Below are 288,358 nucleotides of genomic sequence, written 5' to 3' on the forward strand. Positions count from 1 at the left end.
TCCTATTTCACTGCGCATGCGCTATCAGCGCAGCCCAGCTCTTGAAACCACTTTTCACCCCAGGCGCTGGGGTGGATTTAGTGAATCGTTTGAACTCCGATTTTGCGGGGTTTTTTCCATCGAGTTATTTTTCAACTTTATAAGCTGAATTTGCATTTTTGATGATTTGTATCTGTAAGTCCATACCGAAAGGTATCAGAATCTGCAAAGTTGTGTTTTACGTTGCATGTGACCTTTAAGGTAACACCGTAGAATCCTGAATATCGGACAGGGAGGCAGAACAAAACCATTTAAAAATTGACATCAACATTTTATGGAGGTACTGGCTTGTGTGGTAAGGCAAATGGTTTATAGCATATACGCTAAAAACCCATTGAAATTACGTCAACAAAAATAACTCCAATCGCTTCTTAGTTAATCATTAGTAACAAGAAAATGTAGTGACAGTAGAAAATAAATGATGTCTTCCCGCGCAATCCATTCTTTTATTAACCAATCAGGAAAGAGTTATGTGGGCCACATTATTTTTCGGTTCATAGAAAACAGAGAGCCAGAATTGCCTTGGTTGGGCAATCAAAAGCCATGGAATCGCTTGAATTATTGTTCATTGAAAAAGAAAATACATAGAAACAGAAAGCGAAAGACTATGGGAGAGGCAAGCTTGAATGTAAAAGCGTATCCCAAATCAGGTGGTAGATTTCGTTCCTGATCTTCTCTCAGAACGAGACATGTGCCCCACACAAGTAAAACCAGTCTAAGTTATAGTCCATAATAATCAGATTTTGATTCCGCGAAGAAGAAACGCCGATCTGTATTTCAATAGTCTAGAACTTGGAGTTTTGTTTGCCTAAGTATGTCCTGTAGCTGTGACTTTGTTTGATGATGTAAACTAAAGGTGTGCTACTCGTTAGTAAATAGTAGGCAACTGTAGATCCAGAGTACAAATACCCTTTTTAGCTATATAGTGAGGAAGTAGATGAGGTCAGTGACGCTTTCAAAAGTATTCCAGTCACATCACGACACTGCAGGTTGAATGGGAAGAAAACCCAGAAAATCAGATTTTAACGGTACAGGCTAGCTATTCTCGAAATGTTCGTAGCCCTACGAACGTCTTAAGTCCATTCTTAACACATTGGCTACGATCAAAGTTAAGAATTCTTAGGGCTACGAACGTTTCGAGAATAAGGGCCCTCGTACTAGGCATATCCGTGAAAATCCGGGTTAGAATTGGTCTTCAGCAACCCATGCTTGTCATAGAAGGCGACTATAACGGGATTGGGTGGACAGGCTCGCTGACTTGGTTGTCATCGGATCCCAACAGCTTACAACGAGCAATGGGCGACAACAAACAAACAAACAGATTTTAACCGTACAGGTTTCTTGCAAGGCCTGTTAATTAGCGCTCACTGTTTTGGTGAATCCCACAAACACGGTCTTGGTGCTGACAGACCTATGAACATAATCAGGACGAACCGTGATTCGAACCCAGGATCGTCAAAGGTTATAACACGCCTCAGGGAACATTTTTGCACAATAAATGGCAATGTTTTAGACGAATGGAACACCAACACCCAAGAAAATCACGTACCGTCCAAGCGTGTACTCTTGCTCTATATGATCTACAGTATGTGGCGTAAAGTGCCGCTTACGGTGTTTCCAAACGATAGTGAGGAGGTAGGGTATCCTTGTGGTTAAAGTGAACGCTCGTTGCGTCGAAGATTCGGGATCCATTCCCAACTTGTGTACAACGCGTGAAGCCCATTCCTGGTATCTGACGTGATATTGCCGGAATATTCCATAAAACGTGGCATATAACAAAATTCACTCACTAACCAACTGACAGTTTAGGAGAAGCTGAATACACCGAAACCAATGTCTGGCTGTTAACTCGTTCCGATAGGTGGACTTTACCCAACACTGACATTTCTGCTGTGTAGGTCGAAACAACGCGTTTCCATGGACCGTAATCGGGTCCATGTGGGATTCGAACCGACGCAAAGCGGACACTGGCACGTCTTGTTGACGAAAACCTGCACAACGACCAATGCAGCACTGTGAAGTGTAATAGGATCTCCGTAAATACATTTCCATGTTTGAAACGTTGCTGGGTTGTTTTGCAGTGTGAATGTCGGTCAGGCGCTGGCACAGATAGATAACTATGGCTTTGCAGTAAACAGTTCTGTACTTGCCTGCAGCCAGTTTTCAAAACAGGCTTATTCTAGACAGCACACCGTTTTACGTTTGTATACAAACTCGTATCTGCTAAGTGTAGATGAAGAAAACAATTCTATAATTATATTGTTCCTTTTTCATCTATATCATCTTTCCGTGAAAACGCAAACAAAAAATTAAATTTGTTTACAAAATATCTGTATCGCAAAAAGCAAAACTTGACCACATTTTTAAACGTCGTAGAATTGTTTTGTAGACGGCCTGTAGAACAGGTATACTGTTATTTGGACATTGGTGGTAAGTCAAGGTCATATCTGAGTAATTATAATTTTTTACATGTTTGTAAATGAACAAGTGTCGGTCTGCAATTCGTTATACCGTGTTCTTTTCAGTTTCATTAACCATAGATCCGACCAGTGCTTGTAGAAATGTAACATGTTTATATACCCCTTTTCAAGTGCATTGTATACTGCCATGTTATTTTATAACCAGCTGCTGCCTCGTGTTTCAACAGCGGAACCAAATCATCGTTATAGCGGGGACGGAAGGGGGCGTGACTACCGATGCTGAGACATGCCGATACGGCCTCCATATGGTACGTATCTTAGATTAACCTTCGGACAATCGCAATTAAAGGTCACGGCTACCATCGTTGTAAGGGTGGACAGTTAGGATGTGAGTGTAACCAATTACTGACAACCCTCTGTTGTCAAAGAGCCGAGTGCGCCTCAATTCAAGGTACGTGTAACAAGGTTCTACTGACATTCTGTAACGAGGGCTTAACTTCGTGTGTATTTTTCGAACCTACATATATTATTATATGATCTGGATGGTGATATGGTGTAATATCGCTAATATTCATTATGATTTCGGAGCCAGGACCCGGCTGGTCTTGTGTGTCATCGTACCCAAATGTGTGGATTAAGCGTCTTAATATTCACAGGATTCGATGTCAGGTGCCCGTCCTTGTTGTCAGAGGCTACTAAAGCCACTGGGCTGTCAGACTCGCTAACTTGGTAGATGCATGTCACTTAATCCCTTTTGCGAAGATCAATGCCATTCTTATCAAACAGCGCTATTACATCCCGCCCCCTACAGAAGCTGACATCCAGAAATGTTAACTTCACGTGTATAGGTTATAAATACAATGGTGTCTCACGCAGTAATATTGCTCAAATATTGCTAAAAGTGGCGTAAAACCACATACACAAGCACGCACGCACGCACGTACGCATGTACACCATTCGAAAACAACAAAGTTTTTTTTGGCTAAACTAAGAAAAACAAAAATTATCATGATTATGAGAGGCTTTACAGGTCGTTACTGGAATGTATAGAGGAATGTAGCTTACGTACATGACTGGGCGGTGCAGTAAGGGGAACATAATATAAGCAGCTTCATTTCATCAGTGGTGGTGGAATTGGGTTTATCGTCGTGCTTGAGAATATTTCGCTCATATGACGACGTGCATGCGTGTGTATGTGTACGTGCGGCTGCTTGTACTAGCCCAGACTGAAGCTGGTTTTATAGTGCTAACCCACTGAGATACCATGCCGCAGTGAAGCGTGAATACCCCACTCAGACACATTATACTGACTCCGAGCCGACCAGTCCTTGTTGTACCCATTAATACCGAGCCCCAGGTTGTACCCATTAATGCCGAGCCCCAGGCAGGGACCAACAAGTACCATATTTTAACGTCTTTTGGTATGACGCGGTCGGGGATCGAACCCACGACCTTCCGCACTCCGGGCGGACGCTCATTTCATCAGTGATGAATGGTACAAATATGCGGCTATTATTCAATCCAGGTTTCCATCCAAAACGTCCTGATGGCGGGTTTCCTGATATTTATCACTACAACGACGCTGTTGCTGCTTCACACCTACGGACACAGGGACACTGGCAACGTTGTGTCGTGGAAGGAGTCGCGGAATGGACAAACCCCTGATGTCCACACCATTGGGTCTCCGGATCAGACCGGTAGAGACACCTCGACTCGTGGACATGCGTCATCAGACCGGATATGTACGAATCGTCATGGTGACAAGCGGTACAGGGTGTCATGCGACTCCGACAAGGTCCCGCCTTCCGCTCTGCCCCAAGACGCTACGGTGTTTGAGTTTGATAAGTAAGTTCCCCCATACAGACATTTATTTACTGAAACCAGCTTAAATACGACATGGGACAATTGGCTTGGTATATCATGAAATGTTTAGTGTGTATCTATATAATATATACCAGATGATAAAACTTGAGTTAAAAGAATAGTATCACAATCTTCGCCGCCCCGTGAAGGTCGGGGTTGGAATAACGGCGACTAACGGGATCGGGTGGTCAAGTTTGCCGAATCGGTTGATGCAAGGCATCGTATCCTAGCTGCGTAAGGCAACGTTCATAATGTAAATCACTGAATTGTCTGGTCCCGTCGTATATCCGAAACATTACTGTGTGCGGCGTTAAGCAACAAAGAAACTCTTTCATGACCTCTCGTGACGTCAAAATAGTAAACGGATGACATTTTTAAATTGCCTTGAGTCCAATATTCGCGGTAAGGGTTTTCTAAGAGTCTTTAGTTGTATATACCTGCCTGTAAAGGTGAGCTATTTGGTGCTGTCTCCTTGTCTCAGCCTACCCTTTGGTAAATTTTGCCCTTTCATGGTAACTCGGTATATTTCTGCCTGAAGTTCATCTACATGCCATTGATATTCATATATGTTCTCAAAATAGGTACCCCTCTGATGAACGTCTTTGGCCTGAGATTGGCAACGGTCATGTGGCCACGGTCGTCAAGGGCGACTCCATGTTCATGAACGGTCTTTATAACGGCAAAGAACGGGACAGTCACCGAGCCCGACTTCCGTCGACTGTGGCCGTGTCTATTACATCCATCACCCCTAGCAACGTCACTAAGAAATTTGTCCTTGACATTGGCAGAGGTGAGATTCCAGAGACTGTCAATATGGCGCAAAAAACGTTGGATTTGAGGGTATAAATACGTTTTTACGAGATAGATGTTCTATTTAGGTGTGAGTAAGTGGTTTTGGTTTCACCCCACTGTGCGCAATATTCCTGCCAGGACACACCAGAGACCGGCTTCATAAAATATACCCATATGTGGAATCGAACCCGAACGTTCGGCGTGACGAGCTAACGCTTAAACACAAGATTACCCTGCCGCTCCTCAAACTTATCAACATAAAGCAGTTACCAGTAAGAACCAATGGGCGACCGAAATAGGCATTGATTATTTCAAATGGTTTCGTTGTGTCGTGACGCCTGAATTGTGATCTCCAGGGAACTCAAAGCCTTTTTCATCGTCGGGCGCTTTAGCGTCGAGGAGTTTATGGGGTGGTATTTACGCAAGTGGTCATAGCGTTCGCTCATTACGCCAAAGACCAGATTCGATTCCCACATAAATACAATTCGTGGTGTCCCCCACTGTGACATTGCTGAAATATTGCTGAAAGCGAAGTAAAATTTACACTCACTCACTCGTTGAGTTTATACAAATCTATACACGTCTTTATGCATACATGTATACACATGAAAGGGTGACTTTCTTCCAAGATTTTGAAAAAAGTTTCTAGTGGTTGTATAGACATAATAATGAATCCCTCGCGTGAACCAGCTGTGGCATTGTTGTCTTCTAAATCAGTAAATTACAACCAGCTTGATTGATATACACGATTGATTATCGAAGATCGGTTAGAAAGCTAACAAAGTGTATGGGCACCTTTGATGAAACTTTCAGGGACTGTCAGGTTTCTGAGCCCGGTCCCCCTTTAAATATCATGGTGTCTGTCACAGGTGTATACTACGAGCGCTATAACGGGGATGGATTCTACGTGGAACTACGGATATACGCACACAGAGTGGTGACGAGCGTCCTCGCTATAGAACTGATCATAGCTGACACGTCCGGCAATCGTAACGGAAACATCACGGTGACCTTGAACGTCAACAACGGCACAGCCAGCGAGGACGTCACATGGACAAATGTTGACGACAACGGACAGATCACGTGAGTTTAATTTTGAATTGTTATAGACATATTTAAACCAAATGATAAGGGTAAGTGGAAATGTACTTTAGTGAAGCAGTTTGTGTGCGGTAACGGTGCAAAGATATATATAATATTCGTGTTGGATGAAGATCAGTATTGACAAATGTCTGTTTCTATGCCGGTGAGAATGAGTGAGTGAGTGAGTGAGGTTTAACTCCACGACCGCCTCCGTGATGTAGTGGTTAGAACGTCCGCCCGGAGAGCGGAAGGTCGCGGGTTCGATCCCCGACCGCGTCATACCAAAAGACGTTAAAATATGGTACTTGTTGGTCCCTGCCTGGTGCTCGGCATTAATGGGTACAACAAGGACTGGTCGGCTCGGAGTCAGTATAATGTGTCTGAGTGGGGTATTCATGCTTCACTGCGGCATGGTATCTCAGTGGGCTAGCACTATAAAACCAGCCTAAGTCTGGGCTAGTACAAGCAGGCGCACATACACATACACATACACACGCATGCACGTCGTCATATGAGCGAAATATTCTCAAGCACGACGTAAAACCCACTTTCACCTCACCTCACCTCAGTATTTCAGCCATGTCACGAGAGAAAATCCCAAATGATACGGAAACCCATTGATGCGGGCATGGTGCTGATTCTGGCTAGAAACAACCACGGTATATATGGAAGGAATTAAACCCCAAAGCGGAAGAGCAAATGGGTGAAAGTTGGTAAAGGTCGTATTCAACAATATTCCACATATGTCACAGTGGTCTGTACATCGACCTGTACGAGACTGGACCGGACAAACCTGTGATTGAATACATGAGAAGCAAAGGGGTGTCAATGATTCCTGGCACGAATAAGGGACGCAACTCTACACAGACAATAGAAAACCCTTGACGTTCAGAGCAGATATATGACATCAAATGCAGGGGAGGTGTACACGGTGTATAATCAGTTATGTTGTTTTCCACTAGTTTGAAGAGTGGACACACCAAAGAAGCGGAGTACGATGCGATGGCGCCAGTGACACCGGTGACAGTGTTTTCCAGCAACATTCCCAGCAGCCTGTCACTTCCGGTTGGCATCTCCAAGGAAGACGTCGTGTTCTTCACGTCTATCAACGTAGACAAAAGCAAGGCAATCGAAGGCTTCAACCAAGGTCAGAGACAAAACACCGTCTCAAAGTTAACATGGCGTCTGATGTGGCACGTGCTTAAGGCAGCGGTACTAACTGTCGTTCCCTTACCGAGATCCTTCTGACGTTTGGCTCAGACAGTCGGCTATCAAAGGTCATCCATTGCATTGAAGTTCAGACAGTCACTTGTCTGTCTGTAGATTTGATTTCAGTTTCAGACAGTTGTCTGGTATTCTGTAATGGCATATATTATATGTAAGTTCAGACAGTCTTCTGGCTTCCTGTGCTAATTCCCCAGATAGCATTCAGACGTTGGCCCAACGTTGGCAATGGTTTTGCCAACATTGCCAACGTTGGCCCAACGTCTGAATGCTATCTGGGAAATGTCATACTTTGCATATAGGTTTAGACAGCTACCTGCCAGTCTGTAATTTGAGACAGTCGTAATGCAATCTACACGTGAAAACAACCATATGTTTTCTGTAATAGTACATACAGCTTCAGACAGCCATCTAACTTTCTTTGACAAGCTCACACATATACTTGCCTTTGTGTCATGTTAAATATGAGCTCGGAAACAATCAAAGTATTCTGCTGATAAGTATGAAGTACGCTCATATGTAAATGCATACCTGCCAACTTTCACGCCTTTGGCTTATATTACTCACGTCACGTTCTCACGACAAAACTGAATCTCTGGACTCACTTAAAAATAATATAAAATCGCACATTTAGGTCTCAAGACATCCTTTTCAGAGACGTTTGTGACAAGGGAATTTCCATTTATGCGTTAACTTGAACCCCTAACCAGGTTCCACACAAGACTACGACATCTCAAGCTTTTTTCTCTCCTGGGTTTTGAAGCTCTGATAAATGTAACTCATTGTTTGTTAGCTATGGAGTTAATGGCGAATGGAACGCTGTATTCCTCCCACGTGGCTGCTTGGAGGGATGTTTGGGAGAAGGGGCGTGTGGATGTGGAGGGGAACCTCACCCTGGCCAGGATCAACTATGCCTGTCTCTACTACCTCACCAGTTCTCTCCCTTTGAAGGAAGATCCGAACTGGTCTTTCGTTGGGCTGTCACCAGGAGGACTAGCCCATGGCTCCCGGGGGGAGGTAATCGGTCTTTCGTAACAAATGCAGCTTAGTTTTTTTTATTGATGGAATGTTGTTTTACACAGCACTTATTAACAGTAATTCACGTTCACTCCATATCTATATATCATATTGGAGGAGCTAGTACCAGACAAACCAAGTGTTGGTAGATTAACGCTTAGTCTCTGAACCTTTATAATTTTGATAGAAAGAAGTAATTCCTTTCAAACTGAAAAGGAGCTCCAGTGAGATGGGAGTTTCGGAAACAGGGGAAAAATCTAGATTTGCTTTATTTAGAGCATAGCATTGAATAAAGGACTGACCTAGGCGAAAATAATGCGGTTCAAGGACTAAGACACAGACTACACCCGTCGGTAGTGTGAGCTGCGATCAGAGTTTGTAACCTCATGTGAGGTTGTGTAGTCTCCACTTTTCATCATCTGTGACAAGGGATTCCCAAATCCATTGACTTTTGTTCGATTTTCTTTCAACTTGTGTGAACGTAGCGAGACAATGGCGAGCGATTAATTTGGGGAGTATTCAAATCACGTTTGTCAAACCTACAAAGTCACAGAGCCATCAGAGAACTAAGCATCATATGACGCAAACACACAGCGTGTACTGGCATCTAAAGGGGCATAACTCTATAATATCATGTCTAAAACGTTCAGGATTAACACAAGGCCATGCATATGTCCAGTAGGTTCCGCTGACAGCTAACATCAGTTTCTGGTAGCCACAATTCATAATTTCTAGGTGACCAATGTCAGTCATTACAAAGGGTCCGAGTAAGTCAGAATTCTCGATACTGAGTAACGCCCCTTTGTTGAACAAGGATGGACTTATCGTAGGTTCGAATTTGATTATTGTCCTTGGTTTGTCAACACCATTTCCATACAGTTCAACCCTAAGCGTTTATGTCATACGTAAAGTTACCACAACATTACGTGACATTCGTCCGCCTTCGTTATAACAAATTTAAAACTAGATTTGTGCGTTCACATATGCTTGTATGCATAATACAAATATTACTAAAAATACGTTTAAGAAGATCTGATTTATTGATATGACTATAGTTCATCTGCCATGGCCAAAAAGAAGGTGTTATTCAACTTTTTTGAGTAGTATACATTATAGTTTCTCGTCCTCAGGATTATAATGGTCACGTGTTCTGGGACCAGTCCACGTGGATGTTTCCACCAATCATGATGCTCCATGCTGATCTTGGCCGCACATTGGTTGGAACCCGCCTACGGACTTTGAAAGCAGCCCAGATACTGGCCAACACGACTGGCTACCGCGGGGCCAGATATCCGTGGGAATCAGGGTTTACAGGTGACAAACGTTATTATAGAAGAGAGAAGAAAAAATCTTTATTACCCTGAATGGGAATTTGCTGTACATCAGCAGTAGTACAAAATACAAAACGCAAAGAAGAGAATAATTCAAATTAAATTTAAACATTAAATTTAAATCTAACAATAACATATTCTTATTTACAATGCCATGTTAAAGCTTGAAAATGAGTCACGAGGAAAACATTGAAATGTGATCATGCTTCCTTGTCCGTCCATTTCTCTAAATGACTCGTTAACGGTTAGAAGAATGTCCCAAATACAAAACTAAATGTAACAAATGTTTTTAGTTTATTCTTTGGTTTTAAGACAAATATTGTTTCAGGTATAATAAAGTTTTCAGAAGTTACCGTTTTTCATTTTCTAACCATTTGGAGATTTTAATAACACTGGAATTTAAGGTGTCAACCATATTCTTTATATATTTCCTTTTTTAACAGAGGTATATCGGTACTGTAGCTGTTATTTATCTTCTTGGCTGCATAAAAAGATTTTTCATGGGCACATTTTAGTTGATGGTCGACTTATTAAACAGTTCTTTATTGAAAAGAATATTGTAATGCAGGAGGAGCATTTTTGTTTTTTTCCCACAAGGAATGCCAACAAACACTACAGGGAACATGCTGATCTCTGTTCTTCAATGGACAACAGAGTATGATTCTCATGGAGTAGAAAATGTCAAGTCCGATATTGGAGACGGTACCATCATGCACGTGTATACTATGTATTTCAGGATTGGAGACCAGTCCTTCCGTGGCTTGTGGTGATCTGGAACAGCACATCACCGGAGACGTGTCCCTGGCGTTCCGCCAGTATCTGCAGCTCACAAACGACACAGACTTCCTCACCCAAGGACGGGGCCTTGACGCCATCACCAACATGGCCGAATTCTGGGCGTCGAGGGTTGTCAAGAACACCACTACAAAACTGTGGGAAATAAGGGGTACGTCTGCCTAGACACTAACACAAAACACTCCAGGACAAAGGACACGTAAGTCTAGAAACACATGATATATACCACAGACAGTTTCTTTTAAAACAAAGAACATTTTTGGAGACAACGGGCTTGTCACTCTAGAAACGCATGACATATACATGTACCTAAAATGTTTCTTTTGAAAACAAAGACCAAGGGACAAGTCAGTTTAGAAACACACGACATATACCAGGACAAGTTTCTTTTAAAAACAAAGAGCGTGTCTGTTCTTAAACTCCTGTTTACATTATTGGCCTAATAGACGCGTGATTCAGCTCATGGGGTGGCGGGGTAGCATAGTGGTTAAAGTGATCAGTCGTCACGCAGAAGACCCGGATTCGATTCCCCAGATGGGTACAATGTGTGAAGCCCACTTCTGGTGTCCCCCCACCGTGATATTGCTGGAATATTGCTAGAAGTGGCGTAAAACCAAACCCACTCAGCTCAGTTTATGCCTGTGTTCTTGTCCCGGGTCTTCATTTGGCAGGATGTATACCGTGACAACTCTTGTTCCACAGGTGTAATGCCGCCGGACGAGTACCACTACAACGTCAGCAACTCTGTCTACACCAACACCGTCGCCAAGCTGAGTCTGCTGACGGGGGTGTACGCCACCAGGATGGCAAGACAGACTCCCCCCGGCTACTGGCAAGACATCGCCGACAACATGTACATCCCCTTCGATGACAAGCTACAGTATCACCCCGAGTTTGACACCTACAAGATAGGTATGGACTGTGCATTTATGAAGAAGGTCCGTATGTTTTCTGTATTTTTTCAGCCCGCCCTGAATTTTCTGTCCGTCGTGGAATAAGAACGTTTTCTTTTTTTCAATCGTTTTTATCATTTCAATTCAGTAAGGGTACATTCAGATCGGGTGTGTACAAATATAAATAATATGTATGAATAACTTTATACAATTTATATGAAGCAGCAATACATTGTTTGACATCAAATTGAAAAACGTTTTCTTATCTGAATTATCCTCACCGCTGTTAACATTTTACTCACGTATATGGATCTCTTGTCCTTTCACGCTCATAAACAATACCCCAGGTTAGCTTCAACAATCGTCATCTACAAATTACAAAAGTTTGTTTCCAAAGCAAAGCGACTCGTTCTACTTTCATAGAATAACGTAAAAATTGAAAAGCGATCTTGATATTTCAGAGAAGTTACACAACGCCTGAAAAACATTTTATAAAGAAATACGTAAGCTTTCTTACTATTTGAGGTTGAGATGAGAACATAAGAAACTATGGATGGCCTTACTATCATATGCATATAAGTAACACCCTTGGGTTGAACGGGCATGGGTAAGTAGGTCATTGCAATTTAAAGACAATTACGATTTGGAATTTTAATTTCTAAAAAGGGATTGAAGGTGGAGGTCTGAAAGGATGGCAAACATTTGAAGGATCGTCTTTTTCCACAACATGGGATTTCGGGAGACAACTATGGTGAAGACTGCATACTTTCTTAACTTTCTGTACTGCTGTCGACCACTTGTTTAAATAGATTTTTATTATTAAGAAAGCCGCGACAGCTGAAATATTGTGTAAATTCAGTTCACTAGTCTTTGAGTTACTCAGGGTTTATTCAAGCAGAGACTGGTTATAGGTCTATTGGTGGTCTGTTTCTGATGCCCCAGATAGGTGCATGATTTTGTGTGTCTGCAGGCACCGTGGTGAAGCAAGCGGACGTGGTGATGCTGGGGTTCCCACTCATGGCGAAGCTAACACAGCAGGTGCTCAAGAATGACCTCACTATCTACGAGAAGGTAACCAAACTTTAATGAATGCGTGGAGATTAACACCGCTTTGAACAGTATTCCAGTTAAATCAAGGCGAGTTAGCTGGAGTGGAGTGAGTGAGTGAGTTTGACGCCGCACTCAGCAATATTCCAGCTTTATGGCATCCTCGATAATCTCCAGGGTATACGTTACGATAACGCTCCACTATAACCTGGACGCATCTACGGCTTGGTTGGTTGGTTGGTTTTATAGTTTTAGGGCGACGTGGGCCAATAAGAGGCCTATTTGCGCCCAACACATTGACTTGATTTAATAAACAATCATACGTAATTTCATTGCCAAAAGGAATCGTTTAGCTAAGATAAAAGAAACGACAACACTATTAATTTGGATAGATGTATACATATATGGAATAACCTCTGCTTCGTGTTACGGATTAAAAACCTAAGTAATCACTTCCATTTCTGAAACATGAAATACTCATTCAATAAAAAAGAAGTAGGTTCAGATGACAGAGTGTTAAAATGATTTAAAACCACAGAACTAAGTCTGTCTAAGCCATTCGAGAGCCTGTCTAGATTACATCATATTTTCCAGATGACGAGACAAAATCTAAAACTGCCCGTTGCACAGACCCATACATGATATTGGGGCCCAAAACTGTTTCTAATGAGAATACATCATCAACGCATCTACGGCTTGGCCCGATGATTTTATTACCTCCCTTGGCTGGCTCCGCATACTCACAGTAGCCAATCAGCTAAGCCGCCGTTACAACCGAACTTGCCAGTGTCAACAAAGATAGCGGTCGCAGTCGCGAAGGTTTGTTCGCAGTGCGACTCAGATGTTTGGGAAATCATACAGACAAATTTACAGGTCTGAAACTGTAAAAAAATATATGCAAGAACTCCTCCAACCTCTTTCAGAGTACCTCTGCATCAATTGTGTTGCCACGTTTAATCGGCTAGATAATTTAAGAAGCGAAAGTGAGTTGTGATTGGTCCGCTCAACTTCCCAGCGTAGACACCTGATTGGATAAGAGGCCAACCAAGGGAGGTAATAAAATTATCCGGCGGAACTGTAGATGCGTCCAGGGTATAGTGGAGAGTTATCGTAACGTATAGCCTGGAGATTATCGAGGATGGCTTTATGGCGGCGGTCTGTAAATAATCGAGTCTGGACCAGACAATCCAGTTATCAACAGCATGAGCATCGATCTACGCAATTGGGAACAGATGACATGTGTCAACCAAGTCAGCGAGCCTGAGCACCCGATCTCATTAGTCGCCTCTTACAACAAGCATGGCTTACTGAAGATCAATATTCCAACCCGAATGGAAAGTCATAAGTTGTGCAAGTCTGACAGGATTACCCCCTCAGTGAAACCTCTCACTAAAGGGCTAAATGTGTCAGACAGAAGACGGGACACCAGAAGTGATGGAGAGAATTATCATAGTGTATGCCCAAAAGATTATGAAGGAACTTCAGCGATCAAGAGAATTAGTTGAAACTAATTTCCTTATTGTATGTCATTCAGTGAATATACACTGAACATCATTGAAAACGCACCTATCTAAAATTGTCCATATTTTCATCAAGATGGATTTCAGCATGACAATGATCAATGAATATAACTAAAATGAAGTCGAAGGGCATGTCCAGTTGAAAAAATTCTTTAGAAACAAATTCCTGTCCACAGTGTGATTCTTAATTCCAAAATGCATCAACATGCAGCCACGCCATGAAAAATGCGCGAGTTTCATTCTGAAATCATACTGACTGTGACATTAAAAGCAGATGTATGAGAACCGATTCTCATTTCTTCACTAACTATTGTGAAACGAGGACAGATCGAGATGCCGAGGTTAACACCTCACGAAAGAGAACGTGCACTAGGCATGATTCAGGTTGGCACCAGCAGCAGGGATATTGCTCGACAACTTGGACTTGGCCACTCCACCATCGTTAGGCTTCATAGACGACATCAGTAGACAGGCAGCACCCGAGACCTTCAATGACCTTGGCAACAACGTGTTACGACGCTCCATCGGGATCGCCATATTGACCTTGTCCATATCAGTGATTGAACACTGCCGACTGCCAGGACTGCTGCATTAGTTCAAGGTTGACGTGGGGGTCATCAGCGCTGACTCCATGCGACGCCGTCTACACGCTACAGGGCTCCATGCTCGACGTCCTTACGTTGGACCAATTCTGACAGACAGACACTGTAATGAACGTATACAATGGGCTAGCAGGCATTTTCAGTAAAGGTTACAACAATGGCATGGTGTGGTAGTCACTGACGAGTCACGTCTTCATCTACGTAATGATGACGGTCGATTACGTGTTAGTCGTAGACGTGGTGAACGTTATGCTGATGGATGTGTGGTTCAGACAGACCTTTGGGTGGTGGGAGTGTCATGGTGTGGGGTGGTCACAGGACTGCCTTCATGTCTGTCAAGGGAGAGTTAATGCCCTTTATTACAGTGAGCAGATTCTTCAGAATCACATCGTATCTGTCTTCAATCACCACCAAGATGTCCATACGTTTCAACAGGACAACGCGCGGGCACACACAAGAAGACTTTCCATGCAGTATCTGGCCAAGCAACACATCCAGGTTATTCATTGGCCAGCACAGTCAGCACTTGTGGGACGAATTTGGTCAAAGTCTTTCGCGGCGACAACAGATGCGAAACATCTGGGAACTTGAGGCTGCACTACTGCAGAAGTGGAATGCCATCCTCAAGAACTCTATTCGGACGCTTATTGACTCAATGAGGAGACTTTGAACTGCATGTTTCAATGCAATCGGCGGTCACACGCGATATTGACTTTTCGATTTGACCCCACGTGTGTTTGATCCTTTCTGACTGTGGAACATTTCAATGAATGAGCGTCTTTTCTGTGTTGGTGTTTTTGTCAGTCGCCCATCTGTTATTATCCACTCAAAAAATATCAATTCCTTACACGTGCTTTTAATAATCTGAACTTTTATAACTGGTGCGTTTTCAATGATGTTCAGTATATAAATCACTTATTCAAACATGACTTTTATTTAATAATGTAAAGCTAATTAGCTATTTGGATGTGACATAACAACGCGTGTCTGTGCGTGTTCACTAGGCGACCCCTGGCGGACCGGCAATGACGTGGGGCATCTTCACTATCAACTGGTTGGAGCTAGGTGACAAGGTCAAGGCCGACTCACTGTTCCAGCGCACCATCCTAAATGTCCAAAAACCTTTTTATGTAAGTAGAAAGAAAGCTGGGGCAATCTAGACTAGCCCAATCACTGACTGACATCTCTTTAATTCATTTTGTTGGGTCAGGTATCATCTGTCTCACAGTCCTTAAACCAGATTATTTTCCCCCTCTGCTGAGCGCGGAAAGTCGAGATTTCCTCAGGTTCTAAATCTCCCAACTTGTTGGGGCTTCTTTTCAATTAAAATGGAACTATCTGTTTCTTTCAAAATTATAAGCATGAGCCCGGGTCTGGGAGAAAGACTAATGATTGGTTTACCCGGTGAGTGGTTGTAAGTTATGGCTGAAACAGCAATCTTAACGCTATTTGAGGCTTGACAGCTCAGTGCAGTAGATAAGCAATTTAGATGACATTAGTTAGTATGTATACGTTTACAGCTCTGGTGAGAGAAGGTTCCAGAAAATTCAACACAACGTAAGAGTCATCAAGGAAATTTGGGGATTCAAACCTATAATCGTGTATTGGGTTGCAACGTATTTTCTACTAGGAAAAATATAACTATTCACCGTCTATTCTCCTCAGATCTGGACAGAGAACGCCGATGGCAGTGGCGCCGTCAACTTCCACACCGGTATGGGAGGATATCTCCAGGCGATGATCTTTGGCTATGGGGGATTCCGGATTGAGGATACACAACTAGTGTTCAGCCCCAACCTCCCTCCGTCAACCTCACGCCTCTCCATCACCGGAATCGACTACGGCGGCAACTCCGTGGATCTGACGGTGGACGCAGCCAATATGACAATCACAGCAACATCACTCGCCAAACCCATGACTGTCACCGTGTTTAGTCTGGGCGTTACTGACACTCTACTTCTTAACCAACCTCGGACATATACCAGGCAAAGGGCGGCTTTACGTATAACATCAAAATAGTCCTTGTGGAAATAATGTTAATTATTCCAAGAAATTTTACATTTTGTAATAAATTGTTAAGAACATTTGTTGTTGTGTTTTTTATATCTTTTTGACTTGAGTGAGTGAGTTTAGTTTTACGCCGCATTCAGCAATATTCCAGCTATTTGGCGGCGGTCTGTAAATAATCGAGTTTGGACCAGAAAATCCAGTGATCAACAGCATTAGCATCGATCTGAGCAATTGGGAACCGATGACATGTGTCAACCGAGCCAGCGAGCCTGACCACCCGATCCCGTTAGTCGCCTCTTACGACAAGCATGGGTTACTGAAGGCCAATTCTAACACGGACCTTCACGTGTCTTTTGACTTGGAACAACTACAGCATCAACAGTGAGTGTATGGCTATTGACGTCAACGGTATTTCATGGAGTCAGTATATAAAGTGAATATTTGTCATCGGAACCGTATTTGTAACACCTATTTAAAGGGGTACTCAGTACCCCGAGTACGTGTTCTGTTGTCCAACATCAGTTTTTGCGGAACCCTGGGTGGCTGGATGGGTTACATCCCTGACTTTGTGTTTTGGCGATTAATCCCTTACTCTGAGGGTGGTTTCAATTCCCTGGTAGGACTCAACCTAAGACGTGCTCAACTAAAAATGTGTAATTCCAAAAGTAACATGTAATAGGTTTCTCATAGCAACCAACCCATCCCAATTTAGCCATTCTTACTAGGGACAGTTCTAGAATTGTGAAAGCCAACCACATGTCCTGTTAGACATCGGTCCACACCTTTGGCGTGAGTGAGTGAGTTTGGTTTTACGCCGCTTTTAGCAATATTCGAGCAATATCACGGCGGGGGACACCAGAAATGGGCTTCACACATTGTACCCATGTGGGGAATCGAATCCGGGTCTTCGGCGTGACGACTGATCACATTAACCACCATGCTACCCCGCCACCCCATGAGCTGAATCACGCGTTGGACGTTACAAAGATGGACATTCTGAAAGCTTCCTTCCGGGAAACACCATTAGATCATGAGGCACTAGATTTCACCATGCCCATGAATATAAATATGGTCCCATAAAACTTTAACCCCTGTGCATCGTTTACAACATGTGGGGAATCGAATCCGGGTCTTCGGCGTGACGACTGATCACATTAACCACTATGCTACCCCGCCACCCCATGAGCTGAATCACGCGTTGGACGTTACAAAGATGGACATTCTGAAAGCTTCCTTCCGGGAAACACCATTAGATCATGAGGCACCAGATCTCACCATGCCCATGAATATAAATATGGTCCCATAAAACTTTAACCCCTGTGCATCGTTTACAAGGTGAAAAATTCCCAAAGATTGGCTCCTCGTTATCCATGGCTGACTGACTGAGTTTGGTTTTACGCCGCTTTTAGCAATATTCGAGCAATATCACGGCGGGGGACACCAGAAATGAGCTTCACACATTGTACCCATGTGGGGATTCGAACCGGGTCTTCGGCGTGACGACTGATCACATTAACCACTATGCTACCCCGCCACCCCATGAGCTGAATCACGCGTTGGACGTTACAAAGATGGACATTCTGAAAGCTTCCTTCCGGGAAACACCATTAGATCATGAGGCACTAGATCTCACCATGCCCATGAATATAAATATGGTCCCATAAAACTTTAACCCCTGTGCATCGTTTACAAGGTGAAAAATTCCCAGAGATTGGCTCCTCGTTATCCATGGCTGCCTGACTGAGTTTGGTTTTACCCCGCTTTTAGCAATAGTCCAGCAATATCACGGTGGGGACACCAGAAATGGGCTTCACTCATTGTACCCATGTGGGGATTCGAACCGGGGTCTTCGGCGTGATGAGCCAACGCTTTAACCACTAGTCTACCCCACCGCCCCTCGTTATCCATGGAGTTACGTGGAGTAATATTCACCTGTGCCTTCTGTGACCTAGTAATGCTAGTACCCATACAACTAATTACACGTAGTTGGCAGGATTTGTGAACTACAAACTTTCAACACTCTTCGTTTATGTCCACATTTGATGTTCCTTTCTGAATTATGCAACACGTAAAAATGTTAAGTGTTAAGACATGCAAGTGTTCTATGATGTCACAACATTTGTTTTTTGTTTGTTGTTTGCATTTTTCCATTTGTAAATATGTGAGTCTGGACATCATGAGCATCAGGGGCAGCATTTTTTTTTTCTGTGTTTCTCATCACCCGACCGACCCTTCTAATTTTATTTATTTGGTGGCTACGTGAAAATATAAAAAATAATGATGCCCCAATCGACGCAATTGGGATACGATGACATGTCAACCAAGCCTGACCTCCTGATCCCTTGTGTCGCCTCCTATAACAAACGTAGGTTGCTGAAGAGCAATTCTAACCCAGATCTTCCAGATGTGATGACGTTACAACAGATAGCTGAAGTGTTTGTCAGCTTTTGACACTGAATTACATGCAGATCCTATTTTCTACACACCATGGTACAAATTACTCAACCTGGTCTGTTGCTGCCAGTTAATCCATCATTAATTCTAAGGAGAAAAGTATTAGAGTGAAATATCAATGTTTCTGCGGGTTTGTCAGTAAATTTCAAAGGGAAACCTAATTTGTTAATGAATTTCTGTGTAAATTTAAGTAAAAACAAATGAATAATATCAAAACTTTTAACATCTGTTTAACGCAATATACTTGACCACAAAAATGTTGCGATATATCTAAAAATGCAACAGTGAGTGAGTTTAATTTTACGCTGCTTTTAGCAATATTCTAGCAATATCACAGAGGGGTCACCTGAAATGGGCTTCACACAGTATACCAAGGTGGGGAATCAAATCTGGGTCTTCGGCATAATGACTGAACACTTTAACCAGTAGGCTACCCCCGCCCATGAACAACATCATTGTTGTCTGTTAGGCATGATATAAATCAAAGAATCAAAATATTGAACAAGCTAAAGTTTCTATACACTTGACTCATTTCCAGAACAAAAAAAGTCTATTCATGAACATATTGTGGCACAATCCAGATAACATATACACTATAAACATATATGTCAACAGCTGGGAACAGTATGTGCTGACCATGACAATGACAATACTTTATTACCCGGGAGGGAATTCTTGTGTAAAGTAAAGAGCTCAAACATTGATAAAACGATGAAATTATTTTCATACAATAAATAACACACACATAACATGCTAACAAGGAATCATTTAAGAGATTAATACTGGCAGGAACAAAGGATTTCATGGCACGATTGGATCTAAAACGGGGTAAATTATAACGGCGCCCAGAAGGCAGTAATTAATACTCATAGTAGATGGGATGATCTGGATCAGATATAATCTTACGGGCTGACTTGAGAACTCTTTCTTCATATATTTCATTTAGGTTAGCAAAATATACACCTGCAATTTTACTGGCTAATAAAACTATTCTGGTGAGACAGTTTCTGTTTTTAAGGGAGAAGGTTCCATACCAGCATTGTACAGAAAACGCCAGAACGTGCTGTATAAAACACTGATAGAAAAGACACATAATTAATTGATTAACATTGAAAGATCTCAATTTGCGCGAGAAGTGTAACCTTTGTTGACACTTATTGAATATAGCATCTGTGTTTACATCATAATTCAGTTTGTTATCAATATATGTACCAAGATACTTGTATTCATTAACAGTTTCCAAAGGTTCATTGTTAATTATAACTGGCAACTTGGTGTTCTTGTTATTTCTGAAGTCAGTAATAAGTTCGTTAGTAGTCTTCACATTCACTTGAAGATAATTATGTTCACACCATGATACATCTGCCGAATCAGATTCCACTTCTTCAACAACAGTCAAAGAACAGTGGTAGTCAATGACCACAAAACACAGTGAAATACAATCACACAGGTTTATTTCTTCATTCGCTATCTGACAAATCTGTACCCCCTCCTCCCCCATCCTCTCCCTCGTCGCTGCTGTTGTCTTTGTCCCAGTCCTTCATCTTGGCACCCATCATAAAGTCGTCTCTTAAAATCTTCCACTTTGTGGGCTCCTCTTCCTGTTTCAATGTCTGAAACATGACAGAAATGTGATCCAATCTCAGACACAGAGAGGTAGATATATTAGCCAAATGATCCCCTAATACAATTTACCCCTCAAACTAAAGGCCAGTTAAAGCCTGACCAATTACGAGATTGATCAAATGGATTCAAGCACCACTACTTGCAAAGTTGTCCTGTATACAAACACTTAAATACCTCTCAGAGTTTATAAATATCACTTTGATTGGCAAACATGGTACAACATCCTTCTTTAACTATGATATAGGCCCATGAGACACTGCATAAAGTGACAATGGTATAATATACTATTCAGCATTGCTAAAGATCAAACATTGATTCAACAGAAACTATGATGTGGGGTCTAATTTGGTTTAAATATCTAAGCTTATTGTAAGCATGGATACTAGGTTTCAGTATATCACCATGGCACTGCATCTAGTGGATCCCATACCTGCTATTCAGAGGTGTTGTGTACTTGTCAATCACTCGTTCCATGATTTGAAAGATGGTTGATTGGTGCCATGAAAACCATTTTTATGGTTACTCATGTATCACTGACTGACTGAGTTTGGTTTTACACCGCTTTTTTTAGCAATATTCAAGCAATATCACAGCGGGGGACACCAGAAAATACTCATGTATCAAGTTAAGGTTAGATTAAAGTGGCTGTTTGCCTAAAGAGGGGTTACCATATCATAATTATTTATACAGTTTTCAATGGATACAATTTCAAATTATAAATCTATGTTTAAGTAAAGTTTGGAATTTTTGTGATCCTTAGCAAAGTGTGAGTAGTATAACTAGTGCAAAAGTGCCTGATTGTTGGCTATACATAGTGGACTCAGGCAGTTTATCATTCCAAAATTCTGTAGACCAGTTCCAATTGGTATTTGTGTTGTGTTACCTATATATAATTGTGGGTAAAGCATCTTTTCCAGATTTATGATAATGATGATCATGAATCTACACTTAGCAGACAGAGTTTTGTAAAATTTCTGAATACCATTGCAAAGGTGGAACAATGCATATATTTTGGACCAGTTTCATATATCAAATAAAAAAGTTTGAGAACATATAAATTATAGTCCAAATCCATGTGCTAGGTTCATCGTTAATGTAACAAGGACATAAAACAGTGTATAAAGCTATGACACAAACACCCCCCAAGTATCTGCTGATGACAACAATAGAATATGAAAGCTACAAACCGGTTCTTTCTTTGTAACTTTTTTAGAGTCTTTTAACAATGAAGGTTTGGAACCCTTCAACAAATCAAGGAATTTTCCTTTGGTCATGGACTCCATCACTTTTTCACTTTTCTTGATGGACGAACCAGCTTCTGTGAGTTTCTCCTCCAAAACTTTCTGTTGTTGACGGACAGCATTGAATAGCTGGACGACGCCCTGTAGGGAGATAAGTTGAGGTGTGATGAAATGGGGACTAACTTTTTGTTCATTTTTCTCTTTCTTTGTTGTTGAATGCCGCACTGAGCAATATTCCAGCTATATGACGGGGGTCTGTAAATAATCATGTCTGACGAGACAATCCAGTGATCAACATCATGTGCATTGATCTTCGCAGTTTGGATCGATGACATGTGTCGACCAAATCAGCAAGCCTGACCAACCAATCCCATTAGTCACCTCTTACAGTTACAACAAGGATGGGTTGCTGAAGACCAATTCTAACTTGGATTTTCATGGGTAAACTTTTTGTTCAAGATCATCACACTTATCACGATTATATACAGATGTGCATGCTTATGAAGCTGCTAGCACTTGTTCAGACTTATGACAGTTTTACATGAGATACCATGTCACAGTTTAACCCTGATATCCCACTCGGACACAATATACTGTCTCTGGGCAAAACAGTCCTTTTATCCCTGTAAGACTGAACGTCAAGCAGGGTATCAACAGATTCCTCTATTATCATCTTTTGAATGACATGGTTCTGGATTGAACCATTGACCTTCTACTCTCTGGACAGATTATCAATCTGCTAGACCACAGAAGTGGTTGCAGGTAGACAAACAGTCTGAGAGCAGAGGTACAAATAGATGGACCACACATGTAGGTAGAATAACACTGAGAATAAGGTGTAATCATATTAAAGGCAGTTATTAGTGCATAACACAACATGAGATTAAGCTGATACAGTACTGTCGTACAGGCATGATACAACAGTATCTGCGTAACTGTCACTCACCGTGTTGCTATTCGCTGCAAACGGCGTTCTATATTGCGTTCCATTGGATCTGGTTTCACCCGACACAAGTTATTCCACTCTTTCCTCTGCAAATGAAGTTTACTCTTAAGTTTGAGATTATATGCTATGAGAACCACTATGGGACATTTTATTACAGGTGACATTGCTTAGATCGTATGGGCTGAAGCAAGAGACAAATAATGATTTTGATGAAATCAGTGGTATAGCCAAAGTAAGGAAATCAATGTCTTTGGAATGACAAGCAAATAACCGTGGCAAATGGACTAGAAATCAACAAATTTCATTATTACAACGTATGCATAAAAAGAACCTTTTCAAATTTTTCTCTTTTATTCTCAACATCAGAATCACTGTCATCTTCGATAACTTTCCCTTCTTCTTTATCTCTCTTCCTCTTCCGAACACGGATTTCTTTATCAGTTTGACCTTTAGCCAAAATAACTGCACCCTTCTGAACAGACTTGGTTAAAATGGCTGCCATGACGTCTGCCAGGCCAGATGGAGGTGGAGCGCCATCTCCTGTTGTGTTGTCATTCTTGGTGTTATCTTCGTCGTCTGAAAATGCCACACATCAGACTGTTACATTTCTAAGTCAAATGTTATGTGGTGGTCATAAAATGAAACATAAATTAATATTCAACACAACAGACTTATCATCACAATATAATCATTTCAAATTACAAGCCTCAGCTTGTTAACCCCAGACTGGGGTGTCAGGCAAGAGGTAGCTGCATCTAGAAGGATCTTCTAGTTTGTTCATGAGGGCCCATTTTTTAAGGTACACTTTTGATACTGTTAATGTTAGTATACCTGAATCAGTGAATGTCAGAATAAAACCAAAGGCTAGATCTTTATCATGTTATGTCACACAAATACAAAGAATATATAAAATCTGAATGAACTAGATATGTAACAGAACTATTGTTTTTTTCTGTTGGAACCTAATTACAGCTGTTTCTTATGAAAACATCTCAACAATATGTGAACTTAGCATCAAGCCTGTATCAGTGTGCATGTATCTCTTCAGTGACTTCAGAAAATTGCATTTTTTATTTTTATTTGATTTCTTATCATCTGCGGCTTAGTAATAAAGTCTCAGTAAAAAAGTAGAACTGAGCTTGTTGTGACTTCATTATGAAATTTCATAACTAAAAACTGGTTCGTTTTACATGGCCCATTCCATGTTGTCACACCATTATAAACATGATCATCTGAGTGAGATTTACATCTGCTACCTCACTGGTCCTATTGCAATATATGCAGACAAGATGATCAGGCTTGGTGAGGTGAAATTGGGTTTAACGTCGCGCTTGAGAATATTTCGCTCATATGACGACGTGCATGCGTGTGTATGTGTATGTGCGGCTGTTTGTATTAGCCCAGACTGAAGCTGGTTTTATAGTGCTAGCCCACTGAGATACCATGCCGCAGTGATGCATGAATACCCCACTAAGACACATTATATTGACTCCGAGCCGACCAGTCCTTGTACCCATTAATGCCAAGGGCCAGGCAGGGACCAACAAGTACCATATTTTAACGTCTTTTGGTATGACGCGGTCGGGGATCGAACCCACGACTTTCCGCTCTCTGGGCGGATGCTCTAACCACTACACCACGGAGGCGGTCTCAGGCTTGGAGTAAAAAAACTGATTTCCCGAGCAACAGTCGGTAAGTATGGTGAGTCTTTTACGTTGATTATCATGTTTTAGACCTTGTAACGCGAAAACTAGCATCAAGGTATATATTGTCATGGCCGGGGTTTTGGCACTATATAAAACCATCCATTGGTACAGTGCTGAGACTCCAACAGTGACAACATCTGTATCCTGATTGCGTTACACTAACATACGCTGAAGTGGTCGTTGTCGGCACAGGTACTACAGATATGTACCCCAGGTACGTTTCTGTATACAGATATGTACCCTTAACAAAGTCAAACTACAGAAACGTACACGGTACCCCTAAAGGACGGACGAGTCCATATTCCGCAACCAATACCGAAACCGTATGTAGTTAGTCCCTCTGTTTGCGATCAAAACGGTAGGACGAGAGGAACTCGATGAGGAGTTCTAGCTAATGTCGATTAATAGAACTGTCCAAAACGACTCAATCCTGATCACACTAGACATCTGAGATTATGATGGCTAGTACAATTACCCACCTGTCGTTATTTCTTCTTTAACAGAGATAGAGTCAGAGTCTGATTCTGATAAACTTTCTTGAACACTCACGTGGGCCATGTTTATCCCGGAAGTACTATAAAAATATGTAAAGCAAAAATAACGGAATATGATAACATATTATATTCTTTGACGGGTTAATCAAAATAGGTAATGTGCAGAAACCTAACCATGAACTGCCCATAATCTCATGAAAAATATTTTTTTGTATAAGATAACAACATTTTTCTTATAAACGACAATCATTTGTTTCCGTATTAAATCACATTCCACTTTACACTATACATTCAGTGAACATGGGTTTCATCGTTTTCTGTGTTGTCAGTTCATATACGTTCTGAGATAAACATGTAGTAAAGTGTTTGTTGTATTGGATCAGTAAAAGTAACTCTAGTTGTATCGGTAAGCATGTTATTCATCTATTTTATTATTTCTCTGAAGTGGCAGCAGACAGGCATACTTTTTAAGCCAAGACTACGTCCTGATATAGCGTACAGGTTCAATGAGGTTGCTGTGTCTTGGTTTCAACTTTCATTACCTGATCACTCTGCTCGCAATTATTCTAGTTCTACGTACTTGTGTGTGGTTTCATATGATTTTCACCTCTTCACAAAATTATAACCATTTGAATACATTTGTGTTTTATGATTAAACATTGCTATAAGCTGCATGAATTATGGTGAAATTACAGAAGTCTCTGCCTAGGTAGTGCTTATTCTAGGGTCAAGAGTGATGTTGTTATCATGCTCACTGAACATATTGAAGTATTATGTTTGACTTGATCAGTTTAAATAGTCAAAGTGAGCATTGCACATTTTAATATATTTCAGATAAGTAAGCTATGGGTAAAGACCGCATTCCACCTGACACCAGCTCCCCATCAACAAGTCACCACCACACAGAAGGTAAAAGGAGACAAGCAGCTGCTAATGCTGATCACCAAGGGTTTAAAAAATGGAAGAAGAAAAGAAAACAATATGTCGCCAACAGTTCTGCATCCCATGGAAGACACTGTGACCAGTCCAACAAAAGGAGTCAGTCTACCATGTCATCTCAAAGGTATCACAAGAAGAAAAGTAAGTCTCGCCAGGAGACAAAGAGTGTTGAAGACACCTCCAGTGATGCATATTCTTCAAAGAGCCAGGCTTCACAAGCTCCTCATATCCTTTACATACCACTGTTAAAAGCATACAGTGAAAGTGTAAAATTGCTGTTGTGATGTAAAGCAGTATTTTTTCATTATACGTTTTCAATGCATGCCATGATTATTCCAGGAAAGGAAAGGTCCCAAGTAGTATGGGGACTCCCTGGTACTCAATGGTAGTCATACTCAGGAAGAGCTGACAACATGAGGATAAGGCAGTAACAATATGTGGCTAGTCTAGTTATTTCGTATACATGTTATAGTGCACTAACAGCTTTGTCTGTCTCATGTACTGTCAATCACCCATTTGCCCAAACTGTTGTTTACAGGTCATCTTGGTATAGTGAGGTAGCAATATTCCAGCACTGTCACTTTCGGAGAACACCAGAAATGGGCTTCACACATTGTACTGATGTAGGGAATCAAACCTGGGTCTTTGAATTCAGCGTGACAAGCAGACACTATAACCATTATGCTACCCCACAGCCTCCGTCGTGATGAAACTGGAATATAGCTGACTAGAAAGTAAAAAAACCCATTTGTTCAAACTTCATGTTTATTTACTGCTCCTGTATAAGATTTTCAAAATAGAATAGAGCTGATTTAAATTGATGATCACAATAAAGTTACCATGTTGATTATAGTAGAATACTGAAAACAACTGGCTTGTCTTATTCAGTTTTGATAAGTTGTGATATTGTTGGAATATTGCTAAAAGCAATGTAGAACACAACTCACTCACTCCTGCTCAGGATCTACCTGGCTAATTGTTCCAGCTTTATTACAATGGCAGATTGTCCTTAACACTGAGCACAGATACCAGGCTTCTACTACGACCCTGATCAGAAGAAGTACTTCAAGATCCTTTCCAGTAATAACAATGTGAATGTTGTCACAAAGGAAAAGATTGCAAGGGATCAAGCAGAAAAACAGAGACTTAAAGATTTGTCTGAACTTGTGTCTTCAAATCGACTTAACTCTAATCCTAACTTGCCAAAACTGACAAGCAATGTAGTTCACATACTCTGTAGAAATGAAAGAGGTGGTATTGGTCGGACACAGCTTGAGAATCAGATGGTGGTGTCAGACATCAGGTCTCTGAAGCCAGCTGGGTCTTGGGTTGTGTTTGATGATCCTCATGGAGTTCATGAAGCCCTGGAGCACATGATCATGATGGACACTAGCAAGGAGAAGGACAAGATCCTTGGACTGTGGTCGGTGAAGGAGACGGTGATGCAGAGGCTGCAACTGTTGCATCTTGAGGAGAAGCAGAGGACGGAAACCAGTGCTACACTCTCGGTTGATGTCGGTGCTACAGGGACTACTGTTCTTCAGTCTTGGAATAAAATCTCTAACGTATGTTGGGCTCCATTTATCAAGTCTCCCGATCGAAACCATGTGTTGTACACCACAATATGCCATACTGGCAACTCATGTAGTTTAGCTTTTATCAGGAACCTGGACAGGACTCGGCGCCAGGAGGAGTACTTTGATTTTGATCTTGGGCCCAGGGCGACCTGGACGTGCGCGTGGAACTATCCCCGGCAACAGTTTAGTGTGGGCAGTGAGAAGTGCTCACTGTTGGTGGACTTGGAGACGAGGAGGATGTGGGAGTTTCCTTGTTCAAGTGATCCCTTTGCCCAGATATTCTCACCCAATGTGAGTAACGCAAATGATCATGTTGAGGAGGGATTTGTGTTGAATTTGTGAATAAATATTGTGATAGAAGAAGAATATACCCAGTGTCCCTACCATCAGCAATTATTAACGAACATTGTCATAGTTTACTTTGAAATCAAATTTCACGTATGTTTTGTGTCTTAACATCTTAAGCATTGTATACAAATATAGAAGCTCACCCAAATGTCTTTTGATATATGTTGATAAAAAGTCAAAATGGTAAGCGTGGTAACATTCTAGATATCATCCAACATGTCCAAAATAATTCCTCCAACTTTCTCAATTTGTAATTGGTGATGTGCAGTGTCATTAGTGTGAAAAGTACATCTAACCAGCTTCAGTAACAGTGATGATTAATGTCATTTGATTGTGGCATCATGTTAACTGATGTTAGTAATGTCTTCTGTTTGTGACATCATGGTAACTGAAGATAGTATTAATGTCATTTGATTGTGACATTTAACTCATGATATTATTAATGTTCTTTGATTGTGACATCATAGCAACTGACGATGTTATTAATGGCATTTGATTGTGACATCATAATATCTGATGATAATGTTATTGAAGGAAAACCGAGTTCTATGGATAGTCAACTTCTTTCATTGCAATGAGTGCGACGTTTCGTTGCAATAAAGAAGTTGACTATCCATAGAACTTGGTTTTCCTTCATCTATGCAACTTCTAAAATGCCTCTCAAAGAAGATAACATTATTGTCGCCAAAGCATTGTGATGCTATTCCACCATAGCAGCATCGCTTGAGAGATATCGCTTGATCCCAAGCAAGTGATATTTCCTGTGGAAGCCAGTGTTTTGTGATAACTGTATCACCTTCTACTATGTTACAGTCAGGACAAATCCTGTACAGTGGTGGGAGAAATGGGGCCATCTTGTGCCATGATCTTCGCAACCTCCCAACTCAACCAAACTCCTACCTCGGACACAAAACAAGCATTTCCTCTCTCAGGATTAGCAGTTCAGAGAATGAATTGTTCTCAAGTGACATTTCAGGAAGGGTTAGTATTCTGTTTGCAAAATACTGATGAATTGTGCTTTTAGAAAATTTCCTCTTTTTCTCATGGGTATTATTGATGGTTGTTAAACAGAAGAGCTGTTCTTCAATGTAGGTGAAGATGTGGGATGTACGCATGCAGCAGGCTGTGATTGAGTATTCCGGACTCTTCAACCGATACAGTCGGATACCACTACACCTGGATGAGACAGAGCAGGTGTTGTATGGAGGTGAGTTGATGAGGGAGCAGGTGTTGTATGGAGGTGAGTTGATGAGAGAGCAGGTGTTGTATGGAGGTGAGTTGAGATAGCAGGTATTGTATAGAGGCGAGTTGATGAGATAGCAGGTGTTGTATGGAGGTGAGTTGATGAGATAGCAGGTGTTGTATGGAGGTGAGTTGATGAGAGAGCAGGTGTTGTATGGAGGTGAGTTGATGAGGGAGCAGGTGTTGTATGGAGGTGAGTTGATGAGATAGCAGGTGTTGTATGGAGGTGAGTTGATGAGATAGCAGGTGTTGTATGGAGGTGAGTTGATGAGATAGCAGGTGTTGTATGGAGGTGAGTTGATGAGATAGCAGGTGTTGTATGGAGGTGAGTTGATGAGAGAGCAGGTGTTGTATATGGTGAGTTGATAAGAGAGCAGGTATTGTAATAGAGGTGAGTTGATGAGAGAGCAGGTATTGTATGGAGGTGAGTTAATGAGAGACCAAGTGTTGTAGGGACCTGAGTTTATATGAGAGCAGGTGTTGTGTAGAGGTGAGTTGATCTCTTGTTGATAAGAGATCATGTTGGAGGTGAGTTTATTGGGTATCAGGTATTGTATGGAGTCGGTTATCATTTTGACAAAGACGTAAATGAAGTGATTTGTTTCAGCTGGACAGGATTGCTACACCAGATTCTGGTCTGTGAAGACTGGCCAGTTGCTGAAGACTGTGCCTCCTCCATGCCCAGTGACAAGGGAGACAATCCCAGCTGTGCAGTACTCAACACGATGGGCAGACAAAAAAGGGAACTCAGGGCTCATCATGGGTATTGGAGATAAACTGTATTACTACTGTAGGTCTATATGACAACACCTCATCATCTCTGCTTCTTGCAGACAAGGACTCATCACCAATAGGTGCTCTCACCTCTGCTAAAACATGCTGTTATTTAATACTACACATGGTAGAGGCAGATTATTGGATAGCTTTAATTTGTTTGCTGAGAAAGCAAAGTATTGTCATGTGATGACTGAGAGACAGAGGTGTATTGTTAGTGTTGGCAACTTGTAATATTTAAGTTAACTTGATATAACTGTACCAGCCCTCTGACACTAGTTCTGTGGAAGTATGGTGAGAGATGCAGTGTTGTGGTAAACATGGTAAGATTAGCAGAACTGTTACCATGGTTATACTACATTTATTATGAATGTTGTTAATATGTTGTGCATGTTAATGCAGAGATAACCATGGTATAGTACGTAACCTGTACGCAAAGACAGGTTACCCATTATGTGTAAAAGTGATTACCTGAGAGGGGGTCACACATTCGTGTGCCTCTCTGACCACAGGCAGGGGAATTTTACATAACTATCAAAAACGTGTCGAAAAGTGTTATTTTTGAAAACCATGTAACAAAATTTGGTATTATCATTGATAGTTATTGAACACATACTTGTCGAAGACTGGTGGTAGTGTGTGTGTTATGTGCCAGCATACAACATTGTACCATAACATATTTGAGCTAGTACTTGTTGTTGCCCTGGCTGGTGCTGGGCTTAGGGGATGAAACAAGGCGTGGTCAGTATTCCATGTCTCAGTGTGGTATTCATGTCGAAACTACTGCAGGGTTTTACAGTGGGCGAGCTCAACAAATCTACCCTAAATCAATATCAGTATAATCAGAGAGGTGGTTGTGCTATGTAAGTACAATAATGTGATGTGATGTTAAACCCAACTTGTCCATGTATTAACCAAGATTGGTACCGCCTCCGTGGGGCCGTGGTGGAGTGGATCATGGTGTAGTGGTTAGAAGAGCGTCGCTTTGTTGTTGGCCGAGAGCCGGAAGGTCAGAGATAGCTGGGTTTGATCCCCCACCGCGTCATACCAAAAGACGTTAAAATGTGGTACTTGTTGGTCCCTGTCTGGCGCTCGGTATTAATTGGTACAACAAGGACTGGTCGGCTCGGACTCAGTATGTGTCTGAGTGGGGTATTCATGCTTCACTGCGGCATGGTATCTCAGTGGGCTAGCACTATAAAACCAGCTTAAGTCTGGGCTAGTACAAGCAGCCGCACATACACATACACATGCATGCACATCGTCATATGAGCGAAATATTCTCAAGCACGACGTAAAACCCAATTTCACCTCACCTCACCAAGATTGGTGGATGCTTTGTGCAAAGTCTTGAACGATGGGTCATTGTGATGTCACACGCCGACAATGGTTGATCCTGTAGATGGGTTTCATTAAGCCGAGATGGGTCTGTGTGCTTTGTTCGATATATTTGCAGATAAGTGTTTGGGACCAAGTCTAACCAGCTCTTTCCACAGTGCTGTGTACTACCACTAAACCTGTGAGGATATTCGGATGGAATCCACCCCATTTGCCATGTTACTTGTTGGTGACTTACTTGTCTGATTGTGTGAATTATTGTATAGGTTCTTGCTCAATCTATTATGGACTTAACTGCATGGCCCAGACTTAACCATTTACAGGTTGACGTTTAATTCTGGAATATCTTTAGACTACTGAGTTAAACATTCACTCTGCCTCTTTCACCAGTTGGGTGTGAAGTATAGCTTGTTCAGCTTGACCTGAGCTGCTCTACATATGCATGACCCAGGAGGTCGATTGGCACAAACGGCAGGTCGAGTTAACTTCATTAAATAGGGGAGTAGATAATGTTATTAATGTTGCCCTTGTCTCGGCTGTTTGGACATATTGACAATCAACTGACATAAGGTGCACCCCTTCACAATAATAGACCCAAACAGTTTTGACACGGTCACGCAATGCATTAGTATTCACTTGATCAGGTCAAGCTGAACAAGCTGTAGCCTTGTGGTTAAAGTGTTTCTTGTCATACTGAACACCCAGGTTCAATTCCCCATATGGGTACAATTCATGAAGCCCATTTTCTGGTATTCTTAGCTGAATATTGTTAAAAGCTGTGTTAAATAAAACTCGGTAATTCATTCACTAACATATCAGTGCCATTTCACTGTCACAAATACAACAATGGATGAAGTACTGAAACTTATTTTATTGCAAAATATTGTACAAAGTTGACAGGTACTATTCTCTGTAAGTACAAACACGGACATAATTTTACTGATGTGATATGAAATAAATAATACAAAATCAAAAATAATTAGTTGTGATTGTTTTTGTATGACATGAAACTGAAGTTAAAACAAGAAACAGAGACATCTGCTCTCAGAATAATATTAAACAAGTAGTGACTGGTTATCACTGACATGGCACCAAAAGAGGATGCATATCAATTACCAGTATCTGAGATTCTTAAATGGCTTGGTATCTGCAAAGGTGTCAGGTTATGGTTAAAAGGGTTAGGGTATCCAGAAGTGTATGATTATCAGATAACTTGGTATATTTCACAAAAGTATCCTTTACAGGAATCACGCAGATGGAAGTCACCCCTTTCTGATGCTGTGTACTGTGATACTCCCCATCTCATTTGTAACAGATTCCTTCTGAAGGATGTGCAGAAGCTATCATCATAGTTTGTGTTGGAGAACAATGGTTTCCACAGATGTTGTGAATCACAGAGAATTATATGTTATATGTACAGAAAACCATTTCCAACAAATATGAACTGTGTTCATTCTATATTACTAGTAGTGACAGACAGAAAGTGGGAATTCCTAGATGCAATAATGCTGCAGTCTAAGATGGACAGAGAAAATGTACTGCCACATGACTTTGAGACACTGTACATGACTACTATTTACAAAAGAATACCAACCTCTTGTTTGACTTCACTGGCTACACAGTCGATACACCAGTTATCACATTAGTACCGGTATTGACAATACATGCGATACAAAATACTTTATTGCACATGCCCTTGTAAAAAATAAGTTATATCAAAGATGGATGGAACTGATGAGCGTGAGGACTGGTCATTCATTACAGTGGTGGAGGAAGGTGGATTGGTCTCAGGACTGCTTCATATTTACAGTTATGACCCTTTGAGACCCATTTCAGGTAACTATTTTTTTATAACGCCCTCCATTTCTCCATAATAAAATATGAGTCTTTGTGTAGAGTTCAACTTTACATTTATTTAATTTAAAAAAAATAAGAACTGGGTCTTTATACCCCTACACTCCATGAAAGTTGTCATCAATCCTCCCCAGACTCGCTCCTCACCCAAGACAGATCTCCAAACCAACTGTCTGACCATGCCTTCTTTGCCAGCCCTCAACTGTGGAACTCTCTTCCAACGGAAATCAGAAACACTTCTGTTCACTGCTGCCTTTCTGTAAAACCTATATGAACTATTCCTTCCCCAATGTTGTCGCATCGCCACTGAGCATCTCTACAGTGGATATTAGGTGCTTTATAAATATATTATTATTATTGTTATTATTATTAACACCTATTGCTGTCATTTGTATCATGACCTCAACCCACCAATCTCCCCTGTACCAAATGACCAGTTCCAAACAAGGGCATTCCGTCCATCACCCAATCTGTCATTTCCATCATCATCATCATCAGCTATCAGGTATCAGGTATCAGGTATCAGGTATCTACCCACAAGGAATCATTGATATTGTGTGACTGACGTACCTCTGCCTTCTTCACTAGATCAGCAATGACTATTCACAGATAGTACTGTCATCCATATTTTAGCCAGGAGCATAGTTTTTACAAAAAATAATACATGTACACAAATTGTCCCAAGCTGCAGCCCTTGCCTCAGAAGTCTTAATTATATCTATTCATATGAAAATAATACAGACATAAGTGGCACTATGGGCAGTGTCAAACAATCAGAATATGTAAGTAGAGATCAGTCAAATGAAAAATATGGTCCCTTGTGTTAACCTTAAATTTTGTTCGAACATATTTCGCCACACCTGTTCAAAATAGAAAATACCCTCTGCTTATAAGTCCATATTATTCCCAGTGTCATATTGTTACTACATATTGTTGACTAATCATGTATTATTTGAAAATGGCATATTTATCATGTTGATGTTTCAATTCATAAAATCTTGGATGCCTTGGCTAAGCCATTTACAATATGATGACAATGGGTAGATTATTGTACATGTGACTTATGCACCAATATTTCCCCACTTGGTTCCCCGACCACCGATGTGGTGGCGTTAATGGTTGATGCTGCTGTAGGTGTGGTTCATCATAGATGTGTGTCTGTAAACACTGTCTGTTCCCGGGTATAGCTGTACGCAGGTCCATTCAGACTTTCTGCATCCTCGTCATACTGCAATACAGAAAACACATATTTATTACTTGCCCTTTGAAGATACAACTGTATAAGTACAATCAGTTGGAACACAGGCAAACTGTAGTGCAAATAGGGTTGCGCAACAAAGAAAAATTACCAGTCTTTCAGTATGCGAGCGAAGCGTTCAAAGGTTGGCAACGTGCTTCTCTTGTTTTGGTTCGAAAAATATTTTTAATATGAAAATAAAATACCACCACCATCAAGTATTAAAAACTCTCAACATTGTTGGGCTTATTCAGTAACATTGTGTGTGGAGATGACAGATCACTGAGAAGATTGCTTAAGGACAATTGATGGCCCGGCATGGAGGTATGTAGAAATCTGGATCAGAAAATCCTGTGATGGAGATCTTGAGTATCGATCAATACCATTGATATAATAAAATCCATCAACTAACTCGGCACAGCTCACAAGCTGGATGCTGAAGACCCATTTCAACCTTGCTCTTCATGAATCTAGTACAGAAGTGATGCTGGTTACAACGATCTTTCACTCTGTATGCGCTGACCTGTGGATACCCTGTGAACTTGAACTCGAAACATTTAGCCTTTGTGGCTTCTTGGACAAGCAGAGCGCCTCCGTGGTGTAGTGGATAGAGTGTCTTCCTGGAGAGCAGAATGTTGCGGGTTCGATCCCCGGCCGCACCATACCAAAAGACGTTAAAATATGGTACTTGTTATTCCCTGCCTAGCGCTCGGCATTAATAGGTAAAACAGGACTGGTCGGCTCGGAGTCAGTATTATGTGTCTGAGTGGGGTATTCATGCTTAACTGTGGCATGGTATCTCAGTGAGCTAGCACTATAAAACCAGCTTAAGTCAGGGCTAGTACAAGCAGCCACACATACACATGCATGCACATTGTCATATGAGCGAAATATTCTTAAGTATGACGTAAACGCCATTTCACCTCACCTCAAACTAGATTTTCGAAGCTCTCTTAGAGCTAAGACAGTCGTAAGTGCCATACTTTAACATTAACTTACGACTATCTTAGCACTAAGAGAGCTTAAAAAATCTAGGGCCTGCCATTTAACTCATACATCAGACTCACCCATCCACTGTCAAAGTTCTTGTCCCAGTAAACATCCTCCTCCTCTTCTGTTTTGGAGGAGTGAGAGAGTTTGTCGAAGGAATACCGCTCGTTTGTAGGATGAAGGAATGCAGGGTTGATGACACCCATGTCTGGGCCCTGGTAAGATGCTACATTCTCGGTACGACTTGGGTTGCGGACTTGAAAGTCCTGAAAACAAACATATAACAACTTAGATATCTTGAAACATCTATACAGCAGACAATATGGTGACTGACATGGAGACCGACTGGATGAAAATATCAGTGTAATAATGTTGGAAATTATCCATAACTTGATCATGCAAATGGGTAGAGTTTCAGAAATACCACAAACTAAGGAATATTAACAATTTTGTTTTTGTTTCAGTAACAAGCAGTTTTAGAAATAATCACAACTAAAGAGTGTAAAATTGTTCTCCTAAAAATTCTTTTTGGAACTAATATAAACATACCGTACATATCATATTCCCTAGAAATATAAATGTATATTTTGGATAAAATTGTCCTTTCCTGGATACCAAGGTGCCAGCACATTGAGACACACTTAGAATAACACCACCAGCTCTATAATCGCTCCTTTATGGCTGAAATAATGCTGATGAAACGTTAAATTTTATATTTGAAAGATTAGTTCGGTAATCAATGGCCATTAGGTAGTTTCAGATCAATCCTGGAGTGAAGGCTAAATGAGTCCTTGCAAAAGAACTTACCGTTAACTTCATTTGTAGTGAATGCATAATGACATAACTTACCGATTCTAAGACGCTGCCATTTGAGGCATCAATGTAGTAGGGTCTTGTTGTCAGTGGTTTCTGAACTCGGCTGTGGAGGGGCGCCCTCTCTCTCACATAAGCCTTCCGACCTCCGAATGACTTCACGCAGATGAAGAGGACGAGGAAGATGAGGAAGAGTCCCAGGAAGACCATGATGATGATGAACCAGATCTCCTGGTAGAACGGTAGCTCTGTCACGACCTTGTCTGTCTGGGCGGGGTCAGGTGGTAGAGTGGTGCCTGAGGTACAAGGTCAAGGACAATGATCAGGCAATGTTGAAGAGACTACATTTCATCATAATGCCCATTTCAGACACTTTAATCCACTGTGATATAGAACCATAACATTAAAATTGAATGGTTGATAAATGTTTTGTCTTCCTCAGTGGGGTATTAGTTGAAAACCCCCCAACAACATTGGTATATATCTTACATATTTCCTCGTGACTTACCAACTCAAGTCAGTGACTTACCAACATGTCGTGACTTACCAACTCAAGTCAGTGACTTACCAACATTTCCTTCAACACGATGGTGACTTACCAACACATCCTACAACATTATGGTGACGTACCAACATTTCCTACAGTACGATGGTGACTTACCAACATTTCCTACAATATGATAGTGACTTACCAACATTTCCTACAACACGATGGTGACTCACCAACATTTCCTACAACAAGATGGTGACTTACCAACATTTCTAGAACACGATGGTGACTTACCAACACGATGGTGACTTACCAACATTTCCTACAACACGATGGTGACTTACCAACATTTCCTACAACACGATGGTGACTTACCAACATTTCCAACAACACGATGGTGACTTACCAACATTTCCAATAGCACTGGGATCAAACACAACTGAGGGAGTCTCAGCCTGTCCTGTCTCAGTCACGGCCTGGACGATGAAATTGATTACTGAAACAGGCCCAGAAACAGTGTCGGTGAGATGAGCAGACGCATATAAATACAATCCTCACACAAGGATACACATGCCCATATAAACTACTGGGGAAAGAAAATATCCACCAATGAAGTTGGCACGGTATTATAGTTATGTTTTGGACCTTACCGTTTCTGGTAATGTTTTGATGTTTGTAATGCTTTGATCAAATTCATTTTCCAAGTATATACTTTCTTTTGTTTGGTAGGTTTTACGTAAAACATTCCTTGATGTGATTCCGATGGATATAAAATATACCAACCTGTGGACAGGTCATTTTCCCCTAGGACATATACAGTCGAGCACTGTTGTGTCGAACTCTGATAACTCGGTTGTCTCGATATAACGTCTCGGTTCCGGCAAAATCCTTCATAATTTATCATTAATCAAGCTCTTTTAACTCGAAATGGATGTCTCGATAATTCGGATATCTCGATATAATTTCATGGTTCCAACAAGCAAAATTACCCTTTTTACTCGATCTTTGCAAAGAACTTCGATATTCACCTACCTTTCATGGGCAAGTATCCTCTAAACTGGGGTTGTTTCCACACGTTTACACTCAATTATTTACAGACCGCCACCATATAGCTGGAATATTGCTGAGTGTGGCGTAAAACTAAACTAACTCACTCAATCCAGTGTTTTGTTAATGATGTGACTCAGGACATGCTTTCCTTGCACATAGCCCCCTGTTTGTGGCAGACCTGGCACAACCTAGATGAGAGCATTGCAACTTGTCTGCCCACCACTTGACTCTGTGACAGTAACCAGCTGGCAATCAGGGTATATATATTTTGTGTACTTATCAAGATGTTACCATGATATACTCGACAATGAATTTGACAGTAACTATTTTGTTCTTTAGCATCTCTTTCGTCATGTGGGGGCTGTTTAGTAGCCTAGGGGTTAAAGTGTTAGCTCATCACACTGAAGACCCGGGTTTGATTCCCCACTTGAGTACAATGTGTGAAGCCCATTTCTGGTGTCCCCCGCTGTGATATTGCTGGAATATTGCTAAAAACGGTGTAAAACCATACTCACTCACTCACTTTTGTCACGTGATCAATGAATGGAGTGGAAACTCCAGTACTCTTTCAACAGATTCCACAACAGAAAAGCTTCTAAAACTTCAGAGTGTGAAATATATATTCTGCAACTTAAGTTGAAGCAATATTCCATACCTTGTTTCTTAGTCTCCCTCTCTACGCCATGGCTAGTGCTGATTCCACGGAACACTACCTTCCCGTCAGTCATTACGATGTATTCCCTTAAGCGACTGTTGAGCTGAAAGCTGCCCGTCCAATCAATGACTGCCTTGGTGTTGTTGGTAGACAGTCTTGGGAAGGCCACATATACTGGTACTGCAACATAATATGAAGGTGAAGATTTGCTAGATAATATTCTTTGCTTAGTTAGCATCATAACAGTGGTTTGGGTTATGCTATAGTTCTCTATAAGACCTTCATTACTTTGGGCTTTTCTCCACCCTAAAGATGGAACACCACTTCCGTACTTTTCAAAGCTCATTCACACTCATTAACATTAGGTGTAAGTTTTAGAATTCTTATATATAAACACGCAAATTACAAATGATTAAGATTTTAAAAAAATGTAAATTGTTAGCAAAGCTCAAGTTGATTGTTAGTAAAAGTTTCATATAACAGACAAGAAATGATTCCAATCCCCACGCTACAGGCACCTGCACGCAACTTATTTTTCATGGCATCCATTTTCTCTTTACAATTTCTTCATAACGTGTTCACTACTGTTTTGCAGCAGTCATATGACATATGCATATGTGTGTTAGTTGTTTGATGCTGCGATCAGCAATTTCTGCAGTACGGCAGCTGTCTGTAAATAACTGAGTCTGGACCAGACAATCCAGTGATCAACATTATGAGCATCGATTTTACATATTCTATAAAGGTTGGAATCACCAAATGTCATCAGTAACATTCTGGCTAAGTTGACGCCACTGTCACTCCTTTTTAAATATACACACAAGAGCCACTTTAACAGGACTGGTTAAATTCCTTGATTCCAATACTGCCACCTACTTGCTGGCTCTGTGATGGTGGACACCCACTGAGGGAAGTCCACCCCTCCTGCTTCATTCTCAGCCTGTATCTGGTACTCGTAGTTTGTGTAGGGTGAGAGGTCACGGGAAGAAGCAAACAGGTCAAGGCCAGCGTACACCTCCTGGACATCCCCTGTCCTACAGGTCTGGTCGAACGGTTGGTCAGTTGGGGGACATGCTGTACGCTGATACAACAGGTATCTGAAACATCAACAATCTCCCATGACAAGACAGTAAAACAGAGTATTGCTTGGCATGTAGACTAACACTTAATCTCTGAATATATATAATTTTGATCGTTACAATAAACCCATTTAAATTGAAAAGGAGCCCCAGTGAGATGGGAGATTCCTGGACCTGATGGAAATCTGGAAAATAATGTGGTTCAGGGACTGTGAGACAGACTATTTGCTATGTAATGCAATTAGGTGCCATACTCTGAGAGTATGGGTTCGAATCCTGGATGGGACTCTACTCAACATAAGTACAAGAATCTGTACTTTACTGAGGAAGTGTAATCCCAAATATAATATAAGTTGTTCACTGGTCACGAGGGGGGCATAGGTTGATGTATCCTCGATGTTTGTTAATGTTATGTTAACAACCTTATTGTTAATTTTGAATTGTTTGAAGCATGGGTACAAATCCTTTTGTAGTCATCGCTAGATTTTGCTGACAAGAAAAACAGATTTAGAGTTATCTCCCTTCCATTGATTTGCATTTCGCAAAACATCGGTAATTTGCGTACATCATACGCGATTCAATGTTATTCGAGATAAAGAATTACTACCACGAAGTACCAAATGAGTTTCCATTGACAGCCGGGTACATTGAAAATAATAGAAGAGTGCTCAGCCAATCAGAAAGCGACATTTAGGTGTGAGGTAAGATAACATATGTTACATGTCATATGTTGTCATGTCAAGGGAAGTAATTCTTCCCGATGACTCCTACTGGTCATAGTGCTTGTATATATAATTCCTTCTATATAACTGAATAGAGTTGCCTAATTTAATGTTGTAGTTAAGTCTTTTACTTCACACAAATCCACTAGCACAAGACTATTAAATTGTTATGTTAGTTCCCCAGTGTCCAGTAGCTTTTGAGAACTTTTGAAATCTGAAACAGTTTTTCATGTTTAAAACTTTGTTTCAAACTGAAATTGAATATAACTGACCATGCTGATAGGAAATGTAGACCTAGTATATATTTCTGTTTTGTTCAGGCATGACAAGCTATACTCTCAGGACTAGTGAAACTGGTAGATGTAACATTGTCATCAGTGTTAACAATAAATAACTTTGATCTGTATCTAAGAGTGTATTCCAGATGTTAGCATCTTACAAAAACATTGTGAGGTTTCTTTTCATCTACCATAAAATTAACTTTGAGATTAGGTCACAGCATTTGAATTCAGAATCCAAGCATTATGTCGTCTGCCCTGGTGAGGTAATGGTCTAAGGGAGATAACTCCTAATTGGTTATGCATACCCTTGGGTAAAAGGGGGATAACTCTGGAGTTTTTCCATTATGGCGTTCATGTATGTGCCCATTTTCAAAAATGAAGATTTAATTTCCTGATTCTTCATCCTTTATACAACACCAGACAAACATAGGCCGCCCCTCCTACAGTTCTGATAGTGCTCACCTCTGTATATGTCCGTTTGGCTTCTGGGGTGGCTCCCAGTTGAGAGTCACACTGGTGCTTGTTTTCCCAGCCACTACCACCGGGGCCAGTCCACTAGGCTTAGCCGTTGTTGTCATGACCTTGATCCCTGCACTGTCTGTGCAGCCGCCACTTGTACAAGCACGCACCTGCACCAGGTAGGTCGTGAAAGGTGACAATGGTCGAGCATTTCCAGCCGTCTGCTGTAGAGTCACTCCTGATGATTCCTGAACAAAGGAAATTAATTTCGTGAAATTTTCATATTTACAAACCTGTGAAGATCTGGATAAGAATCTTCAGCAACCCAAGTGACTAACAGGATTGGCTGATGAGGCTTGCTGACTTGGTTGACACATGTCATTATATCCCATTTGCGTAGATTGATGCTCATGACTGTGATCAATGAATTTTCTGGTCTAGACTTGATTATTTACAGAATGCCGCCACATGGCTTGAATATTGCCGAGTTCGGCTTTACACACCAAACAAACATATTCTCCAAATGCTGAGGCTTTTGAAAACTGTAGATTTGCATACAACACACAGCACAATAGATAAAAGAAATTCAGCAGCTATTTCAAATTTGTTTAGTCTTTTCACGTCTCTCAAACCCACTGTTAAACAAAGCAACTAAGTTTGATGTTCAAAAATTATCTGCCAGAAAATTCCTGAGACAAAACCTATCTTAGTTATCCACTGCTCAAGATAAGTGGGGGTCAAATATTGGGCCAAATGTCTTCCACTCTGGTGGTCTTGAAAAATATCTTGAATTAGAGAAGTCTCATGGATATAAATAACTAATATCAGTTAAGAAAAATGAAGTGGAAAAAATCACCTTGCTGATAAACATCCTACTGGAATACATATGTAATTTTCTGAATAAAATTGATATTTTATACTTATCCTGACTTATTGCTTGCCTCCTTCTCCTTGCTAATGATAGTGTAACACTTGAATCCCCCTTTTGAAGCTCCCTTAAAAAAAAGCGGACGTAAAATCACTCACCCAGTGTCACCTCCCATACGCAGTTTTGGCGGGAAAATAGCGCCACCCAACCGCCATGTCTTCACTCTCTCCGTATGTTCAAGCCCGACACCCGGATTTACTGGGAAATCCAGAGTGCCTTGAGGGGAGGTTGGGAGGGTTCACCTCATGAGTCAGGATAAGTATAAAATATCAATTTTATTCAGAAAATTCAAATATTTTTGCTTATCCTGACTCATGCTTATTGCTTGTAGAATCCAACAGAGTCGGTGGTGGGTCAAGCCACTTCTGGATTCCTAGCTGATGATTTACGTCCTGCATACCCCCCATGGGAACTTCTGATGGCACTGCTGCTGCTGCTGATCCTTTCTTCCAGCTTCCTCTGATGAGTCTGGGGGGACCACAACTTGTCAGACCTGCTGGAAGCATCTTCTGCTGACATTATGTGTGGATTTATGCAACTCCATCTCTTGATGCTCGCATCAAGTGGAGAAGCGACCCTTCTTCATGTATGAGTAAGTCCTTTACAAGTACAGGGTCTGTCACTCATGCTGGTCTGTCCTAGACTAGGTGCATGGACTCTAAAGCTCTAGCTCTCCAGAGGGTTTGGCTTTTGCAAGTCACGTGATAAAAGGGTGAGATCCTCCTCAGCGCCTTTGTGGAACCGTCAGTTGTTGTGCTACAACAAGAGGCCCAAACTGGTGAATGCCGGAGAAGTCCTCGGTAGCGACGTCTCTGAAGTAGTGGTTGGCAAACACCCTCAGGCTTCCAAAAGCAGCCCTCCATTATCGTCAAGATGGAGCAGTTTCCATGCAGAGCGAGTGTTGACACCAGAGCTCTGGACTTAATGAGAGTTGGAGGCTCGTGGAGGCTCAAGTCTTGCTGCTTTGTAGGCCCTTAAGATGACGGTTCTCATCCAGATTGATATGAAAAGACGCATTGAGACATCTGTGTCTTAGACCTTTGTAGGTAGACTTTCAATGCTCTGACTGGGCATAAGGATAGGTCCTGGATATCCTGTAGCCCAAGGACTGTCGATGGTGCTGGGATGTGGAACTGTCTGTCCGGTTGACCTGGCAGTTGGTTCTTTGCTATGAAGTCCCATCTCAATCCCAGATGTACGATGTTGCGATGCGCATCAAATCGTGTTCGTTCGAAGTCCAGAGCATGTATTTCTGACATCCGTGCTGCTGTTGCCGAGGCGATCAGGAAGAGAGTTTTCTGTGTTAGAAAACTCGTTGGATGTCCTTTCTAGTGGTTCATAAGCGTCACTGGTGAGATGCTGCAAGACTACGTTGTGATCCCAAACAGGCGCTTTAAACTTCTTTGTTGGTCTTCCAACTTGAAGGAGCGTATTTGGGCCAGTATCTCTGGTACTTTAGTCAGCTTAACCCCCGTATTTATCTCGATAACTGTGCTGAGGACCGCTAGGTATGTAGAGAGTGTTGAACCTTTTAACCGCCTCGTTTGTCTTAGATGACAAAGGTATTCCGCCACTTGAGGATGTGTTGCCTTCATCGCTGTGAAGCCCTTCCTCAGTGCATGTCTCTCAAAACTCTACCACTTGTCATCGTACAAGTTGCAGGCAGATCTGCGTAAAGCTAGTGTGACTGCTTTCGCTGCTGTGGCGGAGTATCCTCTTTTCGTCAAGCAAGTCTTGATACACTCCATGCGTGTAGCTGGAACACTGTGGGGTTCCCGTGTGCTTGCTTGGTGTGCGGATGTATCAGTAGGTTCGGCCACTCTGGGAGTTGCAGTTTTGGACTTCCGAGTTCTTGTATGAGAATAGGAAACCACATTCTCCCTCGTCTGCTTGATTTTCTGCCACACCTGCGGTATTAGAGCTGGAGGTGGAAACGCGTATGCGTTTAGTCCTTCCCAGGAGATGCTTAGAGCATCTGTTGCCCATGCTTGTGGATCAGGAATAGGAGAGATGAATGTTGGTAGCTGTTTGTTGAACTTTGTTGCAAACAGGTCTATTAGCGGAAATCTTATCGTCTGTATGATGCATCTGAAGGCTTCTGGATGTAGCATCCATTCCGTCAGGGATGGTTGTGTTGGACGAGATAGGGCGTCTGCTATCACATTCTTGGCTCCGGGAATGTGGCATGCTCTTATGTAGATGTTCAGGTCGTCTATTATGCTGAACAGATGAAAGCTGAGGCCTAGAAGATTTCTTGACCTTGTTGATCCTTGTTTGTTGATGTAGAATGCCACTGTGGAGTTGTCCATGTGGATCATCAGTTGTGCGTTCCTTAGTATGCTGGACCAGTGTAGTAAGGTGTTTACTACTGCTTTCATCTCGAGCATGTTGATATGCAGACTGCTCCTGACTCGACCATTTCTCTACTGCCACTTCATTGTCGAGGTGAGCTCCCCAGCCTCGAAGTGATGCATTTACGTAGAGATGAATGTTGCACTCCGTTTCTGATAAATAGGTTTCTCCGCAAACATTTGACTTCCAAGTCCACCCTAGAAGATATGGTTTCAATCCGTCCGGTAGTCCGAAGGAGTCCAGACTGTTGAGATGGGCATTCACGAACACTTGTAGTGGGCGCAATTGTAGTCTTCCTCTGCGAGTCATGTCTTGTGCTGACGTGAGAAGACCGAGTAGGCTCTGCCAACTTTGTAGTGGTAACAGAGAGAGTAGTGCTTGAGATACGATGGCTTGTATCTAGACCCAACGATCCTCTGAGACGACCATGTGATTCTGTGGTGAGATGAAACATTTTCCCAGAAATCTGCTCATGTTCTACGTTGTAAGTAAGTAGACAGTGGAACCCTTGCCATGTCCGTAATGGAAGCGAAGCAATATCCGGATCTGGGACTGCCATCGTTGTGAAGTGTATATATAGTAGACTGGCTGCCGCGAGCAGAATTCATCAAACGTATGTTGCTGCAATTCGCCGGATAAACAGTCTTCAATCTGCTGCCAGGGAAAGTCCCTAAAACCCGTGAAGACAGTCAAATCATGCTGTACCCTGCTAACTGGACTATAAATGGAGCCCTCCTCCCACGTTGAAAAGTTGTTTACAACTGTAGACGACTTCCTGACACGTGAACGAGGTCCTACTTCTGCTTCTCTCATGGACCAATCAAAATGCAGCATTTTGATTTCTCTCAGATTCCTGCAATGTGACGTCACCGGTGTTGCAGGAAAAAGATCCTTGTAGAATCTTGTGCAGTCGTTGATTTCTTCATCAACAATCGGCCTTGTCCATAACCTCCCGGAGTTACACGAGTGAACACGTGTATAGAGGGCTGAATGGCAAACGGCGAAGGATTTCGCCGCGTAATTCCGATGTAGGTAGACTGTCTCCCAGGCTGCTGTGACTGCTATTTCGTTCCTGAAGATAATGCAGTCGTCATCTTATACAGATGATCAGCTGAAATTCAATACTTGCTTAACGCTGTTACTTGTAGACTGTATTCATCGGTCTCAATGAAGCGCCATAAAATACCCCCTTTGTGTTGAATACACAAAGATTCTTGTAGAGTTGATACTTGCAGCTTCAGTGTAAGTTCTACAACGGGAGTCGTTGATGATCTTGTAGTTCACATCAATCTCTGGAGCCTTCATGAAGGGTTCCATGTGAAGTAGCGGGAATTCCCTGGCTTGGACGTCGGGGATATGTTGACTGTGGAACTTCATAGCCTTACCAAGGCTGCGCTGAGATTCTCCGCTATTATCTATCAAGTCGTTAGCTCTGAACCATGACAACGTGACTGCCTGAAGATCTGCATGCAGGTGAATGATCTCTATATGGACATGAGTCCCTCCTGGATTCTTAAGATGCATCTCTAACCTTCGTGAAGGTGTAGGTTCTCAGTCCCGAGGAGTGCTTGTGTGCAGTTAATCCCAATACCATCTTCTGATGTAGACATATCTTGTTCTGAAGATCCTCAACGATGTGAATCCCTTCCTGGAGATCAGCCTGAAGACCTCCCTGACGACGACCTGAACCTTGGTGATGAATCTCGGACAAGACTCTTCCCCTCTTGACCCCTTGAGGCTCACAACCTCTGTCTGAGCGTGAAGTGGGATGGTCCGAAGATTATTTCCTCCGTGATGAAAGTTTCTTGACCTTCCGTACATCTCTGCATCCCTCATTGTTGAAGTTGTTCAGATCTCTGGAAACTGCAGGTGATGACCGTCAAGTGCGTGATCCTTCACGCAGACTTCCTTCTTCATGCAGGTTACTTCCCGCAGGCTTCTTCTTTCACGCAGGTTTCCACTCTGCGTGGAGACCTGCGTCATGATCTGCCTGGCAACCTGCTGTGTAGAGATCTGCATGGAGACCTTCATGGAGACCTGCGTGGAGACGTAGACATTCTTGAAGACCTTCCTGAAGACCTGCGCGCAGGTGAGCGGCTCTGATGAGGGTTGGAGTCTTGAGATGAATCTCTGCGCCTTCGTGAAGGTGTAGACTCTCTTCTCAGTGATGTGGAGCTCCTGCGTGCAGATTCCTGATGACTGTCGGCATCTGAGGTGAAGGAAGATCTGCGTTGATTCGGTGAACGTCTGCTTCTTCTCCTACGTGAAGGTTCCTCAGGGACATCTACTGCAGGCTCCTTGTTGGTAGCTGCCAGGCTCATGAAGTCGCCGTAGACGAACGTCGAGTGCGGGATTCGTCATGCAGGGTTGTTCCTTCATGCAGGCTGCTGACTTCAACGGGACGTGATGTGCAGACTGGCTGTCCTTCATGCAGGCTCGTCGTTGATGGGGTCTTCGTAGCAGCCCTCTCCTGCGCGAACCGTCGTTCCATCAGGTCCAACATCTGCTGGGTGAACTGCTGCATGAAGATGCCGGGTTGAAATTCTGCGATGACTGCTGCTGCAGGGATGACGCATCTGAGAGTGATGAGGCTTCCTCCAAGGACCGCTACACCTCTCTGGACCCCGATGTCTGCGTCGATAGATCATCTGACTGCGTTGAGATGACTGCTGCCGTCACAGTAGAAGATGCCCTCGTCTTCTTCTTAGCTGTGATCTCAGGGATGAGGATGGGAGGCTCATCGTAGACATCTACTTCCTCAGGAGGGACGATCTCTGCAGAGAAGGACCTCGTCTTCTGCGTTGCCCCATGGGAAGACTTGACGAAGTCTTAACTACAGATGACTTCTTCCTCTGGGAAGACGATGCCCTGGTTTTCTTAGACTGCGATGAGGAATTCTCAGATGTAGATGACCTCTTCCTGGAGCCAGCGCTGCCGTCTATCACAGCAACATCCTCCGCAGACGCCCCCGGTAGATCACTGGAATGGTGTATCTCCATCAGACACCAACAGACGGTTCTCAGCAGACTCAGCCGGTTTAGACATGACTTGCAACTGCCGTCTGGACTTGTCCTTTGCATACGTCTAAGCAGAGAATATAAATAATTGTTAAATTCAAAATCAGACAGGTGCTGACAAATTTGACAGCGAAAGCTGGAAAAGCACGTAGAAGTGCAATTAGGACATAGTTCGTGCGGATCAGCAGCAGACAACCTGTACCTGCAAAAATGCAAGTTTTCATCAAATATAAACAATCTGAACAATCACGTAAAAACGTGAATAAACAGACAAATTTGACAAAATATTTCAAACCATATTGTAGATAAATGCTTCCTAAAGCCTTATAAGCTAATTTAGTAATCAGGCCTAAATTAGAAAAGGATATAGTGCCGTGTTGGGGACCCAGGCGCTCTCTCAACCGACCACTCGGGCGAAGAAGGAGAGAGTGAAGACATGGCGGTTGGGTGGAGCTGTTTTCCCGCCAAAACTGCGTAAGGGAGGTGACACTGGGTGAGTGATTTTACGTCCGCTTTTTTTAAGGGAGCTTCAAAAGTGGGATTCAAGTGTTCCACTATCATTCACAAGGAGAAGGAGACAAGCAATAAGCATGAGTCAGGATAAGGAAAAATAAATTATATTGTCTCAAATAATCAGAAAAAGATGTCACTGTTTATGAAATGACCATAAACCAAGAATGTGCTAATTCTAAGCATTATTAGAGAATGAGGCTGTAGCTTAAGAAGTCTACCTACCACAGTACGATTAACCAGAATGCTGTACTCCCGGATGTCTCCATTAGGCTGCAGTGGTACTGTTATGGTGACTGTGATTGTGGTTGCTGTGGTGCCCTGCAACAGAGACATGAGTAATTAGTCAGTATTGAAGTTCATGATAATCATAACCATGACAGCCTTAAACAATATCATGTTAAAGAAAACAACATCATTCAAAACATAATTTCATTTGAAAAAGTTATTCAACTTTTTTATTAAATGTTATTGGGTGAGATTGAATAGTTTCACAAATGCAAAATGAATATTTTATTTCAAATTTATTTACACATGGCATCAATATTTAATGATGTGTGTGTGCTTATGTATGTGTGTGTATGTGTGTGTGTGTAGGTGTATGAATGTGTGTTTGTGCATGTGTGTCTGTATGTTTTCACTAGTATTACTGCCTCCTAGCTTGCTACTGTCATTTTCGAAATGATGACTGCTTTTCCAAGGAACAACTTTTGTGTCAGTGCATGGGTCACAGAGCCATGTCACTTCAGGTATTTTTCATTATTTTTGTTTTGTTTTTGACAAGGTGTAGAATATATACATTTGGGTCACAAATGAAAAATATGCATCAATCGGGTTACCTAAAATACAAGTGTTTCTTTATGGCCTTTGCGTAATTTCTCCCTACATTTTCATTAAATGCATTAAACTTAATTCAACAGGGAATAATTCCTGGCAGGGATCAGTGAACATGAACACTATATGACTGCTACCTATTTTGTACTCATACCAACACTTCTATATCTATGTACACTGGTACTCACATCTACTGTAGGAGGAGCCACAAAGGTGGGCGGGGCTTCCTTGGTGACAACGAGTGCCCACATGCTACCAGCCCCGCCCACACTGTTGAAGGAGGTGACCCTGTACTGGTAGGAGGCGAATGGCTTCAACTGTGGGTCGGAGTCAGTCATCCGGAGCTCTGTGTTGTTGTATACAGATACAATGTTCCCGTACACCGTGCCTAGAAAGATCACATGTGAGACATTGTTAGGTCTGGTATGTTAAACAAGTCTGGTCTAGTATGTGGAATATATACTGGGACACAACTTTTAAAGTGATCAAAACGTTAGTAAATAGGAATTTTAATTCAATTAGTAATTTCTCCCTAAAACCAGCTCTTGCACTACAATCACTTAAAATAACAAAGGTCTCGTTTATCAGTAACAAATTTTGAATCATTTTAGCCAAATGAGCAATATTTTCTCAATATGAAGTCCAAAAAACTACCAATATATATTTTAAGACAATTATGCCTTTTTATATGTGAAACATTCTTCAAAGTGATTGTAGCACTACAAGTTTTGTAAGTCTGTGTTAACATGGAGGTTACAAGCGTTTTAGCAGTATGACCCCATTTGGGAACAAAGCCCTTTGACCGTCTTGATCCATAAAACATATCATAGTTAACACAGTCTTGGCGCTATATCTGCTTTCTGGATTTTAAGAGTACGATTGTCATTAGTCTGTGTTAATGCACTGGAGTTACAATTGCCTTAGGGGGCGGTGGGGTGGCCTAATGGTTAAAGCGTTCGAAGACCCGGGTTTGATTCCCCACATGGGTACAATGTGTGAAGCCCATCACTGCTGTCCCCCTACCGTGATATTGCTGGAACTTTGCTAAAAGTGGCATAAAACGATACTCTCTCTCTCACTACAACTGCTCTAGCACTATGATCGCTTTGTGGAATCCAGCCAGTGTATGTGAAACATATAATCCAGCTTATTTTATAGGACTGGACACATGTATACATGATATTTCAAGTATTATCAAACTCACCTGCTGGCTCAGTGACAACACGCCGTCTCAGCACTTCGTATCTGGTTATCACTCCATTAGGCTTCGTTGGTGGTGTCCACGTGACTAAGACCCCACTGTGAGCCCTCTGTTCATTAGCCAGTGCAAGCAATGTCGGCGCTGCCTGTTCCTCTGGTAATGCCTCCATCGTCCTGGCAGTCACGCCCCCACTGAGCTCACACCCTCGCTGTGTGCACGCCTCAACCCTGACTGTGTACTCTGTGTAGAAGAGGAGGTTTGGGATTGTGTAGGTCAGCTGACTGGTGCCTCCTTCATACACCTTATCGGTGCCTGTGTAGAGCTTGTAGCTGATAATGTCCCCATTGGGGTTGATTGGGGGCTGCCAGGTGGCTTGGATTGATGATGGGGAGATAGGAAGGAGGGTTGGAGGACTCAGACCTGTTGGTGATGAGGAATATGTCCTTGCTTTTGCAGGTTGACTTTCTACACTTCCCCTTCGGTTCCTTGCAATGACGATATATGTATACTCTGTCCCTGGCTCCAAGCTGTAATCTGTGTAGGTTGTTCGTAAGGCTCCTGTGACAAGACTGTCGGTGAATATAAGCCTGCCTTCTCTTTTGACATCGTATGATGTGATGATTCCATTGGAGTTATTGGGCTGACTCCAGGATACTTCTATTGATGTGGAGCTCATGACTCTCAAGATGGGTGTTTCCATTCCAAGCGGAGGTGCATCATTTGGTCTAGCAGAGACTTCAGTACTTTGAGAACATCCACCACTGGTACAGGCTTTAAGGATGAACTTGTACTCCTGATACGGAGTCAGCTGCCCTATGACAAATTCCTTAGCTAATCCCTGATAAACAGACACTCTGTCCATCAGCAGCTCATAACTGCTGACCTCTCCGTTGGTGATCTGAGGAGTCTGCCATACGGCCCGTAGGGTAGTGGAACCCATTGGTGACAGCTGTGGTGGGAGCACCTGCAATGGAGCTGCTTCTTTGGTCCGGATGATGGTAGCATCACTTGTGGTACATCCTCCTCCGGAACATGCAATGACAGTGTAGGAGTAATATGTATAGGCCTCCAGACCTGTGTCCACATGCGTGAAGGATGTAGCTGCAGGGAAGCTGAGTGGAACGCTGCTGTTTCTCTGGATCTGATAACTCTGCATGACACCATTAGGACTGATCGGTGCAGTCCAGTTCACCTGGAGAGAGTTGACATCATTTTCAACATGGACCACACTAGGTGCAGCCACTCCTTGAGGGGCAGCTTGATCAGTTGACACTGTTTGCCAGGGTGAGTCCACAGACCCCTTGGGAGTTGCTGGTCCTCACCATGTACTGGTACTGGGTGTAGGGTTGGACATCCGAGTCCATATACTGATACTCTGGCTTGTCAGTATCTGTGGTCATGTACACAACTGTTGGGTCACTCAAGGCACGCTTCCTACGGGAAACTGTCGGGGTATTCGTACGTCTCAGGACTTGATAGGATACTATCTTCCCATTTGGATTGGCTGCTGGTTTCCATGATATGAGGACGTTTGTGGAGTTGACGAAGGATTGCGATGGCGGCGGTTGGCTGGCTGGAGCTACTTCGGCTGTGGTGAATGTCTGCTTCTGACCCAGAGTACACCCTACCACAGTGCATGCTTCTAGTTGGACTAGGTACTCGGTGTAAGGGAGGAGTCGACGGAATTCAAACTCTCTGTTCAAGCCCTGGTATATGGCAACATCAGATCCTACTTCATAGATACGGAAGTTGGTGACCACCCCATTGGGTTTGGCTGGCATGTCCCACCTGAGAATGACAGCTTGTCCATTAATGATCTTCTCAACCTGGAAGACGCTTAATCCTGAAGGCGATGTCTGTGCAGTTTTCACTGGTGTTGCTCCGCTTGTTACGCTGCCGGCTTTGTTCACTGCTTGAAGACTTACTTCATAGTCGGTGAAGGGTTGGAGCCCACTGATGGAGGTCAATGTTTTGGTAGCTTCCACTGTCAGAGAGTTGGTTGGGTTCTGGATTGTCGGGTCTCCTGACACACTTTTATACAATATCTTATACATGGTGAGAACACCATTTGGTTTTGAAGGAGGTGTCCATTGAAGAGAGAAGCCATAAGGGCCAATTGTGGAAATAAACGGAGCACTGAGCTCCTCTGGAGGTGCTTCTAATGTTCTGACCCGAGCCCAGTCACTCAGACTCTCGCCCTGTGCGTTGAGAGCCTTTATCCTGTATTCATATATAGTGTATGGTGTTAAATCTGTTCCTGAATGAGTGAACGTTCGAGTGGACCCATCAACCTGGTTAATGAGAATTTCAGTGGGAGTTCCATACTTTCTCTGGTAGATTCTGTACATTGTGATCAGGCCATTTGGATTCCCTGGTTCTTCCCATGAGATCAGGATAGCGTCGGATGACCGGGCAAGCAACAATGGAGGTTTCTGGTTCAAGGGCGGTGCTTCATGTGTTGTGACAATCACACCAGGGCTTGTACCGCACCCATTCTGCACATTCTCTAGACAAGCCTGAAGACGCACTTCATACTCTGTGTATGGTTTAAGGTTGGACACGATGATGGATGTCTGCGTTCCAACACCCTGTTCCACCTCGGTGCTCTGACCAACATTTAGCAACACCCTGTACTGGTCAATGATCCCCTCGGATGATATTACCGGGTCCCACGACACAGAGATCTCATCGGCACCAAGCACCCTCAATCTCTGAGGAGGGGGGATGTTCAGGGGTGTTCTCTGGGGCATGATGACAGCGATGTTGGAGCTGGTTGTTTCGCCAGCGCTGGTGCGAGCCGCCACAGTGTAGGAGTAGACGCCACTTGCTGTCAGGTTGGTGTCTGCGACGCTGAGGTTGTGACCATTGTATATGATGATGACACCAGACAAACCGATGCGGGTGACCTTGTATCCTAGGAGAACTCCATTCAGGGTAGTTGGAGGTTTCCAGTAGAGATGCACTGTTGTAGAGTCTATGATGACAACCTTTGGAGGATCCACACCTGTGACATAAGACATCTTTTTATGATGGTATTTTCTTTAATGAAGGAAAAGCAATAGGTCACTCATATACTCTGTTGTTTCATTTTTCTTTCATTTCCAATATAAGACATATTAACTTCATATCAAACCACAATAATTTGATGGAGAAATTTCATCAAATATCAGCAGAAAGCATTAATTTATTCTTTTGATTGATAGATGTTTTTCCTATACATAAAATTTTAAAATGGCCTGTTAAAATGTCTAAAATATCAGCAGAAAGCATTAATTTATGCTTTTGATTGAAAGATGTTTTTCCTATACATAAAATTTTAAAATGGCCTGTTAAAATGGCCTGTTTTTTATAAAACTGGCAGTAAAAGTGTATACCAAAAGATGTGTGTTAAAAACCTAATACTCAAGTTTTTGTGCAACCCAGTCAATCATAATAACAAATCTGACACATGCATACAATATTTCCTTCATATTTACACAACTTTACGATAAGGCCTGACCAATTTTATTTCTTGTTTTACGGATCTGCCGGTCGTACTTTTTCAAGAATAAGAAAAAAAATAAAAATTAATTTCAATAAAAAAAATAAAATCCTCATGTTTCTATTGGCCAAAAATGTAAACTTGCAATAAAAATTGTTTTGGATTGTTTTTCGCCCCATATACACTTCATGAATTGCCAAAAATAAAATACTTTTAGTATTTACAAGGAATATTACTTTGACTGGTGATTTTTATTTCTTTCTTTTTTTTCCTCCTGCCTTTAGGTTTTCTGAGGACTAAAATCCGTAAAACAAGAAATAAAACTGGTCTGGCCTAACAGGTTACAACATGATTTGTGATGTCATTGACCAAACCTTCTGGAGCTGCCTCCTCTGTTGTCACGGTAACGTTCTGGCTCTGCGTGCATCCCGCCTGGGAACACACCTCTAGGACAGCAGTGTATGCCGTGTATGGCGTCAGATCTGGAGGAAACAAAACCACACTCAGCACGGACAGCTGAATGTCTCAGTATGTATAGACAACTGTTTTGTTAATTCTTTCTTGGTTGATAAAATTGCAGCCACCAATGTATAATTACAATTTCTCTCTCGCAGAGGGTATTCAAGACTCAGCACTGTATATCATTTTCTAAATAGCATCCTTTCTCTGTACCTTTGAGATTTGAGTTCAGTAGTATCCAGATTCAGACTGATTAAAGAATCCACAATATGACAAATGCCTATAAACCTCTTTTTCACATTTTGACATGTAATGTTTACCATTTTAGTCATCAACTTCATGTATTTCAAAGATGATTACCTTTCTCCCTAACACAAATTAATGAAATAGTATTTGCTAGTCAATCATATACTGAGGGGAAAAAATAAGGGATCACATGAAAGCACAAGTGTTCCTTTATTTTTTCCCAGGTTTCTTCACAAGCTATGCGATACAACGCTTGTGAAGAAACCTGGAAAAAAATAAAGGAACACTTGTGCTTTCACATGATCCCGTATTTTTTTCCCTCAGTATATGTCTACATATATGACAAATACCCAATCCCTCTCCATCTCTCTCTGTCTCTCAGACAGTAAAAAACAATATCCTGAAGACTAGAAAAGAAAACTGGTTGCGAGAGTCCCCTTACTTGTGACTGTGAGATCCCTGTCAGTCACAGACTGGTTGTAGCCTCGGTCCAGATCAGGGAAGATAACTCTGTACATGGTGACAACACCGTTTGGTTTGCCTGGAGGTTGCCACTGGATACGCAGAACAGTGGGACCCTCGACTATCATAGTTGGGGGGAGGACGTCCTCAGGGGGAGCTTGGGCTGTAGCCACTTGCACCTGTTAACACGAACACTTGTATATGACCATCTTTGCTTTCACCATGGCTACAAGAATCAAGAGGTCACCCTCTTCAGATAGAGGTATTTGAAAATACAAAATTATAAGGAGTGTTAAAATTAATAATGCTCTAGGTACAATATTTGCTTCACATTAAATATTTGACCAATGTAAATGGAAAGAAGCTGGTAAGCTAACAATTAATAGTTTAATTTGAAAATTGTAGTCATAGTCATAAAAGAAGCATTGCTGAAGAAGCTTTACTGTAGGAAATATTGAACATGCAAATTTCCTGGTGACTTTGGATTAAGAGACATCATTTTTTCTTTGTATATTCCTCATTTGGATAAAGAGGAAATTGTTTTTTGGATAGGCAATTTCTTTATTATTATTATTATTTATTATTATTATATGATATTTATATAGTGCACATATCCAGGCAACTAGTGCTTGCTCAAGGCGATAATATTTTTTTCCCACGCTCATTGGATGTCAATCTCAATGGCACATCGTATTATCAACCTTAACTCCCTGGGGAGTATACAACTCTTGCAGCCACTAGGTGCACCGAGTTATTGTGGCTTTCTCATCCTAACGAGGTACCCATTCACAGCTGGGTGGACTGGGACATATAGTCACAGTATTTTGTCCAAGTTCACTGCACGTTGCTGTACCCGCAACTAGGTGTTTGCACGTATTCATGTGGCCACCATCTGGTCATATACCAACGGATTCGTGGGTTCTTTTCAGTGCACAGGGATGTGTACTGTACACTAGGGGTTGTGACAACACTGAAAGAGTCTGCACACAAAGTTGACTCCAAGGTTTTTACACCCGGTCACAGGTGGGCTCGATCCCGACACCTCAACCTGGCTGGATCACTAGCCTTAGCCAGCTCGCCCACCACCCCCAATAAATGAGATGTTTCAGTAAAGATGCTTACACCATTATCAAGCAAGTGATGTTATCAGTGTTAGCATCTACACCAAAACATAAAATTTATTGCAATAAAGATGTTGTCACTCTAAAAATTGTCCTCTTCATCATACTAGCTTCTAAACAGCACTTAAAGAAGTAATTTGGATACATGAAACATTTCCTAGTAATATCAGCCACTTACGATGTTGCTGTCCGTGCAGCCGGCCTGGGTACAGGCGGAGAGGATGTAGGAATACGTCCTGTATGGAAGCACAGAGTTGTCATCTGTGTACTTCATATCCAGGCCTCGGTACAACTCAATACCGTCCCGCCTCAAGATGTAGCGGCTGATCACACCTGCAAAACAGTTGAATGACGACACTGACGTATGTATTGTCACAAACACGGCCTCATTCCAACAAAAATCTTAGTGCTACGACTATCATACGTCGACGTTGAAGTATGGGAGTTATGATCACCTTAGCGCTACGACTATCATACGTCGATGTTGAAGTATGGGAGTTATGATCACCTTAGTGCTACGACTATCATAAGTCGATGTTGAAGTATGGGAGTTATGATCACCTTAGTGCTACGACTATCATAAGTCGATGTTGAAGTATGGGAGTTATGATCACCTTAGTGCTACGACTATCATAAGTCGATGTTGAAGTATGGGAGTTATGATCACCTTAGTGCTACGACTATCATAAGTCGATGTTGAAGTATGGGAGTTATGATCACCTTAGTGCTACGACTATCATAAGTCGATGTTGAAGTATGGGAGTTATGATCACCTTAGTGCTACGACTATCATAAGTCGATGTTGAAGTATGGGAGTTATGATCACCTTAGTGCTACGACTATCATAAGTCGATGTTGAAGTATGGGAGTTATGATCACCTTAGTGCTACGACTATCATAAGTCGATGTTGAAGTATGGGAGTTATGATCACCTTAGTGCTACGACTATCATAAGTCGATGTTGAAGTATGGAAGTTAAAGAGGAAGTATGGAACAAAAGGTTTAGGTCAGGTAAAATGGATTTTAAAGTCATGTTCAAGATAACTGCACTTATGTAGCAATGTGCATGCATGTGTGTTGTTGCTTGTATCAAGTCTGGATTAATGTAGGTTTTACAGTACTTAATAAGTGACTGACTGAGTTTAGTTTTACTCCGCTTTTAGCAATATTCCAGCAACATCACGGCTGGGGACAACTGAAATGGGCTTCACACATTGTACCCATGTGGGGATTCGAACCTGGGTCTTCAGCGTGACGAGCGGACGCTTTAACCACTAGGCTACCCCACCGCCCCACTTAATAAGTGAACTGAGCGACCATGCCGCAGGTGAACACAGTATAGACTCTGAACCTACTCATCCTTGTTTTATCTCCTTAATTCCTAGTGCCAGAAAGGGTAACAACCAGGGTCCCGTTCCTCAAAACAATCGTAGCGCTACGATGATCGTAACTTCCATACTTTAACATAGACTTACGACTGTCGTTGCGCTACAATCGCTTTGAGGAACGGGGCCCTGAACCAAATTTTGACATCGTTTGGTGTGATGCAGCCAGGGACTGGAACACCCTATGCTCTCTGGGCAGACACCCTGTCCACTAGACCATGAGGGTATAGAGTTCTTGAAAGACATTTGGAAGTTGGACGAACATGAATACATGACACGTGTTACGGATGAAGGAGCAAAATTTATCTCTGAAACGTGTAAAGACCCTAGGGAACAAATTTCAGGGCGAACCTGGATTTGAACCCACAATCTTAGGTTCCTGTCATGCATTAAGGGAATTTAGGAGCCATTAACAAATAGGCGGTGTGTGCCCTCTGGTACAATCTGCTGATCACTGGTGATGATTCAGAAATCTAAATATTTTAACCCAGCAGTGAATGGGTACCTGGTAGGACAAGATGGGGATATGACAATAAACCTTCTCATATCACAGCTACCAACTGAATATAGTTTTCTGAGTGGTACATATTTTTCATTTAAACAAATTCATATTAGAATGACGATCAGAGTCTTCTTGTAAATAGTGACATAGGTTATGGCATTTCAAGAAACGAGTTCCTATTAGTGAATCGTTTGAAAGTTGTTAATCAAATACACGTAAGGTTTCTGTTACTGAATCATTGGAAAGTTGTTAATCAAACAGACAACAGGTTTGTATTTAGCCAAGTTTGGCTACGTGAACTCACCATTAGGTTTTCCTGGACTGTCCCACGTGAGGTAGATGATGTACAGCTGCTCTGGGTTGACCCGCGTGACCGGGGCCTTGACCTCCCCAGGGGCAGCCTGCAGCGTCTGTACACCGACGTAGTTGCTGCTGCTGCTGCCAGCGCTGTTCACCACCGCCACAGAGTACTCATAGTCAGAGTATGGGGAGAGACCAGTGTCTGTGACAAACAACATTGTTAGTAGGTGGACATTGCCATCCTTCACTACAGTGGACGATATCAACATGGGGGTGGAAATTGAAAAACACACTGGCTTATCTCTAGGCAGAAAAATAAATATACCTGAAACGTTTAAAACTATCCCCAACTCGTTCAGATAAATCTCACATATACAATGTTTCACCCTTCCTAAATGTCATTGTGTATTCATACTTTCAGCAATGGAAGCTGTGGCAATTTACACTTGTCACAGGGGTATGCGAAGTAGGTGACCTACACTACCAGTTGTTCCATTTCCATTTTTTGTGGAGGCTGCAGTGGCCAAGTGGGTTAGATATCTCACTTTGTATGCTGATTATTAGGTGGCTCACTCTGAGATTTTGGGTTTGAATCCCAGACAAAACTCAACACCAAAATGGCACTAGAATCTGTACTGAATAAGTGTATAGGTACCAAACACAACATAAGACAAACAGAGATTGAAATACAGTAGCTCATGATGGGTCTAAGGGAGACGCACACTCCGGCACAGCGATGACTTAACATAACATCACTGCCACAGGCTAATTTGCATATCACGTGACCGGACTTTTCTCTTGTTTGTAATCAAACGCGCATATTCATAATAAGAAGAGACTGGTCTTACGAAAGCTTTTCGGCGCTCTCTTCATAATGTTTTACATTGTTACATATATATTCTTCCACAACTGTGACAGTTAGGTCTTTGACAGTACATATATAGATATCAAACTGGCTGCATCGTTTGCTCTCCGTCGGCTTCGATGACAGCACGTGGAGCCGTACAACCTATGTAAACAAAGGATCGCTACGCAAATCGAAATAGTGTTACATGTTTTTTGGATATTTTCTCAGTGAAACTAATTCATTCTATTAAAGATGTTTAGTTAGATGTGTAGACTCGTCAAAAATAAAAGAGTAAAAGAAATCTGTACATTATACTGAATGGACGGTGCAAGATGTGACGAATTGTCACATTTTTCTGGCCTGTGGCAGAGGTACTATGCTGGCTTGCCGCATGGAACTCTGGGTAGGAGAGTGAACAGACTGATGTTTTTCACAATTCCGTTCCCACCCTTTCGGATTCTCAGACCACTGTGTCAGTGAAGTTGTACCTGTATAGGTCAAGTTGAGACTGGACGACACCTTGTCCACAGCTGTACTGCATGACACTGCCGGGGTGGTTGAGGTTGTCATGGAAACACGGTAACCACTGACCGAGCCACATGATGATGTTGAACGATCGAAGTCACATCGGTCACAGAAGGCTGTGTTCTGTTGGTTGATTGAACATACTGTTCCCATACCACAACCTGAAACAATGTACATTGCCAACACTGCTATATTTATATGTCCAGCAACATTTCATGTATATTAATACTGTGCTATATCTCTTCCAGCAACATTGAATTGATATTTGTAATACAGTGATATCAGACATGCAATATTGGATGTACCTACCGTATATGACCGACTATAAGTCGGGCCCCTTTCTCAACCCTCTAAATTCTTGCCAAAACCATGTAACTCAAGAATAAGTCAGCCCCTTTCCCCGTACGTATCGGTATTGGGTATATCAATGTCGTGACTGTTCAACACTGTAACATGACGAACGTAAACACGTGTTTGTTTTGTTTTGATATTTACTGTTTCATACTAGCGGAACACTTTGAATATGGCATAATAAAACATCCAATATAAATTGTTGGCTTACTGTGTTTGTTATCTTTTGTAACAGCGTGTTCTTTTGCCAGCTTGGCGAACGGGCAGTTCAAGATACCTTAAACTTGTTTATTTTGAGAGCAGATTTCTGATTGGCTAATGATAAAATGAAAGGCCAATCAACAGTAGTCATGTTTACATAGTCTGTTTACAGTGTCAACAGTGTTACATGAACCATCATTAAACTTACACCTTACTAGTGGTGGTCCGATTAATTGAAATAATCGAAGATTGATCGCAGTGACCAAACAACCAAGCAATCGATCACGTTTTCTCATAATCGAACATAAACGATTTTGGAACTACTGTTTTAGTCTTTCAAATACTTGACAATGGAACATATCGTTGAAGTTGTCAGGGCATGAAAACGTGTTTAATTCTTAGAAAACTCACTTCACTAACTGAAAAGCCATGACTGAATACTTCTTGAATACTCCGGGAAGTTTATGTTCATGATATATTAGTCATCACTCTAAAGTAGCAAGTTGCTTCATGTCATTCATATCTGCAATAACAACCTGGATAGGAAAATCTGAAAAATGACGCTAACCAATTTTTTTCGATGATTGTTCGTTGGTAATGAAATAATTATCAGTTGTGAGATTTCAACCAATTCCCAACACTACGCCTCACACTGAGACCTGAGGCTAGTGGCTGTACCTGCTACAGCCAGAACCACGTGTCATACAGTGTCTGTTCCTGTAGGGAAAGTGTCCGTTTGTTCCTCTTTCTCCAGGGGAATATACTCCTATGGAACAGTTTTATTAGGAAGGTCTTCCCAAGACTGGGTTGTTCCCCAACAATGCTAGATTAGTTTTAGGTCTGGAAATTGTGAAAATAGTGTTTCTTTGATGTTTTACACAGCAGTGTAAAAATAGTGAAAATTTCCCGAAATTCGAACCCTAACATTGATGTATAAATGTCGTTGTCAGGCAAAACAGAATCACAGAACATTTATGGCACATGTGTGTGCTATTTCCACTGGGTAAATAACATTTGCTTTGGCAATATTTGTTCCATATGAAACTAATGCCATGTGGAAATAATCATCATTGGTACGTCCATGTTGCACGATATTGCCATGTGGAAATAATCGGTTCATTGGTTGTGTTGGATATGTCGGCACATGTCTGCGCGGTTGTAGCCATTATAAAAGGCACTAGACGGTCATGTCTGACGGTTGTAGCCATTACAAAAGACACTTACCAGCGGTTGTGTTGGATATGTCAGCACAGACCTGGGTCTGACGGTTGTAGCCATTACAAAAGACACTTACCAGCGGTTGTGTTGGATATGTCAGCACAGACCTGGGTCTGATGGTTGTAGCCATTACAAAAGACACTTACCAGCGGTCATGTTGGATATGTTGGCACAGACCTGGGTCTGACAGTTGTAGCCATTACAAAAGACACTTACCAGCGGTCATGTTGGACACGTCAGCACAGACCTGGGTCTGATGGTTGTAGCCATTACAAAAGACACTTACCAGCGGTCATGTTGGATATGTTGGCACAGACCTGGGTCTGACGGTTGTAGCCATTACAAAAGACACTTACCAGTGGTTGTGTTGGACATGTCAGCACAGACCTGGGTCTGACGGTTGTAGCCAACAAAGTTACAACAACCCAGGCCGTTGGATATCTTCTCCAAGCCACAACACATCTCATTGGCAGTCTGCCGTGCTACAGAGTCAGAATAGTAGTGAACCTGCAAGTAAATAGTCAACACAGGTCAGTTATTTTTACCTGGACTCAATCTGTGATCCTTAAACTATTGAAATAACGACAGCTTATCATTTATGTATGCTTGTACTAAACGTTACCTTCGCGTGTCCTGTATCACTGGAACAGCAGAGTGTTGTGTCCGAGTCGACGTACTGCGTACCGCAGCATGTCTTGAGTGGCTGTTCCAGATACACAGCTCCTACAGTGTTGTTCCCACAGCACACAGCACTATCAGTCACCACAGCACCCCCACAGCACTTGTGACCGAATCGTATAGACAGAGTTCCTAGAACACAGGGATACAAGGTTGGTTTACCTCACCAACATCAACTGATGTTTGTGTATTTACAAATTATTGTCTTTATCTTGTTCCTAATACACAAAAATATTATGATGCTTGCCAAGTTTCCATTGTTTTTTTAAATGATTAGAATTGTTAAGTCTATGCTTTTCTGTTGAATGTTTTGAGTGAGTATGGTTTTATGCTGCTTTTAGCAATATTCTAGACATATCATGGGTGGGGCAACAGAAATGGGCTTCACACATTGTACCCGTGTGGGTAATCAAACCCGGGTCCTCGGCGTAACAAGCGAACGCTTTAATCACTAGGCTACCCACCACCCCATTGAATTCTTTGAATGGCATTTAGAAGAGATGAATATACGTCAAAGAGTTTTTGGATATCATTTTCTGATGATGTTTCAGAGTTAATTCTTAAATGCAATAAAGAGCCTAATAAACAAGACATGTTTGAAATATAATATCCTTCTTGTACATGAATCTCAATATGTCCCAAAACGTTTTAAAAACTGTTTTGTTGATGGCTTTTTAGTATGGACATCTTCATCGTCAGACTTAAAATCACATTGACCCTCTTGCTTTTTGGGAATATTGGCCTTGTAAATCTCTGAGACAAGGCACGTCATCTGATCTAGTCATTAGAAAGAGAATCAAGGACATATTGAGGTGGGTCAGTGTAATGAATAGTTACCAGCACAGCAGATCTGGGCCCCTGTAGATGAGTAGGGTACTGGGCCACAGCACTGGTCACCCATGCCGATGGACACACGGTCTTCAGCGCTGTCTGGACAGCATACCTTCCCAGGGCCTACTGCCACGTATCTGAAACATCACATCCTTCACTAGAGATGCTTCTTGAGGGTTGACCACAGAATGGTTAATCACAGAGTGACTGAATATTGTTTAAAATTGCAGGAAGTACATACTCGTTTGATGAGCATTCTAAACGATGGTGAGTCAATAATGATGCATACGTTTGTTTGTTGTTTAACGCTGCACTCAGCAATATTCCAGTCATACAGCCACAGTCTGTAAATAATCAAGTCTGGACCAAACAATCCAGTGATCAAAAATGAAGCATACAACTTTATGGATGTACATTGCATAGAGCACTGTTTCAGTGTAGATTCTTACAAGGCTATCAAGCTGAAAGTAAGAATCTACACCGAAATGTTTCTCTATGTAATAAGCAAGAAGTTTTTATTCATAAAGTCATATGCTTCATTAAGTACATAATCAATTTTGTGTCCAGCAAACCAATGAATGCCAGCACGTTCAATGATCCACTTTAAAATAAGCATTGTGTGCTGTGTCTAACATGTCATTCTGTTACGCAGCTACTGTAGCTCACCTTGTCCCACAGCATCTGAAGCCTGTGACTGGTCCATAGAACTTGCCACCACAGCAAACAGCATCCAGGCTAGGCTGACTCAGGTAACCCTTGCCACAGCAGGCATACCCAGGCTTGATGTCATGCAGGACCCCATCACAGCAGGTCTACTCATAGAGAAACATGTGTTCTTCTTATCCTTGCATAAGTAGTAAATTGTCATGTATTTAACCTATTTTGAACATCCTAATAATTTTTAGATAATTTGTCAAATAGACAGACCATTTTTTCAGCCATTTGGAAATATAACTTAATATTAAAACATGTTATAAATTTCGTAACTAAATATCACATTTTCGATATTGACTGATTTATATTGACATAATGATCATAAAAACATAGATGATATATTGAATATGATTTGTCCACACTTGAGTTAAGAAAGCTTTGCAAGGAATGTCAGTGCTTTACCTTTGCCCCAGTGTAGCAAGTCCCCCCACAGATGTTCTCCAGCACGCCACACTGGACATAGGTACACTTGGTGAGTTCAGGGTCAGGGTTTGGTTGTGGACTAAAACATACCACAAAGCAAAATAGATAATATCAGCTGGTGGAATATACAAACACTACATTGCATAGAGACTCACCATGCTGGATATAGCAGTATTACTTTCCTTTAACATCACTACAGTCCAAGACACAACATAGCAAGCACTAAAATGGATACAAAAAGGACTAAAATACAAAAAAACTTGGTGTTGCATAAACACAGTGGCAAGCACTCTGGTCATCAGATGAAATTTACCAAAAGATATTTCTCCAACATACTTAATTTCAGGGTACAAATAAAACAAAAATGAATAATTATATAAAGGCAGAGAAGCCATTAGTTATGGGTTCATGGGTATCATTGAAGAAGAAACTGATAGGGTACAGGGTCACAATTCAGCTGATTTGGCTGATGTATGTTGTGACATCCCACTTGTGTACATCGATGCTCATGACGTCAGTCACTGGATTGCCTTGACTCAACAGCAGTAACACACCTTGAAATTTGCTGAGTGCAGCATTGAGTTTGCTTGTTGTTTAGCACTGCACTCAGCAATATTCCAGCTATATGGCAGCAGTCAGTAAAAAGCTGAGTCTGCACCAGACAATCCAGTGATCAAAAGGATTGCATCTACACAGTCGGGATACGAAGACATGTGTCAGCCAAGTCAGTGAGCCTGACCACATGATCCCGTTAGGCGCCTCTTACGAAGTTTGCTGAAGACCAATTCTAACCCGAATCTTCACAAGTGTGCAGCATTAAATAATTAATTACCACCTCGACATTCACTTACACATCAGAGCATTTCCTCATAGTTTTCCTCCAGACATCGTATCTGACTGTGATGCCGTTGGGCTGTGTTGGGGCTGTCCATGTCACCTGCACAGATGTCGCACCCAGAGCTTGTAGGGTGGGGTCGGACACTCCCTGGGGTAAGGCTTCAGCTGTGGTTCCCAGGGCAATTGGACTCTGGGTGCAGTTGAACTGTGTACATGCTTCAGTCTGGAAATCAGAACATCATGAGTGAGAAATAACTGTCACAGATAATGGCCATAATTTTTCACTCAAAACATGTTGTTGGTTAATCCTTCATGGTCTAGCAAAACATGACAGGTCCATGGTTAATCCTTTCTATGGTCTGGCTCAGCATTAAGAGGATAATATAAGGAAGCGTGTCAGTGTAAGGACCTCCTAAGTCATTGGACAGGTCCACCAAAAGACGTTTGATCCCTATCTGTGATATAGTACAAAAAGACTGTCGGGCTAGGAGTCAGTATAATGTGTCTGAGTGGGGTATTCATGCTGCGGCATGGTATCTCAGTGGGCTAGCATTAAAACCATAAGTCTATAAGGAAACGTTTCGCTCTCATTGTATATGAGCGAAATATTCTGTACCGATGTAAAACCCAAAGTCATTGCTATAAATTAATAGTCAGATTGTAAACAGATTGTAATGGCCTCATTTCACTCAACCTAATCCCTAGTTAATCACACATAATCAAAAGCTAGAGATATTTTTTAATAACCAACTTCAATAAAACTAACTTTTCATAGTTGTATTTCCATTTTAACTCTACTTCAAAAGATGGTTGGGAGAACTGAAACAAACAGATGTCCAACCCCACGGTGCAGTGAGGTGGTCCACTCACCCAGATCCGATATACGGTGTAGGGTTGTAGTCCAGGGACAACAATGGATCCAGCAGTGGTTTGGTTGGTGGGGATCTTCGTCCGTCAATGAAGACATTGTAGGCTGTGATGTCACCATTAGGTGTCTGTGGATCCACCCAGGAGATCCGCAGAGTCTGGCTGCTGATGATGGCCAGCGTGGGAGTCAATAGTCCTGATGGTGCTGAAGATGGAGTGAGTGAGTGGGTGAGTGAACACTGTTTTGGGCCACAGTATTCCAAGAAACAATCAAGTCTGGGTAAAACAGTGCTTGATAATATGAACAATAATACACAGTGTTGACGTATACACTCCAAATTACAGGGAAAATTCAGCTGTTTGATACCCATCTGTGTTGCACTGAAAGCCATTAAAAAATCCCTGCCTGGTCTCAGCATTAGAACAGGGTCTAGGTGCTCAGAGACTGCACACCCATACACATACACAATACTTGTCCAATAAATGTGCAGTAATCATGAGTGCAATGCTAAGTCACTATTCAACTCAGCCCATCCTCATTGAATCAATTCTCACAAAAAAGAGCACACAATGTCATTGGGTTAAGTAATCTCATCAACACAAATGCATCCTGTCTTTCCAAGATTCTATTTGACACGTCTGGGATTCTTACTGGCTAACTAATTGTCTGACATACATTCTTACAAGTGTGTTAAGGATTCCAGTTTGCACTAATGGATTCTGTTTGACAGATTCTACGTGTCCTCATTCATACCTCCATCCTCTGTACGAGCCGTCTTGGCCTCACTTGTTATTGAAGCACCACCATATATGGTCAGAGTGAGCGTCACTGTATAGTCTGTATTGGGGCTCAGATTCTGCAGCAGGGTGGAGTTATCTCCCCCTGGCACCATGCGGCTGAATGGCCTGACTGTACTGGTGACGTCAACCTTGAAGATCTGTACCTCGCCCTGCAGCTCCTCAGGACCTGTAAACATCATCAAGCATCATCATATATCATAATGGACATTCCTGGAACTCTTCTGCAGCAGGGTTTCAGTCTTGTGAAAATGGGCGTCAGGACAACTCACCACAAATTTGGGGGTTGGGGGTTGTCTTTTTTTAATTTGGGGGTCATGATTTTTTAACCAAGACTATTTTGGACTGGCCAGGACCTGCTTGTTTGGTGTCAGATACACTAAGACTGCAGTAAGCAGTGAGTGAGGTTAGGTTTACACCTCTTTTAGCAATATTCCAGCAATATCACTGCGGGGGACACCAGAAATGGGCTTTACATATTGTACCCATGTGGGAAATCGAACCTGGGTCTTCAGCATGACGAACGAACACTTTAACCGATAGGCTACCCCACCGCCCCGAGACCGCATCTGTCGTGTAGTGGTTAGAGCATGTGCACAGAGAGCAGAAGGTCATGGGTTCGATCCCTAGCCACATCAAACCAAAAAGACGCGTTAAAATATGGTATTTATTGGTCCCTGCCTTGCTTCGGCATAAATGGGTACAACAAGGACTGGTTGGCCCGAGTCAATATAATGTGTCTGGGTGGGGTATTCATGCTTAATTCGGCATGGTATCTCAGTGAGCTAGCACTATAAAACCAGCTATAAGTCTGGGCTAGAACAAGCAGCCAAACATACACACGCATGCACGTCATCATATGAGCGAAATATTCTCAAGTACAACGTTAAACCCCATTTCACCTCACCCACTGCCCCGCAGTAAGTAGTAACAATTGAAGTGTAATCCCAAATATAAAATGTGTTATATTGACCACTTTTGAAGTGGCAGGCATTGTGTATTCATAACAACTGATTCACTTGTGTATAGTCATGCAAGTTACAGTTTGACGCAGTGAGCTATATATAGACAATGGAAGTTCTAAGTGTCTATTTCATGAAAAAAAATTCAGTCTCATAAATTTCAAGTTTGTAGATTTGTTTCAGAGAGAGCATTGTTTTCCCTCATAAAAAAAACTAAGCATATTGTGAGGCGACTGTGACTATAGTAACTGGTCTTACTCGGAACAGTCCACTGTACAAGGATAGACAGATGGTCCACGACACGCAGGGTCAAATTGGCCGCTCGGCGTGGGAAGCCACCAAACGTGGTGACCTCTGTAGATGCATTGCTCGTCTTCTGTCCAATATCGTTGAACACCGTGACCCGATAGACATACGTTGTGAACATGGGCAGCCCTCTGTCCTCGTAGAACAACCCTGTACCGGAGTATAGACTCTGCCACACGCCGACATCACTGATCGTGTCTGAAACAGGAACACTGATGCAGAACTTCTGCTGTTTTGTAGGACTAGAAACAAAAACTATTTTAAAGTGCATGTTCTACCAATAATTTTAGGTAGAACTTTTGTTTTATGGCAGCAGACATAGATCGTGATAAACAGCTTTCACGAAATATGTATCGCCCATTTAACATCTTATTCAGTATCGTCAGAAATCAGAAGTTCTCCGTACAACGTTTCATCAAATAGCTGTAGATGTAGGCATGATGCATACGAAAACCTTCTTAAAAGTGTGTGCCAGATACTGTATCTTTTTGCTTATAAAGCAATATTTTTTGTACCTATTATTGCAGGGATTTTAGTCCATATGATATTTTTGCAATGCCAACCGGCGTCTGATAGCCACTGATGTTTGACAATTGCCCAGCAATGTCATGGCAGGGGACGCCAGAAATGGGCTTCACACATTGTACCGATGTGGGGAATCGGGGTGTCTTCAGGGTGACGAGGGAATAATTTAACCTGTAGGCTACCCCACTGCCCTGGTCAAATAGAGGTATCCCAACACCCAGCTCTGATTGAAACATCAATGTTAATGGTGAGATCACTGCTAAAATGCTCTGTTCAAAATTAATTACCTAATTCAAGGTCACACATACTACAGTTTGGTTCATCTACTTGATAAATCACTAATGACTGTTTTATCTTCTATCTCAAAACGAGGAGTCACTATTAATAGAATTTTGAAATTTGTCAAATTTTCTGCCTACATGCTACTATTGACCAAAATGACTCACTGTCCAATGGCTGTCTAATCTTCTGTCTGGCCAGTTCATATGTGAGAGTTGGTCCGTTGGGCCGAGTGGGTCTCTGCCAGAGGATGGAGATCATGGACTGGGAGACAGCTGTTGGTGTCGGAGGCTGCTGACCGTCAGGGATATCAGGACTCGTCATCTTCGTCACATCGACACTTTCTGTGCAACCACCCGCTGTAGACAAAAACCAAACTTGTGTTATTCATATGATTCCATTGTAGTCTTGATATATAATTTGATAAAGTATTTCAGAGATGTTATTAATACTGTCACAGTTGTTCCCTTGCCTCACTAAGGGCAGGATTACACAGTATGCTGCACAGTTCACAAGCTTCCTTGTCCATCTTATATATGGTCAGTCTTTACTAATGAAGCTGTTGGCTGTACAATGTTTGTCTGTTGTTTAACACAATACACAGCAATATTCCAGCTGTATGGCGGCGGTCTGTAAATAATCGAGTCTGGACTAGAGATTTCAGTGATCAACAACGTGAGCATCGATCTACTTAATTTGGATACAATGATATGTGTCAATCAAGTCAGCAAGTCTGACCTCCCGATCCTGGTAATCACCTCTTACGACAAGCATGGTTTACTGAAGACAAATTCTAATCGGATCTTCACGGGTCTGTATCAATTAGTGCCATAGTAGAAGTGAAGTAAGGGCACATGGTTACATAAATCATAACGAACAACACCAAGATTAATCTGAATTCATACATTTTTCCTATGTGGAGAATCAAACTTTTGTCGCCCAATTTGCCCTAAAAGTGTTATGATTAGTGGTGTGACGATTCATTGATCCATCGGCCGCCGATACAGTGAATCGATGCAAAGTTTTACATTGTCGTATATCCCGATACGATACTTCAAATGGGCTACGGATACATCGATGTTTTACTTTGAATATTGCTGAATCGCGATATCTGTCACTTTTGTTTGATGATTAAGATATATGCATACTTATTTTCCCTTCATAAGTTTCTCAGAAATTCTTGCATCAGGAACTGTGTCAAACATAGCGCTCGCATTTTATTAACATTCACAAAGTCTATGAAAAAAATTAATTATCTCATTTCCGAATAAAACACTGAAAAACGCTGGTGGAATAATAATTTAAAATAGTTTTGTTTTGTATCTTAATGTGTTTTATAGTTGGTGTTAGAATTAAAGATTTTAGTATCGTGATACGTATCATATCACCATCCTTGTATTGGGATTCATATCGTATCACAGCTTAAGTGCAGGATACTTTGCCAATATTTCGTCGTGACTAAAATTTTAGTATCGTGATGTATTGTATCGTAGGTTGTATGTCAATACCAGCACTAGTTATGATGTTACCTTGGTACAGATGATGGTAGTATCCTCCGCTACTGGGTGTGTCTACTTACATGTACATGCTGTTAGGGTGACAACATACTCCGTGTAAGGTGTGAGGCCAGTAACGATGATGCTCATCTGGGTGACGTTGCGAACTTCCATGCGAGGTTCTGGCAGACGGATGATGTAGAACTCCAGTTTGCCATTGAGCTGTAGTGGCGTCTGCCAGGTGACGTTGATGGCAGTGGAGTTGAGTACTGTCACTTCCGGCGGGTTCACTCCGGCTGGACCTGGGGAGACATGATGGTCAGAATCAATACCCGGCAACTTCAAACATGGTGGGCAGGTAGCTTGATAACGGTGCAAGAATCACATGGGCCAGGTGCAATCAAACAGCAACTTCAACATGGTGGGCAGGTCAATACATGGCAACTTCAACATGGTGAGCAGGTAAATATCCTGACAACTTCATGGCAAGGTCAACATGGTGGGCAGGTCAATACATTACAACTTCAACATGGTGAGCAGGGGCAGGTCAATACATGACAACTCTCAACATGGTGGGCAGGTAAATACATGACAACTTCAACATGGTGAGCAGGTCAATACATGACAACTTCAAACACATGGTCAAGAAAAGACATGACAGGTCAACATACAGGTCAATACATGACAACTTCAACATGGTGGGCAGGTCAATACATGACAACTTCAACATGGTGGGCAGGTGCTATCTGGGTACAATGGTGGGCAGGTCAATACATGACAACTTCAACATGGTGGGCAGGTCAATACATGACAACTTCAACATGGTGGGCAGGTCAATACATGACAACTTCAACATGGTGGGCAGGTCAATACATGACAACTTCAACATGGTGGGCAGGTCAATACATGACAACTTCAACATGGTGAGCAGGTCAATACATGACAACTTCAACATGGTGGGCAGGTCAATACATGACAACTTCAACATGGTGGGCAGGTCAATACATGACAACTTCAACATAGGTCAATACATGACAACTTCAACATGGTGGGCAGGTCAATACATGACAACTTCAACATGGTGGGCAGGTCAATACATGGGCAGGTCACACACAACTTCAACATGGTGGGCAGGTCAATCCAACATGGGACAAACTTCAACATGGTGGGCAGGTCAATACATTCAACACAACTTCAACAATACATGACAACTTCAAGATGGTGGGCAGGTCAATACATGACAACATGGTGCAGGTCAACTTACAACTTCAAGATGGTGGGCAGGTCAATACATGACAACTTCAACATGGTGGGCAGGTCAATACATGACAACTTCAACATGGTGGGCAGGTCAATACAAGACAACTTCAACATGGTGGGCAGGTCAATACATTACAACTTCAACATGGTGGGCAGGTCAATACATGACAACTTCATCAGTTTCCACATGATGGGGACTATCGTAATAAGTCTGACACGAAGTCTGCCTTTGCTTTCAAGGCCCTGCAAAGCCTACACACATTTGAACACTGCCACTCATATATATTACAGGGTTATAAACTCAGGAGAGATTTAGATTTTTTCACCCATATCCTTCACACATTTGAACACTGCCACTCATACATTTCATAAATTGTCAAATTTCATAAATTGTCAAATGTAAAATACTTTTGGTATTTAAAAGGAATGTTACTTTGACTGATGATTTTTTTCCCTCCTGCCTTTAGGATTTCTGAGGACAAAATTCTGTAAAAAGAATTGGTCTGGCCTTATGGCAGAAATGTGAATTGTCATATCACATCATTCCTGTCCTGTCACATCTGTCTGTCTATCTAAAAAACAAAATGACTAAATGATTCATTAAATACAGCCTCATCAAACATTTTCATTTGGTTTGTATTTTCCCTTACGTGATGATTTGGTGGTGATGGTGGCCCAGGGACCGCTTCCCTCCCCGGCAGAGTTGATGACACGTATGCGGTACTGGTAGACCGTGAGCGGGGACAACACGGGAGATGCATCTACATGGGCAGGGTCGGCAGTTGCAGGTACGGTGACCACAAGGGATGAGCTGTCTGTGCCGTTCAGCCGTCTCTCCACGATGTACTGTTGCAGTAATCCGTTCGGGTTGGAAGGTGGAGTCCACGTTATCTGCACTGTCGTTGGTGACAGCGCTGTGAGGTTCGGGGCCAAGATGCCATCAGGGACTGAAAGCCAAGAAAGGCACAAATGAAAATACAGACATATGAACATTAAGTCAAACAGTGCTGTGTCAAACTTTGATGTGATATACATACATTTGTCTCAAAGTAAAAGAAGGCACCTTACATATTCCTTATTTTTCAATTGTGTCGAAGCTCCAAGTATTTATGTAAATGCCTTCAAGTTTGATCCAACAGTGTTTATGCATAGATCATGCCGATACCCTTAACTTTTCAATATATACCAGTAAAAAAAAGTAGGGGATATTGGATTTACAAGATTGATAAAATGCAAATGATGTAGGCAAGGAGGAAACAGATGATGTAGAGAAATTAAGGGAAAATGTTACAATTTATTCCATTCGTTTGGAAATATTTCATCTGTATGGATATATATTACTTGGCATTGGCATTGGCTAGCGGCATGCTCGCAAAACTGAATATCCCCTACTTTTTTTTAAAGGGTATATCTGGATCCCGTTGCAGAAGCCGTCATAGCAACAATGTGATTATAATTCCCAAACTTTAACAGAGGCTTATAACAGGCATAGCATGAAGATCACTTTGTGCATTGAGGCAGTGATACAAATACACGTCTTGGTTGGAGTAAAATTATGTTAAATGGTGATATGATTAAGAATTCAGTGTATATTACCCAAAGAAGTTAAAAAACACTTAATTTTCTTATAAAACGTTAGTTCACGAAATATAGTAATATGAAAACAAAGGGTGTTCTTTAATTCCTTTTGGGCATTTTAAGTTCTAATGCCTGGGAAATATACTAAGCAGCAAAAGAAACATCAGTTTGGAATTTTCCTTCACAGAAATGGATAACTGTAAACTCATTTAATGTTTTGATTGTATATTGTTGACAACATCTCCAACTTTACCTGAGCAAAGACATTCCTTCCCATACTCAGAATGGAACCCAGGAAATGGTCTCAAAAACGCAACCTGATCTCGAAGATGGTACAGTGTTCTCCATGTTTTTCATGCAACTCATGCTGCACGTGCTGTTCACAAGGACCAGCCCTATAAAATGCACCCCCAAACCTGGTTGAAACATTCACATTACAACGTCAGCAGGATGCCGCGACTCACGACAGCTCAGAGGAACCAGGCGCTAGGAAGACTTGAAGCTGGCCACACTGCACAAGCCGTTGCCAATCACTTCCAGGTCAACGTTCGGACCATCTACAGGCTGCAGCAACGTTTCTGGGCCACCAACACCACAAATGATCGCCCCCGTGGTGGCAGACCAAGGGTGACCACAAGACGACAAGACCGCCATGTTGTGTGACAGTATGTACAGAATCCCTTCATGCAGGCATCCGAAACAGCACGCCAGACAGTGGGAAGACACGGAAAACCAATCAGTACTGATACAGTACGCTGACATCTTATGAGTGGGAACTTCCATTTCAGTAGACCTATCCTCACCTCTCGTCATCGGCGTGAATGTCTACAGTTTGCCCTACAACACCAAAACTGGCGATACAGGCAATGGAGAACTGTTCTGTTCACAGATGAGAGTCGTACTGTGTATCAACTGCAGATGGCAGAACAAGAATATGGCGACGACGTGGCCAGCATTACTCAGACCAATGTGTTATGGAAGGAGACTCATGGGGAGGTGCAAGCATCATGGTATGGGGTGGAATAGGCCTGAACAAGAGAGTGGGTCCTGTGGTGTTCCAGAACCTTGGTCCAGGGAGAGGGAGGCGGCATCACAGCGGTGCGCTACATCGAGCAAGCACTCAGACCCCCCATGTCATACCACATTTCGCACGTCACCGGAACAACATTTTCCAGCATGATAACGCCCGGGCTCATACTGCAAGAGCTACACGGGACTTCCTACAGCAGAACGGTGTCAACATTATGCAGTGGTCAGCCCTTAGTCCTGATTTAACCCCAATTGAACATCTTTGGGATGACATTCAGAGGAGACTGAATAATGTCATACCAAGGTCGAACACAGCCGATTTATTGCGCCAGGCCTTTCTCAGAGTGTGGTTCCAGGTGCCATTGGCCTTCATCAATCGATTGGTGCACTCCATGCATAGACGCTGTGCTGCAGTTATTGTCGCTCGTGGTGGTCACACTAGATACTGAAGTCAAGAGTCTGAATGGACTGCAAACGTTCATGTAGTTCTTCATTGATGTCAAGATATCAATTTCTGTATTGATTTGAAAAAAATGTTTTGATCCGTTTGTTTTTATTATGTCAATTTCTGTAATGATTTGATTACAGTGCCTATCTAATTTTTAATTCGTATGATGTTTGTTTTGTTGCTGAATATACTGTAGGATTACAAGGGCCCATCATTCATGATATAAGGGAGAACCAGTTACAGTCAGAGAGTGAGTGAGTTTAGTTTTGTTGCTCAGTAATATTCCAATTCATATAAGGGAGTCTGTAAATCATCAGTCTGACCAGACAATCCAGTGATCAACAGCATGAGCATCGATCGAACTCTGGGAACCGCATGAGTGCACAACTGGGAACTAAGCCAATGAGCCTGACCACCCGATCCTGTTAGTCGCCTCTTACGTACAGATCAGAGATCTGTAGTTGTAGTTCTCTTGTAGTGCTCAAGATTATATATTATCCATCATTTTCATTGACATTGTACAAACCAATCCAACATGGAGATCTTGAGAAAGGAAGTAGGTGAAAGAGGACTTGCCATTGCAAGTTTGAATGGACAAGAAGAAATCCTTTCATCAAAAAGAGTTTTGAGGGATTGCACTGCCGACTCTATCAAAAGGACTGACTGTTATCTTGATATTTACTGACCCAAAACTGATACTGGTTTGTAACAAGAACTTTTATTGGTTCATAGTCTGAGTAGTGTTGCAATTCAAATCGGCTCATGAAAATCAAAGAAAGGAGACACTGAGATCATTAGAGTTATAGGAACCAAGGGTTAGTGTCTGTTCACCAAAATGCATGCCTTGAGATACAGAGGACGTTCCTGTATCAGGCTCCCTGTGTCCTGACTGCCTGCCCAGTGAGTCTGACATTTACCTGCTTGAAGCGTCCTCACTTGATTTGACTCAGCACTCTTGGTACACCCACCAATGGTGCATGCTTCAATACTGTACATGTAATACGTGAAAGGGATGAGATTGTTTGCTTGGAATGAAGTCTGGTTGCCAGGTAACTAGAAAGAAGAAAGAAAATGCAATAAGGCCAGACCAATTTTATTTCTTGTTTTACAGATTTTTCTCCTCAGAAATCCTAAAGGCACTAGGAAAAAATATAATAAAAATCACCAGTCAAAGTAATATTCCTTTTGAATACCAAAAGTATTTTACACTTGACAATTTATGAAATGCATATGGGGGAAAAAACAATGTAAAAACATTTTCTTGCACATTTACAGTTTTGGCCAATAGAATTTATTATTAAAATTTTATTTTTTTTTGAGCAGGGAAAATTATTATTTTCTTTCTTCTTAATCTTGAAAAATATGACCAGCGGATCCGTAAAAAAAAAGAAATAAAATTGGTCTGGCCTAAAGAAGTTGTCTATCCATAAAAGTGTTCCACTTCAATATTTTGCTCAGAAAAAATTGTCCTTTAAAATTTGAACCACATTCTGCATTTACAAACAGGGTTACATATATTGTCAAACCCAATTATCTCAAAGCCTGGTTCCTGGAATGGACCAACGCCTCAAATCTATTCTCAAGTCTTGATTGCCTCTCTGGTTATATATAAGAGAGTGGGTTCGAATCTCGGACCAGACTCAACACAACAAAAGTACTAGGATCTGTACATGTGCTACATCTCTGGTTATAGACTGCCAAATTAATTTTAGCTCACTGACTTACTCAGTTATGTTGAAATTGATTCAAATTATAGTAATCATATTTGCAAACATCAAAACGTATCCCTTGACCATGACAGAAACCAAATTCTGAAACTTCCTGGAACACTAACCTATATTGTGTATATAAATAATGTTACCATAAAAACATACTCTTTGAATGGTACTTAGAAGTCATACGCATAAAGTAGGGACTTCTGTTGGAATATCAGATGAAGGCACAAGAATGTACTCTGAAATGTACGTCACGATTTAAGGGGGAGATAACTCTTTAAGGGGTAGGGCATACTACCAGGGGAACTATGACTTTGGGATCGTTTTTTCTTTTCCATTTTTTTCTGTGTCTGTGGTAACCCCAGAAATAAGGCAACAATAATCCAGAGGGAATGTTTACGCCTAAATTGCATAAAATAGGGACTTCTGTTGGAATATCAGATGAAGGCACAAGAATGTACTCTGAAATGTTAGGGGCAGCATCGGCACGTGGGTACAATGTGTGAAGCCCATTTCTGGGATATTGTGGAATATCGCTAACAGTGACGTGAAACCCATCTCACTCACTAACTGAAACGTCATGTTCCTCATACATTGTATTACAGAAGGTGACATCCATAAAATGTCCCCTTTATCATTACAATTTTCACATTTACCGGTATGTTCATGACAACACTCAGGATGTTGTAGCAACTGATGGAATGTCTAACAGGAAACCTTTTTCACAAGTGTTCAAGAAAGTTATAAAAATTGGTTTCTATGTTGGTACAGAAAAGTAAGAAATAAGACACACAGGACAAAGGTCCCAGCCAAATGTCACGAACTCCCTTGTACTTACAGTGAGCCTGACTTGTCCGTTTTGGTAGAGTCTATATTCTCGGATGATGCCATTAGGGTTGAGGGGGTGTATCCAGGTGAGACTGATGTACCGAGCTTGGACTGCAGCAACTGAGGGTGGGTCGAGGCCGACTGGACCTGTACACCAGGTTACACAGATCAACTATTAGCACAACATAAGGAAGATGGTAAAACAGGAGCAGAGATGCCAACCCTGAATCTAAGGAAAACAGAGTCATGACTGGCTGAAATCCAGGCCTGGGCACCAAAGGTGCGAGTTGGGGATGAGCATGTGGTCTGCTCTGCCATTTTGTTTCACTTTCATACAGACTATGACATGCATTTGGAAAAACTTTGTGAAACTTCATCATCAGCAACACGAAATATACACAATTGACACCCAAAGGATCACACACTAAGCTTCTGAATGCTTGTACCAGTGTTCACTCAAATAAATCACCAGTGAAATTGTATACCGTGAAAATAAATTCAGAATTTTTTCTCAAAAATCGGAGAGCAGATTTTGCATTTGAAAATCAGAGTGGTTGGCATCTAAGGAAGATGGTATTTGTAAAACAGGAAGATAGGCTTGTTAAATCAAAGGCAAATACTGTCGTCCACTGGGTGGTAATTATTTTGGTCGGTTGGAGTACATTTATATGCTGATAAAGCAATTTTAATGTGTACAGTTTATAAAGGCGTACACATGAAGCTCTCATAGTTTGTGAAACTATTCAGCATGATAGGCCTTAAACAACAGACACTTTACTGCTTGAACTGTACAGTTTGTATGAAATTATATGCCACAAACGTAATTGAGAGTCTTGGAACTTGAGAATTTGCCTGTGCTGTAAAATAGATTGGGAACTTTTGCCACCACTTCATCAGGATATTAATAATACTGTCACATCTAAAAATCTAAAAGAGATTATATGTTATATCCTGATATAGTACTGGTAATTATCTCTGCCGGTTCCACAGATTGATGTAAAGCAGACAAATGTCTGCCATTTATGGATTTCAGTTCATTTCTTCAGATTTCTGTTTGATGGTTCAGTAATTTGGATCAGTAATTTCAGGTATTTCAAATGTTTGTGTCAAAAGGTTAAATGAATTGTCAGGTAAGCAGCATCAGTAATCATATCTCGTCAGTTGTACAGTGCTACCTGTACACTGGGGCTTTTCAGATCCATTTCTTTCAATTTTGATTTGAATAACAAAAAAGACCATATTTTCATTTTATTTTGTCATTTTGGTTTAACTTACGATCTTGTTTTGTGACTTGCGGAACCCAGTTGGAGAATGTGGATCCGAGACTGTTGAAGGCTTGGAGACGGAACTCGTACTCATTGAAGGGCAGCAGGTTCTGCTTCAGGTAGGTTAAGGTGATTGTTGGTCCAAACACACTGAACAGAAAACAATCAGACCAATAATAGACAATATTACTATCTGCAGTCAGCCTTGAATCCAAGGCATGACTTATGAAGTGGAGGTTGGAGTGAATTTTGCATTGTAATGTAAAAATGATTTTGATTACATTTAAATTTGGTAAAAGAATTTCAAATGTGTTTTGATTCCTGTTGATATTTTAGAGATCCAAATACAATAGAGTCTGAGTCTTTAGGTATCAACTTACTCTTGGATGATGGCAGTTGGTCTCTTTTCTCGGAACTGATTTTTTTCATGTTGATATCTTAGATATCCAAATACAATAGAGTCTGAGGCTTTAGATATCAACTTACTCTTGGATGATGGCAGTTGGTCTCTTTTCTCGGAACTGCAGGATATAGGCAGCATCTTCCTCCGCATTGACCCGTCCCACTGGCCGCCAGGTGGCCTTGATGGACGTGGAGGTCTCGGACACCAACACAGGGGGCTGGACACCATCAGGGGCTGTGGACAAACATGGAGGTTCAGTGTGCCGACCAACATGGTAGACCATTGTACTGGACAGTGTGCTGGCCTATGTAGGAGACCATTTTATCCAACAAACAGAGAGGTTCAGTGGACAATCTGAATTTTGTGACATTAGATATTTGTAAAAAGTAGTTTGGGCGATAGATAACTGGAGATGATATTTGTGTTCAATGTGTTGAAACATCAAATCACATCAAGCAATATCAATGAGCCCAAGGGGATTTGAACTTAAACTTGTAAGTTACAAAAATAATGTCAAGAAACAGACTGCATGGCCGCCTCAGCTGCTAACTCCTTGTGGGGAGGTCTGCCTATTCTACATTATAAGTTGTTCACTGGTCACGGTGGGGGACATGGGTTCATGTACCCTCTATGTTAATTTGTTTATGTTCTCTGAGCCTGAGAGGGTATATCAACCCATGGGGCCCATGGGACCAGTGAACAATATATTTATCTTACTGAACACCTCAGTGTTAATTTTCAACTGTTTGAAGCACGGGTATTGGATCATAACAAGGAGTACCGGAGTTAGGCAACAGCCCAAACACTATAAACACGAAGTACCAAACTAATTCCCACAGTTTGGCATTTCCAGCGGATAACATAGAAAATGTTACTCGCTGGTAAGCGGAGTACATTGATTGGCTCAGCCAATCAGAAAACGACATTCATGTGTGAGGTAAGATAAAATAATTAATAGCCAGTCTTGTTATGGAGATTGTGTGAGCTACTCACTTCCTGGTGGGAGGTCTGCCTGCGCGGTGGCGCTGAGGATGTAGCTGCGGGTGTTGGAGGCGTTGACCTGGACGGTGTAGCCGGACATGGGGATGAGCCCTGTGATGGTCACCAGCTGATACACCGTGGTGTCTCGATACAGGCTGCGACGTTCCCGCACTGTGCTGTAGTCCCAGTTTTCTGCCACAAAATATTAACCATTTCTCAGCTTGGTCAGTGAAAATATTACATGAATTCCCTTTAAAAATAATGTTCATTAGGCCAAAGATTAATCTTGTAACAGCTAAATGTTTTCAGAAAGAATACAGACCAGCCAGATGAGGTGAGGTGAAATTGGGTTTAACGTCGTGCTTGAGAATATTTCGCTCATATGACGACGTGCATGCGTGTGTATGTGCGGCTGCTTGTACTAGCCCAGACTGAAGCTGGTTTTATAGTGCTAGCCCACTGAGATAACATGCCGCAGTGAAACATGAATACCCCACCCAGACACATTATACTGACTCCGAGCCAACCAGTCCTTGTTGTACCCATTAATACTGAGCGCCAGGCAGGGACCAACAAGTACTATATTTTAACGTCTTTTGGTATGACCAGCCAGTTGATGAGCATCATGCAGTATGAACTACAGCATGTTTCCAGACAAATATTGAAACATAAAATTTGAGCTACACAAACACAAGTATGATATATACATTTATTATCAGATCAAATTCTAAACCACAGACTTTAATCTGTTCATGATTAGGAGGCAATTTGATATTGAAAGATGAAAGATCAGACATGGCTTGAAAAGGGACTACTGGAAAAGACAAGCTTTGAATAAAGTGATACCCTTTTACAATACACTGAGCTAGTTTGACTTAAAATTTCACATTGAATGTTTGGTTCCAAATTCAATTTAACACAGGGGTGGAAATAACTTTAAAATTGCTAGTGTACTCCGGTACAGTGGCACATGTAAAGTCACTTGCCCTGATAATGTTTCCTCTATACCGGCCGTTTTCTTGTTGATTTTTTAAATAAACAACATAATTAACATTGGAATATCAACTGGACACCGGTACAGTGTGATATACAAATTTGCATGCCCGACAGAAAAAAACACTGGACTCGGGCATCGGGCAATGGGTTATTTCCACCCCTGTAACAATGTGTAATCTCCAGGTAATTTTGCTCTATATTGAAAACACAGCATCTTTATCCCATAATTACCATGGGGTTTTAGATTTTTACCTGGATCCTTGTAGAAAAGCCCTTCAAAGAATACATCATAATACAACTTCCCATTCGGACTGGCAGGGGCTGTCCAGCTAGCGTTGACTGAGCGAGAATCAGCGACGATGACGTCCAGGAGCACTGTGCCAGCTGGTGGCGACTCCTGTGTCCGAGCTTGGACCTCCTCACTGAAGCCACAGCCGATGTTGGTGCAGGCAGCCACTTGGAATATATGGAGGCTGTATGGTTGGAGGCTACCAACACGGAACTCTCGAACCAGGGTGTTGGAAACTATGATGCCGTTCTGGTAGAGGTCATAGCGCACTATGGCACCTAGAAACAAACAGCAGTCCTTACCAGAATCATCAGGAGGTTGGAGCATGATGATCACCATACTTCAGGGTGGTTTCTGCTAACAATAGTTGTGTCCATTTCCACTAGCAAATCATTGGGTAATGTTAAACGTACCTACAGATCAACATCATCCTCAGGGTTAATTACATTTGTAAACAGCACTGTCACTGTGCCAACTATTTTGGCAGCCACAGACAGCAGTGAGCAATTTTAGTTCAGCCAATATGAAGTTGCGTATAGTGAGAAAGTACCGTTAGGCAGTGTATGAAATAAAGCCCGCCCGACCACCCGAGCTGGGTTAGATTTCACACGGACGGTCTAGATTTACACCTAGCCAGCCCGATGGTCTGGTAAAATATTTAAAGGTCACATAAACCCTAGGGGGTACAAATACATAAATCACTAACTGGCATCGTTATAAATGAAACCCCGTCATTAAAACTACTCATTTCGACCTTTAATTGACTTAAATCGACCTTTTTTACAACAGTGCACAATTCTCACCCGCGAACGAAATTTCAACCAATCAGAGCGTCGCGCCTCTGTGTCGTCATATGAGGAATAGCTTTGAGGGCCGATGCAGAATTCATCTACATTTTAGGGGTTAAATTATCTTGTTTACAGGCTTGTATAAACCTGAAATCGTGACAATTGTTGTGGAAAATAAAAGCTATATGTTCTCACAATCTACTGTCATTTAATTTTGTCTCCTGCTTTGCCTAGTTTCCGAGTTACAACTTGTTTTCATAGACGATTCTGTCAAAATCGATTGGTGTCGTTAGGCCCTATTTGTATAATGACTGATCCAAATCGATCCCATTTCTGTGTTTCTTTACCTCGTTATTTAATCATGTCATGTAAAAATCTGTTTGTATTCTCAAAACAGTGTTGGCCCATAAGTTTTCACATGCAATACAGCAATTAATACTCCCTTGTTGTAACCCGTGTTAGGTGGTATAAACCTACACATGTTATTTGTCATCATTCACTTGATGGTCAGTTAATGAATTTATAACAGGTATAATTAGTGGTAACACACTTAGATTACCCGACAAAGGTTCCCATTTGGCATTTCTTGTGTCTGGAGTAAATATTCAACATTATAAACATCGATCAAAGGATTAACCGATAACACGCTGATTGATTAATTACTTATATCTTACACAGCGGAATTGTCAAAAGGTAGTGTTTATGTATGTAGATTTACTAATCTACACTGAATACACTCTGTCGTGTGTCGGTGTCTGCGTAAAAACAACGTCCTTCTTTCAAAGGATTAACCGGCAATACATTGATTGATTGCCCATTATTGGCTAACTAAATTACTGTTTTTAAAGAAAGGCGGACATTACGCAATTAGTTGCCAGGTGTGCTATCTTGGGTGACCAGTGAGACTATACACCAATACCTGAAAAGATTTATCACTTTTTAAGTAAAATTAAACTGTTAAAAGACACATCATTTGGAACAGTTTTGTGGATATTGATGGATACATTCCTCGAACAAGGTAATGGCCTGATATTGTTCCTATAACTTTAATCTGTTTTAATTTTAATATTTGCTTTTTGATTTTATTCATTTGTCGTAGCATTCAACAGAATCATTGTTTTCGCCTTGAAGTGTAATGAGTCAGACAACATGCACTAGGGTGTGTGTGCGAATTATGATTCACATTGGCAAACTATAAAATGTCTAGATATTACAGTTCTATTATAAATCCACTATAAGTATCAGCAGATCGTCTGCTTTTTATTTAGTTTCAAAATGCATACAAGTATGATAATAAACTAATTAGGAATATAAGACCAAATATAAAGACGCACATTGACTAGTATCTACATACTGGTGAACGGACATTAACCATGGGAATGTAGCAAGAAATTTATCGTAGCAGTATTGTGACTTCGACCCCATCTGCGGCTTCTGTGGAAGAAATCGTTATGTTATAAGTTGTGTCATGCAAAATCAGTTTGGTTATGATTCCAATACATATTTAACTACGAGTAGAAAGTAGTCTTGATTATCTAACTTGATGAAACAAACTATAATCTCATTAATTCTAACAGATTTTTTATTTTTAAAATGGCGGCCCTATCGGGAACATCCGCCAGTCTGAGGATAAATGGTATTTAGGTTTGTTTTCACGAGTTACTAAATCAAAACTACTTTCTACTGGTAATAAAATATGTATTTTATTGATGGCCAATAGGATTTTGCATGACATAGCGTATAACATAACAATTCTCTCGTGGCAGAGGTGGGTGTCAATATAATACTACTTACAATATTATTGTTAGCCGACCACAACCTCACTTCGAGGAAGAAATCGTTATGTTACAAGTTGTGTCATAGAAAATCTTTATGGTCATCAATCATATACATATTTTACAACAACTAGTAAGTAGTTTTGATTCTTTAACTTCAGTGAAGCGATCTGAACACAAGTAAGATATCGTTTCAGGCTTCCACAACGCTCAACCGCACTCACAAACATAACCGATTTAGCACGAACTGCGGGGTCCTGTGGAAATCTGTGCATGGGGACACCATCGCCCGACCCCTAGGAGCAATTGACGACAAAGCAACGATTGGCATGTCATCGTTGATGTCGAGAAATCATCAAAATGATGAGCGTGCTACACATTTTCTATACAACTAACTGAAAATCGTTCCTCATATGACGTCACTGCAGTGCTCTGGCGACAGAGTTACGTAACCTGTCTGTGGTTTTAAGTTGGCGGGCGAGAGGGAAGCAGGCGCCTTTTTTGCCACTTTTAATCGCTCGGTATTAATTAACCTCAAGTTTTTAAAGAATAAATTTGGTGTTCCACATACGACTAACCACGAATCTTTCATATGTAATGGTTAAAAGAGTAACAAAAAACAAAGTTTAGTGGTTCTTTAAGATGTTATATACATCTGAGTCATATCTTGGTGTCTGGTCTGGTTAAATCCATTTTGGACTGGTAACATTTTGAAGTTACCAGTCCTGATGTCTGGCTGGGGTTCGGGCTTATTTCATACACTGCTTTAGGAAAATATTTAAAAGCAATTGCTGCACAAGTTAAACTTGTTAGAGAAACTAATTTCTTCATTTCTTTTAACCTTACTCCCATCAATGAAAGAAGTCAAAGTGCTCAGTTCCAAATTAAATTAACAGGTTGAAAACAGTTTCCAAGTAACCAAACCTTATTTAAGAGGCCTGTATCATGACCATAGGCCTATACATAAGTAGAGAATGATTAAAGTTCCCACAACTCACCATTTGGCTGCTGGGGTACAGCCCATGTGACAGAGAGTTCGGAGGGACTTGGGGAGGTGACTACGGGGACTGGGACGCCATCAGGGGCACTCTCTTCTGTGGTGACACTGCTGGGGTCACTCTGACGACACCCACCCCCTGTACAAGCCTGCAAGGACATAGTGTCATACAGTGTCATACTCATACACGGGGTGAATAGGATGGGCATTTGGAATGGTTATACTGCCTGACTTATTCTATGGCTTTTTGCAAAATATCCTGAATGGTACATAAAGAAGAAATAACATAGACATTATATTATGTTTTTTTTATGGTCAATGGAATCTGTAAACTAACTGACAGAAAGTTCTTGCTTTAGATGTCAACTGATTCCCTGTCAAACTATTGCCTTTCCTCCTAATTCTCTACTTTGGGGAAAGGTCGTCCTGTGATTTGTAGCTTCTGTTTGACTTGAAAAGAAATGAGTTATTTCCCATTTGATTCCCTTACTATCCACCCATGAAGTATACTGGACCCAGGAAGATTTGGGTTAGAAATGGTCTTCAGCAACCCATGCTTGTCTTAAGAGGCAACTAATGAGACAAGGTGGTCAGACTCACTGACTTGGTTGACACATGTCATTGTATATTAATTGCATAGATTGATGCTCATGCTGTTGATCACCTGGTTGTCTGGTCCAGATTTGATTATTTACAGACCACTGCCATATAGCTGGAATATTGTTGAGTGTGGTGTTTAACAACCAAAGACACCCATACTATCAATTGATTTGCTTGTCCTATTTCTCTACTGGGGCCAAGGCTGTTTGCCTTGTTAGTCAACAATTCACTGACTAATCAGAATTAAGCTATTTCCAAACTTCCTGGTAGAATTCCTACTGAACATCTCACAAATGTACAGTAATTATCACACATACGACGGGGAGTCAAAACAAAATAAAGCCAAGGGAGGCAACTCTGGAGTGCTATCAAAAAGGCGTACCACTAAAAATAGTATTGCCATTCAACATATCTGAGATGTGAGCCAAAACCCACACTCAAAACTTTAAACATTGTGACCCATAATAACTATTACCTAATCAATGATATGACAAATTACAAAAAGCACACTCTCATAACAATGTACAGTAATTATCTATGTGCCTGCTGTGGATGTTCCTTACCGCGAGTCTGATGTAGTAGGTGGTCCCTGCCGTCAGGTTGGTGATGATGTAGGAGGTGAAGGCATCAGAGTTGTTGTACACTTCCTGTCCGGGAGAACCTGCGTCCAGAGACAGGTACAGAATATATCTCTCCAGCATTCCGTTGATCTGCTCCGGTTTGCTCCACTTCACATCCACTCTATTTGTTCCTGGAACAGTCATTCGAGTGAGTCAGTGAATTTAGTTTTACATTGCTTTTACCAATATTTCAGCAATATAATGGCGGCAGGACGCAAGAAATGGGCTTCACACATTGTACATATGTGGGGAATCAAACCCGGGTCTTTGGCATGATGAATGAATGAATTCTTTAACCACTAGGTTACCCCACTGTCTTAACAACAGTTATTTGAAGACCACTGTCCATCAAACATGGAACTTCAGGTCCAGTCTTATATATTGGGTGGGTCAGTCTGAGAGAATGATAATGATAATAATAAGGCCACTTATATAGCGCTGAACTTCACGCTGCATGCTCTAAGTACATACAACATGCTGGACATTATTACCCTGGATAACCCAAGCTGACTGTGAGGCGCTAGAAGGTTAAACGTCATATGACTTATAGCACTGGGTACCCATTTTCTGTTGGGTGAGCAGAGGAAATTTTGAACAAACTCACTTGCCTAAGGTGAGAGCACATGTGTTTTGTTGTGGGGCAGGACAAAAGTCCTAGAAACTTTCAGGAGTCAAGCTACACAAACACATTCATCAAGTAATCTCTGTGACCAACAGAATCTGAGAGTTCCACCCAAAATAGGACAGTATCTTGTGAAGGGACATAAAAATAATACACATATTTGTGGAAGGTCATGAAAAATGAAAATTTATACCATTGATAAAATAAAATGAGTTTGCATTTTATCCTTGCCGACTGACCCACCTAGAGCAAGTAGTCGCGGTCTGCTGACAGCAGAAGGTGGTAGCTGGGCTGTACTGAGGACGACAGATGGACTCTCCATGCAGCCTGCCGCTGTGCAAGCTTTGATGTACAGAGAGTAGCCAGTGAAGACACGTAGGTTGGTTACGTTGAACTCCTTCCTGCCCCCGGTGTAGATGATCCTGTTGTCCATGTAGAGGAAGTAGCCTGTGATGAGACCGTTGGGCTTGGACGGTGGACCCCACTTCACAAGCAGGTATGTTGGTCCTGCCTCAGCAGCAGGGGCCTGAACGTTCTCAGGAGCTGAAAATGAAATGGTGGAAGTGCACAAGCCTCAGTAGCTCAATTTCATTTCTATGAATATACAGATTGAACATAAACTATTTACTTTAGATTATAAGGTTTCAGCATGAAAACATCACTAAAATGGAGTACATTTGATACGACATTAATTCATCAATAAGGAGCAGAATCTTCGTCTTTTGACTTCACTGCGATACATCAGCCAAACGGTTTCAGAGGAGATGAGTGTCAAAGACAAATCTTGTAAAAATATTTTATGGAGACAGTTGCTTGTTTCTAGTTTACCTTCTTCATCTGTGCGGATAGGAGCACCATCCCTACTCTCGGTGCAGCCCCCTGATGTACAGGCTGTGATCTTCATCAGGTAGTTGGTGTAGGGGATCACACCGGACATATTGGCTGGAATAGTAGAACACAACTGAAGACACTTATCTGCCTCATTCAACAGACGACAACCGAAGACACTCATCTGACTTAGTCAGGAGAAGACAACTGAAGACACTCATCTGACTTAGTCAGGAGAAGACAACTGAAGACTCTTATCTGACTTAGTCAGGAGAAGACAACTGAAGACACTCATCTGACTTAGTCAGCAGAACACAACTGAATTCATTAAGTTGTCTTTGTCAACAGGCGCCAACTGAAGACACTCACCTGTCTTAATCAACACTTGTGTCATTCTGTATTGATCAACCCAAAACACAAACATCAGTGTTTGTAGACATCACCATACCCATGCTTATATCCTGCATGATACCTTAGTGGTAAATATCTGCAGCCTCAGCCAACAGCTTTGTCATAGCCACACAAACATGCCAACTAGTCCATCATCATTCACACTTACTTCTAAGCACTGCTCATGTAAGTTTGTTTGTTTGTTTGTTTGTTGTTTAATGCCATACCCAGCAATATTCCCGCTATATGGCAGCGGTTTGTTAATAATCGAGTTTGGACCAGACAATCTAGTTATCAACAGCATGAGCATTGATCTACGCAACTGGGATACGATGACATGTGTCAACCAAGTCAGAGAGCCTGACCACCCGATCCTCATTAGTCGCCTCTTACAACAAGCATGGGTTACTGAAGATCAATCCTAACCTGGATCTTCACAGGTGGTTCGTGCAAGTATGATGTTGGGTACTGACCTCCTCTGGTCTCAGCATCGGTGAACTCCATGAAGACAGGCGCTACATTTTGGTCATCCTGGTTGTAGGCTGTCAGCACATACTTGGTCAACAGACCCGATGTACTGGTCGGCTTCAGCCAGAAGGCCTCAATGATATAGCCTGACAGGGCTCGAACCCTGGTGGGAGCTACCACACCCACTGGCGCTGAAATAACACACAACAGCACATAATAAACACAGTTAAGTTTTACATTGTCAGTAAACATATCCAGTTAAGGGAACATTTGTTTTATGATGTCAGTATTTCAGTGTTCTGTGATATATCTGTGATAACACTGTGACCAATCAAAATGTCTTCACTAATTAACTTCTTTTGTGGTAAATATTGAGAAATATTTTATTTGTTTTAATTTGGATAGCACCAAAATACAGCCAATCCGCTGCTCGATGAAGTTTCTTACACCGTTTTCAGCTTATCTGCATGGAAACATTCCTCTTTACAATAAACTAAAAGGTATTATCCACAGAGTTGTGGTGGTGTGTGGTCCTGTGCACAGAGCGCAGGTCACGAATCAGTTGAAGTTAAGCAACGGCAAGCTCAAACAGTCCTTGGATGGGTGACTGTGTTTGACAGCTTGACTCCTGAGAGTTTCCGACCTGCCCCACAACGAAGCACATGTGATCTCACCTTAGGCAAGTGAGTTTGTTCAAAATTGCCTCTGTTCACCCAGCAGAAAATGGGTACCCGGTTGGATAAAGTCATGTGACTATAACCTTCTAGCGCCTAACAGGCAGCTTGGGTTATCCGGGGTAATAATAATCAGGGTGTTAGCACCTTGAGCATGCTTTGTTTAGCGAAAATTTAACCAAACCTGCAGAGGTTTTCAATTCTTTGAAGAGAGTCAGTCCTTGGGGTACATATTATGCATTTTCCGGCTGAAAAATGTCCTGTGACAGTTGTATCAATGTTTTTGAATTTTCGGCTGAAAAATGTCCTGTGACAGTTGTATCAATGTTTTTGAATAAAAGATTGTACAATAAATAAACTCTTTTATTTATTATCACGGACCCTACCTCACGGAGTTACCTCCCTTAAGCATGCGCACCAACTGGGTAGGCTCCTAGACCATTATCATCATTCCTTCTGCTGAATTCTTATCAGTGAACAGAATTGCGGGGAGGTGGGAGGCCCTACCCAAGGGCGACTCTCTTCAAAGAATTGAAAACCTCTGCAGGTTTGGTTAATTCTTTTCAGAGAGATCGTCCTTGGGGTACATATTATGCATAAACACAGACTCCCAAAGACCGGAGGCCAGGGAGGAGGAATTCTGTCCAAGCACACTCAAAATATAGCGATCATTATCATGGAAAAAAATTGAACAGGCGCCATAACACTCACCTGTCACTTTCGACCCAGTTTAAGCTTCGAGAGGCATTATGGGAGGGAACTGACAGGGAGGATTTGTGCTCAAAGGCGACCTCTAGCATAATGAGACATTTGCGTAGTGCGAATATCAGTGAAATCCGACCCACTAAGTGGCTTCTTTCATGAGAGCACCGTGGGGAAAACAAAATACCACTCACTAGCGATACAGTAACTCCGTAGAGAGAATCGAAGGGGTACAGGTTCTCTGAGTGAGCTCACATTAACAGACATGTCAATAATGGAATCTTATTGTACAGTAGCGTCAAAACAAACCAATAAACCAAGACTCACTTTCGGTCAGGGTGGCAGGACACTGTCCACTGGAGAGAACAATGCGACCAAAGTTTGCCGCGATTACGGGAATGCGTGTCGAGCTGATAATGGCGTATAAGCGTGCTTGGCGGCTCCAAATAGCGGCAGAGCAGATCTCTTCAATGGGGAGTGCCGATGCAAAAGCTTTTGATGCGGCTACTGCCCTGACCGAGTGAGCCTTCAACCCCTCAGGGGAGGCTTGCCCTTAGCCTGATAAAGCGGCACAAATACGATACTAGCCAGCGAGACAAAGTCTGCTTGCTGGCTGGCAGACCAGCCTTCCCGCCACCGTAACAACAGAACAGCTGGGTACCCGTACGGATCCCCTGCGTTAGTTTGATATAGACTTTGGCGTCTTCACGGACATCCAGCGGGTGAGTGCTGCGTAGGAGTGGTCCCGATGTGGAAGGCTGGGTAAGAGTAGGAAGTTCGATAGGAGCTGTCACATGGAAGCGTGATCGACCCCGATTCGGTAAAAAAGTATCTGGGAGGCGAATACTGACACGATCCGTGTGAAACACAGTCAGCGCCGAGGTCGGACGACATAGCATGTAAATCGCCGACTCTTCGACCAGATGTTACGCCACCAGAAAAACAACTTTCCAGGTCAACAACTGAATGGAAATAGCCGATAGGGTGTGAAAGTGGGACGGACAGCCAATCGAACACGATCGACAAATCCCAAGGTGGACTGGTTAAGCCTGAGAGCAGGTCGAATCCGTTCAGCGCCAGCTGGCGCTATGCGAGGGTGCTGCCCCAGAAGAGCACCATCGACAGGGGTGTGAAAAGTGGAAATAGCGGTGGAGTAGCAGCGAATGGTGAAGCCGCCAGGCCTTCTTCCAAGCGAGCTTGCAAAAACTCCAATACTCGGACTAAATCCGCCCAGAAAAGGGATCTGCAATCCCCTTATCTGAACACCAGCGGCGCGCAAGCGGGACCACCTATCCTCGTACTGAGCGTTTGTCGAATCCGCCTCGAAGCCAGAATTGTGTCTGCAACTGCTGCAGGAATTCAGCGTGCCTCGAGGTTAGACCTGACAGAGGCCAAGCCACCCACTGAATCCGTGGATTTGGGTGGAAGCTCCGTTCTGAGTGAGAATGTCGGTCGCCAAAGGTAATAGAACAGGAGGCTGAGCCAGAAACCTGAAATTACGGAAACCAGCTCTGTGGCGGCCAAAGCGGTGCCAGTAGCACAAGTAGCCGAGCTGGCTGGGTGGACAGCTAATGAAAGGACCACGGGGAATGAGTGGTATGGCGGGGAGCCCAGAGCACTTTGCCCGTCCAATCCAGCAGGAAGGCGTCGGCAGCCAGCGCCCTCTGGTCGGTATCCGAGAGCAGAACACGGGTGTCTGATCGTCCCGCCCGGGCGCAAACAGATCCACCTCGAGCGACCCGTACAACTGGGAGATTACTGTGAATATCTGCCTGTCGAGCATCCACTCGTCGCGGGGCCAGGATCCGGCGAAGGCGCATCTGCTCGCCGTTCTCCAGCCCGGGGAGATAAACAGGGAGTACCTGACAATGCGTACTGAGTGGCTCCAGAGGAGAAAGTCCCACGCTTCCCGGGCGCTGGGGACACCGTGCCTCCCTGCTTCAGGATGTATGCGACATGGCCGTCTGGTTGTCTAACTGAAGGCGGACTACCTGGCCCGCGGACATGCTCTCTGAAGCTTTCGAATACCAACCGCACAGCTCTCAGTTCCAACACGTTGATGTGAAGGTGAGCCGACTTCGGACCAGAGTCCGGAAGCCGACGAACTGCCAAGCGCCCCAGCCCGTGAGGGGCGCATCTGTCTGAACTGTGAGAGCTGGCGTCGGGATTTCCAAGGGAACCCCTGGTGAGATTCCCGACATTTGTCCACCACTGAAGGTGAGGTGTCAACCACTTTCGGGGACTGTGAGACTGCGCTCCAGATCCTCCGTGTGAGTCCACAGCCGAGCCAAAGCTTGCTGTATGGGGCGCATCCTCAAGCAGCGCCGCCACACTACAGAGATCGTCGCCGCCATATGGCCCAGTAGGCGGAGCCAAGTCGTGCTGGTGCCTGGGGCTGGGAGAGGAATGAAGATACCATCTCGAACTCTGGTGACCCGGTCGGGCGACAAGAAAGCGAGATCCTTGTTCGCGTTTGGAATCGCTCCAAGAAAAACCAAGTCCTGGGTGGGTACCAGGTCGGATTTCTTGAGGTTGATGATCCACCCCAGTCGAGTTAGAATGTCTATCACTGTGTGAGTAGCATCTTGACTTCGCTGGCTGTGTTAGTGCTCGAGCAACCAGTCGTCTAGGTAAGGGTAACAAGCGCCTTCCTTGCGCGGCGAGCTAGGGTAGCTGGGACTAACATGAGCTTGGTGAACACCCTTGGGGCAGTCGATATGCGAAGGGAGCACCCTGAATTGGTAATACATCCCGTCGTAAAGAGAGAGCGAAGGTACTGCTTGAGCGAGGGATGTATGGGGGTATCTGAATCGCATCCTTTAGGTCGATTGGCGTGAGCCAATCGCCGGGCTGGTAGATGAGATCACCGGCGCAGTGTCTCCATCTTGAAGGATGGTACCGAGCATCGCGATTCAACCCCTTGAGGTTGAGAATCGGACGGAACCCGCCGTCTTTCTTCGGGACGAGGAAGTGCGTGGAAGTAAAATCCCGCCTGTTCCTCTCCGGTGGAATGCATTTCGATTGCGGACTTGTCCAGCAGAGCCTGAACCGTCGGCGCAATATGTCGCCCTGGCTGGCATGGCGGCACGGAGTGCGCGTATGCGGTGAAGTCGAGGCGGACCTCGCTTCCACAGTGGGAGATGGCCTATGCTGACCGTGGCCAGCACCCAAAGCGTTGTTGGTAGCCTTCTCCCATTCCGGCAGGAATAGAGAAGGCGACCTCCCACTGGGATATGGGGTAGGAGGCGTCGTGTGGACCCTAGTAGCGGAGCTGACTGGGTGTGACACGCGGCTTGGCGGCAGCCTGATGGGTTAAGCGGGGAGGTGGGGCAGACCTCCAGCGCGCAGCGAAAAGGCTGGGAGCTAGTCGAGGACTGCTCCTTGCCCCCTACCCTTGGCGGACCTGTTCCTCCGCCTACCCTACCAGCGGCGAAGCCAGCCCGGCGGACTTCGGGTGTAGGCTGCACCCGGCGGAGGAAGGTGGCGCGGGCGGGGCGAGACACCCAGCGGGTGCTCCAACAAGGCCTTAGAATCCTTGAAGGAGGTAGCTGCAGCGGCAGCCTCCCGTATGACCTGCTGGGCCCGGGGAAGAGGGCGGCTCCCAGGCGGAAGGGAGAGCCAGCAAGGTCTGCTGTGTTGCTGCCGGTACCTAGGCGTCGACAGCCACAGCCGGCGCATCCCCATGACTGCGCACATCACCGTCGGCGCAGCAGACCGCCAAAGAAGTCGGCGAGGTGAGCCTGCACTTCCAGCTGGCGAGTAGCATACGACATCGCGGCGACGCGTCGCCAGCATGCCCCTCCGCCTCCAGGGCCGACCTCTGAACCGAGGTGAGGTAGGCCTCATGGACCACCACCGCACCTGCTGCATCGGCGTTCCGGTAGACCTCCTCGTAGGTCGATGCAGCGTGCGCAGAAGCGCCAGCGAGGCAAAGGTGGAGTTAAGCCCTTGCCGAGCAGCGGGCTGCTCGGAGGAAGCCGAGCCTCCCCAGAGGCGGCGGAAGTGAAAACACGATGCGTCAACAATCGGTACAACGAACAGGGAATCCTCCCCAAGCTGGTAGCGCCCGCCGCGAGTTCAGGTAAGTCAAACCTTACTTTCGGGCACCAGACAGAAGGGGATCGACCCGTCCGAGACCAGCGATGGCAGAATCGCGGAGCTGCGTCTGTGAGGGTTGCCTAGGGGCAAGCGCCTCGCCAGGCAAAGCGGAACTCAGTCGAGTCCGCGCTACCAGCAGGCACAGCGGCCTGGGGTAGGCCCTCGGCAATTCTCTGCGGACCTCCCGCCAAGGCGAAGCAAAGCGGAAGCGCCCGTCATGCTCCTCGACCTCCCCAAGCTCCATTGCCTCGGCGTCCGAGGCCGAGTCAGAGGCTGGGTCTCCTCCGTAAGAGGACCCTAACCCGACCCGGTGGACTGCCTAGCGCTAGGAACCACAGGAAGGGAAGAACAGACAGACTGCTCCCCGTCAGCGCCAGCGGCGTCGTGGACCCGGTCCCGAGGCGGCTGGAGGCAGGCCAGGCAGAACTGGTGCCTCGGCTCTCATCAGGGGCGGGTGTGCGCAGGACGGAATACCAGGAATACTCAGCGGCCCTCGCGCGAGCTCGAGAGGGACTGGGAGCCCCTCCCTCTCCGAGGCAGCAGCCGGCGTCGGATCGAAGCCAGAGGCAGCGGATCTACAGGCGCCTCAAGGCCGAGGATCGAGCGAGCCAGCGATCCCACCCCGGACTCTCCGCCCCGTCCGGAGTGGGTGAGGAACTCCTCCTGCGGAGACCTCCAACCCGACTCCACGAGCGAAGGACTTCGCCGAGTCCATCTGCTGCTGAAACATAGACTCCATCAGTGACATGTCAAAACCACTTTCGAAGTGGCAGGGAGGGGAAGGGCCCCGGGATTTTTTCCCTTTTTGACACTGCGTTTGGACTTAGGCGGGGAACCTGCGTCAGGTCCCCTCCGCCTCCGCATTTAGCGATAGAACAAGGTGTCGGCAGCCCGCCTCTTCTGGGCCGGGGAAAAGGCCAGACAAATAGGACAGGAGTCAGCCTCATGGCCTGTCTTCTCCAGACAGGCCCGCGCCAGCTTCGTATGACTGTCGGCCCGGGGATACTCCCCTCACAGACCGAACAGCATGAAAAGGCCTGAAACAAACGCATAAGCGTGTTTAGTGAGCGGCGACCAGCAGCATATAAACCGTAGAAAACATTGAAAACTTCGTGAAGGTTACCCGCGGAAAGTAATAGTTGGTTTTATCGCCAATATTACGACCACATGCGCGCTAAACTTCCCGCCATGGCAGAGCAACACGTCGCGTAACCAGGGAAAGTTCAGCGTATTTAGTATTAATACAAAGTCACAATTATGAAACAACCAACTGTAAAGCTTTACTGTTCTTGTTTTAGACAAATAAAGACCATACATACAGGTGGTGTCTCAGACATATCGTTTAACAGCGCCGTGCGGCTCATGAATGGGTTATCAAACCGTCTGTTCCGCGGCCGTGACAGCAGAAGGAATGATGATCACGGGTCTAGGAGGCCTACCCAGTTGAATGCGCATGCGCTAAGGGAGGTAACTCCGTGAGGTAGGGGTCCGTATAATAAATAAAAAGAGTTTATTTATTGTACAATCTTTTTATTCAAAAACATTGATACAACTGTCACAGGACATTTTCAGCGGAAAATGCATAATATGTACCCCAAGGGCGATCTCTCTGAAAAACGCTGATCGAAAACCGGTATTTTGACATGCATTCAAAAACTTCGTAACACTCTTCGGATATTTCCGTTTGTTGAATTGTTCTTTTCCCTGTTTCATTAGTGCCAAATGTTACTTACATTTTTATTTTGTCATGATTAAAAGTTTTTATTAAAGGTTATCAATCTTAGTGATTTTGTTGTGTTTTTGCTTTATAATCAAGCAAAACTCGATTATAAGTAGTTTTTGTTATACATATCACAATATATGCTTCCGCATCGCAATATATCGCAATATGAAAATTCTCTGCAATACCCACCCCTATGGATAGGGTCCCTGATAATTTATAACAGGGGCAGGGTCGGGAATGGCTGTCTCACAGGTTTTGCTGCACCAATGTACTGGAAGTAATGACCTTCCCCAAATGCTTGTTTCTCCACATGTTGTACTTTTTTTACTCCTCTTTGTGTGACAAATTTCAAGCATTATATATGTTAATACAAAATGTTCAATCATTTTCTTACCTTCTCCAAATATTTCTATTTTTTTATTATAACACTTCCCTAAGACTGTAATATTTTTTGTTGACCCTCCAATTATTGCATTTGACAAGTAATAATAAATGAGCAGGTCCAAATATTGTGAAATAAATAAGCCATGATTAAATTATAACTTACATGCACTGCACACACTTAAGCTAGAAAATTTGATTATCTAGAGAGCAAGACGATCCGACAAAGCATGAGGCACATAATGAATGAGGGTCAGATTCAGCCATTTGTTTTGCGACATTATTATAAGTCCTAATGGTGGGAAAATCTAACTCCTCACAAGTAAAGCAATTGCAAAATATACTACAATATAATGCGATGGCTAGAACACACCAAATGTGATTCCACTAACCGATACACTTGATATTCTCACTTGTAAAGACTTTCATATATATTTCTCTTCCACTTCTGAAACGTCGGCACGTGAACCATACAGACACAATTATGAGGGCTTGGGGAAAACAATGCTGTGACACCACGGCTAGGGGAGATAACTGCATCACTCTTTAGGCATACCACTAAGAATAAGTATGACTTAGTTTTTTGAAGAGAACTTTTTTCTCTTTCATTTCTGTATGTCACTGTGATACCACAGGAAACTGGCCAACCATAATCCAGACAGAACGTTTACGACATAGTTTTATAACTTACACTTACATGCACTGCACACATCTCGACTAGAAAATTGGAATCATCTCCATGACAAAACTAAAACATAAGCCACTCAAAAGAAGTTAAGGACATCTGATTCTTTCATATTACTATAGTTGAATCAGGTGGTCCTTCTCTTGAATGATATAGTGGTCTGAGTGGTCCAATCACCTGTGTATGGCTGTAATCCTGAGTCGTATGTGACATTGTCCATGCCCTGATACAACGTCGTCACCAGTTTCTCTTCACATGGCTGGTCCGGCTGGCTGAACGGAGGACACCCATCCATGTTGATGTTCATTACGTCAATGGCCTTCAGAAAGTCATAGGGATAGATGCCTACCTTGAAGTCCGCAATACACCCTCCAAATGCTAAAAAATTATTCAAAGTTTTGCACTAAACTCAGGTCTTACATCAACATTAGGGTAGTTTTCAGCATTTGAAAGTTGGATTCAAATTGTTCAAATATTTCAACGTCTTCTAATTCCATTCTTGTGACAGATAACAACAAAATGTGATGACGCTAAAATTACACAGACACGTTAGATACACAAGGAGACTTATGATTTGAAGAATCAGGTTATTTCAGTTTTAGGCATATTTGTATAAAAACTTCAATACTCACTATATGCCTGAGTACTGCATATGTATTTAAGTGTATAGAAACATGTACTGAACATTTCCCAAACATTTACCTAAATAAAATGATTCATTAATTGCTGTTTTATAAAGCAATGCTCATGGCAAATGAAAAACTAGCAAATGTGTTTTATGTCAATTGTTACTTCTGTCATAGAAGAAATATTAGTCATATCATATTCTAATTAGGCCAGACCAAATTTATTTCTTGTTTTACATATTTTTGTCCTCATAAAACCTAAAGGCAGGAGAGAAAGAAAATAAACATAAAATCACCAGTCAAAGTAATATTCCTTCTAAATACTAAAAGTATTTTACTTTTAGCAATTTATGAAATGTATATGGGGCAAAAAACAATCTTAAAAATATTGTCTTTCAAGTTTACATTTTTGGCCAATAAAAACATTAGGATTGTATTTTTTGAGCAGTGAAAATTAATTTTTATTTATTTGTTCTTATTCTTGAAAATATACGACAGCAAGATCCAGAAAGCAAACAATAAATTTGGTGTAGCCTTAAGTTGATGTACTTTTATAACATGCCAAATGACATCCCTACTACTACTACTACTACTACTACTACTTACGTTCTGTGGGTAGTGGGAAGTTGTTCTGTTTGATGAAAGTCTCTTCTTCTGATCCAGACTTAATTCCACCTAATGATATGGGAGACGTAATTGGCACAGGAAGCGATGCATCAGGGTCCCCACGGATTATGTTGGTACCATCCGAAAATGTCACGTTGGCTTGAAGTCCAGTTTTTCTGAAAACCACATTCGTCCAGCTGCCGTCACAAAGGTTGATGGTGTTACTGTCAAAGAGGACAGTTGTTGTTCTCTGGCCATCACTGAACTCGAAGCGAAGTACACCTTGTATAAGCCCAGCATACACATAGATCCCAGTACCGCCATGCACAAAGAACAGCAGGCCAGTGTGCATGGCTGTTCGAAAGGACAGGGACACTGTGAAGCTGTCAGCCCGTGATGGCGAAGTTGAAGAACTGATTTATTCTCGCATAGCCTAGAAAAGATAGAACATTCAAGATGTAGCACAATATTTAATAACTAGACTATTTTGCATAAGTCTCATGGATAAATATCACCTTTGCTTTGTTGTTCACAGTCAACTGGTAATTTTGATAGTTCTCAAAAATATATTTCTGTGATATTGTATATGTCTTGTTAAGAAACCTTGGTGACGTCATCGCCCATTGATGTTGGATTACTGATGTTGTCTTGTTCAAGATTGTCCTCTATGAGATAATTTAGCAGATATATGAAAACATTTATCTATTCTGTCCTGAAACCCTTAAAGACAATCTGAAGATACACTCTCAATATCATTCACGCCACTATAATAAATGAACATCAATTTCAGATTCCTGTATTGTTGCTAACAGGTATAAAATTTCATTCACCTTTGCTGTTGTTTTTCCTACCTTTGCCCATGAAGTGAACACCTTTATCCAGATTGATGGGGCATCCCTCCCAGTTGAGGAAGGCGAGATCATTGGCTACAGCATCCTCCCACTTCAGCTTATGCCAAACCTCCTCTGGGAACTCCTGTTGCAGGATCTCAATGTCCTTCAGACAACCCTGGAAGCCTGTGGTGACAATCTGCAGATACAATATAACATGTCAGTGTCCTTCAGACAACCCTGGAAGCCTGTGGTGACAATCTGCAGATACAATATAACATGTCAGTGTCCTTCAGACAACCCTGGAAGCCTGTGGTGACAATCTGCCGATACAATATAACATGTCAGTGTCCTTCAGACAACCCTGGAAGCCTGTGGTGACAATATAATGCAGATACATGTCAATATAACATGTCAGTGTCCTTCAGACAGTCCCCTGGAAGCCTGTGGTGACAATCTGCAGATACATATAACATGTCAGTGTCCTTCAGACAGCCCTGGAAGCCTGTGGTGACAATCTGCAGATACAATATAACATGTCAGTGTCCTTCAGACAACCCTGGAAGCCTGTGGTGACAATCTGCAGATACAATATAACATGTCAGTGTCCTTCAGACAACCCTGGAAGCCTGTGGTGACAATCTGCAGATACAATATAACATGTCAGTGTCCTTCAGACAACCCTGGAAGCCTGTGGTGACAATCTGCAGATACAATATAACATGTCAGTGTCCTTCAGACAACCCTGGAAGCCTGTGGTGACAATCTGCAGATACAATATAACATGTCAGTGTCCTTCAGACAACCCTGGAAGCCTGTGGTGACAATCTGCAGATACAATATAACATGTCAGTGTCCTTCAGACAACCCTGGAAGCCTGTGCTGACAATCTGCAGATACAATATAACATGTCAGTGTCCTTCACACAGCCCTGGAAGCCTGTGCTGACAATCTGCAGATACAACATAACATGTCAGTGTCCTTCACACAGATACAAGATAACACATCAGTGTCCTTCACACACTGGAATGCTGACAATCTGCAGATACAAGATAACACATGTCAGTGTCCTTCAGTGACAACCCTGGAAGCCTGTGCTGACAATCTGCAGATACAATATAACATGTCAGTGTCCTTCACACAACCCTGGAAGCCTGCTGACAATCTGGAACACAGCCCTGGAAGCCCGTGCTGACAATCTGCAGATACAATATAACATGTCAGTGTCCTTCAGACAACCCTGGAAGCCTGTGCTGACAATCTGCAGATACAAGATAACATGTCAATGTCCTTCAGACAACCCTGGAAGCCTGTGCTGACAATCTGCAGATACAAGATAACATGTCAATGTCCTTCAGACAGCACTGAGGCCTGTGCTGTCAATCTGCAGACACAGAATAACATGTCAACATCCTGCAACAGCTCTTGATATTTAATTTCAAACTAAAGATTTTCTTGACAAAAATGTCCAGGGCAATATGAACATATACACACACTAAATCTTACCCCAGCATTTCTGTCGTTCAGTTTGAGAAGCTGGAAGTCTGCAGGGAGGCCTCCCACATATACCCCAGTTGTCTGCCCGATGATGGAAGTGTTCTTACAGTTCTTGTCCCTGACAGGGCTGTTACCTAGGCGACGGATAGATACAAGGATGAAACAATACAACCATGAGTACTATGGCATTAGAATATTTACAGCAAAGAAGGAAAGTTAAAATCATTAAATTAACCCAGATATTTAAAAATTCATTACAAGAATCAGCAGTACATGTGCTTCAGGAGGGAAACCAGAATTATCATTTACATATGAGAAGGTAAATAATTAAAATTGGAAAGTACTAGGTATGAAAGAATGAAACAAGTAGTGAGGTATAAAAATATTTTCATGGATGTATTTATAATCCTCCATATTTGTTATACAATGTAAAACAAGCTAATACAATGTCTACTGAATTTCAAAAGAAACGCGAAAATAAGGCATGAATTAGGGGTGAAGTGATGCCAGTATTGCCACCTCCCAAGACTCTGAAATGACATTACCAAATGGAGCAATATAGTGATGTCTTTTTGACTTTATCACAAAACATATCTGGTAAGGAATAAGTGTATTTATTCACCACTATATCACAGTTTTACGTGATTCACGTTTCTTTTGGAACTGAGTATATGTACAACGATACAACAGAAAATATGTCCCTATATCATATAGAAGATATGGAGCATTAAACATTTACAAATTTCACATAAAACATTACTATATATACCATATATACATGAACAGGATTAAAAGCTGAGATGCAGGTGACAGTGAAGCTGATGCAAGCTTCAAAATGATGGGTGTCGGCTAGGCAATCGCAATGAGACAGGTGTTAGAGAGACGGGAATAGAAAATGACATGTTACAGTCAGAGAGGTAATAGTGAGACAGGTAACTGTAGGATAGTTAACAGTGAGACAGGTAACAGTGATATAGTTAACAGTGAGACAGGTAACAGTGAGACAGGTTACAGTGATATAGCTAACAGTCAGACAGGTAACAGTGAGACAGGTAGCAGTAAGACAGGTAACAGTGAGACAGGTAACAGTGAGACAGGTAACAGTAAGACAGGTAACAGTGATATAATTAACAGTGAGACAGGTAACAGTGAGACAGGTAACAGTAAGACAGGTAACAGTGATATAATTAACAGTGAGACAGGTAACAGTAAGACAGGTAACAGTAAGACAGGTAACAGTGAGACAGGTAACAGTGATATAGTTAACAGTGAGACAGGTAACAGTAAGACAGGTAACAGTGAGACAGGTAACAGTAAGACAGGTAACAGTAAGACAGGTAACAGTAAGACAGGTAACAGTGATATAATTAACAGTGAGACAGGTAACAGTGAGACAGGTAACAGTGAGACAGGTAACAGTAAGACAGGTAACAGTGATATAATTAACAGTGAGACAGGTAACAGTGAGACAGGTAACAGTAAGACAGGTAACAGTGATATAATTAACAGTGAGACAGGTAACAGTGAGACAGGTAACAGTAAGACAGGTAACAGTGAGACAGGTAACAGTGAGACAGGTAACAGTAAGACAGGTAACAGTGATATAATTAACAGTGAGACAGGTAACAGTGAGACAGGTAACAGTGAGACAGGTAACAGTAAGACAGGTAACAGTGATATAATTAACAGTGAGACAGGTAACAGTGAGACAGGTAACAGTAAGACAGGTAACAGTGAGACAGGTAACAGTGATATAATTAACAGTGAGACAGGTAACAGTGAGACAGGTAACAGTAAGACAGGTAACAGTAAGACAGGTAACAGTGATATAATTAACAGTGAGACAGGTAACAGTAAGACAGGTAACAGTAAGACAGGTTACAGTGAGACAGGTAACAGTCCGATAGTCAACAGTGAGACAGGTAACAGTGAGACAGGTTACAGTGAGACAAGTAACAGTGAGACTGGTAATAATGAGACAAGTAACAGTCCGATAGTCAACAGTGAGACAGGTAACAGTGAGACAGGTTACAGTGAGACAAGTAACAGTCTGATAGTCAACAGTGAGACAGGTAACAGTGAGACAGGTTACAGTGAGAGAGGTATATGTAAGACAGTTAACAGCGGGACAAGTTACAGTGAGACAAGTAACAGTGAAACTGGTAATGAGACAGGCACCATTCAACAAGTGCAACCATTTAGTAATTTAATTGACACAGCGAGGTTACGTTCAGGTGTAACAAGGAACAACGAGTGGTTTGACACAGGGTCAACTGCTGTAGGCAGAAAAGGATACCTTTCCAGCTCTCGTCAACAGTGACAGTTCCAACAGTTGCTGAACGCTTGGCAACAAAGTCGTGCCACTTTTGGTCATGATAACTCAGACCTTCATCATTGGTTGTTGTCACCTTACCCACACGTTGGCAGCCTTGAGGAGATTTAAAGCAAGAGGATAGAGTTCAGAGTTAGAGCATACATGGACAGAATATAGACGTGTAATCTCCAAAGGAACAGCCATTTTCAACATGGTACAGGTTGGTCAGAGATGTTTTGGATGTGTATCATCTCTTGGTGCAATTTCCACATCTCTGGCTATACCTAGCACACCTGGGCCTAGATTTTCGAAGCTCTCTTAAGCTAAGATAGTTGTAAGTTAATGTTAATGTATGGCACTTACGACTATCTTAGCGCTAAGAGAGCTTTGAAAATCTAGGTCCTGGCATAGTATCTCCAGAACTGAAGGTGCTGTGTCCATACCCTTGGATACCATTTTCCTAACACCTGGCACTTACACCATAACTCTGCATGAACACCAGCTCCAAACCCCTGGGTACCATCTCTCTATCCCTGGGAACCATTTCCTTACCCTGGGTACCATATCTGTACCATTGGGCATAGCGGATCAAGAGGGGAGATGTCGTGAAAATGAACTGTGCACCTTTGAGTGCCTTTTCTTGACCACTTTGTGCCAACTCTCTATCCCTTGGTACCATGTCTCTATCCCAGGGTACCATTTCCCTACCCTTGGATGCTATCTCTCTAGTAGGGGTACCCGTGGCATGATATCCATATACCATTTCCATATCTGCTGGTACTAAGGTGCTATCCTAATAGCAGTTTGTACCCACATCCCTGGGCAATATGGGCTATAAGGCAACAAAGCTATGGGGTCATATGGCTGAGGTCAGGAGATATTGACATGGTCAGGAGATATTGACAAAGCCAAGAAATACAGTAGGAGAGGTGAGAAGATATGTTTGAGATCAAAACACAGTTAGGGTCTGGAGACAGATGAGGTCAGGAAATCTGCAGTAAGTATATCATAGCTGAGGTCAGGGATATAGTGTGGTGAGGGGATAAAGGTGGGGTCAAAAGATATTTCATCTGAGGTCTGGAGATATTCAAGATGAGGTCAGAAGTTGCAGCTGCTAGAGCTACAGATGAGTCAAGAGATATAGCTGAGGTCAAGAGATATAGCTGAGGTCAAGAGCCACAAATGAGGTCATGTAATATACCTGAGGTCAAGAGCTACAAATGAGGTCAGGTAATATATCTGAGGTCAAGAGCTACAAATGAAGTCAGGTGATATAGATGAGGTCAAAAGATATACCTGAGGTCAAGAGCTACAAGTGAGGTCAGGTAAAATAGCTGAGGTCAAGAGATATACCTGAGGTCAAGAGCTACAAATGAGGTCAGGTAATATAGCTGAGGTCAGGTGACATAAAGGTGGTCAGGAAATACCGTAGAGGTCAAGGGTCAAGGAAGAAGCATCATGATGAGAACAGAAGCAGTTATACCGCTGATATCTGACCTTGAACTTGGTCTAATTTGATGCGACCTGCACCAGCTGATCTAACAGCAACAAAATTGTGCCAGACCACATCAGCATACGAAATGTTTCCATCAGTTGTTGAGTTTATTTCAGTGATTGTAAGGCAACCTGTTAAGTGAAGACATGTCTAAAATAATGTTGTATATCAAATGCATTGTAAACCATTTCAGTAACACTAAACAATCCCGAATCATTCTTAGGCAGGTCGACTGCCATTTTATCTACATCAATAATTTCATGTTTTACAGAGCGATTTGGTCAGTGTGTCAAGAAGTAGACAGCAAATTTACAAACAACAAAATGTTGTCAGGATTAAATAATAAATAAGGCTGAAGGCATCATTGTGAGCTCAGGTACTACAGATATGTACCCCAGGTACGTTTCTGTATAGAGAAATGTACCCTAAATACAGTGAAAATACAGAAAGGTACCTTAATCGACATATACTTATCAATCTAAAACTGAAACCATATGTAGTTGTTCCCATTTGCCTGATCGCGAGTGGTGTTGTGCATCACGAAATATTCGATACTGTGTATGCTTGTTTCTTATATAACGCAATCAAATGCATCTCATGCAACAGAACAGTTCTGATCAAGAAAACGGCACAATTCAGAATTGACTCGTCCAAGGGTATGTTTCTGTATTTTGACTTTGGCCAAGGTATGTTTCTATATACAAACACGTACCTGGGGTACATATCTGTAGTACCCGTGCCGACAATGACACCTTTAGCATAATGTAAATATTTTTAAAAAAAATGGAAAAATACGGAATTACCTTGAGTGTCAAATATAAGCCTAGGCCGGCCATTTGTAAACTGTACGACAAAGAATTCATCCTGTGAAGGTGTTGCTGTGAAGAACACAAGGCCATCTTGAGCTTTCATGCGAAACTTGAAGCGTATGCCTGAGGAAAAAAGTAAAAAACAAAACCGAAAATTGCTAATAGGTAAGAACTGGATTTCAGCAACATGTGCTTGTTTTAAGAGGGGTTGAGAAAAGATGGTCAGGTGAACCGACTTGGCTGATGTTGATGCCTGATCAGTGTTGATGATGTAAATCATTGGATTGTCTGGTCTGATTACTTACAGACTGTTGTCATATAGCTCAAATATTGTATTTCTGGTGTCCCTTGCTGGAATATTGCTAAAAGCAGCATAAAATCATACTCACTCACTCAAATATTGCCGAGTGTGACACTAAAAATCAAATACAACATACGACAAAAAAATGTTGACAATGGTTTACTGCGAGTGGTTCTATTTAACAGTGTGTGCATCCTAAATGATGGAAATAGTTCATATTTCATTTTTTTCTTCTGGCCAACATTAAATTGTTCGTAAGGCCAGACCAATTTTATTTTTTGTTTTACGGATCCGCCTGTTGTATTTTTTCAAGTTTTTATTGGCCAAAAATGTAAACTTAGAAGAAAAAATATTTTGTGATTGATTTTTGCCCCATATACACTTCATAAATTGCCAGAAGTAAAATACTTTGAGTATTTAGAAGGAATATTACTTTGACTGGTGATTTTATTTTTATTTAATTTCCCTCCTGCCTTTAGGTTTTCTGAGGACAAAAATGCGTAAAACAAGAAATAAAATTGATCTGACCTAAATTAGCTTTGAAATTTATGATTTGATATCAATTAGTACAATATTCATTAATATGTATGTCCATAGCATATCGTGCCCCTGTATCCTCTCAGTTATGTAAATAAAGACTACAGTTTCTGCTTAGTTAAAAAAAAATTAAAACTTTTCTGTCAATTTGTGTTTGGAATGTTTGTTCAATACTACTGACTAAGTTCTAGATGCATACACTGCTAAATTCAACGGCTCAAGGTCACCTCACTGCTGGTCCTCACACGGATTATAATCAAGTAATGGTTGTAATCAAAACTCAATTAACGATGAAAACATGAGTTTTTATTACTGTAGGTAGTCAGGACAATTCCCCTCCCTCACTGTAATTAGTTGTATTCAACCCGTGAGGATCTGGGTTAGAATTTGTCTTCAGCAACCATGCTTGTTGTAAGAGGCGACTAATACGATCGGGTGGTTTGACACATGTCATTGTATCACATTTGCCTAGTTCGATGCTCCTGATGTTGATCACTGGATTGTCTGGTCCAGATTCAATTATTTACAGGCCACCGCCATTTAGATGGAGCATTACTCAGAGCAACATTAAACAAAACAACAGACACTTCAATTAGTGAGGGTGTACCCAATCATCTTCTTAGAATGTTGAATCCCCAATACGATTTTACTTGCGTTCCACATACTATTGAGATATCAATACCAGTAAATAAACCTTGAACTTGTGTAACAAGGGGCTGTATAAGTGAGTGAGTATGGTCTTATGCCGCTTTTAGCAATATTCCAGCAATATCATGGCGGGGGACACAAGAGGGGCTGTATAAGTGAGTGAGTATGGTCTTATGCCGCTTTTAGCAATATTCCAGCAATATCATGGCGGGGGACACAAGAGGGGCTGTATAAGTGAGTGAGTATGGTCTTATGCCGCTTTTAGCAATATTCCAGCAATATCATGGCGGGGGACACAAGAGGGGCTGTATAAGTGAGTGAGTATGGTCTTATGCCGCTTTTAGCAATATTCCAGCAATATCATGGCGGGGGACACCAGAAATAGGCTTCAAACATTTTACCCACGTGCGGAATCGAACTCCGACCTTTGGCATAATGAACGCTTTAACCAACCACCCTGGCTGTATAAGTATAAATACACATGCATCTACCTTAATAATTAATAATTGCAATATTTCTTGGCTAAATTCTAAGTGGCAAGCACTATAGATTATACTGTGTAGTATAAGCTGCATAGCATCTTGTGGTCTGATGTAACATAACGATACATCAATACAGTATTGTATTGTGATATATGACGAATGACACAACACACTGATTTACAACCCGTGTCACATTACATACGACACATTCCATTACAAGTCAGATTGAATAAATAATAACAACCAGACAGTCATCAATATCCCCCGTAACAGCAAAATACTCTTTATGAATATGTCTACTAGTTATGATTATGTCAAATGTTTTGGATTTTATGCCGGTGTTGACAACTTGCTGGATTGGACAACTGCCGATTTTGACAGCTTCCACTGTATGCCTAATGACACAACACATTGATTTACAATCCGTGTCACATTACATACGACACATTCCATTACAAGTCATATTGAATAAATAACAACAACGGTTCAAGAACCAGCTTATGCAGTATCTCTAGCCTTTCTCGGTTGGCTATAAATAGCAGATTCTGTCTCCTAGCCATCATGTTTCCGCCCTACAATATGATATTCTGGCTTGCTGAAATAAAACAATGATTCACTGTTGTGATTCACCTTTACAAAGAGAGAGAATATGAAGTTATGAAACAGAAGTACTCTATCAGAATACAAATAAAATCCATTTTATAAGGATATGTGTTATATATTATGTATCGCAGTACCATCGTATCATTTCACCTCCAATGGTTTTACCTGTGAAGCCAACATTCTGAGGAATAACATTTGGCGGGAACTTGTAGTAGCCTCCTCCAGGAAATCTGGTTCCACTGACAACCTGTGCCGGCGATGACAGAGCTATGGATGTCTTCTCGATGGTGTAGACCGGGGGAGGTCCGTTCTGAAACGTTGGGGGGTCCCATGTGATCTTCATGACACTGGAGTTGAAGCCATCTACGAAGGGTTTTCTTACATCAACAGGTGCTGCAACAGTGTGTCAACATTAGCTAAATCTTCCCATAAATATGTACAACTTCATCATGTTACCTTACTGTGCCCAATCATAATTTTGTTGATACTATTCTGAAAAACAAACAAACCAATGTTAAAAATAAATACACATTTCTTAGGACTGCAATCCAAGTACTGTATTTCCTCTATTAAGCGCCGGACCTCTATTAAGTGCCAGACCTCTAATAACCGCCAGGGATAAAGCAGTGCTTTAAGAAATAAGCGCTGGACCTCTAATAAGTGCCGGGTCTCTAATAAGCACCGGGTATAGACCTTTGCATTTTTTTGCAAATGTATTCTCCGTTGGTCTAAAAATAAATATATTAAGGAATGATCCCTTAACTTATAACTTCATGTACTCATCCCCACTTTTCAACATACAGGGTATTTTAATAAGCGCTGGGCCTCTAATTAGCGCTGGGTCTGGAGGTCCGTTGAAAAAGTAAGCGCTGGGGGCGTTTATTAGAGGAAATATGGTAGTCTTTAAACATATTATGATTTTCACCACGGCTGTTCTGATTCAGTGAATCAAACTTATCCCGTCATGAATTGAATTAGTTATTTGCAATCACTGGAATGAAATATGAATGATGTTTTATAAAAGGATATTTCTTATTTGAATTTAGTGTTATTTAACAAAGCAAGACTGGAATGAAATATGAATGATGTTTTATAAAAGGATATTTCTTATTTGAATTTAGTTTTATTTTACAAAGCAAGATAAGCAAAATGGAATATATCCAAGTCAGGCAGGACAGTAGTAAACACTCTTATATATTTTATTTGACATTAATGTGGCCACTGGTCATTAAATTAAACCTGCCAACATGGTCAGAAAATGTCAACGAATATATTTCGCTATTATCTCACTGAATATCATGTATAACACATCAGCTGCTGACTTGTAATTGTATTTGTGACCCAGTATTCGTGATATTTGTCATATTCCCATCATGGTGGATTTGCTGCAGTTCCAGTAATCACAGGGGAGATGGGGTAGCCAAGTGGTTAAAGCATTCGCTCATCACGGCCAAGGTCCAGGTTCGATTCCCTGCATAGGTACAATCAGTGTATGAAATAAGGCCCGTCCGACCGCCTGAGACGGCCTAGATTTCTGACGGATGGTCTAAATTTACAGCTAGCCAGCCCGATGGTCTGGTAAAATTTCAGATGTTCCATACATCTGAGTAAATTCACCATAATTGGTCTGGTTAAATCCATTTTGGGCTGGTAACAGTTTGAAGTTACCAGCCCTGATGTCTGGCTGGATTTAAGGCTAATTTCATACACTGGTACAATGTCTGAAGCCCAACCCACTCACTCTCGTAACCACATACCTGCAAGGAGAGTTTTCCCTGTTCCCGCTGTGCTGTTGACGCAGGCAATGCTGTTGCAGGCTTCTATCTGAAACTGGTGTTCTGAGAATGGCGTGAAGCCTTGCACCACTTTGTGGAACTCATTTCCAGGAGACTCATGGATTTTCTGGAACACGCACGAAGAGCTGATGTTACAGAGAACATTGGCAAACAACATCAGGCCTTCCACTCACTCAACATTGTTGCATGTATGCACAAAACTAGCCCATAATAAGAAGGTAAGGACATTGTTCAACTTCATAACATCCTGACTCAAAGAGAAACAAATGATACAACGGTTCACTGTTATGGGTACATACCACCCAGACCATTGGCGGCGCGAAGGGGTCGGTCAGAGTGTCTGTTCGGCTGTACTGATAGACTCTGTATGAGATGATGACGCCGCGAGCTACATCATCTTGAGGCTGCTTCCAGGTGACATTCAGCTCGGTGCTACTCAAACCTTTGATGACTGGAGGTGGGGTGAAGATGGGAGCTGAAATATCAAACATTTGACTTGCAGGCAGAAATAAACAGAGGGATGAATGATTAGATAGCTGACTGAAGAAACAGAATTTGGACAGACAGACAAATGAAGAAACAGAGGGATGAATGATTAGATAGCTGACTGAATAAACAGAATTATGAACAGACAGACAAATGAAGAAACAGAGGGATGAATGATTAGATAGCTGACTGAATAAACAGAATTATGGACAGACAGACAAATGAAGGAACAGAGGGATGAATGATTAGATAGCTGACTGAATAAATAGAATTATGAACAGACAGACAAATGAAGAAACAGAGGGATGAATAAACATGGCCCTTTTGTACAAAGCAACTATGAGGACGCAAAGTGTGCCCCTAGGAACTATTTACAGTGGTTAACAAAGCGCTCTGTGGGTCACTGTAAGGAATACCACTGATTAGCTCATCCTGAAATTTGTCATTCTGGATGATTTATACGAGCAATGGTTGCATCCTGATAATCAGAATTTCACTGTAAACTTCAGACTGTTTCTTGCAAGGGCTCACCTGCCTCCCATGTGCGTCCAACTGTCCATGGACTCGCAGCCTTCCCGGCATCATTCTGAGCAAGAACCTGCAATACCAACAGTTCCATTCCATTCTCAAAACACCGAACACTGAGGGTTAAAGAAAACAGCCAGTTCATCATAGATGTCAATGTGAAACAGAGAGGTAGAAAACATTAGGTGCTCAAATTTGGTATGCAAGTTTGGCTTGTTCAGAGCAGAAAAACAAAATTGAACAATGTATTATACCTAATATCAACCAAATGCAGCATCACATCTACATCAGCGATATTCATTTAAAGTTAGTCTACCATGTCTTTACAAATATAGCAGAAACTATTCGGCAAGGTATCATTACTTACAAAAATATTCATTACTTTCTAATACTTTTTACTTGTTGTAAGAAGCGACTAATGGGATCGCGTGGTCAGGCTCTCTGACTGGGTTGACACATGTCATCGTATCCTAATTGCGTAGATCGATTTTCATGCTGTTGATCCCTAGATTGTCTGGTCCAGACTCGATTATTTACAGACCGTCGCCATATAGCTGGAATATTGCTGAGTGCGGCGTAAAACTAAACTCACTCACTCACTCTAAGACTTTTATGTAGTTATGTAATTTCCTCTTCAGCTACTCCATGATTGATTGCAATAAACTATTTCTCGAAGCTAAAGAGTCTTATAAACATTATCACTAAACATATCTGTAATTTCATTTTTAATCACTAAATCATGGGATAAATTGTATCAAACTATTTTAAAGGTCAATGACGTTTTTTTACAAATATAAATTTCTTTAAAATTTCACATTTGGCTTTTAAGTAATGGGGTAATTATGGTGGGGTGATGGAATGATCTTTAATTTATTATTAACAGCATTCCACCAAATATAACTCCCTAGATTACGCCAACTTCTAAATAACTGTGTTAAAGTCACCTAAAGGCGAATGGTGAAAATTTATGATATTGTTAATAGTTAAAGCTGTATCATGTGGGGAATATATTGCATTATGAATCCCATGTTAGGTCTTATACCATAAGCCGCCTTTGTCTTCCCGGATGGAAAAATGGGGTTTGTTCTGAAATCCAGCATTCTGTTTTCTTCATGAAGGGTTTTATTCTCCCACTCAAACACTTGTTTCCCTCCCAGATGTTTGTTGTTTAACACTACACTCAGCAATATTACAGCAATATGGTAGCGGTCTGTAAATAATTGAGTCTATACCAGACAATCCAGTGATCAACAGCTTGAGCATTAATCTACACATTTTGGATACGATGACATGTGTCAACCAAGTCAGTGAATCTGAGCACACGGTCCACTTGGTCGCCTGATGACAACCATGGTTTGCTGAAGACCAATTCTAACCCAGTGAGTGAGTGAGTGAGTGAGTTTAGTTTTACTCCGCACTCAGCAATATTCCAGCTATATGGCGGCGGTCTGTAAATAATCGAGTCTGGACCAGACAATCCAGTGATCAACAGCATGAGCATCGATCTGCGCAATTGGGAACCGATGACATGTGTCAACCAAATCAGCGAAACTGACCACCCGATCCCGTTAGTCGCCTCTTACGACAAGATAGTCGCTTTTTATGGCAAGCACATGGGTTGCTGAAGACCTATTCTACCCCGGATCTTCACGGGTCAATTCTAACCCAGTGTAACAGGCCAGAGTATACCCCTGTCCCAGACTATACCCGGGGTTAAACTGCGCTAGCCCAGACTATACCCCAGGTATAATCTGGGCTAGCCTAGTTTATACCCTTGGGTATATTCTAGACTAGGCTAGTTTATACCCCGGGTATATTCTGGGCTAGCCTAGTTTAAAACCCCGGGGTATATTCTGGGCTAGCCTAGTTTATACCCTGGGGTATATTCTGAACTAGGCCATAGTATACCTGGTGATGGGTTATTCTGGGCTGCTACAATGGATCTTCACGGGTAGTACCAGGTTTCAGGTTATATAGTAATCAAGATCATGAGAACCAATCAGGTCACAGCAATTATCAAGCACCACAGGTCTTATTCTGAACATTGAAACACTGGTAACTTGCCTGAAACTCGTAAACAGTGAATGGTTCCAAGCCATGTACTGTGAAGTTAGTGGTCGGAGGTGGCAGGGCATTGTTCTGGTTGGTGCTGACCGGCCGGGGGTTGTACTGTCCACTAGACGTGAAGATGCGGCGGAGGGGAGGGTTGCGGGTGCCGTTGATCCCCGGTACACCTTGCATCCACAGCTCATAGAAGATTATGATACCTGGAAAACATGTGAACGATGACAGAACCGGGCTCAACACTTGGAACTCATTCCAAAATGACATGTGACTAGTCATCACTCGCCATAAAGCGTGTCTTGGGGTCCATGGATGATCCCCCACGTAAACTATATCACTAGTTTACAACATGATTAACCTGAGCACAACCACAGATTTGTTGATAGACTACTTCCAATGATGTTAAGACGTGTGATCGCTGGGGAACATATTTTTATGGGAGCCACAGATTACCCTGCGGTTTAACCGAAACCATAGTATCGCAAAGAGTGTTATTGTGAATGATGACTGTATATTGACTGTGTAAAGTCTGTGGTTATGAGATATGAGAGTTGTGCTAAATGTATGGAATCCTAGAAGGGATATTGTCACATTGTTACTCTCACAGAAACAACCCCAAAGTGTCAAAATCAACCTAAGCTCTACAATGAGTCAATACAAAAGTTTGGCCTTTTGCCAGATCTCCGTGGTGTAGTGGTTAGAGCGTCCGCCCGGAGAGCGGAAGGTCGCGGGTTCGATCCCCGACCGCGTCATACCAAAAGACGTTAAAATATGGTACTTGTTGGTCCCTGCCTGGCGCTCGACATTAATGGGTACAACAAGGACTGGTTGGCTCGGAGTCAGTATAATGTGTCTGAGTGGGGTATTCATGCTTCACTGCGGCATGGTATCTCAGTGGGCTAGCACTATAAAACCAGCTTCAGTCTGGGCTAGTACAAGCAGCCGCACACACACATACACACGCATGCACGTCGTCATATGAGCGAAATATTCTCAAGCACGACGTTAAACCCAATTTCACCTCACCTTTTGCCAGATTGTCATGCTCTGGTTAGTTGACAGTTTTTGTTTGTTTTTCTCAGGGTGACAATGTCCCTTCTAATATTCCATATCAATGAGACAAAGTATAGGGCCTTCTCTTATGTGCATTATGTAAGGTGGGTTGTTTATTTTGTCTTTCATACAATGAGAGTTTGAATTGTGAGTGTGTAAGTTTGGTTTAACACTGATTTGAACAATATTCCCATCATAGAATTTTTTGGGAGATGAACCCAAAGTATGCAGGCGACCTTGATCAGATGGGGTTTGACATGGGCATGACATGAAAAAAAGTAATGACATGATACTAATTGATAAGCTGAACTCCATTGACATGCTCTATAGTGCGTTTGGCTCAAAAGCGGACCGATGAATTACAATCCAACTCGAAAACTAATAAACATATAATACAATCCTGATCATAATCTAAACATCAGACCAACTCTGTGATTTGTTTGCTCTTAAAATTAAAATAGTTGCTATTATTAACATATTGACACAGTTCACTATTAGTTACTGAGGGAAGAATGGACAAGTGTTAGAGAAGCATGTCCAAGACATAAAGAAAACCTCACAAGGTTGGTCTGACGTTTTGATTATGAGTGTTGCATTGAGTATTTTATGTTTATTAGTTTTCGAGTTAGATTGCAATTCATGCTAGAAGGTTAATAGACATATGACTTAACCCTTGGTACCCATTTTCGCTGGGTGAACAGAGGCAATTTTGAACAAACTCACTTGTCAGACCACATAGGTGACCACAGTAATGATCCCTATGTATTGTTTACCATTTGGTTTACTTGGATGGTCCCACTTGATAAAGAGCTGCGTGCTGCTGATAGGTGTGATTCTTGGCGATGCCTGACCTTCCGGTACTGACGATAGAGTTGTGATCATGACGACGTCACTGGAGGAACAGTCACCTGTTGTGCAGGTGCGGACGGAGAAGTTGTAGCTGGTGAAGGGGATGAGGTTGGTGAGGACAGCGCTCAGTTCTGTCCCCTCCCAGTGGGTCATGTGCGCGGCAGGTTGACCAGGGGTTCGTGACACCAGCATGAACTTGTCCAAAGGGCCATTCATTACAGTGGGATAGGTCCATGAAAACGCTGCACTGTGAGACCCGACATTTCTGACGGTGAGGATGCTGTCATTGCTGGGCATGCCGGCGAGGGTCCGGAAGATAACAGTTGTGCTTCTTACACTCCCAAAAGCGTTCACTGCCTCAATGTTGTAGGCATAGTTGGTGAAAGGGAGAAGGTCAACGTCCACATACTTCAGCTCTGAAATACAAGGGAGATAACTGGATGAGAGAACAGATGTGTCTTCTGACTCTTTCTCAAACATTGCTAGAATGTGAACATTGAAATCCTCAATGAAGCTTTCAAATTGTTTTATGGTAGACATGTTGATGATATTTCCAAATTTGATGCTCCATGACCAAAATGATGTCTGTTGTGATTCCCTACTTTGACTTCTTATCATATGTCCCACCTGTATTCTCAGGTGCATGTGTTTGTAAAAAGTACCACTGGTAGGGAAGGATACCTTCGACAGGGCTCCAGATAAAGACTGCATCAGCGTATGTACAGGTAACAAATATGCAAGATACAGTAGGAAATAATTTAGAAAACGTAGGAGATACGCACCACAGCAATGGTGTACAGTCTTAAAATCATTTACAAATGTATTTACTAGTGGTGTAACGATTCATCGATAGTATCGATGTTTATATCGTCAACTACGCGATATGAGTGCCTCAATACAAAACACATTTAGGCAATATATCAGGATATTTATATCGCAAGGGTCCACGATACATCGATGTATCGCCACAAGAGATATATCCCGATACAACTTCAATACTACTTAAAGTTGTAAGGAGTATTGCATTAGGAATAGGAAAGGAGTCTCTTCTGAATTTTAAAAACAAATTGAACCTTTTAGGAATTTGTTTGTGTCTGTTATCTTGTTACATGGACAAAGGAGTTGGTGTATAAGTGAAAGAGTGTGAACATTTTTCAAACTCTGTGGACTGTAGAATACTTGTCTTTAAGTAATTGAAAATAATGTTTGACAAATAACACCATTTATTAACAACTATGAACGATGTCTAAGCTTTGTTAAGAAAGAGAACAAATAGAAGATACAATTTAGAAAGCATACTTAAGAGCTTTCTCTTCCCACAGAGGTTACTTGTCATATCTTCCTACGTACCTCTGTTCTAATACGGCCATATTTCACGGTTCTCGTAAAATCCCCTAGCGGCAAAAGATCGCAACACGAATTATCTCCCTTCTTTCTATCCAATCAGAAAACGTGTTACATCGACTTAGATTCAACTTGACTAACACCAGCAAATGTGAGGCCACAAATATCCCCCATCTGCCGGGGACTTGTGTTGATGTTACACACAAGACGTTTAATGGCTAGCTTGTCCGTTGTCAACGAGGGCGATGGAAACGCCACTGATCCGCCATAACATGACTGAGTTCTGTCTAGAAGAAACGTTTGCGCATCGCGCAGGGGAAGAGGTTTAGTTTTCTCGAAGTATACGGAAATTACCGAGGCCTTGCGAATGATCACTTTTGAAACAACTTCGCTGATTGCACAACTAAATCACGAGTCTTGAACGCTCACACCATGAAAGGGCCGTATTAGAACAGAGGTTCGTAGGAAGATATGACAAGTAACCTCTGTGGGAAGAGAATGGCTTAAGAGTTATTTTCAGTGATTTTGAATTCTGATATAAATTACATTCAATTGTTTGTGAAACCATCGGTGCAGAAACACATCTACCCAAAGGAAACTTCGGTTTCAAACTTATATATGTTAGATCAAAGTATACTGAATATGTTTGACTGTATGTTAAAAGCATTAAATGCTGAACCTGTATTAAATGAACAGCTTTTTAAGTGTGTGTGAATGTAACACAAGATCTGCTGCATAACAAATAAAGATTCAGTCATTTTATCTATCATATATGTTCTGCTATTAGAAATTGTAAAGTATCGGGATACGTATCGTATCGCCACCATCGTGATGATAATTGTCTCGCAGGTTCCTTGCCAATACTTTCATGATATATCGTCTCGCCTCGTTAAACTGGTATCGGGATATATCGTCTCACCACTTAGACCACGATACACAGCTCAAGTATTTACATAGAACATATCTGTTATCTGATTTCAAGCAGTGTCCCATATTTGAATTTACGTGATAGCAACCCTTTGGAATTTCCCTTGTGTTTTGGAATTCCCTGTTGCTAAGGAAACTACGTACCACAGCGAATCATCTCGGTTAAATTTGATTGGTCAAAATTGTGCACATATGTGAACATGGCAGCACAGAAATAAGACTGTGCCGCGATGACTTGTAAACGGTCAAGTAATCAAATTGCTGCACGAATAATGAACGAACAGCTTACTAGTATCACTCGTTCGTCTTGTTGTAGTCACACTCCATTAATTCCATTCAGTACTCTAAATGTATCTTAAGGTTTTCCAGTACTCCTATATTGAAAAAATAAGGAGTACGTACTCCTGATGTTGAAAAATTATCTGGAGCCCTGCTTCGACTTTTTTCCAACACCAGGTATCATCCCTATTTGACAGAAACACATGCTCATGGTATAGTCAGTACAGTACAACTGTCTCTGCTTATAGTGGAGATATATTATGAATATGGACTGACTGAGTTTGGTTTTACGCTGCTTTTAGCAATATTCCAGCAACATCACGGCGGGGGACACCAGTTATGGGCTTCACACATAGTACCCATGTGGGGATTCGAACTTGGGTCTTCAGCGTGATGAGACAACGCTTTAACCACTAGGCTACCCCACCGCCCCATTATGAATATGGAACAGGTGTTGTTGCTTTTATTAAAATATACTGGACAAAAACAGTTAGGGATATATGTAAATTTTGAAATTATGAATAATGATCTATTTATTCATTGACACACTGATAAAATATCAATCATAAAAATACCAATATCCCTAACTTATTTTGTCCATGGAATATGAAATTGATTGATGGATGGTTATGGAGGATAGAAAGCTGAATCAAGGGAGATAGATGGCAAGAATGAAACAAGACAGTGATTGGTTTATATCTTACCATAGCATGTCACTTTAGAGGAAAGCATGGGGTGACTGCACTGAGTTCCTGATGACCTTGTATTCCAGTACATCACTTACCACTACTGCCACTGATGGTTGCAACGGTGGAAGAGTTCCTGATGACCTTGTATTCCAGTACATCACTTACCACTACTGCCACTGATGGTTGCAATGGTGGAAGAGTTCCTGATGACCCTGTATTCCAGTACATCACTTACCACTACTGCCACTGATGGTTGCAATGGTGGAAGAGCTCCTGATGACCTTGTATTCCAGTACATCACTTACCACTACTGCCACTGATGGTTGCAATGGTGGAAGAGTTCCTGATGACCTTGTATTCCAGTACATCACTTACCACTACTGCCACTGATGGTTGCAATGGTGGAAGAGTTCCTGATGACCTTGTATTCCAGTACATCACTTACCACTACTGCCACTGATGGCTGCAAGAGCTGAAGATTTTCTGATGACCCTGTATTCCAGTACATCACTTACCACTACTGCCACTGATGGTTGCAACGGCGGAAGAGTTCCTGATGACGTTGTATTCCAGTACATCACTTACCACTACTGCCACTGATGGTTGCAACGGCTGAAGAGTTCCTGATGACCCTGTATTCCAGTACATCACTTACCACTACTGCCACTGATGGTTGCAACGGCGGAAGAGTTCCTGATGACCCTGTATTCCAGTACATCACTTACCACTACTGCCACTGATGGTTGCAACGGTGGAAGAGTTCCTGATGACCTTGTATTCCAGTACATCACTTACCACTACTGCCATTGATGGTTGCAACGGCGGAAGAGTTCCTGATGACCCTGTATTCCTGTATGACACCATTAGGGTAGTCTGGGGGTGCCCATGTGAGCACCATGGACCTGGTACTGGGGTTGTGTGTTGGCGGCGGTTGCTGGGATGGCTCTGGAAGATTATACACATTGTTCTTGATTTGCAGTATTTGAAATGAGTGGCTCTTTGAAGAATAAGTACCACTGTTTGCTGGTTGCAAGACCTGATATCTTAACTTTGTTTTAAATTTGAATTTGTTTTGCTTGTTGTTTAATGATACTCTCAGCAGTATTTCAGCTTTATTACCCACGTGGTCAACGTATGGGTAGTTGCATACTAATCCTGTACGTCACACGAGTGTCGTATCGCGTTGACCTGTGTCGTAACGACTTGACCTGAGATTCTAACGATTTGATTCATTCTACAACTTAAATGCATTGTGGGAATGTAAACATTGTGAACGTTTGCCGTGTCGCTGTTTAATTGTGAGTCGAACTGAGACATTATATCCGTCGAAAAACATAAACGCAATGTTTCCACCAGTGATGTTAGCCGAATGAAGCAACTGCAAACCAAGAAACGGGGTGCTACGGAGTAGTTTACTGTAGGTGGCTGTATGAGGCGATGACAACTGACATGCATCGTGACGTCATTACAGTGTGACGTCATTCAAATATTGTACTACAGTACAAAACTCTTCCGCAACCTCTTTATGAAACCGGTTTCGGTTTGAAACCATAAAAATAACAAAAATACGCTATTTTGTCAATTTAATGCATGTAAGACGTTGGTAATAAATAAAATACCACACACGAAACTCGTGACCTTCCTATGGTATCTGACCTCGCTTTCGCTTGGTCAGATACCATAGAAAGGACACTTGTTTCGTATAATTCGTATGTAATGAGACCGAGTGTAGTATTCTCTATATATGACACTGGCTGCTTTACTTGGGGTAAGTGTTGGTCAGTCTCTGGTAATAGGCAATTCCCGAACAGTTGAAGGTACAACACCTCATGGGCTGGTAGTTTATCTTAAGGGTGTGTGGATGGGATTGATCTTAGGATTAGATCATATTTTGTTCACTAACACATTCACCCCATCCATCTCACATGATTGGAAATAGTCAAATTAGAAAATGTACTGTGTACTATTTTCATGCACCCTCCCGATGCCCCACCCTCTATAACTGATAAATTTTAGTGACCCTCTTTCACTACATCAGGGTCTAATGACAAGCCACCCCAGTAATCTCATCTAAAATAACTGACCAGCCCTGTTAGTGTATGCAATTACTCTAGTATGGGTAAATTACAGAATAACCTATCGTCAACTGTGGACTACAAATTATCCAAATAAATGCTGAAAGTTATATTGATGGAATTCAGCATGGTTAAATCTATAGGTAACCTGTTGGTCAATCAGACTTATCAGATCACAATAGCCACCACTAATTGAAGCAGCTGATAGAATCTTTCTGAAGATTTTGAAGCAGCTTTCTGAATCGAATTCAGATTCGTTAAATCTACAGGTAACCTATTTGTCAATCACAGGTATCAAATCACAATAGCCACCTCTGATTGATGGAGCTGATGGATGGATGTGTTTCTTTTTCAATTCAATTCAGCATGGATAAATCTACAGGTAACCTATTGGTCAATCAGAGGTATCAAATCACAATCACTTTGCTCTAATGTGCTCTTTACTAGGACTATGTATGCGTCAGCTGGTGTCCTCACCTTTACTGCAGCCGAAGGGGTTGTTGGGGTCGAGGTTGCTGGCTCCAGCTACACATTCCTGGCAGGTCAGGCTGGTCACAAACTGTTTACAGAAACACTGACCGCTCACAGAGTTACAGGTGTTGTTGAGGCTTCCGGCCGGCAGGCAACCACATTCCGTACACCTAGAGACAATTGGTACACACAGAATCTCATTACACCTGGAGACAATTGGTACACACAGAATCTCATTACACCTAGAGACAATTGGTACACACAGAATCTCATTACACCTGAGAGACAATTGGTACACACAGAATCTCATTACACCTAGAGACAATTGGTACACACAGAATCTCATTACACCTGGAGACAATTGGTACACACAGAATCTCATTACACCTGGAGACAATTGGTACACACAGAATCTCATTACACCTGGAGACAATTGGTACACACAGAATCTCATTACACCTGGAGACAATTGGTACACACAGAATCTCATTACACCTAGAGACAATTGGTACATACAGAATCTCATTACACCTAGAGACAATTGGTACACACAGAATCTCATTACACCTAGAGACAATTGGTACACACAGAATCTCATTACACCTAGAGACAATTGGTACACACAGAATCTAATTACACCTGGAGACAATTGGTACACACAGAATCTCATTACACCTGGTGACAATTGGTACACACAGAATCTCATTACACCTGAAGACAATTGGTGCACAGAAGAATCTCATTACACCTGGAGACAATTGGTACACAGAATCTCATAACACCTGGAGACAATTGGTACACACAGTATCTCATTACACCTGGAGACAATTTGGTACAGACAGGAATCTCATAACACCTGGAGACAATTGGTACATACAGAATCTCATTACACCTGGGAGACAGTTGGTACAGACAGAATCTCATAACACCACCTGGAGACAATTTGGTACACACAGAATCTCATTACACCTGGAGACAATTGGTTACACACAGAATCTCATTACACCTAGAGACAATTGGGTACATACAGAATCTCATTACACCTAGAGACAATTGGTACACAGAATCTCATAACACCTGGAGACAATTGGTACACACAGAATCTCATTACACCTGGAGACAATTGGTACAGACAGAATCTCATTACACCTGGAGACAATTGGGTACACACAGAATCTCATTACACCTGGAGACAATTGGTACACACAGAATCTCATTACACCTAGAGACAATTGGTACACACAGAATCTCATTACACCTGGAGACAATTGGTACACACAGAATCTCATTACACCTGGAGACAATTGGTACACACAGAATCTCATTACACCTGGAGACAATTGGTACACACAGAATCTCATTACACCTGGAGACAATTGGTACAGACAGAATCTCATTACACCTGGAGACAATTGTTACACACAGTATCTAATTACACCTGGAGACAATTGGTACAGACAGAATCTCATTACACCTGGAGACAATTGGGTACACACAGTATCTAATTACACCTGGAGACAATTGGTACACACAGAATCTAATTACACCTGGAGACAATTGGTACACACAGAATCTCATTACACCTGGAGACAATTGTTACACACAGAATCTCATTACACCTGGAGACAATTGGTACACACAGAATCTCATTACACCTGGAGACAATTGGTACACACAGAATCTCATTACACCTGGAGACAATTGGTACATACAGAATCTCATTACACCTGAGAGAATTGGTACATACAGAATCTCATTACACCTAGAGACAATTGGTACACACAGAATCTAATTACACCTAGGACAATCTGGTACACACAGAATCTCATTACACCTGGAGACAATTGGTACATACAGAATCTCATTACACCTAGAGACAATTGGTACACACAGAATCTCATTACACCTAGAGACAATTGGTACACACAGAATCTCATTACACCTGGAGACAATTGGTACACACAGAATCTCATTACACCTAGAGACAATTGGTACACACAGAATCTCATAACACCTGGAGACAATTGGGTACACACAGAATCTCATTACACCTAGAGACAATTGGTACACACAGAATCTCATTACACCTGGAGACAATTGTTACACACAGTATCTCATTACACATGGTGACAATTGTTACACACAGTATCTAATTACACCTGAGACAATTGTTACACACAGAATCTCATTACACCTGGAGACAATTGGTACACACAGAATCTCATTACACCTGGAGACAATTGGTACACACAGAATCTCATTACACCTGGAGACAATTGTACACACAGAATCTCATTACACCTGGAGACAATTGGGTACACACAGTATCTCATTACACATGGTGACAATTGTTACACAGTATCTCATTACACCTGGAGACAATTGGTACAGACAGAATCTCATTACACATGGCGACAATTGTTACACACAGTATCTCATTACACCTGGAGACAACTGGTACACACAGAATCTCAAGGCAATAATATTAACATGAGTTTTACTTGACTGGTTTGTTGTTGTTTAACGACACACTCAGCAATACTCCATCTATGTGGCGGTGGTCTGTAAATGATCAAGTCTGGACCAGACAACCCATTTATCAACCGCATGAGCATTGTTCTACATAATTGTGATACGATGATATGTGTCAACCAAGTCAGCGAACTTGACCACCCGATACCGTTAGTCGCCTCATACGACTACTACATTATGGATTACTGAAGACCAATTCTACCCCGGATCTTCAGGGGTACATGAATGACAATGTATCCTGTTTGCACATGCATGAAAGATCATTGAAGATCCAGGTTAGAATTGGTTAGACAACCAATGCTTGTCATAAGAGGGGACTAACAAGATAAGTGGTCAGACTTGCTGACTTGGTTGTATCCAAATTGCATAGATGTTCATGATGTCAATCACTGGATTGTCTAGTCCAGGATCGATTGTTTACCGACTGCCGCCATATAACTGGAAAACTGCTGAGAGTGGCGTTAAACATCAACTAGACTGCACATAAAATGAGTGAGTGAATGAGTTTTGTTTACGCCGCTTTTAGCAATATTCCAATAACATCATGGTGGGTAGACTAACCACTAGTCTCTGAAATGAACATATTTTACAGAAAAGAAAGTTCATAGTAAAAAGATAAAATACAATGAAAAGGAGCCCTGAGACTTTCTTCATTTTCTGACTTACGTGGGATATCTTGGATATGTTTGCTTCAGGGTCTGTATGACAGACTACATGGCGGGGAGCATGCACATAAAAGGTTGGAGAATGACAAAGTTGTGTTTCTATATTCCAACAAACTTCAACATTCTGCAGCACAAAACCAAATCTACTTACGTTCCAAAGCGTTGATTAAAGCTGTAGTATGTTCCCAAGCATTCTGCACATGAGCGACCTGTGACCCCAGCTGATCCACCTTTGCACTCACACTGTCCCGTCTGTGTGTTGCAGTTTGTACCTCCCAGCGTCCCCATGAGATTACAGTCACAGGGCCTACATCCTCCACCAGGTGACCGATCAACAAAGTACCCTAAAGACGAAGAAATAGAATTAAAAAGAAGAACCCCCTGTGTAATCACCCCTAGAATGGCTGGAATGTGTGTGACGTGACCTACAACTACCACCAGGCGATGATCAACAAAGTACCCTAAAGACTAGACTAATGCTTAGTCTCTGAATATATATAATTTTGATATCTATGACAATAACAAACAAGCCCATTTAAATTGAAAAGGAGCCCTAGGGAGACCAGAGAGGAAATCTAGACTTGCTTTATTTAGGGCTTTAGCACTGCAGAGAGGGCTAGGCAGTAGGGAAAATAATGTGGTTCAGGGACTGTGAGACAGACATCCTAAAGACGAAAAAATAGAATTGACTTCCACCGCAGACATCCAATCAATGAAGTACCTGATTACGAAGAAACTGAATAAAAAAAAAAAAAGAAGAAAAACAAAAACAAACTAAAAATCCCCCCAAAGCATGGCTCAAGTGTGGATAACATAAACCACCAAGTACATAAATGAAGTACCTTGATGAAAAGAAATAGAATTAATACAGCGAGGAAAAATACACAGCAAGAAATCACAAAATAATCCTACAAAAGAATGGCTAGATTGTGTATGCAGGATTGTACTTTTGGTGTGCTGTATAATCAATGGTATTCCGATGAAACTATAAAAGTTAGAATTTTAGGCCATACAATCCTCTTTAAAGAACCACTAAACTTTGTTTTTGTTACTCTTTTAACCATTACATATGAAGATTTGTGGTTAGTCTTATCGCGGAACACCAAATTTATTCTTTAAAACTTAATTAATAATTAATTAATACCGAAGCGATTAAAAGTGGCCAAAAGTCGCCTGCTTCCCTCTCGCCCCAGCTGAAACCACAGACAGGTTACGTAACTCTGTCGCCAGAGCACTGCAGTGACGTCATATGAGGAGCGATTTTCAGTTAGTTGTATAGAAAATGTGTAGCACGCTCATCATTTTTGATGATTTCTCGACATGAACGGCGACATGCCGAATCGTTGCTTTGTCGTCAATTGCTCCTAGAGTCGGGCGATGGTGTCCCCATGCACAGATTTCCACAGGACCCGCGCAGTTAGGTGCTAAATGGGTTATGTTTGTGTGTGCTGAAGCGAAGCGTTGTGGAAGCCCTGAAGCGATATCTTACTTGTGTTCAGATCGCTTCACGGAAGTTAAAGAATCAAAACTACTTACTAGTTGTAGTAAAATATGCATATGATTGATGACCATAAAGATTTTCTATGACACAACTTGTAACATAACGATTTCTTCCTCGGAAGTGAGGTTGTGGTCGAAGTAACAATAATATTGTAAGTAGTATTATATTGACACCCACCTCGCTGCCACGAGAGAAATTGTTATGATATACGCTATGTCATGCAAAATCCTATTGGCCATCAATAAAATACATATTTTACTACCAGTAGAAAGTAGTTTTGATTTTGTAACTCGGTGAAAACAAACCTAAATACAATTTATCCTCAGACTGGCGGATGTTCCCGACAGGGTAGCCGCCATTTTAAAAATAAAACAATCAGTTAGAATTAATGAGATTATAGTTTGTTTTCATCAAGTTAGAAAATCAAGACTACTTTCTACTCGTTGTTAAATATGTATTGGAATCATAACCAAACGGATTTTGCATGACACAACTTATAACATAACGATTTCTTCCACGGAAGCGAGGTGGGGGTCGAAGTCACAATACTGCGCGATAACTTTCTTGCTACATTCCATGGTTAATGTCCACTCACCAGTATGTAGATACTAGTCAATGTGCGTCTTTATATTTGGTCTTATAATCCTAATTAGTTTATTATCACACTTGTATGCATTTTGAAACTAGATAAAAGCAGACGATCCGGGCTGATACTTATAGTGAATTTATAACAGAACTGTAATATCTAGACATTTGATAGTTTGCCAATGTGAATCATAATTCGCACACACACCCTAGTGCATGTTGTCTGTCTCATTACACTTCACGGCGAAAACAATGATTCTGTTGAATGCTACGACAAATGAATAAAAACAAAATGCAAATATTAAAATTAAAACAGATTAAAGTTATAGGAACAATATCAGGCCATTACCTTGTTCGAGGAATGTATCCATCAATATCCACAAAACTGTTCCAAATGATGTGTCTTTTAACAGTTTAATATACGAAAAAGTGATAAATCTTTTCAGGTATTGGTGTATAGTCTCATTGGTCACCCAAGATAGCACACCTGGCAACTAATTGCATAATGTCCGCCTTTCTTTAAAAAACAGTAATTTAGTTAGCCAATATTGAGCAATCAATCACTGTATTGCCGGTTAATCCTTTGAAAGAAGGACGTTGTTTTTACGCAGACACCGACACTACAGAGTGTATTCAGTATAGATTAGTAAATCTACATACAAAAACACTACCTTTTGACAATTCCGCTGTGTAAGATAAAAGTAATTAATCAATCAGCGTGTTATCGGTTAATCCTTTGATCGATGTTTATAATGTTGAGTATTTACTCCAGACACAAGAAATGCCAAATGGGAACCTTTGTCGAGGTAATCTAAGTGTGTTACCACTAATTATACCTGTTATAAATTCATTAACTGACCATCAAGTGAATGATGACAAATAACATGTGTAGGTTTATACCACCTAACACGGGTTACAACGAGGGAGTATTCATTGCTGTATTGCATGTGAAAACTTATGGGCCGACACTGTTTTAGAATACAAACAGATTTTTACATGACATGATTAAATATCGAGGTAAAACAACACAGAAATGGGATCAATTTGGATCAGTCATTATACAAATAGGGCCTAACGACACCAATCGATTTTGACAGAATCGTCTATGAAAACAAGTTGTAACTCGGAAACTAGGCAAAGCAGGAGACAAAATTAAATGACAGTAGATTGTGAGAACATATAGCTTTCATTTTCCACAACAATTGTCACGATTTCAGGTTTATACAAGCCTGTAAACACGATAATTTACCCCCTAAAATGCAGATGAATTCTGCATCGGCTCTCAAAGCTATTCCTCATATGGCGTCACAGAGGCGGCACGCTCTGATTGGTTGAAATTTGGATTCGCGGGTGAGAATTGTGCACTGTTGTCAAAAGGTCGATTTAAGTCAATTAAAGGTCGAAATGAGTAGTTTTAATGACGGGGTTTCATTTATAACGATGCCAGTTAGTGATTTATGTATTTGTACCCCTAGGGTTTATGTGACCTTTAAAGGTGCAAGATAAGGTGTGTATAATTTCTATTGACTATATATATATTTATATGTTGTTTCTAGACAGATTGCAGCTCTGTTAAAAACAATTTTGACAGAAACATACCGGTAATTAAATTGGAAAGGAGCACCAGTGATCTGGAAAATTCAGATTCTGAGAAAAATCTCTATCATCCAAAACTGTGTTTCACAGGAGATATTGCTTGTGTGAGATCATACAATATCTCCTAGGAGATATAGCTTGGACAGTAGATTTTGTACAATGCCCTGACAATGCTATGACGTCATGAACTTGGTGACGTCACAATGCTATGACATCGCTGCACTGCAAGTCTAATGGTAGTTCAGTGTTCAGAGATTATATTTTACATTGAAAACTAATGAAGAATGATTTTTGATGATAAATAGAATCTCACCCTCGTGTCTACTGATATCAATTATATCAACACTCGTTGATTAAAGTAAAAATATCCTCAGCAAGCCTCGGATATTTGGTAACTTTATCAACTCGTGTTGATATAATTGATATCAGTAGACACTTGGGTGAGATTCTCTATATACTTGCTTCATATAGGTATTTTGGATCACAGAAAGGGTGTTTAGAAGAAAAGATAATATGGTTCAGGGACTTTAGGATAGATTAATCTTTTACATACTCTGTAACTTTGGTTTGCTTAAAAAATTGTTCAAGTTTTCCTATGACCTTGACCCTGTACATCTAATACTTACCAGGCTGACAGTCATCACATCTTCGACCATGTCGCTGTGGTAAACATGAGCAGACGCCAGTGTTCTGATCACAAGCCAGCTGCGTCACATTCTGCACGTCACCAGACATGGTGCCGGAAGGATCACAATCACACATCTTACATCCCAGCGGGTCCGAGATGTTCAGACCCCATGTGTTGCCTTGACACAAGTTACACCTTCGACCATTAACTCGCTCCTTACAGACACATGTCCCTGTTGCCTTGTCGCAGAGAGATATTCCATTCAGGGTTCCTTTTGGGTCACAGATGCAGGGTTCGCAGCCTAGAGCTGAAGATGATCCGAAGCTGTATGCTCCATCCTTGCACAGGTTACAGTTCTGACCCTCTGTGTTGCTCTTGCACACACACTGCCCTGTGGTCTTGTTGCACACTGTTCCGGGCTCTGTTCCAGAAGGTGCACACCCGCAGGGAATGCAGCCGACGGTGAAGTTGTAGTAGTTGTCCAGGCATTGATCACACTTCTTTCCAAACACACTAGCCTTGCATCGACAGTCGCCGGTGTTGGGCTCGCAGAACATGCTGGTGGAGCCAATGGGGTCACAGTTGCAGGCAGTGCATCCGTCAGGGTTGTTGACAGTCAGATTGAAGAAACCAAACTCACATTGATCACAGCGGTCACCTGTAGAAGTATGTGCAAGAATCATGTTTCTGTAATATCTGAGTGATATATAAGGTCAGCAACACAATATTCACAGTCGCTTCCCTTAGTAATACCAGGATCCACTACTCGATGGTTCAAACACATCAAACACAAATGTATTCCACTACGACCTACTGCATCAATTTTGGTTTTACTCATACATTAAATGTTCACATTTGAACCCCTTACTGACCCACTGCATCAAATTTAGCATCCCGTATTACGTGGAAACCCAAGGTTTTTGTGGTAAATAATTCACTATGAAATGTGACCACAGAAATCTTAAGCTGAATAGGTTGTTCAAAGGCAACATAAGCTTATAAACTTCAAAACTTCTTGGGGCGTTGGGGCAGCCTAGTGGTTAATGCACTTGCTCCTCACACTGAAGACCTGGGTTTTATTAGACACATGGCTACAATGTGTGAAGCCCATTTCTGGTGTCCCCCGCCGTGATGTTGCTGGAATATTGCTAAAAGTGGCATAAAACCAGACTCACTCACTGACTCAAAACTTCTTTGTCAGATATACAAACATTGCATCAGTTATTTTAGATGAGACATAAATATTTGCAGAATAGTAGTGTTTTGATAATCCATAAAATGCATATGAGATCCAGATATGGACCCTAAATGCATATGAGAATACCCTTGAAGCATTATATCTTACCTTGAACATGCCTCTTGCAGTTACATTTGCCAGTGAGGGCATCACATGTAGCCTCGCCACCCACTGTGCCATGAGAGTTACACTGGCAGGGGAGACAACCAGCTGGGTTGTCTGCCTGGAGGTTATAATAGCCTGGTTTACAGCGGTCACACTGTCTTCCCTCTACCAGCACCTTGCAGGTGCACTGACCATCAACCTACAGGAACAAACATGAGCATAATCAGAAACCTAAGGAGGACCACTGACATTCTGGATCAGAATCATCAGCTGACCATCATCAAACAAGAACATATGCCATCTGGATCATATTGTTCCCTGGAATTTTTATTCTTTTAGCATTAAGAAATTGTAAGTGTGACCCCCCTTTAACAACAGGTATGCACTAGCCCCACACTATATGTTGGCCATAGATGTACTAACCTTAGCGCAGTCCGTAGTGTCAACAACCCCTGATGTGTTGCAGAGGCAAGGAGTGCATACGTCAGGGGAGAACATGCTGACCCCGCAGGCCGGTAGAAGTACGGGAGACACGTGTCACACTTCTCGCCTGTCGTGTTGTGCTTGCAGTCAACGCACATGCCTCCGCCCCCTCTGTCATGGTCATTGGGGAAGGGATCAATGGTGATGTTGTACTGACAAGACTCTGCATGGTTGTAGCATTCACAGGGCTGGCAGTTGTAACTGTTGGTCTGGTCGCCACGGCGGAACGGCTTGTTGTTGTACAGGGTAGCACACTGGGAACACTGCAACACAAAACTGAGTGAGTGAGTGAGTGAGTGAGTGAGTGAGTGAGTGAGTGAGTGAGTGAGTGAGTGAGTGAGTGAGTGAGTGAGTGAGTGATAGAACTTAGGTTGTCGCGAATCCTGGTTACAATATAACAGAAGATAAACTGCACTGAAGGCTTGATGCACTTTTCCTGTCCAGAGAAAGTCTTCTGGCTAGTTGTAATGATAGTGTAGATAGTGAGTTGTAGTAATACCTGGTTTCCTAAAGTATGACTGTCCTCTGTACAGTTGCATCTGTAGGGCAGTGTCGATATATCACAATGCTCAGCATGGCCATGGCAGTCACATCTGAAACATAGAATTGATGGTATAGTCATATACCTCATAGTACTGGTATAGTCTATATCTCATAGTACTTGTATAGTCATATATCTCATAATACTGGTATAGTCATATATCTCATAGTACTTGTATAGTCATATATCTCATAATACTGGTATAGTCATATATCTCATAGTACTTGTATAGTCATATATCTCATAGTACTGATGCTACACTGACTGTGTAGGCACAATTATCTCATAGTACTGATGCTACACTGACTGTGTAGTCACATATTTTCCATAGTACTGACCTGGCACTGACTGTGTAGTCACATATATTCCATAGTACTGACCTGGCACTGACTGTGTAGTCACATATTTTCCATAGTACTGACCTGGCACTGACTGTGTAGTCACATATATTCCATAGTACTGACCAGGCACTGACTGTGTAGTCACATATTTTCCATAGTACTGACCTGGCACTGACTGTGTAGTCACATATTTTCCATAGTACTGACCTGGCACTGACTGTGTAGTCACATATATTCCATAGTACTGACCTGGCACTGACTGTGTAGTCACATATATTCCATAGTACTGACCTGGCACTGACTGTGTAGTCACATATATTCCATAGTACTGACCTGGCACTGACTGTGTAGTCACATATATTCCATAGTACTGACCTGGCACTGACTGTGTAGTCACATATATTCCATAGTACTGACCTGGCACTGACTGTGTAGTCACATATATTCCATAGTACTGACCTGGCACTAACTATGTAGTCACATATATTCCATAGTACTGACCTGGCACTGACTGTGTAGTCATATATCCCATAGTACTGGTGCCTTATTTCAGAATCCTGTCCTACATAATAATGGTCTCGGAAGTGGATACGTAATCTGCGGGCCCTCACAAACTCAAACAGCTCAGGCGTGTTGTAGAATTCGTTGTGACCTTGACGAGGTACCGGCTCTGGTGCCAAGATGTTGAAGGTGATATTGCCACGGGAATATGGGATTTGTTCACCTCCCCTGAAAATGACAAAACATACTTCTTTAAAGGCAGAGAAAATAATTGTAAAATCTTGAATTTCACAATTTTGCAATGCCAATCTCACCACCGCTAAACAACTATCTGTGGACATTACAGCTCATTTCAGAACAACCATTCACAAATTTGTCCAACCAATGAAATGACAAACATGAAGTCAACACAGGCCAATCAGAAAGAAGTCCTCTTGGTCTTTATGAAATGTTCTTGACTTCCATTCCAGACTTTACTTTGAAAATATAGATTCAAACTTTCAAAACCTGAAGAAAACATAATACTGGAATGCCTCACAGATGTCTGAGATTGTAATACAGCACTTCCTGTGGGCTATGGAAAGTGTCTTCCATTTTAAATGTTTACCAAATCTTGCTTACAACCCACAACCTATATCTACAATGTCACGGTTGCATGATGAGAATGCAAAATCTGACTTTTAATTTCTTGATCTTGTAAGCAGCTCTCCGATTGGTTGAATGAAAGGTCATTCTGATGTGACCCAATTAATGGCATGTCCTCAGCTGTTGCTTACTGATAGCAAGATACAACATGTGATTTTGATGATATTGTTGTAAGATTTTCTGTTAAGATCTGATAACCACTTGAAATTGTTCACTAAAATTATGTCCTATTTTTGAGCTTGACACCTCCACTTTATAGCATGGAAACCCATAGATGTTTTACCAATAGTCAACAGGACTATGAGGACCACTAAAAATCACTGGTTTTGCAATGGACTAAGAACATTTGGTCCATGGTCTAGAAATGTTTGGTCGTGTTCCCTGTATATGTGGCCTATAAGTCAATTTAATCTTTATTGTTCACTATGGTATCTGAATGTTTACCTTGATATGAACATATAATGCTAAATTATTATTATTATCATTATATGATATTTATATAGCGCACATATCCAGGCAACTAGTGCTTGCTCAAGGCGCTGGTATTTTTTCCCTCAATCATTGGATGTCAGTCTCAACGGCACATCGTGTTATCAATCTCAACTCCCTGGGGAGCATACAACTCTTGCAGCCACTAGGCGCACCGAGTTATTGTGGCCTTCTCATCCTAACGAGGTACCATTCACAGCTGGGTGGACTGGGACACATAGTCACAGTATTTTGTCCAAGTTCACTGCACGTTGCTGTACCCGCAACTTGGTGTCCGCACGTATTCATGTGGCCACCATCTGGTCATATACCAACGGATTCGTGGGTTCTTTTAAGTGCACACTTGATTTTTATGCACCACTTGATTCTTTACCAAAGTAACTATGTCATGGAATGACTAAAGAACACCTCGTTCCTTCATATGACTATAGTTAATCTCTCATGGCATGGTCAAGGAACAATACTATAGTTAAATTTAAGCATATCTTGTTATGATCTCAATGACAAAGTGTATGAAAGAATTTCCAAAAAATGTTTTTTCTGAGTGCATACCATCCAAACTGTATACAGTTGACTGAAGTCGGCAGGGGAAGGGGGCCATTGTTTGGTAGGCCAAAGTAAGACTGGCAATTGTCAGCATACAGCTGCCACAGCTCCCACTGATCTGATCCATTCCGCTGGCGCTCAATCACAACAGCTCGTGGTTGGGGGCTGTAGAACTGTATCACCACGTAGAACACCTACCACAAAACAAGGAATAACCATTATCAGCAATATATAATTCTTCTGATATCTTGCTATTACTCTTTCAGATTCTGCTTTCCTAGTCTTTGGCAACCCATGCTTGTCCACTGGGTGGTTAGGCTGGCTGACTTGGTTGACACATGTCATTGTATCCCAAATGTGTAGATCAATGATCATGCTTCTTTGAGTGGCATTTTAGAAGTGAAGGTGCTTGACAACAGTACAAGAATCTGTATCGAAACGCTGTACTCATGAAATAAAGAAGTTGTTATCCATAAAGTTTGTCAATGACGATGCTCATGCTGTACGGCATTGAAAAAAACCCAACCAAACCAATTCTAGTAAAGATTTTGTTGGAGAGCTTACCTGTGAAAGGACATGCTTACCCATTTAAAAAAAAAAGTGGCATCATCATTTTTTGGGATAAGGATAAGTATTGTGTGCTCTGTCCAGTTGATTTGATGACTGTGGTTCAAATGGGGTTCAAAAAGACATGCTTACCCATTAAAAAAAAAGTGGTATCATCATTTTTGAGGATAAGAATAAGTATTGTGTGCTCTGTCTAGTTGATTTGATGACTGGGGGTTCATCTGAATATGTTCAGAGACTGCTGACTTGTTGTTGGGTTTGTTTGTAGATGCCTGGTGTTCTTTATCTCTGGTGTTCATTGGTCTACATGTTTCCACAGTTACAGTTTACCAGGATTTTCTTGTTATTTTACTTTTGGCTAACATTTCTTATAATCGCCAGCGGCTGAAGGGATGGTGTAAATCCAACTAGGGTCCATGCAGGTAGCAAAAGTAATGTAAGTCCCCATGGCTCCTAGTATGGTGATCTACCTTCAGTTGTTGGCGATCTATAGCCCATTTTTATATTGTGTTGTCCCCTATAGTTAAAATGTTTTAGATTCAATTACTAGTTTTACATATATATCTGTGATATTCTAGTTGCTTTACTGTCCTTCGTTGGCAGGTTTATAATCTCTCTTTTATTCCATTTCAATGTCAAATGTTCTCATTTCACTTTTTATTGTATAAATAGTTTTCGTCACGATATGGCTGAAATATTGCTGATGTGACGTTAAATAATAACTCACTCACTCACTCCACAGTTACAGTAAATTTTGTAAATCACACCCATTGTTTAAACACAATGCCACACTGACCTGAAACTCATCCCCCAGATCAACGGTGATGTTCAACTGGCTGAAGAACAAGGAGATCCAGATGCTGTTACTGTCCCCATCATTAGCGTACTCCAGCGGGTGGGACTCCTCATTGATGCGGAGTCTGTCTTGACCGGCGTTGTCCGGGAGACCGTTGGGGATACAGTAATGTGTCTGTTGAGGTTTGACTCGAGGATGTGAGCCTGGACAACGGCACTCTGACTGGATCCGGACGGGCGGTAGAGTGCCCGTGTAGACTTCCTGTATTTCCCTGTAAAGGATTGGGCTTGTGTCTATATATGTGATATATTTTAACACAAAAAATGGACATTGCCAACTGATTGGCTGACTCAGATAAAAAAATTATTATATACACTTCCTATCCTAAAATGTACGCTAAAACATTTATTGTTATTTAGAGCCATTCACTACATACTCTAAAGAGAGTCTCAGCTTAGGCCAATCAGCAGACCAAGGGAGATTAATAAATATTTGAGTCACCATCTTGTCTGCTCGCATACCTAAATATATTAATCAATCCACAGATAACAAAGGCCATGTGCTTGTTTCACTCATGGTTTGTCTGTTGTATTCAAAATATTCAAGCTACAAGTATATTTTGTCACCGTGTAATTAATCGAGTATGACTAAACAATCCAGTGACCAACAATGTCAACAACCAATCACATTGTTGTTCCACGATATGCTATCAACGAAGTCATTGAACCTATCACCAAATGTGTTACACAGCAGACTGTGGATCATAGCCAATCTCTCACTCAAACTGTTTCTTATCACGTCTGAGTTGTGGAAACTTGAATTGTTACCTGTTGGAGAGTGTAGTGGAGTAGAAATGGAAATTCTGTAGTCTTCCAAGAAATTGCCCTGTGCCTGAAAACAATAAAAGAAAGTTATCACAGGTCTATATTGTGAAGAACAAGCATGAGAAATTCATAATTCCCTGCCAATATGCTCAAGTGAGAGTTGGTTGGCAACAGACTGAACTTATTAAAAGTTCCTGTACATAATTCAATCCAGTGATTGATATTGTAAATAACAGTCTATGACGTTAAGGAACAGATACACACAATCATACATTAAGCCTCATACCACTCGATTCATTTGGTCGCATCCATCACCTTGAATCTCCACAAGGTCACACCAAGCATAGGAACTATCCTGACCCTGAGTTCCCACAAGGACCCAGCATATCCTGACTCTGGAACCTCACAAGGTCATATCTACCATGGGACCTTCCTAACCTTAAATCCCCATGAGGTCACACCCATCATAGGACCTTCTTAACCCTAAATCCCCATGAAATCACACACAGCATAGGACCTCCCTGACCCTGAAACCACATGAGGTCACACCCAGCATAGGACCCTCCTGACCCTGAAACCCAATGAGGTCACATCCAGCATAGGACCTTCCTGACCCTGAAACCCAATGAGGTCACATCCAGCATAGGACCTTCCTGACCCTGAAACCCAATGAGGTCACATCCAGCATAGGACCTTCCTGACCCTGAAACCCAATGAGGTCACATCCAGCATAGGACCTTCCTGACCATGAAACTCCATGAGGTCACACCCAGCATAGGACCTTCTTGACCCTTAATCCCCACGAGGTCACACCCAACATCGAACTATCCGAACCCTGAGTTCCCATGAGTTTCCAGGGAGTGTAACACCCAAATCCATCAGCCCACAAACCACACGGAACTATTCCTAGACCATCAATGACAGTAATAAAAATACTGATCAACACGCTGCAAACTGATTAGTACCTGCAGCTGTCTCAGCTGGATGATGGCAGGATAAGAACATCACTACGAGCAGGGGTATGAGAGGTAATGAGATCTTTTCTATTGTTTATGTATGTAAGACAAAGAAATCCCCAAATGTTAAAGTCACAATTCAATGATATCCTTCATGGTGGATAACTAAATTGATCGAATCCAATATGGACACATTTCTCTACAATTCAAGATGGGAGATAAATAAATTTATCGAATCCTATATAGACCCATTCCTATAGACTGTGTTTGGCAGCTTGACTCCTGAAAGTTTCTAGGGCTTCAGTCCTGCCCCACACCGAAGCACATGTGATACATATGGTCTCACCTTATGCAAGTGAGTGTGTTCAAAATTGCCTCTGTTCACCCAGCTGAAAATTGGTACCCGGTTGGATAAAGTAATATTATGTGACCATAACCTTCTGTTGCCTAACAGGCAGCTTGGGCTATCTGGGGTAATAATAATCAGATTCTGATTACAGCGTCCAGTGAGCAACTAGTTAGATGGATACTAGGCGCTATATATAAATGAATTGTTATTGTATCTTTCAATTTGGGAGATATATACCTTGATCCAATCCTATATAGAACCATGGTGGAAGAACTCTAAGTTATTACATTTGTTTGTTTCTTTGTTGCTGAACACTGCACTCAGAAATATTCAAGTTATATGATGTTGATCTGTAAATAATATGTCTGGGACCTCTAAATCCAATCCTCAAGCATCAATGTATTCAGTTGTGTGTGAAGACATACCTCATCCAGTCTGCAAGCCAGAACACTAGATTCTGTACTTGCAGAAGACCCATCATTGTTGGCTATTTGATTTGATGCTATAGATGAAGACATACCTCATCCAGTCTGCAAGCCAGAACACTAGATTCTGTACTTGCAGAAGACCCATCATTGTTGGCTATTTGATTTGATGCTATAGATCCATCACTCAATACATAAAACATAAACCATGGTTAACAAATGTTGTTCTGATTCTACATATAACAAATTTATATCCAATAAACAATAAAGTATTGTCATTGTCATGACAGACTTATTTTTACAGGTCACTGGAGGTCATTCGAGGTCACTCACCATCAGACCTCTTGCCCATTCTGTATTGTCCAGACACATCTTGGATTTGACTGACGAGGGTGAAGGTTCGGACAGCTGAGAATCCTGGACCAAGGCCATTGAGGAAGAAGCTGGCTGCAGTGCTATACACCTGAAACAGAGCAGTTAGTAGATGAACAGGTGACAGGTCCCCAAAGAGATAAATAGCCAAGTGTGTTTCCATATCCCAACTATATGTTTGAAATAAAAATGGTATTATCAGAGTCCTTGGAGAACAAACGAATTTCCCCAAAATGATTTCTATATTTATTCATAAACTGAATAATGCATCCTTCAAAACACATTAATGAAAACATCTCAACTTTATGGCGGTAATTCATAATTTGGATAGAATGATGCCGACTTGAATGTTTATGATTCGTTGGGAGCATGAAGTGTGTGCCTTTTAATATGCTACCCCACCGCCCCTTTATAATATGAACCGCACATAATGATTATTTAGCTATGATGTGTTTTCAGATTAACAGTTTTGTTTAACTACAAATAATGCTTACTGAATGCAAGGGCAAGCTGGAAATCATTGCTTACACACCATGGGTGAGTGAGTGAGTTTAGTTTTCACCACTTTTAGCAATATTCCAGCAATATTAGGGTGGGGGACATGAGATATGGGCTTCACACATTGTACCCATGTGATGAATTGAACCCAGGTCTTTAACGTGACAAGTGAACTTACACACCATGGTGCCAAAAAAGTTGACCTTTCAATGTTCACCAACATACATCATTATCTCTTTTTGGAGATGTTATCATGAAAATCATATTTGGTTGATGCATCAACACAACCGGTTCCAAACTGCCACATTAACACCTAAGACATTTCCTGGGTTGGGACCAACAAGTGAGATTAGAACCAGTTAGAGCTAAAAAGAGAGCACATCTAGCACCAATGTCCAGTGATATCCCCAATGTAATGTATAATACAGAATACTATTATTTAACCCAAAGAAATATAACCTAGCATTGTGTAATTTTAATTACAGTTTTTGCTCTATAAATGTAAAATATATGTAATCAACACTAAGGCTATACAGATCCTCATGAACGTGGTAATCAGTTCGTGATTGTTGAATGGGGTAATAAGCAAGTCAGTTTGTTGCTACAATAAATATGATATTTAGAGAAACAAAATATATTATGCATTTCCTGTCAACTACACTTCGTTTCGATCCGTGAGTAGACGCAATATATGATTGTGAATTATTTGAATAATGTGGACCAAAGTTATAATTATTGGTAACTGCCAGTTGTCTGTGGTCTGTGTTTGCCGCGATTAGGACCAAGGGGTGTGAGAGAAACAGCACAGATAGAGCATATCTAGCACCAATGTCCAGTGATATCCCCAATGTAATTAGGCAAAGCAAGACTGGGACAGCCTACCGTTCACTGATGAGGTTTCATCTAGACAACAGTAATGCCATTTGTAGAAATGAATTAAGCAATGTCACGCTGCAGGAGGAAAATGTTGCATATGTTGTAACCAGTGTATAAAATGTAGCCCGTCCCAACGTCCTTGACGGTCTATATAGACAATGAAAAAATAGATTCAATACAGTCTAATCAAGTCTATGACATTCGGCAAGTCTAGATTAATGCAGTTTGAAAGTCTCTTGGCTCCTTTCTATTTTATTAAGATAATTCAAGGACTGTTTTTCCCTGAACATATCAGAGACAAGATGTTGGTCTGGGAAACTCCTAACTCAGCACATTGGGAATGTTCGTCAATAGTTATTGAGAAAGATTGATGCTTTGCATTGACATAGCTAACCTCATTTGCATATTTATCAGTAATGACAAATGTATTTGATAGGTTTACTGTATTGATAACATAATTTTGTCAAGGACGTCTATTAAATGAGTAAGAAGACCGTCCTCTTTTCGGGGGAAATATTTGAAAAAAAACCCCCAACTTAACTTGGTTTGAATGTTGAGTTTTAGTTTTTGGGACTGGCTGTGTTTGATGAGGACTGGTCACTTTTTTGGACAGCCAGTCCTTGGACAGGCCACATTTCAAAACTACTTTATACAATGCTGTAATATCATTTTTTTAGCCACCATGAGATTTGTATACTGCTTGATAATGGCAAGCTGTTTCTTCAGAGCTCGCCCACACATAACATCTTCAAGATGAGATGGAATGATGCCATTGACAGGTCCAGAACCAGCTTATAATGCCAGCTCAATTGGCCCAATCTTTGGTTGACATATGGGACAACATCCATAAGTTGTTTTTAATCAGCTGGTGTTTTCAACTATCCACATCTGCCTTGCCTGTTAAAATCAACACAAATGGTGGTCACGCCCTATATTGACGTTAAATGAGTTGTTACACTATCCCCCTTTCACGTGATCAGGTGCTGCTTGGTCACCTGTTACCAGGGATGGGTTTGGTCACCTGTTACCAGGTAGGGGTTTGGTCACGGATCTGTTGTGACAGAACATTGATCAGACGAATGAAAAAATATTATGGTGTTACTTACAATAACATATGCATCACACCACATGTTAAAGCAGTTCCCTTTTTTTCTTCCAGTATATATAATACTTATGTTATGGAAATCCACAAATGTTCTCATCATGAAATTTCATTCTGAAAATAATGGGTGTTTAAGATGTAACTTCACTAAGTAGCGTCAGAAACCCATCAATGAACGCAATTTTTGAGTGAATAGTGAGTGAGTGAGTGAGTTTAGTTCAAGGCCACACTCAACAATATTCCAGCTATATGGCGGCGGTGTGTAAATATTTGGGTCTGGACCAGACAATCCAGTGATCAACAGCATGAGCATCGATCTACACAACTGGGATATGATGACATGTGTCAACCAAGTCAGCGAGCCTGACCACCCGATCTCGTTAGTCGCCTCTTACAACAAGCATGAGTTATTGAAGACCAAATCTAACCTTCACCAAGTTTGTTGCCATGTTTTGACATCTCCTTGGGAAACACCTAGTCATACAGACAATGAAAAAATAGATTCAATACAGTCTAATCAAGTCCATAACATTCGGCAAGTCTAGATTACTGCAGTTTGAAGGAAGTCTCTGGGTTCCTTTCTATTTTATTAAGATAATTCAAGGACTGTTTTTCCCTGAACATATCAGAGACAAGATGTTGGTCTGGGAAACTCCTAACTCAGCATATTAGGAATGTTCATCAATAGTTATTGAGAAAGATTGATGCATTGCATTGACATAGCTAACCTCATTTGCATATTTATCAGTAATGACAAATGCATATGATAGGTTTACTGTATTCATAACACAATCCTGTTTATGATAAATTGGACTTAGTCATTGGACCTAAAAATAGTTCCAAGGCAAAACATTAAAAGAAACTGGTATCTTAGTTCTGCAGATTGTAAATTATCAAAGTTAAGAGAGAGAAAGAGAGAAAGAGTCTGTGTGTGCATGTGCATGTAATCATTAAATGAAGATTCGGGTTCGATTTAGTTTTTAGCAACCCATGATTGTCGTGAGAGGCAACTTGAGGGATCAGGTGGTCATGCTTGCTGGCTTGGTTGACACATGTCATCGCATCCCAGTTGCATAGATTGATGTTCATGATGTTGATCACTGGATTATCTGATCCAGACACAATTAGTTACATACCATCACCATATAGCTGGAATATTGCTGAGTGCGGCGTTAAACAACAAATAAACTAACAAACTACCGGTAATTGCCAATGGCTGTAGGTTTTCCTCACAGGCTTCAGAGTTTTAAATCAGTTCAATCTGTAATTCCTTGTTGAAGTCAAAATTACATGAATTATATGTCAAGAAAACTGTTGATGAATCCAGATGCTGAAATTAATACCAGACACCTATGAATTCATTCAACTGTAAACTGATTCGAAGCATCATTTGGAAAACTTAATAAGACTAATCTCAAGTTCTCTCTGTATTGCACCCTGGGATGGGACAATCCAAATACTTGTTTTAATGTTAACCATTTAGCCCACCAAATACTGAGCCTTAAGACAATTAGCACATCTTCATCTGATAGAAGGGTCTCATAACTAATACAGGTCATCTTGTTAACAGAAGGGTCGAATAACTGATACGAGGTCATCTTACTAACAGAAGGGTCCTAAAACTGATTAAAGGTCAAGTTACTAACAGAAGGGTCCCATAACTGAAATATGATCATGTTACTAAAGGGTCCCATAACTGAAATAAGGTCATGTTACTAACAGATGGGTCTCATAACTGAAATAAGGTCATGTTACTAACAGATGGGTCTCATAACTGAAATAAGGTCATGTTACTAACAGATGGGTCTCATAACTGAAATAAGGTCATATTACTAACAGATGGGTCTCATAACTGAAATAAGATCATGTTACTAACAGATGGGTCTCATAACTGAAATAAGGTCATATTACTAACAGATGGGTCTCATAACTGAAATAAGGTCATATTACTAACAGATGGGTCTCATAACTGAAATAAGGTCATATTACTAACAGATGGGTCTCATAACTGAAATAAGGTCATGTTACTAACAGATGGGTCTCATAACTGAAATAAGGTCATGTTACTAACAGATGGGTCTCATAACTGAAATAAGGTCATGTTACTAACAGATGGGTCTCATAACTGAAATAAGGTCATATTACTAACAGATGGGTCTCATAACTGATAAAAGGTCATATTACTAACAGAAGGGTCTCATAACTGAAATAAGGTCATCTTACTAACAGAAGGGTCTCATAACTGAAATATGATCATGTTACTAACAGATGGGTCCCATAACTGAAATAAGGTCCTGTTACTAACAGAAGGGTCCCATAACTGAAATAAGGTCCTGTTACTAACAGAAGGGTCCCATAACTGAAATAAGGTCCTGTTACTAACAGATGGGTCTCATAACTGATAAAAGGTCATGTTACTAACAGATGGGTCTCATAACTGAAATAAGGTCATATTACTAACAGATGGGTCTCGTAACTGAAATATGGTCCTGTTACTAACAGAAGGGTCCCATAGCTGAAATAAGGTCATCTTACTAACAGATGGGTCTCATAACTGAAAAAAGGTCATCTTACTAACAGATGGGTCTCATAACTGAAATAAGGTCCTGTTACTAACAGATGGGTCTCATAACTGATAAAAGGTCATCTTACCAACTGAAGGGTCACATTGCACAAAACAACAGGTCAGCTTAAGTATAAATATTCACCTGCTTATGTGCTAAGCTTAATAATCTGGCATCAAAACAGTGCCACGAACATACAAAAGATATTCTTGCTAAAAAATCATTGAAACGTGTCCCAAAATCAATGAAATGAATTACTGAAATCATTGAATTGCTGCAGTTTTTTCCCTCTATATTTATCGAAAGGCTGTATCAGTAAGGTGAAACGACAAAGAGGCAGGACAATAGCAGTGTCCAGAACGGGAGACAGCTGGCGGGAGTCGACTCATGCATGGCTTTAGGCCACACCTCAGACACCTACATATTGTGAATCAATCTCTGTCTGCTTTCCTGAGAATCAACGTCATTACGGAAATGAAGCATGTGCAGATGGATGGAATTGATTTAAGTGAATATGAAAATACCTAGTGTATGTGAAAAGCTTGCACATCTGTGTGGACACGCCCATCTGTTGACAGTTGGTGTCAATAACAGAAACGTGACTACTGCTTACTTTCCAAGTTGGATCAGCAGAGGGTCTTTACCTAGTGACTGGACCAGCAGACTAGGGTCAATAACACTGGCTAGATGGAGGAGCATGTTGGATTAAGAGCAGTGACTGGACAGCAGAAAGTCTTTAGCTAGTGACTGGACCAGGATAAGGGTCTTCACCTAGTGACTGGACTGCAGAGGGGTTTACACTAGTGACTGTTGAGACTTCCAGATGGAGAGGGTCTTTACCTAGTGACTGATGGACCAGCAGAGGGTACTGGTCAGGGTTATGACTGGATAGCAGAGGTCTTTACTTATTGACTGTTGCAGTGGTCTTTGAGAGAGTTGATGTTATGGATGGGATAAGGGTGGCTTGTTGACTGTTGTAGGTTGAGGTTATGGATGGGATGTGGCTTGATGAAGGGTGGTTTGTTGACTGGGGTAGCAGAGGGTTATAGTGATGGACCAGCAGAGGGTCTTTGCTGGTCTAATTGACTGCTGGTAGGTTGAGGGTTATGGATGGGATAAGGGTGGCTTGTTGACTGTGTGTAGGGATGGGTTATGGCTTGTTGATGGGATATGGGATGGCTTGTTGACTGTTGTAGGTTGAGGTTATGGATGGGATAAGGGTGGCTTGTTGACTGTGGTAGGTTGAGGTTATGGATGGGATAAGGGTGGCTTGTTGACTGTTGTAGGTTGAGGTTATGGATGGGATAAGGGTGGCTTGTTGACTGTTGTAGGTTGAGGTTATGGATGGGATAAGGGTGGCTTGTTGACTGTTGTAGGTCAGGGTTATGGATGGGATAAGGGTGGCTTGTTGACTGTGGTAGGTTGAGGTTATGGATGGGATAAGGGTGGCTTGTTGACTGTGGTAGGTTGAGGTTATGGATGGGATAAGGGTGGCTTGTTGACTGTTGTAGGTTGAGGTTATGGATGGGATAAGGGTGGCTTGTTGACTGTTGTAGGTTGAGGTTATGGATGGGATAAGGGTGGATGTGGACTTGTTGACTGTGGTAGGTTGAGGTTATGGATGGGATAAGGGTGACTTGTTGACTGTGGTAGGTTGAGGTTATGGATGGGATAAGGGTGACTTGTTGACTGTGGTAGGTTGAGGTTATGGATGGGATAAGGGTGGCTTGTTGACTGTGGTAGGTGAGGTTATGGATTGGGTAAAGCTGGCTTGTTGACTGTGGTAGGTTGAGGTTATGGATGGGATAAGGGTGGCTTGTTGACTGTTGTAGGTCGAGGTTATTGGTTAGATAAAGATGGCTTGCTTACTGATATAGTTTGAGGATATGGATGGGAAATGGTTGGCTTGCTGACTGTTGTCGGTCAGGGGTTATTGGTTAGATAAAGATGTTTGTTGAGTGATAAAGGTTGAGATTATGGATGGGATAAGGGAGGTTTGCTGACTGATGTCGGTCAGTGTTATTCATGGCAAATTGTTGTCTTTGAGACGGTTCTAAGTCAAGTTTCTGAATGGCATAGGGGTTGCCAGATCACGAGTGTAGGTCAATGTCATGGATGGCATAAGGGTACCATAAATGACAATTAAATTTATGGATTCAATACTGCAATAGGCTGAAAAGGTTTGACTCCAAATATTTTGATGTGAAAAGAAATGTAATGGAACTATCACACTTAAAGAGGCAAATATATTTAAAAAGCATTGCTGAACTACACTGTCCAGTGTTCCATATTCTCTTCCACCACGATCACAACAAACTAGTCATGATGTCTTCTAGGCCATTATGTACAAGCTATGCCGGGCTTGTTGTGTATCCATGGTTCAGACAAGATCATCAGCCTAGATTTTGTGGTCTGTTAATCAAACTGCTCCACCTTCGCCTGAATAATTTATTGTTGCTTAATTAAATATCTTGCTATCTCCTCAGGTCAGATCCTAGTGACTTCTATAACACTCACAGCCCACAGTAAACACTGTCTTACTGCTGCTATAGCTGCTTGGTCTCTGCAATAACAGGGACCACTTGTAATTAGAGGACAGACAGGGGATGAGGATTCAAAGAAAAAGTAAAGAATAGTATTGCTCCGCGTTTAAACCAAAATAATTACTCATTGCTGAATATCTTGAGAAAAATTATGTTTAAAATCATGATTTCACCATTTCGAGGTATACTTCTGGTAAGGATAGACTTTATTAGAAGTTGGTATACAAATCCACCAACTCCAAAATTGAAATGTTCAAAAAGTAATAATTATGAAAAGCATTAAATTGCTTTTTTCAGGTAGAGAACAGCCAATTTCAATTTTGGAGGGCAATTATTATAAGTCTCCGCTAAAAATGTTAATGCAGATTTATGTTCATCTAAAAAATGACCCAAATTGATATGTAAATCCCGGAAATCCGTGGAAAATTCTCAGGCCTGTTTTTTCAATCCATCAACCTGAAAATAGTAAAATGTTCAAAAATTCATCTGTTGCAATGAACAGCTATTCTCAAATAAATTGTAGGTGCCAGTATATGTAAATCAATATAATGACAAGTGGGAGGAGCACTGAGGAACCATGCTGAGGCCAAATTGTGGTTCCGATTACACCTCTTTAAAATTTTGGGTAGGTAGGTAGGATTTGTTTTTAAAGATTATTTTTAGAAGTAAAGTACAAACTAATAACACATTTATCAATGTATAATTGTTTATTCAATCAAGGTTTCGGCCATCATGTCCACTTTCTTTATCAGAATGACCGATGTCCGTCAGTGCCAGGAAAAACAATGCTATCTAAAAGCTTATTTCATTTATACCCCTTAAAATAATTAGGGTTGGCACCAGAATTCAAGGGTAGGTCGGGTAATCGAAACCACAACATTTTTTTTTTAGGTCTGAGAATAATTGACTCACCTGTAAGGCAAGGAAGACCCACTGCTGCTGGGGGATGGTTTCATCGAGGGTGATTGTTGCTGCAGTGGTTCCCTGGTAATAGAACCTCACCCCTGTCGGACTGACACCCAGTTCAAATATCACAGCGCCTGTATCAGCTCGGACCTTCTGTAGGAGTGGGCTTGAAGAAAACAGAAAGGACAACTGTAACATTGCTGTGTAAAAGCTAACAAAACTGATAAGAAAGAACACATCTATTTCAGATATCTGTGAAGGACATCTATTTAGGTATCTTTATAGATACCCATTAAGGATATCTATTTAGATATCTATTTAGGATATAATAATAACAATAACTTGTAAATCACATTTTTCACACATCAGTATGCTCAAAGCACTGGAAGATAAGAGAAAAAACAAAGTTCTTAGTGTGAAGGATAGGTGAGACGAAATTCTTTGAGTCTTTAATGCAGTCTTGAAAGATGAAAAATCATGGCATGTTTTCAGTTCTAAGGGCAGTTTGTTCCACTCAGTGGTAGCTGCATATGAGAATGATTTCCCTCTCTCTCTCTCTCTGTATACCTCTTTAGAAAATATCAAATGAGACATCTATTTAGATATCTATTTTGGATATTTTTGCAAATACCTAAAAGATTCTTGTGTCTTTATCTATGGAAAATATGCTAGTCCATCGGGATGGGACGATTCACCAATGCATCGTTACATCACGTTACATTTAAGTTTGATATAGCTATCGTATCGTCGACTGGTGTATTGATACACCCTTTTTTCAAAACAGTTTTATCTTAAACATGTTAAAGTACTTTATTTAGAGAAAAATACGGAAAAAAGTATGATAGAGTTACTTGCTTGTTTATTACAATAGTGTTATTGTTATACACAAATACCTTGAAATATATCATTTAAATCATTAATACTATGCCATTCTTTCAAGGTGTATGTATCGCAGGTAAAATATCGTGATACGTATCGTATCGTGACATAGTGTATCGTCCCAGCTCTACTAGTCCATAAATAGAACATATGAATAAACATTAAACTTTTGTATTTGTTTGTTTGTTGAATGCCACGCTCAGCAATTTTCCAGCTATATGACAGCTGTCTATAAATAATCGAGTCTGGACCAGACAATACAGTGACTGACATCATGAACATCATTCTAAGCAAATCGGAAATGATGACATCAGCAAGACTGTCCACCCAATCCACTTTTGTTGCCTCTAAGGACAAGTATAGGTTGTTGAAGACCAATTCTAACTCGAATCTTCGTGGCTGTACCTGCCGTGATGTTGCTGGAATATTGCAAAAAGCGGGGAAAACCAAACTCAGTCAGTCGTGGCTGTAAAATATTAAGCATTCTAAGAAACTGACCACATACTCAATGTATTGAAAAGTGACTTGACAGTCATCAAAGTATAAATAAATGTAAATGGCAACCAGTCTTATTTCCACTGACCCATTGCTTAAGGTGATTCGAACAGAGAAAATGAAGACATGATGATGTGTCTTTTTAATCATTTAACTGAAAGACATGTAAACAGGGCTCCAGATAATATTTCAACATTAGGAGTATGTACTATTATTTTTTCAATAAAGGAGTACTGGAAAAGTGTACATTTAGAGTACAGAATGGAATTTAATGGCGTATCAGTAATCTTGTGTTTCGTTTCATATTTACACCACAATGTTGCTACTCTTGTGTAAATAGGTCAATAAATAATAAAACAGTATTTTGTTATTTATGCTATCATGGTTTTGTTACAAAAGTGTTTATTCAAAATGTAACAGTGGCCAAAAGGTCAAAAGTTCTTTTAAGAGAATAGTTGCAGAAGTGTTCTGTATGTCACGTGTGTCCCATGGCAAATTCTGATAACCTGTGTCAAGAACATTTGCCTTTTGGAGTTTACTCAGTTTGCTGTTTTAAAATTATTTTCAGATGTCATTTCTTCTTTTGCTGCACAGTGCAAAATATTATTCTGTCACTTGCAGTAACCTCGTAATCCTTGTCATTCATTACCGTCAGTTTCATTTAATTCCTAGAAGAAGTACTTGCCCATGTATGTATACAGACTGTCTGACTTCGACAAAATGAAGGAGTGATGCTAGTAATCAGTTCATTCATTGTTTGTATCGCTATTTGATTACTTGACTGTTTACAAGTTGTTGAGTCACAGTCTTGTTTCTGAAAAAACTTGTGATTTGTTTCTGTGCCGCCATTTTACATGCATGTGTGCAATTTTGACCAATCAAAATTTAACGAGATTATTAGCTGGTATACACTTATTCCTTAGCAACTGGCAAGGCTCCAGATATATTTTTCAACATCAGGAGTGAGTTAATATTTTGCGCCTTATTTTTGCAATATAGGATTACTGGTAAATGGGAAAACTTAAGAGTACATTTAGAGTAATTGACTGGAATTTTGAGGATAGGTAATCTTGTGTTTCGTTTCATACATGCACCACAACATTGCTGCTCTTGTGTAAACATGTGTGGATCTATATTGATTGTGGTCTCCACATGCAAAGTGAATTGTATAAATTAAAGAGGGTTTTTAAAACAAAAATGATGACATCAGTAGGTTGCTATGAACTTGTAGTACTATCATCATGATGACATCAGTAGGTTGATATGAACTTGTAATACTATCATCATGATGACATCAGTAGGTTGATATGAACTTGTAGTACTATCATCATGATGATGTCAGTACAGGTTGGTATGAATATGTAATACAATCATATGATGTTGGTAGGTTGATATGAACATGTAGTACTATCATCATGATGATGTCAGTACAGGTTGGTATGAATATGTAATACAATCATATGATGGTGATGTCAGCAGGTTGATATGAACATGAAGTACCATCATTTGATATATCAACAATTACCAGAGATTATGATGACTTTAACAACAGGCAGAAATAACCACTAGAGATTATGATGACTTTAACAACAAGCAGCAAGTACCACTAGGGATTAAGATGACTTTAACAACAGGCAGCAATTAATTACCCTAGGGATTATGATGATTTTAACAACAGACAGCAAGTACCACTAGGGATTATGATGACTTTAACAACAGGCAGCAAGTATCACTAGGGATTATGATGACTTTAACAACAGGCAGCAAGTAACCGCTAGGATTATGATGACTTTAACAACACAGGTACCCTAGGGATTATGATGACTTTAACAACAGGCAGCAAGTACCACTAGGGATTATGATGACTTTAACAACAGACAGCAAGTACCACTAGAGATTATGATGACTTTAACAACAGACAGCAAGTACCACTAGGGATTATGATGACTTTAACAACAGGCAGCAAGAACCACTAGAGATTATGATGACTTTAACAACAGGCAGCAAGTACCACTAGGGATTAAGATGACTTTAACAACAGGCAGCAATTAACAACAGGCAGCAAATTACCCTAGGGATTATGATGATTTTAACAACAGACAGCAAGTACCACTAGGGATTATGATGACTTTAACAACAGGCAGAAATAACCAGTAGAGAGGGATATGATGACTTTAACAACAAGCAGCAAGTACCACTAGGGATTAAGATGACTTTAACAACAGGCAGCAATTAATTACCCTAGGGATTATGATGATTTTAACAACAGACAGCAAGTACCACTAGGGATTATGATGACTTTAACAACAGGCAGCAAGTACCGCTAGGGATTATGATGACTTTAACAACAGGCCGCAAGTACCACTAGGGATTATGATGACTTTAACAACAGACAGCAAGTACCACTAGGGATTATGATGACTTTAACAACAGGCAGCAAGTACCACTAGGGATTATGATGACTTTAACAACAGGCAGCAATTAATTACCCTAGGGATTATGATGATTTTAACAGCAGACAGCAATTACCACTAGGGATTATGATGACTTTAACAACAGGCAGCAAGTACCACTAGGAGATTATGATGACTTTTAGGGATTATGATGACTTTAACAACAGGCAGCAAGTACCACTAGGGATTATGATGACTTTAACAACAGACAGCAAGTACCACTAGGGATTATGATGACTTTAACAACAGGCAGCAAGTACCACTAGGGATTATGATGACTTTAACAACAGACAGCAAGTACCACTAGAGATTATGATGACTTTAACAACAGGCAGCAAGAACCACTAGAGATTATGATGACTTTAACAACAGGCAGCAAGTACCACTAGGGATTATGATGACTTAGGGATTATGATGACTTTAACAACAGACAGCAAGTACCACTAGAGATTATGATGACTTTAACAATACGCAGCTTTAACAAGTACCACTAGGGATTATGATGACTTTAACAACAGGCAGCAAGCACTAAGATTATGATACCACTAACAGGATTATGATGACTTTAACAACAGGCAGCAAGTACCACTAAGGATTATGATGACTTTAACAACAGGCAGCAAGTACCACTAGAGATTATGATGACTTTAACAACAGGCAAGTACCACTAGGATTAGTACCAGGCAGCTAGAGATTATGATGACTTTAACAACAGACAGCAAGTACCACTAGAGATTATGATGACTTTAACAACAGACAGCAAGTACCACTAGGGATTATGATGACTTTCACAACAGACAGCAAGTTCCACTAGAGATTATGATGACTTTAACAACAGGTACCAGCATTAGTACCAGCAAGTACCACTTGGTGTATGATACGTTTCACAATAAGTATCAGCTCCCATCACTGGTGTTGACTGTAAAGCCAAATTCATCCAAGTACTTCAGTTTGTGTTTTCGTGTTTTGGCAAATCTTAAATGAATCACTGAATAAACACAGCCCTAGTCATATACATGCGTATTGACTTCCACTTATGTGTTGATCAATAGAAGCTGAATGTACCTGGAGGGCCAATCAATACCTGTGTGCAGCCAGTGGGGGAGACTCTCGACAGTATTGACTTATACCAAGGGGATGACACAACAGGCTTATGGAAGTCAATCACAGTCACTAGAATCCAAAACAAAGTATACGATGCAACAGGTTTATGAAACTCACCCATAGTTACCAGAATCCCAGCAAAGTTTACGATGCAACAGGTTTATGAAACTCAACCAGTCACCAGAATCCCAGCAAAGTTTACGATGCAACAGGTTTATGAAACTCAACCAGTCACCAGAATCCCAGCAAAGTTTACGATGCAACAGGTTTATGAAACTCACCCATAGTCACCAGAATCCCAGCAAAGTTTATGATGCAACAGGTTTATGAAACTCATGCAACCATAGTCACATGAATCCCAGCAAAGTTTACGATGCAACAGGTTTATGAAACTCAACCATAGTCAGCAGAATCCCAGCAAAGTTTACGATGCAACAGGTTTATGAAACTCAACCATAGTCACCAGAATCACAGCAAAGTTTACGATGCAACAGGCTTATGGAAGTCACCACAGCCCGAGACTCACAGCAGACATTTACCACTTCTGGGAAACCCATGAACAAAGGTATGACACTGACAAACTTTTAAACAAATTCCAAAGGGATAAAACTATGCATGTTAAATTGTGGCACCTTAGACCATAGGGGCACCTGCACCACTCATGGAATCAATCAGTGACACAACAGAATTCAAACAATGCTTACCTCAAACAATAACATACTTCAGAACATTGTCTTATAGGACTGATGAGGCATTGATCAGACTCTACAGATGCTAAAGGTACAGATCACAAGGGAGATCGGATTTTTAACGAAATGGATTCTTGTCATCTGAGATGTAAGGTTTATTGTCAATGAAATTGAGATGAGGGTATCTCTTGCAAAATATATATGTATTCAAGTTATTCCCATTTTAGTGTGTGTTTGATTGGCATTTACAAAAATACCATACAGCCTGTGACAGGTTTGAACAAGAAGTAAGATTGATGTCTAGGTTCAGGTTGTATTTACAAACAGGATCAAATTTTATCATGCTAAATAATGACAACTCACTCAAAACTTTCAAGTATGATTATTATTCTTTGGTATATGTTGTAGATCTTTTGTCTGACTTTACAGTGCCTGGGATGTATTGGATTTGTATTACAGTTTTTGAGAAAAAAATTCCTTTAAAATTGATATTTATACTCTCACAAATTTGACTTTTGTGAATCTTCAGTCTTCATCTTTAATAATTTATTTCTTAAAATAATTGTTTAAAAGCAGGTTTAAGAGTTATTTGTTTCGTAAAAAGTGTTTGATTACTTTTTCTACAAAAGAGTTGATAAACAGATAATCATCCAAGAGTTGGTCATAGAATATTTCAACCGTAAAATAACTGTAAGATGTTCCACATTCTCTCAATCAATTATCCTTATCCGTCCACTTCCTATAGCAATTGAACACTCGTCTGAAGGAGAAAAATGTTAGTTATTGTGAGAAGAAACTATCATCTCTTGTGCATGTATTCATGTGTACATTACATCAACTGTTTACTCAGCATGCAGTGAAAGACTGCCTACACCTCTGCCCTTTCATAAACATGGAATATTAACCCCTCTCTGATAGTTCAGCAGTGAGCGCAAGCTGGGATGCTGTTTAATCAAGCATGAAGTTGTTAGTCTTTACACCTTTCTCAGTCAAGCATGAATTAGGGTGGTTTTATGCCTTTCTTAACAGCTGCAACGCCATATTGCAACAGTTTTATTTTGCATAATCAGGTCAATCAGTGGTTAAGAGCAATAGCATTGAGCTATCAAGTATGGATGTAATGGAATGGTCATCCTGACAAACTGTTTCCCGTAATATATAAAAATTGTTTCCAGTAAAGCCTAAAAATAAAATGTTGTGGTTCCGACACCTGACCGCCCTTTGATTCAGATGCCTACACTATCCTTTTAGGCGGTAGGAATAAAATAAGCTTTCAGATACCATTGTTTTTCCCGCCACTGACGGACGGCCGCAAGCTTGATTGAGTTAAAATTACACATTGATAAATGTGTTATTAGTTTGTACTTTACTTCTAAAAAAAAATGTTAAAAAAAAAAAAAAATCCTACCTACCTACCCTAAATTTCAAAGAGGTGTAATCGGAACCACAACATTTTTTATATTTGGCCCAACCTGTACTGGGCTGTTATGATACACTCGAAAGTATTTCTAGAAATGAACAGCATCCTTTCATGAATTCAATTTGTTATTGTTTCACTAGAATCAGAGACCATATACCGCTATGATCTAACCCGCTTCAGCCATCGCCGCTTCCACTAAAAATGGAAGTCTAACAACTGGTAGCAAAGGTCACCTGTTTTAAGTGTTTGCCCGTAACCCTAAAAAGCTGCAGGCCCTTAAAAGGACCCAGAACCATAAAAAGTTGAGGGTCCTGACCAGAATGTGTAGTCCCTATATTTTAATATGGAAATAATACTCTTAGTTATTGGGGATGAAAAATCGGACCTGCAGAAAACAAAAGCTGTGGGTATAAGTGTTTTTCAGTCGGCTTTGGGCTTAAGGACTACCGTTTATTTCGAACGCTGCCTGCTTTGCATGCCAGTATGACAAGTGTAAATTGGCACCACCCCCACAGCAGAAAGCTATGAATAAACAATGCCATTTGAAAAGAGGTCAAATGTAATATGTTATATTTGGGATTACACTTTCCCAGATAAAGTACAGATTCTAGTACTTTAGGGGGTTGGGTAACATACATGCTTCATGAGAATCACAACTGATTTAAAATACACAGATACCTTGAACATTTTGTTTAAACAAATAAATGTAAATACAATTGACATTGAAAAATTATTATTTTTGGTGGCCCAAGAGCCTTGAACAAAAAGTGCTGTGTCAGTGAAGACTGACCCTAAATCCTGGTTGCCAGTCATTCAAATATTTCTACGCTAAGCTTCCATTGTTCACAAACAATCCCTGACTCATGTACATAAAAAGATCGGGTGCTGAATAACGTTTGTCGGAACAGGGTATACATTGACACCATGAGTATAATGAAACTTGCTGTTCACTCTGTACAAGTACTAGTAGTCTACATTACAGAACCAAATTCTCTTACGATTTCTTTGAAGGGCATTTAGAAGTGCTGAACATGAGTCAGAGATTTGTGGATTTCAGCTTTTATGTTTGTTAAACATGACATTTCAATGTTCATTATGACTACTTCAGGTTTCACAGTGAGTGAGTGAGTTTAGTTTTACACACCACTTTTAGTAATATTCCAGGAATATCACAGCAGGGGACACCAGAAATGGGCTTCACACATGGTACCCATGTGGGGAATCGAATCCCAGTCATTGGTGTAATGAGCGAACACTTTAACCACTAGGCTACCCCACCGCCCCAAAGGTTTCAGAGTTTATTCTTACTCCTATATCGTTTTCAGGTTTCAGAGTAATTTCTTACTCCTTGTTCAAGTTAAGAGGTAATTCTTACTCCTTGTTCAAGTTAAGAGGTAATTCTTACTCCTTGTTCAAGTTAAGAGTTAATTCTTACTCCTTGTTCAAGTTAAGAGTTAATTCTTACTCCTTGTTCAAGTTAAGAGGTAATTCTTACTCCTTGTTCAAGTTAAGAGTTAATTCTTACTCCTTGTTCAAGTTAAGAGTTAATTCTTACTCCTTGTTCAAGTTAAGAGGTAATTCTTACTCGTACTCGTGCTGGTGGACTTTACCCGAAGGAGTTAGAGTTAACTTCAAAACGTGTCTAATAAACATAAAAGTTGATGTAAAAAATCGTTGATTCAGTATCTCTATCACTACTCATGCTAGTCGACCAATGATACGTCTAACCCAGTGAAATTCTCGGAGGTAGTCAAGCAGGAAGTTTTCACATTGAAGGAGCACAATAAGGGTTTAGTCAAGCTTACCCTAGCTATAACCACACAATACGCCACTATGTTACACTGTATTACATATTGCTATAGGTATGTTTATTGTGCTCTATTATAGGACTCCAATATGTAATCCTTCACTAACTGGGGCTACCCACAGGGGCATGTCACGCTAATAGAAACAGCGTTAGAAAGACATATAGGTATATAGACCCTACCCTAGTACTATATAAAAGGAAAGGGATGAAATAACAGAACCACCCCATCCTCAATCAAAGTTAGATTTCACCACGTAAACTATTTTTAAGGCCCCGGATGGAAAGCTAGATGATTTCCCTACAAAATGAGCTATAAATGGTCACAATCGGATCATTATTTCAAAAGTTATACGCCAGTAAGCAGGAATTTTCTCCAAAACCATCGGCAATCATACTCACTTGTTAGCCATAGATGATGACATTTGAAGTGACCTTGAGCAGTAAATTGGTAAGAATTATTTTAGAGATTAAATATTTATAAATATAATTTCCTAAAAATGAATAAATATAGAATGCATTTTTACAACCTCTAAAATTATTCTTAACAATTTACTGTTCTGTACATCATCCAAAATAGAAAGAATATTGCAAAGTTCATATTTCGCACCCATTAGCAAACAGGCAAAATCTTACTGTATATTATATTTTCCACCAATCGGATGGCCCAATTCAGTTTCTTCGGATCTGCTCAGATCACTTGAACAGAGCTCCAGATAAGATTTAGCTCATGTGGGTACTGTGCCCACTGTATTTTTTTGGAGTGGGTATTATGAATGTTGAGTGGGTATTTCATTACCCACTACTCGCCTAAGTATTACGTCATTGAGTAAGTTTACTAAGCAAGTATGTTCTGCCTTATGTCATACCTAATCAAAACCAAGTTAAATATAATGGAAATGATTTCATAAAAAATCACTCATCCTATACTGACAGTACAACACTTGTCCTATACTAACAGTACAACTTGATAGCAATCGATGTCTTTTTCATTACGCAAGCGATTTTTATAAATATATTCCGTACGCATATGTTTTAAATGTTTTGCGTATCTAACATTTTAAATGCGTAATTGGTACGCAACAACTATTTTTCAATGCGTAATTGGAAATTTTCTATGCATATTTTACCCGGATACGCAGCTTATCTGGGCCTCTGCTTGAATGTCAAGGCCATCTATGGCCGACAAGTGAGCATGATTGCTGATGGTTTGGGAGAAAATTCCTGCTTAATGTCGAGGAAATGATTTGTAGATGTTGCAATAAGTTTTTAGACCTGTGGAATGCTGCTGCCGATCGAATCTAGCCCTACATCGGTGCTGTCAACGTGGCTGGAATTAATAAACAAATTTATAAGGTGAGTTTTTTCTGTCTTGGTTGATCCATGATTTTGGCTTAGAATTGCAAAGGTAGCTGTTTTCGGTGAGTCGTGGTGTATAACTTTTGAAATAATGATCTGATTGTGACCATTATAGCTCATTTTGTAGGGACATCATCTCGCTTTCGTTCTGTAAACCGGGGCCTTAAAAATAGTTTACGTGGTGAAATCTAACCTATATGTCTTTCTAACGCTGTTTCTAAGCGTGACATGCCCCTGTGGGGCTACCAACAGGTATCGCAGCCGTAACGGTTAGGACAATGTGCAGGTCATTAATTACTGATCAGTGAAGTCAGCTTGGAGTAATTAATCATTAATATTTGATCCTCGTGCACTGACCATCTGGTGCGTAGTATTGGAAAGCTCACCTGGTAAAGGGGGAAGCTGTCATTATACTATATATCTGGAATCACAAATTAATTTATTAGTACATGTATCAATTATTCTGGTATTCTGGGACTGCTAATTCCTTTTTCTACAAATTGGTGATGCTTGTTGAATTTTGGCTAAAATTAGGCCATATTTCCTATAGTGTTTACAGATATTCTGCAATTAATTTAGCTTGGAAATTTAGCCACAAAATTATCTATGTATATCAATGAATATATTTGGCATTAGATAACTGTGGAGATTGGTTTGTTTTATAAGGGAACCTGTTAACTTGTTACAAGTAGCTGAAGTCAGCAATGGCAATCAGATCACAGTTACAGGTGATTTCAGTTACTCCGATCAGGTTTTTAGGTCAATTAATTCAATTCATTTCAACCCATCAAAAAAAAGAAAGAACTAAAAGCTGCTTTTATACAAATTCCCTACTTACAACTGAACAAAGCTTTAACCTGCCACAAGATCAATGTCAGGCAAAATAGATAATTGTGTAGTTTAGTACACAGCCCTGGGAGGTTGTAAGGACAAGTACAGTTATCAGTGCTGAACATCTGTGATCAAATTATGTGCAGGCAAATGGTTGTGGTTGCTTATTTCAAAAATTCTTTATTACTACTTGTCATCAAATTAAGTGAAAATGAAAACTGCAATATAATGGAAGTGCTTTTACATAAAGGAGGGTACTGAAGGGGAGGAAGGATGGGGGCAGGAGTAGGGTATCATTTGTCAGACAGACAGGCAGATTTTATCAGTAATATTGGCCTACAGGTCCATGTTACAATTGTTGTTGCAACAGTTTTATTGTCATGTGATAAGAAAATATTTGAAACATTCTTGGATAATACACACTTTAGGAATATGGCTATTGCTTTAGTGATACATCTTTTGTGTGAATTCAACAAATTTATCATTTGGGATCTACATACATATTTGCCACTGAGAAATGGTAAATATTTTATTCTCAAATCACTGACTTGAGGACATTTGTCAGTAGTAGGTGAGTATGATTTTAGACCATGTTTAGTAATTTTACAGTACTATCATGGCAGGAGATACCAGAAATTGGCTTCACAAATTGTACCCATAAGGCAAGACTTGCTTTAAGCATTTAAAACCTGCACTGGTGCAACCTCAAACTGCGAAATGCAACCTCATATTTATACCAACTTGCCCCCAGTGCATGTTGATATTTTGCTGTTTAGAGAACATAGACTGGAAAACAGAATGACAAGCAACTGACATGGAGCAGTGATTCTGATGACTACACAGACAGTAACTGATTGTCAGGAAATGCTAAGATGAAATGATCTTATTAACCTAGAATATGTTTGTTATAAATGATGTTATAAATAATCAATACCAAACTGTATCATTATATATAAACTTATATTGAGCAGCAGGTGCAACCTGGTTAAAACCAACGGTTGCACAGAGTGCAATTGGTTTCATTTCCTTATATCCAGCCCTGTAGGGGAATCAAATGGCGTCTTCAGCATGCTGAGCAAACCACTAGGCTACCCTCCTGAGCCATTTGTCAGTAGGTATAGGATCAGAACATTTTAACAGTAAATTTTATTTTTTTAAATTTATTCTTTATTCTTCTTTGTATTTTCAGATGAATACAATGTGACATTGTTTAGTCTTTCCCCAAGTGCTGTCACCATTGGAGGTGATCTATTGTGTCACTACAATATTAAATATATCCAGGTCCAGTCCCCTTTCTTTCCATCATTACATCTACAGTATATGATATTTGCTTGGGTATTTGAAACAAGAAGGGTGGAGAAACTTGAGAAGACTCTTTTTCACTGAGTATTTGCTGTTCCTACTATTCAGTTTCATCAATGTCTGAGTCAGTTTCAGTTTCAATCTTATAACGAAAGACTAAGTATTGTTTCTACTCATATTTGACACTTCCATGTATTCAATATTTCCGCCATTCCTTGTGTCTATTTTGCTAGCTACAGACTACAGAGGAGAATGTTTGCCAAAATAATGACTTGTTGCTTACATGGGGATAAGAAGAGGCTCTAAACTAGAGATGTGACAAATAAACCCTAGATAAAACAAAAAAACTAATGTTTTGTTTCATTGTAAATTTCTAACACATAAAGATAAAACATTTATCTGCCATGACATTTGCTGTTTTGAAGTGGATCTAGCATTTTTATAAGTTCTAGATACAAGAACTTTTTATCTATTGGAAACTGAAACTGAAACCCACTTAGGAGATAGACATTGTAAACACAAAAGTAAACCAAAAGGTCCACACACGTTTCTGTGTCTGCACTCATTGACATGGAGTACGGGTACAGCAGTGAAATGTCATCAGCCGGCCGTTTCACGGCTGTTCCCATGGTACCATCTGGAACTGCTCATTTGTGACGTCATTCCGACTTTACGTCACAATATGTTTTTGAATGACGTCATCACAGCTGACGAATACGTAACAATACAAAGGTGTGAGCGATGTTTGAATGTATTAATACGCAGCGAATTTCCGGGAATCGAATACCATTTCATCATGTTTTTCAAGCAATCAGATTACAGAACACAGTGACTTTTGGTTTACAATTTCTGGTTAAAAACAATCTTCTTCATAACGAACAGCCATCTAGTCATTTATCCTTATCCTAAATCCTTATTTTATGAATGTAATTTTTCCATATGTACTTCATTAACGCTCTCCAGATAGTCATGGCCAGTACCTACATAATGTTCTTCCATAGTCAAATATTGGCCTCCAAAACCCAAATGATTAAACAAGTGTTATTGATCTTGCTTTTAAACAGACAGTAAACAAAAGTTTACATAGTTTGACAAACACATTCTGGATCAATGAAATCAATACTTAATACACGTTAGAGGTCACATTTTTCAGGAATGGATGATGACACCACAAAATGGAGTGAGTGGGCGAGTCGGTGAGTGAGTCAGTAAGTAAGTGAATCAGTGAGTGAGTGAGTGAAAACACACATTGGGTTTCAGAGATTGTACCCACTAACATGTCTGAGACAGGAGAACCAATTTTAAACAAACCTGATTTTTGGAAAATCTGCAGCCTGTGCTAGTTTGATTTTTTTGCTCAAAGTTAATTACATACATCTGTATTTATTAAAACATATAAACAATGTCACATGATATAACACACATGAACCTAATCACAACCTCAAGGTTTAGACTGCAGCTGGCCAAAACACCATAGGCCAGAGTACTATAACAGCTGAGCAATCCATCTATCCAACTGATGTCCCATTATGTGGAAAAAGTCCTTATATGGCTTAAATGCAGATGTGATAATAAATTTTCACTCACTCACACACAGTATGGAAAGAATAGTGAGTGAGTATGGTTTTACGCCGATTTTAGCAATATTCCAGCAATATCAGGGCGGGAAACACCAGAAATGGGTTTCATACATTTTGCCAATGTGGGGAATCGAGTCTTCCGCGTGACGAGCCAACGTTTTAACCATTAGGCTACCCCCACAGCCCTGGAAAGAATAAGTAGATTTGTTTTTTTGCTGTCATTTGATCAATATCACAGCAGGGTCACAGAAATGGGCTTCAAGCTTTGTAACCACATGGGGAATCAAACCAGGTCTTCGTAGGACGAACGCTTTAACTACTATGCTATGTACAGAAACACTTCTTACCCATCAACTGTACTGGTCATCCAGAACCACACGGTCAAGGTGAATGCTCCATTCACCCCAACATCCGGTCTTGTCATGGGGAACAAGTAACAATCAGCTCCAGATTGACTGATGAATCGGGAAAAATCGGCTGAACCACTGTTTGGCCGTTTGTTGACCATATCCAGCGAAACACACGTCCCGAGCCCAGTGCTGAGCGCATCCGACACAAGATCCACGGGGTTGGGTAATGCAAACCTCCCTGGACACGTCTGAACACAGAAGTTCTGTAAACATTGGTCCACAGACGTTGCGATGGTTGAACTCCGGCAATAAGCATTTCTTACCCCTACTCCACAAGTGCTCGTGGCCGGATTGGTAAAGATTGGTTTGTCTTTGGCGGCGTTAAAAAGCGGCGGGAATTGTCTCAGTTGTGAGTTCTGTCCGGCACATGCCAACACAAAGTTGACCAAAATAAAAGTTTTGATTGAAACAACATTGTATAAAAAACACGTTAAATATGATCTCCTGTGATCACTGTTAGTGAAATTCCACCAATTGTTTGTAATTGTTCCAGTCATTGTTCTACTGATCAGAAGACATTTCCCTTTCGGTGCCCGTTTCCTTCCGTTCCTCTCTCGGACTGTCACGCAATGCGCACTGGTTTGATGTTCACTTGATCAGAGTTGCATCGATCCCGGGACGCAGGGATCCGTCCAGGTGTTGCAGAAGTATCGATGAAGTCGTGCAGGATGGCAGCAGCCACGCGTACCAGGTTGTTGCTGGCCACGCTCCATAGCATCACTAGCTGCAGAACTTTGTAACGCGATCTATTATTGGGTATTATTATTCACAATGACGATCGTGTATTAAATGATTGCAAGTGAGGATATATCCAGGTGTTCAAATCACAACAGGGAAGATACCGGCGAACACCTGTTGGAATCTGAAACAGAGAAAAGGACATTTAAGTACTATATATGCTGCTGTAACCGGAATGATTGCAACCACAGATTTAGAGAATACATACTGCTCAAAATAAGTTAAGGTACACCCTCATTTTTTCACAGGAATACAGTCAGTCTGTGCAGGACGTACTTAAAAAACAACTACGGTGTTTGTTTACACTGTCCAGTAGTGTAAATATTTGTACGTTACCGTAATCTCTATAGAATTTTCAGTTCTTTTTCGATGTGGTATTAAGACTGTTCGTATTTTTTATTACGTTGTAGATATACGTGTACTAATCCCTTTTTGGTGGTACATGAAGAATTGTTTTGTTTCTGAACTCATAATATATTTATCCCATAATTCTGCGAAAAGCAGTATATTCTAGTGCAGTATCGCAGAGCAAATGATTCATGTGAAGAACTGTGTTTGCTCAGTTAAACTTACAAACCAAAGAAACAACCCAAGCACCCATCTATCCCACTCACTCACTCACTTAAAGGACGATTTGGCCTACCATCCTACATTTTATTGCTGGAGGGGCGGTTGGGTAGCCTAATGGTTAAAGCGTTGGCTTGTCACGCCGAAGACACGGGTTCGAATCCTCACATGGGCACAATGTGTGAACCATTTCTGGTGTCCCCCGCCGTGATGTTGCTGGAATATTGCTAAAAGCGGCGTAAAACCAAACTTAGTCAGTCAGTTATTGCTGGAATACTTCTATAAAATCCAAAAGCCCCTGAGAGTGGACAACCATACAAAATATCTCAATTATACCTTTAATACTTTTTGTATGTTTAGCGTATCGAAATAGAACGGTACTAGATGATATACAGTTATATGACATACTCAAATATATAGGAGGGCACTAGATGATACAAATTTAACGTGACAGCCAGCCATTAGTAATAAACAAGCACTCTACGAGATCCTACTCTTTTCACATTCAATCTGCCTGAGGACCAACAGTTCGTTGAAACAAATAGCAAAAAGCTCCCAATATAGAAATATTTCCTGAAAGTAGAGCCCATTGCACGATTCTGGCTATATCTTGACCATATGCATCTAAATCACTACACAAAATGTAAAGATAAGTGGTTTTAAAGGTGGTTATCCTGACCAACCGGTTACATCTGCCACTCAAACCAACCATAAACCAAGTACACAACCATCATCGGCAAAACTATCTGATGATGGCACCAAATCATTTCTTGGTCAGTTTTTGATTTGCTATAATCCCAGCCAATTGCATACATTTTTATTTGGCCACTTTCAAGCCATCTTTTAATTAGCCGTGTGCTAACTTTATGTTATGGTTGAATCTAGCAATAACAGGAGTACAGACACTGCATCTGCATTCTAACTGGATATGAATACCAAACAGTATGGGATAAGGTCTATTGTGTGCCAACTGTTAATTAACCCCCTTACCCCTTGGGGATTAAGAGTAGGCTACACATCTGGCAACCTAGGTTTGTAATAACATGCGACGTTTGGATCTTTTGCTCATGATTAGATTCCGTGTTCTGGCTAACTGTGTGTCAACACATCGACCCGTGAAAATCCGGGATAGAATTGGTCTTCAGTAACCCATGATTGTCGTAAGAGGCGACTAACGGGATCGGGTGATCAAGCTCGCAGACTTGGTTGACACATGTCATCATATCCCAGTTGTGTAGATGAATGCTCAGGATGTTGATCACTGGGTTGTGTGGTCCAGATTTGCTTATTTACATATCGCCGCAATGTAGCTGGAATATTGCTGAGTGGGGCGTTAAACAACAAACAGACAAACATCCATACAAGGTGGGACGGTGCTCATTGTATCAATACTTGGTTTGTCTGGTTAACAAACGAGAACATTAAGGGATACACTAGGTACACAGTGTCAGTGTACGATATGTCGGCAGACAGCTTCACAATGGATGATATACAGTTCTATGACATTGAAATAGGGCGGTACTGGATAATATACAGGTATGTGACGAAATAGGATGGTACTGGATGATATACAGGTATGTGACAGATCGAAATAGGGCGGTACTGGACGATATACAGTTTTATCACTTAATACAGTGATATTTTCCCTGATATGGACTTGTTTGCCACCCCGATATGAGCAGGATCGGCACGGTCATATCTTGCCCGCTGAGAGGAGGGAAGTTATCGATATCTTCCCTGTCAATTTTGTACACGACGTCACGGAACGTTATTGAATAGAATGACGTGACATCAAGAATGACGTCAGAGTGATGACGTCATGTTAGATCATCCTTTGATCATGGCCGGGGAAACGACGAAAACGTCTTTATCAAGATATCACGACATTTGCTTCAACTTGAAGATTTCGTGGAGAGGGAAGAGGAAGGAAATATGGAAATCGAAACGAAGCAGTATGTTGAAAGTGTATTTGTATGTTTTCTGAGTTTATTAAATTCATTGAACGGAATATTTGTCTTTGCTGCTTGTATCAGTTATTTTTAAATAAACAACGTGTATATGGACAAAGATATAAAAAAACTACGTGTAACTGAAAAAAATCTTAATTTAGGCAGGTATTAATTGATAAAAAGATCATTACACTTCATTTTTCATATCTTGCCCGATATCACCCCGAAAAACCCATATCTGACAAACAGCAAAGACAAATATTACGTTCAATGAATTTAATAAACTCAGAAAACATACAAAAACACTTTCAACATACTGCTTCGTTTCGATTTCCATATTTCCTTCCTCTTCCCTCTCCACTAAATCTTCCAGTTGAAGCAATCATCGTGATATCGTCATAAAGACGTTAGCGTCCTTTCCCCGGCCATTCAATGAAGTGTAATAATCTCTACATATGACATTGAAATAGGATGTTACTGGATGATATACAGTTATATGACATTGAAATAGGATGGTACTGGATGATATACAGTTATATGACATTGAAATAGGATGGTACTGGATGATATACAGTTTTATTACCCACGTGGTCAACGTATGGGTAGTTGCATATTAATCTCGTACGTCACACGAGTGTCGTATCGCGTTGACCTGTGTCGTAACGACTTGACCTGAAATTCTAACGATTTGATTGGATAACCGATGACCTCTCAATTAGGTCACATTCTGACGTAACTATTTTTTCATTCATAACAAACACGTGAATTCATTCATTCTACAACTTAAATGCATTGTGGGAATGTAAACATTGCGAACGTTGCCATGTCGCTGTTTAATTGTGAGTCGAACTGAGACATTATATCTGTCGAAAAATATAAACGCAATGTTTCCACCAGTGATGTTAGCCGAATGAAGCAACTGGAAACCAAGAAACGAGGTGCAACGGAGTAGTTTACTGTAGGAGGCTGTACGAGGCGATGACAACTAACATGCATCGTGACGTCGGTTACCATAGCAGTGACGTCATTAGTGTGACGTCATGCAAATATTGTACTACAGTACAAAACTCTGCCGCAACCTCTTTATGAAACCGGTTTCGGTTTGAAACCAAAAACATAACAAAAATACGCTATTTTGTCAATTTAAATGCATGTAAGACGTGGGTAATAAATAAAATACCACACTCGGTCTCATTACATACGAATTATACGAAACTCGTGACCTTCCTATGTTATCTGACCTCGCTTTCGCTCGGTCAGATACCATAGGAAGGACACTCGTTTCGTATAATTCGTATGTAATGAGACCTCGTGTAGTATTCTCTATATATTACATTGAAATAGGATGGTACTGGATGATATACAGTTATATGACATTGAAATAGGATGTTACTGGATGATATACAGTTATATGACATTGAAATAGGATGTTACTGGATGATATACAGTGATATGACATTGAAATAGGATGTTACTGGATGATATACAGTTATATGACATTGAAATAGGATGTTACTGGATGATATACTGGTATGTGACACAACGAAATAGGATGGTACTAGATGATATACAGTTATAGGCCATGTCGAGACAGAATGACAACAGATGATATACAGTTAAATGACACATCGAAATAGGATGGTACTAGATGATATACAGGTATGTCGGGACAAACTGACAATGGATGATAGATGTATATGACACGTCAAGATAGAATAGCAATAGGTGACATGTATATGAGATTTCGAGACAGAATGGAAATACCAATAGCAATAGCTGATATACATGCAGAGATACAGATAACTTTTTGGGTCATTGAGTTATGTACTCGCTTGTGTTCATCTCAATTGGGTATCTTAATTTTCCTTGAGTAACCAAATAAATTGTACCCACCTCACTCAAACTCAATTGGGTATTTTGCCATTTTCCATTAATTGTTTAAATATAATAAAGTTCAAATGTTGGTCTACGTGTTTGTTATTTATGTTTGATCTGTTATATGAGAAACGCTAAGAAAGACTGCAAGTTGCCAAGCTCATGTGCTGAAATAGAAAATCTTAATATACCTCAGTTATTTTATCTGTTTTCGTGATGACGCATGTAAGATAAAAGTTATTGAGTACATGTATTTACAAAAATTCAAGCATACTTGTACGCAATAGACTTAATAGGAATTGAAGTGTCACATAAATATCTACGTAATTTACGTAGATATCCAGCTTATCTGTACCCCTGCTACATGTGTATGCTATATCGAAATCGGATGACAATAAAAGACAAACATGTATTTGATATGTGAGACTGTGTGGTGCTGAATGACAGAAGCGTGTGTAAAATGCCCAAATTGTACGGAAGTGAGTGAGTGGGTTTAACGCTTCTTTGAACAGTGACTTTAGTTTTTTCGCCGCTTTTAGCAACATCACGGCGAGGGACATCAGAAATGGGCTTTACACATTGTACCCATGTGGGGAGTCGAACCCGGGTCTTCGGCGTGACGAGCGAACGCTTTGATCACTAGGCTGCCCAACCGCCCCTACTTTGACTGACTGACTGAGTTTGGTTTTACGCCGCTTTTAGCAATATTCCAGCAACATCACGGCGGGGGACACCAGAAATGGGCTTCACACATTGTACCCATGTGGGGATTCGAACCCGGGTCTTCGGCGTGACGAGCCAACGCTTTAACCATTAGGCTACCCCACCGCCCCGCCCCTACTTTGAACATCATTCAAATGATATCACGGTCTGTCAGCTTCATGTGGAATTACTAGGCCTGAAGGGATGTACACATTTACAAATTCTGTGAAACCTAAAAGCACGGCCGGGTATGGGGCTGACAAACCTGGGAACATAAACGGAACGAACCGGGATTAGAACTCACAATCACGCATTTTTGACATGCTCAAGGGATGCAACTCCATACAGGAAATCGTGGTGTCAGACGACTTGGCGACCTGTACTCTCATACGGCAATGAGTTATATACATGTCGGCAATAAATGTTATAGGGTTTAGTGACATGTCGAGATTGTAATTCAGTGAATGTAATACGAGTTTATGACATGTCGAGATTGTATGCTGTAGCTGAGACACGACATTGGACGGAATGGGTATCATATTGTTCTGTTAGTGACATATATTTTTTTTCTTTTGTCGTTTAATGCAACACATTTCATATAACAACGGTCTGTCAATATTCAAGTCTGGACAAGACAGCCCAGTGATTGATATCATGAGCATCGGCCCCACAATTAAGTATCAATGACCCGCTATCAGCCAGGTCACCGACCCTGACCACCCAATCATGGTCGCCTCCTACACGCAAGGCTTGTATATGGACATATACTTACCTAGGATCCTCAATGGCTTCAGCGACATATATTTAGTGGACCAGAACTGGAAGATGTACACAATATCATATTATTAACAGTGAATGAAATCCGACCACAGAGTGAGATCTGAAACGATACCTGAATATCATTCTCAGTGCATCATGACACGTGTGTTGACAATATCCAGGCTTGCTGAACGAAAGGTAGACGTCGGATCTGTTCGCCTCCCGCACCCCTCGGGTACTGATGTTGTTGTGTATACAGGTCGCGATGGATGAAGTTAAGTGAATGTCATCTTGTCCAGTTTAGAAATCCACCCGTACGTCACGGAGCAGCGTAAGTTCCCACCGTCTCTCTTACATACTGTTTATTCTCAAAGTCTGTGTCAGACACATATACAATACATGGCATACAATAAAAGAGAAAACTTGAATGACATTAAGTAGGACATGAACACCCAGCATGCTATCATACACTCTTGAAACTGTTCACACTCGAATGCGTGTGAATAGAAGCTTGTAATATATGCGGGACGGTAGGAAAAGGTTAGGGCGCAAAAGGATCAACACAACAAGAGTTACCTCCCTTTTTATTGTCGTCTTTCAAAATCCACTGACGTGTCCCAAATGCACCACAGTACAATTCATCACGTATTAAAGTACGTGGAAGATTGCCATGAATAAGTTGACCCGTGCTGAAAAAATTTCCGTTGGCGGTCCACTCTATATGGACTGCCTCAACGACGTGAATTTCTGATTCACGCCTTATCGTGGAATGTGGCGTGATACTGTCCGTTAATGTCCCATATGTATATGCGTTTGGCACAAAAGCGGACCGATGAATTGCAATCTAACTCGAAAACTAATAAACATATAATACTCAATGAAACACTGATCCTAATCAAAACACCAGACCAACTCTGTCATTTGTTGGCAGAATTTATGTCCGAAAATTAAAAAAGTTGTTTAACAAACAATCATTAAAATATTGACACAGTTCACTATTTCTTACGAGGGAGGAGTGCAGAGAAAGGGACAGCCAGGTGTTAGAGAAGCACGTGCACAAGTGCCGACAAAGTTATTGATTCATTAACCTGTGCTGTGCCGTCTCCATCCTTTCTCGCACACCTGGCTGTCCCTTTCTCTGCACTCCTCCCTCGTAACAAATAGTGAACTGTGTCAATATTTTAATGATAGTTTGTTAAACAACTTTTTTATTTTTAGGACATAAATTCTGCAAAAAACTCACAGAGTTGGTCTGACGTTTTGATTATGATCAGTGTTTCATTGAGTATTTTATGTCTATTAGTTTTCGAGTTAGCTTGCAATTCATCGGTCCGCTTTTGAGCCGAACGGACTATAGGACCCTGTGGTATCTGCTTAAAGAACAGGGGCTCCTTTCTCGAAGCAACCTTTACTAAGGTTAACCTTAACTCCCATTCTTTAACATTGCACTAAGGTTAACTTAGTGACTTACGATCACCTTAGTGCTTTGTGAAAGGAAGCCCAGATCGGTTTCTGGTCAACCTGTAAGTAAAAGGACATTTAATGAAGAGCCTGTCTGAAGAGGCGACTATATTGATGGGATCGGGTGATCTGGCTGGCTTATTTGGTTGATGAATGTCATCGTATCCCAACTGCATGAATCGATGCTCATGATGTGAATCACTGGAACGTCTGGTCCAGAACGCCGCCATATGATAGAATATAGCTGATTGGGGTGTAAACAAAAATCCAATCCAAACAAAACATAAACACAGGATTAGAATGTGTTAAGAGATTGGATAGTCAGACTCGGTAAGTGGTAACACACGTCATTCGTAGATTAAAGCTCATAATGTCAATCACTGGAGTGTCTGGTCCAGACGCCATTACTGGCAGACCACGGTCATATATTAGGAATATGTTGAGTGTAGCATTGAAGAAATACAAAAAAGCGCCCATTATTGTGCCTTTTATGTCAGAGAAGACATGCAAGTCATTGAGTACATTAATTGTTCAGATACAGTGATACCGCTGTCGCCCTTTCCATGGATGGTATGGGACTCTGTTAACAACACGACTTCAAAACAAGCAAGAATTAAAATTAAGTTTTTCGTGGACCCACACATATCGTCAGTGTCCAAAGCGTATCACTACTTATAACGGCAAACATCATTCACATCTAAATCCGCATTCACGATTACAAATATTGCACTAACTACAACAGGTATTTCCATAACCTTTTACAAGTCAGGGTTTAGGCCGTACCTGCGCTGAAGAAGAATCAGTCTGTCGTTGATATCCCAGCACGATTGCCATATCTGATTTCACTGCAAACATCAGAAGCAATATGTTGTAAACGTCGCAAAGAGACAGCTGTCAATGTTGCCCACCCGGACACTTACCGCCGCTCAGCGTCGTCCGCGGTTGTGTACTTAAGACGTGTGATCACGTCACGTCGAGACAAAGGGACATAGTACCAGTCCTGTCTCTGTGAATGCAATCGTGTGCCACTGTTAAGACACGTGTATGTCAAATATTTATCTTGCTCGGTGTGTGCTACCGTGCATGCTACATTTAATAACCGATAACATGTGGAAGGATTGATAGTCCAAAAGCATATTGTCTGGGTTTGTGTGTACATAGTTTGCTTTCGATGATTGGACAGTGTTTACGGGCACACCGTGAGGTAGTGGTATGGTTATAGAAAACAGCTTGGTAACTCTTTAGTGACTTATAAACACTGTTGAGGCATCCTAGCCCTTCAGTGTGGGAATCAGATCATTCCTTTACTAAGTAACAACGAGCCACATCAGAGTGAGAGTCCTGCAGTATATATGAAGATAAAGAAGGACCAAGTAGTCCTTGACCGCAGAATGACCAACGTACTGGGAGCCTACACGGCTAACAAGAAAATAGCAGAGCAGTTGCGAGAGGAAGAGAGAAAGCTGGATCTACAACGCTTGAAGATGGTGTCCAGAATTAGCAGGGAGAAGACGGAACTGTTTGATACTCTCGTCAGTCTCAATGTACGTACGCCTCACCATGAGACCAAGTCTACAGATTCCGAGCGGGTCAAGCTAGCTCAGGTGGAGCTGGACCCCCAGGAGGGTCTGTCCCAGGACCCTGAGTCTTCATCAGAGGAAACGACTGTGGCAGAGGCGGGTGACCCCGGTGATAGAACTGGCGGGGTCTGAGGTGTACTTTCAACTGCAGGAAGATGCGGACACGCGGAGGAAGCTGGAGACCAACTCCAGGACGAGCACCTTGCTTCATAAGTCAAAGAACATTGCTCTGTGTTTGGAGGCACTGAGTGTTGTTGAGAACAAGGAAGAGCCGACGCTGACTCGGTCAAAAACCTTCACAGCAGCAGAGAACTCGCTGCCGTCTATCCCGTATCACAGAGCCAGCACATCCATTGAAACATTGAAGTGCAGCTCTGGAGTTCAGGGTTCATTGTCAACAGGTGAGGGGTTTAGAACTCCTTCTAAGGTTGTAGATAATAGGTTGGGATTATCTTCAAAGAGAGACGATGATACATGGGGAAGAAAACTCGGGTTCGGCCATCTTGAAACAACAACGCAGAAAGAAATGAAGGAACATGGTCACTCAGTCAGCAAGTCCGGCAGGTCAAGACAGGTAGAGAAAGTGGAGGATAATCCCATTCATTCATTTAAAAATCTCGTGTATTTCAACTTGTGGTGCATGCGGACGAGGACTGAGAAGTCAACCCAAAGTCAAAAACGACCGGTTAAAGCTCGTCAGTCACTCCTGAAAAACTACGTGCCTATCCGAGGTGTGCCGAATGTGAGACATGGGCGGATACATAGTCCGAGTCGTTATACCTTGGGACGACAATCCAGTCATTTCTGAAAAAATACGATGGTACCTTAGATGTACCAATTGTCAAGCATGCGCAGAACTGAGTCAGTGCTCCACAGCGTAAGGTGGTTGAATTCTTTTCAATCACTGGACATGTTTGAGAAGTTAGAAGAAGAATACAGTATACCCTGGTTATAATGCCACCGTTTGTCCAGGAGAATATATGGCATTATATCCAGGGTGGCATTATAACCAGGTAGGACAGTTAGACGCCCAATGCAATCAACACGGTCATGGAGCTGATGTCTCTTGTATATGCATGCGTTCCTATACGAGGTCTGTTGTGTCTATTGAGATACCATTGTTTGTTAATTCTATTTCACACAGTTCGAGCGGTCCAGTCGTCTAAGGCACCGCTGTGCAGAGTTGTGTCCCTTGGATGCGTCAGTAGCCTGTGCTTGTGGGTTAGACTTCCTGTTTTGACGTTATTGTGTTTCTACGCTTGCCAGCACCTGCACTTTTGCTTTTCACCGAGGAAGCAATTAAACATGACTGTGCGACCTGCACCACTTCGGGAATTTCCTTCACATCAAGTGGTAACGCTGTGATTAACTGGTATATTGTTAAAAGCGTTATACACTACTCACTCAAGTATACCACTAACTACAGGCACACAATCAAAAGTGTGAACAATGTCATAGGTCACCGATGTTTCTAAGTGAGCTATTTCCTTCCGAGACAGAAGCACTCTTAACGGGAAGTGCATCATTTCCCTCCACAGGATGATATTTATCGGTGACACAACGCCAGGAACGCTTAACACGCGCCCAGAACACTCGACACGCGCCCAGATGATTTCAGATGGGACCCTGATACCGCCATCCTTCTTCTAAATACACAGCAGTCACTGCAGCCCTGTCATGTGCCAGTCCATCGGGCACGCCCTTTTTGTGGAACATGGTTCTGCTGAGATCCTCTGAATCCTGAGATGTCGCCACTCCAAACCTAATACTCCAGTGGTGAAATGACCAGTGACAAAGGTGTCACATCAAGGTTATGTCCCGTTGGGCCTATATGGTGTGACATTCGCCTGAATTCAGTATAGTGTGTGTTGTTTGAAACTAAAATTTTGTGGGGTGGTTGGTTAGCCTAGTGGTTAAAGTGTTCGCTCGTCACGCCGAGGACCCGGGTTCGATTCCCCATGGGGTACAATGTGTGAAGCCCATTTCAGGTGTCCCCGCCGGGATATTGCTGGAATATTGCTAATGGCGCCGTAAAACAATACTTACTAGCTACAACTTTGCGTGAATAACTCAAAGGGAATCCACTATTGCTAGCTTGGTTCTTGCTCAACTGTAAAAAGCCCCGAGCCTAGCATCTCTTCCTCTAACATCTGCATGTTTGATCGCCTTCATGTGGCCACTATATATACTGGCAATGTTAAAGAACAAATAAACTTTTTTTTTGGTACTCTTTTAACTATTACATGTGAAAGATTTGTGGTTAGTCTTATGCGGAACACCAAATTCATTCTTTAAAAACTTGTGGTTAATTAATACTGAGCGACTAAAAGTTGCCAAAAAGTCGCCTGCTTCACTCTCGCCCGCCAACGAAACCACAGACAGGTTACGCAACTCTGTCGCCCGAGCACTGCAGTGACGTCATATGAGGAAGGATTTTCAGTTAGTTGTATAGAAAGTGTGTAGCAAGCTCGTCATTTTGATGATTTCTCGACATCAACAAAGACATGCCAAATCGTTGCTTTGTCGTCAATTGCTCCTAGGGGTCGGGCGATGGTGTCACCATGCACAGATTTCCACAGGACCCTGCAGTTCGTGCTAAATGGGTTATGTTTAAATTTGTGGGTGCGAAGCGAGCGTTGTGGAAGCCTGAAACGATATCTTACTTGTGTTCAGATCGCTTAACGAAATGTACATGAATTCTGCATCGTAGCTATTCCTCATATGACGTCACATAGACGCGCCGCTCTGATTGGTTGAAATGTCGTTCGCGGGTGAGAATTGTGCACTGTTGTTAAAAAGGTTGATTTAAGTTAATTAAAGATCGAAATGAGTAGTTTTAATGACGGGGTTTCATTTATAACGATGCCAATTAGTGATTTATGTATTTGTACCCCCCCTAGAGTATATGTGATCTTTAAAGTTTCTCACTTGCGTAAACCACGCCATCTGTACCCAACTATCAAATCTTGTGACGGCACAGATTTAAAGAAGCGGTGTTCAGCTAGATTAAGACTGGCTCAATATGCTGATGTCGGTCATTTATTTGTCAAATTGCAATACGTTACTTTTACACTGGTTGTTATGAATAGTCCAATAAACTGCTTACTAACAATTGATAAAGTTTGTGCGCTTTTTCTGTAATTGTGTCAAATGATAATAACGCATGAATTAACGAGAACCTATGACCTTTGACCATTTTGAATAATAATCGGGTACTCGACCGCACGGCGGGACCGAGCAGGAGAGACGTCGGACATCTATACTCTGCACCAATTCTGCATATTCTGATAATTACATGATGGTTTGACGTAATTTCTTGATATATGGTGGTGAAGGCGTTCGCTCGTCACGCCGAGGACCCGGGTTCGATTCCCCACATAGCCACAATGTGTGAAGCCCATTTCTGATGTCCCCCCGCCGTGATATTGCTGGAATATTTCTAAAAGCGGCGTAAAACTAAACTCACTCACTCACTCACTTGATATACGGCAATTTTCTATTATATGTAAACTCTCCGGGCCGGAAATATACTTCGTCCTATGATAACGGGGCATATGGGGAAGCAACAATACTAATAATAATCTATATGGTTGTACTGTGTTTGCTGTATGTTCAAGTATGTATAGAGTCACATATATAAAATTTTAGTTTTGAAGGCTGCCAACACCTATCTCTAGTAGGGCTGCGCAATTTAACCGGTTTACCGGTATTTACCGGTACAGACATGAAAACGATACGTATTGCGATACGCTGATCGAAAACCGGTATTTTGACATGCATTCGGAAAACGTCGTAACACTCGGAAATCTTCGGATATTTACGTTTTTTGAATTGTTCTTTTTCCTGTTTCATTAGTGCCAAATGTTACTTACATTTTTATTTTGTCATGATTAAAAGTTTTTATAAAAGGTTAATCAAATCATAGTGATTTTGTTGTGTTTTTGCTTTATAATCAAGCATTAACTCGATTATAAGTAGTTTTTGTTAAAGATAATCCTTGCAATATATTGCAATGCATATCGCAATATATGCTTCCGCATCGCAATATATCGCAATATGAAAATTCTCTGCAATACCCACTCCTAGTACATAACAAAGTCTCGATCAGAAGGGTTCGTGTCACTTATAGTGCAGGTGGACAATATGAGAACACGTCATAAAGCCACCGGAAGTGCTTTGTCTTAAACAATCTAGGTCACAATGAGGCTATGCAAAACGATTAACACGAATGATTTCTAATTTATAGAATCATATCCGATTTATGCATTGTTATGGGGATTATCTCACAAAATAGCAGTTGTTCTTAAACAAGGTGTGCTTTAAGAATAATCCTGAATCACCGATAAGAGGATATACCTTGCTTATAAACGTGTCTCGTTATTACCATAGCTCACAGCTACGGGCACCTGGTACATGCGTTGGCGTGTACATGATTTGGTCCTAGTCTGCTCGTGTCGGGTCTCTTAATACAAGACGTATGAGTTGTGGTGTAATGTATTTACAATCGTTCGTGCATTCTTGTGGTTTACAATGGTCAGTCTTTACATAATTGGTCATGTGGTGCGTGCATGTGTTTTTCTTGGCTAAACCGCTGGACAAAAATTAAAGATACAGGACACATTTCTGTTGCGTCCTAACGTTATCAAAACGCGTTATCCACACAAATCGAAATACCTCATGCTGCATCTTTACCGGTCCTAAATATACCATTGTCCGTCACTCGTCCCACGCATCTGGGTTAGAATTGACCTTCAGTAACCCATACTTGTCGTAAGAGGCGACAAACGGGATCGGGTGGTCAGGCTCGCTGACTTGGTTACACATGTCATCGGTTCCCAATTGCGTAGAACGATGCTCACGATGTAACATATGTTATATTTGGGATTACTTTCCTAGTAAAGTACAAATTCTAGTGCTTTTTGAGTTGAGCCCCATCCGGGATTCGAACTCACACCCTCAGAGTCAGGCACCTAATCGCCAGCACACAAAGTCAGCCGCCTAACCCGCTCAGCTACCGCGACTTCCACAAAAATGGAAGTCGGACAACTGGTAGTCTAGACTGCGGGTTTTGTGTACCCCTCTGATAGGTGTTCACTGGCACGGCTCCCACGACCGATGCTCACGATGTTGATCACTGGATTGTCTGGCCCAGACTCGATTATTTACGGACCATAAATATATAGCTGGTATAGCTGGAATATTGCTGAGTGCCGAGTTATACAACAAACAAACCGGCGTCCCACGACAGCTCGGTTATTGCATGGACAGGTTAAGTAAAACACAGTCAAACTTCAGTAAAGCCGTATGAGTGCAAATAATTATATAAAAGAATTTTGGGGGGGACATTGGCCTCTTTAATAAAGTATAATGATAATTAGAAAAATGCACGATAAAATCTCATCGGGACTTTCTCCTGTCTGCACCTCTTTGATAAAACGTACTATCGATGCTGTCAAGGGTGTATATGTGATTGAGCAAAAACAATAAAGGTGCCGAAGTTTTAACGATTGTTTGTTCTGGTTCTCTCTGTCTCTCTCTGTGTGTCTCTCTCTGCCTCTCTCTCTCTCCCTCTCTCTCTCTCTGTCTTTCTCTCTGTATCTATCTCTCTTACCGCCCTCTTCGATGTCTCTCTGTCTCTTCTCTCTCTCTGTCTCTCTCTCTATCTCTCTCTCTCTCTGTATCGATGTCTCCCTCTCTCTCTCTGTCTGTCTCTTCTCTCTCTGTATCTCTTCTCTACTGCCTCTTTCGATATCTCTTCTCCTCTTCTCTCTCTCTCTCTCTCTCTCTCTCTCTCCTGTATAACACACAATCTCTCTCTTCTGTATAACACACCCTGTTTAACAGTGGGCGGAGAACTTTTGTTTTTCTCTTCATATCCTCTTACCGGCTTAGTGTGAATTTACTACCTCGCTGACGACGGCCAAAACAGGTAAATCTGCAGATTATGGCCTTCTAAATCTGATCGTCTGCGTCAGTTTGGGAGCTGAGTCGCGGCAGTGTGAGCCACCAGTCTGGCTATGCACACAACATTCAGATCAAGAGCAGTCCCGATACTGCAAACACGTGACTGACTCAGGACATCTGATCACAAGAGTCTACGTTCCTTGACTCTTCAGAGGGTGAGACCGACGTTGTGAGATTAATGCATCAACGTGACGTTCCAATATCGATGCGAGATGGTTTAAACAGCCGGAATCTGACTGGGCTGGATTACGTGAGAGGAGGTGACAGCTGAATCACAGGATGGCGCTGGCCGGGGTGAAGTACTTCAACGCAGTGTCCACCAGCAAGAGATTCGTGGTGAAACAGCACGATGAGATCCACCGGATAGAAGCCATGCAGCGGAGGATGCTTGGAAGAGTCTGGAAGGAGAAGGAAGACCTTCTGAACGAGTTCATCAAAATAAATGTTCGAACTCCTACCGGGTCTGCCAGAAACCGTCATATTGAGTTGAAGCAGATGGCGGTTGACCCTCGGCTTGTCCTTCCCATGGACGGGAAGGCGCGGTGTTTGAAACACCAAGCCCTCATAGTCCCCGTCATTACCATCGACGGTCGAGGGGCCACACTTTACCCAAAGAAAGGCGCCAAACATGGACGCCACATTGAACTAACGTCTAAGGTGTTCGAGAGAATGCACAAAGCCAATAATATATCGTCTAATCTCGAATGCATTGCCAGTGGGAGCAGACGTCAAGTTGTGTCGCGGAATATTGTGAGTGAACAAGCCCCCAAACCGCGAGTAAAGACTTGCAAATTTCGTGAAGCCGACCAACCGGTTACCAATATGGAAGATGTTGCAATGGCGAGAAGAAAGCATCGGAAATCTTTGTTGGACTTCACTCGGGCTAAATCAGCACCCATCGCTTAATGTCATTAACGCTTCATCTCTATTCTTCATTTTACATTGTTTATATATATGTTGCTATTGTGGAATACACTTGTAATGTTTCTTTTGTACTTGAGTATTTGTAGACATTTTCTGATGATTCGCAGAGAGATTTCGTTCGATGGTTCCGGGACAGTGTCTGGTCATGGTCGAGGTTGTGTCGAAGAAGAACCTTCTGGCTCTGTAGTGTTGGTAATCTAGACCTACCCAATTGATCTAGACGACTCATTTGTTTCCAGACACACCACGCGGGTTGTGAATGATTTGAAGCATAGATACCAGTACTGCCAATAGGTCCAAACCTGGTTCATCTTTAAAGCCTGCCTATCTACATACTAACTATACATTCATATCTATCTTGGATCCACTGCATCTGTTTACTGTGGCGTAGTTCGACATGGCAGCGGTGCTTGATCGTGCAAAATGGTTCCTGTACAAAAGACTTTGAAACAAATCTTAATGGACATCAACCGAACCTCAGTGGGAAGTTGTACCCAGTGGAAATTCATGGAAGAATGGTCTCTGCTACCCTGGTCATGAAGTAGGGACGCCATGTGACTGGTCGCAGGTCATCCTCGTACTGCGAGAGTCGTTGCTCATGATTTCGGTCACTAGTTTGATTATTTACTTGCGCCTTGGAATAGCTGGAAATATGCACGCTCCAGCTTTGAATACTCCTACTTTATCAATTGTTTCGCCAATATACTTTCAGCGTGTAGGAGGATAGAGGGGCCGGGCAAACCCTATTCAATTACAAGTATGTTCTCTAGTTTAAAACACATCCCCACTTTCTCAAATTTCAAAGGCAACCGAACGTTCCGGGTTTGACAAAAAATTCTTTCGGAGAAAGTATATGTACCTAGCCAGAACTCCTTGTAGCGCGCGCACGCACGCACGCACACACACACACACACACACACTTCTCTCTCTCTCTCTCTCTCACTCACGCACGCACGCACGCACACACACATATATAGCGAGGCAATATTTGCTATACTGCACGAGACATACGTTGACGGACATGAAATGCTTTCACCAGGCTGTGACTCGAGTGTATGCATTGTGCACAAAGATCTTTGCCTTTTCATTGTCGTTTGTAATTATAAGTACATGCTGACGGGTGTATGATATGAAATCGACAACCCTGAACAAGGACATATGTTACAATGTTTCTATGTATGTTTCTGTTAAAAAGATTATACTGTTCCATTTACCTTATTAAGGACATCATTAGAACAGGTAAAGCACAACATTATAAATACTATTTGTCGCCCTTACATATTTTACCATATTGAATTATAGTTAAATTCACAAAGTACTTGTGAGAGTGAACAATCAATTTTTTATCTAGTTGTTCAGATATGGAGGGAACAAAACATTTTTATGATATTTATGAAAATGGATATCGAGTTTGCCATGCTCTTTTCTGTAAATAATGTGTATCTGTAAATAATGTGTATCTGTAAATAATGTGTATCTGTAAATAATGTGTATATGTAAATAATGTGTATCTGTAAATAATGTATCTGTAAATAATGTGTATATGTAAATAATGTGTATCTGTAAATAATGTGTAAATAATGTGTATATGTAAATAATGTGTATCTGTAAATAATGTGTATCTGTAAATAATGTGTATCTGTAAATAATGTGTATATGTAAATAATGTGTATATGTAAATAATGTGTATCTGTAAATAATGTGTATCTGTAAATAATGTGTATCTGTAAATAATGTGTATCTAAATAATGTGTATCTGTAAATAATGTGTATCTGTAAATAATGTGTATCTGTAAATAATGTGTATCTGTAAATAATGTGTATCTGTAAATAATGTGTATCTGTAAATAATGTGTATCTGTAAATAATGTGTATCTGTAAATAATGTGTATATGTAAATAATGTGTATCTGTAAATAATGTGTATCTGTAAATAATGTGTATATGTAAATAATGTGTATCTAAATAATGTGTATCTGTAAATAATGTGTATCTGTAAATAATGTGTAAATAATGTGTATCTGTAAATAATGTGTATCTGTAAATAATGTGTATCTGTAAATAATGTGTATATCTAAATAATGTGTATCTGTAAATAATGTGTATCTGTAAATAATGTGTATCTGTAAATAATGTGTATCTGTAAATAATGTGTATCATGTCTGTAAATAATGTGTATCATGTACACAAGGAAATACCCTCTGTCATCTACATTTCGCAAAATGGGACGCATATAAATACATATATATGTATATAGATTACTTCTTCCATGCTCCAGAAGTTGGTCAGAGGACGCTTATTGTATAATACGTCGAATATGATACATATTTTTTTTGAAATTAGGTGTGAGAATTGAATGAAGAGTTACTTACCTTCCTATTTCGAAATCTATTCGACTGTTTCTAAATCGAAACATTTCTGATCGGAGGAATTTTTGGCATGTGTGTGAGACTGGGGCTCGGTTGTTCCGTAAACAAGGTAAAACAAAATTATTGAAAACCAAGTCTTATGCATGTGTCGGAAAAAGCGGTAAGAGACTGTTCATTATATTCCCTAAGCAGATTGTACCAACGTGTCAGATTAACAACCAGCATGTCAGGGTACTCCCACGTGTTAATATATTTACATCTACAAATGTTGTATCGATATCGCTGAGCTATGTTGCACCCTAGGCTTATTTCAGTGTCTAACTGTTAGGGGATTTTTCGAAAGCTGCTTTTGTTCATGTGCTTTATTTGATAAGCGGATAATAGATGATCCCGTTAAATATCGGGTAAGTGAGGTTAGTTTCCGCTTCCATTCCAGAACTATCACGCGAGAAGACACAATGAATGGGCTTCACATATTTTACTCATGTTTTTCTTGTAGTAACTACTAGAAAGATTCCCCCAACGCCCATGTTGAAAATTTGTTTAGATGCTTTACTCAAACGTTCCTTGCCTCGTAATTTTGACGCGTTTAGGGTCTAACCATGTTTAGGATTTGTAGGATATATGTGATAAGCTATAATGATGCTGACGTCCTACATGCAGAACACTTAGAGTGAGTGAGTTTAGTTTTACGCCGCACTCAGCAATATCCACTATATGGCGGCGGTCTGTAAATAATCGAGTCTGGACCAGATAATCCAGTGATCAACAGCATGAGCATCGATTTGCGCAACTGGGAACCGATAGCATGTGTCAACCAAGTCAGCGAAACTGACCACTCGACCCCGTTAGTCGCCTCTTACGACAAGCATAGTCGCCTTTATCTTGAAGACCTATTCTACCCCGGATCTCCACGGGTCCAGAACACTCAGAACACTCAGTATAGACTTATCAGTGTCGGACCCGTGAAGATCCGGGTTAGAATTGATCTTCAGTAACCGATGCTTGTCGTAAGAGGCGACTAACGGGACCGGGTGTTCAGGCTCGCTGACTTTGTTGAGATATGTCATTGTATCCCAGTTCCGTAGATCGATGCTCATGCTGTTGATCACTGAATTGTCTGGTTCAGACTCGATTATAAACAGACCGCCACCATATAGCTGGAATATTGCTGAGTGCGGCGTTAAACAAGAAATAAGAAGAAAATGAAGATCAATGAAGATTACGGCCGGGATTCTTCCTAGACCAGCCCAATTAAATATTAAGTCGTTCCACACATTTTGACGAATGGGGTTACAGCACAGAGATGTCATGTCTAAAGGTGTCGGTTTCCATGTACATCAATAAAGAAATTGACATATTCACACTGTGTCAGGTTATTTATTTATCATGAAGATATTTTCATATTTCAAATAATATAAAGTGGGTGAGTGAGCGAGTATGGTTTTGCGCCGCTTTTAGCAATATTCCAGCAATATCCAGCGGGGGACGCTAGAAGTTATCTTTACACATTGTACCCATGTGGGGAATCGAACCCGGGTCTTCGGCGTGCATGTCGTATGAGGCGACTAACAGGGTCGTGGTGGTCAGGCTCGCTGGCTTGGTTGACACATGTCATCGTATCCCAGTTGCGCGGATCGATGCTCATGATTGTGATCACTGGATTGTCTGGTCCAAACTCGATTATTTGCAGACCGCCGCCAGATAGCTGGAATATTGTTGGGTGAGGCGTTAAACAACAAACAAACACAGCATACCGACTCCGATCCAGTCATTGTCTCCTCCCCTTAATTGTCAGGGTGACAACAAGTACCATCTTTTAATGCCATTTGGTGTGATCAAACCATCGACCTTCCGCTCTCCTAACGGAAGGGGCGGTGGGGGTAGCCTAGTGGTTAAAGCGTTCGCTCGTCACGCCGAAGGCCCGGGTTCGATTCAACACATGGGCACAATGTGTGAAGCCCATTTCTGGTGTCCCCCGCCGTGACATTGCTGGAATATTGCTAAAAGCGGCGTATAACTAAACTCACTCACTCCTGACGGAAAGCCTTGATAGATCCGATGTCAAGAGACCAAGGCTAGTGTTTCACACGTTGCATCAGGTTGAGGTATCTCTGAACACAGGTACATGTTATGGCCAACCTGTCCTCTGATTAATACCAACATACGTTAAAAGGTGGTACTTGTTAGTATGCATGGAATACAACATCACCAGAGATTTGTTTAGCTCCATGTTTATCCAGGGTTCTATTATGTGGATGAACAGGAAGTGAATGAGTTGGGTTTTCGACCGCCTTTAGCATTATTCCAGCAATAGCACGGCGTGGGTTCGAATCCGGGCCTCAGGCGTGACGTGTGGACGCATTAACCGCTATGCTACCGCACAAAGGGACCGAAACACTGGAAATTAACTACTAACTACTCGCATTACTTTTAAAAATATACTAATCATTTGCTGGGATGTTTTGTGGAGAATTCATTTTCAGCTACAGTTTTTCAGATGTTGTTCATTAAATCTATGAAATTAAAAAAATAAATCAAAATAGCAAAACAACAAAAGCAACAGCGAAACAACACATTTTGCAACAATGTATTTTTCCTGGCAGGAATCCTTTTTTCAACAATGCGTGGAATGTATGATTTTTTTATGGAATATAAGATTTTCTTACATTATATGTTACATATTTTTTAACACGAAATCATTCATCCGTGGATAAAGTAATACGAGTATTATATAATGTTATACACTGTGATTAAAAGTGACAAATGCGCAATACATATTAGAACAAAGTGTTTCCTGAATGCAGTCGAAAACAACTTGTGCACTATACTGTATATGTATACAAAGTTGCTTTTAGATGTGATGCCCTACAGACAATAGGTTGTATAAGACTTAAATATTGTCGACTGTTATAACTGGCTATAAAGAAGGGTGTAGACGATAACCAAAACCGACAATGCGCAAATGTAGGAAAACAGTAGGCTCGAACCGCTCAACTGCAGAGCCACAGAACTGTACATGAATCGTAACTATTGTTTTAGGTTTGACCTCGAGTTACTTCCCTTCATTATTATTTGGGACGAATGTCGGCCAACAAAGCCCAGGTGAGATGAGGTTTTGTTTCATTGTCTGACACTCAGTTCGTGTGTAAATATCTTAGCTTTTACTGAATGTTAACAAAGCGACATGTCTCTAATCAGTGTATTTAGAGGTCTCCGTTACTATGCTGGAGTTATCACCTGCTCATTCCGTTATGCATAGCAACGACTTTGTCATCTTTGTTTACATTAACAACCGGAAGGTGACCGGCGTCAATATTATTGCACTGGTCCATCGCTGGAAAATATAATGGAGTTAACGGAATTAAATGTTGTCATCATTATGTTCGCCGCATTAACATGTTGCTGCTTATCCCAGGGGGTCGTCTTCTGACCTAAGAAGTTACGAGGATTCATCTATACTTTATATTATAAAATATATAATAGCTTTTGTGGACCAGGGTAGTGTATATGTTCCTTATATACTTATTATTTCGGACAAGTTATTTTTTCAGGATCTTCAAAGGCAATAACTGTTTCTGGACAAAAATAAATACTGCCGTGAGTCAGACATTTTTGCCTTCTGTTTAAAGGCTCTTTATGTACGTTCTGCTCATGTGGCTCACAACATGTTATCTGGAAATGAAATTATGCCATTGAATTAGGAGAAAAACTCACTGTATTTCAATAGAAATATCTATTATCTACATATTAAATGGCCCCAAATTTATTTTGGAACCAAATCCACAGCACACTATGTTTATCTCAATTCTACCATGACAAAATTGAACATGACATGTTGTCTTTTTGCAAAGATAATGAGTCAAGGTGAATGGTTTTAAACTAAAAATCATGTTTGTTTTAAGATGTGACACCCAGTTTAGGGTGATGCATGTATTTGTATCTACTACCTAGATAGGTGCTTATGATGTCAATCACTGGATTGGCTGGTCTAAACTTGGTTATTTTACAGAATGCAGGCACACAGCTGGAATATTGTTGAGTGCAGTATTTAACAACAGACAAACATATTTTGTGTTCAAGAAACATCAATGTTTTCCTTAGACAAAGTGGATGGCTGCATATACTGTAACATTAATTTACTTCACACCTCCTGCATTGAATATGTGGTACACTGCTACTCCACAAGGAAATATGAAAGGGGACATGTCATCGGTTCCCTAAGAGGAAGTTGAAACACTGGTCCAGAGTGATTGTTCTCTAATATTTATGACTTCACACTGCTCATTCCTGCATTGATGATTCAGATCAGAATCACAGGTGAGTAAAGGGGACGCCATACAGAGGTGACAAATATTGTTCTCTACTTTATTATCCAAGCTGTGATGTTCATATCCAAATTCTGTAAGACAAGATTTAAATCTAAAGTAGAACAAATTCTGTAAGAGAGATTTAAATCTAAAGGAACTTTGCTTTACACTTGAAACTGAGCATGTTTATCTCCTAAAGAACACTAAGGGACTGTACTAATCTATGGCTAGGCAGGGTGATGATGATTTTAAGGGGACGCCACCCATTTTGTTCTGGGGAGGGAGGTGGGGGCATAAATTTTGTACATAAAAATATTAAAAAATTATGGGATTATGGGAGGGTGGGGTCATTGATTTTGTACATAACATAAAGGGTGTGTGTGTGGGGGGGTCACTTACTCTATACATAAATTTTAGGGGGGGGCATTCACATTGTACATGCTTCTCCATAAAAATCATCATCACCCCCCTATCCATAAATTATGAAGGGTACCTAATGTAAACCTCCATTTTGTATATCTGCAGCAGCATCAGTGACCTCCAACTATGGCGGCTACAGTGGAGACAGGCACGCAAGAAGAAAGTCACAACATGGATGAACCAGCAATAGAGAGGGACATCCGCAACTTTGTAGCAACGAAAACTGGGGAGAGAGTATATCTGTATTTAGCCGAGGCTTCAAAAGTATCCATTAGACATGTACGCAAATCGGGATCCACGCTGCTTGCCATCTTCTGGATCAAGGTCCTCCAGCACCAGAACAACTACCCAATGCAGCATTTCCCGTACAGGAAGCTGTATGGGAGTGGGAGATCAGGCGAGGACAGGGTGGTCCTCAGCGTTGATGGTGTGAAGGTGGCGGTGTTCATGTCGTCAGGGACACTGCAGATCACAGGGACATATGCCTTGGAGTGGTTTGTGGACCGGTTTAGAGGACTCATGGCTGCTTATGTGTCCCAAATAGATCACCCTCAGCCACTGAGATCCACGTTCACGGATTCCGAGGAGTCCAGATGGAAGCGGGAGAAGCATCACATGAAGGAGCAGTGTAGGTGACATTTTGCAGTTTTTTAATATATGTTTCATTTTTAAATTTTACTCATCCATATGGGACTCCACCAGTTGGTTGTCATGTGCTTCTTCTGCAGTGTTGAAGTACACTTTCCTTTGTACTCTTTCCTATTTACTTAACAAACACTTCAATCTCAGTAACTTCCTCCTCCTCCTCCTCCTCATCATCATCGCCATTGACATCATCACCATCATCACCATTGACATCACCATCATCACCATTGACATCATCACCATCATTGCCATTGACATCACCATCATCGCCATTGACATCATCACCATCATAGCCATTGACTTCATCACCATCATCACCATTGACATCATCATCATCGCCATTCACATCATTACCATCATCGCCATTGACATAATCACCATCATTGCCATTGACATCATCACCATCATCACCATTGACATCATCATAATCATCACCATCATCACCACTGACATCATCACCATCATCGCCATTGACATCATCACCATTGACATCATCATCATCACCATCATCATCACCATTGACATCACCATCATCACCACTGACATCATCACCATTGATATCATCACCATTGACATCATCACCATTGACATCATCATCATCAACATCATCGCCATTGACATCATCATCATCATCGCCATTCAACATCATCACCATCATCGCCATTCACATCACCATCATCGCCATTCACATCATCACCATCATCACCATTGACATCATCATAATCATCACCATCATCACCACTGACATCACCATTGACATCATCACCATCATCGCCATTGACATCATCACCATTGACTCATCATCACCATTGACATCACCATCATCACCACTGACATCATCACCATTGATATCATCACCATTGACATCATCACCATCATCACCACTGACATCATCACCATCATCACCATTGATATCATCACCATTGACATCATCACCATTGTCATCATTGTTGTCGTCATCATCATCATCATGATCATCATCATTCATGACTGGAAATCTGTGATGTTCTTCTATAGATTAATATGTTGTTATGGTTCTATTCAGTATAGAATAGCTGAAGGAATTTTGTTTAAAAGAATTGGAATTGGTTAAGAGAGTAGCACTGGCTTGCAATAGATGAATTCAGGGTGATATGGAGGAGAGGAAATATTTTATGTTACTTTTCATTGAAGTTTCTTTCACTGCAAACCATAGTTTTAATAAAGGATATACATTTTTGTGATGGTAAACTTGAAAGGGATATATGTGGGGTGATAGTTCATCATCTGTATTTGGAATCACTTAACCATTAAATTAGAGGGTATTTTGAGTAAAGTTGATTCTATTTAGCAAAATTATAGTACTTCTTTAGTATATACTGAAAGTTGTATGGAAGCAGTTTATTAAGTATGATTTGTCTCACTTTTGAAAATTGAGGTGCCTCTTTCAGTTATTTAACCTCCACTTTTTGTGGGGATTGAAACTTGATGACACAGCATTTAGCAACTTTCAGTTACTTTCCTCTTTTGAACAAGATTGCTGCATGGCTTTATATGACATGTTGCCAAGCATCACATATTCCTTCGATTCCATCCTTCACGTGTTTGTGTGTCTTGTCAGCTAAAGGGGGGTAACTCTTGTGACTATTGGGATCAGACTGTGTTCACCATGAAGCTTCCAGATAAATGCAAACAAATAACCAACGGCAGTACCACCTCTAGTTCATTGTGTGTATGTCTTGTAATAAGTGGGAAGTATTTACAAGAAGTGGTGAGTAGAAAATATGCAATCTTATCTGTCAAAAATGTAATATAAATTATACTTGTCACTGAAGTAGAGTGGAACTCATTTGTCTAGAACCAGTTTTGGCCAGAAACCTTAGTAACCTTCCAGATGGTCTTGTTTGAGTTATTATGCATACTATATAGGCCTCCTTCAAATCCATTATCAGTGAATCCTGTCATGGGTAGGGGATGTAACTCTGCATGTGAACTGTAGTGCATGCATTAGTGTATTGAAATGAAGAGTTATGAATCTGATATGAGGAGTTGTGTTACAGACAAGGCAAGCTGGCCGGATGAGGCGCTGAGAAAGGAAGTGAATGTGATGTATGATGGGGAAGTTCAGAGACAAGAACTGGACAGGAAGGTCAAACCCCAACTTCCTGACATGCTCAGTGACGAACATCAGTACATTCACTCCGACCCTGAAGTGGTAAGCTGATTATGTGACAGTCTTAAATGTGATTATTTAAGTCAAATAGAGCTGAGAATTCTTTAGGTTACATTATCAATTGAACTCAATTAGGGACCTTATAATTTATGGCTATGGGGGGTGATCATGATTTATTCGGAGATGTACAATGTAAATGCCCCCTCTAAAATTTATGTACAAAGTAAGGTGACCCCTGTCATGTACACAATCAATGACAACCCCCTAGTACATGTTAGTGGTGTGACGATTCATCGATACCCATCGATACATCAATCCATGGGCCGCCAATACAGTGGATCGAGACAAAGTTTTAAATTGTCGTATATCCCGATACAATGCTTCAAATGGGCAATGATACATCGATGTTTCACTTTGAATATTGCCGAATCGCGATATCTGTCCAGAAAAAAGACTCACTTTTGTTTGATGATTAAAATGTTTGCTTACTTATTTTCCCTTCATAAGTAAATGTTTTCTCAGAAATTCTTGCGTCAAGAACTGTGTCAGACATAGCGCTCGCATGTTATTAACATTTAAAAAGTCCATGTATAAACTTAATTATCTTGTTTCCTAATGAACATTGAAATACGCTGGTGGAATTTGAACAAATACTTTAAAATGGTTTTGTTTTGATATTCAGGTGTTTTATAATTGGTGTTAGAATTAAATATTTTAGTATCGTGATGTGTATCGTATCGTCACCAATATATCGGGATTCGTATCGTATCGCAGCTTCAGTGCACGATACTTTGGCAATATATCGTTGTGACAAAACTTTTAGCAACGTGATGTATCGTACCGCAGGTTGTATGCCAATACCAGCACTATTACATGTGTACAAAATCGGTGACCCCCTACTTCGCCAGAACAAAATGGGTGACCCCCCCTTAAAATCATTATCAGACACCCACCCATTTTTGTACAAAGTAAGTGAACAAAACAGGTGACCCCCCCTTAAAATCATCATCACCCCCCTAGCCATCAATTATGAACGGTCCCTTAGTTACTTAAAAAATTAGTAGATGAATCGAAAGTCAGGATTTTTGCCTGGATTACTGGATGGTGAGGCTGGAAGTGATGGAGACAGTTGAAGAGGAAGAGAAGATCGCAGTGGGTTGAGCTGTAGGTGGTTTAGATATTGGAAGCATAGATCACAGTGGGTTGAGCTGTAGGTGGTGGGATATATTGGAAGAGTGGATTATTGGTGGGTTGAGCTGTAGGTGGTGGGAGATATTGGAAGAGTGGGTTACTGGTGGGTTGAGCTGTAGGTGATGGAAGATATTGGAAGAGTGGATTACTGGTGGGTTGAGCTATAGGTGGTGGGAGATATTGGAAGAGTGGATTACTGGTGGGTTAAGCTGTAGGTGGTGGGAGATATTGGAAGAGTGGATTACTGGTGGGTTGAGCTGTAGGTGATGGGAGATATTGGAAGAGTGGATTACTTGTGGGTTGAGCTGTAGGTGATGGGAGATATTGGAAGAGTGGATTACTGGTGGGTTGAGCTGTAGGTGATGGGAGATATTGGAAGAGTGGATTACTGGTGGGTTGAGCTGTAGGTGGTGAGATATATTGGAAGAGTGGATTACTGGTGGGTTGAGCTGTATGTGGTTGGAGATATTGGAAGAGTGGATTACTGGTGGGTTGAGCTGTAGGTGGTGGGAGATATTGGAAGAATGGATTACTGGTGGGTTGAGCTGTAGGTGGTGGGAGATATTGGAAGAATGGATTACTGGTGGGTTGAGATGTAGGTGGTGGGAAATATTGGAAGAGTGGATTACTGGTGGGTTGAGCTGTAGGTGGTGGAAGATATTGGAAGAATGGATTACTGGTGGGTTGAGCTGTAGGTGGTGGGAGATATTGGAAGAGTGGATTACTGGTGGGTTGAGCTGTAGGTGATGGGAGATATTGGAAGAGTGGATTATTGGTGGGTTGAGCTGTAGGTGGTGGGAGATATTGGAAGAGTGGATTACTGGTGGGTTGAGCTGTAGGTGGTGGGAGATATTGGAAGAGTGGATTACTGGTGGGTTGAGCTGTAGGTGATGGGAGATATAGGAAGAATGGATTACTGGTGGGTTGAGCTGTAGGTGGTGGGAGATATTGGAAGAGTGGATTATTGGTGGGTTGAGCTGTAGGTGGTGGAAGATATTGGAAGAATGGATTACTGGTGGGTTGAGATGTAGGTGGTGGGAGATATTGGAAGAGTGGATTATTGGTGGGTTGAGCTGTAGGTGATGGGAGATATTGGAAGAATGGATGACTGGTGGGTTGAGCTGTAGGTGATGGGAGATATTGGAAGAATGGATTACTGGTGGGTTGAGCTGTAGGTGGTGGGAGATATTGGAAGAGTGGATTATTGGTGGGTTGAGATGTAGGTGGTGGGAGATATAGGAAGAGTGGATTACTGGTGAGTTGAAAAGAAGGCAATGGATAAGGAAAAGAGTACGTTGAGTTTTTCAACATGCAGGGAGATGTGCTTTGAGCAGGCTTCAGAATCACAGTCCATATACTTCTTGTGTATGTTTAAGATGCCTGAGCGGGAAGTAGAGATGCAGATGGAGAGACTGAGAGCAGGCTGTGTTTTAGAGGGCCAAGTCCTGTACCGGGTATGGAAGTCACTCCTCAACCTCTGGTTCCAGGACGATAAATGTGTCGTTTACATTGTCACCCCACGTTTGGACTCTGGCAGACTTGCTGATATTTGCCGACTGTATCTGAATCATCGCTTCACGGCAACAATTGGGGCACTCTGTGTACCCCTGCAGTTCAATGGGGGGAAGCTACCAGACATCAAGAGAGACGCAATGCAGAAGTTCCACGCCAAAGATCAGTTACTGATAGAGTACAAGATCTATGACAGTATTGTGTACCCCCAGAAACAGTATCAGGCAAAGTTCATAGCATGTGTCAAAGATGGTACCGCCTCTGTTCTCTTGACAACTGCAGATTTCCATGGCAACCATTTCCTGCAAAGTGGCACTGACACTGCAGTCTTCCAAAACATGGCAGAAGAAGATTTTATGATTCGTTACCTTGGGCCGATTCTGTCCTCTGCAAACTGAGCCTGTCACATCCTATCTTATCTATCTTGATGCAACACCCTTGTCTCTTCTGTCACATCCTACCTTGTCTATCTTGATGCAACACCCTTGTCTCTTCTGTCACATCCTATCTTATCTATCTTGATGCAACACCCTTGTCTCTTCTGTCACACCCTACCTTGTCTATCTTGATGCAACACCCTTGTCTCTTCTGTCACACCCTACCTTGTCTATCTTGATGCAACATTCTTGTCTCTCCTGTCACATCCTACCTTGTCTATCTTAATGCAACACCCTTGTCTCTTCTGTCACATCCTCTTGTCTCTTCTGTCACATCCTACCTTGTCTATCTTAATGCAACACCCTTGTCCCTTCTGTCACATCCTACCTTGTCTATCTTAACGCAACACCCTTGTCTCTTCTGTCACATCCTACCTTGTCTATCTTGATGCAACATCCTTGTGTCTCCTGTCACATCCTACCTTGTCTATCTTAACGCAACACCCTTGTCTCTTCTGTCACATCCTACCTTGTCTATCTTGATGCAACATCCTTGTCTCTTCTGTCACAACCTACCTTGTCTATCTTGATGCAACATCCTTGTGTCTCCTGTCACATCCTACCTTGTCTATCTAATGCAACTACCTTGTCTCTTCTGTTTAATCCTACCTTGTCTCTTGAGTTGGGACTGGGAGTATATTTTATAACTAACAGTCATGAATATTTATCTGCACCCGATAATTCAGTATTATGGTTTACCTTCTAAGTCGCATTCTGTATAATTCTGTATTCAAATACAGTATTGTGTACTGTGGAATCTCATTCGCCATCAGAATGACTGACCAGGAAATAATTTATTGTTGTGTTTTTATGAAGTCAGTACTTTGTACATAATTTGTTGTTGTTAACATTGAGTGCTTTGAGTGTGTCTATATGTAGTAAATGTATTTTATCAATATGTTTCATTATACTTAGAAGACGACTGGTGAGAATGTGTTAGACGTTACTTGAATGATTCACTTTACAGGATATACACATTTTAATGGCTTTATTCTGGTTAGTGTAGACAAAGATCGCCATCCAGACCCAATGATGCTTTACCTGGACAGGACTCATCAGTATTACACAAATTTACATTTTAATCTGTCTTTATTGCTTGAAAAATGTTGTGAATCAAATAAACATTTTCGAAAGCCAAGGATCTTCTTCACATATCTGCAGGATGCACCTGCTCATCAAGTGTCTGACACAACAGCCTGATCTTTACAAACAACAGGAACCAAGATACCAGTGTGAGTGATTCCAGCAATATCACAGTGGAACACATTGTACACATGTGGGGAATCGAACCCGGTCTTCAGCATGATGAGCAAAAGCTTTAACCACTAGGCTATCTCACAGCCCCCTCCATTCCAGATCCTTGTACACAACATGAACCAGCACACCTGACCTTGTAAACAACATGAACCACCACACCAGACCTTGTAAACCTCATGAACCAGCACACCAGACCTTGTACACAACATGAACCAGCACACCAGACCTTGTAAACAACATGAACCAGCACACCAGACCTTGTAAACAACATGAACCAGCACACCAGACCTTGTAAACCTCATGAACCACCACACCAGACCTTGTAAACAACATGAACCAGCACACCAGACCTTGTAAACCTCATGAACCAACACACCAGACCTTGTAAACCTCATGAACCACCATACCAGACCTTGTAAACCTCATTAATAACCATAGCAGACCTTGTAAACAACATGAACCACCACACCAGACCATGTAAACAACATTAACCACCACACCAGACCTCGTAAACCTCATGAACCACCACAACTAGATCCGTCTCATCAGTATAACCACAGACAGTAAGTCTTGCAATCAGAATAAAATGTATAAACAACTCCAGCAGGTATACGTTATCCACATTCTTTAATGTAGATCAGGGCGAAAGATATGCAATCATTCGTGACCAACTCGTGTTATTCCGGGACAAGCCGAATAGCGGGTTACGGAAAGGGGCGAGTGGTGACGAATGGTATGCAATATCTTCTCATCCTAATACAGTAAACACGAACCGGATTTCAACAAACGCACAGTTTAATACTGTGACCCGGTCGGACGGGCGAAATATTCATGTATTATTGATAAGCAATGTATACTATATATAAAGGTAGGGTATATTCAATAAAACGCTGTTAAAACTACTGATATGTTATATCTTTAACGAGATATATAATTTAAGTGGTTAACAGGGACATCTGGGGGCTGAGATTTGCATTAGCCATTGAACAGATAATGTATGCACTTGCGTTGTCATCTTGAAACACAAAATTAACGGACCTGTGAAGATCCGGGTTTGAATTGATCTTCAGTAACCCATGCTTGTCGTAAGAGGTGACTAACAGAACCGGGTGGTCAGGCTCGCTGACTTGGTTGACACATGTCATCGTATCCCAAATGCGTAGATCGATGCTAATGATCACTGGATTGTCTGGTCAAGACTTGATCATTTGCAGACCGCCGCCATATAGCTGGAATATTGCTGAGCGCGGCGTTAAACAACAACTAACCAACCAGTCAATCTAACGTTAACGCCATAAAAGCGCTCATTCCGTCTACGTCAAACTCTGCGCATGTCAAGGAAGTCTAAAGTGAACCTTGAACCATGCGACCTTCATTCAAACGCTGCCGCTTTCGACACCAACGACACCGTGGAGTAACGTGATGGTCCTTGAATAACACGTGGACGTACCTAGGGTCCATCTGTGTAGCCAACTATGAATCACCGCCCACTCACTCGTAACACCTGTAGCTCTGGAAAGCTCATCTCAAATTGAGAGGCACTTTGAGCACAGTTTCGTAGAACAGTCGTCCTGATGAAACGGCCATGTACATGTGCGCCAGGTGTTGACCGTGGCTGACCTCACCGACGTCAGTCATCAATGTTGTTTGTCTGTCGATATTGTGATTGTAATCTGCTAACTACTGATTGATAAACGTCAAGAGCTCGTGCCACAAAAACTTCAAAAATGCCAATTAAACGTAGCTGTTCAGGTATTTAATGAATCAGACAAGCTCTTTCTTGGTTGCCTCCCCTGTCATATGTCCTGAAAATTGCTAAAACGGCGTTAAATATTTGAAACCCGCAGCAATTTTGATGGAATATTGCTAAAAGCGACATAACAAAACTCACACTCACTCACTCAGAACGCAGTATCACGCTCTTTCTCATATCGCCGACGTTGCACATACTCCCACGTATTCACGACATATCACAGGTAACGCTGACCTTATTGCAATATTGCTGGAATATTGCTGAAAGCAGCATAAAACCATACTCACTCACAACTTAGTATTACACTCATTCTAAAATGAATTTACATGAATTTAAATGAATTTAGACAAAGAGTAAATGATATACAAATCCAAATGTGGAGAAATCAGCTTTCATCTCTTAGCGACACTAGATTGTATATATCAAGGAAACATTTGAATTTGAACACTATCTCTGTAGGATAGAAATAGCTAAATATAGAATAGCCTTAACGCGATTTCGATTAAGTTCTCAAATGTTATTAGTAGAAAAAGGACGGTGGAGTAAGTTAGATATATCAAATAGAGTATGTCCTTTTGTACCAGTTATCTGGAAGATGAGTATCATGTTGTAATGGTTTGTCCAAGGTATGTAAAATAAAGGCAGCTGTATTTAGATAAGAGTTTGTACCAAAATCCGAGTATGTATAAGTTTGTACAATTTGTGAAAAGAAAGTCTGAAAATAATATTCTTAATTTTCTACGTTTGTCTATCATATCCTTAAAGAAAGAGGTAATTATGAAATGTATGCTAAGAAAAACTAGAAAACAGTGAGAAACACCTATAAGACTATGCCTATAATATTACTGCATTCGCTGCCATTATGTTGACTTGTATTCTGTACCAACATCCGATTACAAACACATTTGTAGGGCTATAGTTCGTAAACGCAAGTGTAAAACAGTTAGTATTTGCATAATGACCAAGTTGCTAACCACATATCCTGATTTGTTGTTAACATACTGTCACCAGACAATATTGTTCATTTAGCTTCACCAGACAATATTGTTCATTTAGCTTCACCAGACAATATTGTTTATTTAGCTTCACCAGACAATATTGTTCATTTAGCTTCACCAGACAATATTGTTTATTTAGCTTCACCAGACAATATTGTTCATTTAGCTTCACCAGACAATATTGTTTATTTAGCTTCACCAGACAATATTGTTCATTTAGCTTCACCAGACAATATTGTTTATTTAGCTTCACCAGACAATATTGTTCATTTTATTGTTTATTTAGCTTCACCAGACAATATTGTTCATTTAGCTTCACCAGACAATATTGTTCATTTAGCTTCACCAGACAATATTGTTTATTTAGCTTCACCAGACAATATTGTTCATTTAGCTTCACCAGACAATATTGTTCATTTAGCTTCACCAGACAATATTGTTCATTTAGCTTCACCAGACAATATTATTCATTTATTGTTTATTTAGCTTCACCAGACAATATTGTTCATTTAGCTTCACCAGACAATATTATTCATTTAGCTTCACCTGACAATATTGTTCATTTAGCTTCACCAGACAATATTGTTCATTTAGCTTCACCAGACAATATTGTTCATTTAGCTTCACAGACAATATTATTCATTTAGCTTCACCAGACAATATTGTTCATTTAGCTTCACCAGACAATATTGTTCATTTAGCTTCACCAGACAATATTGTTTATTTAGCTTCACCAGACAATATTGTTCATTTAGCTTCACCAGACAATCACCAGACAATATTGTTCATTTAGCTTTCACCAGACAATATTGTTTATTTAGCTTCACCAGACAATATTGTTCATTTAGCTTCACACCAGACAATATTGTTTATTTAGCTTCACCAGACAATATTGTTCATTTAGCTTCACCAGACAATATTGTTCATTTAGCTTCACCAGACAATATTGTTTATTTAGCTTCACCAGACAATATTGTTCATTTTAGCTTCACCAGACAATATTGTTCATTTAGCTTCACCAGACAATATTGTTCATTTAGCTTCACCAGACAATATTGTTCATTTAGCTTCACCAGACAATATTGTTCATTTAGCTTCACCAGACAATATTGTTCATTTAGCTTCACCAGACAATATTGTTCATTTAGCTTCACCAGACAATATTGTTCATTTAGCTTCACCAGACAATATTGTTCATTTAGCTTCACAAGACAATATTGTTCATTTAGCTTCACCAGACAATATTATTCATTTAGCTTCACCAGACAATATTGTTCATTTAGCTTCACCAGACAATATTGTTCATTTAGCTTCACCAGACAATATTGTTCATTTAGCTTCACCAGACAATATTGTTCATTTAGCTTCACCAGACAATATTGTTCATTTAGCTTCACCAGACAATATTGTTCATTTAGCTTCACCAGACAATATTGTTCATTTAGCTTCACCAGACAATATTGTTCATTTAGCTTCACCAGACAATATTGTTCATTTAGCTTCACCAGACAATATTGTTCATTTAGCTTCACCAGACAATATTGTTCATTTAGCTTCACCAGACAATATTGTTCATTTAGCTTCACCAGACAATATTGTTCATTTAGCTTCACCAGACAATATTGTTTATTTAGCTTCACCAGACAATATTGTTCATTTAGCTTCACCAGACAATATTGTTTATTTAGCACCAGACAATATTGTTCATTTAGCTTCACCAGACAATATTGTTTATGTTTCACCAGACAATATTGTTCATTTAGCTTCACCAGACAATATTGTTCATTTAGCTTCACCAGACAATATTGTTCATTTAGCTTCACTCAGACAATATTGTTCATTTAGCTTCACCAGACAATATTCATTTCATTTAGCTTCACCAGACAATATTGTTCATTTAGCTTCACCAGACAATATTATTCAATATTGTTCATTTAGCTTCACCAGACAATATTATTCATTTATTGTTTATTTAGCTTCACCAGACAATATTGTTCATTTAGCTTCACCAGACAATATTATTCATTTAGCTTCACCAGACAATATTGTTCATTTAGCTTCACCAGACAATATTGTTCATTTAGCTTCACAAGACAATATTGTTCATTTAGCTTCACCAGACAATATTATTCATTTAGCTTCACCAGACAATATTGTTCATTTAGCTTCACCAGACAATATTGTTCATTTAGCTTCTCAAGACAATATTGTTCATTTAGCTTCACCAGTCAATATTGTTCATTTAGCTTCACCAGACAATATTGTTTATCTAGCTTTCAGTTCCCAGTATCATCGGAGATGTGCCTATTGCATGTGTATTATCGCAATTGGAATTGTTACCTGTAATCTGGCCTCTGGCCTATTCAGAAATATATTCAATTCTAATAACGCCTACGTTGCATTAACTCCCACGTGTCCACGACACATCGCAGGTGACGCTGACCTTGCACGCTTTAGATACACCCACCGGGTCGGGTCAGAGGTAGATACCGTTAGCACGAGACATGCATTGTTTTGTGGTTATTTCACAATACAACAACAAGATAACCCAGGAACCCATTGTCCTACTTGTATTTCGACATATCACCGTAAGATAACACGTCCGACTTGAGGTGATAATTTGAGCAAAGTTCTCGAACAATTACTATAGTACATGGCAAGTGTAGGCGTTTAGTTTTCGTCAAGGTGTGAAGGTATAAACTATAACATATCGAATCGGTGGTGTTCAGGATGGCGAGTAGGTACAAACTATATATATCCTAAATCGAATTGGTGATCTGTACATCTCGCTTGGATATTCCCAGAAAAAAAAAGGATTATGTGATTCGCATTGCTGAAGTTTCTGAAACTGATATGTATGTCTCAATTACTGGAGAGACTTATCTACTTGACACAATTTGTGTGGTGTTTTTCGAGTTGATATTAGCACTCGTTATAGCTTGTATGTGTCTTCTGATCATCAATTGAATTAAATAGACAGCCTTTGCCTCATGGATGAGGAATGCATTGATATTGATTAATGTCATTGTCAGTGAGTGAGTGAGTTTTAGTTTTACGCCGCATTTAGCAATATTCCAGCAATATCACGGCGGGGAACACCAGAAATGGGCTACACCCCCCTACCCCCACCCCCAGAAAAAAATATTTAAAAAGTCGAAAAATATTAAATATAAATAAAATAACCGTATCCGTACATTTCTATTAATATTTATTTATAAATCCTAAAAACTAAGATTTGATATCATGATCGGACATTAACAGGAAATCTAAACCTGGCCCACCCAAGCACGATTGAATCCGGAATAAGAAACATATACAAGATACCAATTGTGTTGGTTCACGGAACTTTCGTCTCAGATTACTCACGTTATTCAAAACAAAAGCCTTTAAAAAGCATACATTGTACTTAGTTTATTATAAGTATTAGCAGGGGGCCTGCCCAAAATTTGTTGTCGCCAGGTTCTTTAAATTTGACATACACGCAATTGGGGTTGTCATCAATTAGTTATAATGAGTGAGTCTGGTTTTACGCCGTTTTTAGCAATATTCCAGCAATATCACGGCGGGGGGCACCAGAAATGGGCTTCACACAATGTGCCCATGTGGGGATTCGAACCCGGGTCTTTGGCGTGACGAGCCAACGCTTTAACCACTAGGCTACCCCACCGCCCCTCAATTAGTTATAAAGTGTATTTATTTGATATATCATATTTCTTAATAACCAGGAGACTTTTAAAGTCAGTGACCTCCTTTTCAGACGCCATGGATAAAGTGTATGTCCCAAGAGCGGAAGACCAATGGAACGGGTTCAAATCAACCCAATAAATATACATAATCTTGATCCCAGGCTGAGATCACTCTGTAGTGATTTGGGCCATGGTTCAGGTAATTCGTCTCTACTAGATCGAAAACTACAGTTAGTCAGATTCAATACGATGAGCAGAAAGGTAAAAGAATGGCCTACAAGCTCAACACAGTTTTTTGTGTGAAAAACGTAAGGTTTGCTTGAACCGCAAGATAAAATAGCCGGGCTGTCCGGTTTTCGATTAGGAGTGTCACACCTTGCGTATAAACCTGTTGCAGTCAATGTCTACAATCAGGCAATGTGTACAATGACTGAAATAACCATCCAATGTGTACATTGCCTGATTCACTCAGTCATTGTGTACGTTGTCTAAACTTTCCAGGCATTGGGTACATTGCCTGATTAATTAACCCAATTATTGTACAGATTGACTGATTGTTGAACAGGGATTATTGAGAAGACAAGGTTAGCATGGGTTTCGTTCTGTTTGAATGAATAGGTGACGAATGTCTAACAAATTCATTAATGATTTAAACATATTTATTTCCTAAGAAAGGAACCGGATTGGTAAACAAGAATAAGCTTATATGAATACCGCTCCGGGATACAGTGGAAGGATTTATTAATTCATTAATTCATTAATTCATTATTTCAGTCATTGTACACATTGACTGTAACATATACATGTTATGTATTGACTGTAGCGGTAGAATTTTCTAAGTTATTAATTTCTCCACCGATTTCGTCCAAATTTGAAATATACTCTCCCCAAAAAAGAAACGCATCATGAAAATAGCAATTTCATGTAGCAATGAATTAAAACATGATTCATTTTACAAAAGGTTTTGCTCTGTTTATGAGTCCTATGGTGTTTATATTTTGAAACATCACAAGAAAACGCACCATCCGTAAAATACCCGTATTTAACAGCATGATTTTCAATTTCGGCGTGTAGTGTCACAGAATACACAATTCACATGCAATGCACGTGAAAGTTGGGGATCAGATAGTCTCAATGATGGGTATAAAAGGTTGATCGCTGTCTGTTGATTATTCACTGTATTTGGAATATTGTTGACGAACGCAAAATGCCACGTCTAAGTGAAGCCAATCGTCATATCGCCATTGGTTTGCTTGAAGCTGGCCAGTCTCAACGTGAATTTTCACCAAAGCACCATTTCACGGCTCTGGGAGAGATATCGCCGGCAGAATGCGGTAGCAGATGCCCCTCGTAGTGGGCGACCTCGAGCGACCACTGCGGCGCAGGATCGCTACATCCGGGTACATCACCTGCGTCATCGAACAGCTACGGCGACCAGTACCGCTCGACAAATACCCGGATTGAGGAGGCTTTCTGCACAGACCGTCAGGAACAGGTTGAAAGAGGCTGGTTTACGTGCCAGAAGACCTTATTTTGGCCCTGTGCTTCGACAACAACATCGTCGACATCGAGTTCAATGGTGCACCAACGTTCAGGCCTGGAACCTACCGAATTGGCGTAGAATCTGGTTCAGTGATGAATCACGATTTCTATTGGAAAGACGCGATGGAAGAATGCGGGTGTACAGACGTCGACGTGAACGTTTCGCCGACGCTTGCGTTCCCCAGGTGGACAGATTCGGCCGGGGAAGTGTTATGATGTGGGGGGAGATCACCTGCCGTAGGAAAAGTGATTTGGTGATGATCCAGGGCAACCTGACAGCTCAACGGTACTGTGACGAAATCCTACGCCCACACCTCCTTCCAATCATTGATCGCCAGAGGGAGTTAATTGTTTCAACAGGACAATGCCAGGCCCAACACAGGACGTCACACTAGAGACTTCGTCCAGAACCACAACATCAATGTGCTCCCCTGGCCCTCAAGATCACCGAACTTAAACCCGATCGAACATCTGTGGGATGCCGTGGACAGACGGGTGCGACGCCGTAACCCTCAGCCCCAGACACTTCAGCAACTCGCACAGGCACTACAGGCAGAGTGGGCTGCGATTAGGCAACACGAGATTCTGAGACTTATTCGTTCGATGCCGAGGCGATGCCGTGCAGTTCTGGATGCCCACGGTGGTCACACGAGGTATTTACTTCAGCGCCACCACACGTCTCCATGTGACACTCAAACACTGACTTTCCTCGAGTTGGTGCCAAAGACGGATGAGACTGCATTCCCAGTGTGCAATTTCGCTATATTTCATTGACTCATAAAGCCTACAAGATGTTTCAAAATATACATAAAAATACAGTTGAAATTCCTATATGCGTTTCTTTCTTGGGAGAGTTTATATGGTAATCATAACATATAAAAACAATATATGTTTGTAAAAGACTAGATTTTTATTTTGAAAAATTATTGTCCAAACAGCGATTCGAACACAAGTGCCCAAAACACACCCTACCCAAGGATGGCACTGTCACAAGTACTAGACTTCAAAAGAAAAAAATAATTCCATTCAAATTTAAATTAGCCCAGTGAGATTGGAGATTCAGAACCTGAAGAAATCTAGACTTGCTTCATTTAGCTTTAGCAGAAAGGGCTGGTCGGAAGGAAATATGTGGTTCTGGGACTGTGATACAGACTATATATGTACATGCACATCAGCCACAGGCAAATTTGTAGCGCACTTAGGGTTGCGCTACAAAGAGAAAATGACCAGTCTTTCCATATGTTCGCATCAGTCTTTCCATATGCTCGCATATGGGAAGACTGGTAATTTTCTCTTTGTCTTTCCATATGCTCGCATATGGGAAGACTGGTAATTTTCTCTTTGTTGCGCAACCCTATTTGCGCTACAATTGCCTGTGGACTGTGATACAGGCTATGTACATGCACATCAGCTCATCACTGTATCATACGGAAGCGCTGAAGGGACCTCGTGAAATAAAAAGTATCTTGAGCGCACAAGTTAGTTATCTTGAGCGCACAAGTTAGTATCTTGAGCGCACAAGTTAGTATCTTGAGCGCACAAGTTAGTATCTTGAGCGCACAAGTTAGTTATCTTGAGCGCACAAGTTAGTTATCTTGAGCGCACAAGTTAGTATCTTGAGCGCACAAGTTACTTATCTTGAGCGCTCAAGTTAATATCTTGAGCACACAAGTTACTTATCTTGAGCGCACAAGTTAGTTATCTTGAGCGCACAAGTTAGTATCTTGAGCGCACAAGTTAGTTATCTTGAGCGCACAAGTTAGTATCTTGAGCGCACAAGTTAATATCTTGAGCGCTTAAGTTAATATCTTGAGCGCACAAGTTAGTATCTTGAGCGCACAAGTTAGTATCTTGTGCGCACAAGTTAATATCTTGAGCGCTCAACTTCGTGTTTAGCATCTAATGGCATTAATGGAACGCATATTTGCTTGACTGATGGCTAAAATGTACAAACTTATATCCTTTTTGGAAGATTTCCAAACGATGCAAAGTCCAAGAGTTTGCGACTAGGTGGTTCAAGCAAGAGTGATGAGACTCGCATGTAAAAGTATACAAATTACAAATTTATCATGAACATTGATAATGTTTCTGTAAACGTTCATTGTCTTTGTGCTTGTCAATACTATTCTTTGTATCTGATTTTACCACTTTTTGCTTTATTACATAAAACAGGCCTAGGTATGTGTAATGTCATAATAAGAATTAAAACATAAACATGAGTAGGAGTTTATTGCAGGGATGAATAGTGGTTTTACTTACTTCTTATATTGGTACATAGTATTATGAACACTAGCGTAAAGCTTGGATAACTTGTTTTGTGCTACGGCTCTATTTTGTATATATAGTATTACATGACCATGACAAATGTAAACATTGAGTGTTATACTTAATTATCTTAATGATAAAACTAATGTCTGATGTATTGGAAGTAAAGTCGACCACTTTCAGGGAACTATAGTCTGTAGTCTTGGTTTGCATATGTATCAGTAATGTTTCCTAACGTGGGTACAATGGCAGTTTAACTCTGTACAATATCATATAAAACCCGCCTGATTAATTTGATCCATTAGTATGTGCACGTATAGCATATATACCGACTTTATTTCTAACTAAAATACCATGTTTACCGTTTTACTTCCTCCGTTTCAATCCCTTATGTATACGTATGTGTGTTGTAGTCTATTTAAAATGTTTTAACAACACAGGAAGTTGAAGAATAAACACGTCGATGTGTCCTGAGCGAAATTCAACACCATCCGGGTCCAACAACGACCGTACAGTATCCTGTTTCACGATTAAACCGCATTGGATACATTTTTGATGCATCAACGATAACCATGTCTTTGTTCAGATCGTCGAAGTTGTCCGCAATAAAGTATGTAACATCAGCGGTGTGTGTGTGGTGTGTGTGTGTGTGTGAGAGAGAGAGAGAGAGAGAGAGAGAGAGAGAGAGAGAGAGAGAGAGAGAGAGAGAGAGAGAGAGAGAGAGAGAGAGAGAGAGAGAGAGAGAGAGAGAGAGAGAGTGTGTGTGTGTTGGTTGGGTAGCCTCGTGGTTAAAGCGTCCGCTCGTCACGCCTGGGTTCGATTCCCCACATGGGTACAATGTGTGCAGCCCATTTCTCGTGTTCCCCACTGTGATATTGCTGGAATATTGCTAAAAGAGGTGTAAACCGTACTCACTCACTCACTGTAACATCAGCAAATCTGGTATCTGGTACGAAAGAGGGACATACACCTCAGAATACGCTTCAAGTGGCGTACTATACTATACCATGATTTTTGACAAGAAGATGTGTTATGTGTTTGTATTGGAACCCAAGACTGAAAAAGCATGAATCAGCTCGCGTTTCCGCTCCTCCTTGCTTCCACATGAACTGCTTATGGAACAGTGTATCTCAATATATTAACTTGTGCACTCAAGATAACTAACTTGTGCGCTCAAGATATTAACTTGTGCGCTCAATATACTAACTTGTGCGCTCAATATACTAACTTGTGCGCTCAATATACTAACTTGTGCGCTCAATATACTAACTTGTGCGCTCAAGATAAATTATATTTCATCAGGTCCCTTCAGCGCTTCCGTAGTATCAGCAAAGTATAAACGCTAAAACCTTTTTCACCTTACTCGACCTTCGCACCGAGACTCCTTTTTCTAAAAATAACCTAAGTGATACGAGAGGGAGTGCCGGTCGCGTGTTTCAACTTCAACAAGTCTCTTAGGCAATAATAATTATTTTAAATATTAATTTCTAGATTAAATAAACAACAAGTTGAACAATTTAAAGACCGTACTGTCCACACACACAGAATTTCCTCTTTAAGGTTTTTTTTTTACTTTACATCCATGGACTTATCTATTAGTAGAGTCTTGGAGCGAGGCTAGGCGCAAATTCAGCGCACGAAAGCCATGCATGCGGATGTCCTTACAAAATGTTATCTGACGGACTAAAGCATTTGAATGCATGAAAAATTTGACTGGAAGCAATGCGTGAATGAGCCTTACGTGGATACTGAATTTTTTCCCCCTATATGGGAATTTACTGTCCGTGACCTTGCATGAGTTCGAAACAGATATGAAATCGAGATTATGTTTGTTTGCTATTAAACGCCGCACTCAGCATTATAAACCAGCTATATGTCGGCGATCTGTAGATAATCGAGTCAGCACCTGACAATCCAGTGTAAGTGTGTGTGTGCGTGCGTGCATGAGCGCCCAGCAGGACAAGTGGGGTTTGTTTTATAGGGAACAGTTGGATGCGCCTATGTTCTACATTATTTGCAATTGTTGTTTTCTGTAGAATTTAATGAATTATGATATCGGAACTATGATAGTTCAGGTTCTGACTGGATTTGCATATGACTTTAAGATATTAGTCTGGACTATATAAGAACAGGTCGTACCGTCGTCCTAGACTGCCCGTCTATCTAGACTTGCCGATTCTAAGGATACAATTGCTACCCAGACTTTGACCTATCATTCAGAACAGACTTACAGAAAGACGATACGTTCTGACGCGAAGATAACCCCTGATCAGGTCACGGTCGGTAATCGTCATATGACCTAGATATCTTTGCGCATATCGACTGCGGCTGTGATTCACTTCCGTGTGTTGACAGTGTATCTTGTGATCACTTCGGCTGGTGGACTCGCTTGTTTCGGAGGCTACTGCATTTAGTCGCAAGAAAGCTTGACATCTCACATCGACATCATGGCATACGCTGGAGGAACTGTTGTGAACCCGGTACGTTCTAAATATCATATTCCATCGCTGTATTATGTGTGTTTGTGAACTAGCTTTGGTCGTTCAGATAAGTTCGAGAATTCGTTTTTCTTGGAAGTGGGCGGGGCGGTTCTTGGAACGACATGGGTGCCACGACTTTATTCAACCCCAAATGGGGAAACGTTGTAAGGAATGGAAAATGTGAATGGTCGTCCACGATATCCCACTGTGACCTGTAATTTCTACTTTATTTATATCTCATGTGTCAAACTGAGTTTTATTCATCAGTACTTTTAGTTGATAGAGTTGTCTCATTGTGAAAGTACAATGTCACATGGCTATGACTTCAAAGGGAGAATAAAATCTCAGAATGTGTATGAACAGCATGGTTGATAATAATTACAGTTATTAGATATTATGGGCATGAGAATACTAATTCTTTGGTGTTGTGGGGATATACTAATTAGTTTGTGTTGTGGGGATAATTTGAAAATAATTATGATAGATGGATAGTGTTCATCTACAGCTGAGAGCAATAAAGGGGTCGAACAGTTGAGACATGACACAACATCCTGATCGTTGGACCTCATGGTGGCTCTTGGCTAAAGTTCATCTATCTCAAGTGAAGGCAAATCTCAAGTGTTGGTCAAAGGTGTGGAGAGCCAATGTACATATGCAGGGGATATTACAATGAAGAATTTTGAAATGACATAAGGATATGTACGATTTGTGCAGATTGATGCATGCTTGTGATGTCAATCACTGGATTGTCTGGACCAGACTCAATTATTTATAGACCCCCATCATGTGGCTGATATATTGCTGTTAGGCAAAAAATAAACTTAACTGTTTTAATAATTATTTTTACTTTGTAAAGCTACATTTCTAACTTTCACACTTAAGCATCGGCTCAAGGTAGTCCCTAAATTCTTTTCAGTGGGATGCAGCTGAAGTGGTTGGTAACTAGGCATTTTACAAGGGAGCAAACACATCTATATATCCTCAAATTACTGGTCCCTGTAAAGATAAAGTATCCATAATATACCAACATAGTATACCAACTGAACAGTGAAGATTGCTCGTTGTAAGAAACATCAAAGAGAATGGGATGGTCAGTTTGACTGGGGCCGTTAGGGTAGCCTAGTGGTTAAAGTGTTTGCTCGTCATGCTGAAGACCCAGCCCCGATTTCTCAAAACAAACTTAAGTCTGAGTTTTGACTAAAGTTAGAGTTTTTACTGATTTTGAGAAAATGCAGGGAAATGCATTTCCCAGAATAAACTGAAATCAATATTTAACTTAAACATAGTACACAATTTAAGTTTGGTTGATAGGTTACTTAGTTTGTTTGGGCTTTTTTATTTTTAAAATGCAGTTGATTTAAGAATTCAGCTGTTTCAAATTGTCAAGCTCACTTTGAAATTTGTATAAAAATTTAAGTTTGTTTTGAGAAATCGGGGGCCCAGATTTGATTCCCCACATGGGTACAATGTGTGAAGCCCATTTTTGGTGTTCCCCACCATGATATTGTTGGAATATTGCTAAAAGCGGCTTAAAACCATACTCACTCACTCAGTTTCACTGACTTGGATGATGCATGTCAGCATAATCCAACTGTGTAATTGTATGGACATGATGTCAAGCACAGGATTGCCTGGTCCAGCTTCGATTATTTGCAGACTGTGGTGTGGCGTTAAAGACAAAAATCATTGTTGTTCCCTGTGAGTAATCATCGTTATTATTGGAACGAAACAGAAGCTTCTCGTGCTTCTGTTTGCAACAGGGATCATTATTAGGAAGAGGATATATATTTTAAGCATGAGGAAACTGTCAATAGGCAGAAGAAAAAAGGTTCATCGAAACAGTGTTTGCAATACTTTAATTTGCTAGTTGGCCATCAGAGCCTGCTGCCGTCTACAGGCGTTAAATGAAATCTGAAGGCCCATTTTGTTAAAGTCAAACCAATAAAAACAAAATAGACTATACTGTACACAGTTTCACACTATTTCTACAAAATCAATTAGCAAAGCTTTTTTTGTTAAAGACTGGTGTTGACATTCTATGCGCAAAGCACTGAAATACCAGGAAGTGAAACTGTAAGTTATCGTAACATGGATAATTCCTGAAAGTTAATAAAGAAAAAAAAAATGGGAAAGATTCCAGTTGGAAAAAAAGACAGATAATTTACTGAAGGCCACAAGGGAATGCAAATATTTGAAACTGCCGGGCCATACAATATCAACTGGTACTGGTACTCGATTAATTCAAATGCTGGATCCCAATAATGAAGTACAGTGGAAACCACCTAAGTAAAGACTGCTTAACTAAACAGACCCGATAAGTAAACACTTTTCTTTGGTCCCGGCAACTTTCTTCATTAATTATCACTATTAGAGTCTGGTTAACTAAACTCGGATAAGTAAACAATACCGCTGTTTCGGAGGCTACTGCATTTAGTCGCAAGAAAGCTTGACATCTCACATCGACATCATGGCATACGCTGGAGGAACTGTTGTGAACCCGGTACGTTCTAAATATCATATTCCATCGCTGTATTATGTGTGTTTGTGAACTAGCTTTGGTCGTTCAGATAAGTTCGAGAATTCGTTTGTCTTGGAAGTGGGCAGGGCGGTTCTTGGAACAACATGGGTGCCACAACTTTATTCAACCCCAAATGGGGAAACATTGTAAGGAATGGAAAATGTGAATGGTCATCCACGATATCCCACTGTGACCTGTAATTTCTACTTTATTTATATCTCATGTGTCAAACTGAGTTTTATTCATCAATACTTTAAGTTGATAGAGTTGTCTCATTGTGAAAGTACAATGTCACATGGCTATGACTTCAAAGGGAGAATAAAATCTCAGAATGTGTATGAACAGCATGGTGGATAATAATTACAGTTATTAAATATTATGGGCATGAGAATACTAATTCTTTGGTGTTGTGGGGATATACTAATTAGTTTGTGTTGTGGGGATAATTTGAAAATAATTATGATAGATGGATAGTGTTCATCTACAGCTGAGAGCAATAAAGGGGTCGAAGAGTTGAGACATGACACAACATCCTGACCGTTGGACCTCATGGTGGCTCTTGGCTAAAGTTCATCTATCTCAAGTGAAGGCAAATCTCAAGTGTTGGTCAAAGGTGTGGGGAGCCAATGTACATATGCAGGGGATATTACAATGAAGAATTTTGAAATGACATAAGGATATGTACGATTTGTGCAGATTGATGCATGCTTGTGATGTCAATCACGGGATTGTCTGGACCAGACTCAATTATTTATAGACCCCCATCATGTGGCTGATATATTGCTGTTAGGCAAAAAATAAACTTAACTGTTTTAATAATTATTTTTACTTTGTAAAGCTACATTTCTAACTTTCACACTTAAGCATTGGCTCAAGGTAGTCCCTAAATTCTTTTCAGTGGGATGCAGCTGAAGTGGTTGGTAACTAGGCATTTTACAAGGGAGCAAACACATCTATATATCCTCAAATTACTGGTCCCTGTAAATATGAAGTATCCATAATATACCAACATAGTATACCAACTGAACAGTGAAGATTGCTCGTTGTAAGAAACAACAAAGAGAATGGGATGGTCAGTTTGACTGGGGCCGTTAGGGTAGCCTAGTGGTTAAAGTGTTTGCTTGTCATGCTGAAGACCCAGCCCCGATTTCTCTAAACAAACTTAAGTCTGAGTTTTGACTAAAGTTAGAGTTTTTACTGATTTTGAGAAAATGCAGGGAAATGCATTTCCCAGAATAAACTGAAATCAATATTTAACTTAAACATAGTACACAATTTAAGTTTGGTTGATAGGTTACTTAGTTTGTTTGGGCTTTTTATCCCCTGCAACGCGTTTTGCGGGGGGTATTAAAATGGACTCCGTCCGTCCATGCGTCCGTCCGTCCGTCCGTGCACATTTGTCTTTTCCGTAGCAGAACTCTAAAACCATTCAATATTTCTTCACCAAACTTGGCACATACATGGATCTGGTGGTGTACTGGTGCCTTTTGGTAGTTTTGGAATTCTGAATAAAATATTTTTGGCGTTTCCGTGGCAACAAGTTCCACTTAGACTGAAATTGGTGGTAGTGCTCTTTTCCGGAGCAGAACTCTAAAACCGTTCAATATTTCTTCACCAAACTTGGCACATAGATAGATCTGGTGGTGTACTGGTGCCTTTTGATAGTTTTGGAATTCTGAACAAAATATTTTTGATGTTTCCATGGCAACAAGTTTGACTTAGCCTGAAATTGTGGTAGTGCTCTTTTCCGGAGCAGAACTCTAAAACCGTTCAATATTTCTTCACCAAACTTGGTACATGGATAGATCTGGTGGTGTACTGGTGCCTTTTGGTAGTTTTGGAATTCTGAATAAAATATTTTTGGCATTTCCATGGCAACAAGTTCGACTTAGACTGAAATTGCTGGTTGTGCTCTTTTCTGGAGCAGAACTCTAAAACCGTTCAATATATCTTCACCAAACTTGGCACATAGATAGATCTGGTGGTGTACTGGTGCCTTTTGGTGGTTTTGGAATTCTGAATAAAATATTTTTGACGTTTCCATGGCAACAAGTTTGACTTAGCCTGAAATTGTAGTAGTGCTCTTTTCTGGAGCAGAACTCTAAAACCGTTCAATATTTCTTCACCAAACTTGGCACATAGATTGGTCTAGTGGTGTACTGGTGCCTTTTGGTAGTTTTGGAATTTTGAATAAAATATTTTTGGCATTTCCATGGCAACAAGTTTGACTGAAATTGGTGATAGTGCTGCTTTCTGGAGCAGAACTTTAAAAACCTTTCAATACTCTCCTTCCACTTTTCTATATACACACCTAAATATTTCTATATACACACCTAAATATTTGACATAATCATAACTCGTAGACATAATCATGAAGAGTATTTTGCCATTGCTGGGGATATTGATGACTTTGTCTTCTTGTTTATTTTTAAAATGCAGTTGATTTAAGAATTCAGCTGTTCCAAATTGTCGAGCTCACTTTGAAATTTGTATAAAAATTTAAGTTTGTTTTGAGAAATCGGGGACCCAGATTTGATTCCCCACATGGGTACAATGTGTGAAGCCCATTTTTGGTGTTCCCCACCATGATATTGTTGGAATATTGCTAAAAGCGGCTTAAACCATACTCACTCACTCAGTTTCACTGACTTGGATGATGCATGTCAGCATAATCCAACTGTGTAATTGTATGGACATGATGTCAAGCACAGGATTGCCTGGTCCAGCTTCGATTATTTGCAGACTGTAGTCATATAGGTGGAAAATCTGGGTGTGGCGTTAAAGACAAAAATCATTGTTGTTCCCTGTGAGTAATCATCGTTATTATTGGAACGAAACAGAAGCTTCTCGTGCTTCTGTTTGCAACAGGGATCATTATTAGGAAGAGGATATATATTTAAAGCATGAGGAAACTGTCAATAGGCAGAAGAAAAAAGGTTCATCGAAACAGTGTTTGCAATACTTTAATTTGCTAGTTGGCCATCAGAGCCTGCTGCCGTCTACAGGCGCTAAATGAAATCTGAAGGCCCATTTTGTTAAAGTCAAACCAATAAAAACAAAATAGACTATACTGTACACAGTTTCACACTATTTCTACAAAATCAATTAGCGAAGCTTTTTTTGTTAAAGACTGGTGTTGACATTCTATGCGCAAAGCGCTGAAATACCAGGAAGTGAAACTGTAAGTTATCGTAACATGATGGATCATGGATAATTCCTGAAAGTTAATAAAGAAAAAAAAAATGGGAAAGATTCCAGTTGGAAAAAAAGACAGATAATTTACTGAAGGCCACAAGGGAATGCAAATATTTGAAACTGCCGGGCCATACAATATCAACTGGTACTGGGCCTCCGGGCCGGCGATTAATTCGAACGCTGGATCCAAATAATGAAGTAGTTTGAAAGCTTCAACATGTGTGAATAGATCTAATGGAGATGTGAGATTTGGCTGAAGTGTTTAGATGCTACGGTAGGTTACATGACATTCACTTCCACCGAAGATGGAAAATGTTTTGTCGTGACAAGAAAAGAAAAAGAAACACTTTTATTCCCTCAACTTTCTGTAGACATAGATGTTTGATCATGTGAAGTAGTTGTTATGACAGTATCATGAGCCAGGTCGTGTTGACCTAGATAAGGCTGTCGAAGTGATCTCCCTTGAATGTATGCCGCGTTTCTCACTGAATAAAGAGTCATCGCCCTCGTGAACCTTGTCCATCACAGATTATATCTTCCTTCGGAAATCAGGCACTCACTTGTGGGCTCTACTCCCGATCCCTGACTTTCTCTGGATGAGATCACCTACCCACTTGAGGGATCCACCCCAAGGGTTCGAGATGTCTTAAGTGATATTTTGTTATTTCAGACCATTCCATACACCTGCCCCATCCCAGGTGGACTTCAGAATGGCAAGATGGTCATAGTACAGGGCACTTGTCATCATCACCAGAACAAGTAAGTGTGTTAATATGTAAGTTATACATAATCTTGGTCATATACATTGCTAAAGTCATACAGTGATAGGGCAGCAAGCCACTTACAGAGGTTGTGACTCACCCGTGAAGATCTGGGTTAGAATTGATCTTCAGCAGCCCATGCTTGTCGTAAGAGGCGACTAACAGTATCGGGGGGTCAGGCTTGCTGATTTGGTTGACACACGTCATCGTATCCCAATTGTGTAGATTGATGCTCATGCTGTTGATCACTTGATTGGCTGGTCCTGATTCAGTTATGTGGAGACCGCCGCCATACAGCTGGACTATTGATGAGTGCGGGGTGAAACTAAACTCCCCCACTCACTCAGGTAGTGACTAGCAGCATACAGAGGTAGAGGGACTAGTTACATACAGAGGTAGAGGGACTAGCCACATACAGAGGTAGAGGGACTAGCCACATACAGAGGTAGAGGGACGAGTCACATACAGAGGTAGAGGGACTAGTCACATAGAGAGGTAGAGGGACTAGCCACATACAGAGGTAGAGGGACTAGCCACATACAGAGGTAGAGGGACGAGTCACATACAGAGGTAGAGGGACTAGTCACATACAGAGGTAGACGGACTAGCCACATACAGAGGTAGAGGGACGAGTCACATACAGAGGTAGAGGGACTAGTCACATACAGAGGTAGAGGGACTAGCCACATACAGAGGTAGAGGGACTAGCCACATACAGAGGTAGAGGGACGAGTCACATACAGAGGTAGAGGGATTAGTCACATACAGAGGTAGAGGGACTAGCCACATACAGAGGTAGAGGGACGATTCACATACAGAGGTAGAGGGACGAGTCACATACAGAGGTAGAAGGATTAGTCACATACAGAGGTAGAGGGACTAGCCACATACAGAGGTAGAGGGACGATTCACATACAGAGGTAGAGGGACAAGTCACATACAGAGGTAGAGGGATTAGTCACATACAGAGGTAGAGGGACGATTCACATACAGAGGTAGATCCACTAGCCACATACAGAGGTAGATCGACTAACCTCATACAGAGGTAGAGGGACGAGTCACATACAGAGGTAGAGGGACGAGTCACATACAGAGGTAGAGGGACAAGTCACATACAGAGGTAGAGGGACTAGCCACATACAGAGGTAGAGGGACGAGTCACATACAGAGGTAGAGGGACTAGTCACATACAGAGGTAGAGGGACGAGTCACATACAGAGGTAGAAGGACTAGCCACATACAGAGGTAGATCCACTAGTCACATACAGAGGTAGAGGGACGATTCACATACAGAGATTGAGGGACTAGCCACATACAGAGGTAGAGGGAATAGCCACATACAGAAGTAGGAGACTAGCCAAATATGTGACAGAGCAACTAGCCACATTCAAAAATGTGATAATGACTTGCCACATTAAGCAATAGTGACTTGACATATACAGACATGTGATAGTGACTAGCTATATGCAGCCACATAAAGCAATAGAGCAACTAGCAACAAACACAAAGTGATATAGACGCTGGCTTTGAATGTTATAGCTTTGCCATCAACCTGTGTACGAGCCCCCAGATCAGCCCCTTACCCGACACTGCCCTCCACTTCAACGTGAGATTCAACGAGAACGCCATCATCCGGAACTCCCAGCAGTACAATGCCTGGGGACAGGAGGAGCGGGGAGGGGGGATGCCACTCCGGAAGGGGACCCCATTTGAAATCATCATCCTGGCGGATCCTCATCACTACAAGGTACTCCCTTAACCACATTGGTTGAAGGACACTAAAATATATGAACAAATTATTCACGCATGTGAATGCACGTTGTGATTCAATATTTTACTTGAATGTGGGATGTTTTGCTGTAAGAGAGACGTGAAGTGAATCATCATCAAGAGGTGCAGTTTTCTTTACAAAAACCATCAGCTGCTGCCAGTGACTGTTTATTATGCAGGGCTCGATTTAGTGCTTTGTTACTTGCACTGGTGCAACCCAATGTTACAAAGTGCAACCTAGTTATTTGTCTAACAATTTTGAGAAATAAATCAACAATAAATCTAACATTATAAGCATTTTTATGTCAGCTCATTTTTTATCTAAGCTTTGAATAATTCAGTAGCACATTTCTTTCATTACATATTGTGATAAGAGCAGTGCAACTGGAATTTGTCTGGTGCAACTAGGTTTTTATCTTAGGTTGCACCTGGTGCAAGTAGGTTAACATCTCTTAAATCGAGCCCTGTTATGTGAATTATTATTAATTAAACCAGGATTTACCAGCATTACCATAAGTATGGGACAATAGCAAAGTGCCTTCGTCTCCACAGATTTCAATCAACGGCCGCCACTTCGCCACCTTCCGTCACCGCATCCCCAAGGAGAGTGCGCCGTACCTGATCATCTCCGGCGAGGTCAACGTCAGCTACGTCAAGTTTGAGGGCGGTGCAGTAAGTCATCACCATCATCATGGAAACGTTACTATTACTACGGCAAGAATGTTTCTCTTTTCTCTGCCACACTGCTCCGGATGCTGCTGCATGAAAGTCTGCCTTCCTGGCACGATACGACATAGTATACCCTGGTGTACATTACAAGACAGGATGACCACAGTAGTGGTGCCAGTGTATTGATACGCTGCCATCTGATAGCGGACATACTTAATTGGTCATACAAGCTTTGATATTAGTAGGGGATATATCTCCAGTGTTTATAATCATAAGGCAAATTAATATAGATTTTTAAAGGGATTATTTAAGATATGTCATTTCAAATGAATTAGAAATGTTTTTTGAATGTATTTTTAAAATGAGTTGAACTTCAAACTAAGAATGGATATGTATGGATACTTATGTAAATATGAATTAGAGAGGTTTATATTGACAGAATTATCTTACACAGCAAATAAGTGTGGAATATGAATATACAGATATTGTTTTTAATTGTCGAGGGCTTTAATATGTGTATGTAAAATTTGGAAATGAAATGAATTGCACACTGTTTCCATTTCAAGCCTATTATGCAACCGCACTACCAACCCCCTCCTCCTGGCTATGCCCCTCCTCCCGGCTATGCCCCAGGCTATCCCACTGGCCATGCACCACCCCCTCCAGGTGCGTCAATGTACATCGCAGGGCAACCCATGATCCCAGGGGTAAGATGCACGGTCACCACGTAGAGTAGTTTCACAGCTCATGATCTCATTGTAGTGAACTTGTTGGTGCAATGTCTGATTCTGTACCCTTTACTTAAGTTCGAATTGACGGAAAACTGAATCTAAGAAACGACATTAATTCCCCAGCCTTGCTGGACAATGTGTTACACAAGTAGGAAATCCAAATATGGTTAGAATACCAGGAATATATTTATTGGAATAGTTTGATATTTGATTTGGCACTACGTAAATGCTACAAAAAATTAGCAAAGAAGTCTTTGTTGGAGAGGTGCCATTGTAGGGCTTTGTATGGAGCAAATCATTGTAAGCATGAAGCTTTTGGCAGCCTACATACAAATATGTGACATCAATGTGAAATACCCAACCACTGTCATTGCTGGGTATCTTTACCCGTGAAGAATGGGGTTAGTTGTGTTCTTCAGCAACCCATGCTTGTCGTAAGAGGCGACTTTAGGGATCGGGTGGTCAGGCTTGCTGACTTGGTTGACACATGTCGTATCCCAATGATCGATCGATGCTCAAGATGTTGATCACTGGATTGTGTGTTCCAGACTCATTTATTTACAGGCCGCCGCCATATAGCTGGAATATTGCTGAGTGCGGCGTTAAACAACCAACCAACCAACCAACCATTTCTTTAATTGAGGACATGTCAGAATTAATGTAATCATACCTTCATTTGTCATTATTAATATATTATTTCATTGTGAATGGAAGTAAATTTCTCTTTGAGAGTAAGCAAAATGTCATTGTCATAGAAAAAGGACACAGATCAGATAGTGCACCTTCATAACACGTTCAGCAAATCACTGCAGTGTTGTTTATTCAATATGGACTAAGTCATCTACGCTTGTAAATGTGGATATTGAGATCTAAGGTAGTTCGTGTTATATTCTATGAGCCTGGTGTTAAGTGCAAGTAATCTCATCTATGTAATAATGTATAAAATCATAACAGAACTGTTTGGCTTGGGATTGGAATTTGTTAACATTATTGTGGTAGTATGGCAAGGTGTTCATCTGACCCTCATTCTTTTACACTTGTACTTATCTGTGTAATACAAAGTTTTAAGTGTTGTTGTGTGCTGAGATGAATTAACCACATCCCTGCATCGTGTTTACGCCCCAAGAAGATTGGTTTTTAATCCTTGTTGCATTCTTCATCACTGTGATTAAAGAGATCTTCACTTATCTGAGCATGATTTGATGAATTTGTCTTTGGGCTTAAGAAAGGCTGGATGAATCCTTGCAATATCTCCCAGCTATAGGAATGACAAGTGTTTATGGATGATCAGCATCTTTATTGTACAACAGCGACGTTTCAGTATAGATACTTTTCAAGCATGAAAACTTGAAAACGGTAGAAGTATCTATACCGAAACATAGCTATATATTGTACAATAAAGAAGTTGATCATCCATAAACACTTGTCATTCCTGTTGCTCACAACTTCTAGAATGCCTCTCAAACAGTTCATCTTCCGGCTTTGTATTATGCTTATACTCATGCCCTAACTATTTGTGCTAAACTGATGCTTGTCGCAATCTATAACAGGTTAGTTGTTGAACATTGATCCCTAACATTCGATCTTTGAACTGTACATTACTTGTGGTCCGATTAATTGAAATAATCGAAGATTGGTCGTAGTGACTAAACGACCAAGCAATCGATCATAATTTCTCATAATCGAACACAAACAATTCTGGAACACTTGTTTTCATTAAAGGTCACATGCAACGTAAAACACAACTTTGCAGATTCTGATACCTTTCCATATGGACTTACCGAAACAAATCGTCAAAAATGCAAATTCAAGTTATAAAGTTGAAAAATAACGCGATGAAAAAAAACGCGCAAAATCGGAGTTCAAACGTTTCACTAATTTTCCCCAGACTTTTCTGGGGAATACGGGTTTCAACAGCTGGGCTGCGCTCATAGCACGTGCGCAGTGAAATAGGTTCGCGCAACTTGGAAGCGGGCTGTCTGGTGAATACTCGGTGCAGGCTTTGGTGTGAGCTATTTTCATAATGTTTTGTTGATATCTCACAGGCTGAGCTTTTTATATGTTATGACGGTAAAAACTATTCATATAATTTCATTTGTCTATTTCACCACACGTTCTTCTTACCGAAGTCACTTTCTCAGTTCGATACTTAAAAGCAATGTCATTATTTAGCGTTGACACAATTTCTAACTGTGATATAGATATGTCATTGTCACAGACAAAACTCAATGTCTTGTGTTATTGACACCTATGTGTCTGCCTGCCAGTCTGCTAATGACAATATTCAATACACAACGCGCGATCACTGACCACATGCAATTTGAACTTAACACCAATCAGGCTATACACCATAAACAAAACGCATTGATTTATGGCCCGAGTTCGGTCTCTGTCACATTAGGTAATTACACGGACAGGCAGGTGTGATACTTGAACACATGACATGTTATGATGTCTGTTGATTGCAAAATGTTATACACAAAAAATGAGCATGTATTTACAAAACCCAACATCTCTATATATACACACACAATGAGCCGGCGGCATCTGCTAATGAACCAGCCGTTACACTTGAGTGCACACCCACCCGCTCTGACTGGGTTCGGTATCCCGGCTGCTTCGTTTCGAGGGAGGTAAACCTAAGTACAAAATATTGCACTTTTGATTTGCGATTATACGCTTATAATTTTGTTTATTTGTTTTTTCATAATCAGCAATGCATATTATATGTCATGAAGAAGTGATAATTGTGTTTTAATTATGTTTGATTTTTTGTTTGCATGTGACCTTTAACAATATTTTTCACATGGTTGGATTTGTCTGTTACATTTCGTAAGCACTACAAGCTCGTTTCAAGTCATGATTGAATTTATCTTAAAGATTCCAAGAAATTTATGTTCCTAACATACTAGTCATCTTTTAAGATGTGAAATTTTGCCAAAAAACCCCAGAAGAACTACATTTTTTTCCCTTATTTAAATGTGCATAAACAAATTTCGTAAATGATGCTAACCAATTATTTTCGATGATTGATCGGTAGTAATGAACCAATCATCAATTATGAGATTTTAACCAATTCCCAACACTAGTGTACATAGACTGATACAGAGGCAGGTATTGTTAACACGCCCCCTTTGTGTGAGTGTGGGTTAGAGTGTGGCATTATCACCTTGTGTGCATCTTGTATGAGGTCACCTCATGGAGAGGTTGGTCACGTGACTCAGTTGGATGCGTCGGTCACGTGACTCACTTGGTTGTCATCGTAACCCAAACTTGCTCATGACATTATTCACTGGTTCATCAGATCCAGGCATGATTCGTCAGAGGCCGCACCATCCATTTTGACAGCTGCTGTTTTTTTAGTTGAACATCAATCTCACTTTAATTTAAGTGCTAACAATTGCTTCTCATAGATCTCAGGACACTTACAGGTCACCTCTGAGCAGCCTTTCACCTGACCAATCAGAGAATATGCACATGTGTTTTCTAATCATGCAGTCATAAAGGGAAGAAACATTCCATATCTTCGGAAATACTGCCAGTTTCGAAAAGCTGTTAGCGTTCCAGATTTTTTTTGGTTCAATTTCCAAATTTTTAATCAAGAACTTTGTCAAAATACTCTTCATTGTGACAATTGTGACAAAAGCAGGAAAGCTGCTCTCTCATTGGCTAATATCAACTTCCTGTTAGTCATTCATTGGTCGATCAATGTTTGCGAAGGGTTGTTCTGATGTGACTAGCTGTTGTCACTTCTTTGTGTAGTGGTAGCGAAGACTGAGACCTTATTTGAATGTGATTGAACAACAAATAATAGCGTGTCACTGCTTACTAACATGTTGTATATATGCTTGTCCTCACAATGCTGTAGTTCAAGTTTGTTATCTAGTGATGTCGGACAAAGGTTGCATGAGAGCTACTAGTATATCATGTAAGGAAATGCAACTTGCTTTGTTGAATCGTCTCCCTTAGTTACATCAGTTTGTGGCATTTATGTGCCATGTATGTGCCATGTATAAGACATTTATGTGCCATGTATATGACATTTGTGTGCCATGTATAAGACATTTATGTGCCATGTATGTGCCATGTATGTGCCATGTATAAGACATTTATGTGCCATGTATGTGACATGTATAAGACATTTATGTGCCATGTATGTGACATGTATGTGCCATGTATAAGACATTTATGTGCCATGTATGTGCCATGTATGTGCCATGTATAAGACATTTATGTGCCATGTATGTGCCATGTATGTGCCATGTATAAGACATTTATGTGCCATGTGTGTGACATGTGTGTCATTATGTGTGTTTGTACAGAGCCCAGCACCTCCAGCATATCCAGGTGGCGCTCAACCCATCTACAACCCGGTGAGTTGTGAAAACAAATATTAAACTAAATCATTTCAAACACGATAACCCATTCAGTAATCTGTCATCGATGGAGTGACGATGACAGGGATTTACAGGACGCGAATTCCTGCGTTCTGTACGCATAAATATTCACAATGGACGCAACAAAAATTATTAGCGCGTCCACAAGGACTCAGAAAAAGTACAAATACTTTTTGTAAAAATTCCAATCAAGTGACAATAAGTTATCACTGAGTTTGCTACTAGCTGGGTTATGGTATCATTTGCAATTTAATTACTGTAACAATGTGATGATCATGATACACAATACAATAAAAGTATCAATAATAATATTTAAGTGTCTGGGACCCGCATTTTGTTCTCCAGGACCCCTGAAAATTAAGAGTCCAAGGGACCCTCAAATACAGGACTCCATGTGAAAACAAATAGTAAACTGAATGATTTCAAACACAATAACCCATTCTAGATTAGAATAGGTACCTAGCAACTATGTTTGAGTTGACTCCATGGATCTGTGAACTAAATTATTACATTATTACAGTAATCTATCATGGATGGAGTGATGATGACTTGTGTGTCACTATATCCTGACAATATTAGTCTCTGTTCATAATATCAATCACTAGTTCGTGTACTTAAGAATTGTTTATTTACAGACTGCCATTATACCAGGAATATTGCTGAGTGCGGCACATTTGAACAAATATTGAACATCATACACAATAACACTTTTCACTGTATGGATCAATATATCTTCTCAGATAATTCAAAACATCTGCTCTGTGTATTGTGTTCAGCTGATACAGTTTGACATTTTGAATTTATATGATTATTATTCAGTCTTGCCTTGAATTTATGTTGCTGTACTTAATATCCAATTGTAAGTGGGGGCGGTCGGGTAGCCTAGTGGTTAAAGTGTCCACTTATTACGCTGAAGACCTGAGTTCGATTCCCCACACGAGCACAATGTGTGAAGCATTTCTGGTGTCCTTTGCCGTGATATTGCTGGAATATTGCTAAAAGTGGCATAAAACAGTTCTCACTCACTGGTGCAAGTGACCAGAATAGTTGTACATTGTGCTTTTCTTGCAGCCTGTGCCTTTTACAACCAGCATTCCTGGTGGGATCTACCCTGGCCGCATGATTTACATCAGTGGAGTCCCCAACCCTAATGTGTCCCGGTGAGTGTACACCTTGATCATATGTAGCACTCGAGTGGAGACCCCCATCCTTATGTCTTCAATGAATATACACTGCTGATTATGTGGCACATAGAGACCCTTATCTTCATGTCTTCAGTAAATCTATACCCTGGCCAGTGTGGACTTTCATAAACAAGTCTTCAGTGACTTTACATCCTGACCACATGGCACACCAGTAGAGACTCCAATCCAGATGTCTTCAGTAAATCTATACACTGAGCTTGTGGCACACCAGTAGAGACCCCCGTCCTAACGTCTTCAGTAAATCTATACCCAGACCATGTGGCACACCAGTAGAGACCCCCTTTCTAATGTCTTCAGTAAATGTATATACCCTGACCATGTTGGACACCAGTAGAGACTCCCACCCTAATCTCTTCAGTAAATCTATACCCTGACCACGTGGCACGCTAGTGGAGACCCCCATCCTGATGTCTTCAGTGAATATACACCCTGACCATGTGGCACATCAGTAGAGACCCCCATCCTGAGGAATTAATTGAAACTATACCCAAATCAGATTATCTTCACATTGCTCAGGTGCGGTGGTGTAGCATAATGGGTAAGGCGCTTGCTCGTCACGCTGAAGACCCGGGTTTGATTCCCCACATGGGTACAATGTGTGAAGCCCATTTCAAAAACCACACTCAGTCACTCACTCACATTGCTCAAGTGTGATGCTCTTAGTCTAGGGTTTGCCGTGTCAAGACTCGGTCAGTTGCAGGCTGCTCTGCTACAAGTGGAATAGTGCTGCAGTTATGCAGGCACCGTAGATTTTCTCTGAGATATTACAAAAATTTGAGATCTTTTCTACTGTATTTGAAACATTTTCTTTGTGTGTGAACAGTTTTAGTGCCAGTGGAAGGAAATGATTGAACTACCCTTTAAAATATTTCAAAATTTGTCATTGAAGGATTTGAACTGCAGTTGGTGACAGAAATTGTCAGAATGGATCATCGTTTGGTTTTGCACTTGAATCGTAGTTATCTGCCCTTTGTCTTGTACATGACCAGGACAGACATGATTCTAGGCATTTCAGGATGGGGCTGTTTCTAGAAGGATGACTGTACTTGAAATAAGATCAACACAACACTGAGAACAACATTAACTCATTCATCATTTCAATCTTGTAGATTCACAGTAAACCTGATGTGTGGTCCGAGTGAGCAAGGGGACATAGGCATGCACTTTGATATCAGATTCAACTATGGCGGTGCCTACAACCAGACTATCAGGACCCACAAAGTCGGCAGCACTTGGGGAACTGAGGAGAAACACCAGAACTACTTCCCCTTTGTCCCCAACGCCAACTCCGACATGATCATCCTCGTCGAACAAGCCAGCATCAAGGTGAAACATTTAGATGTTTTCATATGCAAATCCTCCTCAAGAAAGAATATTTACTGTTGCCCTCATGTTGTATGTAGTCAGAAGTAAAAAACATGTGAAAGAGACATTCATTTTGACAAAAAATGGCTACATTTTCAATACTGAGGTCTTCATTTGTAGGGGACATAACTCTTGTTATACTACTCATAATGGGTTAACCACATATTTATTTAAATACGCTCAGCCACTGACTTTGTGTGGAACCTGCGGTGGCAGAGTGGGTTAGATGGATGACTTTGTTTGCTGGCAATTAGGTGTTGGACTCTGAGAGTTTGGGTTCGAATCCCGGATAGGACTCAAAATAAAAGTACTAGAATGGGTTCTTTACTGAAAAAACTTTATCCCGAATATAACATGTTACACATATCTTTTTCAAATTATAACAATTAATCTGTATGGCATAGTGATATGAAATATTTAATTTTGTTTTAGTATTTGTCATTTGAGGATATTGATGATTAGATGACGAGATTCAAAATGTCAAGGCATGTCAAGGCAGTGATGGCTGATTGGTGATCTCTCTGTGCAAAGTTGACTTCTGTTAAGTGACATTATTCAAACAGCTGTGGATGGGTACCCAGTAGGATGAGATGTTAATGTGAATGAAAAACTGCCAAACAGATGACTTTTTATTCAACCAGCAGTGGCTGGGTACCAGATAGAATGATATATTAGTGCGAATGGAAAACTATAACATAGCTGACTTTATTCAAGCAGCAGTGGCTGGGTACCAGATAGAATGATATATTAGTGCGAATGGAAAACTATAACATAGCTGACTTTATTCAAGCAGCAGTGGCTGGGTACCAGATAAAATGATATATTAGTGCGAATGGAAAACTATAACATAGCTGACTTTATTCAAGCAGCAGTGGCTGGGTACCAGATAGAATGATATATTAGTGCGAATGGAAAACTATAACATAGCTGACTTTACTCAGCCAGCAGTGGCTGGTGTACCTGGGAGGGTGAGATGTTAATGTGAATGGAAAACTAGAAGAACCCATGGAGCACCATGAGTGTGCTATAGGATGTAGATTTGGCAGCTAATGAAATACCTCTTTATAACCTGCTAACTTCAAACCCCTGTATTCCAGATTGCCGTCAACAACCAACACTTCTGTGAGTTCAATCACAGGATCCAGCCACTTAAGCAGAGTTGACTACCTGAACGTCAACGGCGACGTCCGTCTGACATCTGTCAAGGTTCAGTAGGTCAGCTGACACACGTGACAAGGGGACTCTGGAGGAGTGGACACCATCTAAACATCACTCTGCTGGACAGTCTGAACAACTCTTTACTTGACTGCTGAAGATGCTTGTTCCCTGTCCTTCGTGATGTTTCCAGCTTGGTTTTAATGCAATAATCAACAATTGACATCTAATGTTACTTATCATCTGATTTGATATTTTATTACCTTAAATCAATATTACTTAAGTCTTGTAGATATGAATTATTGAAGACAAAGGGAATGTTATAAACTTGAAGTGGTTATGGTTCAAGTGGTGCTCAGAGGCTCCTGGACATTATCAATAATGGAATCTGGTTCATCAAGGATAGCTCATGAAACTTCTTTTGTTTGTTAATAAAATCTTGTTTGTTTGTTTGTTGGTTATAACGTTTGTTGTATTCGGGTAACTCTTGTGTCTTCTGTCACAGCATTCCCTGATCTATTTTTGTGATGTTTGGAAGTTTTTCTTAGCAATATTTGTTTTGTAGAATTACTCCATTGAAATATGTTGCCTTGTTCCTACAATGTTAGAATTACAGTTACCTAGGATTTAAAATGTACAACAAAGTACCAAGGCCATGCATTGTACATACCAATGACTTACAGCAAGCATTCGTTATTTAGATCATACATTGTACAAGAGAGATTTACATTGTATGACAGACTTCACTGCTTCACCAAGGTTGGTTGGCTTGTTGTTTAACACCACACTCAGCAATATTCCAGCTATATGGCGGGAGTCTGTAAATAATCGAGTTTGGACGAGGCAATCCAGTGATCAACAGCATGAGCATCCGACTGTAGACCATTGTTAACAGACAAATATATTCTACCACGGAGGTACCTAGTCACCTTAGGTTGTCTCGCTTTAAGTCATCCGTGATATTGTAGCGTAGGATTTTGGGTAATGTCAGTTTACGGACTTGTATTTACTGTTATTGTATAACAAAGGGCCTTGTGTCATCGTTGTGTTCACAAGGGAGGAAGTCCATCAGTTGCACATTTACACTATAGTTTTCACTAGCAGTACTATAGGAGTTTCACGTTTTTCATAATTTTATTATGAAATTCATTAAATATTTCTTATAAAATTTGATCAATTTCTGTGATACAGTCATCTGAACAGGATTTTCTTCATAAGTGCCATGGATTTCTGATTTATAGTGTAAATCAGTATTACCAAGTTGTACAATATTCAAGAATGTTACTGTTTTTCTCTGTACAAGAATGTTACCTGGACCATATAGCATGCATCAGATTCTTCTTAATACTCCTGTTGATTTGTTTTAAAAAAATAATAATGTTTTTTAAATAATATTGTAAATATTTCTTTTGCTTAGTAAAGATTTTATTTATACTACAATTATGTTTACATTGTGGCAGAAATGGGTGAAGTTATATGCTCAAGGTATTGTATGGAGCATTTTGACAAAACTGATGTAGTGTACAGTACTTGTTTGCTTCGGGTTTTTTTCAGCATTCATGTGTTTAGCCTTTGTGTTCTAATCACATATTAGATCAGTAATAAAAGACTAATTTCCTGCTGCACCAAACGTGACTTATGTTTTCTTTTTAGTACTCGGACCCCTGTCATATAGCTGGAAAATTGCTCAGTGTTGCATTAAAATTCAACAAACAATTAGTCTCTTGGGACTGAAGAGTCATTGTATTCTTGTAACTGTTTTGATTTTTTTAACTTATGAAACATTAGATGAAGTGAACTGAACACAAGTTTTATCAAATGACTTTGCTTTTGAATTTAAAGTTCAGTTCATTTTACAGTTATCTGTTTCAAAATTGCTTTGGTTTGCTGTTAGTCTGTCTCATAGTCCCTGAACCACATTATTTTCCCTACTGCCAAGCCCTCTCTGCTGTGCTAAAGCCCTAAATAAAGCAAGTCTAGATTTCCTCTGAATATCTGATCTCCCTGGGTCTCCTTTTCAATTTAAATGTTCTTGTTTGTTACTATCAAAATATTATATATACTGAAAGCCATTAGAAACGCCTCACTGATAGATTAGCATATTGCTTAGGTGCGTTTTGGCATCCAAGAATTTTTTAGAGAACGATGTGATAAGTAACCATTTAAGAAGAGAATGAAATGCGTTATGAAGTTGCACTGCATTTATTGACCAAGGCAACGTGGGTTAAACAGAGATGGGGTTAAATCAAAAGTTCACACAGGTAAACAACAAGAAGGAAGACAACGTCAGTATCGCGTGTGTCCACCATTAGCATCAATAACAGCCACACACCTCCTCCTGAGAGAAAAGATGACCCTCCTGAAAAATCCTGAGGGATTTGTTGCCATATCCTGCGGAGAGACGCTTCCAGCTGCGGCAAGTTGAGAGGCGGCGCCATATTGGCAGTTCTCCTCCCCCTCCATCCCAGACATGCTCGATGGGTGCCAAATCAGGGGACAGCGATGGCCATTGCAGGACATTGATGTTGTTCTGTCGCAGGAAGTCCATGGTATGCCTTGCTGGTTGGGGTCTGGCGTTATCTTGTTGCAGAGTGTGCAGACGTTGATGGGTCATCATGTGAGGGACAACGATAGGCCTTAAAACCTCTGCGTGTACGTTTGGGCGGTAACACGGCCTCGAAAGACATGCAAGGGGGTCCTGTCAAACACACTGAACTCGCCCCATATCATCAAACTTCCTCCACCCCAGCGATTAGCCTCCAAAACACAGGAATTGGCGTAACCCTCACCGCGTCTACTCCACACACGCAAACGTCCATCAAAGTGACTGAGGTGGAATCTGGATTCGTCGGTAAACAGGACTCCTGCTGCCCACTCTCTGTGTGTCCACTTGCGATGATGTTTACACCAAGCGAGACGTGCCTGACGATGTCTACGTGTCAGAATTAGACCAACATGAGGTCGATGTGCACGTAGCGCTCTCTCACGTAAACGACGTCTCACCAGTTTGAGGACTGATTTTCCCCCTTTTCCCACGGATTGCTGAAGCTGTCCTTGCTGCTGGCTGGAACCGGTTCCTCAGATGGATGACCTGGATGTAGTGGTCTTGATATGGGGTTGTGACGTGTCCCGGACGTTGACGGTTAAGTGTGCTGCCTGTTTGTTGAAGACGCTGGGAGAGTCTAACAATTGTCGACATGTGACAGTTGAACTGTCCGGGCCACTGCACGGGTGGATAATCCAGCATTAAGCAAACACACTGCTCGCTCTCTCCCAACAGGCGATAATCGAGGCATCGTTACAAATTCAGCAATGGAATTAAAGACCCAAAACCATGTGATTCTTACAGGAAAATTGTCAAACTTTAAACCTGCTTACATTTCGGATCAATTGGGTCATCTGTTCACGCTCTACATGACAATTCGTGGTTATGTGGTCATCATGTGTCACGTGACCGCACCTGCATGCATGCTGCTCTCACTTTGCATGCTTTTCAGGTGACATGGTTAGTTGATTCACACAACAGTTTGGGTTCAAACCATTCACGTCAATAAAACTTATATCATCAGAATAGTAGATGCGTTTCTAATGGCTTTCAGTATATATTGAGAGACTAAGCATTAGTCTAGTTTGCTGTGTAGACAGATTTTCGACAATATTTTGGCCTGAATTATATATGTTGGGCATATGCACTCACTTTAGCTTCCTATTGATACAATAAAAGGTTTATTATCACTTATGACTTCGATAATTGAAACTTTGAGGCGAACAGCTTCCAAACAGAGACCACTTGCCATATATGGAATGTAAACAATTGCATCGTACATCGAAAACTGTCGCACGCGGTATTGTCGGTATTTGCCGAACTGGAAATAGGTATATAGACCCTACTAGTAGCCTGCGACCTCGTTGTATCGCGGCACTTGACATATCCGTAATCGTAAATGAAATTAAAAACTTTTATGGCCTATTCTATTATTAAATCCGATTAACATCACATTTATTCAACACATTTGTGAAAAGAATATTATTTTTAACTTTGATAGTGTTTCAGCGAGAGCCATTAAACGAACGAAGCCGGTTAATATTTACCAAAGGATAGAACTCCATTGTATCGCGGTAAACACTAAAACTCGGATTGCAAGACGATGTAGGGAACAAAAAATGAAATTGTTTAACTCACCTTTATGTGAAATCAGTTGAGGTACTTTTTGTAATCAAAGGTGCACAAAACTGTATCCATTATGAAATTTTATTCAAGGAAATCACCAAACTTCCAAAATACATCATTTTCATCATGATTTTCTTAATATTTGTTCATACTGTTGTTTTTTGTTTTATTTCAGCCATGATTTCAACAATATTTCAATGCAAAATATTATCTGAAATAATGTTAAAATATGAATAAATAATTATGTGAACAACAGTATAATAAATCTTTTCTAAATTTCTAGTTTGTTAGAGTGTGCAAAATCGTTTTCAGTGAACAGGGATCATTTTTTACGTTTTGTGTCCTTATTTGAATTACAAATTTTGGTATTCACCGGGAGATAAATAAAGCTCATGACGTCACTTCCACTACCTTATATGGCAACAGTGAGATGCATACGACCTAGTTCAGATCGAGTGGGAAGGGTCATATACGACACATAAATATTATAGCGTGTATTTGATGAATGGGGTTCAGACAGATTCCATTAGATTCAAGAGTTTTTAATGTTAATATTTCTGCTGCATAATGCTTACAAAGATTCGATACATCCTGCTGGTTTCTAAAAAGTAAACAAGCGACTGACGTCTGTCTGTCGATTTACATATGCAAATCACCGCTAGGAGGCGTGTCTCGCGCGGAAAACCCGAAATACCGTTTGCCGCGATACCATGAATGCCGCGATACAACGAGGTCTGAGTATACTATATAAAAGGAAAGGGATGTAACGACGAACCACTCCCTCCTCATTCAAAGTTAGTAAACTATTTTTAAGGCCCCGTCGAGGCCTATGGATCGACAGCGAGATGATGTCCCTACAAAATGAGCCATAAATCGTCACAATCGGATCATTATTTAGACTGTATAAACAATTCAATTAAAACATGAAATGATTAAATTTTTTTAGAAGTGTTGTTTTCGAACAAGATCTGTAACGAATCCATATATGCATGCTTCGCACGAATGCAACATTAATTACATTCTCTGCCCCCCTATTTAATGAAGTTAACTCGACCTGCCGTTTTTTGATATTTGACCTGAACAAGCTGAACAAGCTGTAATTTCCTTGGCGTGAATGACATTGTTTTCCAAGTAAACTAGAGTTGCATGCCCTTGAAAATAGTTCGGCGACTGGACTATTTCTTTCTCTCTGCGCTTTTGCGCTCAGACAGAGTCAAGTTCAGTAAAATGGCTACGAGAGGGGCCACGTGCTAATTTGCATATCACGTGACCGGACTTTTCTCTTGTTTATAAACAAAAGCGCATATTCATAATAAGAAGAGACTGGACTTACGAAAACTTTTCGGCGCTCTCTTCATATTGTTTTACATTGTTACATATATATTCTTCCACAACTGCGACAGTAAGGTCTATGACAGTACATATTTAGATATCAAACTGGCTGCATCGTTTGCTCTCCATCAGCTTCGATGACAGCACGTGGAGCCGTACAACCTATGTAAACAAAGAATCGCTACGCAAATCGAAATAGTGTTACATGTTTTTGGATATTTTCTCAGTGAAACTAAACCATTCTATTAAAGATGTTTAGTTAGATGTGTAGACTCGTCAAAAATAAAAGAGTAAAAGAAATCTGTACATTATATTGAATGGACATTGCAAGATGTGACGAATCGTCACATTTTTCTGGCCTGTGGCAGAGGTACTATGCTGGTTTGCCGCATTGGAACTCTGGGTAGGAGAGTGGAGGGGTACGAGTCTTCTTTCAGGTTACGAAAAAGGACGAGTAGTCGTTTGAAATATTGTTCGGCCGGTAGAGGGCACGAGAATCGATTTAACGAAACGTTGCATTCATTCATTCGAAGTTTTTAATTTAATATTGTAATCTAAATACGTATTCTTTTAAAAATAAATTATATGATAGCTTCCAGAGGGGTAGTAAGTAGTTAGCATTACTGAGAGAAATGCGTTATTTATGTTTTGAGAAGTGTGGTGTGAAATAGTGCCTTTAACTACAAGTAGTTGAATAACCGTGTAAAGAATTGTTAGATCAGGAATTGTCCGAGTTGCTTCGTGGCACTTTGTTTCTATTCCCTGGATGCACCAGTCTAACATGTTAGCTTTGTCATGGTGTCCCACGTGGACGACTGGCCCGTGTCAAGTGATGATCATTGTCCGCTGTCATAGGGTCATGACTGCGGCGCAAAACAACAAAAACAGGTGCGATAAATCACATATTACCTGTATCTTACCTGTCGGCATGTGTTTCAGCTATTGATGTCGGCTAGGCAGGTAGAGCCAGTGAATGACTATAACGTTTGTCTGTTGTAATGTTACACAAAGAGAAAGCTGGCACTGTGGACGTTTGTACGGTGTATTGACTGCATGCCATTCAATCGACGTATTCAGCCAGTAGAGGTAACCCAGGCGCAGAGAGGGATCCCTCAAACGTTTTACTGCCTGGAAGATACGAAGAGGCACGGCGATCATTTCTAGTTTGTCAGCTGCTGCGAGTGAAAACGATTTTCAGATATCGCCGTTTCGGCTATCCTCCACGCCGCTTAAACACCCGAAAAGAGCTGTAGTAGTGAGCACGTGTCTACAGGGGTGACATGGTAAGTATGTTTCTGCATTCCAACACCGTTGTTACAGTTGTCTGACAGTAAATGTTTGGTCTTTCGTATACTTTTATTATTAATTTTTCGGTTGTATCGAACCTGGGATAACTCGAAGCATTTACGTTGGCCCCTTCAACTTCCACACAACGGTGGTTAACTATGTGTTGCAGCAGAGAAGCATGAGTTATGTACCCTTTGGCCGAATAGACTGCGCACACAGGCGAGGAAAGAACTGTTTATAAACTGCATGTAATATTATTGAACCACTGTTATGATTATACGCTTTCTGTTTGTCACTTACATAAGGATGACCGTAGTGTACCTAATTATATGGCAAAGCCATCTATGTCAACACAGTCCATTCCATATGTGTTAATGTTGTCATTTGATTCGCCAGTAATCTCTTACAGAATGATCGCCGTGTAGAGTTATCGCCCTTATTCATCCGGATCAATGGCTGTGGGTTCTGATCCCAGATTCGCGCTGATTATGATAATTGGATTGTCATTACTGTACCCGTTCTCTTGGATTTCACTGTGCCGTTAGTATTAGAGTTATACTAGGATATAGGGTGGTGGCGTAGTGGTTAAAGCCTTCGCTCGTCACGTTCGATTCTCCACATGGGGACAATGTGTAAAGCCAATGTCAGTTATGGCTGGGATATTGCTTAAAGCGGCGTAAAGCTAAACTCACTCACTCACTATACTATAGGATAAGTCAGAGGAAAGCCATAAGTGATGCATGTCTTGGACCTTTACCACTTTTGTTGAAACCAGCGAGCACCGGTATGGTGCTGACAAAACCTAAAAACGGGACAAACTCGGATTCGAAAACACGATCATAAGATCCTGCGTACGCAAGGGACGCAACTCTGTACAGGAAATTGAGGTGCCTTAGACGACTTGTCCGCCCGTTCTCCCTTCAGTTTGTAGACCTTTGTTGTTCTTCATCTAACGTTAGGCGGTGGGGTAGCCTAGTGGTTAGAGCGTTCGCTCGTCACGCCGAAGACCCCGGTTCGATTTTACATATGGGTACAATGTATGAAGTCCACTTCTGATGCCCCCATACGTGATGTATTGCTGGAATATTGCTAAATGCTTACTCACTCGTCATACGTAAAGCTGATGCAAAGATTTTACTGGAATTCAAACAGACGTAAAACGCAACTCACTCATTTTCAGAATTAGGCAGCCACCGAGGGATGAGCGGCTACACGTACACGCCAAACGTGACTGGGCGCCCACCGATAGAGGGCGTTTGTTTCGGTTGTCAAAATGACGGAGGGGGTAAAATGTGGACGGTGGTGGCCCACACCCAACATGGAGCAATCGGGGGGAAGGCCAATAGGTCGGGACACTGCTGGTTTTCGCTCAACGGTCGGGAACACAGGACCAACGACTTCTCCTGGCTGACGGCGCCGGAGGGTCGGATCGTGCCAGTGCGGAACCGTGGCATCGGGCCACCTAGGAGAGCCGTCGTGCTGGGGAGGCAGGGGTATGATGCTGCCGTTCACTACGCCGCTGTTGCAAACTCCGACTTCGGACTGATTCCGGGACGGGCTAATGGAAACACGTGTTGGTTTGGACATGGCGGGAAAGAGTATGTGACCCCGGACTTTCTATGGCTGGCTGTGTTCGTGTGACATGTTCTTTGTCCGAAAACGGAACGTGTTACTAAAACTGGATTTTATTCGTTTAAATATGAAAAACGCATTTCATGAGTGGGAAAGGATTTTCGGTATGCCAAAATTTGTGTACACATATGTAAATAAAAAATAGCATACGGTATGAAGACAGAACTGCTTTTCTTGTTTTTTATCCGTCCATTGTTTACATCAAAAAGAACAAGTCTGCTCAACAACTACTCAGGGACGTGTCACGCTTTGAAACAGCGTTATCTAAAGACATATAGGTATATAGACCCTACCCTAGTACTGTATAAAAGGATAGTACTAGGGTAGGGTCTATATACCTGTCTTTCTAGCGCTGTTTCTAAGCGTGACACGCCCCTGTGAGCAACTATACTTGATGCTGGAGCAAATGTCTCTACTCTCATCACGTACTTTGTCACAAAAAATAAACTTGAAACATCGGGTTACCATCAGTCATAACCCAATGTTCAAATTACAAGACTTCTTATTTAGGCAATTTAAATGATAGCTAAAAATTCGATGGTGACGTTTTGATACGGGCCTAATAGTTGGGTTTTGGACCTTAAGTCCGCAGTGTTTCGGCGACCTTTATTACTAATTACTCGTTATTATCCTCAGTCGTTTGTGTTAAGAGCTTAGGCACAATTTCCAAATATCGCAAATATGACAGTTTATTCAAATCCCTTCTCAGACCATTTCACTATCTTAGCCAGACAGTACTTCGAAGACTGGTTATCACCACGATATTATCGTTGTTTTGAGTACTTGTGGGCTATATCACCTACTACTGAATAGCATATGGAGACACGCACTTGACTATTTTGAAGTTTTAAAGTACACAAGCTATCACACAATGAGAATATCAACAGTCGATTAAGAAGTTTTGGAACAAAGTTCGTTATATTCTCCAGAAACACCAACTTTTGACGTCCTGTCTGTTGACTGAGCGGGATGATGGTATCTTCTTTGAGAGGCATTTAGAAGTTGTATTGGTGAAGGAAAACCAAGTTCTGTGGATAGTCAACTTCTTTATTGCAATGACTGCGACGTTTCGGTGTAGGTACTATAACACCGTTATCAACAAAGTGATCACTATCCATAGAACTTGGTGTTTTTTTGTTTTAAACATATTTTATTCATTCAAGAAAAGGATTGGGCACAACTTATCCAACTTAGAAAAGCCCTCTTCAGATAATTACACAATTCATCTTACAACAAAGTACACACGTGACAGACATAGGCTGGGATATGTACAACAGAAGTTAACTGAGAAAGCGTTTTGTTTGAGAAATATAGATATGTACATATTTGAAAACATTCTGGTTTTCAGTGATTGAGAGACCTGCATTGCCATGTAAGATAAGATTAATATCAATCAGTGTTCTATTTTTGACAATATGTTCTAAAGATTTTAACAGTTTATGTCTTTGAATAGTATACAATGGACATTCAAGGAAGTAATGAAAAGCATTCGCACATCTATGGCCACATTGACATGATGCGTCATGTTTTTACATTTATTCTATATAAATCATAACTAAGTGTACTCGTCATATATCTTAATCTAGTGTGCATAACATTGAACTTCCTTATTCCATATGAATAATATATAGGTGCGCATTTTTCCTTCACGTGGATATAAGATTTAAACGATGCAACAGAGTCGCAATTTCTAATAGCTAAGGGAATATTATTCCACACTTTAACTGTTGATGGAATAAAAGAAGACGTTGAGTACCTCAGTCTTGTATATGGTTGACTAAAGTTATTGGAGTTTCTTAACTCATAACTTGTCTGGTTTCCTACTACAGGTAGGAGTAAATCCTGAAGAAAAACTGGTGCCAGACCTTTTTGAATTTTATAAAATAATGGTAATTTGCGTCTTCTCCTTCTCTCAGAAAGTAGATCCCATCCCGTTTCATAATAAAATGAACTGGAAGATACATATCTTGGAAGACCAGTAACTATGCGAGCTGCTTCAAGTTGAAGTTTTCTAATCTATTAACTTGTTCAATCAAACATCCATCCCATACCTCGCATGCGTAGTCAAAATGTGGCCTTATAAATACAGTATATATTTTCGCTAGTGTTGTTCTATTTAGTAGGAACTTTAATTTTCGAAACGCTCCAATCATTTTAGATGTCTTTTTGATAATGTTTTCAAAATGATGATGCCAACTCCCGTTAGGCGTGAAGATTAAACCCAGATGTTTATGAAAATCGACTGTTTTTATATTGCAGTTATCAAACTTCAAATTAATGTCTTTTCGGCCATCTTTCAAAGTAAATAATATAGCTTCATTTTTTTCCGGATTGTAAGAGATTAATCAGACCTTTGCCCAATCGCTTAATATTTCTAGATTTTCATTCATGGCTCTTTCCATCACTTGTTTGTCCTTTGATAAAGTTCCGTGTGAAGTATCGTCAGCGAAAAGCCGAGTTATACAATGTAGCTTATCAGCTATCTCATTTACATACACAATAAAAAGAAATGGGCCTAAAACTGATCCCTGGGGAACTCCTGCTTTCAACACCATAGGCTTCGATAACGACCCATTAACAAAGACTGATTCATTGCAATCAGTTACATAACTATTAAACCAATCAAGGAGTTTTCCACTGACTCCATACATCTTTAATTTAAGCATAAGCTCTCTGCCAAACTCTATCAAAGGCCTTTGATACATCGCCTAAGACCATACAATAGTATTCTTTGTTATCGAGTGATGTACAAATTTGATTATAAATTTCTACAAGTTGTTGTACAGTAGAATGACCTCTCCGGAAGCCACACTGATATTTGTATAACAAATCGTTTGACACAAAGAAATTATACACATGCTTAAACACAACTCTTTCAAAAAACTTCCCAACACAACTAATAAGTGAAATTGGGCGATAATTTTTATACAACCGAATGATCACCTTTCTTGAATAAGGGCATAACATTTGCATACTTCCATTGGCTAGGTCACACACACAAATTTAGTGACACTGATATGGCAATGTCCCCCGCCGCTAAAGAATGGAATATTTATATTTACTACTTTTTATTTTTGGGTCACATACAAGATGCCTGAAATGACTGGTGTCTGCATAATCACCCAATGTAGGCTGTCAACATACTTGAAAACATTGGGTGCAATGTTTTATGAGATATCGCCTTTAAAAAGCGGTCAAAGTATCGTGGTGACCTTGAAGATAAGGTCACGGTCACCCAAATAAACTGGTGTCTGTGTAATACCCAAATGTAAACTGTCACCAAATTTGAAGACATTGGGTACAACAGTCCATGAGATATCGCGTTAACAAGAGTTTGAAAAGTGTTCAAAGTGTCGTGGTGACCTTGAAAATAAGGTCAAGGTGACCTAAATAAACTGGCGTCTGTGAAATCCGCCAATGTAGGCTGTCACCAAATTTGAAGACATTGGGTACAACAGTCAATGATATATAATGTTAACAAGAGTTAAAAGCGTGCAAAGTGTCATGGTGACCTTGAAGATAAGGTCAAGGTCACCAAAATAAACTGGTGTCTGCGTAATCCTCTAATGTAGGCTGTCACCAAATTTCAAGACATTGGGTACAACAGTACATGAGATATCACGCTAACATGAGTTTGAAAAGTGGTCAAAGTGTCGTGGTGACCTTGAAAATAAGGTCAAGGTCACCCAAATCGACTGGTGTCTGCGTAATCACCCAATGTAGGCTGTCACCAAATTTGAAGACATTTGATACAATATTTCATGAGATATCGCGTTAACAAGAATCGGGACGTACGGACGGACGGACGCCCGCCGCTGAATACATAGTCCCCCGTTCCGCGTTGCGGCGGGGGACAATAATATGAACAGGACTGGACTTATGGAATTAACAGTTTTTCTGAGTACGTGGTGACTAATCTGGTCTGGCCCAGCAGCTTTCTTAAGAGGTAGATATTTAATGATATCTGAAACCTTATTAACTTCGATTTTAATGTTTTCCAATACCGCATCGGTACGCTTGTCAAAATGTGGTAAACAAGTGGTATCTGCACCATTTAAATTAGCTATAGACTCAAAAATATTCATTTAACATATTAGTTATATCAAAATCTGAAATAGCTAATGGACAACCTTCATCTGCATTTCTTTCAAAGCGGGAATGAAGGAAGCAGAACCTGACGTCTTGATCAAACTGCGTAACATTTTCCAATATGATAATTTATTTTCAGCATAAAGTTCGAATACAAATTCGTCAAGATTTGAATAAAAATGTTCTTTTGCATAACATTTAAATTAATTAACTTTATTACGCCGTTTTTTGTATTTCATAATATCAGTTTCATTCCGTGTTCTCCTAGCTTTTGCCCTCAGTCGATCCCGCTTCCTACTTACACGTCGAATATTTGAATCATACCATGGTTTGTCATTAGATCTTATCATCACAAGGAATATGAAGTCCATTTCTGGTGTCCCCCGCCGTGATGTTGCTGGAATATTGCTAAAAGCGGCGTAAAACCAAACTCAGTCAGTCAGTCTAGAAGGAATACATTGTTTGGTATAATCGTTAAAACGTTCATAAAATACACAGCAAGCATCTTCAACATTAGAACAGTCAGTAAACAGTGACATCCAATCCGTACTGCTAACAAGTGCATTCAGTTTTTCATAATCACCATTATTGTAACACCAAACGTTTCTAGGATATGCAACTTTAGTTGATCCATGTACATCAAGGCTGACAAACGTGCCTTTGTGATCACTTATACTTTTATCAAAATCAACAACACCACTTTCAACAACATCAACTTCGTCACGAACAACTATTGGATCTAATATACTGAGTCAAAAAGAAACTTCACATTCTTTCTTCAGGGCACTATAAAAGAACAAGAGATGGTAAGATGGTTAAATTGTTATTATTTCATTGCTGAGATCTGTGTGATGTACTCGATACACTGACAGTGCCATAATCAGTTCCATTAGGCTACACCGCCGTTCCAAAACATGGGTATACAGAATGTCAAGTCACAAGAATAAAAATGCGAAATTTCTCAGTTCAATATCGTATGGCCGCCCCGCGCATTCACCACTGCCAAACACCGTCTCCTCATCGACTGCCTGATGCTTGTGAACACGTGGTTGGGGATTCTGCGCCATTGCTCTTGCAAGGCAGCGCCAAGTTCCTGCAAATTCTGAGGTTGGTTCCTAAGACCACGAAGCCTTCTCCCGCGCATCCCAAACGTGCTCTATTGATTAAGGTCAGGGACCTCGATGGCCAGTCCATGACGTTGATTCCAGCGTTTTGAAGGAAATTTCGTGTCAACATCGCGGTATGCGGCCGAGCATTATCATGCTGGAACTGTAGACCTGGGCCATGAGCCGCCATGAAAGGAACGAGTTCAGGGTGAGCACCTGGTCGCGGTAAGCAGCAGCTGTGAGGTTTCCACGGATGACCAGAAGTCGGGAACGGTTGTTCCCACAGAAAGCACCCCACACCATGCAACTTCCGCCCCGAATCTGTCGACTTCCTGTACACAACATTGGGCATACCGTTCACGACGTCGTCTCCAGACTCTATGCCTGCCGTCCGCGAATCTGAGGGTAAACCTGATTCATCGCTAAAGACGACTCGATTCCAGTCTCTGGGTCCATCGGAGGTGACGTTGGGCCCACAGCAGACGTTGACGTTGATGAAACGGCGTCAATATTGGCCCAATGATATGGACGTCGAGAATGGAGATTGGCAGCCCGCAACCGATTTCGAATGGTCTGTGAGGACAGTCGACCTCTAAACATCTCAGCCCTGGTTCGTGTAGCCGGCAGAAATCTGTCACGTAGGTGACGTAGGACGATTTGACGGTCTTCTGCTCGTGACGTCACACGTGGACGACCCGACCTTGGGCGATCAGAAGTGGTGCCAGTTTGTTGTAGACGACCTCGCAAGTCATACACAGTACGACGGCTGCATCCCATTGCTCTTGCGACGTCAATAACTGATCTTCCCGCTTGCAACATGCCAACGGCACGTTCACGTTGCACATTTGACAATCGTGGCATTTCAAGTACCGTTAGAACTGTGGTTTAAAAGTGTTTTTTCAATTCTTGAGGCCAATGCAAACACGTGCATATGAAGAAAACTTCGATGCGAAGATCACGTGATCGACTGCACGTGCAAAACCTGATTTGGCACTAACGTCATTTGCACGACGAATGGATGGGTTTGAGTGGGTTTTGCTAACGTTTTTCTAGAGTCGAAAGATAGGATCCCATTTCGGATACATAGATGTATCATCAGAGAAAAATTATTCATTATTTTTCAAATTACATTTTGTGAAGTTTCAAATAAGATTTTTGACTCAGTATATGTCTCAACTGTTCTAAAGAGGAAGATATAAAAATATACAGTGATTCAGTCTTGGATACATGTGTACTCGGAAATGTAACTTGAGAGTTGTAAAGTTTAAAGGTAAGATTAAGAATAGTATAAACACAGTTTAATACAAACATAAACAAGAAGAAAGACAGAATGTGTTATGTGTTTATATGGAACATACAATTAATAAATAAAAATATATTTACATACTTACATATTTGAATACCTTTAACAAATAAGCCAAGCATGAACGTGAAACACATTTAAGTCACTACTGACGCCTATATTTGTCGAGGTGAGATTCACTTTGAATGACACGAATGAGTCCTTCCAACTGTTCACAGATATAAACCCTGCCATCGTATGTCCAGGTGGGATAGATCCTCTACTCCTTCTTCAGATCTCTGGTGAGCTTAACCAAGTGATTTCTGTACTTTGTCAGATCCTCGTTAATGTAGATATTGTCTCTTTTACCTTTGAGCTTGAACTTGTTCCTGATCATTTTGTTTCTGCCTCAATAACTTCACCACTATGCTCCTGTTCTGTCGTCGCTGTTTATTGCCCACCCAGTGGCACCTGTCAATATCTGTTTGTGAAATATCCGAGTGCACATCCTTAAGCACATCCGGCACAACTTCCTCAATATTTTCGTCATCCTCTCCCCACTTGGGTTCCTTGATTCCTGATATCCTCAAAGAGTTCCTCCGACTGTACTGTTCTAGTTCGTCAGTCTTGAGGTGGAGTTCGACTCTCAAATCACGTATCTCCTGCTTGAAAGGGGCCACAACATCCTTAATTATGTGGTTCAGCGCTTCCTTAGCGACAGTCACTAACGATTCCCTGAACTTCTGCTGTAGGGCCGGTCACATGACGGCATTACTCAGTTTCGTAGTGATCATATCCATGGAAGCATCACTGATGAAACTGAACAGTGTGGACGGGTAGGAGCGGTCCTGGTTCTGGTCGCCGTGACTTGTCCCGCTGTGTGGGGGTCGCCATCTTGGTTTGCTTCGTTGATCTCGGCGTACTGCAAGATCCAAACGAAAACACTTCTGGTAAATCAAGCTGTAGAGTCGATAGAACCAGTGGTTTCGCTGACTTCGGTGGCACAGAGTCCAGTGGAGAACCAGATGGGTTTCCTTTCTCACTGCTGCTCCTCTGTGGCGATGCCTGACCTGTGGTGTTTGCGCCCCTCCGCCCTCGTCTATCTCGTGAAGGCATATTTCACAATGTAATACTTCAAAGGCCTCAATATTCCCTCACAAATGCTTCAGGATTATTCCAGTAGACATAAAGGCAATTACAGATCACGTCAGACTTTCAATAACAACAATTGCGACACACAACTCGAGAGCGATCTCACACACGTCCTATCCCTGCCGCCATCTTGGACCTTATGAAGTTGGTGTTCCTTCGGGATGATGGTAGTCATATACTGCTTTGGATTAGGATTCGGGTAAAGAGGCAGGCTGGAGTGAGTGAGTTTAGTTGTACCCTGCACACTCATTCGAATCTCTTTCGACGGATACACGAGACTGAATATTCTTTGACGATTTATATTTGCCAATAATGCTAGGGTTACACTATGTTCCAGGCATAGTGTTGTAGGATGGGTACAGGATTCATGTGCCGTGGAAGTTTTGTGATGAAAGCAAGACATCGTGTTTTTTTGTATTCATCAGGCATGCTAGTTAAATATTAAGTTTGGTTCCAAGTTGAAATATGGTGCAAATAGTACTTTTGAGCACTGTACAAAATGGTTGTGGAAAAGGTTGCTAAAAAGTCAGAAAGTCATAATAGGAGAGTTGAATATTTAAAGTTTGAGGTTATTAACTTTATCCAGGTGTTATTTTCTATTTCATGAAATATTTTATCCAAAGAAAACCCCAAAAGATATTTTTTTAAATTAAAAAAATAGAAATAATAAATACTCCCTCTCTCAAAATGGCAGCTAGCAGACGAATTTAAGCATATGTAGGTTTTGTGCATTTTGTAAGTATATGATTGCTTCAGTTTATCAAATCAATGTAAATCATGTTATTAATAAAAGTGAAAGAACAGTTATGTATGAAACTAAAAAGAGATGTTTATTCTGTTTGGTGAGACTGTCAGTAAGGGAGCAGTCCTTATTTCAAAATGTAGTTGGTCAATAGCAGATAGTGATTTATCGATTTCTTATTAATACGTTTAAAGTTTTTCTTCTAAAAGCAGAGTTCTTTGAAAATAGATAAGAATATAATGAAATGATGGGGAGAAAACACTATTTTCTGCTTCACGCTCTCTCAATTAAATCCCTTGAAATAATTTTGAAGTCATGGGATCGGATCATTCTAAAATGGTTATAATCTTTGAAAAAAAATATATACAAATAAATGTGGGGAGAAATCTTTTTTTATCAGCGGCATAGAAGGCTAGGTGTCCATATTTAGCTTGTTTGACTTTGGGGATAGCAAGAAGGTGTTGATTCCCTGATCTCAGAGATCTAGATGGTGCATAAGCTTGAAGAAGATTTGAGATGTAGACTGGAGCCATGTTAGTCATGCACTGGTATACAAGACAGAGGAGTCTGAAGGAGATTCTGTGTTTCACGGGCAGCCAATGGAGGGTTCTTTAGAGTTGGTGTGATGTGCTGTTTTCTGGAGATCTGGGAGGTAATGCGAGCAGCTAAATTTGGTATGCGTTGGAGTTGGTCAGTGACACAAGATTGGACATCCGGTCAAGAAGCTGTTACAGTAGTCCATACGAGATGTGACTAGGCTGAGGCAGAGAGTTTTGGAGGCATCTTTGGTAAGAACGGTCTGGCCTTACTGATATTGCGGAGATGGAAGTAGCAAGTTTAAGTAACATACTTGACGTGTTTTGTCATACTGAGATATTGATCGATGACAACACCCAGATCCCTGACAGTGGAAGAAAGTGGAATGGTTGCTCCACAGACAGACACACTGGTAATGTCACATTGCTTGCATTTCCCAGCCTGTCCAAGAAGAATGGACTCTGTTTTCTCTTAGTTTAATTTCAAGGCATTTGATGACATCCATGAATATTTTCTGGCAACAGTCGGATGTCTGACGGAGAGACGTTCTAGCTGACTCTGTGTTCAGTTGAAATAACTACCACATCTGCGTGTCATCTGCGTAGAAGTGGTCAAGATTGTGGTCTGCTACAACAGAGCCAAGTGGAACAGTTTAGAGGGTGAAGAGGATCAAGCACCGATACTTGAGGGACTCCGAACTCAAGCCTAGATGCGGTTGACACATTTCGGTTTGAGTCCTGTCCTGTAGATAAAATGCCAACTAGAATAAAGCTGAATTCCAAGCTCTGTATATCAAGTCATTTGAGGAGTCTCTGGTGATCAATCGTGTCAAAGGCACTGCTTAGGTTAAGTAATATGAGCATAGCCACTTGTCCTGTGTCAATACCACATTGTAGGTCATTCAGGATCCTTAGCAGAGCCGTCTCTGTGGTGTGGTGTGCTCCGTAGGCTGATTGGAACACCTCATAGAGGTTATGCCAGGAAAGGTGGCCCATGAGACGACTGGAGACTGCACGTTCAATGAGCTTGGATATATAGCTAAGTTTGAAACAGGCCTGTAGCTTTTTTGATCCTCACAATCAAGGCTTGATTTCATCAGATGTGGCTTAGCTAGAGCTGACTTGAGTACACTTGGGACATAACCAGATGAAGTAGAAGAGTTAATAATCCGCACTATTGTTGGTAAGAGTACGTAGAGACAGTCATATAGAAGGTCAGTTGGAATCGGATCAAGTGAACAAGTTGATGTTTTTTCTAATATTTAAGTAGTTTAGTAACTTTAGAGTCAGTGTAACTATCCCCATGAGTAAGAGGTGTGCCATCAAACATTTTTGGAGGAAAATCAGCTTCATCCACAGCCAGAGAAGACGGAATCTTGTCATGAATGTCTTGGATCTTTTTGTAGAAATAATCCGAAAATGTCTGTGCAGTTGCTTCATTGTCATCAGATGTCGGAAGTGGCGATTCCCAGTGTTTACCCAAGATACTGAACAAAAGTTTGACCAGCAACTTTGGACTTGACTCGTTGGCTTCAATCTTAGAATTGAGATGTTGATTTGTCTGATGACAGTTGTTGAGTGATATCTGGCTGAAATATACATTTGGCGATGAATCTCCAAGAAAGATTTGTTCCATCTGCGTTTTGCTTTCCTCTTGTCTTTTTTCGCTTGTCGAACTTCAGGTGTGAAGTCCCAAGCAGATGTTTTAGTGACTGGTATGACTCTGTCCTTCACTGGTGCATGTTTGTCTAGCAGCTCAGACAGAACTCTATTGTATAGCAGAAAGAGACCTCTCAGCATCAGATGTTGGCTCAAGTATAAGGTCTGAGCTGAGCTGAGCTGAGCTGATAAAAGTATCCTTATCCAGGTAGCGCATGTTCCTACAGCGCGTAATCTTCACATTTGGACTGGGTATTGAGAGGTCCAAGCTCTCAAAGATATGGAAATGATCAGCTGTAGATCCTCTACATATACACAACTGACACACGCGTCTGAAGCACGGGTAACTATCCAGTCCAGAGAGTGTCCACCTCTGTGGCTTGCTTCTTACACGAGTTGTACACAGTTGTGGACTTCAAGAAGATTAAGTATTCGTTTAGTGCCATGGTTATCCTTGTTGTCAAAATGGAAATTGAAGTCGCCTACGATGATAAGAGCTACTTCGTCAACTTATCCAGTCTGTGCCGAGCAGTAACTGCTGCCAATGGTGGCCATACAAAGTACTGACTTTGACGCCATCTTATGGACTCAAGTAAACAGAAACACAACAGTAAAGGCTTTGTCTATAGACGTTTGAATATCCACCCTTTTACTGTTGGGATTAAATGAAATAATTGCTCTTAAACTCACGCATGAAATTCTTCTAGAAATGGCTTATGCGTTTCCTTCTTGAAGAGTATATTTCTGGATCGCAGTTTCATGTAAAGACCTCTTCTATAGTTGATAAACAAGATAAGAAGTATATTCCTTTTTCATATTGTACTAGTTCTATATAAAAGATACGCTTTGTGAAGAAATGGTTTTTTTATTCATCATTATGACTTTTAGAGCTAAATATAACTCTTTTATGTAAATTTAAGACTAAAAGCAAACTAAAAAGATCTAGTGACTTATAGCATATGAGAAGTATTTCCTTAACCAAATATGCATGGTATTTGATGTTAAAACCATTGTTTTGTTACGGGTTTATGCAAATTTTTCAGTTCCCGGTTAAATTTCGGCGACCATCTTGGATTTGGAGCTAAAAATAGCTTTCGCATTAATATTCAGATTGGAACCAAACAATTTTCTAAACTCCTTTAACATATAAACACAAAAGAATATATGATTTGCTTTCATCAAAAACTTTCACGGAATCCCATAAGCTACTTGACCAACCCCGTTTCGCCGAAACGTAGTGCATGAAACGGGGACAAAGCGGGATGAACGTGAGACAACGTGGGGGGACTGAATAAGCAAACGTGACAGTCCGTGAGTGCCACTGAGTGCCGTGGATGCTCGTGCCAGAAAACGGGGGAAATTGTTCGTGAAAAGTTTGCCACGGCAGTCACGGTACTCATGAGAAACTACTCGTGGGCCGCAGTAAAACGGGGGAACGCAACTAACGTGACAGCATGTAATAGACCGTAGTATACAAACACAAATCTTCATCTTGGGGTTTATGGTTACTCGTTGTGTCGCCTGACTGGTTTGAATGTGGTGTGGTGTACAATGTGGTGTGGTGTGGTGTGTGTTGTTGGAATGTGGGTAAAAGCGTGCGTACAAACGCATGTGTGTCAGTATATGTCTGTGCGTAGGCGCTCCCTGGTGCTCTCAGGATTGTCATAAAGAATACAATTGCATATCATTTGAAGAGATTCAAAGGGACATTTTAAAGTCCTTAAACTCGGTGTTTCTTGCAATTATGCCGTTCCCGAAAAAGAATTCAGAAATTTTGTTAAAACACTTCATGGTGTCTGCGTTCGTCCATAGATGAGGAAATAACACCAAAAGCTGTGGCAAAACATGACGAATGAGAAAAAATATGATATAATGTCAGAAATATACATCCCTTTGGCATGACCGTGTATCTCAAATTCGTCAGTCGTCAGTGGTAGGGGGTAGTGAGTTTAGTTTTACGCTGCCTTTCAGCAAGGTTCCATCAATATCACGGCGGAGGACACAGAAATGTGCTTCACACATTGCACCCATGTTGGAATGGAACCCGGGTCTTCGGCGTGACGAGAAAACGCTCCACTTGGCCATCCACGGCACGTTTGGGGAATGAGAACAACGTAAAGCAAGATAACAAAATGATAACAAAACCGTGGAACCTCACACCGGTATGAGGTGGCCAGTTGATTCTACTCTCCGAATCCAGAGATTCCAGTGGGCTAAGGTAGTAAACAATGTTATAGTTTATATAAACTTCTTTAGAATTTTGCATGGCCTGTATTTGTGTAAATTTTACTTATCCGTCGAATGCACCATCAGAATTGCAAATGAATTCCTAGCTCAAAATCACTTGAAACAACAGACACAACAACAACATAACAGCACCACAAGGACTGAAGTTTGGACTTTAGTTTTACTTCGATATCCCTGTGTATACGTTTGCCTGATCAAGGTCTTGCAGGAAGACCATATCAGACACATGCATGTCACTTGCAAAGTGGTTCCTCTATGTTGTCAGCTCGCGATTCCAAAATGAACTGAAGAAACAAGGCGTTTATGTACTGCCGCTGTAGGCCGCGCTCTTCACAATATTGTACAGCCACCAGACACTGACCAGGATCCGGCCGGAACTGGACTCCGGAAGATGGACGCCCCCTGGTGGATTGAAACGGACGCCACACATATCAATCCTGACCAACTTGTTTTATTCCGGGACAAGCCGAATAGCGACTCGTGCCCATTTTGAAGGATTTCATATTGGCGTGTGAACATAGGAACTGCTTAGAACGAGAACGATATTCGTGTTTAAACCTCTTTAATGGAACTAAAAGAAAGGAAAACCGTATATGAGTACGATGCCAATAAATGATTTATGTAGTTGTACCCCTTAGAGTAAATGTTATCTTTAAAAACATACTGTAACGTAATTATTACCAGCTCTTCAACTTATTTTTCCAAATGTATATTCCTAAATAGGGGTTAAGAGTCACAAATGGGAGTTATTATTGAATATGCATATAAAATAACCCTTTTTTCAGCTACAATAAATCCCAAAGCAGATACTCAAAAGTGACTTTAAAATTCCTGCAGCCTTGCTCCCATACCCGTGGTGGAATACTCTAAAACAATAATGAATGACCCCTCAAAAGTCAGACTAACATATCCCTAAAGATGTGAAATATAAGCCCATTGATAAAGAATTAATTATTTATATACAGATGTAATATTATTTTTTAAAAACTCTTAGCGATTTATAATTATAGTTATTAAAAACGTTAGAAGCGCCCCTACAATCTCCAAAACAAGCCTCCAAGATCGTCAGAAATATACGCAATTGGGCCTATGACAGCCATTATGTAAACAAACGCACATAAGAAGCCTCAAGACGGGGACGAGTCTTCTTGGGAGGTTACGGAAAGGGCGAGTGGTGACGAATGCCGACACCAAAGAAATAAGATTAAAAAGGTGCCTTTTTCATTTGGGTTATTGTCCGGATATTCGCTTCAAATATCCTCTGTGAAAGCCAAATGATTGTCAACAACAAACGTTTCTTGTTCTAGATTATTTCTAAAATTTGAAATTCCTGATAAAACCATTCAAAAATCACAGACCGACAATTCTGCGCCTTACTGTGCCTTCCCCATGTGATCATTGATAACGCATATTACGGATCTATCGGATTTCTATTACAAAAAGATCCCCAGTACCCCATGCTTGTTGTAAAAGGCGACTAAAATGGTGGCCAAACTTGATGTGATTCTTCAGGTTGTGAATTGTGGCTCATGCTTGCAGTAAACACAAGTTCTGTTGCAATATCGGAGGTTTGATCAAACTTGGTAGTGTTCTATAAGATTAGATCACAACTATGGTGAAACACCATCTACGATTGGGCTGCATCTGAACCCAAATGTATGTATTCCAGTGCAAACCATGTTACCATTGGAAATGTTATGTACATTCGTGAGCTGTCGCTTGAGCCATTTTTAAAACAAATCCTGTCTTTCCACTAGTAAAAATATTTGAATTTTTTTTTCAACTGTTGCCAGATCGGATGGTTTTTTTATAATCCTGTCGTTCCTGGGAATATATTTGTATATATTTCAACTGTTGCCTGATCGAGTGTTTTTTCTTGTACATAATGATTAATAAACTATTACAATAGCACTGTATCTTCTTTTTGCAGTTTAAGAACACCATGGTACAACCCTTTTCGTCATAATAATACATTCCATTTGATGTGTGCACTTGTCTTAGCATTGTCTTAGCATCATATCCTTGATGACCTGAAGTTTCTGATATATGGCGGCCCGTCAAGATCCGGGTTAGTATTAGTCTTCAGTAACCCAAGCTTGTCGTTAGAGGCAACCAACGGTACCGGGTGGTCAGGCTCGCTGACATGGTTGACACATGTCGTCGTATCCCATTTGAGAAGAACGATGCTTATGCTGTTGATCACTGGATTGTCTGGTACAGACTCGATTATTAACAGACCGCCGCCATATAAGAATATTGCTGAGTGCAGTGTAAAAATAAACTCACACACTCACTCTGCTATATGACGCCTGATACCACGTGTACAGAAACATGCTTTTGTTAATCTGCTGTGGGTTATTTGAGATGGAGATGCTCTCATCACTACGGCGATGGAGGAATGCGTTTGGTCATTTGGGGTGCACGTAAACCAATGGTCATGAGTTTGAAACCGACCTGGGTTCAACCTGGCATCGTTTCTTGGTTTGTCTGCACCATATCACTATTGTGATACTAGACATGCGTTGACTTTTTCAGGGGTTTTAGTTCCCAAACACTGTTTATGCAACAACAACAAAAACCCAATAAAACAATAAAAAACCCAAAACCCAAACCAAAAGAACAAAGCTAAAAAACTAAAAAAACAAACAACAGCAATGTGTGTGTGTTTGTGTGTGTGTTGAGTGGAGTGTGTGTGTGTGTGTGAGAGTGAGTGAGTGAGTGTGTGTGTGTGTGGGCGCAAAGTACATTTTCAACCGTTATCATGAGAGTTTCAATGGTCACCCCGTGCCCGTTTGCGCTTAGACAGGGCCCAGTCGTGAACATGGCCATAGAGGGGTACGAGTCGCCATCCGACTTGCCGGAATGACACGAGTAGTTACTAATGTGGCAGTCTTACAGAATACATGTCCCAGGCATCTTCATATTTTATGTCTTTTCAAAATACAGAAAAGCATGTTGACCTGTGATAAATAATCGTAGAATACCCAGCTGTGTCTCCGCGTGGCATGTCAGTGGTTACACATATTGACATTAAATTGGAAATAAAAGGCTTGACGAATTCACGAAGTGAATCAGTACTCACTTTCAGATATGCAATGTGTGTGTTTGACTCTTGAGGTGGGTGTTATCTGATCATGCCGTACATTCGTGACCAAGACTAACACGAGTGGGTCGTGTGTTATTCCGGGACAAGCCGAAGAGCGATTCGTGCCCCTACTGGAAGGTTTTTATATTGGCGCATGAACATCAGAACTACTTTATACAAGAACGATAACTCTATTCGTGTTTGATTTCAATGGTACTTATATATTACCGAAGCACTCGCACATTGTATTGCTGTTTTTGTTTTAACATTTATTTTAAAGAATTTCCCTCTTTAATAGTACTAAGAGAAGGGAAAACCATATTTATTAAAGACGTATTGTAACGTTTACGTAATTATTACCAGCTCTTCAACTTATGTTTCCAAATATATATTTCTGAATAGGGTTTAAGAATCACAACTGGAATTTTTTTATTGAATATGCAAATAAGAGATGACCACTTTTTCAGCTACAATAAACCCCAAAGCAGATACTCGAAAATGAGTTATATATTTCTCTAACTGAACATTCGTGTAACCTTGCTGCCAAACCCCTGATGGAATTTTAAAAAGAATACTCTAGAAACAATTATGAATGACACCTCAAAAGTCAGACTAAAATATTCCCAAAGAAATAAAAGCCCAATGATAAAGATTAAATTAGTTATATATAAATAGATGTAGTATTGTTTTAAAACTTATAGCGATTTTTGATTATATTTCCTAAAAATGTTAGAAGCGCACGTACAATCTCCAAAACAAGTCTGAATGAAACCAGTTCGGCAAACACCGACAAGACCGCGTGCGACAGTTTTCGATGTACGGAGCAATTGTTTACATTCCATACACGGCAAGTGGTCTCTGTTTGGAAGCTGTTCGCCTCCAAGTTTCAGTTATCGATTTCAGGCAAGTCGTAAGGCATAATAATTCTTTTGTTGCATTAACAGGAAGCTATTTAAAGTGAGTGCATATGCCACAATATACATACAATGCATATTATATAGGTCAACATATTGTCGAAAGTGTGTGACATTGTGCCTTTAATGTGGGTAGAAACGTGACTCAGGGGAGGTTACTACTTTGGAGGGTCCACTTGTCAGACCAAGTATCATGTTCAGATGAATCTGGTGTTCACAATAAGCAGATCTTGCATATATACTATTCAAAAAAAGAAACGCATAACCCAGAAATCTGTTGCGAAAATGTTGTATTTTCAAACATGTATCACTCGTCCACAAATAAACTTATGAAATGAATTTTTGCATGAGTTTAGAAGAAGGAAATGTCTATACAACCAAGTTGATAATTTTAGATAACGAAGACTTTGAGATGCCTGGTGACGACGTAGCACGGGCCCGACGTCGGATCTCCTGGCACTCAGTCCAATCTCTCTCAACCTGTTCCGTACAGTTTGATCGGATGTCCTCCGAAGTCCAGAGCCCCGTTCCTGAAAACGATCGTAGCGCTAAGGTGATCGTAACTCCCATACTTTAACATAGACTTACGACAGTCGTAGCGCTACGATCACTTTGAGGAACGGGACCCAGGTACCCTGGCTGCTTAGCTCTCACCCGTGGCAGTACGATCACACAAATGTAGTACCCGGATGCACCGATCTTAGGCTACAGTGGTGACCCGAGGTGTGCCTGTACGGGGAGAGTCATTTGTTAGACCTGTTTGGTTGTAACGAGCTGTGAGCTGCGATATCGTGCTCAGACTAACATTCAGACGCCTTGCAACAGAAGATTGGTAATCTCCAGCGTGCATTCTTTCAATGGCGATGTTCCGTGTCGCAGCGTCAAGACGTGGCGTAGTGATTTGACCTTGAAACTCCTTCAAAACGAATGTATATTTTCGAAAGTAATCTGGATTTTTATAGCCAGATAGTGCATGGTCTTTAGCTGCACAGTTTCAACTGGAAGGTGATTTCTGCGTTGTGGTGATACCTTATTAATCCTTGTAAGAAATCTCATCAAAATCAACATTTTCAAGTAAAGTCGATTTTTTACTTCTGCAATTGTGTAAAATCATGTTAGCAACATTTTGGTTACATATTTTGACGATTGTTTAAACACAATAGGTAATTGATAGATTTTTAAAAATACAAAACGCCTATGCGTTTCTTTTTTGGGATAGTATATAAGGGACGCAAATCTGTCTGCACAGCAAACAGCAAACCAAAACAGTTTTGAAACAGGTAACTGTAAAACGAACTGAACTTTAAATTCAAAAGCAAAATCATTTCATAAAACTTTCAAAATTGTTCTCAGTTCACTTCATCTAATGTTTCACAAGATTAATAAAATCAAAACAGGTACAAGAATACAATGACTCTTCAGTCCCAAGATACTAAATTGTTTGCTGAATGTTGTTTAATGCTACACTGAGCAATGTTCCAGCTATATGACAGGGGTCCGAGTACTAAAGAGAAAACATAAGTCATGTTTGGTGCAGCAGGAAATTAGTCATTTATTACTGATGTAATATGTGATTAGAACATAAAAAACAAACACATGAAAGGTGAAAATATAATGATGCAAACAAGAACTGTACACCACATCAGTTTTGTAGAAATGCAACATACAATGCCTTGAACATATAATTTCACCCACTTCAACTACAATGTGAACATAATTGTGGTATAAATAAAATCTTTACTAAGAAAAACAAATCAACATAGATGATGATTTAAAGAAGAAAGATATGGATCTGGTGCATGCTATATGGTCCATGTAACGTTCTTGTACAGAGAATAACACAGTAACGTTCTTGAAAACCGATTTACACTATAAATCAGAAATCAATGGCACTTTATGAAGAAAAATCCTGTTCAGATGACTGTATCACAGAAATTGATCAAATTTTTATAAGAAATATTTAATGAATTATATTATGAAAACCATGAAATTCCTTTAGTATTGCTAGTGAAAACTATAGTGTGAATGTGCGGCTGACTGTGACTTCCTCCCTTGTGAACACAACGATGACACAAGGCCCTTTGTTATATAATAACAGATAAATACATGTCAGTAAACTGACAGTACCAAACATCCTACGCTACAATAGCACGCATGACTTAAAGCGAGACAACCTGTGGTAACTAGGTACCTCTGTGGTAGAATGTAAGTGTCTGGTAACTATGGTGTACAGTCCGATGCTCAAGCTGTTGATCACTGGATTGCCGTGTCCAAACTGGATTATTTACAGACTGCCGCCATATAGCTGGATTATTGCTGAGTGTGATGTTAAACAACAAACCAACCAACCTTGGTGAAGCAGTGAAGTCTGTCATACAATGTAAGTCCTAGATAACTCTCTTGTGCAATTTAACTCTCTTGTACAATGTATGATCATGTAAGTCATTGGTATGTCACAATGTATGGCCTGGGTACTTTGTTGTACATTTTAAATATTAGGTAACTGTAAGTCCTAGTTAACAGTAATGCAATATTACACCTGATTAAGTCCATTGTAGGAACAAGGCAACATATTTCTTAGGAATAATTGTACAAAACAAATATTGCTAAGAAAAACCTACAAACGTCACAGAAATAGATCAGGGAATGCAGTTACTGAAGACAGAACAGTTACCCCCTGAATACAACACACATGATAACTAACATACACAAACAAGATTTCATTAACAAACGAACAAAAGAAGTATCATGACGCCATCCTTTGGTGAACCAGATACCATTTATGTCCAGAAACCTTTGAGCACCATTTGAACTATAACAACTCCAAGTTTATAACATTCCCCTTGTCTTCAATAATATATTTCTACGCGACTTAAGTAATATTGATTTAAGCCAATAACAAATCAAATCAGATGATAAGTTACATTTGATGCCATTTGTTGATTATTGCATTTAAACCAAGCTAGAAACATCATGGAGGACAGGAAACAAGCATCTTCAGCAGTCAACTAAAGAGTTGTTCGGACTGTCCGGCAGAGTGATGTTTAGCCGGTGTCCACTCCTCCGGAGTCCCCTCGTCGCGTGGTCAGCTGACCTACTGAATCTTGACGGATGTCAGGCGTACGTCGCCGACGATGTTCAGGAAGTGAACTCTGCTAAGTGGATGGATCAGTGCCTGCACAGTTAAGAAAAGAGGTCGACGTCCTGTTCATTTGACCTTATACCAATTAACAGGGGATTTAAAAAGAGAAGGTGATAATCCGGGTTATGCGGTTGAGAGCACAGACAGCTCGTCCATTATATTTCGTATACAAAATCATCCCACATGAAGTAGGTGAGATGCAGCATCTGCAAACTCTCTGGTACTGATTTGCCCACTCCTTAGATCATGTTTTAGGACATACAGACGACGTTCCAAGTCCCTGTATTTATTTTTCTTCAATGGACGTGTTTGTTTACCGTCAAACTGCAACAGGCGGACTTCAGTGTGAATCTGCTCCTTAGCAAGAAATTTGATTATTTCAAAAAATATTGCGGTGGGCCTTCCCACCAATCTCTTCCAGATGGTTGTTGGTGCGGAGGCCGTCGGAATCGTGGTGGTTCCACTGCGATGTATGGGCGTCACTGATATACTGAAAACGTTAGGATGGGAGTCTTTACTAGTGTGGCACGTCATCAAGGTATAGATTTATTGAAGTTATTAAGATGCCCTCGTGTCTTTGCGAGGATTACATTTTTTATTTAAAATGCATTAAAATTTGAGATGACCCCCGACTCGAAATGCTTCACGGTACAATTCATAATGACAAGGCCGGACACTTCGGTGTACCCCACCCGCCTGCTTTTCCCATCGCTACTCTACCATCGCATGCAATCGATTAAAACTTGATGTAAACATAATTGTGGATGGTTGCCCTATCAAGCACCACCCATGACACCTACCAATTCTTTATTGCTATTTCTGCAAGTCGATTGAAACCCAATTTTGACTCTCAACTAAACGATCTTGACACAAATGGATGACGAAATATCCGCGCAAAACGGGTGTGTGGTCGAAGCAAGCCCTCTGGTTGGTCAACGCCTGTAAATCTGCACATTCTTTATAAATTCGCGGGAATGTTTACTTTCATCGACTGCTTGACATGGAAATGTAAGATTCTTTTTTCTAGTAATGGCTTCCGAAAAGAAAGCATCAGGTGTAAATGTCCCCTTAACAAGCATCAACCAACCAGAGGGCTTACTTGGTCCACTGGTGTGCCACGTCATCAGGGTGTAGATTTACTGAAGACATTAGGATGGGAATCTCTACTACTGTGCAAAGTGGTCAGTGCATTCACTGAGTTAGTCAGCTCTACTGTATAAATTCACTTTTAGCAAGACATTATCGGATGGTGTACCCTAGGTCATCCCCACCTCCCCTTTACTGTAGAGTGCTACATATCAAGGTGTATACGGGATTGGTTGCTCAGGCTCGCTGGCTTAGTTGACACATGTCATCGGTTCCCAATTGCGCAGATCGATGCTCATGCTGTTGATCACTGGATTGTCTGGTCCAGACCGATTATTTACAGACCGCCGCCACATAGCTGGAATATTGCTGAGTGCGGTGTAAAACTAAACTTACTCAATCACTCAAGATGTACACTCACCGGGACACATTAGGATTGAGGATTCCACTGATGTACAGTATGAGGCCAGGGCACATCCCACCTTGGATACTGGTTATGAAAGGCACAGGCTGCAAGAGAAGCACAATGTATAACCATTCTGGTCACTTACACACTTGAATGAGTGAGTGAGAATTGTTTTACGTCACATTTAGCAATATTCCAGCAATATCACTTCAGAGGACACCAGAAATTGGCTTCACACATTGTACCCATGTGGGAAATCGAACCCAGGTCTTCAGTGTTACAAGCGGACAGTTTAACCATTAGGCCACACGTACCGCCCCTGCTTACAGAAACTGGAAATTAAGTTCTGAATGTGAAAATATCAGGAATCTTGTACATGAGCTAACTAAGGGATATATGTTTTCAAGAACTTTTCTTACGTGGCATTTTCATAATAAATCAATATTAAACTTATGAATAGTGGAATTTGAATAGAATTTAGATTTTGATAACATTTACATACCAACAAAAAATGAAATTAATTTTCAACAAACTTAATTTTACAAACCCTAATCTATTTAATTTTGGTTGATAAATGTATCGACCGGTTTCAATTTGGAGGCGGTGTGAAGAACATCTGAATTTAGTAAGGGCCGATCGGAATTTTGAAACCGTTAAATCTTTTATGTAAAATTCAACATCAAATGTGAATTTAAAACAAGAATAAAGTGAAAATTTAGGACTATTTACAAGTGATGTGTGCCATTCTTGTTCATAGTTTACTTTTAATCTAAAAGCAAATTCTGATATGAAATTATCAACATTATATAATTTTTGCTGTTGTTCCCACATAAAGCCAAATCCCAAAGAGTAAAAAATATACTGATGCCCTGTTTGTTTTACCATAAAACCCATCCACGCATGACATAGCCACATCACCTCATTGTACCTTGGTACCCTGTGGGGACAAATTAGGTGATCTGGGAGGATACCTGTATGCTTGTGTCCTCCCCTGTAAACATTGTGGTGGACAGAGCTCTTGTGGGCAAAGATCCTGGATTCGTGATATAGCAACAACGTTGGGAATATAGAAAAGAGGGCTTCACATTGAGCAACGTGTTTACTTCAAATACTATGCAATAAGACCCTATGAAGTGGTATTTAGGTAGATATAATACCATTTTGCCTTTCATGTGTAACTCTGGTAAATTAACAAAGCTGTAAGAGCTTTAATCTATTATAAAACATGTCATATTTGCCCACTGTCATTCGCCAATATAAACTTCGCATCAACATAAACAACATTTGCTGATACAGCATGAGGCAATAAAGGTATTAATATTTTAATTAAGGAAAGAAAGAAGTCAAAACACCGTCACTTGCTGTCCCAAATATCACACGGCACACGTCACACGTCACAAGCTAAGAAAAATAAGTGACCTTCTCACATAGACATAGCAAAGAAAACGGTGTCCTCCCATTCTCAGTCATTCTTCAGACACTTGAGTAGAGGGATTAATTTACTCTCACCCCACAGCAATAATGGAACAGTTTAAACATGTTAAATAGCCTACTTAGTGCTCAGGAGAGTAGAGAGATTTTTAAACGAGATTCAACCTTTTACTCCGTCCTGAAGAGGCCACAGGCCTATAGTACATAAACATACATATATTTATATCCCCCGATTTTCAAATATTATTATTTTTCTTTCTTGCAATGTTGCATGGAATATAAACATTAATAAATTCTGAAGTACTTAAATGTTTGTACTTAATGATATAAATTTAATAACGTTTGGATATCTATAAACATGATTTGGTAAATATTTTCTTCTAAGATCTGAGTACAGCGGACAAACAAGAAAGAAATGGTACTCGTCCTCGACAGTATTTAAATCACATAGTTGGCCTTGTCTCTCTTGTCGATTAATGTAAGTATAGGGTCCAGTTTCTATAAAAAAATCATGAGATGAACATCAAAAACGTGATAATGCAACTCGGATTTGCGCTTATCTTAAAAGCTTTGTAATAGAAACATTTGTTTGATAGAGTCAGTGATTCAAGCCGTGTCTGCAATAAATATCCTGAAGTCTTTGAGGATTTCATTACATGTTATTCATGACAACATGATGCTATGATATGAAGAAATTATATACAAACATATGTCAGTGGGGTTGTGTTCCCTTTCTCAATTGAAATACTTAACTGGGTTCTTCCTTTTCTCTATCAAAGGTAACAGCTTTCTCGACTGATGTGCATTAGACCGTAAATGTTGTTGTTTTAAGCTGTCTGAAGAATGGCTGTCTGAAGAATGGGAGATAACCAAGAAAACACATAACAACACGGTGGCTTTTCTACGCTACACTCGGAGAATATAGACAAGAGGGCTTCACTTTGAGCAAAGTGTTTGCTTACGCTTTGAAACTTTGAGAGTCGTAAATATAGCACTAATCTATATGGATATAGACACAATTCCTGATACATCATAGTTAAATATACATTTTCAATCAAACTATACAATTTTTAAGGAAGGAAGCGTATCTACCCCGATGTGCAGGTTTCGTTAAAATATTTTGCAATCCAGTTTTAGTAGTACCCGGTGGCCGACTTTTCAAGGCCGGAGTTTCAGGCTGTCCCCAGGATCCTCGCACAGGTCCCCGAGAAGCTGTGTCAGCAATGGTTGTTTGAATGTGATACATTCCTGAGTGGGTGACAACGCGTAGTGTGGGAGATATCTATTATGATTATGGAAGAGATTTTGACGCACTTGATAACTGCTGAAGATTTGAAATATTGTCATTATAATTACAATCATGTGACACCAAGTTCATGTCACGTTTTCGTTGCTTTATCTTTTCGTAAATATATCCTACCAACAATGTAGCATACACGATCTTTAGAGTGTTACGAACAGCAAAGTCACGCTGTATTATTAAAATTTTAGGTGTGACTTGTATCTGGTACAAAACCTTTTATGACGAGAAAGCAGTGGGCGCAAACGAGCGTGATCATTTTGGAAAATACGATTATACTTCTACCTGAGACTATTGTGGCGATCTTTTCCCGGGGAAAAAGTACCCGAGATTTCATGCAGCTAGCTTGCAGTCGGGCAGTCCTTTATACAAATACAATTTACGATTGAGTCTTGGTTTCCAACAACAAAACACGTGTGAAAACAAGTCATTGATACCATGGCAAATAGTACCTTGGTATCCACCGGACGAAACAATGCCGTGATAATGTAAGGATAGCCAAACAGATACGGGAACAGATTATTTAAAGTACTAGTATTTGGATGCGAAAAAACACAAGTTTCCCAAATGTGCCACCCAAACTTCAAATTATAGGCCTATCTTTAGTGACGCTTTGCATAGAGAGTGAGTGAGTGAGTTTGGTTTTACGCCGCAGCAATATTCCAGCAATATCACGGCGGGGGACACCAGAAATGAGCTTCACACATCATACCCATGTGGGGAATCAAACCCGGGTTTTCGGCGTGACGAACGAACGCTTTAACCACTAGGCTACCACACCGCCCCCTTTGCATAGAGAACCCCCATGATCTATGATACCTATGTTCCTTTGAAGTGGGGGCAGGGAGCAACTCATTTTACTGCATTAGTTTGCCAAATGGATATGTTTTATTAAGAAGATAATACCATTGATGAAGGGTACCCATGTAACTTCGATGAGGGGTTAAGGAACGACCCATTTTACTGTAATAGATAACCAAATGGAAAAGGAAGAAGATAATACTATTTCCAACCTGTATTTTAAATCATTTGGATGCGAAAAATACCTGACTCCCAAATGTGCAACCCAAACATCAAGCTATATCCACAGTGACGCTTTGCATAGAGAACCCCCATGATGTATGGTACCTATGTTCCTTTGAAGAGGGAGTAGGGAGCGACTCCTGTTACTTTATTAGATAGTCAAATGGATAAGGAAGGAGATAATACCAGTTTCAGTCCGTACTATAAAGTATTTTGATGCGAAACATGCTAGGCTCCCAAATGAGCCACCCAAACTTCAAGTTATTTCTTTAGTGGTACTTTTCATAGAGAGACCCTCTATCTTGTAGGGTGCCTACTGGCAGTATGTAATTTGAAGAGGGAGTAGGGAGCGATTGTTTTACTTTATTAGATAGCCGAAGAGATACCAAATGTTCACCCAGGCTTCTCCAGGCTATTCTAGGGGGGACTTATCCAAATCAGTTATCGGAGTGGCAGTAGGAGCGATGGGGATAGACCCGTTGATGTTGATTCAGGGTATAAAGGTCATGAAGAAGGATATGGAAACTTTATTTGAGTTTTGAACTACATCCGCCACCACTTACTCGCATGAACTCACATACGTACACACACCCGGAATATGAGAATGTATTTGTTCCTTTCAGTGACAACTAGTTAAGGAGGCGTTGAGGAGCGAAGAAGAGTCGCCTCTCACAACGAGCATTTCTAACCCGGATATTCACGGGTCTAAAACCGAGATAGATCATGAATTGCAAACGCGCACATGGAATATATTCACAAATGAAAACCGGCCACGTGACTGGTGCGCACTGTCTCTGCCACTCTTGCTCTTTCACAAGGTTATATAGCTTTCATCTTTAACTTTTACCTATTCATCTGGTCCAGGTTCTAAAAACAGACTTGCCTACGATGACATTGGTGTTTGAACCATAATTTATAGAATATCTAAGAACAGGCCCTACCGTCGTCCTTAGACTTGCCGATTCTAAGGACAGAATTACTACACAGACTTGGCCCTATTCTTCAGAACCGACTTGGAGAACACTGTACGTTCTGACGAGCTTTCCATGAGAACCCCTGCTCAGATCACGGTCGGTAATCGTCATATTACCTAGACATCTTCGCGCATATCCACTGCGACTGTGATTCACTTCCGTTGAATCATACTTATCGAGTATATAAGAACAGGTTGTCAAAGACTTACCTGTGTAGACTTCCGTGTGTTGACAGTGTATCTTGTGATCACTTCGGCTGGTGGACTCGCTTGTTTCGGAGGTTACCGCATTTAGTCGCAAGAAAGCTTGACATCTCACACCGACATCATGGCATACGCTGGAGGAACTGTTGTGAACCCGGTACGTTCTATTTCAATTCAAAGTTTATTTCTCAAAACCCACTCACGGTGGTACAATAGAATAGAAATATACCTCTTTTATATAAATTGATATCAGTAACCTAAGCCATATTAACTTTTCAAAAACAATATGTAAATATGTTGACAGATTCTTCAATTCTAACAGTTTTCTCCCATCTACGTTGTCACAACGTTGTTGCCTGACGTTGTGCTACGTCAATTTTATATTCTCTGAATAAAAGACGTGTACAATGTAAGAAAAGACGTATAAAGCTGGACTTATCCGATTTTTTTGGTTTTATTTACACATAGATATAACATTCGCTCACTCAGCCATACTATACTGTATATATTAATACAGAAATAAATTGATTCACATTGCCAATGTTTCCTACTGAAAATGATTTTTACATTGTTTCCATTTGTTTGGTATTCCTGAAATCTAGCTTTGCTATAATATCTGATTCTATCTATGTTGCGGTAATAGTTCAATTCTTTTTTAAATAGAGATAAATGCAGTATTCGATTTGTAAGTTTACATTTATAGATATGAAATTTAGCTATTATCAAGTCAAATATAGCATCACTGTGGAAGGATTCTGAAAAACCAAATAACACTGGATCACAATGGAGCATAATTCTGGAAGCATGTGAACATTTCAGCATTATCCACTACCTTCCAAAAAGACCCACGTTCTCTACATCACCAAAACATATTAGGAGTATCATTTGCTAACATCATATTTGCAGAATCATTTTCAAAATGCTCCAAATTGTAATAATTTGGAACAGTAGTAAGTAGCAGGTGTTTCAAATTTTTGTCAGAATCATTAAACAATTTCCGTATCCACGTCAACTTCAGTGCATCAACGTAAGCAAATATATAATCATTCCTAATCCCCTTCTACAACAGGTTTACATTGCCAATGCTTCAGTTCTTTGTAATTCTATCTGGCTTGTTGTCACTCTGATTCTATCTTCTTTTTAAATAGAGATAAATGCAGTATTCGATTTGTAAGTTTACATTTAAGATATGAAATTTAGCTCAAGTCAAATATAGAGAATGCAATTTGGAGCGTTTTAAGGAAGTCTCCTGGTGGATTTGGTAGAATAAGAAACAGGAACTTCAGTGCATCAACGGGTACACTTACAGAATACCGGATACATACCAACCATATTGTTTAATGTCACGTCACCCTAACCCTAACCATTACCCTAACCCGAACCGTAAACCTTACCCTAACCCTAACCCTAAACCTTGCCCTAACCCGAGCCCTAAACCTTACTCTTAACCTTGCCCTAACCCTAACCCTAAACCTTACCCTAACCCTAGGGTTAGGAAGGTATCCGGTATTCTGTAATCTTACCAAGGAATTTAACTTTGAAATCAGTAATGACTTAATAATAGCTCTTTTCCCTAATGGAGTAATAATTCTTTTCATCCATTGTTTAATTATTGGCTCAATTTCATATATTTTACTTGCAAAATTACGTTTTACCATCTTATCATAGTCAACTGAGAATGTTATACCAACAAAAATCACTCAAGTTCCTTGTGAGTAATCATTGTTATAACTTGAATGAAACGATAAGCTTGTCATGATTTTGTTTGCAACAGGGATCGTTATTACAAAGAGGATATATATTTTAAAGCATGAGGCAATTGTGAAATAGGCAGTAGAAAAAGGTTGTTCCGAATAATGAAGTAGTTCGAAAGCTTCAACATGTGTGAATAGATCTAATGGAGGTGTGAAATTTGTCAGAAGTGTTTAGATGCTACAGTAGGTTATATGAAGATGGAAAATGTTTTGTCAAGACAGGAAAAGAAATACTTTTATTCCTTCAACTTTCTGTAGACATAGGTGTTTGATCATGTCTTCCCTTGGAAATCAGCACCAACTTTGAGAGATCCAGACCAATTCTGATTTTTTTCTGTATGCGATCACTTTGCAACTTGAGGGATACCAACCCACTTGATACCAGCCCGATCCCTGACGTTCTCTATATAAGATATCAATCCTTCTTGAGGTATCTACCCAATCCCTGCCTTTCCCTGTATGAGATCACCAACCCACTTGAGGGATCCACCCCAATCCCTGACTTGTTCTGTATAAGATCACATCCCACTTGAGGGATCCACCATATCCCTGACTGTCTCTGTATGAGATCACCAGCCCACTTGAGTGATCCACCCCAATCCCTGACTGTCTATGTATGAGATTACATCCCACTTGAGGGATCTTCCCAATACGTGACACCTTCTCTGTATGAGATCACCAACCCTCTTGAGGGATGTTCCTAATACGTGACACCTTCTCTGTATGAGATCACCAACCCTCTTGAGGGATGTTCCTAATACGTGACACCTTTTCTGTATGAGATCACCAACCCACTTGAGGGATCTTCCCAATACGTGACACTTTTTCTGTATGAGATCACCAACCCTCTTGAGGGATGTTCCTAATACGTGACACCTTCTCTGTATGAGATCACCAACCCTCTTGAGGGATGTTCCTAATACGTGACACCTTCTCTGTATGAGATCACCAACCCTCTTGAGGGATCCATCCCATTCCCTGACGTTCTCTGTATGAGATCAGGAGCCAACTTCAGCAATGCAGTCCAATCCCCGACGCTCTCTTCACCAACCCACTTGAGGGATCCACCCTAATCCCTGACTGTCTCTGTATGAGATACCAACCCCTTTGAAATAATCCACCCCAATCCCTGACTTGCTCTGTATAAGATAACCAACCCACTTGAGGGATCCACCCAATCCCTGACTTGCTGTGTCTCTATAATATCACCTACCCACTTAAATAACCCACCCCAATCCCTCACTGCCTCTGTATGAGATACCAACCCCAATGTTCTTTATACAATCAACATAGAAAGATCATGCTTAAAGCTATTCAAGATGTATGTGGTAGTAATTCTGTGATTACATTATCTGTTATTTCAAACGGGATTGCAGATCTGACAAATCATAGAAATTATATTAAAAAATGTACATCAATATATATGCAAATCTAAACGATTCCAGTAGTCTTCTCTCCATAGACCTTTTGTATTATAGCATTTCCCCCTGTTATCTTTCTCTGTCTCTGTTTCTAATAATTGCTTGTGATGTAATTAGTTATTGTAAATATCTTCGGAGAGGGGTTTAATAAGTTGAAAGAATTTGTCCCCGATCCTTTTCACATTGTGAATAAAATATGTTTAAACTAAAAAAAACCCTTTGAATAATTCACCCCAATCCCTGACTTGCTCTGTATAAGATAACCAACTCACTTGAGGAATCCACCCAACCCCTGACTGTCTCTGTATGAGATTACCAGCCCACTCGATTGATCCATTCCAATTCCTTATTTTCTCTGCATGAGATCACCAACCCACTTGAGGGGTCCACAGCATCTTCCTTAATTGCACATAATTACTAATTCACACTTATTCGGTATACCTGAAGGTAGCACAGATGCACAAACTTGCATGTCACCCTTGTTCAGGGTCCTACAATCTTCCAGTGACTTGTTTTGTAAGTTAGGTAATGGAAGGTAAGAAGGTAATGTATATTGGCGGTTCAAGATGATATTTTGTTATTTTAGACCATTCCATACGCCTGCCCCATCCCAGGTGGACTTCCGGATGGCAAGATGATAATAGTAAAGGGCATCTGTGATCATCACCAGGACGCGTGAGTGTGTAAACATGTAAATGTATACATCTTGTGCATATGCTTTGCTGAAGTAACAGGCACTGATAAAACAGCTAGCCACAGGCAGAGGGACTAGCCACATACATAGATAGGGGATTAGCCACATACAGAGATAGGGGACTAGCCACATACAGAGATAGGGGACTAGTCACATACAGAGATAGGGGACTAGCCACATACAGAGATAGGGGACTAGTCACATACAGAGATAGGGGACTAGCCACATACAGAGATAGGGGACTAGCCACATACAGAGATAGGGGATTAGTCAATTACAGAGGTGGGGAACTAGTCACTTACAGAGGTAGAGGAACTAGCCACAAAAAGAGGTAGAGGGACTAGTCACATACAGAGGTAGAGGGACTAGCCACATACAGAGGTAGAGGGACTAGTCACATACAGAGGTAGAGGGACTAGCCACATACAGAGGTAGAGAGACAAGCCACAGACAGTGACAGAGTAACTAGTTACATAGAGAAATGTGATAGTGACTAGCTACATACAGCCCACATAAAGCAATAGAGCAACTAGCAACATACACTAACGTGATACAGATGCTGGTGTTGAATGTTACAGATTCTCCATCAACCTGAGTGCGAACCCCCAGATGAGCCCCTTGCGTGACACTGTCCTCCACTTTAACGTGAGATTCAACGAGAACGCCATCGTCCGGAACTGCCAGCAGGGCGTTGCCTGGGGACTTGAGGAGCGGGGACGGGGGATGCCACTCCGGAAGGGGACCCCATTTGAAATCATCATTCTGGCGCATCGTACACACTACAAGGTAATCCCCTTGACCACATTGGTTGAAGGACACTAAAATATATGAACAAATTATTCAAGCATGTTAGTTTATCACATTTATACACGTTGCCCTTCATACTTTTATTCGATTTTCTTTTGCTTTATGAGAGAAGTGAAGTGAATCATCATTGGGAGGTGGCGGTTTCCGTACAAAACACATCAGCTGCTGCCAGTGACAAGTTTATAAACAACCTGTTAAAATGATCAGCGATCACTAGAATTTACCACAACCTCCAGCTTCCAACTAACTCCATTGGTGGAGTAGTGGTAATATTACCTAACGGAGCAGCCTATTGTTTTAGAGAATTTGTTTCGCCTTATGCATTTGCAAAAACACCTGACCTTTTTGGGATGGATTTTGTGGTTCCAGCCACAACTGCTTGCATTAAACCATGATTTACCAGCATTACCATAAGTATGGTACAATAGCAAAGTGCCTTCGTCTCCACAGATTTCCGTCGACGGCCGCCACTTTGCCAACTTCCGCCATCGCTTCCCCAAGGAGAGTGCTCAGTACCTGGTCATCATCGGCGAGATCAACGTCAGCTACGTCAAGTTTGAGGGCGGTGCAGTAAGTCTTCACCTTTTTCATCATCATCATCATCATCGTCGTCGTCGTCATCATCATCATCATCATCATCATCATCATCATCATCATCATCATCATCACGGAAACGTTACTATTACTACTGCAAGAATATTTCCTATTTTTCCTTATCCTGACTCATGCTTATTTGCTTGTCTTCTTCCTCTTGCGAACATAGTGGAACACTTGTATCTCTTTATTGAAGCTCCCTTCAATAAAAACGTACGTAAAATCGCTACTCACCAGAGTTATCTCTGTTTCCGGTTTTGGCGGGAAAAGTGGCGCCACTGTTTTCCCACGCTTCACTCTCTCCTTTGCCCTGTGAGCAGGTTGTGAGAGCGCCTGTGTCTCTTATACGACACTATATCCTTTTATTACTTAGCTAGTCACCTCTATTATACTATTATAGAGGTTTAGCTAGTATACTTCAACAATATGGTTTCATGTTTATTCACGGGTTAGTCCGTGTTTGTTCAGTTGTTTACGTTCATGAAAAATTGTTCCAATTGTAGATTACGTTTCTCTGCTGCTGACCCTCATCAATTGTGCCCTAGCTGCACGGTACCATGTTCTTTCAGCTCCCGCTGCATTAATTGCAAGCATTTAACTACTTGTGCATTAAATAAATACCTTCTTTGCGTCCTTAGACGTGCTGCAGATAGGTCTAGACGGGTTGATCAAGTCATGGATAAATCAGCGGAGTTCCTCACCAGTCAACTGCTGTCTGACGACCCCCTTCCGTCTGGTGTTCCGCTGGAGTTTCCCTCGGAGGAGAGGCGTGGGACGAAGTCGGCCACCTCCAAGAAGAGACCTGCTACTCCGGACATCCCGTCGTCTCAGCCTAAGACTCGGAAATCGTCAACCACCCAGCGCAGACTCCGCACCCCCAGGGCGTCGACCACGGGGAAGTCAGCGCAGACAACACGGAACGGAACAGGGACTCTATGATGATCAACCGATCATCATCCCAGAGGCTCATCCCAAGAAAAGACCAGTCTCAGCTACGGTGACTTCAGCGCAGATCTCCACGCAACCCGAGGTATCTACGCTGACAACAGATGAGCGTCCTGTGGGCCACGTCGCTATCACCGCAGAAAGGGCAGCGCTACTACCACCGCAGACCTTCAACCCGGGGGACTTTATGCAGCAGTTCTCCCAACAAATCATGGAGATGATGGAGCAGCGTTACGGCCTGGAGAAGAAGTCACAGCCAGCCTAGGAAGAGGTCCCGAGCCTTCGTGAAGGCTCCAATGCAGACGTCGTCTCTGAGGGGCCCTCCATCAACGTGACATCTGGCAGCAGATCTACACTCCAGGACCAGCCTGCGCGAAGGTCGACTCAACCATCCCCTGCGGCGGACTCGGACGATCAGCATCCGCGAAGGCATTCGCGAAGGACGACTCGGTCATCACCTGCTACAGATTCGGACGATCAGCATTCGCGAAGGCGTTCGCGAAGGACCAGTCGCCATTCCCCAGATGTGGAATCAGATGATCAGCGATACAGATGACTTCAGATACAGTATCCAAGACATGTTCTGCATCACGAAGATCGTCGAGGGATTCGCCGAGACATTCACGAACCCACAGTCGCCACGCCGATCTCCACGCCGATCTCCAAGCAGATCTCCACGCAGGTCTCTGTGCAGGTCTCCACGAAGGTCTCCACGAAGGTCGCCACACAGGTCTCCGTGCAGGTCTCCGCGCAGGTCTCTGCGCAGGTCTTCACACAGGTCACCGCATTTGCGAAGGACTCCACCTCGATCACCATCAGAGGAGGATCAACGTCCCTTACTCAACACTCCTGTCATTGAAGATGACGGCGGGATCATCTTTTCGGACGCTGAAATACGCTACTGGATGGCCAACGGTCTAGACTTGGCATCACCATCTAAGGATGATAATCCGGCTCACACCTATCTCATGCAGGATGATGATGTCGACACGATCACTCTCCCTCCGATTGATCCCATCGCAGCGGTCCCAGAGAACCTGGACGCAGCCTTCAAGTCAGCCACAAAAGCCCAAGCGCCGCATCTAGCACAGTTCAACGCCAAAAAAGTTCTCCTTCCACAACATGGATCCATTCCTGAAGGCACAGGACATCGATGAGAACTTCAAAGTCATCAGTGATGCCAAGGCTAAGTCTTACAACATTGAAGACAAAAAGTTGGCACAAGTTGAAACTATGACCAGGCGCATGTTCTTCGGCCTCAACAGATCAAGGGCAGTCAACGAAACGCTCATCGCTAAATTCCGAGACTCTACTGCGGAAGAAGATAGGATGATATATTCGGCCCTCCTTATGCAGAAGAAGGACCAACAGTTTATGACAGACCATCTCTCATCCATCTCCGCAGCGCTGACACTGGCACGTCGACAAGGTCTCCTCGCCTCCTGCAGTTGGAGTGACCACTTTACCAAGTCACTCTACACAGCCCCATGGTCAACTCCTTCCATCTTCGCTGGAGGAATCGACGTGGTTGCCAAGGAAGTTACCAAAGACTCAAGGGAGGTCCTTATGATCAAGTCCATAGATACTCTGTCCAGCGTCATCAGGCAAACATCCCAGCGCTACTCGGGCAAGTCCAAGTTTACTGGGATACAGAGAGCACGTGACAAGAAAGTGGGTAGCACCAGAGGCGGAAAAAGTTCCTTTTGTCGCCCAGCCGGCAACTACAGAGCAAGGTCCGGACGAGGCAGGGTACCCAGAGGCGCCAAGGATTATCGACGATGAAAGAAGGGTTCGGAACGACTGGAGTCTTCCACCCCCAGCCGTTCCTGTACAACCTTCACAAGTGGGTGGACGCCTTCAGCTACACCTGGAAAACTGGGGAATACTTCAAGATCCGTTTGTATCCAACATCCTAAGAAACGGATATCGCATACAACTACAGGCCGCTCCACCGCTTACAGTCGACCCTCACAAGTTCGACTTCAAGACTCATCAGATAGAGAGGCGGTCTCATCTCTACTAGTAAAGCGAGCCATAGAGGTCGTAGATCAAACCAACATCACGCCAGGTTTCTACTCCCCAGTTTTCCTAGTGCCCAAGAAAAACTCCAAAGAAAAGTTCCGACTGATCTACAATATGAGCACGTTCAACAGAGACTATCTGAGCAGACCTCCCAAGTTCCGCATGATACATCTACCTCAACTAATCCACCTCGTCCGTCCGATGGACTACATGGCCAGCATAGATCTACAGGACGCCTACCTGCATATTCCTGTACATCCAGACTCGAGGAAGTACCTCAGGTTTACACTGGACGGGCTACATTACCAATGGAAGGTCCTGCCATTTGGAATATCATCGGCCCCTTGGTTGTTTACAAGGGTGACGAAACCCATAGTCATATATCTACATCATCGAGGTCTACGCAGTGCCTTTTACCTCGAAGACGGGATTCAAGTACATCAAGATCCCAAGCATCTCAGACTGCAGTTGAACTTTACCATCAAACTGCTTGCACAGCTGGGGTGGTTAGTGAATCTACTCAAGTCGGACCTAGAATCTACGCAGGACCTGCAGTTCCTAGGCATCAGATTTCTCACGACGCAGAACCGCATCGTCGTACCAGAGGACCGATGGCTCAAGATTCAACAGACAATCCCACAAGCCCTACTCTCTCCGTGGCCACTACGACAGTGGCAGAGTCTGTTGGGTCTCCTCACGTCTGCACAAGACATGACAGCCAGAGGGAGATTACAGCTACGCCCGTTACAGGTCTTCATCAATGCTCATCTCAACGACCCAGACCCCTTCGGTCTCCCGGACTACCTCAGACCTCATCTACTATGGTGGACCCAGAGAGCGAATGTCTGCGAGGGCATCTATCTAGCAGAGCCGGAGTGCAAGACTCATCTGTATGTGGACGCGTCACTCCAAGGTTGGGGAGCACATCTCGACAACGATGTGGCAGCCGGGAAATGGACCAAGGAAGAGAAAAGTCTGCACATCAACATGCTGGAAATGAAAGCAGTCGTCAACGCCATACTCCATTGGAGCAACATTCTACAGAATGCGCATCTCATGGTACACACGGACAACTCCACAGTGGCGTTTTACATAAACAAGCAAGGATCAACACGATCATTGGACCTGCTGGACCTCTGCTTTCAACTGTTCTACCTAATTGACGATCTGAACATCCACATAAGAGCATGCCACATTCCAGGAGCCAGGAATGTCATAGCAGACGCACTCTCCCGTCCAACTCAACCATCTCCGACGGAATGGATGCTACATCCCGAGATCTTCAAACAGATCATCAAGGAGATAGGAGCCCCGCTGATAGACCTCTTCGCCACACGTTTCAACAATCAGCTGACAACATTCGTCTCTCCAGTACCAGATCCACGAGCGTGGGCAACGGACGCTCTCAGCATATCCTGGGAAGGACTAAACGCGTACGCGTTTCCACCGCCAGCGCTACTACCGAGGGTGTTGCAGAAAATCAGCCAGACCAGGAACCTCCAACTGATTTTGGTCGCGCCCTACTGGCCAGCGAGAATGTGGTTCCCTATCCTCATACAAGAACTAGGACCACCACAACTGCAACTACCAGAGTGGTCGAATCTACTCGTACATCCTCACACAAAGCAGGCGCACGGCAACCCAGGGACATTCCAACTACACGTGTGGACTGTATCAAGGCGTGCTTGAACAAGAGAGGGTACTCCGCCAGAGCAGCGAAAGCAGTGACACTAGCTTTACGCAAGTCTACACGCAACTTGTACGACGACAAGTGGCGAAGCTTCGAGACATATGCTGCCAGAAACGGTTTTTCAGCTAGAAAAGCATCACACCCTCAAGTGGCGGACTACCTTTGTCACCTACGGCAAACAAAGCGGCTAACATGATCTACGCTTTCAACATACCTAGCGGCATTGAGCTCAGTCATCACTATGAGGACAGGTGGCAAGCTAACGAAAGTACAAGAGTTACTGGCCTTGTTACGCTCTTATAAGTTGGAGGACCAACAACAGAGATTCAAAGCTCCGGCGTTGGACCTCAACGTTGTTCTACGACATCTCACCAGTGACGTCTATGAACCATTAGAAACGACATCCTTCGAATTCTTAACACAAAAGACGCTGTTCCTGCTATCCCTAGCAACATCAGCCAGGATGTCGGAAATACATGCTCTTAACTACGAGAGAACACGTTTTGATGAAAATCAACACACAGTGCATATGGGAATACGATGGGATTTCATCGCAAAGAATCGACTGCCAGGTCAACCGGACAGACAATTCCACGTCCCAGCATTATCCTCCGTCCTCGGACCACAAGATACGCATGACTTATCCTTGTGCCCAGTGAGAGCATTGAGAATATATCTACAACATTCCAGAACTAGGAGACGCAAATTTTTTCGTCCCGATATCGACAGCGACACAGACGGAGGTCTCCCGCACTACGATATCAATCTGGATCAGAACTGTCATACTACGGGCCTACAAGGCAGCAGGACTTGATCCTCCAAGAGCCTCCAACCCACACGAAGTTAGAGTGCTGGCGTCAACACTCGCTCTACATGGGAATTGCTCGCTACAGACGATAATGGAGGGCTGCTTCTGGAAATCAGACATGGTGTTTGCAAACCCCTACTTGAGAGATATCGCCACCAAGGACGTCTCAAGCATTCACCATTTCGGCCCACTGGTTGTCGCACAACAGTTTACAGTTCCTCAAAGACGTTGAGACGAAGTCTCGCTCTTTTATCACATGACTTATCAAGCCTACACTCAGCAGAGTTCTGCTTAAGTCTAAATGCACGTCTAACGACTAGCATAAGTGATTTGACCCAGTACTTGTGAGAATACTCGTACAGGAAAGGGTCGTTTCTCCACTTGGTGCTTGCATCAAGAAATGGAGTCGCAAAATCCACATAAAAATGTTAACAGAGAAAGGACCAAAGTTAACAATTGTGGTCCCCCATCAAAAGTCAGCTGAAAGGACAGGGTCACAAACAGCAGCAGAGATTAGCACAGTGCCAATACGAAGTTCCCATAGGGGGTATATATTGACGTAAATCACTACACGAAATCCTAAAGTATTTTTCCCGCCTCCAAATGAGTCAGGATAAGGAAAAATATGCAATTTTTTGAATAAAATTGATATTTTATACTTATCCTGACTCATGAGGTAAGCCCTCCCAACCTCCCCTCTGGACAGTTTGGATTTCCCTGCAAATTCAAGTGTCGGGCTCATTATCAGGAGAGAGTGAAGCGTGGGAAAACAGTGGCGCCACTTTTCCCGCCAAAACCGGAAACAGAGATAACTCTGGTGAGTAGTGATTTTACGTCCGATTTTTATTGAAGGGAGCTTCCATAAAGAGATACAAGTGTTCCACTATGTTCGCAAGAGGAAGAAGACAAGCAAATAAGCATGAGTCAGGATAAGTATAAAATATCAATTTTATTAAAAAAATTACATTTTTCTCCACTGTAACTGTTCCGGATGCTGCTGCATGAAAGTCTGCCTTCCTGGCACGATACGACATAGAATACCCTGGTGTACATTACAAGACAGGATGACAACAGTCCATGTACGTGACATGTATGTGCCCTGTACGTGCCATGTATGTGCCCTGTACGTGCCCTGTACGTGCCCTGTACGTGCCATGTATGTGCCCTGTACGTGCCCTGTACGTGCCATGTATGTGCCCTTACGTGACATATATGTGCCCTGTATATTTGCCATCTTGTAGTGCCATGTATATTTGCCTGTACGTGACATGTATAAGCCATGTATGTGACATGTATGTGTCCTGTACGTGACATGTATGTGCCCTGTACGTGACATGTATGTGTCTTGTACGTGACATGTATATGTGCCTGTACGTGACATGTATAAGCCATGTATGTGACATGTATGTGCCCTGTACGTGACAAGTATGTGCCCTGTACGTGACATGTATGTGCCCTGTACGTGACATGTGCCCTGTACGTGACATGTATGTGCCCTGTACGTGACATGTGCCCTGTACGTGACATGTATGAGCCTTGTACGTGACATGTATGTGCCCTGTACGTACCATGTATGTGCCCTGTACGTGACATGTATGTGCATGTACGTGACATGTATATGCCCTGTACGTGACATATATGTGCCATGTACGTGACATGTATGAGCCATGTATGTGACATGTATGTGCCCTGTACGTGACATGTATGTGCCCTGTACGTGACATGTATGTGCCCTGTACGTGACTTGTATGTGCCCTGTACGTGACATATATGTGCCATGTATGTTATTGTGTGTGTTTGTACAGAGTCCAGCAAATTCAGATGCTCAACCCATGTACAACCCGGTGAGTTGTAATTTTTCTTTATTGAACTCAATCATTTCAAACACAATAACCCATTCCAGATTAGAATAGGTCCCAGCATGTTTGAGTTGACTCCATGGATCCGTCAGGATCAGTGAACTAAATTTCTACATTGTTTCATTAATCTGTCATCGATGGAGTGATGATGACTGTGTGTGTCACTATATCCTGACAATATTAGTCTCTGTTCACAATATCAATCACTAGTTTGTGTACATCGTATCTCTCCACAGATAATTCAAAACATCTGCTCTATGCATTGTGTTCAGCTGATACAGTTTGAACTCATCAGGTTAATTTTTACGCTGAAGACGTTTTTTTTCGTTCGATTCTCCACATGGGCACAATGAGTGAAGTCCATTTCTGGTGTCCCCCGACGTGATACTGCTGGAATATTTTTAAAAGTGCCTAAAACAATATTCTCACTCACTCACTTGCAGCCTGTGCCTTTCACAACCAGTATTCCCGGTGGTATCTACCCTGGCCGCATACTGAACATCAGTGGAATCCCCAACCCTGATCCGACCCGGTGAGTGTACACCTTGATATGTAGCACTCTAGTGGAGACTCCAATCATAATGACTTCAGTGAATCTGTACCCTGACCACATGACACATCAGTAGAGACCCTCATCCTAATGTCTTCAGTAAATCTGTACCCTGACCACATGGCACACCAGTAGAGACCTCCATCCTCATGTCTTCAGTTAATCTGTACCCTGACAACATGACACACCAGTAGAGACCTCCATCCTCATGTCTTCAGTAAATCTATACCCTGACCACATGACACATCAGTAGTGACCCTCATCCTAATGTATTCAGTAAATCTATACCCTGACCACATGACACATCAGTAGAGACCTCCATCCTCATGTCTTCAGTAAATCTATACCCTGACCACATGGCACACCAGTAGAGACCTCCATCCTCATGTCTTCAGTTAATCTGTACCCTGACAACATGACACATCAGTAGAGACCTCCATCCTCATGTCTTCAGTAAATCTATACCCTGACCACATGACACATCAGTAGTGACCCTCATCCTAATGTATTCAGTAAATCTGTACCCTGACCACATGACACATCAGTAGAGACCTCCATCCTCATGTCTTCAGTAAATCTGTACCCTGACCACATGACACACCAGTAGAGACCCCCATCCTAATGTATTCAGTAAATCTATACCCTGACCACATGACACACCAGTAGAGACCTCCATCCTAATGTCTTCAGTAAATCTATACCCTGACCACGTGGCACTCCAGCAGAGACCTCCATTCTTATACCTTCGGTAAATCTATACCCTGACCACATGACACACCAGTAGAAACCCCCATCCTAATGTCTTCAGTGAACATACACCCAATGTGGCACACCAGTAGAAACCCCCATCCTAATGTCTTCAGTGAACATACACCCAATGTGGCACACCAGTAGAAACCCTCATCGTAATGACTTTACTAAATGTATAATCTGACCAAGTGGCACACCAGTAGAGACCTCCATCCTAATGTCTTCAGTAAATTTTTACCCTGGCCACGTGGCACACCAGTGGAGACCAAATCCTATTTTTTTCAGTAAATCTATACCCTGACCATGTGGCATACCAGTAGAGAGCCCCATCTCAATGTCTTCAGTAAATCTAAACCCTGACCACGTGGCACCCCAGTAGAGACCCCCATCCTTCAGTAAATCGTGAACATGTGGCACACCAGTCGAGAACCCCATCCTGATGAATTAATTGAAAATATACCTAAATCACATTATCCTCACATTGCTCAGGGGCGATGAGGTAGCCTAATGGTTAAAGCGTTTGCTCGTCACGCTGGAGACACAGGTTCGATTCCCCACATGGGTACAACGTGTGAATCCCATTTCTGATGTCCCCGTGCCGTGATATAGCTGGAGTATTGCAAATAGTGGCGTAAAACCATACTCACTCACTCACATTGCTCAAGTGTGATACTCTTAGTCGAGTGTTTGCCGTGTCAGACTCGGTCAGTTGCAGGCTGCTCTTCTACAACTGAAATAGTGCTGCAGTTATGCAAGCACCGTTTATTTTACCTGAGAGTATTACACAAACTGCTTCCCTAGAAGTTGTCTTTCCACCGCATTTGATTTTTGTTGTTGTCACTCAATGCATTTGAAACGTTTTTTAGTGTGAACAGTTTTAACTGAAGGAAATTATTAAACTTCCCATTATCTCGTAAAATGTTGTCATGGAAGCATTTGAACAGCAGATGGTGACAGAATGGGTCATTGTTTGGTTTTGCACTTGAATTGTAGTTATCTGCCCTTGTCATGTACATGACCAGGACAGACATGATTGTAGACATTTCAGGATGGGGCTGTTTCTAGAAGGATGGCTGTACCTGTAATAAGATCAATACAATTCAACCCTGAGAACAACATTCACTCATTCAGCGTTTCCACCTGGTTGTAGATTCACAGTAAACCTGATGTGTGGTCAGAGTAGGCAAGCGGACATTGGCTTGCACCTTGATGTCAGATTCAACCATCTCGGCGATTGCAACCAGACCGTCAGGAACCACAGAGTCAGCAATGCTTGGGGAACTGAGGAGACACACCAGAACTACTTCCCCTTCGTGCCCAAAGCCGAATTCAACATGACCATCCTCATTGAACAAGCCGAAATCAAGGTGAAACATTTAGATGTTTTCATGTGCAAATCCTCCTCAAATAAGATTATGAAGAATATGTGATGGAGGCAGTAAGATATAAAAGTAAATGTTAAAAGTACAACTGGTCACTTTTACCGTACTTACGTCTTCATTTGTAGGGGACATAACCTTTGTTATACTACTCATAATGAGTTAATGACCACATAGTTTTAGAATACCAGGATTCATCATTTTGACGAAAGATGGTCGTAATTACAGCACTGAGGTTATAATTTGTAGGGGACTTAACTCTTGTTATGCTACTCAATACGATTTAGTTACCACATATTTTTTTAATACACTCAGCCACTGTTTTGTCTGAGTGGGTTAGATGGATGACATTATGTTTTGGCGATTAAGTGCCTGACTCTGAGGGTTTGGGTTGGAATCCCAGAAGAGCCTAACAAAAGTACAAGAATCGGAATTTTACTGAGAAAGTTTTAGCTCAGATATAACATATGTTGCATATATTTGTTTCAAGTTTATCTGTCATGGCATATTGATAAAAATGAATAAGATTATCCTTAACTTATTTTGTTCACTATGGGTAGTTTACATGTGCTTTCAGAAACACTGTGTTTCTGATACTCTACATTTAATGTTTTTCAGGAAGGAAGGGGTTATGGAATAGATGTCAATATTCAAGTCATGTATGATTGCTGACAATGTTAGCCTGTTAAATTAAGTTTTAGTAATTGTCAGTGGAGAATATTGATGATTAAAATGACAAGGCAAGTCAAGGCAGTGATGCTCGCAGGGTAGAATTTCTGGGTGATCGCTCTCTGCACTTCTGTTAAGTGACATTATTCAACCAGCAGTGGATGGGTACCCGGTAGGACCAGATGTTAATGTGAATGCAAACTATAAACCAAAACAGTTTGTGTTCAGTACTCCCAGGGAGACGAGAACCCATGGAGCTCCACTAGAGAGCTGGAGGATGTAGATATGGTGGCCAATGAAATGCCTCTTTATAACCTGCTAACTTCAGACCCCTGTATTCCAGGTTGCCGTCAACAACCAACACTTCTTTGAGTTCAATCACAGGATCCAGCCACTTAGCAGAGTTGACTTCCTGAACGTCGAGGGTGACGTCCTTCTGACATCCGTCAAGATTCAGTAGGTCAGCTGACCACGAGACGCGGGGACTCCAGAGGACTGGACGCTGTCCCAGCGTTCACGAAAAGCGTCGAACCCTCGGACAAAATTGCAGACGGTGCGATGGAAGCCTACCACCTGCCGGCCCCAGTGTCCGACAATATATTTTACAATAAACATTTAGATAAACAGTAATGTAAAATAGATTAACGTGTCCTTCAGTCATGTTCTTGTGTTTCGTTTTTCAAAAGCATTCGGAAAAAAATACAGAAACTGTAAATATACGTACATTATTGACAGTGTAATGTCAGTTAAATGACATCTCAGTTGTTGTCGCGGGATCCTTTCGCTCGGACACGGTTTTTATGGGGATATATATTCATGAGACATATTTATCGTAGGTCTCAACCTAGTACAATGCGTCCACGATGTTCCATATTTTAAGTATAGGTGGCGATTTCCTGCTTGCACCGTTCAGAATAACACGACTTAACCAAAAACATTCATCAAAATCTATAAGTTATCGTACACAAGGACAGTACCTATAACTATGTTTCTTATAACTTGGTGTCACGATAGTTTTCTGTAAAACTTTTCACTTTGAGATTCTTTCTTCACTATACAGCTACAGCTTCAGAGAACACACGACCAAAACAACATGCAAATTGACGAATAAACATTGAAAGTGAATTTCTGCTTTGTGTCTTATTTACTGTTCACTACTGGGAAAACTATTCAACTATTACCGTTAAATAAAACCTTAAGACAACGTAAAATACGTTAGCATCAAATAACTTGTGGCGACGTAAAAATGACGTATCAAAGTCAGGCCACAACGTTGTGACAATGTAAATGGGAGTCTACAGAATGACGTAACAACGAAAGCATATATAACGTTGTATCCATTACTGTAATATGATTTGCTGTCTGAAGACACGTGCTTAGTTTTGACCAATCAAGATCCTTATAGCAGACTTTGGTAAAAATAGCGTCATTGGAAACCAATCTTTATCCAATAAAATAGTTTGTTACCACTGCGAAAACACTCCTGGCAAAGCTATGGTGATATTATTGATGTTCAGAGCTTTCGAACAAAACAAAGTCAAACGAACCTTCTCGCTTGTTATTCATACAAAGCTTCGAAAGCGGAGGTACTACCCGGTGTTGTGTGATGTTACCGAGCGGATAGCACTTGTATTGGGACTTAGGAGACCATACATAACAGTAAAAAAATTATAATAATTTTCCGATTAAGTAAAAATTGAAATATATAAGAAAGGGGTAAGAGGATACGATGACATCTTACAAATGAAAAAAAAAAGAAACCATAGTTACCAGACACTTATATTCTACCACTGACTTACCTAGTTATCTTTGCTTATCTCGCTTTAGGTCATGCGTGATATTTTAGCGTAGAATTTCTGGTCATGTCAGTTTACTGGATGTAAATCAGATTTGTATTTAATGTTATCTTTAACAAAGGGCTTTGAGTCATTGTCGTGTTCACGAGAGACGAAGTCACAGTCAGTTGCACATTTATAGCTTTCACAAGCAATATTAATGAATTTATGCGTGTTTTCCATAATGTTATGAAATAATTCTAATAAAATCACATTATTTTTGTGATACAGTCATCTGAACTGGATTTTCTTCATAAGTGTCATGAAGTTCTGATTTATAGTGTAAATCGATATTACCTAGTTGGACAATGTACAAGAATGTTACTGTGTTATTCTCTGTAAAAGAACGTTACATTGACCATACAGCACGCACCAGATCCATATCTTTCTTCTTAAATACTCCTATGTTGATTTTTTTTTTTTCAAAGATTTGAAAGATTATGTTTTTAGCTTAGTACAGTTTTATTTATTGTATGGTTCTATTTACAACCTCCCTCGAGTCACGTTCTCCACCCACATGAAGCTACAAAGTGTAAAATAAAATTAAGTTACAAGTGCAACAGGGTGGAAAATATTGTATTTATTTTGGTATTGTTTGGTGCTAGGTTTCAATTATTAACTTTAAAATATTGTTAATTCCATAACGAGGTAGGGACCCTCAGTACAACTCATTTGGAGCCTCGCCACCTATGCAAGGATAGCTAACCCTTCATATTTTCTACCAGCTGTGACATGTTCTAGAATTCAGTGGTTAACACCGTCTGGCTTGGACACAAAAAAAGAACTCTGCCCTACGGCTGGACCTTGTGTCATATCTGGGACTAGCCCGTCTACACATGTAGTGGAATAACTGTTACAAAATTGTTACATTAGGTATTGTCGGAGTTGTTTCGTGGCAGTTCGTTTCTATTCCGTAGATGCACCAATCTAACATGGTAGCTTTGTCATGGTGTCCCACGTGGACGACTGGCCGATGTCAAGTAAGGATGGTTGCCCGTAGTCATATGTTATCAGGGGCGGTGGGGTAGCCTAGTGGTTAAGGCGTTCGCTCGTCACCCTGAAGACCCGGGTTCGGTTCCCCACATGGGCACATAGTGTGAAGTGGATGAGTGAGTGAGTGAGTTTAGTTCTACGAAGCACTCAGCACTGTTCAAGCTATATGGCGACGGTCTGTAAATAATCGCGTCTGGACCAGACAATTCAGTGATCAACAGCACGAGCATCGATCTGCACAATTGTGATACGTCGACATGTGTCAACCAAGTCAGAGAGTCTAACCACCCGATCCCGTTTGTCACCTCTTACGACAAGCATGAATTACTTAAGATCAATTCTAACCCGGATCTCACCGGTTAGATAGCAGTATTGTCTTGAATAGGTTTAATCCAATATAGACAAAGTCATGTTTTAAATGGATAACCATAACTATTCATTATCATCCTCAGTCATTTGCGTTCAGGAGTGAGACAGAGTAGACAAATACCAAGAATTTGTTAGTTACTTTAATTCAAACCCCTTGTCAGACCATTTCACCAGCTGTTGTTTTGAGAACTTGTGGGCTATCATTACTGATTAGCAAAGGGAGACAAGCACTTGACATTTTGAGGTTTTAAAGTACACACAAAATCACATATTGAGAATATTACCAATCGAATAGGATGTTTTGGAACCAAGTTCATTATATTCTCCAGAAACACACATACTTCCACGTCCTATCTGTTGACTGAGCGGGATAGTAGTCTTTGGATTAGGATTTGGATGCAAAGGAAGTTTGAGAGATGTCTGCATCTCGGGTGATGGTGACTGATACAAAACTAGACAAAATCGTTCTTGTTTTTATGTGTCGAATAAATGTATAGATTGTTAATGATACATGTTTGTGGAAATCTCTATTTTTCTGAACGAAATATGTAAACCGTACCTAATACTCTGGCCTGGCTTAGAAGTTAGCACATTAAGACACTGTTGAGCCATACAGTCTGCTCGGCTGTCAGATTTAACAAGTAGTCGGGTCTAAAATGTTAAGTCGTCTACCTCATGTCAAATGTTCATTCAAAATAAGTCTGTTCATATTAGCAAAATCAGTTATGTGACAAGTGAGTGACAAGTTTATTCTGTGATAAGGCCTCATGGTCAAAAGCACATGAAAATACATTTCAATATCATACGCTTGACAGCTGAAGTTGGCAGATTTCGTTTCAAGTTATATGGACAGATGTTTTATGTGTTCGGGATTATTAGACGTTAACAGTTGATACAATTTTACCCTTGTAGGACACGTGAAATAATATTGAGAGATAGGTGGCTCTCTTAGATGCATATAATATGGACAAACTAATACAAAGTGATGCTCATCTTCTACAACACCCATAGTACAATTAGAGCATAAAAGTTGGTCGGTATCAATATTATTATCGTACCTTAATTTACAAATCTTTAATTTGTGTGTCTGGAATCTAAATTTACAAAATATTCGTAATAAATCTTTATGACTAAACAGTTCTACAACATATCGTTCAGTGTCTAACAAAGATTTAAAGCTAGTATAAAAGGGGAAATCACTTCTTCCCGATAGTCTACTATGCCAATCCTGGAACTGTATATCCTTACAGCGTGTCGAAAAGGTATGCATAAATATATCATAATTGCCAAAATCCTGTGATATCCAAACATAAGAAAAGCCCATTGAGAACAATAACATACAAACCCCTGTTACTCACTTTACTGTACCATTACTAGCATACAACATTTCGAAGCACGCTTAGGATTACGACCTGGTTGCATACAAAGGAGCCTACACCAATACCCGACACAGCGACTGAAATAATTTACACAAACTGGATACCTCCCAACATCGCCCAATACAACATGAGTTCGAGTCAATTTAGAAATATTGAAACACCTTTTAAAAATAATCTTTGGACTTTCTCAATATCTCCTCTATAAGTGAAACCCCATATTTCCGAACCATATAATATTATAGGCATTATTTTGGTATCAAATATTTTCTGGACTACAACATATGGGAGTGGAGGATAAACTTTAAATAATTTATAAACTGGGAACAAAGCCTTCCTAGCTTGAACTGAAAGAGTTTCACAAGCTTTAGACGAAACTAATCTTGAGGAAAATACAATACCAAGATATTTGTAGTAGGTGACTATTATAACCTCTATATCCGAATAATACCACTTCTCTACGCTCTTTAAGCACCCTCCATTTCGAAAAACTATTATATTTGATTTATCTAAGTTAACCTCACTTCAAACAATAATTATGTAAGAAATCTATTTTTTGTTGTAACCCATTAACTGAATCGTCTACCAACACTACGTCATCAGCAAACAACAAGAAGAGAATATTTTCTATTTCTTCAATGACAAAAATACCTCTTAAACTACTATTTCTAAATTCTATAGCCAACTCGTTAATGAATAGAGTGAATAAAACAGGGCTTAACATACAGCCTTGACGAACGCCGCATGATGTTGAAAACGATTAAGTTTTACACCTATTCATTACTATACATGCCTTGACTTTACCATACATATCTTGCAGGAGATTATACATTTTACCAACAACACCCTTATTATGTAATACATACAATAACTTCTGCCGGTCTGCAAAATCAAACGCCTTACGAAAATCTATGAAGGTGGCATAAACCCGATGTCTTGACTTTCGAAGATATTTTTGACACAAAGATTGTAGTACAAAAATATTATCTACAGTGGAATATTTACTCCTGAAGCCAGCCTGAGACTCATGAATGATAAAATTAGTATCTGTCCAAATTCTTAACCTTGACTCCAAAATAGATGTAAAAACCTTGCCCAAAATGTTCAGAAGAGAAATACCTCGATAGTTATTTGGATCTGAAATGTCCCCCTTCTTAAAGAGCGGTAGAATCATACCAATACTCCACGAATCCGGGAACTGCCCTTTTATCTAAAATTGAAATAAATAAAATTTCTAAATAAGGAGTGACACAAAGCCCCCTTTTAAAGAGCTCAGAGGGTATCCCGTCTTGACCTGGCGCTTTACCCAACTTCAAAGAATTAATTGCCTTCCTTATTTCACCTTGTGTATAGCGATCTGACAAAATGCAAGAGTTATTACAATCAATACATTCGACAGAATCATGGCGGGTAGTGAAATCAATCACACAATCTGTAAATTCAGAAGTAACATTCTCAAGTTGAGGATTTAACAAATCTTCGAAATAAGCAAACCAAGATTCAGTTATCTCCCCTTGTAACACTGACCGCAGCTGGCAAAAGCGGGCTCACAAGTTCCGGAAACAGAGCTGGGTTAATGGGTCTTGATCTATGAATTGTGTTTTTTTGCACATATACTTAACCTTGTATTACAAATTCAAGACGAGGGCATGTCACTCTAACGGACTGAACGTTTCTGGAAAGGCGTTAAGTCAAGAGCCAACTGCGACCTCCGGGTCTTACGATTACCTTTGCGCTACGATCGTTTAGTGGAACGTGGACTAGGATCGCGTTTCACAAAGCGACCGTAGCGCCAAGACGATCGTTACTTCGATACTTTAACGTAGACTTACGACAGTCGTAACGCTACACAGTTCTGTGCCCCGTCCCACAAAGCAATCTCAGCGTTACGAATACCGTAGACAATGCTAAAGTATGGAGGTTACGATCACCTCAGCGGTACAATCGCGGGGCCATGAAGGTACAACAAACATTTACAACAGTTTTAAAAGCAAACATATATTCTTAGCTAAGATGTGTTCAGCTACAAGATACAGAAAATTATCATATGCACCAGCCGAAGAGTAGATCACACTTTTACGCTTTATTCGAAAGTTTCAATAATGATTATAATAACAACTCGCATTTCCTGAAAACATTGTTGAGAAAGCCTCTAATAACTAAAAAAAGTGTAGAGAAGACACGTACAGACATTACTATCTAACGCTCCTGTTCTTTACTAAAAACATATACAACACAACACTACTAACAACACATCAAGTAAAAACGGAAAAAGAAATACTGATTAAAGCATTATCAGGACGTTTCGTTTATCAGGGTAGTGAACGTACGAGGTTTGATTGATAAGTTCCGTACAGAAGGAACTGGATCACAGAGTGAGTGAGTGAGTTTAGTTTTACGCCACACTCAGCAATATTCCAGCTATATGGCGGCGGTCTGTAAATAATCGAGTCTGGACCAGACAAGCCAGTGATCAACAGCATGAGCATCGATCTGCGCAATTGGGAACCGATGACATGTGTCAACCAAGTCAGCGAGTCTGACCACCCGATCCCGTTAGTCGCCTCTTACGACAAGCATGGGTTACTGAAGATCAATTCTAACCCGGATCTTCATGAATGGGTCACAGAGGAAACTATGTGGACTTTATATGAAGTCACAGACGAATATATACACACACAGAGAAAAAACAAACAAAAACACTTGTAACATTTGAGAAAATTAGAGTTACTATACTAAGCAGGGGCCTGTGACCTTTGGGAAACTTGAGGAGCGCGTAGTGATGATGTGATTAAGGGGCTTAACAATAAAAGTCCGTGAAGAGATAAATACAGCGTTAGAGAAGCATGCCACCTCCAGAGTTTTTATGGTGTGAAGGAGCGGCGCAAGTAGCTTGAGGAACGGGAATATAAACTCATGTCCAAAAGAAACGATACCAAATATTTTTTTCAATATTTTTAAATTAATGATACTTTTTTGGAGAAAAAACATATTTCTGTGTATCCCACGTTCCTAACCAAACGTATTCGATCGAAAAAAACCGGTAACATTTATTCACTTAAGAAGCAATCGCACGAATACTCAAAATGACGTTAAGTCGTGTAGCACGAAATGCACGTGAGGATGAACTGTATAAAACCACTGGTCCGACACGTTGTGCCCACAGCAGTAAAAAGTACACAAAAGAAATGGCACGTTTGACAGCGATCGAGAGAGAAAGAGCCGTTGGAATGGTCCGACAGGGAGCATCACACGCCGCTGTAGCAAGAACGTTTGGATGCGCGCGCATAATCGTTACCAGGTTAATGCGACGGTTGCGTCAAACAGGCCGAACAACAGACAGGCCGAGAAGCGGGAGACCCCAGGTGACCACGCCTATTCAAGACAACCACATCCGGTTACTTCACCTACGTAACCGCTTCGTTCCTGCGACGTTAACGGCGGCGACGGGACTGGGACACCGGATCAGTCGACAAACCGTCTACAGGAGACTGCAGGCACATGGTATCCGTGCACGTCGCCCCTACCGCGGAGTCTACCTGACACGTCAAAACAGAGTCAACCGATTGATATGGGCCAGGCGTGTTCGGCGGTGGCAACGTCGAAACTGGGCACGTGTCTTGTTTTCGGACGAAAGCCGGTTTTGCCTTTACAAGAACGATGGTCGGCAGCGAGTATACCGAAGAGTTCGCGAACGTTTGGCGCCGAACTGCATCCAGCAAGTCCATGCATTTGGAGGCGAAGGTGTAATGATGCGGGGAAGTATCTGCGGTGATGTGAAAACGAGGCTCGTCATTATTCGGGGGGAACCTGAATGCACAGCGTTACCAGGATGAGGTTTTACGACCAGTCGTGCAGCCATTCGCCCAACAGCATCCAGGAGGAATCGTGTTCCACCACGATAACGCTAGGCCTCATACGGCAAGATTGATCCAGAACTTCCTTGCCAACGCCAACATACAGGTTTTGTCATGGCCAGCGTGTTCACCGGATTTGAATCCCATTGAGCACATATGGGATCACCTCAATCGGAAAATCAGAAACGCCCTGCGCCCCCCAGCCAACCTCCAACAATTGGCACATTGTCTCAAGGATGAGTGGCAGCGAATCGCCCCTAACGTCATCCGACGTTTGACGTCATCAGCTCGGAGGCGTGTCATGGCATGTATCGCAGCTGCTGGTGGACATACCCGGTACTAAAGTGGCGTTAAGACTGTTTTCAGAGACTACCCTCGCTAGCCTCCTCCACTGTGCTAAAATGAAATTTCAATTTTGGGCACCACACTTCGTTTAAAGCCCTGTGTTAATGATTGTAAATCTTTGGTTGCCATGACTTTTTGTACACATGCCGTAACATCATTTATCTAATGAAAGATATCAATTTGAAATGTCTATGTTGTTTTGTTTTCATTTAGTGATCTTTGAAAAACGTGGTATCGTTTCTTTTGGACACTAGTTTAGATTGGAAGTGGTGAACCAAGTTTCATCCTCAGCTGCACATTATTGCAAGAACAATCCTGGATCAGTATCAGGATCTGAATCAGCATCAGGATCAGGATCTGAATCAGGATTAGGATCAGGGTCAGAATCAGCATTAGGATCAGGATCAGCATTAGGATCAGGATCTGAATCAACATTAGGATAAGGATCTGAATCAACATTAGCATCAGGGTCAGAATCAGGATCAGAATTAGCATTAGGATCAGGATCTGAATCAGCATTAGCATCAGGATCTGAATCAGCATTATGATCAGGATCAGAATCAACATTAGGATCAGGGTCAGAATCAGCATTAGGATCAGGATCTGAATCAGCATTAGGATCAGGATCTGAATCAACATTATGATCAGGATCAGAATCAACATTAGGATCAGCAACTGAATCAGCATTAGGATCAGGATCAGCATTAGGATCAGGATCTGAATCAGCATTAGGATCAGGATCCGAATCAGCATTAGGATCAGGATCCGAATCAGCATTAGGATCAGGATCAGTATCATGATTCAGATGTGTGTTAGTATGTGCTTGTGTGATGTGTGTCTTAGAGGCGGTACCTACTCCTCTCTGAGTTGAACGAATACTATTGTAAATCTTTTGAAGAGATTCAAAAGGACATTTCTAAGTATTTGAGTTCATAAAATTGGTGTTTCTTGCTAATATGCAGTTCCCGAAAAAGAGAAATCAGAGTCTCATATATACTGAACCACAAAATTAATGTCGCACCCATAGCGGTTTCTTTAAGCACACACTTTAACACTCTCCTACCCAGAGTTCCATGCGGCAAACCAGCATAGTACCTCTGCCACAGGCCAGAAAAATGTGACGATTCGTCACATCTTGCAATGTCCATTCAATATAATGTATAGATTTCTTTTACTCTTTTATTTTTACGAGTCTGAACATCTAACTAAACATTCAATAGAATGGTTTAGTTTCTCTGAGAAAATATCCAAAAACATGTAACACTATTTAAATTTGCGTAGCGATTCTATGTTTATATAGGTTGTACGGCTCCACGTGCTGTCATCGAAGCTGATGGAGAGCAAACGATGCAGCCAGTTTGATATCTAAATATGTACTGTCATAGACCTTACTGTCGTAGTTGTGGAAGAGTATATATGTAACAATGTAAAACAATATGAAGAGAGCGCCGAAAAGGTTTCGTGAGTCCAGTCTCTTCTTATTATGAATATGCGCGTTTGTTTACAAACAAGAGAAAGTCCGGTCACGTGATATGCAAATTAGCCTGTGGCAGTGATGTTATGTTAGTCATCGCTGTGCCGGAGTGTGACACTTTTACTCACTCTAATTAACAATCAAAACGGGGGATTGAGTTCAAACTTGACAATTATGGTTAACACATTTTCGGGAATCACATTGAGAGTTCACACAAACAAAATGACCAAAAATGGTACCATTAAGATACCTCAAAGTCAGTATTGTGTGTGGCCTCAATGGGCATCGATGAAAGCGTTGCATCGTCTATACAGGGAATGAATTAGCCGGTTGATGAAGGCCATAGGCACTTGAGTCCATTTTTTTAAATGCCTGATCGAGTCCAGAAGCGGTTGTCGGCCTTGGGTGGAGGTCATTCAGTCTTCTTTGAATCTCGTCCCAAATGTGTTCTATTGGACTCAAATCAAGACTGAGTGCAGGCTATTGTAGTGTTTGGATGCCATGTTGTCTTAGGAAGTCCAATGTAACTCGGGCAGTGTGGGCCAGTGTGTCTTGCTGGAAGATGTGATTTCTGTAATGTCCAAAATGTGGTACAACGTGGGGTCTTATGACTTGGTCAATATAGCGAGCAGCTGTCACGTCATTTCCTCATCCTGGACCAAGATTCTGAAACACCACGGTGCTAACTATCTGGTTCAGACCGACTGCACCCCACACCATGATGCTTGGACCACCCCATGAGTCTCTTTCAACAATACTCTATTGGAAAACAGTTCCCCACGCCTTCACCATACTCTCACTCTGCCATCGACAGTATCGGCTTTCATGAGATAAAAGCACAGTTCTCTATTGTCGATAACGCAAAATTTGATGCTGAGTTCCCCATTGCAGTCGGTTTTGGTGATGATGAGCGGTGAGGAAAGGACCACGATATGGTCTGTGACAGCACAGGTTTCTCCCGCGCAAACGTCGACGCACTGTATCGGCATGGGTCTGTTGTGAGTCCAAATGGTCTGGCGTGCTGTTTTCGTCTCTCTGGGAAGCGATCCTGCAGATAGTGTCGGCCTTGACGTTGTGATGTTACTGAAGGTCGCCCACTGCGTGGACGGTCTTGGATGCTGTTAGTGACCTGATACCGCTCCTGCAGTCGGTAGACTGTCCTAACATGAACATTAAAATGATTGGCTACCCTCCGTGCAGTCTGCCAACTTGCAATCGTCCTCTGATTTCTCGTAAGTCGTGCCATGGCGATTGTGTCAAAACAAAAATGATTTCAGGTGAGTTTGGGACTCGCTTTCATTGGTAGGATTGTCACTATATGCACGTGCATTTTCATTTTCACGAATGTCATACGGAACCTTTTACCACGTCTGTCATTTTAGGCGCGTTTGGTCGATATGCTTTTTCATCAGAAAACACACTGATGTTGGCAACAACTGTCAATTTGGATTGAAAAACATGTTAATATAACGATACAATCATAATAAAAACACCATTTTGTATGAACAAAATTTGGCATTTGGTTTTGAAAAGCGACGTTTCTTTTGTGGTTCAGTATATTAGGAAACGACTCGAGAAGATCTTGATAAAAGACTGCATGGAATCTTTGTTAGTCGAATGACTTGGAAATAACACCAAAATCTGTCGCAAGACGTAACGAAAGAGAAAAATATGGTCCATGTGATGTATTATCATGTCAGAAATAACCTTCCATTTGGCATGACAGTGTATTTCAACTGCCCTCAAACTCAGAACCTTTCTGTTAATCTCGACCATGTTGTCCTTTCTCTTTAGCAATATGGCAAACAGAAATGGGCTTTACACACTGCACCCTAGCGGGTGCCTTAACTATACAGCCACCCCCAACAGCAGTGAAACCCGTCTCACCTGATCATTAAAATCGAGCCGTTGCGAGTGCATTCTAATCCACAAATTCAAGTGAGTTCAAGGTCATGAACAATGCTATAGTTCACATGTATTTCTTTAAATTATAGCATGGCCTGCTTCTGTGTAAATTTTACTTATCCATCGAATGCACCATCAGAACTGAAAATGAATTCCTAGCTGAGAATCACTTGAAACAACAGACACAGCAGCATGACGGCATCATAAGGACTGAAGTTTGGACTTTGGTTGTCTTCGATATCCCTGGTTAGACCTGAAGCGTCTCTGTTTGTGTGACCAACGTCTTGCAGGAAGACCACAACAGACACATGGCACATGCAAAACGGTTCACATTGATACATCGCCTTGTACTATGTTGTTAGCATGCGATCTCTCAAAGGACTGAATAAACAAGGCGCCTATGTATTGTGTTCTTCAAAACAGTGATGATGAAGCCTTAACGACCAGCTCAATGAGAAGGCACAGACCCGAACACAGTATCCCCACCAGGAGGGCGAGTGAGACCGACACCAGCTTCTCCAGACCTATCGGCTTGGCCCCTGTTTCTGTTGAAGCACATGCGCTATCGTTCAGCCTCGGGTTCCACTTCCTGAACCAGTACTGCATCAAACCGATCTCCTGAACCATTGTTACCCTGCAGTTTAGAAATAATTTGATTATTAAAAGATTGTGTTTCTCAGTGTCAGAATGAAGTAAAGATGTTTTTGGTTTGTCTCTGTGCTGATTCAACAGGGTGAATCCGCATTTTAGTAACACCGTGAATATTAAAAGATCGTGATTCTCAGTGTCAGAATGATGAAGAGAATTTTTACTTTTGTTCTATTTCGGTTTTGATGCACCTATGTTATTCTGAATGTTAGTAACATCTTGACTATTTGAAACAATAACAATGGATTGATTTTCAGCGATGGAATAATTGATAATTATTTTATTGTTTAATTCGGTGGTCATGTTCAATTATCATATTTCTAAAATTCTTAAAGGTGCGCAGTTATCCTAAAACAGCTTATTCCGGAGCCCAAAGTATTTAGTTCTTGGTAATGTTTTATTATCTGATCGCTTTTATATTACAGTAACGGAAACATGCAAGGTATCTTAGCGCTTTTATATTTCAGTAACGGAACAATGCAATGTATTTTAGCGCTTTTATGTTACAGTATCGGAAATTGCAAGGTATCTTAGCTATTACATATTACAGTACCAGAATAATCCAAAGTATCTTAGCGTTTAAATATTTGTAAAGGAACTATAAAAAGTATCTAAAGTAGCGCTTTTATATTACAATAACGGAATAATCCAAGGTAACTTAGGGCTTTTGAAACAATCCAAAATAAACTGCCTGGATGATTCGTGTAATGGCTGCATAAACTAAAGAAATTTGTATCCGATGATGTTCAACTTGATACGGGAATCACAACTCCGTTTGGACCTTCGGTTATCGACTATTTTCAGTCAAGTAACGTCTTCATAACGTTTGCGTCAAATCCATATTTCAAATGTACATACCTTCTTGCCAGGCAGATTAAACCGAGAATATATTTTCTTAAGGGTTCTCTATTATCATCGAAGAAATTCCACATTCAAACATAATACTTACTCCTCAGAAAACATATCTGTTAGCGGTGAATCTTGTGGCAGGACCAAACTGTATTGCATGGGTTCAAATGTTTCCTCGAGTATATACAAGTCACAAAAAGCTCTGGCGAACACATCTAATTCTGACGTATCACTCATAAAAGCATAATTCTCGTCGAGAACTTTCTTTATTTGGATGGTGACGTTTCTTTCAAATGTGCTGCTGTCCATGCTTCTTGAGGCTTGGATCTTCTCCCGCAGCCGCATAATTTTGCTGTTGTTGGATGTCTGTAAGACACAATTACGTCAGAGACAGCATATGCTTTGTTAACTGATAATGCTGTTAGTATATGGTGCTTACATTTACATCGTAAAATGGCCATAGGAAAGAAGAAATGGTGGTGAGTACTATTAACAGTAACGGAACAACCCAATGTATCTTAGCGCTTTTACATTACAGTAACGAAACAATCCAAGGTTATCTTAACGCTTTTACATGACAGTAACGGACCAATCCAAAGTATCTTAGCGTTTTTACATTACAGTAACGGAACATTACAAGGTATCTTAACGCTTTTACATGACAGTAACGGACCAATCCAAGGTATCTTAGCGCTTATATATTTACAGTAACGGAACAATCCAAGGTATCTAAGACCATTGATACAGGTGCAGTAACGGAACAATTTAAAAGTAGACGTAATAATTTTATAAATGTGCATATTTATTATCCACACCAAAAACCTGGTCAAATCGCTACATTAATACCCCGACCTATGGATCAGTGTGCACTCAATTGTCATTCTCACCTTCCTTGGAATGATGACTACAAACTATTTATATATTTTTTACAGGTATATTTCCTTAAAAAAAGTGTGGCCCAGAACATGAGTATCCCCATATGCTTTGCTGTTTTACATCAAGACCAGTTATTTGCAGTGTCAGAGGTTTGTCTCTTTCAAAGACAAATATTGGCTACGGGGTTACGACTGTTATATGGCCAATGTACCCCTAGGACATATGCAGCAAATGTTATAACTTTATATATGTCTCGTCAAATAACACTGTGTCGAAGTGGAAGGTAAATAGTTATCCAAAGTTCGACACAACAGAAATTATATTCAACGGTGTTTTCCTGGCCCCCATTTCTCGAAACAAACTTAAGTCTAAGTTTTGAGAAAATGCATTTCCCAGAATGAACTGAAATCAAACAAAGTAAACAATTTGAGTTTCATGGATGGATTACTTAAGTTGTTTGGGCCTTTTTATTTAAAAAATGCAGTTGAATTAAAATTTCAGCTGTTTCAAATTGTCAAACTCAGTTTGAAGTTTGAGTAATACCTTAAGTTTGTTTCGAGAAATCGGGGCCTTAACTTAGTCTTGCAACTGCTGATCTTGTTAAGAGATGTGTACTGCTAAACATCTATCTATCTATCTATCTATCCACATGGGTACAATGTGTCAGACCCATTTCTGGCGTCCCCCGCCGTCATATTGCTGGAATAAAAGCGGTAAAACCATACTCACTAACTTACCATGATAGTTTTTTGAAGGACCCCGCCTGCTGCAAAGCCGACTTTGAGGCTGTCATCAGCAAAGACATCATCTAAACTATTAAAGGGAAGTTCTTCTTTGGTGACGGTGAGGGAGGCGATGAGGTTGCCGCTGTAGGCGGCGGTCATCACAATAATGTACAGCCACCAGAAGCTAACCAGGATCCGACCGGAACTGGACTCCGGAAGATGGACGCCGCCTGGTGAATTGAAATGGACGTCACATATCTCACTTACATACTCAAAACAGTTTCAATGAACCAAAAATAGAATGTGAGTGACTTGGGTGTTACTTTGAACAGTATTCTAGTCAAAATCACGTTGTGCCAGCTTAATGTGGAACTAATATGGTGCTGAATAACTTATGGTCATATAGTTCTGGCGTGCCCATGGGACGCAACTCGACGAGGCGAATTGCAATCCGGGACAAGCCGAATAGCTGAATTCCGGGACAAGCCGAATAGCAACTCGTGCCCATCTGGAAGCATTTTTATTGGCGCATGAACATCAGAACTACTTTAAACAAGAACAATAACTCTATCTTGTTTGATTATAATGGTACTTAATGTCACCGATGCACTGTATATTGTATTGCTGTTTTTAGTTTTGTTTTTATTTATTTATTTTAAAGAATTAATTATCTTTGATACAAATAAAAGGCGAAACAATATTAAACACATATTCGAACGTAATTATTACCAGCTGTTCACCTTTATTTCCAAATATATATTTCTTCATAGGGTTTACAAATCGCAAATGAGATTTACTGTATTGCATATACAAAATATATGCGTTAAAATTGACGTTAAACTATTTCTCAAACTGAACATTCATGTAACCTTGCTGCCAAATCCCTAGAGGAATTTTGAAATGAATATGCTGAAAAATATATGTATGCCCCCCAAAAAAGTCAGACTAATATATCCAAAATGTTAAAGCTTAAAGTTGATTAGTTATATATCGAGTGATCTTTTTGTTTTAAAACTCGTACCGATTTATAACTATACTGATGGGCAAAAGAAACTTTCTGTTGCAAAATTGTTCATAATATTAACATAAGAAAATATAATCAAATGCAAATTGCCCCATAGTTATTGCCAACAACAAGGGTTCGATTCTGACCAACATCAGCGCTCAAACGCACCTCTTGACAATCGAAAACAGCAAAATGCACGTGTTTTGCAAGTAAGGGTAACATGCACGTGCATGCGCGGTATAAAACCACATCACAGCACAGAGCAGATCGTACTTCAGCAGTTGCTGAAAACCACTTTACAATGCCGAGGTTAACTTCAGCAGAGAAGCATTACCAACAGACTGGTCAGACCTCAGACGGGCCAAAACAGGCAGACCCCGGGTGACAACTGCGCAGGAAGACCGCCACCTGAGGACGTTATACCTTAGAAACCGTTTCCTGACGGTAACGTCATCAGCATCAACAGCACTCGGTCACCCAGTGAGTCGAAGGATAGTGTCAAGGAGACTACGGGCCTATGGTATCAGGGCCTACCGACCGTGCCTGGGGACGCTGCTGACAGACAGACATGGTCGCTCGAGTTGTCCAGAACTTCTTTCACGCCAACAAAGTCAACGTGGCCTGCATGCTCTCCTGACGTGTCAGCAATCGAGCACGTATGGGACCATCTTCATAGAGTTATTCAACGGAGACAGAATCCACCAGTTACAGTACAGCAAATGACTCAAGTCCTTGTCGAAGAATGGAGGCGAATCCCAGCTGACGTCATCAGACTTCAGTCAGAAGACGTGTGTTTGCATGTATTCTATTCAGAGGTGGTCAAACTCGCTATTAGAAACTTCTGTTCACGCTTTGCTGTGTTTCCAAAATGGACCCACTGATCGTGAAGTCTCTAGTTTGACCCCATGTCGACCATAACCTGTTCAATAAGTTATCAGCCTTGTTAAAATTCGAACGTTTGTACTTAGCACGTGCCTATGTCATTGCTTCACAAATTATATATTGCAAACTTCGATTTCTTGTTTTTGTTTTTAAGTGAGATCAAATTGAACGAGGAGAAAGTTTCTTTTGTCCGTCAGTACATATTTTCTAGAAATGGTGTAAAGCGCACGTACAATTCCTAAAAGAAGCCCACAAGATTGTGAGAAATACATTCAAATACACCCATGAGAGCCGTTATGCAAGCATACGCACGTATGTGAATCTCTCACCGTCTATCGCATTACTCTTATTAAAACCTTCACATAAGGCAGCACAATTCTGTTAGCTACGTTCTTTGTTCTTTCAATATGACTATATATATGTTTCATGATGTTTTAAACAATGACATAATGCCATAAACGATTGAAGAGCTTGGAATTATTTTTATCAAAGCACCGAAATCATTACGCGCGTTCTGATTGGTTTGTCGTATTTTCGCACATAACAAGCATCGAGACGAGGACGAATTTTCTTGGAGGTCACGGAAAGGAGCGAGTGCTGACGAATGGGCGAATTGCGTTT

The 288,358-nt window shown here is 41.0% G+C and overlaps 11 protein-coding genes and 3 long non-coding RNA genes across 15 annotated transcripts in view; 7 read left to right on the top strand and 7 right to left on the bottom strand.

Moving 5' to 3' along the window:
- Positions 1–2,158: 2,158 nt before the first annotated feature.
- On the top strand, positions 2,159–16,713 carry LOC124254530 (protein-glucosylgalactosylhydroxylysine glucosidase-like). The gene is made up of 13 exons (XM_046688344.1): positions 2,159–2,169; positions 2,665–2,767; positions 3,985–4,304; positions 4,904–5,112; positions 5,984–6,197; positions 7,160–7,344; positions 8,215–8,438; positions 9,569–9,752; positions 10,506–10,715; positions 11,267–11,476; positions 12,428–12,528; positions 15,631–15,756; positions 16,292–16,713. Exons 1-13 carry the CDS (start codon positions 2,159–2,161, stop codon positions 16,643–16,645), a joined length of 2,451 nt encoding a protein of 816 aa, XP_046544300.1. The 3' UTR covers positions 16,646–16,713.
- A 3,814-nt stretch (positions 16,714–20,527) lies between these two features.
- On the bottom strand, positions 20,528–25,187 carry LOC124254537 (RRP15-like protein). Its single transcript, XM_046688352.1, has 5 exons — positions 25,089–25,187; positions 23,235–23,479; positions 22,904–22,989; positions 21,904–22,099; positions 20,528–20,703 (listed from the first exon to the last, which is right to left on the bottom strand). The coding sequence occupies exons 1-5, from the start codon at positions 25,165–25,167 to the stop codon at positions 20,551–20,553; spliced, it is 759 nt and encodes a 252-aa protein (XP_046544308.1). The 5' UTR covers positions 25,168–25,187; the 3' UTR covers positions 20,528–20,550.
- A 201-nt stretch (positions 25,188–25,388) lies between these two features.
- On the top strand, positions 25,389–30,915 carry LOC124254546 (DDB1- and CUL4-associated factor 4-like). The gene is made up of 6 exons (XM_046688360.1): positions 25,389–25,509; positions 25,938–26,267; positions 27,066–27,910; positions 28,781–28,948; positions 29,060–29,174; positions 29,817–30,915. The coding sequence occupies exons 2-6, from the start codon at positions 25,949–25,951 to the stop codon at positions 30,011–30,013; spliced, it is 1,644 nt and encodes a 547-aa protein (XP_046544316.1). The 5' UTR covers positions 25,389–25,509; positions 25,938–25,948; the 3' UTR covers positions 30,014–30,915.
- A 1,541-nt stretch (positions 30,916–32,456) lies between these two features.
- On the bottom strand, positions 32,457–165,564 carry LOC124254531 (usherin-like). The gene is given in 69 exon segments (XM_046688345.1): positions 32,457–34,403; positions 35,480–35,668; positions 36,252–36,511; positions 37,112–37,201; positions 38,411–38,590; positions 39,287–39,507; positions 40,955–41,199; positions 47,984–48,079; positions 48,781–48,980; positions 49,797–51,099; positions 51,101–52,797; positions 53,649–53,756; positions 54,422–54,620; positions 55,741–55,895; positions 57,754–57,951; positions 59,085–59,282; positions 61,248–61,398; positions 61,514–61,701; positions 62,407–62,537; positions 63,067–63,212; positions 63,517–63,616; positions 64,389–64,597; positions 64,852–64,858; positions 65,245–65,446; positions 65,996–66,208; positions 67,260–67,505; positions 68,279–68,470; positions 69,691–69,909; positions 71,518–71,814; positions 74,840–74,975; positions 76,476–76,612; positions 77,741–77,880; positions 78,217–78,367; positions 79,127–79,306; positions 80,363–80,677; positions 83,961–84,108; positions 85,123–85,310; positions 86,045–86,344; positions 86,630–86,743; positions 87,493–87,678; positions 95,928–96,128; positions 96,983–97,336; positions 97,834–98,011; positions 99,319–99,443; positions 101,519–101,764; positions 103,121–103,249; positions 103,922–104,050; positions 106,664–106,891; positions 108,256–108,400; positions 108,594–108,769; positions 109,312–109,378; positions 111,370–111,572; positions 113,196–113,687; positions 117,306–117,455; positions 119,063–119,226; positions 122,405–122,597; positions 126,562–127,221; positions 127,909–128,104; positions 128,329–128,393; positions 128,396–128,651; positions 128,888–128,981; positions 129,772–129,999; positions 131,458–131,645; positions 132,815–133,085; positions 133,642–133,705; positions 135,702–135,831; positions 144,236–144,395; positions 158,493–159,417; positions 165,159–165,564. Coding segments are annotated over 68 exon segments (15,771 nt in total). The 5' UTR covers positions 159,053–159,417; positions 165,159–165,564; the 3' UTR covers positions 32,457–34,319.
- LOC124254547 lies at positions 161,371–188,360 on the top strand. 2 transcript variants are annotated; one of them, XM_046688361.1, is made up of 4 exons: positions 161,371–161,434; positions 182,278–182,800; positions 184,857–185,011; positions 187,537–188,360. In XM_046688361.1, exons 2-4 carry the CDS (start codon positions 182,299–182,301, stop codon positions 188,068–188,070), a joined length of 1,191 nt encoding a protein of 396 aa, XP_046544317.1. In that variant the 5' UTR covers positions 161,371–161,434; positions 182,278–182,298; the 3' UTR covers positions 188,071–188,360. The 2 variants fall into 2 exon arrangements, with proteins under 2 accessions (XP_046544317.1, XP_046544318.1); XM_046688362.1 differs by lacking the exon at positions 161,371–161,434 and adding an exon at positions 180,513–180,547.
- A 13,562-nt stretch (positions 188,361–201,922) lies between these two features.
- LOC124254520 (galectin-4-like) lies at positions 201,923–221,486 on the top strand. Its single transcript, XM_046688338.1, is given in 11 exon segments — positions 201,923–202,010; positions 204,511–204,590; positions 208,474–208,562; positions 210,104–210,311; positions 210,887–211,006; positions 211,570–211,710; positions 216,057–216,107; positions 217,203–217,291; positions 218,446–218,662; positions 219,799–219,855; positions 219,857–221,486. Coding segments are annotated over 10 exon segments (1,065 nt in total). The 5' UTR covers positions 201,923–202,010; positions 204,511–204,557; the 3' UTR covers positions 219,917–221,486.
- A 4,400-nt stretch (positions 221,487–225,886) lies between these two features.
- On the top strand, positions 225,887–228,443 carry LOC124254522. The gene is made up of 2 exons (XM_046688340.1): positions 225,887–226,642; positions 227,827–228,443. The coding sequence occupies exon 2, from the start codon at positions 227,847–227,849 to the stop codon at positions 228,285–228,287; it is 441 nt and encodes a 146-aa protein (XP_046544296.1). The 5' UTR covers positions 225,887–226,642; positions 227,827–227,846; the 3' UTR covers positions 228,288–228,443.
- A 6,250-nt stretch (positions 228,444–234,693) lies between these two features.
- LOC124254526 lies at positions 234,694–241,721 on the top strand. The gene is made up of 2 exons (XR_006892484.1): positions 234,694–234,743; positions 241,438–241,721. It is a non-coding gene; the product is annotated as an uncharacterized LOC124254526 (long non-coding RNA).
- LOC124254525 lies at positions 235,044–246,826 on the bottom strand. Its single transcript, XR_006892483.1, has 3 exons — positions 246,681–246,826; positions 236,927–236,929; positions 235,044–235,054 (listed from the first exon to the last, which is right to left on the bottom strand). It is a non-coding gene; the product is annotated as an uncharacterized LOC124254525 (long non-coding RNA).
- Positions 246,827–248,993: 2,167 nt separating this feature from the next.
- Positions 248,994–274,626, bottom strand: LOC124254524. Its single transcript, XR_006892482.1, has 3 exons — positions 274,527–274,626; positions 264,466–264,470; positions 248,994–249,005 (listed from the first exon to the last, which is right to left on the bottom strand). It is a non-coding gene; the product is annotated as an uncharacterized LOC124254524 (long non-coding RNA).
- On the top strand, positions 254,673–271,162 carry LOC124254521 (galectin-4-like). The gene is made up of 9 exons (XM_046688339.1): positions 254,673–254,812; positions 258,417–258,505; positions 259,103–259,310; positions 259,782–259,901; positions 263,674–263,682; positions 267,196–267,234; positions 267,693–267,781; positions 269,700–269,916; positions 270,941–271,162. Exons 1-9 carry the CDS (start codon positions 254,780–254,782, stop codon positions 271,055–271,057), a joined length of 921 nt encoding a protein of 306 aa, XP_046544295.1. The 5' UTR covers positions 254,673–254,779; the 3' UTR covers positions 271,058–271,162.
- Positions 274,627–279,670: 5,044 nt separating the features above from the next.
- LOC124254532 (clumping factor B-like) lies at positions 279,671–280,447 on the bottom strand. The gene is made up of 2 exons (XM_046688347.1): positions 280,436–280,447; positions 279,671–280,234 (listed from the first exon to the last, which is right to left on the bottom strand). Exons 1-2 carry the CDS (start codon positions 280,445–280,447, stop codon positions 279,671–279,673), a joined length of 576 nt encoding a protein of 191 aa, XP_046544303.1.
- A 2,342-nt stretch (positions 280,448–282,789) lies between these two features.
- LOC124254523 (glutamate receptor ionotropic, delta-1-like) lies at positions 282,790–284,567 on the bottom strand. The gene is made up of 2 exons (XM_046688341.1): positions 284,349–284,567; positions 282,790–283,385 (listed from the first exon to the last, which is right to left on the bottom strand). Exons 1-2 carry the CDS (start codon positions 284,555–284,557, stop codon positions 283,166–283,168), a joined length of 429 nt encoding a protein of 142 aa, XP_046544297.1. The 5' UTR covers positions 284,558–284,567; the 3' UTR covers positions 282,790–283,165.
- Positions 284,568–285,852: 1,285 nt separating this feature from the next.
- LOC124254533 (glutamate receptor ionotropic, kainate glr-3-like) overlaps positions 285,853–288,358 on the bottom strand; it is a 7,742-nt gene continuing 5,236 nt past the window's right edge. Inside the window, exon 4 of the mRNA XM_046688348.1 lies at positions 285,853–286,079. Within this exon, the coding sequence (XP_046544304.1) occupies positions 285,853–286,079 (227 nt within the window). The remainder of the gene's footprint in view (positions 286,080–288,358) is intronic.

This window comes from Haliotis rubra, unplaced genomic scaffold (assembly GCF_003918875.1).
Source record: "Haliotis rubra isolate DU_JTF1 unplaced genomic scaffold, ASM391887v1 Scf574, whole genome shotgun sequence".
In the NCBI taxonomy this organism is placed as follows: Eukaryota; Metazoa; Mollusca; class Gastropoda; order Lepetellida; family Haliotidae; genus Haliotis; species Haliotis rubra.

Coding starts and splice junctions, on each gene's coding strand:
- LOC124254530 (XM_046688344.1), top strand. Junction 10,716..11,266: donor AAAACTGTGGGAAATAAGGG/GTACGTCTGCCT, acceptor CTTGTTCCACAG/GTGTAATGCCGCCGGACGAG. Junction 11,477..12,427: donor GTTTGACACCTACAAGATAG/GTATGGACTGTG, acceptor GTGTGTCTGCAG/GCACCGTGGTGAAGCAAGCG.
- LOC124254537 (XM_046688352.1), bottom strand. CDS start 25,167: ATGGCCCACGTGAGTGTTCAAGAAAGTTTATCAGAATCAGACTCTGAC. Junction 23,480..25,088: donor TAAAGAAGAAATAACGACAG/GTGGGTAATTGT, acceptor TGGCATTTTCAG/ACGACGAAGATAACACCAAG. Junction 20,704..21,903: donor AAGTTACAAAGAAAGAACCG/GTTTGTAGCTTT, acceptor GTCATGTTTCAG/ACATTGAAACAGGAAGAGGA.
- LOC124254546 (XM_046688360.1), top strand. CDS start 25,949: ATGGGTAAAGACCGCATTCCACCTGACACCAGCTCCCCATCAACAAGT. Junction 27,911..28,780: donor CCCAGATATTCTCACCCAAT/GTGAGTAACGCA, acceptor ACTATGTTACAG/TCAGGACAAATCCTGTACAG. Junction 29,175..29,816: donor AGAGCAGGTGTTGTATGGAG/GTGAGTTGATGA, acceptor GATTTGTTTCAG/CTGGACAGGATTGCTACACC.
- LOC124254547 (XM_046688361.1), top strand. CDS start 182,299: ATGGCGGCTACAGTGGAGACAGGCACGCAAGAAGAAAGTCACAACATG. Junction 182,801..184,856: donor GCATCACATGAAGGAGCAGT/GTAGGTGACATT, acceptor GTTGTGTTACAG/ACAAGGCAAGCTGGCCGGAT. Junction 185,012..187,536: donor TTCACTCCGACCCTGAAGTG/GTAAGCTGATTA, acceptor TGTATGTTTAAG/ATGCCTGAGCGGGAAGTAGA.
- LOC124254522 (XM_046688340.1), top strand. CDS start 227,847: ATGAGCGGCTACACGTACACGCCAAACGTGACTGGGCGCCCACCGATA.
- LOC124254521 (XM_046688339.1), top strand. CDS start 254,780: ATGGCATACGCTGGAGGAACTGTTGTGAACCCG. Junction 267,782..269,699: donor CCCAACCCTGATCCGACCCG/GTGAGTGTACAC, acceptor ACCTGGTTGTAG/ATTCACAGTAAACCTGATGT. Junction 269,917..270,940: donor TTGAACAAGCCGAAATCAAG/GTGAAACATTTA, acceptor CCTGTATTCCAG/GTTGCCGTCAACAACCAACA.
- LOC124254523 (XM_046688341.1), bottom strand. CDS start 284,557: ATGGACAGCAGCACATTTGAAAGAAACGTCACCATCCAAATAAAGAAA. Junction 283,386..284,348: donor ACAGATATGTTTTCTGAGGA/GTAAGTATTATG, acceptor TCTAAACTGCAG/GGTAACAATGGTTCAGGAGA.